The sequence below is a fragment of the Talpa occidentalis genome, unplaced genomic scaffold, assembly GCF_014898055.3.
Source record: "Talpa occidentalis isolate TD23 unplaced genomic scaffold, MPIMG_talOcc4v2.1 talOcc4.9, whole genome shotgun sequence".
In the NCBI taxonomy this organism is placed as follows: Eukaryota; Metazoa; Chordata; class Mammalia; order Eulipotyphla; family Talpidae; genus Talpa; species Talpa occidentalis.
The window spans coordinates 67,076,877-67,365,234 of record NW_023605305.1 but is presented as its reverse complement, the minus strand read 5'-3'; positions in this window follow the sequence as shown (position 1 = coordinate 67,365,234).

Genomic DNA, 288,358 nt, shown 5'->3' with positions numbered 1-288,358 from the left:
TACTGAATCAGAAAGAGGCTTTTAGAATAGGACACAGTGGTGTAGAAAGGGAACTTTGGTATTTTTGTATTAGCTAGCTATTGCTGCATAACAAATTTTGCCAAAATTTAGTGACTTAAAACAGCAGTATCTATTATCTCACAGTTCCTGTGGGTCAGTGTAACTGCTGGGTACAGTTCATCTGGGCCCTGCTCCTGGGTGCCACAGGCTGGGATCAAGTATTGGTCAGGGCTACAGTCATTTCAAAATTTCACTGGAAAAGGATGCATTTCCAGGCTCACCCATGTGGCTGTTGGCAAGATACTATTCCTTACTGGCTGTTGGTAGACCTTTCCAACAATGACAGCAACAGTTCTCAGGGCAAGCAAAAGGAAGTAAGATGGAAATCACAGTGTTTTATCATCTACATGTCAGAAAATTATACTGTTCTTGCTGTTTCTTGGAATCTTTTCTTGTTTTGCCATTTTTCTTTATATTGATTTTTAAATTTTAAATTGTGGTAAGATACAATTAAGTAGTCAAGAGTATCTTAAGACAATGGCTAAGGTAATGGTTAAAATACTCTTAACCATTTTTAAGAGCACTGTTCAGTAGGTCAAATACATTCATATTGTTGTGCAACCAATATCAAGATTGGAAAAACTAAAATTGGAAAACTAAAATTGATCTTACAACAATAACTCTTGCAAATTGAAAACTCTATACCTATTAAATATCAACTGCTTTCCTTTCTGGCTTTATGAATTTTACTACTCTAAGTACCTCTTGAAAGTGGAAACATGCAATATTTATCTTTTTGTGACTGCCTGATTTTACTTAACATAATATCCTTAAGGTTCATCAATGTCTTAGCATGTGGCAGATAGCCTTCCTTTTTAGGTGAATAATATTCCATTGTAAGTGCATAAAACATTTAATTTGTTCATCTGTTGATGGACACTTGTTTTGCTTCCACATCTTGGCTATTGTGAATAATGCTGCTATGAACAAGGAACTTCTTCTAGGTCCTGCTTTTAATTATTTTGGCCATTTACCCAGAAAGGAAATACTGATGATTAGGTGATTCTATTTTTATTATTATTTTTTTAAAAAACACCATACTACTTTCAGTAGTGGCTACACTCAATTTACAGTCCCACCAATAGTGCTCAAGTGTTCTAATTTCTGCGTATCCTTGTTTACGCTTCTTATTTTCTGTTTTTGTTTGTTTTATAGCATCCTAATGAGTATGAAGTGGTATTGCATTGTGTTTCTTTACTTGCATTTCCCTACCTAGTGATTAGTACTGCTAAGCAACTTTTCTTGTGCTTATTGGCCATTTGTATATCTTCACTGAAGAAATGTCTTTTCAAATGCTTTTCTTATGTTTTTTAATTAGGTTGTTTTTTACTTGAGTTGCAGGAGTTCTTTATGTATTGTGAATATTAACTTCTTATGCGATATATGATATGGAAATATTTTCACCCAATATGTAGGTTGTCTTTTTGCTCTTGATTGTGTCTTTTTTTAAAATTTTTAAAAAGATTTATTTATTTATACAAACACTGGGTACAGTCAGAAGTGAGGGAGGGTGAGAGAATCCACCAGAGCCAGAGCGGGGAGCAGAGCAGGTAGACGGAGTGAAGACACTGCTGAGGAGAGCAGTGGGCGAGGCAGGAGAGGTCTGTGTGCCATGTGGGCCCCTCACCTGTGGCCAGGGATTGAACTGGTGCTGCAGAGGCTGCGGGCAGCCCCACAGCCCAGCGCTCAACTGCTGCACCACTGGGGAGGCCCACTTGGTTGTGTCTTTTGATGCACAGAAGTTTTAAATTTTGATATAGTCCATCTTATCTAATTTTGCTTTTGTTACCTGTGCTTTTGCTGTCATATCCAAGAAATCACTGGCAATTATAATGTCATGTTTTCTTCTATGATTTTTATAATTTTTAGATCTTATAAATAGGTCTTTGAACTATTTTGAGTTAAGTTTTGCATATTGCAAAAGAGAAGGTCCAATTTCATTCTTTTGTACATGAATATCTAGTTTCACCAGCATCATTTAAGACTACCCTTTCTCCATTGAATGATCTTGGCATTCTTGTCAATCATTTGACCATGCCTGAGTTTGTAATTCTAGTCTATTAATGTATATATCAGTTTTATGTCAGCACATACTGTTTTGATTATCATCATTTTTTAAGACATTTTGAAATCAGGACGTATGCGCTTTCTGACTTTGTTCTGTTTCAAGATTGTTTTGGCTATTTGAGGGTCCTTAAGTTGCCATGTGAATGTTAAAATGGATTTTTCTATTTCCTTGAAAAATATCATTGGAATTTTGATAATTATTGTATTGAGTCTTTCGGTTGCATCTTAGGAATAGTAAGTCTTACAATCCATGAGCATAGGATGTCTTTCTATTTATTTGTGTCATCTTTAATACATTTCAGCAATGCTTTATAGTTTTCAGTATATAATCTTTTTACCTTTTTTGGTTAGGTTTATTCCCAATAACTTTTTCTTTCAATGATATTACAAATAGAACTGCTTTCTTAATTTCCCTTCTGGATTGTTCATTGTTGGCTTCTATAAACACAACTGATTTTTTACAGTTGATTTTATGTCCTACAAGTTTGTTGAATTCACATATTACCTTAATCATCTTTTTGTGTGGAATCTTTTGGGCTTTCTATAAACTAGATCATTCCATGTGTAAACAGAGGTTATTTTCCTTTTCTCTTTCAAATTTCTTCCTTCTCCCCACTTTCTTCTTTTTTTTTTTTTTTTTTTTTTTGGCCTGATGGCTCTGGCTATGATTTCCTGTACTATGTTGAATAGAAGCAACAAATGTTGGTATTCCTGCCTTGTTTCTGATCTTAGTGGAAAAACATGCCATCTGTTACCATTACCGAAGAGTAGTATCATGTTAACTGTAGAGTTTTCATCTATGGACTTTATTATTTTGAGGTAATTTCCTGGGATTCCTAGTTTGTTGAGTGTTTTGTTCTTCTGTTTAATTTACAAGAGTGTTGAATTTTGTTAAAGTGCTTTTTATGTGTCAATTGAAATCATGTTTCCATCATTCTGTTAATAATGAACAGGTGACTGTGCTGGGCACCCAATGCATAACTTCACAGGGATGTCTGTGAGGTTGTGCAGGACATACCTCAGGGCTAACCCCCTGAGTAGCATGGGAGCTGTAATATTTACACCAAATCCTGACCTCACTGTTGGAATGCACTCCCTGGTGCTTCTGGCTTATTCTTTTTCAGCCATGGGATGCTAAAGTGGTTGGGAGGGACGCTGGGAGCACTCACCATAAAGATCTGAAATTAGATTTACAAACTTGGGCCTGGTTTTGTCCCCCACAAGTCATGCAAGTCTCTTCAAAGGCCCCCAGTCCTTAGTGTGTCTCTCTCATAAAGCCATCTTCTGTTCTGAAAACACTAGGATTTCATTCCTCCATGACAATGTATGACTTGGGATGGAAGAGGGCATCCCATTATCTGAGCTCACTTTCTAGTTTCTATACAGACAGGCTCCTCTACATCTCTCTGTCCATGTTTCACATCAATCACCAGTGCTGAGGACCTGTGGGATCAGGTTGCTTTTTGCCATTGATCTGTGTCTGTCTAACCACAGGTATGATTCACACTTTGCCCTAATGTGGTGTTTATATCATTTGATACTTTGATTACTTTGTTCAAAGTGATCTCATTTGTTTATGAGCTTTGTTAAGTCCCTAGCCCCTTGAAATCCCTGTTCTCTTCTCCTTTGGGCTCCTCACCCTGCAGATGGGGGTGTGTCATCTGCAGCTGCAGTCCTCTGCAGGGGGGCTGAAGCAGTCTCATCAATGAGTCATTGCTTTGCAGTTCTTAATAGAACCAGAGTTTTTAAAAAAAAAAAAAAAGGAAAGGAAAGGCACTAAACAGTAACATTTGGACCCAGTTTTACTAGGAGTTACTGATTCAGATTTAGGTGTATGGAACCCCCGATTATAGCACACAGCCCTCTCCTTGCTGTTATCTTGCCCCTTCAACCTCATCTTCATCCCCACTCTTCCAGGACCTGATAACTACCTCCTAAATCTTCCATGGGGATGTGAATAAGTGCATCAGAAAAAAAAAATTTCCATAGTCACATAAATTTGAGGAATTTTGGAATCATCAGAGTAAAAAGGTATCTTTGCTGCTGGTTTCTGCAGTCTTGAATATGCTAACGTGCACTATGAGTTTTAATGAGGATAGAACCAGCAGTTTCCCAAACTAACATGAACAGAATGTTTCCTGTTAGCTGGAGAAATGCTTTGCAGAATGAAGCTTGGGAATACTTTCATGGATCATGCATTTGCCATGAAGCTAAAAAAACAAACCAACCCAAAGACTGAGACTTCAGAAGGCTTCAGAGTAGCCTGCAAAGGCTCAGTGATAAACCGGGCTACTGATACAGCTACAGTAAACCCCTGGCATCTCTTATTTATGGAATATCTGCTAAGTGCTGGGAGCTTTACCATAGAAAAATAACTTTGCCAGGAAAGGCTGATGTGAGAACACCCTCAAAGAAGAGTGTTCTTGGTAAGGCACTTAAAGAATCAGGGGAAAATGGGGAGACTCCGGAAGTATCATCATGGGGACCTGGTGGGACTCACATCCCAAACCTGCCCTCAGGACAACCTACAAAATTGGCAGGATTCAGTGAAAAGTGAAAATGCGGGAATCTCCTTCAAAAGAGATTGAGAATTTCCAGGTTTTACTAAAGCAGGGGGCCCTCCAGCACTGCATGGTTAGCACCCCATGAACACAGCCTTGCACAGCTTGTACCTGTGGCAGGAGCAGCAGCCCTGGCCCCCTACCAAACCAATCTGGGCCTGTGGTCACCTCCTCCTCCTTTCCCCTGAGGGTGCTGCTCACAGACAGGCTTTCTCCCACTCTGCCTCAGCAGGAAGCTCGTTCTGCCAGCTCTTAATGAATCAGCAGCTGATTGAGCAATGTGCCTGGAGATTACTCAGAGGCAGCTTGAAATGGTGGCTTGAGATGGGGGTTGGAATCCCAGCTGTACTTGTTGATGATGATGGGCAGCATCACCTTCCCTTCCTGTGCCTTAGAACCCTTTGGAAAAAGGTTGAAAGCAACCCTGTCATACAGGAGAAAAGATGGTGCAAGGACCCTATGAGAGTAATTACACACACAAACCCTTCCCAAACTTGCTTCACCATTGTTAATGGTGTGTGTTTCCCTTCTTCAAGACTCTAGTTTATTCTTCTCCATTACTTAGCCATTATTCAGGCAGCATTTGGAGAGTAGGAATGAACTATGCAAGAGGAAGGAGAAAGATACTCCAAGAGGAAACAACATGGGCAAGTCCTTTACCTGCAGGAGGGTCACAGTGCATGGGAAGGAAGCCCTAGGGTCCAAACCCAGGACCCAGCGGTCCCCCCGGCACCTCTCTTCCTCCTGGGTCTGGAGAGACTTGGCTGATAGAGAAGACAGAAGCTAATGGTAAACAAGGGCCATTGGGTTGTCTGTGGATTTTAATCATCCTTATATCCTTATGCACAGTAGCCCAAATAGTTGGTGCTCGGCCAGCAAGCAGCTTCAGGAGGCTCCGACCTCCCTGCACTGTCAGGCATCTCCAGCAATTAGGCTCAGCATGACAGTTGTTTCTGAAACCAGGAGCTGAATGGATGGAATTAATCTCCCTGATTTAAATCCATTAGTGCCTGTGATATACTGGTTGAGGCATTTAAGAGCCTCTTCACCTCACCCGGTCATGCCCAAAGGGTCACTGGCTGACTCATAGTTAATAGTGGGGAAGACTTTAATGGAGGGGGCGGCTTTGAAGAAGGGCAGGGTGTGTTCTGAAGCTTGAAGGTTTAATGCATTTTTAATTAAATGTGCTTTAATAGGATTCAGCACCAACTATCATGTCACTGCAGATAGATTCATTATATTTGTTCAGTTAATTATGCGTGTGTTATTACCCAAGTGTAAACTTTGATGACCTGGAAAGAAGCTTGATTTCGAGGGACACCCAAGAGCTCTGCTGGCCCTTTCGGGAGGGGATTAAGCTATTCCCCACCCTCCAGCCCCCATATTTACTCTTATGCACCCACATCCTCATGCACACATGTGGGCACACATGCCTGCACTCTGGCAGACACTCCCACATGTGTGGGTGTGTCCTCAATCTCTTCTTCTGTCTCACTCCCTTTCTCTCCTTCCCTCCCTTGTGTCTCCTCCTCCTTCCTCCTGCCAGTCCTCCCCACTTCTGCCTCCTCCTCCCTCTTTCCCTCTCTCTCCTCCTCCCCACTTTGTGTGTGTCACTCCCTACTTCCCCTCCCCCTCCTCCCTCCCTTCTGTCCCTTCCCCCCCAACCCCCCCTCCTCCGCCCTGCCTCAGAAGAAGACATAATAGGACAACACTAAAATTAGAGAAAAAGTGCTTCAGATGGGGCTCTATCCTGTTGTACTGAGTTTCTGTGCATCAGTGCTCCTCTGAGAAGCCACATGGACAGGACAGCATTGCCTCAGGCTCCCCGGTGACAGCTGCAGGGCACAGGCCCTGCACACACACTGCTAGGTGTGTTGTTTGTAACCACTCTGAGAAGGAACCCACTTAGGATTCAATTCTACCAACTCACCCTACTGACCCAGGATTAGCACGCTCATGCCCAAGCATGACCTCGGGTCCTCATTCAAAAGGAGCATTTTAACACCCTCAGCTACACCTTGTTGAGCACCTATTATGTGCCAGGCTCAGGGTTCTGGGCTTCCACATGTTTCTTATAGGTGTTTGCTCTACCCCCAACAGCCAGGTGAGCACCCACATATTATAGACAGGAAATCAAGGCTTAGATGATATATTAACTCAGTACTGTTTATTGGATCCTAATCATGTGCCAGCTGTTCTGCCCCAAGCTTTGGCGATAAAAAGGAAAATGAAATAAAATGTGAACATTGCCTCTGTGGTCCTTATCTTCTCAGAGGATGTTTTCAAAGCTCATATGGAAGTGCCCGTATTAGATGGCACTGGGCTGGGTAGTGCACAGTGTGGTGGATTGAGCACTGACTCCTCCTTTCCCCACTGTCAGCTCCAAGTTTAGGGCACAGGGGAAGTGGCTAGGGGCCTGGGGAGAAGGCTGACAACCAGAGGAGCCTTTCAAAGATGTCCAGGATAAACATCAAAGGCAGCGTTTGTCACTTTCCATGCATACTACTCTATTGGGCATCTTGCTAAAACGCGGATGTTGATTCAGTGGGGTTAGGTGTGGGAGGGCATGATAGTCAATTTTATGTGTCAGTTTGGCTGAGCCATAGTGCTCAGTTTGGTCAAACACCAGCCTGGATGTCACCATGAAGGTAATTGTTGGATGATATTAATATTGGAGTCAGCGGACTTGGAATAAAGCAGATTATCCTCCATCTTGTGGGAGGGCCTCGTCTAGTCAGTTGAGCTCCTAAAACAAAAAACCTAGATCCCGGGAGGAGGAAGAAAATTCTGACTCCAGACTGTGTTTGAAGTTGAACTGTAATATTGTCAACCAATTCATAAAAATTATCTATCTGTATATATGTATATATGAAGAATGATATACAGATAAAGAAATCTAACTTATATCTCATAAATCAAAAGATATAGGTAAATCTAGATAGAATCATAAAAGTCTATATTAATTTATATAGATATAAATCTATAGCTATCTCTATTATCTGTCTATCTATCTATCATCATCATCATCCATTATCTACTTTCCATTTCTCTGGAGAACCCTGATTAATATAGGGGGTGGCAGATTTTACACTTCCTACAACCTCCTAGGAGATGCCAAGCCTGTTTGTCTGTGAACCGGACTCTGAGTAAAGCTATAGATAAAAATGACTTCTGCAGATAGGAATTCCATCACATGACAGGCCAGGACAGATCTTAAAGTTATTCAAAAGACCTTCAGAGGCTAGGTTAAATTGGACACATTCAGTGCTCTCTCCACTGATTGACTCTGCCCGACGCTCTGAATCCAGCAGTTTGTCCAAGCTGGTGAGCAACTGGAGTCTCCAAACATGTGCTCTGCTCCTTCCCTTTTTGGGACTTTCAGTTGTATAAACACAGCTTTTCTCACACTCTTCCAAGTCAAGCAGAGGTAGCCCTCTCCATTGCCAAACAGCTGGATGGAAGTCGAAAAGAGAATTGGTGCAAGAGTTTTCCAGCAGCCCAGATGTCTGGCATCCCACAAACACCAACACAGGCCCCTGCACCCCCTGCCTTTCCCGACACCTTTTGCACACTGATGTGAGCTGAGCGGTGGTAGGGGTGCTCAACCCGAATAATGGGGCCTAATGTGCAGCCTTAGCAAACACCACAGCGGGAAACAGCTGGTTTGAAATGTACTTCTTGTCTTGTGGTAAATCGAAATGAAAAAGATAGGGACTGGTGGGGAAGTGGAAAGGAAGGACATTGTGAGCAAATTGTCTTTCTCTTCCTCTCCACACTCTGACCATCCACTGACTGCAACCATGTTCAGGGGGAGAGTGTTCCACACCTTGACCCTCATGCCCCAATGTGGGGAGGGACCTGTGATGACAAATGGGGGAGCGGGGGACCGGTTCAGCACCATCCAGTGTACATACAACAGGAGCCACGGATGTAATTATAGATTTTCTAGTACCCACACGGAGAAAGTCAAAAGAAGCAGAGCAATTACATTAATAACGTTTTATTGAGCAGAAAAGGCCCTGCCCATTATTAGTTCAGCATACCATCCATATAAATACCTATAGATAAAAAATTTTCCATATACTATTTTTTTGTGTCCCAACTCTTCCAAATATGGGCACTTGCTACACATCTGGATACAGACACGCCACACTTCAACTGCTCCTTGGCAGCATGTGTCTGGGGCTACCAATTTGGACTGTGCGGTGCTTGATCTCTAACAACCAACACCCTCAAAATGGAGCGGGACCTCAAGTTGGCATTTGCTGCCTGAGTCTTGCCTCCCCTCCCCCCAAAAATAGAAAAACAAAAAGAAGAAAAAAATGAGGAAAAAAATCTCTGGATAATTAAGAGATGCCAGACAAACCATGTCAGGTTAACACTCACAGTGAAATGAATAACAACAGCAGTTTCACTCAAGCAAGCACCAAATAAGCAAACATTCTTTAAATAAACAGAAATGGAGTATGTTGCAGGAAAAGCATTTGCTCTGTGGGTCACAGAGGAGGTTAAATAAAAATTTGTTTTAAAAAAAATCTCCCAGAGGATACCTTCTCTGTCTCCCACCTGCATTGCTGGGAGAAGGGGGCTGAGAAATTACATAAAGGGGCACCGGGCCACACCACACCTCCATCTGCCACCACCATTCCCAGTGCCAAACTCATGTGCAGATGTGCAAGGAGTGAAACTCTACTTCAGAGGGAATTCTGAAAATTTTGAAGTTTCTCGTGGGAATTTCAAGTAGATACTGCAAAATTGTGGCATGCGGATTGGAAAGGGGCTAATCCTCATTAGAATTGTCCACTCATTGAGTTGAGTGATTTCCCAATCACTTGCTCATTCATCTGTTCAGTTAGCTACACTCACTTTTTCATTCATTCATTCATTCATTCAGCTATTCACTTATTTATTTAGTTAGCTTCTTACTTGCTCATCGCATCTTCCCTTCATTCAGTTACTTATTCATTCATTCAGTTACCTTTTCATTCATTCATTCATTCATTCATGTATTCCTTCATACATTGCCTCAGCTTGTGTTCCTAAGAAGGATGTAGGGGATTTTTCAGGCAGTATCTTGCAATCAGCACCTATGAAAGATTGGCTGAAGGTGACATGGAGCTGTGATGTGGTCTCAGTGAGTCCTCAGCATTCACTGGGATCTTCTAAAGATGGGGAGTGTCTTTCAGAACATCCTGAGCTGGGTTGAGAGGACCAGGCTTTTGTACTCCCAAGCTGATCAGTTTTCAGCATGTTAGGAAGAGGTCCAACGGGTGGAGATGGGGCAAGGTATCTTCTTCTGCTAGAACTGAGGGCTGTCTCCTGGCAGCACTGCCAGTGTCTGGGGTAAGGGGTCTCTACTCTTAAGAGGATTTGAATGGCACACCCCAGCTTCCATCACCCATTTACTACTTTTAGCGTGGTCATGCGTAAGTACTCTTTTCTCTGGGCTTCCTGAATGATTCACTCCTTTAGTCATTTGTTCATTCATTCATTCTTGTTAATATATGACTTTTCTTTGCTTACAATCCCTAGTAGCTCCCAAGGGCCATTCAAACCCCTCATGACCTGGTCCCTCTGACTCTTTGCTGGGTCAGACCCTCCCTTCTACCTGGTCTCTTTCTTTCCTTTTAATATACCAAGTGCTTTCCTGATGCAGTTACCACTGTTCCTATCTTTGCCTCTGCCTCAAATTCTTGGGTATTTGATGTCCTCTCATTATTGGAATTTCAGCTCTGAACTTCCCTCTGCATAGTAACCTCTGCAATCACCTTGTCTATGCTTATTCACTCTCCATCCCTCTTCTCCTAGCTTCTTCCCTGGTTACTTTCTTTTTTTTCTTTTTTTTTTTTTTTAAGATTCATTTATTTATGCACACAAGCACTGGCATACAGGCCAGAGGTGTGGAGGGTGAGAGGATTTACCAGAGACAGAGTAGGGAGCAGAACAGGTGGATTGACTGAAATACATTGCTGAGGGGAGTAGTGGGCAGAGAGGAGAGGTCTGCTGCGCCATGTGGGTCCCCTCCCAGGGATTGAACTCATGCTGCAGTGGCTGGCAATATCTTGATAGTGCTGTCTTTAACAGCTGTGCCCCCAGGGAGGACCCACCCCCACCCCATTACTTTCTTTACACGGTCTGTCACTATCTGAAATTACCTAGCTTGGTAACTTATTTGTTTATTCTCTCTCCCTTCTGCACTGGAATATAAGCTTCATGAGTGTGGGCTCTTGCCTGAGTGCCTATTCTTCTTAGTCACTCAAATATTTCTAGCAGCAAGAAGTGAACAACTCAGCAGTTTGCTTACAGAGGAAATTAATTCCTTCATTATTCATATTGATACATTGACTCTTATTCATGCATTAGTTGCTCATTCATTTGTATATTCATTTACTGAATAAGCATTATAAATAAGTACAGATTCTATGCAAATATATAAATTTATATATTTAAATATTATATATATAATATATAAAATGCATATTGTTTATGTGTGCATGTGTGGTATGTCAACTAATGGCCCCAGAACCTGTAATGATGTCATATTATATGATAAAGGGACCCTGCTGATGTGATTAATTTAAGGATCTTGAGATGTATCACCCCAGATTACATGGGTTGTTCCAATGTAATTACAAAATTCCTTATAGTGGGAGGCAGGAGGGTCAGTGGCAAAGATGGGACAAAGAAAGTGGGGTTGGGAAGATTCAAGGCTTTAAACCACGGCATGCAGGCAGCCTCTAGACACCAGGAAAGGCAAGAGAATGGTTCTCCCCTAGAGTCTCCGGAAGGAGCTCCAACTCATTTTCTCATCTCCAGCCTGCAAGTGAGTAACTGTGCATTGTTTTAAGCTTCTGTATTTGTGCCATTTTTTTTTCTTTACAAGGACAATAACAAACTAATTCAGTGGATGAATTGAAGCTCAGAAAGAGAAACTAACTTCCCCAAGTTCATGGCTCAGTTAGGATTGACCCAAAGGTCATAATATTTGAACACATGTGGTTCTACATTGATATCCCTTCATAGAGAGCAACTGAAGTCGGGATTCTTTGCTAAGACTTATTTTCAGTGTTCAGATTTGTGTAAGCACCTTATAGCTGTCTTAATTTTTAGGAGCTTAATTCTAAGGATTGGGCAGGAACACATAAATTTCCCTTCCTTCTTCTTTCCATCCCCCCTTTTTTAAAAAATTATTTATTTATGCGTATAAGAACTGGGGTACAGGCCAGAGGTGCAGGGGGGTGAGAGGATTCACCAGAGACAGAGTGGCGAACAGAACAGGCAGACTGACGGACTGAAATACACTGCTGAGGGGAGCAGCAGGTGAGTCAGGAGAGGTCTGCTGCACCATGAGGGTTGCTCCCTGGCAGGCCAGGGATCAAACTCATGCTGCAGAGGCTGCGGACAGCTTCACAGTGCTGTGCTTAACCCCTTGCGCCACCAGGGAGGCCCTTCCAGTCCCCTTTTTGTCTTTCCTTCTTCCTTCTTTCCCTCCCTTCGTTCTCCCATTATTTTTACTGAGCAACTGCTATATGCCAGGCTCTGTCTCAGATTTCAAGAAGCCCTTAGTATGACATGGACTAGGTGTCTGTCCTTGGGGAACTCAGGTAGAAATTTTACAAACATTGTTCAAATATCTAGACTTGTGCTACAGGGGTCTGCTGGGTCACCACATGGCCCAGCAGACCCCTCCTGTCTCACCCACTGCTCCCCAGCACACCCCTCCTGTCTTACCCACTGATCCCCTCAGCAGTGTGTTTCCATAGATCTGCCTGTTCTGCTTCCCACTCATCTCTGGTGAATCCTCTCAACCCCCCGCATCTCTGGCCTGTACCCTAGTTCTTGTTTGCATAAATAAATAAATCTTTAAAAAAAATCACTCTTCTGATGAATGACTGGAAACATTACTATGTAGAGTCTTGGTTCTTTGTCAGATTATATCCATCTGTGCAGACACACACATACACACACACACAAACACACACAGAGAATATTGTAGTTAGGGGGGGAAATTACACAGAATAAGGAAGCGTGAGCATGAGACCTGAGTTCAAATTCATCTCTCTGGCCCTCAGGGTTCCTATCAGTAAAACCACAGTGGTCACAAGCTCAGAGTTGGACACTATCTTGACTGTGGATATGTTATTTGGTTTAGAATGTTGGGGAAAATTTAAATATCTTCTTATGTTAAAAAATAGAGATTTTGTCTAAAAATAGAAATCTAGGTTTCTGGATTCTCTTTAAACTCAGGATCTGTTAACCCTGGGCCTGTCTTCCTGATGGTCACACTTGTCTGACACTGAGTGGTAGCTGATCCCCTGTTGATCCAGTGTGTTCTTGCTGGGAGCCACAGTCCTTGCCATTCCCTAATGTGGTACACCCTGTTGGCTACACTGCTTTGCTGATGACTCCAACTTGCCTGCCAGACTGTCATGATGCCTACCAGCCTCATGTTAGGAACATTTTGTTTCTCAGCAGACAGACTTCAGATACAGGGTTAGCCCTGAAGGGCAAACAGAGATCTGCAGATAAAGATAAAAATGGCCATAATACTAAGGAGATTAAAAGTGGCAGGTGAGTAACACTAGAAAAATTCCACTTTCTTCTATGACTAGGGAATACATCTGGGGCAAGTTCTTCTCTTTGTTTAAGCCTCAGTTTCTCCATCTGTAATATAAGGTCCTAGAACTTGATGAACTTCAAGACTTTTCCAGTTCTTGGGTTATTTGGGTTTCTCTCTCATACACATGTGTGCGTGACAGCAGGCAGTGTGTTGTATTCTTACACGCAGATGCATTTAAACACCTTACTGTAAAATTTTTTCCATCTGCCAATTGAGAACCCTGGTATCACCGCCCATCTCCCACTCTTCTGACACTGCTCCTCCTCCAGGTCTCCCTTAAATCCAGTCATTAAGCTTCCCATGAATTGCCTGCTGGCATTGTGTAAGGGCAGTGAGAAGGATTAGTCACCTAATCTCCTCTCTTATCAGTGTTCTCTCTTTGCAGCAGACAACCTCAGACTGTTGAACAGGTCCCAAGAGTTCAACTGGAGAGGGCAAGATCCCGCCCACTGATAGCAGGACAGCAGCAACCCAAGCCTGTTCTCTTCCCTGGCTGGACTCATGTAGGAAAGGGAACTCTAAGGGAACTCTGGGAATCCTGGAAATAGTTAAAGCAAAGTCAACTTCTAATCCTGGCCCTTGCTGGGCTCTGTGAGCTAGTAGGACAAGCTCCGCCCATTAAGGGATCACTAGCCTCCTCTAAATAGTGCTTGCTCATCTCCAAATCTAAATGCTCCTGGAGTCTTCACAAACAAGGGATCTTGGCTTTATAAATACTGACCTATTTGCTTTGCAATTTTCTTCTTGGGGCATTTCGGTTTTTTTAGAGTCTTCTTTTTTTTTTTAAGAGTATTTTAGAAATGCAGACATGCCAAATCAGAGTTACAAATACCGTGACATTAAATTACATAGAACAATTCATGCTATTAGTCCAGAATCCTGCAATGTAACAAGTCATGAGATAGTTACATGACATTGTGACTAGTCATTGTGCCAATCATAAGATAATAAGTGGATTTATTAATACATTATTAAGTGTGGTCCAGCTGTGAGACACAGATTAAATTGAAAGCTGTGAAGGTGATCATGCTTTTTTTATATGTTCTGATGTGACAGATACATTTTACTATTGATTGATGAGTGTAAATTTGAGGCCCCATGTGAAGGAGCAGCCTGAGCCTAAAAGTCACGTACACCCAACCAGGATTTTACTTTCTGAACCTGGGAACTGATTTAAGGAAATTCTCTATGGAATGGCATTTGGGTGGTAATGACCTTCAGTGTGAAGTTCCTTCATTCAGAACCAGAGTCACAGTGGGTGGTGTCAGGCCAGGCCCTGTCTGCTTCTGCTGAAGTCACACTGTCCCTCTCACTTCTTTGCTAAAATCCAAGATCACCTGGGAAGGTTTATAGTAAAGTAGCTGTCAGCCATTCACATTTTAGTAGAAATTAGTATATTAGTCCTGTGCAATGTGACCATCAGTTGAGAGGTTTTTCATACATAAGTCCAGGGCACAAGCTGCTGGACTCAGGAGCCTCATTTCTTCTTTATATAAACTCTTAGCTCAGGGACCAGACCCACCACTTCACTTCTCTTTCTTCATAAGCAAAAACATACCCCTCAAAGGTTGACAATTCAATGAGCCATTCTATGCATTGGGATTACAGAGAAATAGGTCTCCACTCACACAGCTTTGGGAGGCAGAACATCAAGAAGCAACTTATTTATACCAGATGGCGACACATGGGATGGAGGTAATAAAGTCCAGTATTTGGATAGCAATTGGAGGTAGAGAAAACAATTCAATTCAGCAACAAGGAAACTTCTCTTCGAAGAAAGGAAAAAAGAAAGGCCTCCTGTACATATACACAGAATGAATGTTCTAGCAGAAGGAGCTGTCAGAACACAAACTGAGAAGGGATGAGGGTGGAATGAGAAGCTGCAGTGTGATGGCAGCACCATGATGGGGGGAGGGGGTAGAGCAGGCTGGGCTGGAGAGGGGCCCCATCTGCCTTACTAGGGAATTTTCAATATGTCTCTAAGTGACTAGGAGGCTGATGGAGTGTTTTTAATACATGTGAAAGCATTTTTAATATAGGTGAAAGTGTTTCGTAAACTTGAAAGCACAAAGGCAAAGTACTGTTATTATCATATGTGTGAATAACAACTTTCCATTGTAGTTAAAATGATTAAATTGGCAGCCTGATCCTTCAGTTCCTCTGTGAAAATTGGCAGTGCCAGGATCCCGAGGCACGAGGTGTGAAAGGCTGCAGGGCCACCTCTCCATTTACCTCTTTGGCTACAGGGCTGCTCAGAAAATGTGGGTATCCGGAGCACAGGCGGCAAGCTCCATGGGGGTACACCGCCTTTCCTGCTGCCCTTGTGTCCTCACTAGAGGGGAAGGCAGAGGTGTGCACCAGCTGGTCTCATGTCTGTCCCGGCACCACCAGCTTTAGTGAACTCCTGGCAAGGTCTTTGAGCTTCTGGGCCATCCCTCCAGTGTGGCCACTGAAGGGGAACCCAACATCTCCTTTGGGGAATTTTCACACATATTTGATCCTTCTGTGACTCTTCCCGACAAGATCCAAAGCCTCCTCCCAAAGTACTAACCCCGGGAGGCGCTTTCAATTCTCTATCTTTTTTCCTAAGGACCAGATTAGCCCCTGATCTCACCACCTCATAGTCAAGTCTCACTAGTCTAAGGATGGTGCTTGAACACATTTGTTTTTGTAGTCCATCTGGATAGGCTGGGTCAGGCCACAGCAACAAGTAACCCCAGCCCCCACTCTGCACCCCAGGGACAGAGAGCCATCAAGATGAGTCCTTGCTCCAGCTGGTGTCCTCTGCAGGTAGGCAGGGAGTTCTGCTCTGGGTGAAGGACCAGGCACCCACACTGACAGATGTGCTTTGTCTTATACTGTCTCTCAACTGGGTGCTCATGGAGCCCAAGACTGCTTTGGGGGAAGTGACATAGCCACACCTCGAGTCCATGGCATTTTCTAAGGTCTGGTGGTAGTAACGTTTCCCAAGCCCGGCTACCTGGTCTACTGAGGCACTCAGTAGATAATTTGAGATGTGTTGCAAACTGATTCAAGCCAATCTGATTGTCAATTTCTTTTGGTAACTTTTTTGGTGGGGTGGAAATCAGGGAGGTGGGAGCTATTTTTCCTCCCCATAGCTTCACTACAGGATGATAGGTTAGGGCAAAAAACAGATCTTAGGTGAAATTTTGTCTTAGACACATCATTTCTTAGAAAATGGGGGGATAATTTACCAACTAAGTGATAGTCACAGATGAGAATCAGTTCATGCAGGATATGTGAAATACTGGCTCTCTCAGAACTTTCCAAGTCTCGCTTCAAGGGAGATGTTGCATGTGCCCCTGGCTGCCTCAGCTCCAAATGCAGCTCCAGTGTGGCTGGGGGGCAGAGTCCATGCTTACAAGGTAGAGCCCTGCGCAGAGAGAGCTATGGTGACTGTACCATCTTCCCAGCCCACCATACTTCCTGAGCAACATGCATCTTGCCCAAGGAAAATAATCCCCTTCACCCCTTATTCTGAACACCAACCATCTGGTGCAGACTTAGATTAGAACATTTGAAATGTTCTAATCCAACCTGTGGAAGGTGGATTCCCAGCGAAGATCCTTTGAATATTAACAATCTTCACATGGGTGTAGATAGAATCAAATCACATGTAAATGATAAACAAACTGTAGTCTGCCACACAGTGGAATATTAATATTATCCAAAAATAAAAGAGACTGCATAGTGGGTGAGGGCAATGGCATGGCTGAATGTCAAACACATTTCTCTAGTGAAAGAAGTCAGACATAGAGAGTCTATTTATAAAGGATGTCAAGAAAAAACACAAATCTTTAGAGACAGAGAGCAAATTAGGGGATGCCTGGGGTGGGGATGAGGGATTAACAATAAACATGCATGAGGGGTATTATTAGGGTGATGAAAATATCCTAGAACTGATTTATAGTGATCTTGTCCAACTTTGCTGGAACATCATTGAATTGTATGCTTGAAGTGCATAAATTGCATGGCATGTGATATATGCCTCAGTGAAATTATTATTTTTTAAAAAGATTTATTTATTTATACAAGAACCACGGTACAGGCCAGATGTGCGGGAGAGTGAGAGGATTCACCAGAGACAGAGTGGGGAACAGAACAGGCAGACTGACTGAAATACACTGCTGAGGGGGAGCTGCGGGCGAGACAGGAGAGGTCTACTGCAGCATGTGCGTTGCTCCCTGGGAGGCCGGGAATCGAACCCGTGCTGCAGAGGCTGCAGACAGCTTCACAGCACTGCGCTCAACCGCCTGCACCACCAGGGAGACCCTCAGTGAAATCATTTTAAAAGTAAAAATAATTAATTTACCTATTTTGTCATACCATTTATAAAGTGCATTTAAAAATACATTATAGTCGATATAATGAAAAGATACAGTTTTTCTCCCTAGGGAGTTTTCAATTCTTCCATCTATTTGTGTTATCAAAAGAACAAGTTCATTCAATGTGGTACTAATGGCGGTGGGATTTGGGGGTTCTCTTGTATGGCATCCAAACAGCTAGAAAGCACAGTAATTTGTCACTGAGATTTCACACGTCACCTCCTCCTCTTTTATGCATGTACAATCTGGAAGGGGGTTTAGGAGGCAAAACTGGATTTTATGTTTCTGTTCACTTCTTCAGTCTCAGCTCCCTCAACTGTGAAACGGGGATCATCTCAATCCCTGACTGAGCACAGCCTCTGGGCTATAGTTGCTGGACACAGTTTGTTAGAACCCAGTCCCCCTATAGAAAGAAAATGCTTCTCTGTAATGTCACATCCTCAGCACATACTCTGGGCCACACCCCACCTTCTCAAACTGGAAAAGGTTGTGCTAAAATGCAGGGTCTGATTCCAGAGGGCCCAGATGATGCCAGTTCTGGGGGTCGGTCCCCACCTGCAGCTGCAAGTAGAATTCACGACATTTGTTTGGCAAAGCTTTACATTTCCCATCACCAATGACTTATCTACCACATCTGGTTGACCTTTAATTACATGGGAAGAACAGATGCCAGTGCTTGTTTGCCAACAGTTCTCCTAAGTCAGTAGCTTAGTGTTTGGGCCAATGGAAACTGAGATTTCAAAGTTTTGGGGTTGGCCATCACTATGTAAAAGAACCCTGCAGAAACTGAGGATACCCTTGGATTAGGAGACAGGAAACTTCTCTGTCACTTCTCTGTCACCATGCAGCTTCCGAGAGATCATCGCTCCTCTTTGGGCCTCAGTTTCCCCATCTGGACAAAGGGCTGGTGCAGGCAGAGCTGTGTTTCCCCTCCCCTCCTACAATCCCGTTCTGTGACTCTGTGAGCCCCAGCTTTCCTGGCCTGTTCCCCATTTCCAATTGGCCGTGGCGATTCTGTGACTCAGGAGGAAGGCCCAGCAGCCGGGAGGCGGGGAGTGGAGGGCGGGGTGCCAGGTTTTCTGCCCTGTTGCCACTGGAGCCGGGCGCCCAGCTCGGGCTATTGTACTCATGGGAGGTCTTAGCTGGTGAGGCCGCCAGCCCGACTGCTCAGGCGCCAGGCTGTTTCATTATTTCATCCAAGTTCATTATGCTGGGGAGGAGACCAGTAATAAAACATGATTACAAGTGTCTCCAATGAGCACTTAAAGACATAATTCGGGGTGTGCATTTTGCTGCATCCCTGTCTGTGGTCACAGAAGGCACGGAGATTTGCACCTCTGATATACACCAGTCTTCGCATTAATTGAAGTGAAAAAAAATGCCTGAAGAACTTGATTCAATTTGTCTCGGGTCTGAGTTGGTTGTTTTATTTGGAGGTATGATTTGCTATTTTTGAAAGCACACAGTTAATTACGTGTGTAAAAGGGCAGGTACAGGAACACGGGTGACACCAAGGGACTGAATTGCAGCCAAACATATCAGATGTCATTGACAAAGCGTTCGGGGAAAGTGAACTTTCTTTCTCTCCTTCCGCCCTCCACAGGCCCCCTCCCTGCCACCGTCTCTCTTCTTCATGAAATAGCAGCTGGTGGTGAATGCTGGAAGGTAATAGATGATACTAACAAAAAAGGATTTGTGCCCTGCCCTATGTCACCTAGAGCGATAGCCAATCAGTGCTGTCATCGAGAATAAGGCCATCGTAAGTAACATTGGGGGTTGGAGCTCTGTTGCTCAGGACGTGGGGTGGAGACTCAGAAGGCAGGATGGAGGTGGGGAGCACTCTTCTTGGGCAGAATTCTCCTCTGTTGTGGCTGTGTCATCATAAGGCCACATATCCCTCTCAGTCCCAGTACTAGCTGCTAATGCATGGCCCAGGCCTGGGATCTAAGACGTAGGTGTTAGCTGAGTCTTCACCCCTGGCTCCCAGGGTCCTGGGGGGCCAGGACCTTCTCCTCTGTGGGCCATGCTTCCCTTCCTTGTAAACTGGGAAGGAGGGAGTTGGCAGAACCACCTGTACATGCCTAATCTTAAGAATCATCAGAGAAACTTATTACAAAGAGATTTTTTACACCAAGAATGTCAGATAAGAATCTCATTGGGAGAGGTCAGGAAATCAATGCTCAACTAATCTTCCAGGTCATCCATGAGATTTTTAACTTAGCATTTTCAAGTATGGAAGACCTTCACACCTATGATAATTCACATGATATAAATGAGCAGTAATAAAGAGTTTCCATTCTCTCTGCTCCCTGACTACTTGGTTCCTGCTCCCAATCTCACCCAAATGTAATGTTTCTGTGTGTACATGCACCATGCATATGTGTGTCTCTCTGTGTTCCTCCCAGAGAAATCTATGATATTGAAATCAGTATGCATATGCATATATATCTTTTATCCGCTCCTTTTTCTTGCATAAATGATAGTATAGTGTGCAAGCTGTGTGCATTTTCTTTTTATTTTTTTCATTTCAGTACATCTTAGAGCTCTCTTTATTCCATTCATTAAGGCAGTGATAGGCTTGAGTCAGCAGGGATATACGTCTTCCCAGGCCCAAGCGCAATGACTTCATGTTGGTTACAACTGGCCATAGCACAAGTATTCCCCTCACAGACAACTGCCATATTCAGGCTTCCCTCTACCCCTGTGCCTCTTCCTCTGCCCCAGCTAGAGAACTGTTTATTTAGCTTTACCAGCACCCCACTGGATAACAGGGAGCCTCCTCTTTTTAATGGCTGCACAGTAATCTATTATGGAGATGACTATTTATTTAATCAATCCCCTGTTGATGGATACGGAAATTGTCTCTGATCTTCTGCCAGTGCAAACAATGCCGAAATAAGCGATCTTGTATGTCACTTCACATGCGCACATGAGCAAGAGACATTCCTGCAAGTGGTCTGACTGGGTCAAAAGCCTGTGCCTTTGTCGTCTTGATGGGCTTTGCCTCATTGCCTCTGAGAGCTTATAGCTGTGTGCACACCGCCCACAATCTATGAGAACAATGATTCCCCACCCCCTCAGACCATCAGCTTTTAAATATCAGGTTAATGAGATTTCCTCAGAATGAATGAGGCTGAGCATCTTTTCACATATTTAAGAGTCTTTTGTAGTTCCTTTTCTGTGACCCCATTGGTCATTTGGATCAAGAAAGCTTGGAAAGGCCAGCCTCATTTAATCTTTCTTTAAGCATGGGAATCCTAAGGCCTGGCGAGGACTACAGCGTTGATCAAGAACCCAGAATGAATATTGGCAGTGAAGGGGTTAAAATTAGGAATGTGGCCCCTTAAAATTGAATGGGAAAATTCACACTAAGAAAGTCAACATTCCAATGGACATGTAATACCAACTGTGTCAAGTTTACACAATTACAATGCACACTGGTGGCCCGTAGGCTAGACCTGACCTATGGACACTATTGTGATCTGCATAGATTTAAATATAAATTTAAAATAGTTGCCAAATTTTAAAACAAGGAGATTTGACATATGAATTCTGATTTCTGATTTCCTTTTAAGGGGAAAAGAAAGAACCAGAAACTCTAGCATATTGGACTAAATATTCCTATCAGAATGTAGCTGCCCCTCTACTGGGGTGGGAGTACAAGGGTGGTCACAGAGTTTGCCACAGTCCTCACTACACCTTAGTGTTCCTTCACGCTGTCCCCATATGGATGTCATCTGTCATTTATCATCACACTTGTGTTATCTTTTCCTTATAGTGAAGAAGGGAGAAAAATGTTCCTCTGTAAAAGAAGGTGGTGAAAGTCAGAACAAACAGACTGCATATTTGAAGACAAATCCCAAGACCATCCTTTTAAATGAAGACTATCTCTATGTCTTTAACACATAGAAATGAATAAATGAATGAATGAAACTAAGTATTTATAGAGTTTACAAGTGAAGAGTATGGGAAATAAACTGGGAATAACTCATTATCTTTCCTTATCAATATCTTCAGCCAGATCTCAGAAATATTGGTTTTGGGGTAATATTCATACCCTCAAAGCCCAGCAGGGATCTTTTTACAGAGATGTCTCTAGAATGTCTACATAAGACAGATACAGAGATGACCAGCTAATTCAAAGTGGGGAATTTTCTTTTGCTTGTTACTCAAGCACAGTAAACTTACCTAAATATCTTTTATATCAAGGATGGCTAGGGGGTGATGTTAGAGATAGGGCAGGGGATAACTTAAGCCCCCAGAAGCATGCCAGAGAGTTATTAGGTGTTTCTATCTCTGATACCTCTGAACCTATGCTGTTGGCCAAGGTCTTCAGAAGCTGTCTTGTTGACCAGTGTGAGGGCACGTGTTCCCTAGTCTGGCTGGCTTTGCTTTGAGCTCCTTGGTAACATCTGGGGCCTCATCTCAACTTATTCCCTAGGGGAGATAAGGTCTAATCTATGGGTTCAGCAACACATCCCAGGGATGTCCATGGGCATGACTATGGAAGCAAATGTGGTCCCTCCTTCTTCCCCACTCCTGTTAGGACAGTGGCTCAAGGGACTAGCTGACGATGCTACCTTCAGTTGGAGTGGGTCAAGGTGTTTGCACTCTGAAGATAAAATACTGGAGTCAAAGTAACCTGCAAGGAGCCTTCTGTGGGACTCTAAGAAGATGGTGGCAAAAGCTGCAAGCATCAGGGACCTTAGGGAAAAGTGAGTCTTCTTCCTTATGCTGGATAGACAGACACTTGTGGCCTCACAAACCCAAGACTGCTCTAGTTTCTTCACCAGTATGTTTTGCAGAAAGCCAACAGCGACAAAAACCACATTTAACTGTATGTATCAGACTCTGTGCTAAGCTTCACTTTGGTCTACTGATACAGATTTTAATTTTAGCTTGTTTTGCAGATGAGGAAACAGAGCCTCCTGGAGGTGAGGTGTTGCTCAGGCCTCACTGCAGGAACTGGGTTCCAGATCTGGAATACAACCCATCACAAGGCACATGCTCTGAATCACCTTGTTTCATGACAGAAGTAGTCACAGGTGGGCCACACGCTGAAATGTTTGCAGATATATTTGTTGGCCATTTGGTAGGGGTTATTTCCTGATATTTAAAAATCAGAAGACTTCACATGAAAATGGGAAGTTCTGGCAACACTACACCTATAACCATGAGTGGAAATGACAACCTGAGCCAAGAGAGACACTCCCATACTGTCTGGTTCTCCTCAACCCTTACTACCCCATGCTTTCTTACCCTGGTTTCCTAACTCCTTTTTCTCCTCAACACTGAGATTTCATATATACAGATAACTTCAAAGAATTGTACAGTAACACCCAAACCTAGACCCCACATTAACATTTCACTTGACTTGTTTTATCACTTTTTGAACCATTTATCCATTTTTCCAGCCATCATTGATCTATTTTCTTTTTAATACATTTCAAAGTAAGTTGCAGGTATCAGTATACTTCACCTCTAAAGATTCCCACACTTCAACATGCATGTAAGTAGCTGGAATTTCATATTTGTGTAAAATTCCTTTTCTTGAGATAAAAGTTATATATAGTGAAATGCACAAATATCATGTGTATCATTCTATAAGTGTTGACATACAGAGGCATGAACTCAAACCTCTACCAGATATAGAGCATTTGTCTCTCCAGAAAGTTCCCTTATGGCCTCTTCCAGTCAAACCCATCCCCACCTCCTGCTTCACCTCCAAATAGCTGTAGGTATTTGGGTTTGGAGATTAAGGCACACAGCAAAGAAGGGAAGCATAGAGAGAAAATAGCCCCAGGATTGAAGAGGGGCAAAGGAACTCCAAGGTTGACCTTCTTGCCTCATAAACCCCGCCTCTCCAAGCAGAGCCCACCTCTACCCTCTGTCTTCTGCTTTGCTCCCTGATACCAAGAATGCCATCACATTACCTAAGTAGCACACATTCGCACGTGTTCTCACCTCTGCCAGGGATGCCTACCCCTGGCCTCTCTTTAGTCCTTCCGAAAGTTAATTCAAATGCTCTCCTGGCATGGTAAGCAAATGCATTAACCTGGTGGGTAGATGACACATAATCATTTTATTGATTTATGAGTGATGGACTATCAGGTGAAACTGTTTTATCTCCTGGCGTTGACATCACTGCCAGCATCATAAATAAATACAATTTATTGGCAGTCAATAAATATGTGCTGGGTGGCTATCTACCTCTGATCCTTGTTAATCTAATTGGAATAGATTTATTATAGTGAACAGACTGTGAGTTTTGTAAACATATCTTTTTTTTTTATAAGAAGTAATGTCATTAAATTCTTAATTCCCAGAATCATATAAAAATGTAGAATTCAACTTGGATTGAAAAGATATAAGTCTGATTCTCCCTTGCTCTCTGGGAGGGTGGGCAAGTCACTGAACCTCTCTGAGGTCTCAGCCTCCTCATCTGCAATTTGGGGACGTCAAGGAAGCCTTGTTTGTGATGCCCAGAAAAACAGTGTAAGTGAAGGACGCAAAGCTGCTCATGTCACTTGCCCAAGGTATAATTTATCCCCAAAGGTAGATCACTCAAGGAATAGCCTTTGTCACAGCAGTGATTTCAGTACTTAGTTGCGTGAACCTTGAATTAGAGTAAGATGATGTGGATCAGAAAACTGACTAAGTCCTGGACTTAAGGGCTGTGCCTTCACCCTATGAGCTTTAATATCCTTGTTAGCAAACGAGGCATAATCATCCTTTCTTTACAGAGTTAACAAAAAATAGTATAATCTGTTTAAAGCACAGCGTGAGCTGAAAGGTATAATTACACTAGCCTTGTAACCTGCATTGTTCTGTCCTAATTCAAATCACCATTATCTGTTATCTGAATTTCAGCAACAGCGCTTTCCTGATCTTTTTCTAACTCCACTTTTGTCCCTTTCCAACATTACCTCTCCATTTCAGCTAGAAGGACCTGATCATGTCACTTTCTACTTAAAACCTTTCCAGAACTCCATGGCCTTCAGGAAAGGGTCTAACTCCATTCTGCATATCAGAAGACAGTCCCACCTGGGCCAGCCTGCCCCAACTGCCCAGCTCTTACTAAGCACCCTGTCCATACCAGCTTCCTGTTCTGGGTGGAAAGACCAGTCTGACGTAGCTTTGGATCTTGTTCACGTGCTTCCATTTGCCTTGAACACCTTCCCTCCCTCGGGAATGTGTCTTGTGATTATTGTCGCCCCCAGAATTTAGCACTGAGCTTAGGATTAAGTAACAAGCACTCAATACACATCTGTTCAGTGAATGAATCCAAGCCTAAGATGCACAAACATCAATCAACGTTTTCACTCACAACATTGCAACAGGTATACAAATTAACACATTATTTTTGGTCCCAGGAAATAAGACCTCTATATTTCATTTTATAGAAAAGTTGGAGGTCTACCACTTCCCTTGGAGTTGGTTACAAGATGATCTGATTGTTTTATAATTCTGTTGTGTTTCTGCAACCATAGGCATAAATACACCCACCATCTTTTATTTTCCCTTTGGGAGAAAAGAAGGGCTGGCTCTACCTCAGATCTAAACTATGTCTGTCCATCCAGTGCACACACGAGGAGCCAGGTAAAATTTCCAGGGGGTGAAACCCTGCCAATTGATTTAGTGGCAGAGGCTCCCAATGTCATTGCTTCTCTCCCCTACCAGGAGATGGGTGCCCTTGTAGGTTAGAATCATTCTGTCCAATTTTCTGAGACCACACTCTGGTTCAAGAGGAAGAAAGATTGTGGTATCTCTGCCAGGATGGACAGGGGATGAACAGCCGATGCTAAGTTCATTTCAACCCTGACTTTGCAAAATATCATCCATTGTGGATCTTTCATGATTCCTTTAGAGAAAGCATGTCACTCTCCATTTGAATTCCCTTCAGAGTCTGGGAGGAGTGAGGGCTACCTCTTGAGAGAGTGAATGTCCCTTAGTCCAAGGTGGATGCAACACAGGGCCAGAAGCACACCAGAGAGCCTGGATACCCGGGAGACGTGAGACCCCGCAGCTGGGGGCAGCGTGGCTGAGAGTCCAGAGGGTGTATTCACAGGAGGTGCGTGCGCAGCAGTGGCTCTGCAGGGTCCCTGAGGATTCCGGGTCCCACCTGGGGTAGAGTTGGTTGGGGGTGGGGCACTCCTGGAAGTGAGATGAGGTGCATGTGGAGGAAAGAGGACAGAGACGATCAGTTGAACTAAAACGTCTATCATAGCGTTCTCCCATGCCCAGTTTAGCAAAGTCTTGGGTGCATTTTCTTCTATTTCCCTCCGAGATTATGAACCAGAAATTCAAAGGGATGGAATCTAAACGCTTTCAATTCATTCACAGTGGGTCAGCGAAACGTGCCTGGGTGGGGAGGAGACCTCCCAGGAAGTTATGTAAGCCTCCTAGTGGAACCGGGAATCCTGGTTCCGGCCAAGCTTAACTCAATCAGATGGGGCTGCACTTTGATTCTAAAGATAGCGTAGGAATGGGGGTTGGGGGATCCCCTTCGCCACCCCAGTCATCCCTTCTGGTCTTAATTACACAAATCCCACCCTCCGGAAACAGAAATCCTAATTAACAGTAACCGAAGGAGGTCCAGGATCTATATTCCAGTGTGCCTTATCGCAGTAATTTCAGCAAAGAAGTGGGGGCAAAAAAAGATGGATCCTGGACAACTATTTGTCTAATAAGCAGGCCCCCTCCCCCCCACCCCTTTCATTTCCTGCAAAGAAAGCTCTGTTGCAGCTAATCCACATTGGCTCCACCGGGGAGCACATTATCATTTTTATCGGCCTCATAAATCGCCTTTCCAGATTACACAAAAATATACATTGCCCCACTGTAATTATTCCAGACCCCCGCCTTCTCCCTTTTCATTTTGATCCCAGGTAAACCCCGTCATTACCCGCATCAGTGTGGCTTCCCGAAACGTCAAGATGAAAACGGAGCACGGAGACTTATGCAAGACTGAGTCAGCCGAGCAATTTGAACCAATAAATATCAAAGTCGTGTCTAAGCAGAGAACAATTCATTTGATACCACATCTGTCAACAGGCCTGTGGAGGGTTTGCCTTCCTGGGGCTCCACCCTGGCGGCCCCGCTTGCTCTTCTTCCCGATGCTGTGGAGAAGCTGGACTCGGCTCCCCAAGACGATGGTGCCCCAAGCCCAGGGAGGCACCCAGCGCTGGGACAGGAGGGGGTTCAGCCTGCCCTCTACCCGCTATCACAACGGCCTGCCCCTCTGCCTCCGCTGGGCCCGCGCGCTCTGCAATTAGCAATTCCTTTTTATTGGTTGATGTGGGCCACAGGCCAAGCAGAGCCGGGATTGAATCAATATTCCTTTTATTATGTCATCGCAGGCAAATGAATTATGAAAACAAAAGCTCCATATGAAGCTGCCAATGCTAATTACCGAGTAGGATGCGGAGGCACAATAAACAAAGGGCGCTCTGTCCAGGCAGGGCCGATGGGGGCCGCTGGCTCCTGGGTCTGGGGGCAGCAAGGTCCACTTTTGCCTGTTCCCCATGCCTCTCGTGCCCTGGGCACCCTGAGGGAAGTCAGAAAGGGCCCAGCACAGTGCCTGCCAGAAATGGGCACTCTCACTTGCTCAGTTTAGAACAACTCAGTAGGATCCACTTCAAGAAGTGTTTACTGAGCAGCTACTGGGGACCAGGTCCTGTGTTTCTCACACACCGTCATAATCTCTAGTCTGGTGGTGAAGGGGATGTGACCAGAACCAGGCAGAAGGGGCTTCCCGTCTCAGCTCAGACGCCGCAGCCCCTGACGACTTGGCTGTTCTGACTCTCGGTTTCTTCATCTGTCAAAAGAAGATTAAAAAAATGCTTGTCACACATTCGGTGGCAAAGCGTGTGCCAAACGGTTGGCATGAAGCAGACACACAACAAGTGGTGCCTGCTTTTCTCTCCCTCTCCTCCTCTCCTCCTTCCTCCTCTCTTCCTCTCCCTCTATCTCCTTCTTGTACTCATTTTCATCACCATCACCAGTCAGGGAGGACCCCTGGCACCTAGAGCGGAGCTCCCTTAAACACTCTTAGCTGATTGCATGAAGAATGAACGGAGAGAGTCCAGCGAACTCAATCACCAAACACTTAAACTAAAGCAACTTCATTTTTGTCCATTTTATACGCATGTGTTTGAAAATGTCTCTCTCTCTCTCTCTCTCTCTATATATATATATATATGCATATTTGCATAGATAAAAATGAATACATGTGAATGATATATACTATGCATTACTTGCAAAAGCTAAAATTTAAAGTACATATTTTGCATGTTTAAAAAAAAAAAGAATGAATGGGAGGCGAGAAGAAAGGAAATTGACCTTGGCAACGTGGAGGTGATAAAAGACAATTCACAATGAGTTTTAAAGCCCAGAGCCACAGCCTAACAGAAGACAGATGTCAGGGTGACTAGAAAGGCACCCTGCACTGTGATGGAGATCACCCGCCTCCATGCTGGCCCTGCTTCTCTTTTCAAGGCCTTCCTTCTGTTGGAAGGCTTGACTTCTCCCTTTGTGAAAGGCGGTGCACCTCCTTGTTGGGTGGGTTAGGTGGAAGCCCAGCCTGTGTTTTCCTTACGTGCCCATGGCAAGGAGGCAGGGTAGCAGGAGAAGACTGGATAGAGCTGAGAGTAAACAGCCTCAAGCTTGTCCTATGCAGAGAATGTTGGCCTTGCTTCTTCACAATTGTTCCTTGAGGTCACTATCTGCTTTCTACATTACAGAAAGATAAATGACCAAAATCACAAGATATTTCCCTCCCTTCTGTCTTCCAGTTCCCCCTTTCTCCTCTCCCCTCCTTTTTTTATTCCTCTCCTCCCCTTCCAAGATCACAGGACACAAGCTATGCCCAGGAGGCTGAGTTCTCACTTGGCCCTGTCATTTGAGAGAAGCCCTTCTTGAGGCTTCTGCTTGCTTTCAGGGTGGCCTTACACTTATGTGCACTGCAAATCAGGTGGGAGTCTGGGGTTTGTTTCCACAGACAATATTCATTCTGTGCTCCCAGACCTCCAGGATGGGTGGAGGGGGGACACTTGACCACTTGGGGTTCACCTGTGTTCTATATCTTGACTCTCGTGTCCAGTACTGGGCTGGGCTGCTGTGAACTTTAGTAAGGATCAGTACTTACTAAATAAAGCAGAATGATTCTAAGAATCAACTTTCATGCAATGAGTAAACAGCTTCTAAGTAAGTTTCCCTTCACATGGTCACAGTCGGGGGAGGGATTATTAGCCCATTTTCAAGGAAACCTGTGATTCAGGGAGGGGATCAGAGGAGCCAAGTTGGCATAGTCAGTCAGGTATCCAACCCCACTCTGGAGTCTCTCCCACTGCTTGCATCCCCTGGAAGACAAAAGAGAGCATGCAGTCCATCTCCCAGATGACCCCCGTCATCTGCAGACTCCTCAGTCCCCTGCTTGCTTCTCAACTGAAATGGGGGAGGGAGAGATACTCATCCCCAAAGGCAGAGTAACCAGGGTCTTAATTCTCAGTTAATATGAGCAAAATGGCTTTCATTTCCATTTGCATTCTGGTACTGTGTGACTTCAGGATATCAAATGAAGGAAGTTCCTCTGAATCCAGGTTGGAATTGTTTCCACAGTAGAAGATTTATAGTGGGGGTATGATCAGACCATGAAAGAATCAGCCTTCTAAGATACACAGAGGAAAGAGAAATGGAGAAGTGACATTGCCTCTTTTCTTTCTAAAGAAAACTTCACAGCATTTATGGGACTCAGGATTGGCTTTGTGAACAAGTAACCGGCACAAAGAGCGTCCTGTGTTTAAGGTGTAAGTGCCCTGTGGCTACAATCTTGCAATCTTTAATTTCATCTTTGAGTCTCTGTTTTGTAGATGAGATCTGATGGGACAGTGAAGCCTGCGCTGGAAACGTGGAATCTCAGCTCACGCTATTTCCACCTCCTGTTGCCTCCTGAAGATGTGTTACGAGTCATCCACTTCTCTAATGACCCTGGACACACTATCACCATGTGAAAACAACTAGCACCATGCCTGAGGTCACAACAGTGAATAGTACACTCACATATATTTATTTTCAACAAGAGTTTCAGAGCCACCCAATGGGGAAAGGACAATATTGTTAACAAATGGCACTGGGAAAACTGGATATCCACATGCAAAAGAATGAGTAGGACCCTGACCTCATACCATATGTGAACTTTAATTCAAAATGGATCAAAGACCTAAACTTAAGAGCTAAAATTCTTAGAAGTAAAAACAGTGGGAAATCTTTGAACTTGGCCTTGATTTCTTGGATATGACAACAAAAGTATAGGCAAGAAAAGCTAAAACAGAAATATTAGACCACGTCAGAATAAAAACTTTTGTGCTTCAAAAGCACTGTTAGGAAAAAAAAAAGAGGTAAATCACAGAATGAGAGAAATATTTTCAGAATTTCCAAAATATCTAAGAATGCTTATAACTCAGCACCAACAAAAAACAAGCCCTCTAACTCAAGCGTGGGCAAAGGACTAGCATAGACATGTCCCTGAAGAGGATGTTCAGATGGCCAAAAAACACATGAAAAGATGCCCAACGTCACTAGTCATTAAGAAAATGCAAATCAAGACTACAATGAGATAACATTTTGTGTCCATTAAGGTGGCTTTCATTTAAAAAATATTTTAAAGAAATAAAATAACAAATGTTGGCAGGGATATAGTAATAATGGGAATCTTGTACATTGCTGGTGCAAATATAAAATAGGCAGGCCCTCAGCAAAATGGTTTGGCATTTCTCAAAAAATTAACCATCTGATCCAGCAATTCCACTCCTAAGTATGTATCCAAAAGACTTAAAAGCAAGGACTTGAATAGATAACTGTAGACCAATGTTCAGAGCAGCATTATTCACAATAGCCAAAAGGTGGAAACAACCCCATGTCCATCAAGATGTAATGGGTAAGCCAGATGTGGTGTCTACATACAATGGAATATAACTCAGCTGCAGAAGGTAGGAGATTTTGATGCGTGCTACAGCATGAATGAACTTAGCTGACTTTATGCTAATTGAAATAAGATGCAAAAGAATGACTACTACATGAGTTCACTTACATGAAGCTAGAGTAGTCAAATTTCTAGAGACAGAAATTAGAATAAGATTATCAGGTGGGGGTAGGGGGTATTTTTAATGGGTCCAGGGCATCTGTTTGGGAAGAGGAATATGTTTTGCATCTAGAGAGTGGAAAATGTTTCCCAGGACTGTGAATGTACTTGCTGCTGAGTTGTACATTTTAAATGGTTAAGATGACAGATTTTATGTGATGTATATTTTACCACAATAAAGAAATAATGGTTCCCTCAATTATCCTGGAGCTTCAGTTTTCTACCTGTAAAATGGCAGTAAGTATATGAGCCTTGATTATTGTGAGGCTCAGTGAAATGATGCAGGAGAAAGAGCCCTGAACATGTCAGTGGACATTAACAATCGAGCACTGAGGTCCTGTTTGTGCCCTTCAAGCTAAACCTGTGGCCTCAGCTTTGCCAGCAAGAGCTAGCTGTTGACTAAGAAACCTGACAGTAACAAAGCCACGTTGGTTTCCATCTTGGACTTAGCATTTCTTAGAATAGTTTTGAAGTTGTTTACCCTGGAACACTTGTCATGAGTTTTTCTTCAATCAAGAGTGAAATAAGTTTGGGAAATCATTTAAAGACTGCATTTAAAGACTGCAAGGAGTCTTGCAATGTAAGAAAAAGCACATTTCAATGCAGCTTAACCCAAGATTCTCAAAATATTCTTGAGCACGAGTCCCTTTTTCCATGTAATAGTCACAGATGACTTTTAGGAAAGTGCTCATCTAGAGGAATCTGAAGGTGAGGCGCTGAGGAGGCTTGAGGGTGAAGACATGGTCAAGCCATGGAAACAGTCTTCCGTGGGTCTGTCATTTCTCATCCTTCACCCACAGTCCTGCACTCATCTAAATTGCCCTTAAGCAATTCATATATTCTCTTGATTCACTTACCTATGCATCCAGCAAAACTGGACTATGTACGTTCCCTGTGTAGGTGCCAGGAGAGAGAGCTGGCTCCCCATAATCCAGACTAAGGGCACACAGATTAGGAGGGCCAACTCTACTCTCTGAATTCCAGAGTGAAAGGGGCTCTTTGAGAATCTGGTGCATCTGGAATTGTGGGAGCATCGAGAATCTAAGTAGTTCCCAAAGGTTCCCCTACCCTGCTACCATCTAATGAAGCAACAATTCCATGGAGAATACCTCCATATTTATTCATTTTCCCAGGGATCCAAGGAGGTGGAGACTCTAGGTGGAAGGTCTGGGTACCTAGAGCAGACACAATCACTTGGGTTTTCTCTGGATATTTCTCCTGACTTATTTTTTTCCATCTGCCTTTAGCTTAGCCAGTTATTTCAAAGACAACCAGTCACCATTACCAGATATTTTCAGAAACCAGTGGTAGCATTTGCCAGCAGCTTTCTGTGTGTGACACACATCTCTTGCTTCCCAAGCAATCAGTGGTAACAGGGACAAAATATTTTTCAAAATAACTGGTTTATTCCTTGAACTTGCCCTTTATAATGCACTTGTCACTGTTTGTAGATTTTCTGACTGTGGGCACTAGAGTTGAGGTTATTTCTCCAGTGACTGGCAAAATGGGGGAGCAGGTGGAGAGGGAGGGAATGGAGGTGGGAACAGCTTAGGCCATGATGCATCCACTATGTGCCAGGTGCTGGCATCTTGGCCACCCCTGATGGCCTTTTGCCCATTCTGAAATTCAATTTCCTCATTTAAATTGTGAGAATAGAAAGGATTACATCATGGTGTCTTGGTCTCTAACACAACATCCTATCCAACTGGAATCTGGGCACAGTTGCAAGGCTTGCCCGTGGCCATACAGTAGAGTCTGCTCTGCTCAGTGTTGTTTCCCTAACACTTGTGTTTCCAGACATCTGTTCTTCAAGTATCACCTTCCTATTTTTTACTGTATGATTATATCATTCATTAAGTTATGTCCTTAATAATTTTAAAAAATCAATTCACTACTTTTGTATAAAACTTGGTATCACTATCATAGGTGGAACGCCATGGTCATCTCATACTGACAGAAGGTAATTGTACAAATAGAATAAAACACATAAAATTGTTGTTCTAGTCTGACACTGTTGCCTGTCAGACTAGTTAAAAAGAGAGGTAGCAATTGCTAAAAGAGGATTTAAGGACAGGTTAGCAGCTCATCAAATGCCTTTTCTTTATCTGATCAGAAGGATTGGAAGAAAATTGAAAGATAACTCATTTCTCTGGGTGAGTCCATGTTCTTTTATGCCACAGTCAGGCCTCTTGACACCACAGAATCATGTCTTTTCCATTGGGTGAGCCCCTCCCTCTGTGTAAACCCAAGGCACAAAGCAGCTGACTCCAGTCCTGTATCAGTGACGTTCTCTGAACCACCTTCCAAATCAAGTCCATCAAGTCGTCCGGCACAGAGAAGACTCAGCCCAGAAAGAAAATCTCAAGACCCAAACATAAACAAAAACAAACAACAACAAATGCAATCACTCCTCATATCCCAACTTCCCTCAGTTCTGAAGGTGAAGCTGTGGAAGTCACCATCTTGTCAGAAGACAACCGAGGACCTGTGAGGCAACCTCGTGCTTCTCTGATTGTTTTTGCCTCCTTCCTTGTGAGCTTTCTGTCCTACCCAGTAATTAGTACAGACAGCCTTAGATTGGCTCTTTTGTTTTCATAATTCATTTACTTTTGATGATATCATAAAGAGTGTATAAATTTCATCCCCCTCCCCTTAACATCCTGGCTCCATGCCCACATCCACTAATACAAAGACACTAATTGCTCCTCATTCTTGTGCCAGAAGCTTTGAAAACATCTTTGGCTAATGGATGGAATTAACCTTGTTTAACATACAAATCAGCAGCCTAATTTGCCACAAGTCCCAACTCCATGACTCCATGTACCGTGGAGGGGAAAAAAATACCCACTCACCCCTGGCCAAAACAGGAAAGATGAACAGACACACACCTGACAGGTGTGCATAGCAGAAGGTGTAGCAGAATCATCTCTTTATGGTGCAGGGATCGCTGACCACTCCCCAGCTCTGGACTCTGGGGCTAGGACAGAAGGCAGATTATTCAATCATCGTTAGGGCACATTCACTTTTTTTTTTCTTTTAGCTTTTATTTTATTTATTTATTTATTTATTTGATTTTTATTTTTGTGTAGAAGAACTGGAGTGTAGGCCAGAGGTGCAGAGGGTGAGAGGATTCACCAGAGATAGAGGGGGAAACAGAACAGGCAGACTGACTGAAATACACTGCTGAGGGGAGCAGCAGGTGAGACAGGAGAGCTCTGTTGTCCCATGTGGGTAGCTCCCTGGGTAGGGATCAAATTCAGGCCACAGAGATGATAACGCTGAGTCTTAAACCCTAGGCCACCAGAGAGGCCCAAGGGGCACATTCATCTTTGATGAACTTATTGACTTGACATTTCTAACTGGAGCACATACTGTGTGCCAGGCTGGGATTTGGGTGCTATGGACACAGCAGTAACAGGGTGAACTTCCTGTTCTCATGGAGCTTACTTCCCAGGGTGGTCAGAGAGCTAACAAGCAAGCAAATATATACATCTACAAACAAGATCCCAGAGAAGAGCCAGTGTCATGTGGCAAATGTGCATGGCTGTGGAGGAAATGGAATAGGGGGTCTTGGCTAGAAGGGGTAGGAGAGAACCTTGGAACTGAGACATTTTTATGTGTGATCCCCTTTTGTGATATTGTGATTTCTGATAAGAAATACATATTTGGTCTTTGTCTTGTCTCTAGCACAAAGCTCTTGAAACTCTTGGAATTTCCTAAGTGAGGAGACCCATAAATGTGTCTCTTGTTATGTGAATGAGGTGACTTATGGATCCCACATGAGGATGGGGACTGGTTACCAGGGGGCACCCACAAGGTCATTATAGAGTTAGAGCTTTCCCCACCCAGAGGAAGGGAGATGGGCTGGAGTTTGGATCAGTTGTTGATGGCCAATCATTGGATCAATCATGCCTACAGAATGATGTTTCCATCAAACCCATGAACATGAAACATTTGGGGCCATGCCCTTTTCCTTCATCTTACCATGTGCCCATACATCATGGTCTACTCAGTTCATCCAGGTCTTATTCTGCCCACAAGCTGTTTGCTTACTTACTATTACTATTAAGGGTTCACTTAGCCTCATTTCTTCATTTCCTTTCTCAATAAAGTATTGAATGTTCTTAAGTAGTTCAGGGAACACATTTTACAGGCCTGAATGTTGATCTGGAGTTGACCATGGAAAGATCTAGAAAGAATGTTCCAGAGAAAAAAGAGAGTCCACTATCTAATTGACCTAGCCTCACTGATATGATCCACAACCTAACAAATCTTGGGCTTCTAGCAGCTCTGACCACTTAAGTGTGTGGAATGACCATTGTTAAGAACAAAATTGGGATATCAGATACATCTGGGTTAGAATCCTTTTTCTTGTGCTTACCAACTGTGTGACCTGTAACAAGTTACTTCCCTCTCTGATATACTTCCACAGCAGTAAAAGCTAAATGTTAACTATTATAATGGGATATGGGGATGGACATAAAGTGCCCCTTGCACATAGTAAGGACTCATTTATATATTTGTTAATGCAAAAGATACTTCTTTAGCACCTGTTAAATGTCAGATGTTGTTCTAAGAGCAGGGAGCTGTGCTAGAATAAGGTAGAAAACTCCAGTCATGGTCTCTGCTCTTAAGGGAGTATAAATCTCATTGGGGAGATGGATATTAAACAGGAAAATATCTAATTATAAGCTAGGATAAATACTGCCATAGGAACAGGGTCATGTGTAACCTGAACCAGTCTAGAGCACGAAGGACATTCTGAGCAAGGAGGAATAGGAAGAGTCAGAGGAGGTTAGAGAGCAGTGCTTCAGCCAGAGAGGACAGCAGGGGCAAAGGTGTTGAACAGGAGGGGCCGGGGGTGGGGGTGATTGGCACAGAGATGGCTAGCATGCTAGAGGGCATCAAGTGAGACAGATGGCAAGAGGTGAGGCTGAGAGGTGGGCCTACCTTATCCACAGCCTTGCCACCCAATCACGGGAGGCCATCTTTTGCCGTGATCACAGGGCATCACCAAGGGCTTCCAATGAGGATACGACACCACCCACACCAGCTGCTGTCTTTAAAGGTTGTGGAAAGACATGTCCCCCAGGCACTAGTAGCTTTAAAGCATGTTACACACCAGACTTGCCCAGCAGGACCAAAAGAAGAAGCTTGAGCCACATGGTTTATTGAATCCATGTGAAACATAGAGTCGGAAGCAAGGGGAAAGAGATGGCATGGTTAGCACACCTGGCATAGGTACAGTCTGTGACATTGCCCCACGTATGCAAAGAGAGCCCCCTCTGTATGGCATCCCTTCTGGCATATGCGATGAGGCCCCGCTTTGTTCTTTCGGTTCCTATCAACATCCCTGGCTGATGGACCTCAGTATGCAGGTAGCAGGCAGGCCTTTCCATTAGTTATAAGCAACTTGGGTTCATTCTCTTCCTATTTCTCTGGGGTTCCATCTACTTCCTCATTCCCCCCTGACAACCTCTGTGGCAAGGAGGTACAAGTCATTCTCATATTAGCTAACTGTCTTTGGCACCTCCATTCTGGAATATTTGGTTTTGGATCCCAGGTCAGTGTGACTTTTAGGAAGTTGCTAATTTGGATAATTCATTCTCTCTCGTGAATCAGGCACTATTCCAGGCCTAGAAGATGCAATGGTGAGGAATGTTAAGCCCTGGCCTCCCAATATTACATTCTAGAGAGTGAAGGCAGATAACAACCCAGTAAACAAGTAAATACACAGTGTGTCACATGGTGATAAGATTCAAACAAAGCAAGGGAAGGGAAATGGAGAGACCAGGCCAGGGCGGTGTTACCGCTGCAGTCAGGGAAGTCCACACTGATGAGATACTAGGTGAAGTGGGGAATTGAGGGAGGGACCCCAAGGACTATCTTGGGAAGGAGTGTTTCAGGCAGAGGTAAAAGCAAGTGCAAAGGCAGTAGGTGAGTTAGGAAAAGCATAGTGGGGGTCGAGGATCAGCAAGGGGGTCCAAGCGGCTGGAAGGAGGGGGAGGAGAGAGGCTGAGCCAAGGCCCTGCAGACAGGAAGGTCACTGCAGGGTCCCAATCTGATGGGCAATTTAGAGGGTTCCTCTGGCTGCTCTGAAGAGAATGGGTCAGAGCCCAGAGAGCAGACTGCAGAGATAACCTGGGCACAGGTGGTTTTGAGCCATTGGTGAGCTCTGCTAATATTTATCCTTCAGGGTCTTTGAAAGATTAAGGGACACATGCATGAAAGGGTGTGACCTTGGACCAGCACAAAAAATATGCTGTCCAAATCTCATCACAACAGAAATAAAGGTCAGGAGCAAATGACTCAGTAAATATGATACAGCAAATTAGAGGCAGGTCCCCTGAGTTCCCTTTAAGTAGCCTCTTCCAGGAATGAGCATCCTAGTGATCGAAGGTCAGGGAGGACTAAGGTTTTGTTTCTATTTAAAAAGGATGAAGTGAATTGAGTGTCAATGTCCTAAACTGTCATTGGTTGAGTAGGTTGGTAGGCACCCCAGCCCTGCACACACTGCCATTCAGTCCGTGGACCGGCTTGCATAGCATCCCAGGTCAGGTCCAAGGTAGAGGGAGGCCCCAAATCGGGCCAGGATGCTCCCTGTGCCCCTTCTTGTGTGAGAAAGACCCCTGCTGCCTCTCCCTTCCAGTCTGATCAATCCCCATGTTCTGCTTTAGTTACCTCTTCCTCTACATCTCGGCAGAAATAAGGGATGCACGTCAACATCATATCATTTTGGCTGTGGGTCTTATGCATGAATCAGAAGTATGTGCTATATATAGCTTGACAACACCTTCTTGTGAGGGTGACATGAAATGAAACAAGAGAGGAGAAAGCACACCATCCAGAGCATCTGGCCACTGCTTGACCCCTGGTAATTGTAGTTCACTGAAGTCTCGGATGTAATACATCTTGCCCTAGACAACTGGTGCCAGATTTTGAGAATGGCATACTACAGAATTAGAAATGGAGGTAGAAAATGGGAAGGGCAAACTATTTGGACAAATTGTTCGGGAAGTTCTAGAACAGAATTTGAAATTAGTTGACTTGCATCATGCTTTCATTTAGACCAGCCTCCACATACTGTGCAATAGTTTGAGTCTCAGCTGTCACACCCCTCTTTGCAATAACTTCTCTGGAGCTCAGGAACAGCATCCAGCGAGCTGGTAGGTGAAGCTAAGGTAGGTGAAGCCACAGCCCAAAGTAACATGGGAAACAGCACTTGTGACATTTCCTCTGAGTTCTGAGATATACTCAATTAATCACCAGTAATCTCAAGACTCACTGGCTCACTCACCTTGGCCTGATAGAGTACAGTTCCCTGATCCTGGTTACCGCTGGTCTCCTTGTGACTACAGTGAGACCAGACAGATTCTTGGCATGTTGAAGATATTCTGTGACTCTTCATTGAGAGAATGCTCTGGAAGACCTTATAGGTAAGAGAGTTTAGCCATTGGAGGCAGAGGGGAAGCTGCAACATGTACTGCTGATCACTATAAAATTTCTCAATCTAAACTTCAAGCACATCCCTCAGGACATGCACTACCCTCAGCACTGTATGTGTCATAGAGCAGGGTTTTCTCAACCGCTACAGCCAGTTAGCAAGGTCTTCTCCCTTGTTTGTTACCCTTTACTACCCACACAGCCCCTGCTCTACCCACTCCTCCTGCCTACCTCCTGCAGTTTGCAAGCAGCCAAAGGGCAGCAAAGATGTAGACAGAGGCCCTGATGTGTCTGTATAACCCACTCAGGGGCACTGGAGCTCCCTGGGAAACAGTGGCCAGCCTGCCCATCGGCAAGGAGGAAGTGTTCTTGAAAAGGAAAAGAAGCCAATGCAAATCATGAGGTCTGGGGCTGTTTGAAAGTGATTTGCAAAGCTGGCTGAGGCTGGGACTAAAGTGTGAGTGTGTGTGTGTGTGTGTGTGTGTGTGTGTGTGTGTGTGTGTGTGTAAGTCATGCCTACACAAACATGGCCACCAGCCAGAGGCCAACAGGTGTGTGTTTCCAGGTAAAAGGAGAGAGTAGGGGAATCAGTGGGTGTAATGGCTGGTTCCTACCCCAGCTCTGCTCCTTGCCAGTTGAGCGGCAACCAGGTAATCTCCCGTCTGTTGTAGATTCGGTTTCCTCATCTGTGTACTTGGGCTCAAGTCTCTACGTTGAGATAATGGAGGTGACATCTCTAATTTAGACATTGACTCCTGGGCAGCTGTCCTGAGTCTGAAGTTACAATTAACTTTACTATTTTTTAACAAAACTTTTTAACCAAAAACCCTTTTTTAAAAAATAGATTTAGATTTACAGAAAAGCTGCAAAGACAACACAGAGCATCCTCAGACATACCACACCTGTTTTTTCCTATGATTAACATCTACATTAGAATAGTAAGTTTCTCACAGTTAATAAAATAATACTGATGCATTATTACTAAGTCTAAAGTTTGTTCAGGTTTTCTTCGTTTTTGCCTAATGTCCTTTTTCTGTTCCAAGATCATATCCAGAATCCTCATGTCTTAAATTTAGTTCTCACATCTCCTTAGTCTCTGGTTGACTGTGACAGTTTCTTAGACTTTGCTTATTTATATCCATTTGATAGTTTTGAGCTGTCCTGGTCGGGTATTTTGTAGTATGCCTTCTGTGTGAATTTAGCTGGCGTTTTATTTTCATGGAAACCCTAGGGTGTGGGGCTTGGGGTAGAAGAACACAGAGGTAAAGTGCTGTCATTATCACATTTTTTCTTTTTTTTAAAGATTTATTTATTTATGCATACAAGAACTGGGATACAGGCCAGAGTTGTGGGGAGTGAGAGGATTCACCAGAGACAGAGTGGGGAACAGAACAGGCAGAAGGACTGAAACACACTGCTGAGGGGAGCAGCGGGCGAGACAGAAGAGGTCTGCTGCGCCATGTGGGTTGCTCCCTGGCTGGCCAGGGATTGAACTCGTGCTGCAGAAGCTGTAGACAGCTTCACAGGCCATGTCTCAGCCCCTTGCGCCACCAGGGAGGACTCATATCACATCATTTCCAGGGGACAGTGTATTGTCAACATAACATCCCTGTGACACTGACATTGGATACCTGACTGAGGTTGTACTTGTCAGCTTTCTTCTCTCCCTTTCTGTACTGTCCTCTTTGGAAGGATACTAATATGCGTGGATCTTACACAGGGAGTGAGGAGTAATACTCCACTACTTTAGGGGAGACTATGTAAATTACCTGAACCCTTTTGCAAGGTTTTTTTGGCTCTTCTGGTTCATTTAATCATATATTCATTAATTTGTTTTCATCAGTATTCATTCATGGATATTTATTTTGTATTTTGAATTATAAGTCAATACTACTTTATTTCGTTGCTCAAATTGTTCTAGCCCTGGCTATCAGGAACGTTTTCATTTGGCTCCTTTAACATACTATCATATTTTTAGCAATTCCTTCATTTTTGGCATTGCAACATGCTTCAGGCTCATTTTGTATACATGCTGCCACAGTCCCAGATCAGCCATTTCTTTAAGGAGTCCTCATTCCTTTTGTTGAAGGATAGTATTAGAGACCAAGATCTGGATCTTAGGTGTACTCATGGCTGACCAAGGTGTCAGGGTCTCTAGATCTTCTCAGCTGATAGTGAAAGGAAATATGTGTGAATACCAACCCATGTATGTCTACATTTTATCAACATTCACATATGTAGCTATCTATAACTTTATGCATACTAAGGTAAACATGAGTTCATATCGATGTAATTCTGATCCATTATCCCATGGATCATTCTAGGCTTTTCCCTTTGTTGATCTGTAACTTTCCGCTCCAACAGTGAGAAACTTGGCTACCACCATCTACCATGTATTTACTTAATTGTTCAATTTAAGTATCTGTATATAGGGGTTTCAGAACAGTAGCCTGTACCCCCATAGGGAATTTTACTAACTAAAGGACAGAGATTCTGAGCAGCTGCTTTTGTCTTTAGCCTTATAGATTGCACTCATTTCCACACTTCCGTAGGTCAGCACTCTTTGATGAGACTGTATAATGTAATAGAGTTAGGTTATTTTGTCACAATCAGCCATCTGTCCAAGGTCCTCCAACCTCCTACATTATTATTATTTTTAATATTCATGCATAAAGTTCACTCTTCCCATGATAATTTTCTATAGGTTTTAGCAACTGACTTGTGTGATGTATCATGTAAAACTTTTTCAGCACCTTAAAGATATTCTCTATGCTTTATCTATCCAGTCCTTCTTCAAACCCCAGAAACATTAAGAACCAATGGTATATATATTGTTTCTATAGCTGACCTTTACTAGAATGTCATATAAATGCAATTACACAGTATGTAGGCTACAGAATAATTTTTTTCCAAAAGTAATATGCATTGACGTTTCAGCGATTTTTTGTAAGACTTCAGAGCTAATTCCTTTTTATCACCAAACAGTATTCTGCTGTCTGGATGTGCCAGCTTGCTTCTCCATTCACCTGTTGTAAGCTCTCTTGCTAACTCTGATTTTAGCAATCATGAACAGAGCTGCTGTAAACATCTGTGTGCAGTTTCAATGTGAACAGTTGAACAAATACCTATAAGTGCAACTTCTGGACCTTATACTTTGCAGCTTTAACCTCTTTAACATTTACATGCATAAAACATTGCCTTCTCCCTTGTCTCATTTAATTTCATCTACATATGAGCCCTGAAAAGTGGGTGTATCACAAAGTCTTAGTTCAGGGACCAGAAACTGATGCTTATTAACTCAAACAGACAAGGAAATGCAGAGCTCTTGGGCACTCATAGCATTAAAGGCAAGAATGGAAAAGGAGGCACAGAAAATGGGTGAACCAGGGAAAATAGCGGTTGAGAAACTCCAAGGTTTTAACAGAAATAGCCTGGTGAAGATAGGGCTGTCACTGGCCACTGGATGGCGCTGATGATGCTATCAGAACTGAGTTTAACTGATTCTGCCTTTGGGTCACTTCTTTATCAGTTGAAGCCCTAAACAGGGACATCTAGTTGACCAAACCAGGCTTCTAAGAATTGGCCTCAAGAGTCTTAAAATTAAGTGCCAGGAGAGTAAATCCACACTATTCTTGGCCCTACTTGACCTCCTAGGAATTGGTGGAGCCGCAGAGTGGAAGGAGTATCTTCCATGCACGACCATGTAGGACAGTCATTCTGTCCACCTGCACATCAAGGCAATGGGTCAGCAAGTCCAGCCATTATATGCTGGGGTCCATTCCTTACAGACACTCAACCTACCCTCACTAGTCCTTGGAGGACTTAGAAATGGTATTAGGGGACTGCACTCCATGATGGATGCAGTGGGAAGCCAGGGGAGGATTTAATAATGGGGAGTCAGAACTGCAGGCTCAAACTGTGGGCAGAATACCAAGTGGGAACTTGATCTTCAGAGAAAAAGTCAAAGTCCAGGCACTATTGTTGACTCTAAAAATCTAAGTAAAAGCAGGAATCAGGGTGCCCCATTGTTTTAGGATTTCTCATAATTTGCCTTCTAGGATAGAAGAAGACCTTTCAGTGGAAGAAGCTGCTAAACTTCAAAGGTTGATGAGGACCAGGGAGTTTACTCAATGTGGCACAGTCAGATACTAATCTCTGAGACTTATGTTACCTTATTAGGAAACACTGATATTTTGCCCATGTGGTTAAGTTAAAGATTTTGAGATAGAGAGAATCTCCTAGGTTATCCAGTTGCAACAGGAAGTGATTTTCTGAGAGAGAGAGATAGAAGCAATTTGACACTCAGAGGAGGAGACAACGTAAGTGGAAGGACGGAACAGAGTTATGCTGTCACAAGCCAAGGAGTAGCAGCAATCACCAGCAGCCGGAAGTGGCAAGACACAGATTCTCCCCTGGAGTCTCTGGAGGCTCTTGATTTCAGCCCAGAGATACTGATTTCACACTTCTGGCCTCCATAACTGTGAGGGAATAATTTTCCATTATTTTAAGCTGTGAACTTTGTAGTACCATGGTACATCAGTCATGAGAAACTAACATTCTCAGGAAATTACTAGTAGGGGAGACTAAAAGTGGGTGTAAAAGAAAGATAAAGGTAGACCTAGAACTGAATGCACCTGGTAAGATTTTGGTCAATCATATCAACACAGAAATGGTGGATCTGTGCAGAGCTCAGCCCCCGCCCACACCAGGGCAGACATGATCAATGATATCAGCAGCCCTTCTCATATGTGACTCAGAATTTCAGCAAGGTCTCTCAGAAACCATCAGAACTACATGTAATCTAAACTCAATGACCATTCCTGTAGTAATACTAACCACCAATCATTGGGTACCTATCATGCCATGTGCTTCAAACCCTATTTAATTCTTCTAACAAGCCAAGGAGAGTTTTCTCTTTTACCTTGGTCTGCAGACAAGGAAATTTTGCCTCACAGAGTTGAAGTGACACTTAGAAAAGTACAGTTATGAAGTAACAGATCTGTCATTCAACACCAGGTCTCTCCAAATTAAAATCCTATTGCACTATGCCGTACAACAAGTTGCTCGGACTTTCCAAGCCTCAATTTCCCCGTCTGTAAAATGGGCTGCTGATCTCCACCAAAAAAAGCATAGGTGGGGCTTCTGTGAGTTGACTAATAAAGACAGGGAACCCAGGGACAAAGCCTGTGCTGGAACAAGTGAGCTGCCTGGCCCATTTTTTGAAGCATAACAAGGAGGAGCCCATGAGAGTTCAGCCATAGTCTGTCAGGCCTGAAGCCTGGGCCTAGCAGTTGTGGGAAAGCTCAGCTCAGCCCCTGATACTGTCTACCCTGAAGCTAAGCCTTCCTTTTCAGGAGGGTGCACACCTGGAGCGGAGAGCGGCGGGGTCACGGTGACCGAGGACAGAACACTATGTAAAGTCAACATGAGCTGTGTGTCCCTGCCAGGACAAGGAACGACAGCAATAAAGCCAGCCGTCTTTTATTTCCTTTTATTTATTTATTTTTTTCATCATTGTTCATTTTTAAACGATATTTGCTCCCTCCCTCGCCTCAGGTGTAGTCCCCATAGGTGAATTTCCTTCACCAATGCACCCGTGCACTGTCACCTCAGTATCCCCCCATCCCTCTCCCCCCTCCTCCCTTGCAGGATGTGTCTGATTTATAATTGTCTGTTTTTGTTTTGTTGTGTTTTGTATTTTTTTACACTGATGTCTTATTTGGTTCAAAATTAGATGACTGGGGCCTCTCTGGTGGCGCAAGGGGTTAAGATGCAACCTATGAAGCTGTCCATAGCCACTGTAGCATGAGTTCGATCCCCAACCAGGGAGCTACCCACATGGCACAGCAGACCTCTCCTGACTTGCACACTGTTCCCTCAGCAGTGTATTTCACAATCTGCCTGTTTTGCTCTCCACTCTGTCTCTGGTGATCCTCTCACACACACACACCACTGCACACCTCTGTACCCCAGTTCTTTTTTCTTTTAAAGATTTATTTTTTATTTATACAATAGCTGAGTTATAGGCCAGAGGTGCAGGAGGGTAAGAGGATTCACCAGAGACAGAGCGGGGAGCAGAACAGGCAGACAGACTGAAAGCACTGCTGAGGGGAGCAGCGGGCGAGACAGGAGAGGTCTGCTTCACCTGTGGGAATCTCCCTGGCCGTATGGGAATCGAACCCATGCTGCAGAGGCTGCGGACAGCTTCACAGCACTGTCCTCAACCTGCTGTGCCACCAGGGAGGCCCTGTACCCCAGTTCTTGTATGCATACATAAATAAATCTTTTTAAAAAAATAGATGACTGGATCAAGAAGATGTGGTACATATACACAATGGAATATTATTCAACTGTCCTTTATTTCAACCAGGATCTCATCAGTGATGACAAGAGGAGAATGGGCTAGAGTGAATAGCATTCTGACATGCTCTCCCTGACCCATTTGGGGGTCCCTCTCTGTCCCATTGGGGGACGCATATTGAAACAGAAAAAAGCAGGAACTTTAGCACCAGATAAACCTGGGTCTAAACCCTGCTGTTGTTCCAGATGGGCTGCTACACCTTTGAGCCTCAGTTTCATCATCTGTAAATGGGGAGAAGAAAAATGGGGGTCATCTGAGTTCGTCCAGAAGCACAGGCTCAATGTGGATCAATATGTATCAAGCCCCTTCTCTCACCTAGTCTGCCTGTGCCCTCACAGCATCCCGCCCCCATGCCCAGTCCTTAAAATTCTGTGGCCAGGCCCAACGGCAAGTCCAGTGTCCACTGGGAAGGGCAGAAACGTCCTGGATAGAGAGCTGTCCCAGGAGGACTGAAAGGAAGGGTGAAGACAGCAGAGATCCCCCAAAATTTGGGTCTCAAGAGGCTCAAACACAGCTCTGCGTGGAATGGGGGGTGGAAAGAAGTCAGGTGGGACCCTGGTGAACTGTCTTAAGGAGAGAAAATGTAAGTTGCCTCTTCTAAGGACAAAAGTGCAGCCATTAGAAAAAATCTCCTTCTATTTTTGTGTCAACAAGTAGGAACAGTGGGTTCTCAGGGTGAGAGCACCACACTCCTGCATGCGGCTCCTTTATCAAGGTTTGTCTTTCAGCAAATAATTACTCTCCCTCCAGGCACCCTCATCTGAACCTTCTAATTATACCATTGTTGGGCTTTATGTCAACTGAACAATAAATCAAATGGGGAGCAGAATGTCTGATGGAAAATGTCCTGGGAGTGAGTCGTGGGACGGACAGCCTCCCTGGGTCTCCCCTTTCCTGAGCTTCCTTCTTCCCTGTTCATTTTGTTAGCTCTGGGACTGAAGCCTGGACCTTCCATGACCCAATCCTCCTGCCTCTGAAATGTAATTTTTAGTGTTTCCCTCCAAGGGGACTTGAGGGGATTGAATGAACTGTAAGCTCACTGTAAACGTGAGCGTGAACTGGCAACTACACGGACAACAAGCCATTTCTCGTAAGGATTTTCCTTGGTGGCAAGGAACGTCCTTCTTCGCTAGATTTTTTTTACCATCAAAAGTCAAGTTTGCTATTAAAAAGGGGACATTGGTGATTTCAATAATGTTTTATTTTATTTGGTTATGGAGGGAGGAGGAGCGGGTGGTTCTGGGAGGAGAAGGCGAACCTGGGCCCTCAGGTGGAGCTCTACTTTCACTGCCTTCTCAAATATTCACTTCCGAGTCAGGGTGCAGACCTCCTAGTAGGGCAGACAGGAGCTCGCTGTTCTGTCACCGCACATCAGGCCAAGGCAGAGGCCTTGGAGGACGCGCAGAGCAGCAGGGGAAGGGGTGACCCCAGCCCAGCGTGCCTCCACATTGTGATTTCTTTGGCAACTTTTTCCTGCACCCAAGTTTACACATGGAGCTAAAATCCAGTATGGGGAGTTCATTCAGCATTTGTAGTTTTGTTTAAAAAATATGTCGAAGCTTTTTGTTGATTTTGATTTCGGGAGGGGAGGGATTGGGGTCAGAATGGGGGGGTTGCAATTGTATGGGGAATATAAAAATAAAATTGATTATTTAAAAAAAAAAAAAGAATGCTGAAAAGTAACCCTTCCTTTTACCATGCCGGTCTTTCCATGACAATGTATGTATGTAATTAAGAGAAAGTCTTCATGAGCTATCTTTGGTGTGAATCAACATATTAAACATGTATGATGTAAAAAAAATATATGTCAAAGCATTTGCTGGGTATCCTTGTCCTATGCCAGGGGGTCGGGTTGAACCAATGAGGGAGATGGAGACCTGCCTCTGTGAGCTCCCCTGATGGGGGGAAGGCAGATATGACAACTGATACTCACACTGTGCGCTGGCGAGTGCAATGTTGGGGTATTTAAAGGGTGTTTAGTAAAAGTAGTAACTAAGTGGGAAGCAGTGACTGGCACTGACTTGAGCCTGCCTCCTGTATCTTCAGAACATCTGATATGACAAAGTGATTTCTTTTTTACACTTACAGTTTATTGAACAATCATTATGGGCCAGGCACTGTGCTAATCACTTTTCTATTTGCTTATTTACTCCTTATAGAAACCCCATGGGGTAATTAAACAAATAGATATGACTCAACATCACATTGTCATTAGGGAAATGCAAATTAAAACAGCAATGAGATGATAGGACTCTTTAAGGTGACACTGTGACAATGTTTGAAAACAGCTTTGTTTAGAACTCAGTTTTCAAATTAACCATCAACTTAAAATGAATGATATAAAGGATTAAAATCCATATGGTAAAATGATTCAGACACCAAGATACCAAACTTGTATTTGGACTGCTCTAAAATGATTCAACAATTTCACTTGCATTAAGGAAAAGAACAACAATGAGATACCACTATGTACCTTAATTAAAATGTCCAGTGCCCACGACATTGGCATCAAATGCTGGATGTAGCCATTCTGAAGACAGTTTGGCATTCTCTAACAAATGCAAGCTTACTCTTACATATAATCCAGCAATTACACTCTTTGGTTCTTACCCAAACGAGTTGAAAACTTATGTCCACACAAAAAACTTATGTCCACATAATTGTTAATAACAGCTTAATTTATAATTTTCCAAACCTGGAAGCAACCAAAATGCCCTGCAATAGATGGGTAAACTGTGGGATATCCAGGCAATGGAACATCACTTGCTAATGAAAAGAAATGAGTTACCAAGTCATGAAAAGGAGGAGACTTTGTGTTTCCCCGGTGCCGCAGCGGGTTGAGTGCTGCGCTGTGAAGCTGTCTGCAGCCTCTGCAGTGTGGCTTCAATTCCCGACCTGCCAGGGAGAAACCCACATGGCATGGCAGACCTTTCCTGCCTTGCCCACTCCTCCCTTCAGCAGCGTCTTTGGTCTGTCTGCCTGTTCTGCTCCCCGCTTTCTCTGGTGAATTCTCTCACCCTCCCACGCCTCTGACCTGTACCCCAGTTCTTGTATGAATAAATAAATCTTAAAAAAAAAAGGAGGAGACTTAAATGCATATGCTTTGGTGGAAGAAGTCAGTCTTTAAAGACTAAATAAGGGACTAGGAAAATGAATAACTATAAGAAAGTGAAAATCAAAATCAACAAAAACTATGAACCAGAGACACTTTTTGGGGGTGGGGGGCGGGAGGGGAGGGATTGGGGTCAGAATGGGGGGATTGCAATTGTATGGGGAATATAAAAATAAAATTAATTAATTAAAAAAAAAAGATGTGGTACATATACACCATGGAATATTACTCAGCATTCAAAAAAGATAAACACATGCAATTTGCAGCAACATGGATGGAGCTGGAAGGGATCATGCTCAGCAAAATAAGCCAGAAAGAAAAAGAAAAATACTGGATGGTCTCACTCATAGCAGGAATCTAGAAAACTTAAATAAGGGACAAGGAAAAAGAATATAAGAAAGAAAATATCAAATCAACAAACAACTATGAACCAGAGACATTCTATGGGGGTGGGGGCAGGGAAAGGAGGGCTTGGGGTCAAAATAAGGGGGTTGTAATTGTATGGTGAATATAAAAATAAAATTTAAATAAAACAAACTAAAAAAAAAAAAGACTACAGATTGGAAGATTATGGATTTGACATTCTGGAAAAGGCAAAGCTAAAGAGGCAATACTGTAAAAAAATCAGTGGTTGCCATGGGGAAACACGCCAAAAAATAGGTGGATCACAGGGGATTTGTAGGACAGTCATCCTAGTCCTAGTCATGCAATGTCCTAGTCACTTACAATGTTTCGGTCATATAGACTATGATATTATTATGGCAGACACATTTTTGTCCAAACCTATCGAATGTCCCACATGAGGGGTGAACGCCAACGTAAACTACCGACTGTAGGTGATGATGAAGTGCTTGTGCAGGTTTCATGGATGGTTACAAACAACCCACTTTGCTGGGAGATATCACTGGTTGGGGGAACTGTGTGGAACATCTGATGTCTGTGTGGAGAGAGCATATAAGGGAACTCTCTGTGCTTTCTGCTGTTTTGCTGTGAACCTAAAATTGCTCTAAAAAAATAGTCTGTTTAAAAAATAGGAAATGAGGATATAGCAGCAGTCTGTGATCGCTGAGCCTGGCTGTAGGCTCTGGGGGAGGATGACTCAGATACGGATGACAGACTGACTCAAGTCATTTTGATCAACACTGGGGGCAGGTGATGCCTGCCTCTTCACATGGAGCAAGCGGAGCTTCCAGGACGAAAGAAGGCCCTGGCCCAGCTCTCACAGGAGCAGCCAGATCCAGCCCTCTGATTCAGGTTGATTGGCATCCAGAAGCCAAGGGGGTGATAGATGTTTCTCTGAAGTGCAGAGAGCAGGGTATATCTGTACCCTAATCTCATTTTTTGGTACCCCTGTGGTTGGTCCACCCAACCCTGCAGAATTACATTTTTCATTCTTTTGTTCAATCATTCATTCATTCATTCATTCATTCAAATGTTTATTTGTTCTCTGCTTTGGCCAACAGGTGCTTGGCTCACCTTTGCAGTGGGCCCAGTCCTGTGCACAAGTGTCTTCATATTCACTGTCGAAAGACTCAGGAACCTTGAAATACCTGTTCTACTCTCACAGCCCTAACACACAGACAGGATCAGATGTGAAGCACCCCCATTCTAAGTAGTCAGCACAGTGACCTACCCCTGGCACATGTCTTATTGGATCATTGAAAGTGTGGCAAAGTCCCCTTAATGAAATGGCATAGTGCCAAAGAATACCAGGAAATTAATAAATATATAACGTATGAAGCAGTGCCTGGCACAGTTGCAAACCAATGAACCATCAATTCTAAATGAAGCTGCAATTTTGCCCTGAAGGCCCAGTCCCAGGCTGAGCCAAGGCAAGTTCTGGGGTGGAGATAAGGGGCTGGAGGGAGAGCAGGGTGGAGGAAATTCCTCCTGTCTATCCCCCAGGAACCAGGTTTTCCTTCTGAATTTGCCAGATCAAGCCTTGGAGTCTCCCTTCATTTTGGCGGTTGACATGCAGCCAGCTGACTGGCACGGTGGCTGCAACTGTAAAATCAGTATTGTCTGCACAAACACTTGAATACAGAAACAAGGCCAAGAAAGTGAGTTTGAAACCCATATTGCGATTCAATATACCTTGGGTAGCTGCTTACAGTTACTTGGAATGTTGTCATCTCTTCCCTTTTCCATTCCATGTATCTGTGTCAATCGATCAGACTTCCTAATTTCAAACTGAATAATTCATCACATCTTAGCTGTGTGACCTGCTGAAAATTACTGAACCTCTCTGAGCCTCCATTTTCCCTTCTGTAAAATTAGAGGAGTAATGACCCTCTGAGGTCCATGGAAAGGATTAAATAACTTAATAAAGTGTTTACATTGTTATCATTGCTATTATCCCACAAGGAAAAAGATGGAATATCTACATTTTTGGTCCAAGGGCCCCAGAAGAGAAGAGAGAAGGCCAGCATTGGAGCAGTTTTGTGGGAGGATGATGTATCCCTCTGTCCCAGCTGTATATATAAGTTCACTGGATGTGTAGCAGGTAGAATTCACCGGGATTGGTGGTACCAGGACTTAGCTAATGAGTTTCAGAAGGAGGGACCACAGTGGTTCATTTCCCTTTCCCCCCAGTTTTAGAGGGGTTGCTGGGAGAATAGATGACCAACTGATTCTTGATATAAAATGGAGTTCACTTCCCCTCTCCTGTGATTTGGTCCATGTCTGTTCCATCTTTACATCTCTGCAGTGCTCTGCACTCAGTAGGAGGCCAATACAAACACATGGTTGTCAAATGAATGAACGAATGAGTGTTGTTCCTCTTCTGTGTGATGGATGCCATTGTCACCCAGGTGTAAGAACCTCAGTTAATAGTACATTGCTGTTTGCACAAGAGCAAATCATTTGTGTTGCTAATTTAACTCATGTACAAGCACATTCTTCCTATACTCTAGTGGTGTCCTGTTGGGTGACAGAAAGAAGGAGGAGATAGTTGAGACATTGGACACCTTTGAACCCACATTCTGGCTCTCCCCTTCACAGGAGTCTTAATTTTGAGGTGACTTGGTTGCCTTGCATGCAAATGAAGGACAATAGATATTTCGAAAGATCTAGCCCAGGATTAAATAAGACCTTGCTCTTAATAACAGAAAAAGGCATTTTTACTTGCCAAGTGAATTTACTCAGAGGCCTTGATTCCCTGGCCCTGTGCTGGTACTGAGATCCAGAGATGCCCAAGCTCAGGCCACTGTCCAGAAGCTCACTGTCGAGAGTGAGAGTGACAGGTGTGCAAAGAGGAATTCACACAGCAGCCCAGGTGAAAGGCTACTTGTCTTCAATTCTATGACCCTTGATTGTAAGAATTGCTATTGAATTAATAGACCCGCTTGGTGGAAAATACAGTTGGTCTTTGAAGAGCGTGGGTTTATGCTGTGGGGTCCTCTCTATGCAGGGAGACCCCACAGGCAGTAATGAACAGAAGACAACGGAATGGAGACAGATGAGGAAGCGGACGCAGGAGAAGCAGAAACAGAAAACTGGTGTTAGATGAGCTGGCAGAAGGTCCTGGTGACTCTGTTGTGGAATCTGTTATCACAGGGACAAGTCTAGAGACTGAGACGTGGGACGAGAAATGGAAAAGCAGAACAGACAGAAACGATGACATTTCCGTAAAGTGATGACACAGAGGGTGCCTCCTTCCTCCTCCCCCCTCACCCCTCTCTTTCTCCCTCCCCTTCTTCCTCTCTCCCTCCCCTGCCCCCCTTCTCCCATCTCCTTTCTCCCTCCCCATCTTCCTCCTCCTCATCCTGCTCAAGTGAAGACCCCCAGGCTGGAAACTCACCCGGTGGCACAACAGATTGAGCACAGTGCAGTGAAGCTGTCCGCAGTCTTTGAAGTGCAGGTTCGATTCCCTGCCAGCCAGGAAGCTACCCACTTGGCGCAGCAGACCTCTCCGGTCTTGCCCACTCCTCCCCTCAGCAGTGTACTTCTGTCAATCCACCTGCTCTGCTCCCCACTCTGTCTCTGGTGACTCCTCTCACCCTCTGCATCTCTGGCCTCCGCCCCAGTTCTTGTATAAATAAATAAATCTTAAAAAAAAGACCCCCAGGCTGAAGACATTTATGATGATTTGCTTCCACTAAATGAAGAGAAAATATAAAATATGGGTTCATCCACTGCTTATTTTACTTTAAGATTTCAGGTCCACAGGAGACTATTAGTAGTTAAGTTTTTTTTTTTTTTCACAGATTTATTTTTCTTTTTATTTGTACAATAGCTGGGGTACAGGCCAGAGGTGCGGGAGGGTGAGAGGATTCACCAAAGACAGAGCGGGGAACAGAACAGGCAGACAGACCAAAAGCACTGCTGAGGGGAGCAGTAGGCAAGACAGAAGAGGTCTGCCGCGCAATGAGGGCATCTCCCTGGCCGGTCGGGAATCGAACCCGTGCTGCAGAGGCTGTGGATGGCTTCACAGCACTGTACTCAACGCGCTGTGCCACCAGGGAGGCCCTTAGTAGTTAACTTTAGAGGGAATCAAAAGTTATACAAGGATTTTTAACTTCCAGGGCAGCCTTAACCCCTGCATTGTCCAAGGGTCAGCTGTATATGACTATATCACAGGTGCATATTCTGATTTCAAAGAGGACCGACTAAGGTTCTCGGCACAGAAAAAAATATAATGCATATTAACAGTAGACACACACAGGGCTGAGGAGAGAGAAAATGCTAGGTACTTTGAAATTGGGGTGCAGAGAGGAGGGTGTCTGCCCCAGACCTTGCTGGGTGGCTTAGAAATTACCCATTGAGAAGGGGTAGTGGCAGCACAGGGGCCAGGCTAAACCCAGGCATGGAGTGAGAACTGGCCAGAAATTCAGGAAGAGCAGAGAGAGTGGGTCTTGGCAGAAGATGTTAGGTGCCTGTGATCACACAAGTGCCAGATCCACTGCAAAGAGTCCAAAATGCCTGGGTTCAAGACCTAGTTCTGCTTCTCAGTGGCAAAGCCGGACTAGCCAATGCCCGTCTTTGAGCTTCTGTCTTCCTGTGCAGACTAGGAGTTCTTGCTACTGGTCGAGGTAGGGATCACACAAGACAAAAATGTGTAACAGTGTCCAGGATGGGGTCTGCCACACAGGAGGTGGGAATTTTGTGTTAAATCCCTTTTCCCATATTTGCCTACATGTCCCTTCACCCCCAAAGCTGTGTGAAAAGCAAAAGCCCAGAGCAGAAGCTGGGGTCGGAAGAGGTGAAGGTAACCACCTCAGCAGGAAGCAGGTTGAAACATTTTATAAATTCTGCATCTTCTGAGGCTCTGGAAGGAGGGTCACACATGAGTAAGGAGTGACGTGGGCTCATCCTCCATGGGGTGTGGCCTTCAAGGCCACTCCCCAGCATGAGGACACAGGGTTGTCCCCAATCCACAGAATACAGGAATTCCCCTTGACATCAACACTTCCATGTCCCCTGTATCTCACACTCTTCAGACCCCCACTGTTCCCCCCTCCCCCATGCCCTCCCTCTGGGTACCAGGCGTCTTCCCACCCCACCTGGCCTTGCCAGAACCATCAGATATCGTGGTGAAGTGAACCAGGCAGGCTGCCAGCTGGGCAGAGCTTACACAATCCATGGCGCCTACTTCAAGTGTCTGACAGGCTCGCCACTTCGTCAGGACCTGGGGGCAGAGAGTAATTATCACTCCCTCTTTCTTCTCCTTTTTTTTTTTTTTTTTTTGTCTTGTAAAGATACAGTATGAAGTATAAATTGGTATTTTCCTCTGAGTCCCCTCCTCCTCATCTCTTAAAGAGGCAGATGAATCAGAAGATTTAGCACCCTACAACCACAGTGGGTTCCTGACTATGAGAGAAGGGTCCACGGTGGAGCGGGGGCAAAATGGTGGTCTCTGAATGAGTTCTGGAAGGTATTAATCAGAGGCAATAAAAGAGTCTAAACAGCAATATATCTGCCCAGATGAAAGGCTGAGACTGTTTCTAGAGCACCTTTTTTCCACTCCTGCATTGGCCTGACAGAGAACAGGGTACTATTGCCCTTCCAGAACTTTCAGAGCTGTAACTTCTGAGGATACAGTTTCCTGAGTTTTACAAACATGATGAGTGCAAAGGGGGCAAGCGAAGAGGGAGAGTCAACTTGAAGATTATGAATGGGATGATCTGAGAGGGTGGAAAGAACTATTCACCATTCATAATTTAGAAGGTCAGAACATACTTCCTACTGACCATTTTTTAAGTTCTTTTTATGTGGTGATATGTCCGAGGGAAAGCAATGTGATAACATGACGCTTTTCTCCCAAAGATGCCTCACTGTCATTGACTTATTATGAAACTGGAACACATTTGAGAATGAAAGAAGATAATATTATTAATTATGTTAGAACAATAGGTGTAAATCTGGTCGGGCCAGGTCAACAGGGACCAAAGTGTACCTTCCTTAACCAATATCTTCACAAGCCAGAGTCAGAAAGATGTTCTTGGTTTTTTGAGCAGTAACTCAAAGAGATGGTGCAGGGTGTACGGTCTTGGCAGCCAGCAGTGATAACTGACTGTTCTAAGGATGTTTTGCCCCAAATTCAAAGTCAAGGGAGGAATTTTAGTGCTTAGGAAAAAGCTCCATTTAGCTCAATAGCTCCTTATATTAAAAAAAAAAATGACTGCTTCAGCAAGAAAATATAAATTTACTCAATAGTGTTTTGTTGATCATGCTTCTTGGAATAGAGATTGGGACAGAAAGGTATATAAGGCAGAGGGGTGAGAAAATAGACAGTAATAATGCCATGAATTGTGCATAGTTGCAGAGGGTATGCATGGCAATGCAGGGAACAGAGGGGCACATCTATTCTGCCTGATATGACTGAGGGCTTCCTGGAGGAGGCAATATTAGGGCTGAGTTTTGAGGTAAAGTTTAGGCATTCAGGATGCAGAAAAATGATATAAGTCTTCCTGGGCAGAGTAAGTAGTAAGAACAAAAGCACCAAGGTGCCTGGGAAGCAGCAGGGCACTGAGAGAGGACCTGTAATCACCAGCAGAAGGTCTCCTGTTTGGGGGATTGAACCATGACACAAACCAATGAAAGCTTAGCATGGGGCCTCCCCTGTGGCTCAGTGGTTGAGCGCTGAGTTGCGAAGCTGCCCGCGGCCTCTGCGGCGCAGGTTCAATCCCTGGTTGCTCCCCGGCCACCAGAGGAGGGTCCCACATGGCGCGCAGACCTCTCCTGCCACCCACTGCTCCCCTCAGCAGTGTACTTCGGTCCTTCTGCCTGCTCTGCTCCCCGTTCTGGCTCTGGTGAATTCTCTCACCCTCCCGCGCTTCTGACTGTACCCAGTGCTTGTATAAATAAATAAATCTTTAAAAAAAAAAAAGAAAGCTTAGCATGTGTCTGAAGGGTTAAGAATACTAAGCAAGCATACTCACCCCATGGAATATTATACAACCATAAAGAAAAACAAAATCTTGCCATTTACAGCAAAATGGAAGGAGTTCAAGGAAATCATATGCAGTAAAATAAATCAGAAAGACAAGGACAAAGACCAGACATTTACATAGCAGACAATTTGACAAAACAAAATACTTATTAAAACTAGCAGACACCATTAGGTGAAGGGAGGCTTCTAAACATAAGTGTTGGAGGAGAAAGGGTCAAAGGGGTATAAGGGATCGTGGTAGGAAAAAAGTTATTATTCAAACTAATAGACTAATGAATGAAATAGTTCCATACGACATATACAAAATGTGAACATATTTTATCAGAAATATAAAGTGGAAAAAGTTAAGTAAAATAGTTACTTTTCAATATATATTTCTGAAAAAAAAGTTTTCTAAGATATTTGAAGTTTCCTAATAACATTTAAAGGCACAGTATAAATTCTAATTAATGACACGCTCCCAAATAGAAAGCATGTTTGAAACAGATTAAAATATCATTAATCGGGGCCTCCCTAGTGGCACAGGGATTAAGACACAAACTATGAAGCTATCCACAGCCACTGCAGCATGAGCTCCATCCCTGGCCAGGGAGCTACCCACATGGTGCGGCAGACCTCTCCTGACTTCCCTACTGCTCCCCTCAACAGTGTATTTCAGTCTATCCACCTGTTCTGTTCCCCACTCTGTCTCTGGTGAATCTTCTCGCCCCCCTCACCTCCGGCCTGTACCCCAGCTCTTGTATGTATAAATTAATCTTAAAAATATATGATTAATTTTAAGTTTATATAACTTTTTAGAATTGTGGTAATGGACATAGCTTAACATTACCATGTAAACCATTTTTAAGTGTAGCAGTCGGGGTTTTAAACACACTTATATCTTGTGCAGTATCCCCAACACCCATCCCCATAACTTTTCCTCTTGCAAAAGTGAAACTCCACCCATTAAACAACAACATGTCATTCCTCCCTCTTCCTGCTTTCTATCTTTGAATTTCATGACCCCAGGAAATTTGTGTCAGTGGATGGTGAGTCTTTGCTTTTTTTTTTTTTTTTGTGGCTGGTCTGTTTCACTCAGCATAATGTCAAGGTTCATCACATTAGAGCAGAGGTCAGAATTTCCTTCCTTAAAAAGCAGAGTTTTCAAACATTTAAAACATTTTCACATTTAAACTGTTTTAAAAAGGTTTCCATGTCCATGTAGCTGCTGAAGAATCAGCAGATGTTTCATGCACATCACATCTGGACCTACAGATGTGCAAATTAGAGTGTAAAATCTAATTTGCTAAAGTCAATTCAGGAACTCACCTAGCACCCTGAATTGGAATGTGAAGAGAGGTCATAAAATGCAAAACTTGGCATTTTCCTTAAACCATCCATTCAGAGTATCTGAGAAGAAAGTTTGATCCTGTCTTTTCTTTTCCCCAACCCTGCTCCCCTCATGGCTCACAAGGACACTGCTCTGCGAAACCCAGTAACTCCTGTCTGCTTCTGAACTGAACAACACACAGCTCTCCCAGCATTTCAATGTGCCCACCTTTTGTTTCAGTGACAGAAGGCCAAAGATGTAGAAAAGCATTACCTAGGGGGCCTGAACAGTCTTAGTAATGACCTGCTGTTTCAAGGGTGTGGATTGTGCTATACTCACAGTCCTTGGGCCTGAGGCACCTTGTGATTTTTGTTAATGTAGGGTTCCTTTTTTTCCTGAATTGAAACATTTTGTATTTATTTATTGCCCCCTGCACCATTCTTTATATCCCCTTTCCCTTCCCTCACCCCCCTTTTAACTTCTGTGCCCTTAACATGTTTATTGATGCCCACTGTTTTTTTTTTTTTTTTAAGATTTATTTATTTATACAAGCACTGGGTACAGTCAGAAGCGCAGGAGGGTGAGAGAATTCACCAGAGCCAGAGGGGAGAGCAGAGCAGGCAGACTGACGAGGTACACTGCCGGGGGGAGCAGCGGGCGGCATGTGGAACCCTCGCCGGTGGCCGGGAATAAAACCGGTGCTGCAGAGGCTGCGGGCAGCTTCGCAACCCAGTGCTCAACCGCTGCGCCACTGGGGAGGCCCTGATGCCCACTGGTTTTTTAAAGTGACTCACCTTATCAAATTGCCTGCTATGTGAATGTCTGGTGTTTGTTTTTTATCATTCTGAATTACTTTGCTACACATAATTTTCTCAAACTCATTTCAACAAAATGGAGAGAGTTTCTCCCTTTCTTACAACTACATACTACTCCAGGATGTGAATATGCCAATCTTCTTGATCCAATCATCCATCAACATGAGTCCCAGGACAAGTTAGGGTTAATTAGGCAGCTTCAGGGGCAGTACAGACAGGGCCTTTGGGAAAGTTAAGGAGGCTTCTGAGATAAGGATAGTGAAGTCTAAGAGGTGCTAACCACACATACTCCAAAGATGAGGTCAGAAATCCAGGAGGGCTAATGGGCGCAGTAAATTTTAGGCTAAACTTTAAGGCTAATGGGGACAGTAAATTTTAAGAGATCTTGGACAGGGGAGGTAAAAGGAGAAACTCCAAGATAAGAGCTGGGAAAATGGGCACATCTGCCTGAACTGAAGTATGGCCACTAGGAGAAAGAGCCAATCACAAAGTGGGATGATGACATTTTAGAATAGAGAAAAAAGGTTTAAATATTCCCTAGATGCAGGCACATTCGTCGTCTTTTGCCCCTCCTTGTCCTTGCTGCCTTGGAGTCTTTGTTTTTTTCTTTTTCCTCTAAATAAACTACTTTCTTGAATAAAGTTTGCTTCTCTCTGCTTACTTATCTTAAAAAGTCTGTGAATTCCTTTGCACAGCTTCACGGGACAAGAACCTGTGGTGGCTCAAGGCTAAATGAACAGGGCACACCGGCGGCTTCAAATAGATGTCTAGGCTGTCTCCATGCCCTGGCAGCTGTAAATAGTGCTGCTGTGAACATTGTGGAACATGCGGGGTTTTGTGTTTCATAGTCTTTGGAGAGATGCCCAAGAATGGGCTTGCCAGTCATATGGTATTTCCATTTTTAGTTTTTCAGATAAATCCAGTTTGCTTTCCATAATGGTTGGACCAGTTCACATTCCCACCTAGAGTGCAACTGGGCTCCCCTTTCTCTGCATCTTCTCCAGCACTTGTTGGAGATCTTTTTACTCTATGTCGTTGTCACAGGTGTACGATAATATCTCATTGTGGGGTTTTAACCTGTATATCTCTAACTGGAAGTGATGATGAATTTTTTTATACATATCCTGGTCTTTTGGATATCCTCTTTGTTGAATTATCTGTTCATATCTCCTGCCCATTTGTTAATTGGGTTTTTTAATTGTTGAATTGTATGGGTTTTAAAAAATATATCTTGGATATTAATCCCTTATATAATTATATATTATGTAAATACTTTCTCCCATTCAACAGGGTTACTTTTTTTTGAAGATTTGTTTATTTATGCATACGAGAACTGGGATATAGGCCAGAGATATGGGGGGGGGTGAGAGGATTCACCAGAGACAGAGTGGGGAACAGAACAGACAGACTGACTGAAATACACTGCTGAGGGGAGCAGCAGGTGAGACAGGAGAGGTCTGCTGCACCAGTCAGCCCTACAGAGCCTGAGATTTTGCAAAAGAAATATGTAGGGGACATTTCGTGTGTCTGGCTCTGACAGGATCTGGAATTAGAACAACAAATAAAGATAATGCAATATTGGACTTCATTGAGCATAAGGCTACTTCCCACCTCCCCTATGAGAGGTCTTTGTTTTTGTTTTGTTTTGTTTTTTAAGATTTATTTATTTATTTACACAAGTACTGGGTACAGTCAGAAGCACAGGAGGATGAGAGAATTCACCAGAGCCAGAGCTGGGAGCAGAACAGGCAGACGGACCAAAGAACACTGCTGAGGGGAGCAGCGGGCGCAGCAGGAGAGGTCTGAGCACCATGTAGGACCCTAGCCGAGGGTTGGGGATCGAACCGGTGCTGCAGAGGCTGGGGGCAGCTTCGCAACCCAGTGCTCAACCGCCACCAGGTTGAGGCCCTATGAGGCCCTATGAGAGGTCTTTGTAAGGACTCTAGAATAGACTTTGGCTATGCTGGTGGATCCCTGGCAGGGGATCAAACTCATGCTGCAGTGGCTGAGGACGGCTTCATAGGTTGCATTTTAACCCCTTGCGCCACCAGGGAGGCCCCCGCAACAGGGTGACTTTTTAACTGTCTTATATTTTTTTTTGCTTTTTTGCCTTGAAGTAATCCCAACAGTTTATATTCAGTTTTGCTCCCTAGACTTGATTCCCTTTGGGGTCAAGACACAAAGACATTTTTATTGTTGATGTCATGGAATATATTGCCAATATTTTCTTCTATCTAAAGCTTTATATCTAAATTTCTAATCCCTTTGGAGTTTACTTCTGTATCTGGGGTTAATGTAGTTTCTGACTGTTAGGGGGAAAGGATGTCCTAAAGCTAATTCCATACAGGCTTTGTGGACTCCACCCCCACCCCAGACCAAAGCCATCAGGACATTGGGAAAGACAAATCCCATCACCACCAAAGGGAAGGTGGCAGGGACCTGAGGGTGGAGTTAAGCAGCCAGGTTTGGTATAAAACCAGACAGGTGGGCTTTTGGGGAGGGGGGTGTCCCCTTTTTGGCTCCCCGCCAGCTCACAGCGCTCAGCCAGCTCTGAGAGTGCCTTTGGGTTTCCAGGTTGGCGGATAGGGTAGGACGCATTAAAGACTTTATTTCCCTATGTTCTCCCTGAGTTGTACATTTCCTCATTTCCCTTTCCCTTGTAAATAAACCTTTTATTAACCTTTTGTGTGTGCCTGTAGTGGAGTATTAATAAGTCCCTTTTAAGTGTGCGGGTGACGACCCACAGCCAGGCAACCTCTTTTATATCGGGGCTGCTCTGTAACATGATGAATTTTGATTTGTAGCATCCTCGGAATCACAGAAGCACACCCTTGCCTGGGTCTGACAGCAGTGCTGACCAGAAGATCCAGGAGTTGACTTGGGGGGACCCGTGGGTAATCCTCTGCTTATCTCCACCAGCAAAGCCACTGAAGAAGACCTAATAAAAATGATGGATTCACTTGAAGAGGCAACTGTGGGGCAAGTCCCCTGGCATTCCTGGTAGCAGAACACTGAGTCTCATCCACAGACCACATGGGGATAATGAAATGCTTCTGGGGACAGACAGTCAAAATGTCAGCCAGGACCCCTGCTTCATGAAAACCAGGTAAATTTTTTTTACTCCCTCCTTCTGTTATAAGACAGGGAGAGGGGCAGCCCAAACCCCGCAAACCTGCCTATTCTAAATGGGTTCTGCCATCCACCGCATCAACACAAAACATATGAGACTTTTTTTTTTTAAAGATTTAGTTATTTATATTTTATTTATTTATTTATTTATACATGCACTGGGTACAGTCAGAAGCGCAGGAGGGTGAGAGAATTCACCAGAGCCAGAGCGGGGAGCAGAGCAGGCAGAAGGACCAAAGTACACTGCTGAGGGGAGCAGCGGGCGGCAGGAGAGGTCTGCGCGCCATGCGGGACCCTCCTCCGGTGGCCGGGGAGCAGCCGGGGATCGAACCAGCGCTGCAGAGGCTGCGGGCAGCTTCGCAACCCAGCGCTCAACCGCTGCGCCACCAGGGAGGCCCACATATGAGACTTTAATGGGAAGGAACTTTAATACAATTAGGAAACAATACAGGAAAGGCAAAGAGTCTAGTTTCTAAATCAAGAACCCAAAGTTACCCGTCCCCTCATGGGTAAAACTCCATCCAAATGGGATTGGCCCAGAACAAGGCCCCAAAGCCTGCCACAAGTCTAAAGCATCTTCCAGTGGGGACCCACAGAAAAGGGCCAGAAACAACCAGACAATCCCGGAAGGAAAAGAGCAAAATCAACATCAGGATAAAAGCTGCCATGGTCACCTCCCCACGGGTCTCACCCACATCTGTGTCACCCAGTCCACGACCAAAAGGCAAGCGCAGTTTCTTCACGTGTCTCTAGGCTCCATCCTGCTTCCTTCCTCAGTCTATTCTGCAGCTTTTCCTCTTCCTGCTCAGCTCCACCCTCCCTTGGGTGGGGCAGGAAACCTCCCCCTTTCCTGGGGACCACCCTGTTGCACTTCTAGGGCCTGTTGAAGTTCAAAGCTCAGGGTTTGCATTCTCATCTCCTCCTTAGCCCTCTAGGCACTCATTTCCTTGTGTCTTACCTCTGTGGGTGCTGTCTCTATTCTGGACTGACCCTTCCAAGTCAAAACTTTTGAGTTCCTAAAAAAGCAAAACCAAAAACCTCAAAATGAATAAAAACTCTGAGCAGGAAAGGTGCAATGGTAAACTCTATGACAGATTTTGTTTGTGGGGCAGGTAAAGAATGCTTCATATCAGACTTGCCAACAGCTTCAGATGTAGCAGTAGAATCCTTTTCTCTTGAAATGTCCTGGGGCCACATTACCCTTGGGATGACTCATCACCTCAATGAATCTGAATTTTCTCAAAATTGATGGTCTGAACTATCCCACTATATTTTTCTTCTCTCTTACTCGACCCAGCTTTTTCAAGCAACAAATACTTTGTCTTACATAGAACAATATCCTTCCCTTCTTAACACACACACACACACACACACACACACACACACTCACACACCCCCTCTGGATCTTTGAGAAGGCTAATCTTTTGTCTTTCAATATCCCAACTTCTCCCCAGAAACAGTGACAGGGCTACTTCTTCCAAGCAAAGGCAATTCCATCCCTTGAAAGAATTCTGATATCATTGTGAGGACTATAACTTTTTGTATTTTCGATCTCTTCACAGAAAAATGCATGGAGATTTTCCATTGTCTGCACATGCATACTAGAGAAGACTACACGTAGGTAGAGCTGGCTGTGAAGTAAAAGTCTGCTCACAGTTTTTCTCTGGCTGGAAGAGGACAGACCTGCATAAGCATAATAGCAACTTTTTGGAGATGCCGCAGCTCTTCTGAAGAATATAAGTTCCAAATTTAGAAAAACAAGCAAAGATTGAAAATAAAATTCTTTGTTTTTGTCCTTTGTTTAGGGTTGCCTGAGAATTGGAAATGAACATCACAAGAGAATACAAATAACAAATTACTCTGAACCTGTCCTCGGGGGATGCTTTACCTCAATGGGTGGGACCAGGTGTTAATTTGCTGACAGGCAAAGCTGGAAGGTGCTGAGGCTTTATCTAGTCTAATGACTGATTGTCAAGCTTACTTGGCAGAGGAAATTTTTTCAAAATGCTCCTTCAGATGCCTGATATATTATGCAGATAAAAATAGAAATTCTGTAGTTGAAACAAGAGTTAGGAACCTGAGCTCAAATGTTCTCATAAGGCCATAGGACCCCATATTCAGCCCTTATCTCCTTCCCCCTCCCACTGCAAGGACCCCCAAGTCAGCTCTGCAGAGCCTGAGCTTTTGCAAAAGAAATATGCAGAGGACATTTCGTGTGTCTGGCTCTGACAGGATCTGGAATTAGAACAACAAATAAAGACAATGCAACTTGGACTTCACTGAGCATAAGGCTAATTCCCACGTGCCCTATGAGAGGTCTTTGTAAGGACTCTAGAATAGACTTAGGGTATGCTGGTGAAACCCTGAAAGATCCAGGGGTGATTTTGTTTGTCTTGTGAAAAAAAGACATAGGACTCTTAGTGACAGCCATCTCCTGAGCATGACTATACCATTCCCCGGGTGGGTCTCACCATGGGCAGATAGGAGTAGCTTGCAGTGACTTAAGTATCACACCCTGTCACTTAAGCAAAGGCAAAGGAGGCCAAGAAGAAACAACTCTCTTTTTCCATTCATGTGCTTATTCATGCAATTACTCAATTTCAATATTTCCTGAGTTCCCATGTGGTCCTCTGGGCCAGAGGCTCTGTCTAGTGGAGATGGGAGAGTAAAATGATTGCAAGGCAGCATTATGAGTGCTTTGCTAGAGAGACACACACAGTGAGGATGGTTTAGAGACAGAAGCAGATGAGGCAATGGGATGCCAATGAAGAGAGTACCTGAGTTCAGGTAAGGAGCTGTCATGAGCTTCTGTCACCCATCTGATTCCTCCCAGGGTTAAGGGGGTCTGCCCCAACCCTTCGTCCTCTGTGGCTTCTAAAGCGGCTCTAGTTTCATGCATTATATCTTCTTCATTAGGAAAACACTTGAGATCAATTACCTGGCAATGTCTTATTTGTTAGCCATCTGCCCCAGGGCTGGCCCTTGGAGGGCCACTTGGGTCTGAGTCTACTGACCCTGCACTGGACAGGAGGAGTTGAGGGGAAGGAATGTGTGTAATCATTAATGGAGTGTAAAGGCAAGAACTTGATTTGTGTCTAAGAAGTGGGGCAATTATGCACATGGGCATAGAGGCAGACAAACCAATTTCTGTGTCTCTTGTCAGCTGAGTTATCCCAGGCAAACTTCTTCTGCTGAGTCTCAGATTTTCATCCCTTCCAACCCCTTGCAATTATGACAGAAAAATCAACTTTCCCCAAATATTATTAATCAATAGGTTTGTTTACCTGCTGGTAATAAACCACCAGAGGGATTACCCTGAGTTCTGTCTAGCCCATAGGAAGAGAGTGGTGATTTCATGACCAGGGAGACATATGGTTTCCTTTGGGATACGTGCTGGCCCTTTCATCCATACCTTTAAAGACCCTGAGGGAGGTGGGGAAGCCTCAGAATAGGTAAAGGGAAAGCCAACTCTCATTTTATAGAGGAGACAAGAACAGCTAAGCCAACACTAGGATATAACCCTCCTAAACCCAGTGTGGTGGTTTCATATTGCACGACAATTCAGTATTTTTCTTTCCTCCCCTCTCCAATCTGTGTGCTAGAAACACAAGTTTCCTAATTGGGAGAACAGTTGAAAAGAACCAGAATCTACTGGCTTGAAAATTGGATGCTACCTTTTAATGTTGCCCAATCAGTAAAAGTTTGAATTTCTCCAGCTCTGAACTTTGCACCAAACAATTTCATGAAAATGGGAAGGCTGGTGGTGGATGGCACAGCATCTGTAGACAGCACCCGAAACAATGCTAGACGTCAGGGGTGGCCTCAAGAGCTGCATCTGTGCACCAGGCTTCTCTCTTCAGGGAGAGACCACCTGGTGAAGGCTTCCGCTACAACTCCTGCTCCACACCTGTCGGTCCCTGCCCCATGCCTGACCAATCAGGATTGCTTCTGGGAGATTGTGAATGATTGTCAAGGAGAAGAGGGAAGTGTGACTTCTATAAAATGTGACTCTGAAGCTGGAGGAAAGTCTAAGGTCACACTTGTTTGAGAAAGTCAGTCTACAGTGAGAAATAATGCCATCTACCTACAGAGAGAAAGTTCCAGAGGTATTAGGGCCTCTGGCTTTATTTTACTTTTTTCAGAAGATGAAAAAAAAAGATTGTACAACCTCCTCCTTTATCAATATCCTCCCCACCCCCGCTCCAGAGTGGGACATTTGTTACAATGGATGAATCTTCATTGACACATCATTATCTCTCAAACTCCACCCTTTACATCAGAGGTCACTCTTGGTGTACATTCTATGGGTTTGGACAAATGTATAAATGACCTGTATCCATCATTAGAGTATCCAACAGAGTATCTTCACTTCACGAAATTTCTTCTGTGCTGTGATTATTCATTTCTCCCCCACATCTAACCCCTGGCAGCCGCTGACCTTTTTACTATCTCCGGTTTTACTTTGTCCACAATGACATATAGCTGGAATGATACAGTATGCAACCTCTTCAGATTGGCTCTTTCAGTTGAAATTATGCATTTAAGTTTCCTCCATGTCTTTTCATGCCTTAATAACTCATTTCATTTTAATGCTGAATAATATTCCATTGCTTGGATTGCCACAGTTTATTTATCAATTCACTTACTGAAGGGCATCTTAGTTGCTTCCAAGTTATGGTAATTATGAACAAAGCCACAATAAACATCCATGTACAGATTTTTGTGTGGTGATAAGCTTTCAACTCATTTGAGTAAATACCAGGGACTGCAATGGCTGGGTCATATGGATAGAATATGTTTTATTTTTAATGAGAAACTGCCAAACTGTCTTCCAAAGTAACTGTACCATTGTGCATATTGTCCAGCAATTAATGAGAATGTCTTTTGCTCTACGTATTTACCAGCATTTGGTGCTGCCATGGATTCGAGCCATTCTAATAAGTATGTGCTGGCATCTCACCATTATTTTTTTTTAATTTTATTTTTATATTCCCCATACAATTGCAACCCCCTTATTTTGACCCCAATCCCTCCATCCCCACCTCATAGTGTGTCTCTGGTTCATAGTTGTTTGTTGATTTTGATTTTTTCTTTCTTATAGTTATTCTTTTTCCTGGTCCCTTATTTAGGTTTTCTAGATTCCTGCTATGAGTGAGACCATCCGGTATTTTTCTTTTTCTTTCTGGCTTATTTCGCTGAGCATGACACCTTCCAGCTCCATCCATGTTGCTGCAAATTGCATGCGTTTATCTTTTTTGATTGCTGAGTAATATTCCATTGTGTATATGTACCACATCTTCTTGATCCATCATCTATTTTTGGGCATTTAGGTTATTTCCAAAGCTTAGCTATTGTAAATAGTGCTGTGTCCGGAGCCGCATGGCGCATGCGCAGTGTTGCGCATGCGCGCAAGTTAGGTTTCGGTTTCGTTTTAGCCTTCGGAGAAACCATTGCGCGTCCAAAAGAGCACGTGGGACAGAGAGGTACGAGAGAGGAGCGAGGGAACCACGGGAGAGACGGCAGGGAGAGAGACTGCATGGAGGATAGGGAGAGAGACTGCGTAGAGGATGAGGCGAGGAGACCTCGAGAGGGAGACTGTGGAAAGGATACTGTGTAGAGACTTTGAGAGAGGACACTGAGAAACGTACTGAGAGAGGAGCATAGAGAAAGCCAGGGAAGGTAGTAGGACAGGGAAAGGAAAAAACATGTAAAAGTAGGAAAAGGAAAAAGGAAAAATAAAGAAGCAAATGCTAGCGTCAATTTGTCAAGCCCCTCATTTCAATCCTCAGCCCTTCTCTTTTCGTGCCTCCGAATCCCGCGGGTCCAGACAGGTGGCGCCCAACGTGGGGCATGAAAAAGAACGAAGGAACCGCTGAAGGACCAGCTGTGGTGAGCCGGCAAGTAAAGTAAAGTAAGGTAAGGTAGCTGGGAGCATGGGCAATTCAATGTCCAAGGGGCAGTTAGTTATTTCCCTGGAAGCTCTCCTAAAAGAGTTTGGGGTTCCTCTCAGTAGAAAAATTCTTAAAGGATTTGTAGAGACCCTTAGTATTACTAGTAAATGGTTTCTGAAGCAGGATCAGGTCGATGTAATTGGAATAAGGTGAAAGGAGATATTGCCTTGCATCAGCAATTATATGGCCTTGAGTCTCTTCCTGGCACTACTTTGACGGTCTGGAGAGTGCTGGGAGATGCTCTTAATGCCGGTGGCACTGCTGCCACTCAGCCACTGAGGCCGTCAGGACAGCGAGACAAACGGAGGAAGAAGATAGAAGTTCCATTAAGAGTTCTACATCAGTAAGTCCCCCTTCCTCTACTCAAAAAATAACAACAGCCCCTTCTCCAGATGATTCTACTGATGAGTCGGGAGGAGACGAGGAACAGGATGAGAAAGGCCTCAGTTGTTATAAGCCAAGGAAGCGTAAAAGGAGATGGAAAACACCTGGGGAGCCACCTCCTGCGCCACCTCTGAGAACACTCCCCCGGGGACCGTTTGACTACAGCTCTCTTTACCCTTAATTTTTTGACCCTAGATACTCAGGGGCGGTCAGTTGCTGATCGGCACTGGTCGCCAGACCCTCGGCAGGTCACGATGCTGCAAGCGAGATGGAAGGACCCAGTTAATAATGAGTGACAACCACCCGCGCCAGTGTTAATACAGCTGCCAGGCAGCATTTGTCTTTTCCCACAGGATGCAGAAGCACCCCGATGGGTTCCTGCTCGATTGGTTCGGTTTGTCAATATACCTGACCCTGCTAACATTGATGACACAAGCGTCCCAGATGTTAGTACGATGGGCGATTGTGCATCAGCTGTCGTTTTTGCTCCTCATTGATCATCATGAGTCCACTTTTCCGCAAGTATTTGCCACTAATCTTACTATTGGTCTGGCTTCCAAGCCATTGGATAGTGCCCCGTTGGGCCAGGGTGAGGTGAAATTAGTTAATGGCATTTATTCTGTAAACATTAGTTCTACCATTGAATAATTTGTTAGTATTCAGAATAATAGATTATAGAGTTTGTCTGCTGCTGTCTGTCTGTCCCCTCCTTTCTTTTTTGTCCTCCCTAATAATGCAGGAGATGCCACTGGGTTGAGCTGTTCAGCGGAGACTTGCCCCCTCTCTGCCTCCTGGGCCCGGAGTGCGGAGAGAGCGATGATCGTTGTCTACCTTCTATTTTAGTCATGCCCGTGGATGTTTCTGCACACCTTTCCCCTGTTCTACCTAGGAGGAGACGTGATTTTAGCATCACTGCAGCTATTGTTGCTGTTTCAATAGCAGAGGCCGCGGCTGCGGCTGCTGCCGCCGTTGCTGTCACTTAAGCTGCTGTAAATACGGACACTATGGACAATTTAGCTGCCGGTGTTGCTTCTGCATTGTCAACACAGTAATATATGAATGGACATTTGCAGAATGGACTTTTTATGCTTAGTCAGCAGTTAGCTCATGTAAGAAGAGATAGACACACTTTTGTTAACCACTCACATGCATTGTAACTTTTTGTACAGTTTTATTTGTGTAATTCCTGTTATGGTGAAACATATGTTTATGGAAGAAAATAGGTTAAATAGTGTAATCAGAGGACCTTAGAACCACCAGCTCCTGAACCTGACCTCTCAATTGGCGAGAGAGCTCATAACTGTTAACAACACTCGGGTTACCCTGTTTCGAGTAAGGGTCTCATTGCCTGGTTTAGAGGACTCCTCCCAGAGTTGCTGTTTGTGCATTCGGCATATGGTTTCTCCGGCGGCTACGGAAGCGAAACAAAAAAAGGCTAATGTGGTCAGGCAAGTACTTGGCGCCATGGTACTTGACCAGGACTCCCCAGTGGCATCCGGATGGGTCAACTTAGCCCTAGAGAACCTGTGAGCCAAAGACGGGTAAGAGCGTAGCCCGTCCAGACCAACCTAAGACAGCAGTCCAGACCAAGTGCGCCGGATTAGCAAAGACGGGTAAGGCTGGTTACGGGATATGCCAACCTAAGACAGGCCAGGTATCTCATTTAAAAGAAAAAAGGGGGAGATGTCCGGAGCCGCATGGAGCATGCACCGTGTTGCGCATGCGTGCAAGTTAGGTTTCGGTTTCGTTTTAGCCTTCGGAGAAACCACTGCGTTTTCCGGAAAATCACGTGGGACAGAGAGGTACGAGAGAGGAGCGAGGGGGGATAAGAAGGAAACCACGGGAGAGACGGCAGGGAGAGAGACTGCGTGGAGGAGAAGGAGAGAGACTGCGTAGAGGATGAGGCGAGGAGACCTCGAGAGGGAGACTGTGGAAAGGATACTGTGTAGAGACTTTGAGAGAGGACACTGAGAAACGTACTGAGAGAGGAGCATAGAGAAGGCCAGGGAAGGTAGTAGGACAGGGAAAGGAAAAAACATGCAAAAGTAGGAAAAGGAAAAAGGAAAAATAAAGAAGCAAACGCTAGCGTCAATTTGTCAAGCCCTTCATTTCAATCCTCAGCCCTTCTCTTTCCGTGCCTCCGAATCCCGCGGGTCGGGACAGTGCTGCTATAAACACAGGGGTGCAGGTGCTCTTTGGAATTAATGTTTCTGTGTCCTTTGGGTAAATACCTAGGAGTGAAATTGCTGGATCATATGGAAGCTCTATTTTTAGTAGGTTGAGGGAATCTCCACACAGCTCTCCATAGTGGCTGGACCAGTTTGCACTCCCACCAGCAGCACAGGAGAGTTCCTTTTTCTCCACAACCTCACCAACATTCGTTGTTGCTAGTTTTTTTAATACGTGCTATTCTCACTGGTGTGAGATGGTATCTCATTGTAGTTTTGATTTGCATTTCCCTGATTACAAGTGATGCTGAACATTTTTTTCATATGCCTGTTGGCCATTTGCATTTCCTCTTTGGAGAGGTTTCTTTTTAGCTCTTCTGCCCATTTTTTGACTGGATTATTTTCTTTATTTTTGTTGAGTCTCATCAGCTCTTTGTAGATATTTGTGATCAGTCCTTTATCATTAGTGTTGTGTGCAAAAATGTTCTCCCAGTCGGTGGGGTTTCTCTTTGTTTTGGTTATTGGCTCTTTTGCTGTGCAGAAGCTCTTAATTTGATGTAGTCCCAGCTGTTCATCTTTGCCTTCACTATCAATGCTTTGGGTGATGTGTCTGTAAAGATGTCTTTGAGGTGCATGTCATGTAGTGTTTTGCCTATATTTCCTTCTATGTATTTTATGGTTTCAGGTCTTATGTCTAGTTCTTTAATCCATTTTGAGTTGATTTTTGTGTATGGTGTGAGGTAGTGGTCAAGCTTCATTCTTTTGCATGTAGCGACCCAGTTTTCCCAGCGCCATTTATTGAACAAACTTTCTTTGCTCCAGTGCATATTCTTTGCTCCTTTTTCAAAGATTAGTTGACCATAAATCTGTGGGTTTATTGCTGGGTTTTCTACTCAGTTCCATTGGTCCATGTGCCTGTTCAGGTTCCAATACCATGCAGTTTTGATTATTATGGCTTTGTAATATAGTTTGAAATCTGGGAGAGTGATGCCTCCATTCCTTTTTTTTTTTTTTTTTTCAGGAGGGTTTTGGCTACTCGGGGGTTTTCATGCCTCCATATGAATTTCATCAATATTTTTTCTATTTCTTTGAAGAATGACATAGAAAACAAAAAAAAAATCAAATACCTGGGAATAAACCTAACAAAAGAAGTAAAGGACCCACACAAAGAAAACTATAAAACACTGTTAAAAGAAATAGAAGTAGACACAAAGAAATGGAAAGACATCCCCTGCTCATGGATCAGAAGAATTAACATTATCAAAATGGCCATCCTACCAAAAGCAATTTACAGATTCAATGCTATTCTCACCTTTATTTTTATTTACATTTTCTTAAATTGGCATATGATGGGGAGCATATTTTCATATGCTTATCTGCCACCTGTTTATCTTTTGTGCTGAGGTGACTGTGAAGGTCCTTGAACTTTTCTTTAATTGGACTAGTTGTTTTCTTATTGTTGAGTTTTAAGGGCTTTTTTGTATATTTTGGAATCAGCCCTTTATCATATATTCCTTTTGCAAATATTCCTCCCCATCTGTGGCTTATCTTCTTATTCTCATGCCTTGTATTTTACAGAGCAAAAATTTTTCATTTTAAAGAAGTTCAGTTTATTAATTTCTTTCATAAATCATGCCTTTGGTGTTGTATCTAAAAAGTTATTGCCACATTCAAGGTCATCTAGGTTTTTCTCTTATGTTATCTTCTAGGAGTTTTGTAGTTTTGCATTTAAGTCTGTGACTGATTTTGAATAAATTTTTTGTGAAAGGTATAAAGCCTGTGTTTATTTATTTATTTATTTATTTTGCATGTAGATATCCATTTGTTCCAGCTTCATTTGTTGAAAAAAGTTTCTTTGCTCCATCAATTGCTTTCAGTCCTTTGTCAAAGATCAGTTTACTATATTTATATGGCTATAATTCTAGGCTTTCTACTCTATTTCATTGATTTATTTGTTCTTTCACCAACAAGACATTGTCTTGATTACAGTAGTTTTTTTAGTAAGTCTTGAAGTCAAAAAATGTCAGACTCCCAAAAAGTATTCCAACTTACATCTTTTCCTTCATTTTATGTTGGCCATTCTGGGTCTTTTGTGAATATAAACTTTATAATCGGTTTGTTGATATCAACAAGAAAATAAGTGGAATTTTGTTTGGAATTGCATTGATTTTAGAGATCAAGTTGGGAAGTACTGACTTCTTGAGAATACTGAATCTTTCTGATTCCATGGAATATTTCTTCATTTATTTGCCTCTTCTTTGACTTCATTTAGCAGGCTTTGTAGTTCTCTTCATATACATTTTTATACATATTTTGTTAGATTTAAGCCTAAGTATTTCATTTAGGGAGTGCAAATATAAATGTTAATGTCAAATTCCACTTGACACCCTACAATATTGTTACAATCACTTACTAGGTTCAGGGTTTTTGTTTTGTTTTGTTTTGTTTTGTTTTTGGTCAATTCTTTCAGATTTCTATATAGAAGATCAAGTCACCTACAAACAAAACAGTTTCCTTTCTTCCCAACCTGTATACCTATCATTTCCTTTTCTTTTCTTATTGCATTAGCCAGAACTCATAATACAATAATAAAAAGTAATGGTAAGAGGGACCATCCTTGTTTTTTCCTGATCTTAATGAAAAGCATCTAATTTTTTACCATTATGTGAAGGTTTTATTATTGTAAGGTTTTATTAGATATTCTTAACAAGTTGAGGGTGTTCCCCTCTATTCCTAGTTTATTTAATCTTGTTTTTCCTGAGGCTCACTTGTATACCTAATCTTCACTTCCAGGGACCTTCCAGTAAATCTCAGCCAAACCTAGGCTAGTTTATTTTGTGAGTCTGTGCTTGATATCCTGATTGCTACATGTTCCAGTAAATGTCAATACTACCTCTTTCTCCTTTCAACTTCTTGTCTTGAGCACCTCGTATGCACCAGGGATAGCACTGGGCATGTTCTTGTTTGGAATTTCCTATTAGCAATAGTTCTGCAAGGTTGGAGTTAATCATTTGTCATTTACAGGGCAGAAACAGAGCTTCCAAGTGGTTATGTACTTCTTACTCACTCTGTTAGTTTCCTGTGGCTGTTATAACAAATTGCCACAAGTTGGTTACTGTAAAACAACAGAATTTTTCTCTCATAGTTCTGGAGAAAAGAAGTCTGAGATCAATATGTCTGTGGAGTCATGCACTCTTCAGAGTCTTAGGGGAAATTCTATTCCTCACCTCTTTCAGCTTCTGATGGTTGCCCAGATTCTTTGACTCCAGGTCATCACATTCCATACTCTGCCTCTGTGATCACCCTGCCTTTTCCTCTTCTGTCTATGTCAAATTTCCCTCTGCCTCTATAATGACACTCATCATTGGTTTTAGGGTTTATCTGTGATGACCTCCTCACCCAATATTTAACTTAATTACACTTTCAAACACCATTTTTCCAAATAAAGTCACATTCACAGATTTCAGGTTAAAAATGTAGACACATCTTTTTTGGGGGGAAGAGGAGTGGGTGTCTACCATTCAACCCACTCTGCTCACATTTCTAGGAGTTGGTAGAACGGGCTGTGGAATTGCATGACCAAGATCTTTTCCTACTAATTACCACAGATTACAATAGGAAGAAGGACTGATAGTCACAGAATTAAGACCCTGATTTATAATGTCTTCTCCTTTAGTTTACAGTTGGTGAAACTGAGGCCCAGACATAGCAAGTGATTTGCACTAAATCTCATAGCTCATTCTTTGCCAGAGTCATCTACCATCTCATGCCATCTGAAATGAATCAACATAACTTCCAGAAGTTCCTGAACTCTCTTTCTTCAAGGGAGTGACCTGGAGTTGGCATATTAGCTCATTCTAGAGGCTCCCGGGATCTTGTCATTATTATTTATTTTTGGTGGGAGGAGAAGAGTCCCTTTGCGGAGAAATGTAGTGGTCCACATTGTGAAGCAGTTAACTCTGTGCTTGATGGATTGCCAACTACACTTTATTAAAGGTCATTACAATTTCCAGCATTTGTCAGACGAAAAATATCTTCTAACAAATACCAGCTTGTTAGAGACTGGCTGTTGGGAGCATAAGTTGATCTTGTTTTGCTCCTACCTCGTCAACTCCAACTCTAGCACCCAATCAAACTTTGACACTCAAAACCCCGTACAACTTTCCTAATAGATTCAAAACAGGTGGGGAAAGCATGGTCCACTGCAGTAGCACCCAGAGAACATGAAATATATCAAAACCACTCCCTCAGTGCAGACTTGCTTCCCCACTTAGAAAACTGGACAAGAAGCAGAGCTAAATGAACCATCTCTTTTTGTGCAAGCCATTACCAGCTAAATGATTTTTTTTCTAATCCAGAGCAGCTTGTGTCGAGCTCATATAATAATGAAAAGCAGTCTGGCTGAAGTGTTGGTGGTTTATACAGGGCCTGGTGTAGAAATCTTGATCAAAGCCTCTTGGCATCTGAAGTCATCAGTAATTCGACAGTCTATTTGGGTGAAAAAGCTCCTTTCTGGCTGGCCCACTTCAGGCCCACCCCAGAGAGGTGCACAACTGAAACAAACAAGGTCACTATCTAATCAAGACACCTTTTCTTAAGGTCTGATATGACATGTGAGTCAGCAGCGGCAGCCGGTGAACGGATTGGGTTTCACTGGGGGAGCTTTTGTGTACATTACATATGCTATTTCATGTATATCATTTGTTCTGACCAGGCTGGTGCATCCTGAGGCATGAACAGTGTTCTTAGATCAGGATGAAATTGCAAACTGATTCTCACAAGAAGCCACTGCCCATCTAAGAGGAAAGGGGGGCTTATGCTTTGGGAGGATGTGATGCTTAGGGTTACTCTGGCTAATTCTGATTTCATTAAAGTCCTGATATGCACTTGTGTCAGGCCTAGGCTTGTTCCTTAGACCACAGAGATGAATACTCACCACCCCTTCCCTTTAAGAATTCACAATCTAGGGTCTCTCCGGTGGCGCAGCGGTTGAGCGCTGGGTTGCGAAGCTGCCCACAGCCTCTGCAGGGCTGGTTCAATCCCTGGCTGCTTGGTGAAGGTCCCACATGGCACGCAGACCTTTCCTGCCGCCCGCTGCTCCCCTCAGCAGTGTACTTCATCAGTCTGCCTGCTGTGCTCTCCCCTCTGGCTCTAGTGAATTCTATCACCCTCCCACACTTCTGATTGTACCCAGTGCTTGTATAAATAAATAAAGAAATCTTAAAAAAAAAAAATTCACAATCTATTTGAAAAGACAGAACATTAGGGCAATGATAATACATTACAGTAAGTACTACAAGAGGGAAGATCTAGAGCTGTGAGGACCTTGATTTGCTGTTGGGAAGATAGAGAACAGTGCTCAGAGAATTGCCAGGATCCAAGCAGCAACAGCTAGGAGGAAGATAGAGAAACTGAGGCACATAATTTTCCCAACAACTTTCCCCAAAGTGGCTTTTTTATAATTTGTAAAGGTGATATTTATTAACACAATTATTATTAGAATTGTGATGAAAATATAACAGCAGAAGCAGTGATTTGTATATCAATGGTCAGAGCATGATATGCACAGAAAAGGTGGTAAAAGAAGGGCATAACACTTATTTTACACTAATTATAGCCCCCTTCAGTCCCATCTACCTCCACAATTGTGCTTTTTGATTTCAGAATCTGGTTTTGCCTTTGTTTCCCAAATAAGGAGGTCAGTAGGTGAAGTAGAGTGAAGACAGGGGAAAAAGGAGGACAGGATAGATTAGGCTGAGTGAGTAGTGTGTGCAAAGGCACTGGAGAGGGAAAGCTACTGCAGACATGAAAAATCCTTAGCATGTTGCTTTGACTGGAAAAAAGGTATTGTTTAAGGGAATCCTGGTAGAAAATGTTTGAAAGAGATATTGGGGCCCAATCTCTTTAGAAGTTCTTTAGAATCAAGCCAAAGAATTTGGGTCAGATGTTTTTTAGTAATAAACGGGGACATATGGTTTCTGAGCAGAGTGTTGTGTGTTACGGTGATAGTTTGTGAACCTGACAATGAATTCAACATTGGTAGTTTCTGAGAGGCACATACATAACAACCTAGAGAATGAAGCAAATTCACGTTATCTACGTTATCTACTAGCAGTTGATTCTATATCTACAAGTCACTTTCTCATCCTGAACTTTAGTTTCCAGATCTTTAAAAGAATGATCTCTACCTCTTAGAGTCATTGCAGGAAATAAAAGGCATAATTGGGGCCTCCCAGGTGGTGTAAGGAGTTAAGCACAGCACTATGAAGCAATCCGCAGCCTCTGCAGCATGAATTTCATCCCTGGCCAGCCAGGGAGCTACCCACATGGCTCAGCAGACCTCTCCTATCTCTCCCGCTGCTCCCCTCAGCAGTGTATTTCTGTTCCCCACTCTGTCTCTGGTGAATCCCCTCACACCTCAAAACTCTGGCCTATACCCCTGCTCTTGTATGCATAAATAAATAGTTTTTCTTAAAAAAAAAAAAAAGAGGCATAACTATGTAAAACACCTGAGAATGCCTGACAAATTAGATTCTGGGAAAATGGAGCTTCTACAAGAGATAAAATTGGTCACTTTTAATTTTTTTTCTTTAAGATTTATTTATTTATTTACACAAGCACTGGGTACAGTCAGAAGCGCGGGAGGGTGAGAGAATTCACCAGAGCCAGAGTGGGGAGCAGAACAGGCAGAAGGACCGAAGTACACTGCTGAGGGGAGCAGCGGGAGGCAGGAGAGGTCTGTGTGCTGTGTGGGACTCTCGCCCAGCAGCTGGGGATCGAACCGGCGCTGCAGAAGCTGCGGGCAGCTTCGCAGCCCAGCGCTAAACCACTGCGCCACCAGGGTAGGCCCAAAATTGAGCACTTTTAATAGGTCTAAGAGTTTTTTTTCCACATAGAAGAAATTTCATCTTATATCATGTTTTATATAAAATTTTAGATAGCTTTTCCCCCTCCAAATTTAAGGATTTTGGTGAAATGAGAGGAAATACTGTGTAAAATGGAAGAATTTTGGAGAAGGGGGTGGAAAAATTAGGCCCTTTTTTACCCAGAGTAAAAGTACCAGTTTGACACTTTGATTTAAGCTTATAGTACTTACCTTCTATGCAGTCTTTCATTCTGCCTCTCTAAAATATACCCTGCTATGAATCTAAATAAAATTCTAGTTAGTGAAACACAGTAGACCCAATGAGCTGACAAACAAAAGCTAGAAAACATCATCTTTTTAAGGGCAAACTCCAATGGGAATCATTGGAAAAACCTTTCCTGTAACATTAAAGTCTATTGCTTTTTAGAGGTCAAACTCTATTTATTGTTCATTGCACAAGACAGGAATCAGCTCCTGAGACAGGAAAAAAAAGGTCCAGTTGTTGACAGTGCCTGTTTAACTTTGTAGATGTTAATGACAATGTTATTGTTCATGGGGACCCCATGAACACCTGAGGACTGGTTACAGTCAATTAAATCTGAAGCATTTATTGCAGACCGCCTTTGTCCTAGGCACCATGCTGGGGAGATGGAGATGAAGGTTCCAAAATTTAGTAATTTTATCTTTACCTTAAGATTTTTATAACTCAATGAAGTTAACAGTGGATATATAAATATAAAGAAGTAATTATAATGCAAAACAGAAAGCAAAAAAAAAGTTGAAATTCTACAAATGTTAGCTTATTTTTGTTCACTATGTTTGTTTGATATGTGCAAGTATAATTTCCAAACCCAAATCAGGACACATACATGATATTCATTCTCACTTTGTTTGGGCAGTTTGTATCAGAAACTATTGTTGAATGTCTAAGTGTCCATCTAAGCTATAGCTTACATTGATGGGCACAGATGAACAAACTATTTTAAGTAGAGGCATCCCATAGATTTATTATAAATAAAATGGAGCTGTGTGAGGCAAACGTAGAACAGTTTATGCAGCAAAATTTTTCTTTTAGAGAACACTGCATTCATTGGAATCAAATGCCTCTCTATATTATTTAGGGTGGAAAGGGAGACTTTAAGGAATTATTCAAGTAACAGATTTGAAGGTCTTGGGGGAACCAACAGAGGAGGGAGAGGAGACAATAAATTGTGTACTGTGCATGATCTAAGGCAGAGAAAAAGACCCTTCCCCTCTCCACGGAGAGCAGAATTTTGAAGAAGCTAGACCCTGGAATTGTGGCATGACTAACAGCTGTGGGAGTGAACATGATTCCTTCTCAAAATCCCCCAGAAATTTCTTCAGGGTTGGAAGAAATGGTTGATGTGCACTTAACTCTGGGCACATCTTGTTGTGTATGGAAACCGGCCAAGATGTACCCAGAGCTAAGTGGAAAGAGATGTAGCCTGGGAAGTTCAAAAAGTTCAGGAAGCCACGATGATGGCTATTTGATCCAATGGATCTCAAGATGTGAAGTGAGAGTGGCAGCCATCTGAGCTATGGGTGTAAACATGTAGGATGTGATCATTAGACAAAGGGAGAGACAAAGTGCAATGGAGAAATGGAATTCCCTCTCCAATAGGTAAAACAAGCATGAATTATATAAATCCACCCTCTAGAATGCATTCAACTCACCAATTCCACAGAACATGAGTCTTCCTGGACACGTTTGCGTTTGAGTGTCCCATGAGCTAATTTCTTATTAAAGTTCATGAATTAAAAAAAAATATATTCACGTAGCATTGGTTAATTACATTTAGGCTTCAAGTGTATAGCATTAAAAGTCCACATCATGACTTTTTTTTTTTAAAGATTTATTTATTTACTTATACAAGCACTGGGTACAGTCAGAAGCGTGGGAGGGTGAGAGAATTCACCAGAGCCAGAGCAGGGAACAGAACAGGCAGAATGACGAAATACACTGCTGAGGGGAGCAGCAGGAGCAGCAGGAGAGGTCTGTCACGCCTTGTGGGACCCTTGCCGGCGGCTGGGGATCTAACCAGCGCTGCAAAGGCTGCGGGCAGCTTCGCAGCCCAGCACTCAATGCTGCACCACCAGGAAGGAGGCCCCACATCATGACTTTTTAAAGCATGCATTCTTTTAAATGTAATCATGCTCAGACTTATAAGTTATTTTAAGGAAATAACTAAAAATGCTCAAAAATTCAGCCATATGGCTGTTCTTCTTCACACTGTTTTTAAAAGAAAATATCAGAAACAATCTAAGTGACCAATAATGGGAGAATGGCTAAATCAATTATGACTCATGCATAAAAAGAACTATTGTTCATAATGTAGGACTGTATTTATTGACATGGGAAAATGCCCACTATATAATATTACAGCTAAAATAATCATCCCCAAATCTTCAAGTTTGTTGCACTTGTCAAAAAAAAAAAATGTAGTGTATATATATTATCCCACACGAGCAAGCTGAGAAGGGTATATATTATAAATCAACCTTGATCACGTCAGGCTGGTGGGATTAGTGGGTTTTGATTTTGTTCTTCATTATTTCATACATCATCAATGTATATCTATAATCACATGAATTCATAAAGACATTTCCACTCAGGACCAAAAATTAAAATAAAAACTGATGTATTCTTGTAATATTATTTCTGTTAGCTACTTAAAGGCATGTATGCATATGCATGGAATATGTCTGGGATAAATCTCACTCCGAGTTAAAGGTTATTACCTCTGAGTGGGTGGGATTATGGAAGGTTTATGGTTTATTATTTTGGCTTAACTCTGTTTTGAAAACATTCTACAATGGCAAGATGTTGCTTATAGAATAAGGAACAAATCTGACAGTGAGAAGTTATTTCTCTATAGTTCTCATGTGGATGGGACTTCTCTATGATACTCAGAAGCAGAGAGAGACAATATTGAAAAGCTACCTCATCCAGAATCAACCTTGAAAAGGGGAGGTGAAGAAAATGAGTATTTTGAGGCCCGGGGCCTGGCTTTGTAGCCTCACTTTCCTGCTTTCTAGTTCTATGTCTTAGGTCAGATCACTTAAACTATCCCTGCCTCAGTTTTATCATCTATAAAATGGGCATGATCTTAGTTCCCACCTCAGTACTCTGAGCAGCTCCAGGAAGATTAAACCAGCTCTGATCTGTATTCTTTCACTTCATGGAAGAGTCCATGAGAAGTCAGAGTGGTTAAGCCACTTGCCCAAGGTCACACAAGGACACATACAGAGCTGGGATTCCAAACAACTCCAAGCTGAGTACCCCCAAACTTCCTTAGATAAGGAAGAGTCCACCAGTCATTCATCACCATATTTTTATTATGACGCTAGATCCACTGAGGCAAGAAGAAAATAATGGGACAACCACTTTCCCATGTAACACACAGTACATGTTTTGTCGCCATTTTCAGGCTCCTCCAGCCCCTGTGCCTTCACTTTCTCTGTGTGTGTATGTCTGTTGAGGAGGCTAGATAAGGTCATAAATTGGTGTGAATTTGACTACAAAAAATGGGGAGGGTGGGAGGAAGAGTAAAGGAAAAAGATCGTAAGATTCTATTTGGGAGAAAGGTATGTTGTGAAGTTTCTGGAAGGGAGCAAAGCCTACAGTGAGAAATAGTACAATTTACAGCTGAGTGAGGAGCCCATCACACTCAGCCAACAGAAAATGCTGAGGGAGAGCAAGAACATCTAGAGCCATGTTTGCAAGGCCCCTTTCTATCCAACCCACCCTGGACACTCACTCAGCCCTGCAGTTGCATGTCCTTGGGGAGGAGGGACAGAGGAGGAGCTTGAGGACAGAGGATGAGTTTTATTTTCACTCTAATTTTCTTGATCGAATACTAGAAATAAATGAAAATCAGCTCAAGGGGACCAGAAACAGTAAATGAACTTGAACTCACACAGTACTAGTGTAGGTGTTCATACCTTGGCCCCCAGGTCATATTATTCTACTTTAGAGGGTGAAAATCCCCATGAGAAGTGGAAGGAGGGGGCCTCCCCGGTGGCGCAGCAGGTTGAGCACAGCGCTGTGAACTGTCCACAGCCTCTGCGGCGCCTGTTCGACTTGATCCCCAGCCGCGAGGGAGCAACCCACATGGTGCAGCGGACCTCTCCTGCCTCAGCAGTGTATTTCAGTCATTCTGCCTGTTCTGCTCCCCGCTCTGCCTCTGGCGGATTCTCTCACCTTCCCGCGCCCCTGGCCTGTACCCTAGTGCTTGTATAAATAAATAATTCTTTAAAAGAAAAGAAGAAGTGGAAGGAGATACTTGATGCTCATGGTGCTGGGAGTGCACAGGGAGTAGGATGGGATAGGAAGAACACAGCCCCCTAGACACAAACAGAACAAGGCTGGTTGCAAACCTCAACTCCAACTCCCCACCCTGGCTCTTTGCCGATGCTGGTGAGGAACTTGGAGCCTGGAGTGAAACCAGCGGTGGAATGCTCGCTCCACCACTTGGCAGCTAAGATCTGTCTAAGCATCAGTCTTCATGTGGAAAATGATGGTGGTGATAATAGCACCAACTTTGCCCAGTGGCAGCAAAGCGAGGATAGATTAGTGCAGGCAAAACTACCTTCCAGTCCTAGACACTCAAAAATAGCCATGGTTAGCTCCATTTGATTCCCATTTTTGCATTTATTTTCTTTGTCTCTGAAATGGTGTTCACAGTGCCTGCCCCTCGGAGCTGCCGTAAGGCTTCCACGAAACAATAACCCTGTAAACATGACATTTCTCTTCTGTCAACTGGGCTTATCTTAGAAACCTCTCATTACTGGGATGATAACCATGTGAAAGTCCCGGGCACATAGTAGGTATTTAATTTAAAAAGCCACAGCTACAGCATAGTAGGTATTTAATTTAAAGAGCTATAGCCAACTGTATATGTCAGGCAGGGTAGTTCACCAGGCTCTGAATTGCTTCCATAAGCTGGCAAACTGCTTGTTGTATGCAGAGCACACAAGTAAATGTCTGTTTCCCCAGCAGCACATTTATCCAGAGAATCACCTGGAATCTCCTCCGTGGACCTTGGTTTGTGTCCATAGAGGCTAGACTCCCATCTACTAGGCAGAAATAGCGATCCCAGGAGCAAGTCCTGGGCAGCAATACATCATCATGCACACCCCAGAACTGATAGCAGCTTAGTGGACAGAGGGGACACCTCCAGGGGTGATTCATCTTTCCAGGGGACTCAAGGTACTGACACCTTGTACCCTCCAGAACTGCAAACTGCATCGCAGTGGGCAGATGTATGCAGGCCTAAAGTCCCCTTCCATAACATATCTCAGCTCTACCTAGGGGCCGCCTGACCTCTGCACCAGGGACATGGGGATGGGCTGGGGAGAGCAGGAACTTCTGCTCCAGGTAGCTCAGCATAAAAAGCACTCACTGATCGCCTGTTATTCCTAGGCATTGAAAGGACCCTAGGAATAATAAAAACAATGGTGATGAACTAATTTTTACTCTTTGCCAGGCTCTGCTCTTAGCACTTTACGTACTAGGCTCTTTAATCGCCGCAATCATCCTAAATGATGGTACCGGCTGACTGCGTTTTCTTTTAAATATGGGGAAACAAGCCCAGGCAGACCTCCCCTGGAGCTGAGGGACTGACCTCCATGATCAGGTGAAGTTTCTGAAGCTGACAGTCAAGGCCCTGCCTCCTCTTCCAACCTCATTTGTATTTCCATGGATGCTGTGTCCACAGAACAGTGGGTGCTCACCACAAACCCCTGAGTGGCTCTGTCCCACTCTGCCTTGGAGCATTAGCGCTGGCTCTGTAACTTTCCCCAGGCTGTCGCACCTTCCCCTGAGTTCCAACTTGCATGTGAGGGCGCCTCCTAGAGGCCAGATGCCCCATCCACAAACCAATCTGTGATTTAAGTATGATCCAACCCACTTTCTGAAAGAGGGAACTGAGGCATAGAATGAGGAAGCAACTAGTAATAAGATTCCAGAGCCAGGAAGAGGCCAACCAGGGATTTGAATCCACAGAAGTTGGACTTCGGAGTCCAGTGTCTTCTCTACATCAAGGTGATTCTCCAGGGCTCAGGAATCACCTTTGCTGAGAAGCCCTCCTTGACCTTTTATGTTGGATTAGGCACAGGAATTTGCTGGAGCCTGCCCTTACTGGCCTGCGAGAGGCAATTATTAAATTGTCGGGAATTTTGCAAGCCGGTTGTTAAACACAGCAATTATTAAAGATTAAATTATAAACACTTATAATTAAGTAAATTATATTAAAAACAAAGGTCATAAATACTCAAAACTCATCACTTCCTAATTATTTTATTACATTTTGCTATTATCTATGCTCTTAAGATTATTTACGTCCATTGCATCTGCATGGTGGAAATTCTAGACATAATAGTGTGCTACTTCATTCACATTCCTCAGCCGTGCTCCATGGGCAGCTTTGAAGTCGGCCATGGTGGAATACTTATACCATGGACATCAGCAAGTGCACCAATCAGGGCTTAGTTTATTGCCACGTCGGTTGTCTAGGTGTAAGGAAGTGATGGAGAAAATATTACTAACGTAGCTAAGATTTTCAAGTATGATGCCTGCAGAGATAACACTGAAGTACATATTATTCTAAGATTTGAAAACCATTACCTACATTGGGAAAGTCATGGCTCACATCTTTGATAAATAGTCCTTGTTTTACTTTCATCTAAGCTGTTAATGTCAATGAAAAAAATGCATTTGTCTCTGTATAGTAGCGCAACACTAAGGACTCTGAAACGATCCATCTCTGTTTAGCATTTCTAGACTTCTCTTAAAAGTGGGCTTGTCTTATACTTTTTTTATTTGTAGCCTCAATTCTTGGTACAGGCACTCCATGCTTTTTGGATAAATAAATGTATGCAGGCACTCCATAATTGCTGAATAAATGCATGCATGCAGGCCTTACTGCACTAATAAAGAATTAACCCTAATCCCCAGCTAATCCTCTTCAGGAAATACTTTCTAAGATACTCATTTGTGCAGATTTTATTCTTTTATTTATCACATATTGCTGAGTAGGTACTGTGCCCCCATTGTGTTCATCCTAACTCTCATGGTTGGGGCACACCATTGAACACAGAATGGGAAAGATTTCCAGACTGAAGGGCCTTTTCTATCTCATTACTTAAAGAAAAGCAAAAGCATCAACTCCACCATCTTCCATAAGGAACTCCGATGAGCCTTAGGAAAATCTGATCCCTGCTCAGTAATCTGATCCCTGTCATGCTCGGGCTGAAGAACTCCAGGTCACCGAGAATTGGAACCGGGTTTTGATTCCCCATGAATGTCTTTGAATGTTGTCATCCCCCAGGACAAGAGTGAGCAATTTCCCTGTGAATGAAGAGCTAGTCTTTGGTGTCTAAACCATCACTGTGTACCTGGGAATGTCGGCTTATGACTGCTGAGGCAGAAAGAAGAAAGAATGGCTCCGAGTAATTTACAAGGCCAGGTTTAGTGGGTCAGGAGGTGCCAGCAATGGACCTTTTGACAGAGGCTGGCAGTAACTCCCACTTCTCTCTGCCTCTTTCCCGTTTCATGAGGCTCAAACTTCAAGAGCATCTTAGCAGATCAACAGCATAACATATATTCCATTATAGTATTAAAAAAAGATAGGTGGTCTTAAACTTACTAAGCAAATAATTAGTCACCAAATGAATAAGGGAAAAGAACAGCCATGAGCACGCAGGTTCACCTGTCGAAGATAATTGTGTTTATATTTGGGGGGTGGACACTTCCCCATCTCCAAGCAGTCACGATATTGGCTGCAGCAGCCTGGAGACCTCCCCCAATAGATGTCTCTTTTCCTGAAAAAGCAGAGTTGAGGAGGGGGAAAATCAGTTGCTGCAACTTAAAAGCCAGCGCAAAAGGAGGCATTAGAAAAGACTTTCTTGTGGTTCGCAGCCCTGATTACCACAATTAAAGTCCAAGGTGTGGTGCTATTTGCTCAGCATGCTCTGACACATGAAAGAAAATGATTCAGGCAAGGAAAATAATTACACATTAATTTGTGTTTGGCAACTGTGTTTTATTCCTTTGGCCCACAAAGCGAAGATAAAAGGTGATATTGTTGAAAGTGTTTTATCTACCTTCAATGGGGTTGCCATGGGCTGCCTTTGGAGACAGGCCTCTTTGGCATTGTGGAGCTGCCTTTTGTGCTTCATTGCCATGGTCAGTTAGGAGGAGCAAAGGAAAGGTACGTTATTCACTGTTTACTGCCCTGGTCCCTTTGTCTGTGAGTTTCCCATGGGTCTGGTCCACTGCAAGGAACAGTGAACCTCTACTGGGGGGATGCGCTCATCCCCAGCCTAGGGGCACTCATCCCTTATCACGACGGTACATTTAGTCCTGGAATAAGAGGCATACCAGCAAGAACCACATCCCCAACCACCTCTGGACACAGGTAGTGGAAGGGAAGAGGAGGAGGTGTGTGCCCACGAGCAAAGTTGCACAGACAGGCTAGTGAGCCAGGAAGAAAGAAAAGCTACTTCTGAGCAAATTTTGCAGACCTTTAAAAGAAAAGTAAGGTCATCTGGATTTACAAAAATGAAATCTCTCTGCTTTTGCATGTTAAATTAAAAATGAATTAACTAAAAACAAATTAAAAATAAATTATTTAATTAATTACTGATGGCCAGTTTGAGCCTCTGAAACAGCATGGAGTGTTAACATGATGTGAGGAAGATCTAGGTTCTGAGCTCAGTTCCATCTCCTGCCAGCTGGGTGATTCTGGACAAGTTATTTAATCTCTCTAAGCCTTGATTTCCTGTTTGTAAAATGGAGACAATAACAATTATACCTCCCTCAGAGTTATTGTGGGGATTAAATGAGATAATGCAAGAGGCAAGTTCTTTGCCCAATCCCTGGCAAACAGTGAGCACTGAAGAAATGTCAGCGATTATAACTATTATAATTGAATCCCTTGCATGAAGTATCACGGGAGGATAAAAAAATATCATTGCCCCCAGCTTTCTGTCTAGTAGGCTCTCTTGGATAGTAGCCGCTCCACAGATAATTAGATAATAGCTGAATGAATGAATGAATGAATGATCCCAGCATGGAGCTGGAATGAGCAAATAAACTCCAGCTTTTCTCTCTGGTGGTGTTCCCTAGATGTGTTTGTGCCAATTGCTTAGCTTCCTTGGACTTCAACGTCTTCATCTGTAAAATGAAAAGGATGCCCCTTTTGCGTTAGCACATAGGAATGCATTCCTACTTGCAGGTATCATTTTTCAAGAACTCTTAGCAAAAGATAGGGCTGGTTAGTGGGGGCCTTCACCCCTTGGCTGCTGGCACTGTTCATAATTGAAGGAAGACTGGCCCTTCCTTGTCTTCCCCACATCCACTGTCTACTTATTTTCTCCTTCCCCCACCCCCATTTTGCTCTGGGAGGCAGGACTTGGTCAGAAGGAAGCGTAGCTGGAGTTGGAGGGAGAGAGGTTAGGGGGGAGGTGGTTACTCTCCATTCCCCTGCCTCACTCTCTGGGCACAGGCCCCTCTCTTCATAACTCTCTTGTTTTAGGTTCTAGAAAGAGCTGCCTGGCTTCATTCCTGGGTCTAGGGGTAATAGGTGCCCCAGCTACTGCACCTCACCTTGCGCACACCTTTAGTTTCCACTGACCCTCAGAGACTCAGGTGAACATGGCCACTGTTTCCTGTGGGGACCCAGATAGATAAAACAGGACACACATTTCACCAGCCACTGTGTGACAAATTTACTCTCTAGGGAAGGTTTCCAAGTGCCTGATGAGAGAACACCACCTTGGGGGTCAGACAGACTGGAGTTCAAACTCTTGAGCCACTGACAGTCTCAGGAACTTGGGCAAGTCTGAACTCTGAACTCACTTCCTGGTCTGTGGACTAAGACCTGCGTGATGTCTTCCAGGAGGCTGCGGGGCTGCGTCGGGCCATCTGTGCTACTCGGTGTGGTTCTCCTCTTCCTCCCTTCACCTCTTCTTCTTTCTTCTTTCAGCTCCTCCTCTTGTCCTTCTTTGAGTCAATATATATGTAATTTGTTTTTATCTTTTTATTTTTGGTAGACTGTGTCTAATAAAAATCGCTCCTACTGGTGGGGTGCCCAGTGGCTCACACACGTTCTTTCTAACCTCGCAACAATCACTGGTGGTTATGTGGGAGGATATTACAGCACCAAATCAGGGTGTAAGGCAAACATTGAATAGAAGCAAAATTATTCTTGAAATTTTTTTTAAATTCACCCATAAATTTTGACATAAATATGCTCTGCACCTGATGGGCAGGATAAGTGTATATACATATACATATATTAATGTATATACTTGTATGTATTACATATACACATATGTAATGTATATAATGATGTACAGTATATAAAGGACTATATATGCAAAATTTTATTTCAATTAAAGAGGGAGGCAGACAACATATGTAGCTGACATTGTAGAAATCAAAGGCATCTGAGGTACAGCCACACTGATTTTACAGATGAAGCTATCGAAGCACAGACAGGTCAAGCAATTTGTCTAAATTTGCACAGCTAATAAATAACAGAGGGAAGATTCACATCCAGGTCTTCCTGAGTCCAAAATCCTGATTTTCCCCTTATGACATAATGTGTGCATTTCTGTGAGTTGAAATAAACAATGACAGAAACCCAAAACTAGTAACACGAACATGACTTTCAGAATTGTCATAAAGGAAATAACTTCAAATACTAGACTTGCTGATTTTTCACTCTGGGTTGCCCTGTCTCTTGCCAGCCTGTAAGACCAGAGCCTCTGGGTGGGGAGCCCTGGGAAGGACCCTGGGCCTGGCCCAAGGGTGTGGGGCACCCACTCCTCCCTATTGGCCTGGGGAGGCAACACAGGATGGAGACTCCATTGCTTGGCAAGCAAAGTGGTGATTTTTTTTTTGTTGGCCACTGATGAATGGTGATAATTGTTGGGAGATTAAATTTGAGATTCTCAGATGAAAGATACTACCCAAGTGCCAGACAGAGGAGAGAGAGAGAGAGAGAGAGAGAGAGAGAGAGAGAGAGAGGAGGGAGGGAGGGAGGGAGGGAGGAAGGAAGCAGCAGAGCCAGGGCCAGCCAGCCTTTCTCCCCTGGCTCCAGCGCTGACTCAGTTTCTGACCTTGGGCAAGTCATTTAACTTCTTTATGTCGATTTTCCTCATCTGTAAAATCAGCCTAATGATGGCTTCTCTTTCAAACCACTTTGATTCTCAGATGAAAGCGTCCATAAAAGTGCACAGGATTGCTATTAATTGGGCCATTATTATTTTTATTATTAAATAGATTAAGTCCACTAAACTTTAACTATGTTTTGACTTCCACCTGACGGGCAGGATGAGCAGTTAACTATCAGATGACAGGGCTCTCTGAAGTTGCCCTTCCAGGGAGGCGAGCAGACCAGGCGGCGCTTCCTTCTGCAAGGCCAATGTGGTCGCCCAGGCATGCGCAGTCGGTGCCACTTCTGCTTCCACCTGTAGGCGGAAAGGTAGCCAACCTGCTCTAGGCGATACTCGAAGAAATTAGAAAGGACTAGAGCCCGAGGTGCCTGGGTCCTTGGCCTCCGCTGTGATTTTATGGGCAAACTGTGGAGATTCTTTGCACATTAGCTTGTACAGTTGGGTCAACTGTACAACATCATCCCACTCACCCAAGGCTCCGTGGATCCTGGCAGCAAGGCGCAGGCGCCAGTCCTATTACCCGGTCAAGAGCGCCCAACCTCCCGTCACTAAAACATTGGCGTGCTGCCCTGAGTCAAGAAACCCGTCAGCCTTGTTTTCATACCCTTTTTCTACCCCCTACCAATGCTGTTGGGAGACACAGATGATAATGTCTGCATTACAAACTGGTCAGAATCAAATAATTTGGATAAATCCTTCACAGATACCTGGTACAAATTGCCTGTTCAATCAAATGGGAGCGGTGTTATCAGAGTAAGCGCTGGTGAATAACAAACAAAATGAACTTTCCTCCAAATATTCTAGGCAATATGTGTTTCTGTATTGATGAGGCATGTGTGTCATAAAGATAGAAGAGCATCTCTCCCTTCCTTTTTACACAGTGATACAAGCAACATACGCCCAGTGAGAAAATAGCAACAAACACACAGGTGAAGCCTAATTCACCCATAGTCCTACCTCCCAGGGTGCCTACAGGAAGGTTTCCAGGGCTCTGAGTGTCTCCCACTTTCTGACACTTTGTCCCACACAACTCTAGGTAACTAACATGGCAGATCTTAATTTCAAAAAGGGAACTGGTAGTGGCAAAGAAGGTAGGCTCCAAAGGAGGAGATTTGAGTTCAAAACTCTGAACACAAATTTGTCTGTGTTATGTTTTCCTTGACACCAAACATTCTCGTTCAGGCTATAACAGCATTTGACTATGTCAGGGTTTCCAGACTGAATATGGACATATTTAAATTTTCTAATCACTACATATTAATTAGATAGACATCAATAAGAAACAGTTACATCCAGCAGATCAGAGCCATGAGAGAAAAATATGCACTAAAATACATTCATCTAAATTAAAACGTCAGTTGATTTAAAGCAAACTGAGTAAATAGCAGTGCAGATGGCATTCAGATGTGTCCAGCCATCGCAGAGGCCAACATGGAAGCCCGAACTGTGAAATGTTCATCAAACGATGATGTTCTTGGGAACTGGTGGAATGGGTCATCGGGACTCCCACAAGCCTGTGCATCCAGGTCCAATAACACTCAGGACACAATTTCAAGTTTTTCATTGAATGGTCCATGGGACGCAACAGTTTCTCTCCCCAATGGTCCCTGGAACTCAGCAGTTTCTCTTCACACCATCACCTAAAACTGCATTTGCACCACATAGTGACAAATCCGTGCTGGAGACAAGAATGAATGAACATGATCCAAGAAGACTTTTCTAACTTTCAGACCCTGCAAGCACTTATTGAACACCTCTGTATGGCAGGTAACTCATTGAGAATTTGCTCACTACCGCTTTTAATCCCTGTGAAATTTGTCCCCGGTGGAGCCTGTAGCTAGTCATTTGGCTATTAGGGCCCATTTTAGCTTCCAAAAAATGGAGATAATGAAATCTGCCTTGGGCACCTCATTGGATTAGCATTAGGGGTCAAAGAGCTTGTGTACGTGTGAAAGATTATGTGTAAGATTATGTCTTGGAAAACATAACGTCCTGCCCACAGAGGAGGAAAGAAAAAGAACACCAGAAAACCTCTTTCTTGTTCCTTCTCTTTAACAAAATTCACTCTGTGCCACTAGATTATGGGTAAGAGCCTAAAACATCACTTAAGTTGTCAGAGGTCCATTTCTTTATGTGCAAACTCCAATTTGTCAGATCTCTCATATATAATCACTGGCTCCTTGTACAACCAGTCAGTAGGTGGACAAGTCCAAAGTCTGAGGGTCTGATAATCCTGAGTTTTAGTTCCACCTGTGGACTTAGGTATAGGATGTCCCTGGGCAAGTGTTTGACCTCTCTAAGCCTCGCCTTGCTCAATTATAAATTGGGGGATAATGGGCATTGTCCCGTGGTCTGTTGGCAAGATGCAATGCGTGTGTAAAGCGATGGGCATAGTACATGGCCCTTGTGTGTGATAAATATGTGTAGTCATTATCATCATCTACTCTACAAGGTGTGCTGATTATTATTTCCTTTTAAGAGCGGAAGCCATGGAGGCTCAAAGAGCACCCATTTGTTTAAGTTAAGGCTGTACAACTGGAAAGCAGCAGGGCAGAGATCTGAACCCACTTTTCACTCAGGCCCTGAATGTTTGCAGTGTGCCAGATGCTACCTGGTAGGATGGAGGCGAAAGAGAGAGGAGGGGCAGACATGGGGAGGGAGAAAGAGGCTTTTGATTCAGCTCACGTATAATTCATCTCTTTCTTTCATAGGATGCTTTCTGATTTCAATAGCCTTTTCATTCATTATCTCATAAAATGTGGCTGATGTGGTCACAGCCAAGCCTGGATTATACCCGAGGCTCCTATCTCTAGAGTTTCAGTTCTACCTAAAACGTACTTCAGTTTCATAATTTACTAACTGAAAATTGAGATGCATCATTTATGCCTTGCCTGACAGCAGAGAGGGCAATTAGACTGTCCCAGAAAACTTGTTTTATTTGATTTCTGCACAGAAATACTTCATCTGCTTACAGATCATCCTCCCCCTCCACGCCCCCAGAGTCCTAAGCTGACTGTCTGTGCTGGTTTGTGATCCCCACTGTCTTCAAGGGTGGCAGCCACCACTGGTGCCCAGGTCACCTGCTTTTGGGTACAGCGGAGAGCTGGACTGGCGCAGAGCAGCAGCGAGGCCCACGTGTGAGGCGCTGTGTGCACGGGCTGGGAAAATAGGCCTGTGCCTCCATGTGGACCGGTGTGGGTCCCTCATCAGGACTCATCAGCTGCTCTTGACCACTAAACTTTTGTGAATTGGAGTTTCTTGATCAGGAAAATCATCTTTATCTTCAAGGGTTTCAGTGAAGATGAGTGAGATAATCCATGTAAACCATTTAGCTCACTTAGTTAATACTAAGGGCCCAATAAGTAGCAACAGTGATCATTTGAGATTCCTCTCAAGTTGGGAGGTCAGACTCGTTGACACCCAGCCTGAACTCAGTCAAGTCAAGCCCATGGTGTTAACAGGGCACTTGGAATTTCCTAACAGGTACCTGAGGCCCTGAAGAAGTGATCCCCACAAATGGGCTTCTACAGAGATTCCTGTAGGAATTTTCCTAGCAATTGGTACCGCCTTTTCTTCTTGCAAGGTACGTAATTTTTTCTTTCAATTTTTGAGGTTGTAGGACATCAGAAGACATCTGAAAATTGACAGTTACCTTTGGCATACAGTAGTGAATCTTTTCCTTTCCTCCAGAAAAGCCGTTGAACTACTAGCAGCAGCTGGGAATGAACAAAAACATGCACCTCTGTCTGCCCTGAATCTCTTGGAGGTTGTAGCAGGCACACAAAACCCTGGGGTGCTCTGGGGTGGAAGGAACCCAGAGGAAGGAGCTTTGGGGAATGAGCTGGTGCCTCAGCGCCCTCTGGTGTCCAGGTGGCCTTGCCAGGACATGAAAGGAATTTTCATAAAGGTTGTAAAAAGCATTCAAGAGCATCTGCCCAACTTTTCTTTGTCCCAAAAGAAGGAAGCTGCAGAGATTGTGTGTGTGTGTGTGTGTGTGTGTGTGTGTGTGTGTGTGTTTGGGGAGAGGGGCTTTTGACTGCCTGTTGTAAGTCAGTGTGTGGAGAGGGGTGCTGGAGAAGGTTAGATCAATCTTCCACCACAACCCAATGGTGAATCCTAACCTGATAGGGTTAGAAAGGGATTTTCGGAAAGGGTTTCTTTTAGCTCTTTCTTTGCTAAAGTCACACCTGGATGTGCCTTCCAGAAAAGCCTGAGCTCTAGGGTCTCTGTTCTGCCCTGTATATTCCAGGGCAGGGAGAAAAGAGATGATGAGTCTAGACAAAACAAGAGGAGTAGTGATGCTGGGGTACGTTTCCAGGATTCTGGGAACCGCCCATGCTATTCCCTGCACTCTGACTTCTTGGTATCCAGGTTTACCCTGCACCAGATTGGGTGGTTTCAACTGTTTGGCTCTACAGCTGACCCAGTCCTGCAGTTCTGATTTACTCCAAAGGCTACAGCCAACCATCCAGTCCCCAACATGGATTGGACTCCCACTCCTGAATTTGTCAATCAGCTCTCATAATAGATCACTGGAAGGAAGTGGCATTGCCTGACCAGCCAGCCCAATCTAAGATAGGTTCCAGGGGTCAAAGGAAAGTGGAAAGGATCCTCCAGCCTCAGCCACCTTCACGCTCACATTGTGCCCAAGCAAATCTTGTCATTAAGATTGCAGACTGTTGACACATGAATATTTCATTGTGTACTATGATAACTTACTTGCTCCCTCTTTGGGTACACTGCACAAAAAGACCTCCCCACCGAACCTGAACAGCATATCTAGAATATTATTCTTGTTTTAAGGCAGTAATTCTCAAACTATAGTCTTCTAACAGCTGGGAGGTTTCGAGAACTTTCTAGAAATGGAAATACTCTATCAAGAACTCTGGAGATAGAGTCCAGCAATCTGTCTTTAATCAAGTCTTCCAGTGAGGCTGATGCATTCTGTGGTCCAAGTACTAGTATTTTGGGGGAAAATAGAGAGTAGAGCCATTATGAGCCATGTACCTTGCTTGACACCTTTTTGTGTGTATTTATACATCTAATCAGTTTGGGTGGTGGGTTTAGAATGATGGTAAACATGGAAATGGAAGATTTATAAACAGTGTTTAAGTATTCTTGGATAAAAAGTTACCATTTTGTATGAAATGAGTTCCCAGAACTTGTGATACCTAAAATATTTAAGAGAAAATACATGTTGGGCCTCGCCTGGTGGCGCAGCGGTTGAGCACTGGGCTGAGAAGCTGCCCGCAGCCTCTGCAGTGCCGGTTCAATCCCTGGCTGCCAGCGAGGGTCCCACATGGCGCGCAGACCTCTCCTGCCACCTGCTGCTCCCCTCAGCAGTGTATTTCTTCGTCAGTCTGCCTGTTCTGTTCCCCGCTCTGGCTCTGGTGAATTCTCTCACCCTCCCGTGCTTCTGACTGTACCCAGTGCTTGTATAAATAAATAAATAAATCTTTTTTTTAAAAAAAGAAAAAATACATGTTATCAAGTAAAATATTAAGGAGGAACTTGGTGTTGGCGCCATTTTGAATTCTATAAACTTGCTTCTATCCATCTGTGGACCATAAAAATGGAATCATACCTGTTTGAGAAATACTATTCTGAGTTTTTCCCACCAGTTTTCTTTTCCCACCAGGTTTTCTGTCTTTGGAGGATTGCTTTTGTATAATTTCTACACAATGGGAAGTGAGAGAATATCGGCTATCATACCACTAGAAGACCCCAGTGCTGTAAATGCCAATGGCTCCTCTCTGCTTGGAGGAAAATGAGGGCCATATGCCTTAGTCTGGCCTTCAAGGGCTGCAAATTTGGATCATTACCCAAACTGCCCGGGCCTGATTCCTATATTCTCCCTCAGAGTTTTCTCCCCTTGCCGGTTTCTCCATTTAAGTCCCCAAATGCTCTGCCTGTGTTTCATGCCCTTTCTCCACTCTCCTCAATTCAGGTTTCCCTCCCCAATCTGGCGAGCACCTTCAAATCCACTAAGGTCCAGCTCAGAAGTAATTCCTCAATGAGATCTCTGTCCTCTCCCGGCAGTGTTAGCTCCCTCTTCCTGGTTCAAGGCACTGAACTCTCATGGACTGACATGTAAGTATCACGTGGCATATATTTATGCTATCCTTGTCTCTCCCACAAGATATTCTTCTTTAATGTTTGGGGGCATATGTGATTCAATATCAGTGCTAGGCACATAATGAATGCTTAATAAAAGCTTTAGAAATTAATGAATGAGCCAAAAGTAAAGAAATGACTTAGAAAATGTTTTATGGCAAAATTTGCTAACAGGGTGTAGGGTAAAGAAAATGTCAGGCTTTTCTGCCCTCCCGCCATCAGGATAGATGATGGATCCTTGCAGTCCTGAATGCATGCCTGATGGCGGGCACCTGGAGTAGGGTGTGGGCATAGGTAGTTGGGATTCACCTGGGCTAAGACTGTGCTTTTAAGGGCAGCATCACAGGGATGCCAGCAGAAGCCGAAGAGAAGCAGAGAAAGAAGCTGAAAGAGAAGCCAAGAGAGAAACAAAGAAGCAGAAGCAGAGAGAACGCCAGAGAGCCCAGGTAGAGTGAGGATTTGCTGGGGGCTGGGAGGACTGCCAGCCTCCTGGCCCCCCAGCATCCCTGCCTCCTGTGTACCAGGTAAATCCCAATAAAAGACCTGCAAAAAACCACTGAGGACTCTGACTCCTCCTTTACCCGGTCTGCATGGGATCAGAAAACCTGCCCTGTGTCCTGTCTTTACACAGGGCAAGCTATCTGCCATTTCCACCCACCCTAAGTTAGCTGTGCACTGGAAGTTCCAGTTCAGGGGGTGGTCAGGGGTTCCAAAGTGTGTTCACATCACCACTACCAAACTGATGCAACTTGTAAAGAGGGGATTACCCTATTTCCTCACTTTGAGAACCACTGAGTTATGGGAGATATGGATGGGATGCCACTGGTTTATGAATGGTATGAGGGTAGAAAGAAGGTCACTGTTTTCAAGTATTTCTTTCCATGAAGAAGACCCAAAAAAGTAAAGGAATATTATACACCTAATATTCAAAAACTTACTCATGACAGGTCCTGAGCCCAGCTGCTACATTTCTCTTGCTAATTCTCTTGGCCCCTTTTCTTCACTTGACAGCACCATCATTGAAGAGTATGTACTCCAAGAAAATTAGCCAAAATGTGGACACATGAACCCACTGTAAATACCACTCTTTAGAGTTGTATCTCTTTGGACTTTGGTGAATTTGCTTTTTGATTTCTTTTTAAGGCAAGATGCATAATTTCTCATCTTAGTTTTCATCCTGCTTACATGAGTGGTTGATGACATACCCAGAAGATTGGCTTAATTTAAGAAACTGGTTGGCATCTCTAGTTAGGGTCGCCATAAAATGAAAGGTTTATCGGTTTGTATCTGTAAAACAGAAGCCTTAATTAGGCTGGAAAAGCTCAAGTTCTGGTTCCTGCTGACATTTTCCAAGACTAACTGAAAATCCAGAGAGGATTCACATATAGTTTGGGTCAGTGAAGCATGAAAAGGTATCCTTTATTACACTGACTTTGTGCCAAGAACTTTCAAAAAGTTATTTTATTTCATCTCTATAGTAATACTGGGGATAGATAATTTTAATCCTCACTTTCTAACACAGAGACTGAAGCTCTGAGAGGTTAAGTAACTTCCCTAAGGTCACACAGCTACTCAATTGCAAACGTGGATTTTTATTTGGAGCTATTTGATTCCAAAGCCATGTTTCTTAATCAGTAGGAAATCAACCAGCTGCAACTTGTAGTAAGTGAAGTCACAGCACTATTTAAAGGCACAACCAGGCCCCAGCTCCAGCCAATCATTGCCATCCAATTCTTCCATAGAAACTGGAAAGCCTGGTTTTTATAGGAAGATAATAAAAAGCTGGTAATTAATTCAAAACAATGTAAAATTTCCTGTAAGCATCTATCACCTGTCTGGTCTGTAGGCCCCCTGTGGGGTCAGCTGAGGTCTCTGTTGTGCTATTTCTCAGTGCAGCCTCTCTCCACCAAGTCCTGCTTCCTAACTTCCCTGACACTGTCAAATTTGAAAGTGTTGCCTAATAAACTTCTACATTGAACCTGTTTCTCTGGGCCTTAACCTGCTATACAAAAGGAAGATGAAAAATCTGAATATTTGAACATTTTACCCTGAAGATACTAAAATAACTAAAGATCTAAATTATTGTGTTAGACTGAATTTGCTAGCCAGAAGTCATCAAAAAAAAATCATATACTCCACTAATGTTCGTTGCAGCATTATTTACAATAGCTAGTATTTGGAAGCAGCCTAATTGGCCATTGATAGAGGATGGATTAATTGCATGGACTAGTATATTTATACAATGGAATACTATTCAGCTATTAGGGGAGATGAATTGTTACCATTTACAGCAAAATGAAAGGAGCTTGAAGGAATTTTATGTAGCAAAGAAGTCAGAAAGAAAAAGACAAAAATTGGATGATTTCACATATGTAAATAAAATAAGAGGTCAAAGCACATGAACTGACAAAGCAAAATAATCTTAAGCTAGCAGGTACTGATAACCTAAGTGCAGTTTCTGTGACTAAGAGGAGACCGGGAGAGATGGTCAAGGGGTGGTGATGATGCAAAAGAGAGAAAATAGGCAGGACATAGAAATATAATATATTTTTTAAAAAAGGTGATAAAGGGGAGGCAAATTTAAAGTGAGAAGTACTTTTAATGAGAGCAACAGCAGCAACAAAAAGAATTTACTGGATGAACCGAAGCTTACTGCTCACTCCCTCTTCTGGTCCCCATTGATAGTCAGCAAAACTGAGTGGACAGTGAAGCCACACATAGTGCATGTGAGTTAGCAATTCTACTCTCTCTGCTTTTACAATAGTCTCAACCTAAAATGACTGCCAGTAGTGCTGTGCTGGTAGAGATTTGACAATTGGCCATCAGGAGGGGCCAAGAAAACCCCGATTATAGTGTTGCCAATTCTGTCATGTAAATATCCCCTCCCACCATGGGTGATTTTAAGGTGCCTGTGTGAGGTCACTGAATGTAGCTGGGAAGAGCTGCACTGTCAGCTCTCTTGAGTGGGAGAAGGCAGCTCTAGCGCTCCACGGGCTGTGAATTTCTCACCGGTCAGCTGACCTTCAGCATTTGGTTGTGTTATTGGAGTCTATTCAACAGGCATTCATTGAGCACCTGCTGTATTCGAGATGGTGAGCTTGTGCTTGGATACATGCGAGCAGAGAAGTTTCGCAGAGATTCTAACATGGAGAATGTTAGACAAGACTATCAACTTTATCTCCCTTTCTCCTGGGACATACATTCCTAAGACAGTAACATCAATGGTTCCTGGTCCTCAGTCCACTCCTCCATCATCTTCACTCATGATAACCCAATCTGGGGGTTGTAAACACAAATGGCCATGGGACACAGATCAAACACTTGCATCTCTGTGTGATGCTATCGCCCTCCAGAACAGTTGGCTATTGCTTCTGGAAGGTAGTCAGAGTAGGGTAAATCATTCTTTTTATTTGGGGATTGAGATATTGTGAGACTGGGTTTCACACTTTCTAAGAAAGTCCTGAGTATTTACCAAGCCCTTTTTTAATGGGTCCTAAATTTTATTTTTGCTTCTTTGTTTATGCATACAAGAACTGGGGTATAGGTCAGAGGTGTGGGCAGTGGAGGGATTCACCAGAGACAGAGTGGGGAACAGAACAGGCAGATTAACTGAAATACACTGCTGAGGGGAGCAGCGGGCGAGACAGGAGAGGTCTGCTGTGCCATGTGGGTCACCAACTTGGCCAGGGATCAAACTCCTGCTGCAGAGGCTGCAGATAGCTTCACAGTGCTGTGCACCCTTGCACCACCAGGGTGGCCCTGAATTCCAGTTTTTAAATCTCTCTGTGTCAGTGGACCTCTTAGAAGCGTTACTCCTTCCCCCCTTGCAGGGAAGGGCACAACCTTTGACTCCTAACATCCTGGCTGCCTTGTCAGCCCTGAACACTCTCTTTGGGTTCTCCAGCTGCAAGACTCCTGAAAGCTCTACTTAGCCTCTCTTTCTCCTCATTACTGCTGTCAATATGGCTTCTCAGCCTCCCAGGCTGCACAGTATAGGAGCTAGCAAATGACCTGGGCATGCCGGCTTCACCCTGAATAATTTTCCTTCAATCTGAGCTCATACCCCTCAAGTCCTGGCATCCTTAGTTGCTTTTCTATGTCATCCAACAGATATTTTTAAATTCCAGCTTTTCTAGTCATTCTTATTGGGAGGGTTGTTCTGAGACAAGCTAGTCCATTATAGTTAGAAGCAGAAGATGTAACCTCTGATTTTTAAGTGTTGGCAACAGATCTAATTTTTAAAATACATCGTGTGATCCAACTTGTAAGAGCCAAGAATAACATATCTTTAGGCCAGTTTGGGCCCATAAGCTGCCAATTTGTGACCTCTGGTGTAGTGGAATGCAAAGGATTGAGAACTATGCCATAAGAGGAAGGCTCGACTCTGACTTGGGTGTGGACATTAAACAGTTCAGCGAAACAAAGTGTACTAGACAAACTTTGCTCAGCTACCAGAATACCAACATCTGACTCCACCTTTTCCTTTTCTTCCCCCAATCGGTTTCCTATTTATGGCATTCCAAAAGGGAAATGGTATTGTGTGAGGTCTGTGGAAAAAGCACAGGACCTGGAGTCAGATGGACCTGGGTTTGAATCTTGCCTCCATCACTTATTTGCTATGTGACCTTGCCTAAGTCTTCACCTGCATTAAGTCTCAGTTTCTTTGAATGTTATTAATATTCCCCTCATAGGATCCAGATTGTGGAGATTAAATGGGATGAGTAGGCAAATGTATTGGGTTCATGGTAGATATTTAATACTTATCATTTTAAAACCAGATCCTACTTCCCATGGACTCTCCTCTCTTTGGCCTCTCTTTCTCTACCCCTGTTCAGACCTGCAGAGCCTTTGATCTCTTGTCTTTTCAACCCTGGGCCTTTGGTCTTTCCACAAAGAGACAGCGACTGCTCTTGTCTACTCTTGCACTTATTCATGGTAAGATATCCACAGAGGAATCAACAGGCTCCCTCCCAGGGGCCAGCAGTGCCCCATCACTCCACCCTGGGCTGGTGAGATTTATTTCTGGGAAGACTAGGGCTTGGGGACAGGGGAGGATAAATAATTAATTTCCCATAAAACTTCAAAAAAAAAGGAAGAATAGAAAACAATTAAAGTCATCTCTTGTCATTTTAGATTCATCTATTTTCCAACTTTGGAGTAGAGAACATACTGGATGTCACAGAAGTGTGAGAAATTATTGGGTAGCAGGGTGGTTCCAATGACACAGTGCTAGCCATATACTGCCTTTCTGCTTCTCTTGTAGTTTTCTTAAACAAATAAAACCATGACGTAGGTAACTCAGTGTCAAGGAGTGCAATCTCCCCATTTCTTCTGGGGCACAGCAGTTTCTGAATGCAAAGACTGCAAAATATTTTAGAAACCCCTACAATCAGATGTACTGTTGACTGATTTTGGAAAAGACCCTGAAAGTGAATATTCCACATGTCCCATGACTAGGAAGAGCTTTAGGAGCCAGCAGAATAGACAGGCCCTTAAGAAAAAATAGTGAGTGCAGGATAGAGGAAGAGCACATTTAAGATCACCATGTGAGTTAACTCATGGGCTTTGGGCAGTCTCTGAGATCTCCATTTAATGCATGTAGCTGCAATCCAAAGTTCTAGATTTTGATTCCAAATGGTGCTTAAAAACAGGAACAGCAGGGGGAAAACAACAGATTCTTTTGAAAACATCTGTTATTTTTTATTCACTCTGGAGAAGAGACTGCTAATTTGGTAGAAGGTAATGCTACTCTTTGTCAGGCACTGTGGAAAAACTCATTGAATACTTCCCCAAGTCCCAGGAGGTCAGCGTCACTTATCTCACCTGGTGGCAGTGATGGTGGAATTCAAACCCAATTCTTTACTTTTTTTTGTTCCTATTCCAATCCCTGCCCATCTGGAAGAAAACACTCCTTCAAAAAGGCACTCTGGGCCTGTGTGTCTAGATCCAAAAGCTCACACGTAGCTGTGTGTGCAAATTCTCTTTGAGCTTTCATCGGGGAGAATTATATAATAATATCATATGATTTTGCAAGAAGTTCACCAGGGCTGTTTCAGAGGCTGTCAGCCAAGACGCTGTTCAGACAGGGAGGCGTCAGAGCTGCCACTACAAAGTGGATGTTAATTACCTAAAACAATGTGTGTAATAGGCAGGGAAAAAAACAGGACCTGCTCTCGCAGCCCCAACCACTCATCTATTACAGCGCCAACTGCACAGTTATTTAGCCCGGAGGAGTCGTAATTAGCCAGTTTGCAAATTAATAAGACCTTAGGAAAAAAAAAAAAAAAAGAAAAAGGCTACAAGGGGAAAAGAATGGTGGGAAACTTTATATCTCTGATTCTCGAGGAATATATTTAGCCTGCAATTATCTCAGTGAGTGTCCAAAATTCACTTAATATATGCTGTGTACATTTTGCCCCATGGGAGTGGTTGGGCATAGCCCAGCCCCTGTCACAGGAGACTGTAAGCTTCTGAACCCAACTGTTTGCCTGGTCTGAGTTTGCAAATGCCAATAACCAGGCTTCACTACACCAGAGAAATGAAAACATACCCAGGTGAACCAAATGCTCTATCCTGCTGCTTCTCAAAAAGACAGGGACAGGCATGACTCAGTCCTGGTAACAATGGATAATGCCAAGCCTAGGACACTGTAATTAGCTCTTTAATCCTATTGGCCTTTAATAACAAAATGGACATAATGAATAGGTAGTCGGTTTAGTTTGGTGGCAGATGCTTTCTCTCCCCATAATGAAAAACTTTTTTCTTCTTCTTTTTCTTCTTTCTCTTTTTCCTGTTGGCAAAAGATGTTTTAAGATGAAAGAAGATTCCGCTAGCTATAGGACTTGTGTTGGAGCATGCTTAACCAATTAATGGAGTCACTCCAAATCCTCTTCCACATACTTATGGGCTTCCACATACAGGGCACAGCTATGAAACTATGACTATTATTAATACTAAGTAAATTGCAATGACCATGAATTCAGCATTCCCTATGTTTTAGCCACACAAGTCATCTTAATCTCCATATCAACTTTGCAAAGGGATATTTTCAGTTCCACATTACAGATAAGGAATTTTCTGCTTCAATGGGCTTCAAAGTTTGCTTAGGATCACAAGTAAGACAGGAGTTATCTCTAAGTGACCTGTCCCCAAAGTCCTTTGCCTCATGCTCCCTGAACATAAACCTCTCTTGTGACGATTAAGTTTAAGTCTATCCAAGTGTCAAGGGGTCACTATCAAATTCTCTGAGTTTATTTTGCTGTAATCAGTTTACCCAGTGAGGGTCAGTTTTGTAGACTTCAGCCTAGAGAGTGAAGTGTTAGCTGCCCTACCTACAAAGTCTCTATTTTTTCCAAATATGACCCCTAGGTATTGGCTGACTCCTGACCATCTACTAATAAAATTTCATTAATTTAGTTTACAACTTTGAACTTGGGTAAAATGAAAATTCCAGTGAAGGAACCAAATATAGTAAGTGAGTCACTTGTAACTCACCCCAACACTGACTCCAAAGCCAATAAAGATGGGTGGGATGGGGCAAAGCGGGCCTTGAGAATGAGGCACCAGTCAGTGAAGAAAAGGGACTGTCAACAGGAGAGTAAGGGATGCTTCAGAGTAACACTGGCTACCGGATCATTTTCCATAGGGTCAGCCTAGCACAGCAAGGGAGGACACCAAGTCAAATGTGAGCAAGTTGGACTGGATAGAGGTGGAGAGAGAGCTGTTGGTTATGCTCATTTGTAAGCTTCATGAGGGCATGTCTCTGTCTGGTTTGCTCAATATGCTAACTTCAGCATCTAAAACAGTGCCGGCTACATGAGAGGCTCAAAGATATGCATCCAATGAATGGATATGTGAGTGAATGAGAAATGTTCTTTTCTCCTGGCTCATTGACATCACACTGTTGAGTGAAGAGTATGCCCTGAATGGTCTCCATCCACTGATGTTTTATGGACTCCACAACCACCTCCATGCGAAATAGATCCCAGGTGCCAAGGATTACAATTCCCATGCCGTGGATCTGCCATGACACTTGACTTCCTGAAGGGGCCTGGGAACTAAGGATAGAGTTAAGCAGCCATACCTGGTATAAAACCAAACACATGCAGGCTTGGAGGGGTCTGGTTTTGCCTGCCTTCAGTGTGCCCCTGGGTCCCAGGTCAATCAGTGCTACTGGTAGGACACATTGAGCAATCATTCTCTTTCCCTCCCTCCCTCCCTCCCTCTGCTTCTCTCTCTCTCTCTCTCTCTCTCTCTCTCTCTCTCTCTCTCTCTCTCTCTGTGTGTGTGTGTGTGTGTATGTCTGTGTGTGTCTCTCTCTGTCTCTCTCTGTCTCTCTCTCTCCTCCCCCTTACCCGCTGCTCCCCTCAGCAGTATATTTCCGTCAGCCTGCCTGTTCTGTTCCCCACTCTGTCTCTGGAGAATCCTCTAACCCTCCATTATAAATAAAACTTTTATTAACTGTTCTATGTGTGCCTGCCCTTGGTTCTTGTTCTGAGTTTTTTTAAGCATGTGGGTGAGGACTCACACGCAGGCCATCCCATTTTCCTTTGGGGGTACCCTATAACAATGTCACTCTATGAAAAACAGCAAGTGTCTCTGTCAGATTGAAGTGCCTCATGCCTTTATTGGCTTCAAGCAAATGCAATCAGCATTCCAACAACACAGCATATGTCCAGAACCAAAACAACAGAAAATTATAACAACAGAGATTGGAGATGCACATGTAAGACACAGTTTTGCCTGAATTCAAGGCTAACAACCCCCTCATAACTGCTGGAGAACTCCCCATCTGTTCCTCCAGAAGGGGAAACAACATCACCTCCCTAGAGACGTGCAAGGAATGTTGGGTCCTGTAATTTGCTGATGTGAGCTCTTTTTTCTAGTGTCCTGATGTTATTTAAATAGGGTTCTAAATATTTATGCTCACTCAGCTTACATCTTTGTCAGTGTTACATATTTCTATCAGGAATGGCTTTCCCACTTTTTACCCATGAAATTTTTTCTAAAGATTTATTTATTTATGCATACAGAAACTAGGGTATAGGCCAGATGTGCAGGAGGGTGAGAGGATTCACCAGGGACAGAGCGGGAACAGAACAGGCAGACTGAGTGAAGTACACTGCTGAGGGGAGCAGCGGGCAAGACAGGAGAGGTCTGCCACACCATGTGGGTATCTCGCTGGCCGGCCGAGATCATACCCACGCTGCAAAGGCTGCGAACAGCTTCACAGCACTGCGCACAACTGCTTGTGCCACCAGGGGAGGCCCCCCTATAAAATTTTTTATTCAGCCTTCAAACTCATTGCAAACTCACTCCACAGCCTGCAAATAACCCGTAGGTAAAGTAATTTCTCCTTCTCTATGTTCTTAACAGTACTTTGCTTGCCCATCCCTCTTCCATGGACAAACTGTTGTTGTTTGTTTGTTTTTTTAAAGATTTATTTATTTATTTATCTATCTATCTATCTATTTATTTATTTATTTATACAAGCACTGGGTACAGTCAGAAGCGCGGGAGGGTGAGAGAATTCACCAGAGCCAGAGCAGGGAACAGAACAGGCAGACTGACGAAGAAATACACTGCTAAGTGGAGCAGCGGGCACGGCAGGAGAGGTCTGTCATGCCATGTGGGACCCTTGCTGGTGGCTGGGGATCTAACCAGCGCTGCAAAGGTTGCGGGCAGCTTCGCAACCCAGTGCTCAACCGCTGCGCCACCAGGGGAGGCCCACTGTTTGTTTTTTTTTTTTTAATAGTTTTTAGTAAACCTCTTTTTATTATTATTCCTTTGGACATTTACTGCTCTCAAAGGATTACTTAGCTCAAGTTAATGGAAAGATACCAAAGCTAATACTTACAAATTAGACTAAAGTCTTCTCAAGTAAAGTGCTATTAATTGATTAAATAAAGTCATCTTACCTAGAATATTATTAGCTGTGAGTCACAATGACTTTGTCCCCAAACTATCTTAAACAATGAAGATAGAAATGAATAATAATGAATTATCATTCTTTAAAAATGGAACTCCTGCTGGACAGAGCACAGGCTGTGAGGCTGGTTGATTCAATGGCTTAATGATGTCATCAGGTCCCAAGGTTCTTTCTGTTTCTCTGTTCTGCCATCCGTGTTGAATCTACCCTCAGATTAACAGATACAGCCATTCTGAGTCTCAAATCCAAGGTGATGTCATTCGTAGGAAGACAAAAGACTTCTTCCTTTCATGACTTTCTCTTAGGAATAAAGAACTTTTTCCAGAAATGCCTTCTCTGAGTTGCCCCCATATATCTGGATATGAGCTGGGTTGTAGGGATCTTTCCTTATTCAATTTTCTGGTAAGGGAAGTGGAATCATCCTGGGAATTATCATCTCCATCCCAAATGAAAAGGGAGGAATCAGTTCTCCTTGACTGGAATGCCACATAGGGCCCCATGAATGCTGGGGTGCAGCTAGGCTTCTAGGAAGACAGGAGGGGAGTCAGGATGCTGGGTTGACAAGCTTACACGGGCAAGACATTTAGAACACCAGGCACAGGGAAGGAAATCAAGGAATAATTTCAAGAGTCCATAAAATTTTAGAACTTGATGTAGACAAAACCCTGCTGTAGAAATTGGAGGCATTTTGTCTGTGTTCAGGCAATGCCAGAGTGATGCTTGTTAAAACTATGGGCTCTCACATAACCCCATTGAGCTGACTGACTGGTGAGGTAGTTACCAATGATTCAGTAACTTGACAAGGTCATAAGACTTGTACTTTCTTAGAGTCAGTCCAGAGGCAATGACACAGTGTTGGGCCTGTCAGGTGAAGAGACAGAGGCCCAAAGAGATCAAATTCAATCAGTGCCCAAGGTCTTCTGAGGTATAGTGCATCTACTCTCAGCATTGCATTCTCTTTAGCCTTTTATTGGGGGAAGAGTCTATTTGTTTTTAAATAATAATCGTAGGCTTACTTATACTATTCTTTTTATAATTACTGTGGGATGAAAAATATATAATAACAACTGACATCAAAATTTCTCTTGAGAAAAAAATACATTTAATTGCAAGCAGAAGACAATACACACACATGCACAAATCCTGGCTTCTTTTCCTTAGGTCTAAGGATTTGGTAGTGATAGGGTGGAGGGACTGGGGAGGAGAGAGTCAGAAATGGGGGCACATTTTTAAGAACAGGGATGTAGAGTACCCCTTTTTAAGACATGTTGGTGCTTAGACAACATCACTATTCCTGATCTGCAAAACCTTCATTGAAATCTTCTACACACACAGAATAACTTCTCATAATACAAAAGTGGATGAATTTTAAGACCTGGGGCAAAGGGTTTCAGAACAGGAGTAGCAGCAAAGGCATGTGCCATTTTGGCTACATTTTAGCTACAAACTGATCTGCGGTGTTGACTGTGGTCCTTAATTCATTATGTCTTTAGGTCTTTAACTGGAGACGATCAAAGGAGCATCCTCTTTCCCTGAGGAAGAAGCTGCTCCTGAAACATCCTGAAGGATCAGAAAGGGGTGGTGACATGAAACCATGGCTCAAAAAGAGAAGTGGTTGAAATATTCTTCACTGAATAAGCAGAGAAGTTTAAGGGGAAACAAGGACAGGAGACCACACATTTGCCTCTCACCTTTATCCTCTCAGTATTTTGAGAATACAAACAAAATCAGAACATTTGACCATAGAAAGATGAGAAATATGTGTATGCTAATTATAATTTTTTTTAAGGATCCAAGAAGTTGGGGACATATTTGTAATATATATGACAGGTGGGATCTCCCTGGTGGTGCAAGGGGTTAAGCACAGCACTATGAAGCTATCCGCAGCCTCTGCAGCACGAGTTTGACCTCCATCCAGGGAGGTGAACCACATGGTGCAGCAGACCTCTTCTGTCTTGCCTGCTGCTCTCTCAGCAGTGTATTTCAGGTAATCTGCCTTTTCTGTTCCCCACTCTGTCTCTGGTGAATCCTCTCACCCCCTGCATCTCTGTCCTGCCCCAGCTCTTGTGTGCATAAATAAGTACATAAATCTTTAAACATATATGACAGCAAGTAAATATATTTAACATGCTCTTTTAGGGCCTCCCTGGTGGCGTAGTGGTTGAGCGCTGGGTTGGGAAGCTGCCTGCAGCCTCTGCAGCGCTGATTCAATCCCCAGCCGCCAGGTGAGGGTCCCACATGGTGTGCAGACCTCTCCTGCCGCCCGTTGCTCCCCTCAGCAGTGTACTTCGGTCCTTCTGCCTGCTCTGCTCCCCGCTCTGGTGAATTCTCTCACCCTCCCGCACTTCTGACTGTACACAGTGCTTGTATAAATAAAATAAACAAATCTTTAAAAAAATTAAAAAAAAAAAGAAATGCTCTTTTAGATAATTGAGAAAGCAAGCAGCCCAACAAAGACACTGGCAAAGAAATGAGTAGGGATTTGCCGGCAAAGATAGATTTAGATGTCGTCATGATAGTCTTCAAACAGACTCAAAATACATGAAGTAAAAAAGTTAGAAAAGCAAAAAGAAATAAAGAGAAACACAGAAAAGAGGAGGCTATTAGCTAACTTTCTTCTTTTTGAGAGTCAAGTAAGTAGCAAAAAGGAAATGGATAAAATAACCATTTAGCTCAATTTAATGCATATGTATTAAACTCAGTACCTGTGAACAAAGACTATGCATCCTTCCCATATTTCCTTGGGTGCTTTCAGAAAATAACTACTCTCAAAACCTAAATAAGGGACCAGGAAAAAGAATAACTATAAGAAAGAAAAAATCAAAATCAACAAACAACTATGAACCAGAGACACACTATGGGGGGCGGGGGGGGGGCGGGGAAAGGAGGGACTGGTGTCAAAATAAGGGAGGTGCAATTGTATAGGGAATAAAAAAAAAAAGTTTAGGAAAAAAAAAAAGAAAATGACTACTCTCTAAACCAGAAAATAAAATCTCAAAAAAGCCTTTTCAAAAATTAGAAAAAATTCTAGTACTATCCTTTGACTACAATAAAAGAAATGTGAAATAAAATAATAATCCTGAAATAATAATTGGAAAAAATTTATAGGAATTTAAAACATTACTCTAGACAACTCTTGGAAAAAAAGAGAAAATTAAAAGTATAGTTATGGGCCATTAGACAATAACAATGAAAACATATCAAATGTAGTCAAGCCAAACTCAGAAAAGACATAGGCTTGAATTCTTGAATGGATGAAAATAAATGAGCAGAACGTCCTATTAAAAAAGAGAGAGACAGAGAAAGAAAAGCTTAAAAAGCAAATAACAAAGTAAGTCTTTAAAAAGAGGCTGTTGCTAAGAATACAAATATAAATTAATCATCTAGATACAAAAGAAACAAATGCCCAGTGGAATCGATAAATCTGAGAATGGGGTTATTTGAAAGATTAAGTAGAGAGACAAGGTTTTGGGAGATCTAATTAATGTACATTTAATAGAATTAAAATAGTTTATTAACTATATGGTAATAAATAATCAGATCAGTAGAATGTAATAGAAGACCCAGAGCAGAAGTTAGTATAATAAAAATTAAGGATAAAAAAATGCAGCTCGCATCTTAAATAACCAAGGAAATAAAAGATATTGAAAAATAGACAAACCATACATTAAAAAACCCCATTATTTCCCTACCTCACAACATACAATAAATAAATTCCAAAATAGATTATAGTTCTAAATACAAAACTAGTCATAATCTGGAAGGATCTATGAGCAAATAACCCATTCTCTTCAGTTGAGAAGAGACCACAAAACAAAATTAAGGGAAAAACATAATGGATTTAACGAGAGATTTAACTATAGTCGATTGATTTTTCAATACATTTTCAAGAATGTCTCCAATGTCCAAGTGCTGTTTAGTAGTACTTGGGGAGCAGCAGTGAATAAAAGCAACAAAGACTGTCACCCTAAAAGGGGGATACAGATAATAAACAATAAATTAATGAATATATAAATGCTACAGTTTGTTAAATGCCAGACTGCATGGTTTGTAGAAGGTGATGAGACAGATGTGCATAGAACACTGGAAAGGGGTTGGAGATGCAGAGGGTGGGGTATAATTGTAAATGACCTGGTCTGAGTAGGTTTCACTAAGAAGGCAACAGGAGCGACAACGCTGAAAGAGGTAAGAGGTGCATGCAGTCACGTGGTTATTCCCAAGAAGAATATTCTGGGCAGAAGGAGGAACCTGTGAAAAGTCCCTAAGGTAGGAATGTGCCTGGACCATTCAAGGACTAACAAATGGGACCTCATGCTGGAGATGAGCAGTTAAGGACAGAGCATTGGGAGATAAGGCCAGAGAGGTGACCAGGGCAAGAGAGGTTATCACCAGGTCATTGGCTATACCCCAAGAGAGATTGGAGCCGTTGGTGTAGGCTGAGTAGAAGAAGTTGAGGATCACTTTGGTTGGACTGGATCACTTTGCTGCTATGTTGAGATGTGATTGTACTAGGTCAAGAGCAGAGGCAGGGAGACCAGTGAGAAAGAAGGCAGACCAAGCAAGCCATGATGGCAGCTTATATCAGGTGGGGCCTGTGGATGTGGTCGAAGTCTCGTACAGCGGGAAGGCAGGGCCCACACCTGCCGGTTGGGACAGGAGTGAGTGCAATGAAGCCACAGCAAAGACACCTTCAAGGTGTTTGCCTGAGTTATTGGAGCCCCTGGGAAAAATGGGCAAGTCTGTGAGTCAAGCAGTGTTGTGGGGAGATCAGGGACTTTGGCAATTAGAAAGCCAGGCCAAGTCCCAGATTTACCTCTTACCGTGTGACCTTTGCTACATTTCTAGATCTCTCTCATACTTGGAATGGATAATGATACTTTCCACCTCCCAGGTAGGTGCTCATGTAATTTTCCATCTAAATTGGGATATCTTTGAGAGTGAAAGGGGGCCCAGTTAATATTGCTACCGGACAGGTGTAAACAGGGACTGTCCCAGGCCAGGGGGACGCAGGATGTACACTGACTGTTCTCTCCAGCCTGCTGCATGCTAGAAAGGGGCTGAGGAGCTGAGCATGGTGCAGGGGCTCTGTCGGAGTGGTTTTCTTCTCATGCTTCTCTGTTGGCAGCACTTTGGGTTGCATGGTTCTAGAGCAGTGGTTCTCAATCTTAGCTGCCCACTGGAACCCAAGGACTTTCCAAAACACAAATGCTACTATTTACAGTAATAAAGCTGTTGGAACAACTAAATGCCCAATGACCAATGAGTAGATAAGGAACATGTGGTCTATATATACATAGAATACTACTTAGCAATAAAAAAAACGAAATCTTGTCATTTTTAGCCACAAGGATGGGGTTGGGGGGGATTATGCTAAGTGGAATTAGTGAGGCTAAAGACAATTAAATGATGATTTCACTCATATGTGGAATATAAATAAACCAAACAAAGGAACAGACAATAGTAAACCAGAACAAATCCTTGGAATCTGACTACAGAACTGAAGTTAGCAGAGTGGGAGGGAGGGATGAGGGATGGGGGAAGGGAGGAAAAGGCCCAATAAACTCTGGTGGAGGATTATTGGTACTTTGGTGAGGGGTGTAGTGTGGGAACATGTGTTTGAAGAGATGTGAACATATACTCCTAAAACACAGATAGTGTTATAAACCAATGTTACCTCAAATAAAAAATAAAAGAAAGCACAGATGCTGATGTAATCAGTCTGGGTGCAGTGTGGGCATCAGGATTTCTCAAATGTGCTGGGTGATTGCAGCGAGCAGTCAAGCAGGAATCTCGATCAAGTGCAAGTGATTCAATTTACCAGGTTATTGATTTTTAAATGTCGAGTTCATTGGCATTACATACACCCACATGTATTCACATGCAACTATCACCACTGCCCACCTTCCCCAAGTGAGACTCTGCTCCCATTAAATAATTTACCCTTCTCCCCAATCTTCAACCCTGGCAACCACCACTCTACTTTCTGTCTCTATGAATTTGAGATGAATAAAATCATCCAGTCTTTGTCCTTTGCTTCTGACTTATTTCACATACTATAGTGTCTTCAGGGTTTATCTATGGAAAGTCACAAAATGAGGCTCCTGTTGGGAGCTCACATTTAGAGGATACTGACAAAGTCATTACAGGACACATGTCAGAATTTTTTTTTTTTTCCTTTTTACAACAGAATATTCCACTGTAGGTATTTGGCACATTTTGTGTATCCATTCATCTGTCAGTGCACACTTGGGTTACTTACCCCTTTAGGAGAGTGTGCTGTTATGAACACAGATGTACAACTATCTCTTTGAGTCTGTTTTCAATCCTTTGGATATTTACCTAGAAGTGGAATTACTTTTCAATCACCATCACTCCCACCGCTGAATAGTTTTTTTTAACTTGAGTCATTTACTCCTAACTTGAATCGCCCCAGTTCTACATAAAGACAGTGCTGAAGAGAATGTGCATGAGAGAAATAATATTTAAATGAGTAAAAATATTTAGGAGAGTAAAAATCAGTCACAGAGCTTCAGAGTCCCCGAGCACGGCATGCCCTGTGCCTGCCGTGAATGCTTTTGCTGATATAGAACACATGGGTCATTGCCAAACAGCTCGGGCTCATTTCAGACTGATTCTGACATGAGATGATGGTTTCCTGTCTGAGTTCAGGATTGGTATGTTTCCAAGTCATTATTTCCCTAGAGCCTGGCCCTCCCACTGCTGGAGGTTAGGACAGGACAGGGAGGAAGTGGCTTTGCCTTCTTTGTGGCACAAGCAATAAAGTGGACTTTTGCAGGGGCCTTCCAGGACCCTCTATCTCTGACAATTCTTGGATCTCCAGACCCAGGAAGTCCTTTCTCCTGCATTTTTTAAGAGTTTTTTTTTTTTTTCCCTCAGAGGCTGAGACACTGGAATTGACACACATTACATTCTGTATTTCAACACTGCTCTTGGCTCCCAAGAGGGATATAATTCCCTGGCCACAGAAATTGAGTTTATGACTCCACTAGGCAATGATGATCATTAAATATGGTAAAATTAGTCAATCCTGACAACGCAAGCCACAATTCAACTGATTTCAAACTTTCTCTGACAGAATTGGTCATCCTTGAAATGCAAGAGGAGAGAGCTCGTCAGGAAGTGAAACAGACCCAGGGGACAGCTGCTTGGAATGGAATCCCTCTAAAATCATTTTCAGGGACTCTTGCCATGTATCTTGTAAACCAGCCATCATGTTCTTAGGTTTTTTCCTTACTCAACATTCTGTTAAAACATTTAAACAATATTAAACAACATTCTGATATGCATATATATAAAAACAACATTCTGATATATATATATATCACACATTGATATGTATGCAGAGTGTGAGTGTGCATCACTATAAATCAATATCTATATAAACTATATAAAGTTCACCACTCAAAATCCAATTCTATGCTTCACCATTAGATTGACCTTTTTACCTTATTGACTCACCCCTCTTCTTCCTTCCCTCTTCCCTTCTGGTAACTGTTAATTTGATCTTATAACCTGAAAGTTATTTTTGTTTTATTTAGCTCCTCCATTTGTCTGATCTCTTTATATTCCACATATTAGTGAAATCATATGGTGTTCATCTCTTTCCATCTGGCTTATTTCATTAAGCACAATACCCTCTAGGTCCATCCATGTTGATGCAAATAGCAGGATTACACCTTTTTCTTACAGCCGGGTAATATTCTACTCTTTATGTACTTTATCCATCCGTTGATCAATGGGCCCTTAGATTGCTTCATTTCTTGGCGATCGTGAACAGTGCTGCAATACACACGGGGTGCACATATCTCTTTGAATGAGTGTTTCTGTATTTTTCAGGTAAATAACCAGAAGTAGGATGACTGGATATGAAATGTCTATTTATATATATTTTTTAATATTTTATTTCATATAATTCTTACATCATTTTTCATTTTTGCACAATGTATACATTTTCCTTTTGGTTATATTCCCTACACAATTGCATCTCCCCTTATTTTGACCCTAATCCTTCCTCTTCCCCCACCCCATAGTGTGTCTCTGGTTTATAGTTGCTTGTTGATTTTGATTTTAACTTTGTATTAATTAGTCTTTTTCCTGGTCCCTTATTTAAGTTTTCTAAATTCCTGCCATGAGTGAGACCATCAAGTATTTTTCTTTTTCTTTCTGACTTATTTCGCTGAGCATGATCCCTTCCAGCTCCATCCATGTTGCTGCAAACTGCATGTGTTTATCTTTTTAAATTGCTGAGTAATATTCCATTGTGTATATGTACCACATCTTCTTGATCCAGTCATCTATTTTTGGGCATTTGGGTTGTTTCCAAAGCTTAGCTATTGTAAATAGTGCTTTTATAAACATAGGGGTGCAGGTGCTCTTTGGAATTAATGTTTGTGTCCTTTGGGTAAATACCTAGGAGTGGAATTGCTGAATCATATGGAAGCTCTATGTTTAGTAGGTCAAGAAATCTCCACACAGCTCTCCATAGTGATTGGACCAGTTTGCACTCCCACCAGCAGTGCAGGAGAGTTCCTTTTTCTCCACAACCTCGCCAACATTTGTTGTTGCCAGTATTTGTAATAGGTGCCATTCTCGCTGGTATAAGATGGTATCTCATTATAGTTTTGATCTGCATTTTCTTGATTACAAGTGATATTGAACATTTTTTCGTATGCCTGTTGGCCATTTGCATTTCCTCTTTGGAGAAGTTTCTTTTTAGCTCTTCTGCCCATTTTTTGACTGGATTATTTTCTTTGTTTTTGTTGAGTCTCATCAGCTCTTTGTAGATTTTTGTGATCAGTCCTTTATCATTAGTGTTGTGTGCAAAAATGTTCTCCCAGTCGATGGTGTTTCTCTTTGTTTTGGTTATTGGCTCTTTTGCTGTGCAGAAGCTCTTTCATTTGATGTAGTCTCAGCTGTTTATCTTTGCCTTCACTATCACTGCTTTGGGTGATGTGTCTGTAAAGATGTCTTTGAGGTACATGTCATGTAGTGTTTCGCCTATATTTCCTTCTATATATTTTATGGTTTCAGGTCTTATGTCTAGTTCTTTAATCCATTTTGAGTTGGTTTTTGTGCATGGTGTGAGGTAGTGGTCAAGCTTCATTCTTTTGCATGTAGCAACCCTGTTTTCCCAGCACCATTTATTGAACAAACTTTCTTTGCTCCAGTGTCTATTCTTTGCTCCTTTGTCAAATATTAGTTGACCATAAATCTGTGGGTTTATTTCAGCATTTTCTATTTGGTTCCATTGGTCAGTATGTCTGTTCTTGTTCCAATACCATGCAGTTTTGATGATTATGGCTTTGTAGTGTAGTCTGAAGTCTGGGAGTGTGATGACTCCATTCTCTTCTTTTTATTTTCAGGAGAGCTTTGGCTATTTGGGGTTTTTTGTGATTCCATATGAATTTCATCAATAATTGTTCTATTTCTTTGAAGAATGTCATTGAAATTTTTATTGGAATAGCATTGAATCTGTAAATTTCTTTTGGTGGGATGGCCATTTTGATAATGTTAATTCTTCCAATCCATGAGCAGGGCATGTCTTTCCGTTTCCTTGTGTCTTCTTCTATTTCTTTTAACAATGTTTTATAGTTTTCTTTGAATAGGTCCTTTACCTCTTTTGTTAGGTTTATTACCAAGTTTTTGATGTTTTTGTTTCAATAATAAAAGGGATTTTTTTTTATTTCTTCTTCAGATGTACTGTTTGTGTATAGGAAGGCTACTGTTTTTGCATGTTGATTTTGTATCCTGCCACTATTCTAAACTGATTGATTAGTTTAATAAGTTTTTCTGTGGAGTTTTTGGGGTTCTCTATGTATATTATCATATCATCTGCGAATAGTGATAGTTTAACTTTTTCCTTCCCTATTTGGATTCCTTGTATGTCTTTCTCTTGTCTTATTGCTCTGGCTAGGACTTCCAGTATTATACTGAAAAGCAGTGGTGAGAGTGAACATCCTTGTCTTGTTCCAGATCTTAATGGAAATGCTTTCAGCTTTTCACCATTGAGAATGATACTGGCTGTGGGCTTATCATATATGGCCTTTATGATGTTGAGGTATGTTCCTTGTATCCCGAGAATTTCAAGGGCCTTTATCATAAATGGGTGTTGTACTTTGTTGAAAGCTTTCTCAGCATCTGTTGATATTATCATATGGTTTTTATATTTCTTCTTGTTGATGTGTTGGATAACATTGATTGATTGTTGCATGTTGAACCATCCTTGTGTCCTTGGAATAAATCCTACTTGTTTGTGGTGAATTATCTTAAGGATACATTGTTGGATTCTGATAGCTAAAATTGTATTGAGGATTTTTGCATCCATGTTCATTAGAGAAATTGGCCTATAGTTTTCTTTTTTTGTGTTGTCCTTGTTCAGTTTTGGTAGTAGTGTAATGTTGGCTTCATAGAACGTGTTTGGTATTATCCCTTCCTTCTCAGTTTTTTGAAAGAGTTTGTGAAGGATAGGCACTAATTCATTTCTGAATGTTTGGTAGAATTCATTTATAAATCCATCAGGTCCTGGGCTTTTGTTTTTGGGGAGGTTTTTGATTACCATTTCAATTTTGCTGCTTATAATTGGTCTGTTTAGGTGATCTAGTTCTTCTTTATCTAGCTTTGGGTGATTGTAGAGTTGTCGGAATTTGTCCATCTCTTCTAGATTGTTGAACTTGTTTGCATACAACTGTTCATAGTAGTTTCTGAATATTCTTTTGATTTCTGCTGTGTCTGTTGTGATTTCTCCTCTTTCATTTGTGATCCTATTTATTTTTACTTTCTCCCATTTTTCCTTTGTGAGCCTAGCTAGGGATTTGTCTATTTTATTTATTTTTTCGAAGAACCAGCTTTTGGTTTCATTGATCTTTAGTACTGATTTTTTTAGTTTCGATTTCATTTATTTCTGCTTTGATTTTAATTATTTCTTTTCTTCTGCTGGTTTTGGGGTTTGGCATCTCCATACTCTTTTCATAATGACTGCATCAATATTCATTCTCACCAACAGTGAACAAGGGTTCCTTTCTCTCCATATCTTCTCTGACACTTGTTTCTTGTATTTTGAATAAAACCCATTCCCACAGGAATGAGATGATATCTCATTGTGGTTTTGATATGCAATTTTGTAATAATAAGAGATGATGGACATCTTTTCACATGCCTGTTGGCCACCTATATGTCTTCTTTAGAGAAATGCCTTTTTAATTTTTTTTTATTTTTTTATGTGAAGTTCTCTTCCCATTTTTTAATTGATTTTTTGAAGTACCATGTTTTTCCAACAATTCCAAAGGTTTATGACATTATATAAGTTTCAGATGTTCATTGTTGATAACAACATATGTAAATACAACATTGATTTTGCTGCTAAAACTTCAAATGGATCCTTTGCCATACTTCAGGAAAACAGAGCAATGGAGTATCTTTTGTTTCTTATAAGGATAGTTTCCTGAGCACTGAGACAAGCTCTGTCTTGGGAGACAGGGAAGGTCTTATGTTCAAAGCCATGGGCTGGGCTGGCAAGCCTTGAGTCGGTAGCAGACGCCTCCTTCTGGAAGCCTTGGTGCAGATAACAATAGGATAGGGTAAGATCCAATGCAATGGTGGCTGCAATGGTCTTTACAAATGGCCAAACATAAACAGCAAGCCTCACAATAGCCTATGAAGTCAGGGGAACCACACCCCTTAACAGAGGAGTAAATGGGAACTCAAGGAAGTAAAGGAAGTTGCTGTATTAGTGTCGTAGTGCTGCTATAACAAATATCATACTCAGTGGCATACATGTATTCTTTGTGGTTCCAGAGATCAGAAGTCTGAAAAGGATTTCAATTGGGCCAAAATCAAGGTACAACCAAGGCCAGTGGCACCTCCCGAGGCTCTAGAAGAGAAATCATGACTTTGTCCTTTAAGATTTTGGAAGTGGCCCTCAGTCCACTGTTTCTATCCTCAACATGTCTTTTCTACCACTGCTTCCATAGGCACATCATCTTTTTCTGGAGTCTTATCACTCCCTGCCTCCCTCTGGTAAGAAACACTTGTAGCTACATTTTTGGCTTACCCTGATAATCCAGGATCATCTACCACCCCAATATCCTAAATTTAACATCTGCCATTGGCCATTGTTTTATCAGGTTTCTGATCTTTAGCATGCTGTCTTCTAAGAACCAGGAGGGTTTCACTTACAACTCAAGGCAAATACATATAACCACAATTTGAATTTACTACAGCAAATAGGTGGAACCATAACAAACCTCTTGGCAAAGTTCAGGAGACTGGAAATACAGAGTGTATAGAACACAGTCCAGAGAGTTCTAAGAACCATCAATCTGCAGGGAGGAGGGGGTACCACTTCTCAGGAAAAGAGTCCCCAGCTGCTCTTGCCAAACTCTGGAGATGGCTTCAGAACCTGGGCACGGAGTCCATAAGCATCTCAAGTTACCACAACCTTGTTACCTATATTTACGCCACTACACACAGGCATCTTATCAGGATGACTTACTAATTTTGATTTAGGCAGGACCACTCCACACGGCCAGGCTTTTTTTTTTTTTTTTTTTAATAGAGGCATGTTTTTATTTATTTATTTATTTGTTTTGTTTATACATGCACTGGGTACAGTCAGAAGCTTGGGAGGGTGAGAGAATTTACCAGAGCCAGAGCGGGGAGCAGAGCAGGCAGACTGACAAAATACACTGCTGAGGGGAGCAGTGGGCGGCAGGAGAGGTCTGCGCGCCATGTGGGACCCTCCTCCGGTGGCCGGGGAGCAGCCGGGGATCGAACCGGCGCTGCAGAGGCTGCAGGCGGCTTTGCAACCCAGCGCTCAACCACTGGGCCACCAGGGAGGCCCTCTCTTACATTTTTTAATTACATAAGAATGAAAACATTTCTCTTTTAAAATGAAAAAAAAAATCCAGATAAAGCTAATACTTCTTTTTACAGCTCTTCTCCCAATACAACCGGGATTCCTTCTCTTCTCCAGAGATGTATTTGCTTCCCTGGCTTGCAGCTTGCCCTCTAGTAGCTCTCCCATTCCTTTGCACACTCAGGTCTCTACCACGATGAACTTGTGGCATTTTTATGTGTCTGTATTGTACCCTGCTATTCTGTTCTTTCTACAATTTGTTTTTCTATTTAATAATTTGTTTTTCTATCAAACAGAACATCTTGGGCATTTTTTCCTATATGTTTCTATGTATCTGACTATCACTCATCCTTTTAAATAGCTGTGTAGTACTCCATCTTATAGTTATACCATTGCTTGTACACAATGCTTTCTGATACAACAAATTTGCTCTTCAAATAAGACCTAGGATTTCCCCAACACATTAGGTTTTCTCACAAGATTTTTTTTAAGTCAATGTAGAAAAACGTCCTCCTGACCAGACTTAGATATCCATTATAATCTCTCACTTGGTCACCTGGTAAACTTCAGAAGGTGTCTCCTTGCCTACTATTGAATTTCCCAGTAGGTAAAGTTCTAAGAAGATTGGTCTGGAGACACTTGGTGGGTGGAAATGAATGTTTGGGATGCTTGTTTCAATAAATCATCAAAACCCTCTTGTCCTCAAATTGTGTCTTTAGCGAGCATGTGATGGGAGCTAGGAGACTGGGGTTCTGCATTCCTCCTCACTTAGGGCTGCCAGTTATCTTGTATATAGAGAACATATTCTCTGATTAATGGTTTTGTCCTGTAATGACTTTGTCAGGACCTAAGTGTGAGCTCACAACAAGAACCTCATATTGTGCTTTCCCATGTCCATGCTATGTCCTATTTAGTGCCCATTCCAGTCATTTTTCTTTTTTTATAATTATCATATTTTTTAATTTACTATTTCTTTTTAGTTTTGCATAGAAGAACTGGGGTATAGGCTAGAGATTTTGGGGGTGAGAGGATTCACCAGAGACAGAGTGGGGAGCAGAACAGGTGGACTGACTGAAATACAGTGCTGCTGAGGGGAGCAGTGGGCAAGTCAGGAGAGGTCTGCTATGCCATGTGGGTTAGCTCCCTGGCCGGGGATCAAACTCAGGCAGTCGTGTTGATAATACTAAGACTTAACCAGTAGGCCACCAGGGAAGACCCAGTCATTTTTTTCTAATTCATCAAAGACTTAGCAGTGTTTTTATGTCAAGAACTATGACAGTACCATCTCTACCCTGTGTCTGTAATGCCCTGCGATATACAGAACATTCCTGGGCCCAAACACAGGCACTTGCCTAGCCGTCTTCCCAAATGCTCCACTGCCCCCTTTCTTCCTTGCCTGGTAAACTTCTATTCCTTCCACAAGATTCAGTTCATATCTCTCTTCATCTCTCCTTCACACATTTACGGGGAAAATCCAGTTACTCAGACTGTAGAGGAAACCACATCCAGTCTTTGTCTCCCCTGTTCCTCAGCAGCCATGTGGCTCAGACTACCTCTTGACTGTGAACAGGGAGCACACGCACAGTAAGTCTATAGGTTTTGGAAACTAAGAATCCAACAATAAAGAGATCTAAGGAAACAAACCTGATTCTTGATCATAGTCTTGATCATAGACTACACAGCTGATAGAAGAAAGAGTTAAATTTCTACCTCTTATTTCAAGACACAAAAACATCAATCAACAACTAATAGATACCACAAACACTTTTTAATGTTAAACAATACTTTGAATTCATTCACTTTCCAATCCCCTTATTCCAGTTCAGGGTCACTGGGATGGGGGAGGAGGGGTGGAGTCTGCCCTAACAGCTCAGGGTACCAGGTGGGACCCAACCCTGGATAACCCAACCCTCCTATCACAGGGCAGTTGGCATGCACACCCACACTCACTCTGGCCAGCACAATTAAGACACACCAGTGAACCTCATGTGCTCATCTTTAGGATGTGGGGAGAAACCCATGTACCCAGAGAAAACCCATGGAGACATGGGGAGAAAGTGCAGGCTCCACACAGACAGTGGCCCTGCTGAGTATTGACTTTTTTTCCTCGTCAAAGTTACAACAAAACCATATTATTTGAGGACCTGTGTACATTTCTCAGAGGCAGGTACAAATGTGCAATGAGAAAATGTGGGGACAGATTAGGAGTCCCTTGACGCAGAGGAAGTGCTTGATCAGTGGCAGCTATTGCAAATATGGAAAAGGACATTCTTTGTTATTCAAGGGCCACACATTGGACCCAATGTGGCAGCTGGACAGGTTTTGTTGGACTCACAGTGTTTATTTTTTGGAATTTTTTTTAAATCTTTAATTTTTTTAAAGATTTATTTATGCATACAAGAGCTGGGGTACAGGCCAGAGGTGCAGGAGGTGAGAGGATTCACCAGCTACAGAGTGGGGAGCAGAACAGGCAGATCGACTGAAATACCCTGCTGAGGGGAGCAGCTGGCAAGACAGGAGAGGTCTGCTGCGCCATGTGGCTTAGCTCCCTGGCCAGGGATTGAACTCGTGCTTCAGTGACTGCAATAGCTTCATAGTGCTGAGACTTAAGCCTCTGTGCCACCAGGGAGGCCCCCATGACACTGATTCTTAAGAACACATAACTGGAGGTTATGCCAAGATTATGCCATTCTTCAGTGTTACCTTCAGTCCATGTCACTCAACCCAACTTGGTCTGCCAGGCTGTCAGTTACATCAGCTATAGCTCTTTTTTTTTTTTAAATATTCTATTTTATATAATTCTTACACCATTTTTCATCTTTGCACAATGTATGCATTTTCATTATGGCTATATTCCCCATACCATTGCAACCCGCCCCTTTTTTTGACTCTAGTCCTTCCTCTCCCTGCCCCTCCCTCACTCCCCCCAACCCCGCCCCGTAGTGTGTCTCTGGTTTATAGTTGCCTGTTGATTTTGATTTTTATTTTGTATTAATTAGTCTTTTTCCTGGTCCCTTATTTAGGTTTTCTAGATTCCTGCTATGAGTGAGACCATCCGGTATTTTTCTTTTTCTTTCTGACTTATTTCGCTGAGCATGATCCCTTCTAGCTCCATCCATGTTGCTGCAAACTGCATGTGTTTCTTTTTTGATTGTTGAGTAACATTCCATTGAGTATATGTACCACATCTTCTTGATCCAGTCTTCTATTTTTGGGCATTTGGGTTGTCTCCATAGCTAGCTATTGCAAATAGTGAGCTATAACTCTTGATCTAAATATTCAATGCCTTTCTAACTAGTGTGATTATTACTGATGGCAATAATAGTCAGTATAGTTGAGTTAGAAAAGTCTTGGGAAATCCAGGGGTGCACGTCTTGTCACTGTTTTTTTTTCTTAGAAAAGTAAATGATACCCATCAAACTGGCATACATTAAAAGTCCTGATAAAAACTGATGTTGGTATGAAGTAATAAAATTTATTTCAAAAAAAAATTTACATGTCCTTACCAGACTGTGGGTGGCAATGGTCTTATTAGCAAAAGATACAAATGCTATGATGCCATCAATATAAAGTTTAAAAATATGCAAAATTCAAGGCAGTGTAGTTCTAAGGATTGAGTGCTCTAGGTTAAGCTTCCTGGGAATGGCAGGAAGAGAGCAAGGCCATCTCTGAGAAAGATGGGAATCAATCTGCAAGGAGCACAGAGGGAGAATGATGATATTCATAGTTCATTTCTCCAAAAGAACATCTGAAGCAAATAAAGCAAAACAGTGGGCTTGACTGGGCTGGCAGTAGCTGAAATGTACTTGTCATAGCATCCCCTACACTATGTCCACTTGAATACCTTCAAAATAAAATAAAAAGACACAAAATCATCAGTATTCTGCATCAGACAATGGATATATAATATACATTACATACTATATGATGTATACATGTGTATATAATGATGTATATATAACATACACTTATAATATATATATATTTGTGTGTATTGATACATATCATGACATTTTATAATATAATGTAGGATATTATGTGTGATAATGTGCCTCACATAATAGATGACATATATGTACATATATATGTGCATAATATAAATACATAAATATATATTGATGTATATATACATCACTAATAAATATTGATGTATATACATCATTGATATACGTAAGTACATAACAGACAAGGACATAGGTTTTGAGGCTTTCAGTAAGTTGCCAAGTTCAAGAGTATTGATAGTTGGTCTCCAGGCCTAGCCTAATTCTGAAGTGCATATTCTTTTCACTCTATCCACAATCTCTAAAGATGAACTGTTTTCTTGAGCCTGCCTCTATGGTTAAATCCTCTCTTATCCCTTCTTTATATTCCCCCTCCATATCTCCCTTCCTACCTGTACCAGGTCCTGACTCTCTCAATATCCCTTCCTTTGCCTGGCATGGTGGTGAACGCTCAGCCTCTGAGCTATCAATGCCTCTGGTTTAAGAGTTCAAGGTTTGAACTCGCTGGGTTGTTTGCAGCCCCCTGTGGCTGGACTGTTGGGGTTCCCCATCCCATTGGCATTGATCACTTGGAGGTGCTAGCTGAAATCCCCTTGGTACTGGTAAGGTCATTGACCCTGTTCATCACTGATGACTGATTCTCCCTTTTTTCCTTAGAACACTCTTGGGAACTGGGCAACAGAATCTTTTGTTTTCATCCAGGATTCCTACTGCAGTCCTGGTTGAGACCACATCCTCTCTCACTGGGCTAATATCAGTCTTGTCTCTGGTCTTATTGTCCCCAGTCTTCAAGGGTCATGGCTGTCTCTTGTGCCATTTCAAGGCTTATGGTCACGCTTAGCAGAAAGGACCTGGCAAAAATAGCTCCACACTCTCTTGGTTGGACCGAAAGTTAAAGGAAATTGAAAAACTTATTTGTGGGAAGCTTGTCGGGAGAAAGAAGGAATTTTATCCACAAAGTGAAACTGGGATGGTGTGGAGTGAAAGTGGCTTCTTTCCTGGCAGCTATGTATGTCCCAAGCCCAGCTCCCCCAACGCTTAGTGGAACTTGGTCTTCTAATCACTTTTTGGAGGTAGCCTGTCAAGCCTTTTTTTGTTTATTGGGTTGACTTGGGTGTCTGTCATTTACAACAAACTAAAGAGCTTTGGAGGGTTGATAAAAAAGAAGTTGCCTACTGACCCAAAGACTCAGCTCTGCCAGCACTGTTTTTCTCTTCTAATGTCAACCCCCTTCTGTTCTCTGCCCAAGACAAGGGTAGATGTGGAGAAGGAGACTTTAGTGGTGCTGAGGGCAGGGTCTGAATTATCAGGAGAGACAAGGGGCTTTTTTTTTTAATTGTATTTTTTTTTAAGTGAGGTGATGTTGGCCTACAACTCTGTGCATGATTTAAGGATATAAGTTCACACCTCTTCAGTGTGAGCTACCCCTTCACACCCACCACCAAAGCACCCATAATCCTCTACCACAATCCATTGGGACTCCCTCCCAACCTCTTGTCCTCACCCCTGACCCTTCCCTTCGGTAGCCTCACTTCTACAGTCAGGTTTCTAAAGTTTACACTGGTTTAGTTTCATCTGTTTTGTTTTGTTTCTGTATTTTCCACACAAAGTGAAATCATCCCATATTTATCTTTCCCCCTCTGACTTATTCACTTAGCGTAATCCCCTGCAGTCCCATCCATGTTGTCCCAAATGGCAAGATTTCACTGTGTTTTTTTTTTTCTTTTTCTTTTTCTATAGCTGAATAGTATTCCATTGTGCATAGAGACCACATTTTCTTTATCCACTCACCTGTCCTTGGGCACATACAACTCAACAAACAAGAAAAACAAAAAAACTCAATCAGGGACTTTCTTAAAGGGCAGTAGGAATTACATCTGAGGAGGGGGAGACCAGACTGGGAGAGCCACCTGGGTCCGGTCTATTGAGTACATTGGGACTGCACAGTGGACGGGGTTAAGAAATAAAGATCCAAAATAGGTCAATGGGTCACCCCAAACTGGAATTGCAAAGAATCTCAAATTTCCTTGGAAAAATGTCTGTCCAGGTTACTGCTTCAGGTTTGTTTATTGACAAATTCATAATGTCCTCCTTGCCCCAATCCACAGCTTTTATTTCTATGATGCCTCATTGAATGCACCTTAAGAATTGTAAAGTATCTTTAACTTTGATCCCAGGGCTATTGGATTTCCCTTGACTGCAAAGCCAATATCAATGACTCTGCCAGGGAAAAACCATGCCTGAGAAAATATCCCCAGATCAGCTGAGTCCTTACAAACAGACTTGCTTGTCGATGAGGTGAAAAACCATTTGGAATCGGAGCCTTCCAGGCTGCTCTTGACAACTGAACTTTAAGTTTAAGCTTTAAAAAACCAAAGGGAAAAGGGGGAAAAAAAACAGATGTCTTTCTCAAAAAAAAAAAAAAAAAAAAAAAGAAAGGAAAAGAAAGAAAAGAGAAACACTCTAACCTCAACTTTATTTGCATTTTATACATTTTATATATTTCATTTTATAAAAACAGTCAAGCCCCAACCGCAAGATTTCACAGATAAGAGGGAAAAAGCGGGCCATGCTTAATTCAATATTGTAGAGAAATGCTCCTATGGGCAGTCAGGCAGCAGCATCACAGCCAGACAAGACTGCTGACGACTCTGAAAAATGTGACCGTGATTCACACTGGGACACCACATCTCATAACGCACCGTGTGTGCGAGAGGCTGTAATTACAAAATGTTTGCATTAAGCAATGTGGGTGCCGAAATACAGATGTTCCTGGTTGACACTAATTGGAGCTGACATGGCTTTGGCCTGCTTTATAACAGTTGCCAGCACAGGGACTCACTCTGCCTGGTTCTCTGAAGGCCTCTGTTTCATATCGCCTTTACTGGGGGGCCTGGGGGTTGGGGAAAGTCTGTACACAACACTGGGCGCCATCTGTCCCAGGGCTTGGTGAAAAATGCCTTTCAGTCTTTTTGGAGGCATACCCTTCTAGGCACTGGCCAGCTCTTTCTCTTTTTATTTCAAAGGACAGGCTCATCCCTGGTATCCCCTCTTCCTCCCAAAGAAGACTAAGTGAAGGTGTCATTTGTTTTTGTGCTACTTCTTAATATGTCCAAGATGTTCTGTCTCCTGAAAAACGACAAAGGAAGTCTTTGGCCAAAGTGCTGGCCTTCTCTCCCCACAGGCCTCCCTTCTACTACACATACCTGGAGTCCTCGAATGCAAAAGGCCAACACTCTAGAGGCATAACCAGCTGACACACACTTATTGCACACCTATTGAGTGTAAACTTTGTGGAGAATGGAAACAAAGATACTCACGTGCATGCAAATTTTCTGGGGCTTAGTTCTAAAAGATTGTTTCCTGTTACATAGAAAAAAGGGACAGGGGATTTATTAAAGGCCTCATTTGCCACTGGCTATGTTCAGAGAGTTTTCTAGAGATTGAGGTAATGAGGGCAAGGGTTAAAAGTGTGGACTCTGGAATGACACTGCCTGAGATCACCCAGCCTACCTGCTGGGACAAGTACCTGGTCAATATAACTCTCAGTTTCTTCAGCTGTGAAAGGGATTCTATACATAACTTACCAGGACATGAACAAGGTTGCATATAAAACCTTCAGTGCAGTGTTTGCCATACAGAAAACTAGCTATCATCACAATAAAGCTATCATCAATTTTAAAGCTTTATTACCAAAAATTATGAAATTGCCTTAGAAGTGTGGATCTACCTGTCTGTATGTAAACATGTGTCTGCTTCTCCATCTAACTATCTATCTATCTATCTATCTATCTATCTATCTATCTATCTATCTATCTATCTATCTATCTTGTCATCCATCCATCCTTCTATTCTAGTCTATCATTTATAGCTAGCTCTATCGTCTGTTTCTATTATCTATTTATGTATCATCTATAATCTGTCTGTCTACATATCCACAAATTGTTGAGCCACAAGGAAAGATTTGGCTATTCTGTTATAATTATAAATCATTACCAACTTATTTAAAATTAATGGACCATTAGATTAAAATGAGATCCTATTCAACGTAACATAAAGACACATTTTTGTAATGGAAATGGACCAAGACTTTAATGGCATAAAAGAGATATAGAAAATTTCCAGTGAAAGCACTCATCACAAGAACAAGGCTACAAGTAAAGACATGGTCCAATCTACCTGGACTTGATTTTTTTCAAAACCAGCCATCTATCCATTCCTGCATTCCTGTCTTCTTTACAAATTTGCCCTTTGAATCTTCTTTTCCGTTTTTATCTATTGTTGTGTAAAAAATCAGAGCAACCTTAGTGACATATGACCCAACAGTCATTTATTTTATTCACAATATGCAATTTGGGCAGGGCTCAGTAGACTCAATTCTTTTCTGCTCTTCGTGGTATCAGCTGGGGTGTCTTAGAGACGGGGATAAGTGGAGAGTTGGGATCATGGAAACTCACTCACTTCCTTTCCAATGGTTGGCATCAATGTAGCTTCCAAACTTTCTCACATGATGGTGACCAAGTTCCAAGAGCAAGCATCACAAGAGAACAAGGCAGAAGTGCATCACATTTTTATACCTAGCTTTGAAAGCCACACAATGTCATGTCCACCATCTCCCATTGGTTGAGACAATCACAAAGTCCTAAATAGGTTCGAGGGGAGGGAGAATGGACCCCACCACCCAATGATAGGAGTGACAATGACACATTGGAAGAAGAGCCTGTGGGATGGGTTCTTTTGAAAATAAAGTTTGTTACTCTTTCTCATTTTGGAAGAATTTGTTTTTAAAAAAATATAATCCCAAAGCTTTACACTTTTAGCTGCATATGTTTCGAGGGGATTCTTGTTTATTTTCTTTTCAATAAGCATATATTAGATATCCTTGCCCTCAAGGGGCTCACAGTCTAGAGGGAGAAGCTTCTGTCATCTATTTACACTTTGTAAATTTGCTACACTGTGTAGCAAGTGCTTTCTTAGGGACATTGGAGTCAACCCCAAGCCTAGCTGGGGAAGGTCTCTGGGCAGAGGAGTCACAGAGCTGAGCATTCAAGTATCAGGACAGAAGTGCTGTGATGGTTTATTTTATGTATCAACTTTGCAAGACCACTGTAATGTTCTTTGGTCAAATGCCAGTATAGATGATGCTGTGAAGATATTTTTTAGATAAGGTCAACATTTAAATTATTTGACTTTGAGTAAAACATTGCAATTTTATCTTACTATCTCCTTACCACAAAGAACTCTGAACCTCTCATTCCAGAGAAACCAGCAAATGGCCCAGGGTCATACCCAAGATATAGCAAAGTCAATATTCTCAATCAGGTCTGTTTGATGTCAAAGCCAATGTTATTAACACCACAAAACCATTGGATTCTCAACTCCATCTCCCATGCTTTCTGAAGCATAATAAAGTGACACAGCAAGATCATCCACATGAAGATAGCAGGGCTTTTATCAGCCAGGTTCTTGCACAACTTCTCTGCATGGAGCAAATCACCCTCCTATCCCTGACAGTTGATGAGATTATATAGGAGTGAGAAATAAATCTCTTCTGTGTTACAACACTGTGAGTGGAGACTCATCTTTGAAGCTGCTAGCACTTTAGTTAATACTCTAGATAGTTGTGATACAGTTAGGAAAGTGTTGTAATGTAGGTATATGTGAGGTTTTGTAAGCTATGGAGGAGTGGAATTGCCTGCTTTTGAGATCAAAAGCTTTTGACAATTTTCCATCAATTTGGAGGGGTTGCTGGGTGCTATTGGAGGGGGTGAATCAGAGAAGACTCCCCAAATATAAGATGATGCTTGAAATGTGCCTTGAAGAGAAAATGGGATTGTGAGTGAGGAAAGGGCATTATAAGCAGAACAGCCTGTGCAGAGAATTTGGGTCTGAAAGTGCATTGGTGTGCAGGCAATGGCAGATTTTCTTGCAGGACTGGAGTTAGATGAGTCTAGGCGAGAAAGGTGGGAGAAAAGTTTAGGAAAAAAGGTTGATACTATGTGATATAGAGTCATGAATGGCATGGCAAGACCTACCTGAAGATAACAAGAAGGCAGCCAAAAGTTAAAATAACAAATAACAGAGATTGGCTCTGTCTCTGCAAAAATAGCTCTAGTATCAAAGAAGCCTGGACTCGAGTAGGAAGAAACCAGAGACCAAGAACTCAAGCCACTGAGAAATCGAATTCTCTCCACGCAGCATTTTCCTTTTCATGTTTTCATGTCTACAAGACAGAAAATGATTTTGTGATTCAATTAAGGAGGGGTGAGAAAGGTCAATTCAATATTTTAAAACAACAACAAAAAATCATTGGGCGTGAAGTTTGCAAGAAGTTTTGATTTGTGGTTGGTTAAACTTAACCCCTCCCCCGCCCCGAGTCAGTATTTTGTTGACTCTTTGGCAAAGCAGGATTTCATAATTTTCAGAAAAAATAGACTTCCCAACTTTTACATGAAATTGGAGGATTTGTTGGACATCAAATAGCTCTTGCTAACTTGAATCTTCATGCCTTTAGTAAAGGTATCAAAAACATTTATGAAATTTCCTTTTAAGGAGACATCAACCTATTTAAAAGGATGGGAAAAGTAGATTGGCAAATGTGTTAAGGTACTTGGTGGACTCAAATTATTTGAGGGGGAAAATAGGTATTTTTGAAAAGGTTGTAGTGAAAGCAAAACATAAAAAAAATCACTTAATTCCTGATCCAAATGCTAAGAAATTCAACGCCGAGACCACCACTTCTCCTTGAATTTCTGCATCATTTAAATCCCAAAGGGAAATCTAATGATTTTGTCCAGTGAAGTGTATTTTCTCACCTGCTCTCCACATGGTGAAGATTTGCAGATAAGTCCCTTTTTTAACAATCTGTGAGGTAAGTAGTCTCTGAGATGGTCTCCCATGGTCCTGATACCTACACACTGTTGCCCCTCCCTTTCCCCATTGCCCCAGAGTTAGTCTGTATAACCAATAGCAGGTGGCAGAGGTGGGGCCACTTCATTGCAGAGACAAGGTCGCAAAAGACTTTGGCTTCCATCTGGAGGACTGACTCTCTCTCTTCTCACACACACACGTGTAGGTATATATAATATATTGAATGTATACAGCATGCCTTGAATATATACTAAATATACTGCATTAATATACATTAACATGTAATATATACTATAATACATATTAAATCATGGTGGCATGAGGATCATTTCCTATTTCTGCTTACCTTGCAGGAAAAGGAGGGTGGGCCGGCAATAATAGGACAAAAATACCCTTACCCATTTCAAACAAGGAAAAAAGTGCCACCAATTTTTCATAAATTGACAAGTTGTTGTATTTCAGAGTACAGGCCTAGAAGAATGTTTGCTATCCCCAAGGTAAAGTCTCATTGCCTGGACCAAAAGCAGTCATGGAAGATGGAACCAAGAGGCCTGACTCTTGGTGAGATGGACAGCATTCAGAAGCAAGGGTGATCAGTCTGTTGTAGCTCTGGATCTCAAATCAAGCTACACTGTGATTTAGCAGAAACTGTCCAATCAGACTCCACCAACTTGCATTTTTTTGTATTTGTTCTTCAACCCCATAAATACTGCTCAAAGTCCCACCCTCAGGGGCACTGATTTGAGAGCTGAGCCTCCAGTCTCACATTCAACTAGTGCTTTTCTCTAAATACGGTGGCATGACTTTCTGGCTTCTGTGCCGTTGGGTAGTGGGACTACTTTTGGCAACCTATGTGCTTTTGGCTTTGAATTTTATCACATGTGACTAGAACAGTATTTCTATAATACTGATTCTTTAGAATTTGTTGAGGCTTCCTTTGGAAACCCAAATATCTGGTAAATGTTTGCAAATATTTCTTGTAACTATGAAATATATACCTATTCTGTTTGTTGGATGCAAGTTTCCATATATATATATGTTCATTAGATCAAACGTTTATACCCATGTTGTCAAATCTTCCACAAGGTTCTTAATTTTTTTCTTCTATGATCTTTCCATTTATGAGTGGTATATTAAAATCTCCATGATGATTATGAATTTGTCAATTTTTTTTTTAAAGATTTAGTTATTTATACAAGCACTGGGTACACTCAGAAGCGCGGGAGGGTGAGAGAATTCACCAGAGCCAGAGCGGGGAACAGAACAGGCAGGCTGATGAAATACACTGCTGAGGGGAGCAGCGGGTGAGGCAGGAGATGTCTGCTGCGCCATGTGGGACCCTCGCCATTGGCCAGGGATTGAACTGGCGCTGCAGAAGCTGCGGGCAGCTTCGCAGCCCAGCGCTAACCGCTGCGCCACCAGGGGAGGCCCTGAATTTGTCAATTTTTAATTAAACTTCTAAAGTTTTTTTCTGATTGAGCAATTACATATTCATTTTTTAAAATTTGATGGTGTGCAAAATCATTACTGAATATGAATCATTAAATGTTATATTAAATGGAAATCTAGACAAGCTTGATATTTATTAAATTATGGGAGAAAAATTCAATCTTAAAATCTGGGCTGAGTACAGGTCATTTCAATTCCCTAAATCCACTTAATCATTAAGATCATTTTTTCCACCCATTTCTCACTCCCACTATACACTCATGGAAGTAATTGTTAAATTGACTTGAGGTGAATAATCATTAATATTTGGAGCAGTGACCTGGAGACCTAGAGAGATAATAAATCATCTTTATACAATGTATAACTGTATATGTATAATGTAAATGTACAATGACGTATAAGTCATTATCAATGGTAATTTTGACACTAATCTAGACAAAAATTCAATTCCCCAACATTCAGGTTACCAGTGACTATATCATACAATGAAGAACAGGTATGTTTAATGAAAATAGCGCCAGGTCCTACAAAGTGGTTACTTACTTTTAGCAAAATTTTACACAGAAAATTTTAGTGTAATAATGAAAAGGTTTGGCAGTCATTTAATGCTTATATAAGTAAAATCTGACTCCAGATTGTTAATATGGTGGTAATTTGGTAATTATTACTGCTACTTTTGTAACCAGGAATAATGAGGATTGATGTTTAGGGTTTCATTTTCATGACTTCTTTACCATCAAAATTCTTTTTTATTTCAATGTGAGTCAATCTCCTGTCCTTTCTGTCTCTAGCCTACAATATAAGCTCCATGAGGTGGGAGTTGGTCTTTGTTTTCTAGAGCTGTGTGTGTTTACAGATGCTGAACATGTGTCTGTTCAAGATATGAATGATGGTGATTTATAATAATGTACAAATGAAACTTAAATAATGTTATAATGCAATGTTCCTTCAATAAAAATAACACAAAGTGGGGCCTCCTTGATGGCGCTATCAAGGGGTTAAAGACACAGCGCTATCAAGCTATCGGCAGCCACTGCAGCACAAGTTTGATCCATGGCCAGGGATCTAACCCACATGGCACAACATGTCTTGCCCGCTGCTCCCCTCAGCAGCGTATTTCCATTGATCTGCCTGTTCTGCCTCCCTCTCTATGTGGTGAATCCTCTCACCTCCTGCACCTCTGGCCTACACCCCGGTTCTTGTATGCATAAATCAATCAATCTAAAAAATAACACAAAGTAAAAATAAAAGTGAATGAAAACTAAGAACAACAAAAAAAGATTTAAAGGAAGATTAAACATATCTTACCTACACCACTTGTGCCAAGTTTTAAAGACTGTATCCAGGGCTGGTGTTTTGACAACTCTCAGTAAAGGATGAGTACCCAACCTCCACTTCCCAAAGTCACAGTGTCGTCTCAACTCACATGAGACTCAGCTCCTGGGCTGGCCAGGCAAGGACAAGAGAAAACAGAAAAGTTTGTTTCAAGTAAAGAAAGTGAAGCTCTAATTATCATGAAATAAGTCACCAAACAGAGAATGAATGGTGATTATCCCTAAATGAGAGGTCTCCTCTCCAGGCCTCTAATTTGTGGGACCCATAACATAATCTGGTTTCTTCAGGTCCTTGAAAAGAAGCTTTGTTCACCTGGGTGACATAACCCTCAGGGAAGGGTGCAGAGGAATGAGCTAAACCATTACGAATCAAAGAACCAAAGCAGAAGAGAAAACTGGACAACCTGTGGAATTAACCAGAGGCGTCACCTCCCTGCAGCATTAGAGGCTGAGAGCCTGTCTGGGACCTCCTCTTGCCTGGAGCCCAGCAGGTGGCTGCCTCAGTCAGCTAGCGCATCTACCATGAGCCCGGTCTGGAGAATGGTGTGGCAAACACCTGGTGTAGCTCACTGTGTGGCAAAACCTGGGAAAATTAACACAAAGACTGATTTCAGAAATCATTCCATGTCTTGATGGGGTTCTTTGGTTTTAGTTGTTAGGTTGTATGAGTTCCTTATCTGTTTTGGACACTCATGGTGTCAATGACAATGTGGTATATATAGCTGTTGAACTATAATGCTATACATGTGAAGGCTACATCGTGTGTTGAACCAATGTTGCTTCACTATTTTTTTCTAACAAAAACCTTTTCAACTAAGAAGCATTTCTTGAACACATAATTATGAGGGGCATGAATTCTAGATTTAAACAGAAGAAACCACCTCTTAGCATGCTTCTGCTGACCTTTGACCTTGAAAAACTATTCACCATTCACTGCTCTGTGCCTCAGCTTCCTCAGCTTTAAAAGTGAGAGAACAACAGAACCAATCTCATGGTGGTATGAGGATTTGAGAGTTGGTACTTGTAAGTCCCTTACCACAGTGCCTGGCACAGAGTTGTAAATGGCTGAATTATCTAGTCAATTATCTGTCTAGTCATCAGTTCAGAGATTCCCTGACACTTCAAGGGGGCCCTATGAAAGGGAATTAAAGGAAAAGGGGCTCCTGTTCCTCCTGCAGAATTTTCATGGAAGCCTTTGATACATTCAAGGAAGAGTTTCTGGGCACCCATTACGGAAGACCAAGTAATATCCACTGTAGAGTTCAGCCCAAGGATGAAGAACAAAGACTGAAGACAGGTAAATATGGGTTGTAACCCCAGTGCTGCTTTTACCACTGTGGTGCCAAGATCCTGTGCCTCTTTGAGTCTCAATGCTCTCTTCTGCAGAATGATTTGTATCTCGGTTTGGCAAGAATTGAACAAGCTTATGGTTGCAAAATGCCCATCATCTTCTCTGAATAGGTGGCCAGTTAATGTGGGTTTCTTACCCTCAGATATACATCTCTATAAACCTAAATCCAAATTGAGATTTTTTTTAACAAGAAATAGGAGCATACAGGCTTCCCAGTCAATAAGAAGATACTATTTTACTTATTTGAATCCCAGGGGTGTAGTAATATTTGCCTAGTAGTTGGCCCTCACTCTGACAGTGGCCTGTCCATTGCCCTCCCTGGGTTCAGTTTCCTATCTTGTGGCAAGTTGGTGATCTCTATCAGGATTCTTCAATTCTGAGTGATTTGACTGCTTTGTGGGTGGGTGAGGGCACATAACTATGTGTGTCTATTACAAAATTCCATACCGGAGTCCTCTCTCCTAGCTCTGAACTACAAAACAGAGAGCAATTCATGTTCTCCTGAAACTCAGATCTTCATGCTGATAAGGAGATTCTAAATGGAGCCTTCTAGACCCAAATTCTTTAGGGAGCGCTCTAGGGAATGGATGTGACAAACCTGAGCATGTGAGGATCTGTTAGAATTTTGCAAAATGCAAATCAGAACATCAGCAGCTAAGCTCCTAAATCAAGTTACAACAGACTCGACACTCCCTTCCCAGCTCTCACCTCCCCAGCTCCCTAGCTCCCACAGTGACAAGGTAATCCTATGGCAATTGCCACCAGACTGATTGGAAAAATTAACAACAGGCAGCCATTCCCAAAGACCATCCCAGATGGTGACCACTGTTCTCTCCTATTCTTAGTGCTATTCAGTGCTGTGCACCCCAAAAGCCAATAGAGCCTGTTCCCTGCGACTCCAAGTCCTCCGTGAAGGTCAACCTTCATGCAGACTGCCACTGGCCCCAGGGATCCACGGAGCGCCTGTTGAGTATTTGGCACTCTGAGCATTGGTGATATGAAAAGAAGGGAAGATAGCCTGAGGCCTGAGATCCTAGAAAGTAGTGGAAATAAATGAGAAACAAATAAACAAATAAATAAATGTAGAAGATAAATATGAGTTCCATCTTGGCTCCTATTTTAACTCAGGCTCTTAACTGAGAGTGACTTCAGGAATAGACATTGTATTTCTTGCAGTTCTAGAGAATCTAAGATCAAGGGACCAGCCAGTTTGGCCAGTTTGGCGGGGTGGACTCTTCCCGGTTGGCATACAGATGTCTTCTTGTTGTGCCCTCCCTTGGCAAAGAGCAAGAACAAGGTCTTTGGTCTCTCCTTACAAGGGCACTAATCCTATCAAAGAGGACCCCACTTCCATGACCTAATCTCTTCCCAAAGATGCCACTTCAGTGTGAGAATTCAGGGGGTGGGGAGGCGAGAGAGACACACTTCAGTTCAAAGCAGCTCCTAATGTTTCCCTTCACACTTTCTCTCCTCTTTCAACCTAATCTCCTTATGGGGCCAAAACAGGCTTCTACACACATTCCCCAGTTTAAAACTGTCCAACTGTCCTACTGCCTTTTGGATAAGTGCAAATTCCTTAAACTGGCCCATGAGGTTTTGCAGGATCTGTCCCATCCCTACCACCACCCTGACTGTTACCACGGTTCTCACTGAAAAGTCCCCACTCACACGGGTGACATGATTGTAAAGCAGGATCAAACCAAGCTGAAGATTGTGCAGTCTTGGCACTAAGAGGTCAAGGACATGTTTTCTGTAATTGGTTGGACCTGCAGCAGGGGGCAGAGGGGGGAATAGTACTGGTGCCTATTGGATTACTCTGCCACATCATTTCCCACATTTAATTTTTTTGTTTCTTATCATAGCAAAATTTACCATTCTAACCATTTTTATGTGTTGAGTCACATTAAGTATATTCTTAGTGTTGGCAACTATCACCACTACCTTTTTCACAAGCTCAAACAGAAAATCTGTTCCCATTAAAAATCAATTCTCCATGACCCTTGCCCCAGCTTCTGGTAACCACCATTGTACTATTCCTGCAAATTTCACTAGTCTTAAGTGCCTCATATAACTAGGATCTTCCTTTGTTTCTGGTTTATTTCATAAATCCTTAAGGTTCATGTATGATATAGCATGTGACAGCTATCCTTTTTAAAAGCTGTATATTATTCCATCGTGTGTATATGTCACAGTTTACATATTTATTCATCTACCAATGGACCCTTGGTTTGCTTCCACTTTTGACCATTGTGAACAATGCTGCTATGAACATGGGTGTGCAAATACCTGTTTAAGAATGTGCATTCAGTCCTTTTGGATATATCCCCAAATGTGGACTTGCCAGATCATGTCACAAGCCTTTAATTTTCTGAGGCAACACCCTACCACATTCTATAGGAGCTACGCCATTTTATATTTTCACCAGCAATGTACAAGAGTTCCAATTTCTTTACAAACTCAACAACATTTGTTATTTTCCATTTTTTCTTAATTATAGACATTTGAATGGTGCTTCCCAAATTTTAAAGCATCATTTTAAAGCAGAGCTTGGGGGATATCACTGGACATATCACTTTGGCAGTCCTCAAAGCCACTTTTTGCACTCACCTAGCAAGTACTCTTTTAGTACTTTCAATGCACAGGCAGAGTTGACGTTGTGCAAATGGAGCACTGAACAAAGCAAATTCCCCTCACTGGGGGCTGACATTCTAATTGGGAGAAAGATAGCACACAAATCTAAACAAATAATAATAATATTTCGCATTCATTGTTCTTCAAAGAATGCCAAAAAGCGAGGACAGAGCAATCCAGAGTGGCAGTGTAGACAAAGGGACAGGATCCCAGATTTATTTTTCAGGAAAGCCAGTCTCTGTAACTCTACTTGAGAATGAAGGAAACTGAATGCCCAGAAATTTGTATGACTTGGCAAGTTGGGGCAGCTACAGGGGGAATTCAGCAGCACATGCGCCTTCAAGACAACACAAGAAGAGGCACATTTATGATTCGTGTGATACACATACTTATCTGCATGTGTATGATTCTTCAATAACAAGCTTAAAAAATTGCCGTGTGCTCAACTTCAGAATTTGTCATCTAGGAGAGCTGAAGAAGTAAGAGCTGGGGTCATGAGACATAAAGACTCAAATCAAAACAGTTTGGAGACCACAGGCTGACTCAGTGGCCAGCTCCTGGATGGGAATCCCTGACTGGGGAGGCAATGAGCTTAGCTACTCCATTCAATTAACCTCTGGGCTGGGGCCAACATTCAGATCCTCACTATTTCATTCTTCTGCATAGCTGCTGAGTCCAGCAAAGGGGGTCTTTCTCACCAGCCACTCAGGAGGCTACAAGCAGTGTTGGGGTTTGCCCCTCCACACAATCCCACTCCTACCAGGCATGTCTGCCCCCTACACTGTGCCAACCCAGGGGAGATGCAGGTTCCTGGAGAAATGAATCATAATAAGCATTGCAAGGTTACCAATGAGGTCAAGGCAGTCACTCAGTAATTGCAATAAAGTTTGGAATCTGAAATAAAGTCTTCCTCATGGTCAGGAAATCAAACAGCCGCCCACAAAAGTGTGTGCAGACACACTCTTTGGGAGACCCCAGCCTGTGCAGGCGATGACCAAAGGATTGCTTCTTTAAAGAGCACTTGTAGCTGCTGGAAATGATTTGCCAGCAGATCCCCAAGGTCATGACAGGCTGAAAGGCTAACACAGAGACAAAGGCCAGCTTCCAGATAAGGTCTCCTAGTTGGAGTTGGCCCAGGGGTGGGGACAAAATATTTATGAGGGCTTCCTCATTGTAGAGCCAAACAGAATGTCATACTTAATACTTGTTCATTCATTCACTCATTCCTTCATTTGCTCTGACTTAGCAATACCAAGCTATGTGCCAGACCTGGAATATAGTTTTCAGAAGACTCTGTCCCCATCCTCAAGGGCCCATACTTGGAGATGAGGAGACCAAGCTGTTTAGAGACCCCCAATAACAGTGGGATAATTGTCACATGGAGGGGAGCCTTTGGGACTGGGGACACTAAGAGGGGACTTGGGGGTACAAGGGAGGTGTCCCCGCACAAGTGAGGTCTGGGGTAAGTTTGGAGGGAATTTGTTATAAAGAGATGTTGATGTGAGATCTTGTCACTTTTGGTGGGGAGGGTGAAGGAGACATGGAGAATACAACAGGACCTGGAATGAGGAAAGCTGTGACAAGTTGAAAGTGGAACAGGAAAGCATTATAAGTAACGGCTTTGGAGGGAGAGGGGGCTGGGCAGAGGTCATGCCTGGCCTGGCAGAGCTTGGGGGATATCACTGGACATCAGTCGGGACTTGCTCTTCTAGTAGAGGATGCGTGGATGGACTGGAGGAACCATGAATGCCCGGCACAGAACACGCCAGCCTCGGGAGGGACTGTCTCTGCAGGAACAGCAAGGCCCCGACAAGGTAAAGCATCACAGAACACTCAAAACACAAACACACCAGCCTCCGGGAATGGCAGAATGGTGTGTGGGAAGGGTGATGGGGGTGATCACCCATCTCTCCAGGGTCCATTAGGGGATCAGAGGCCAGGTTGCCAAAGGAGAGGAGTTAGCAGGGGTGGGAGCTGCCCCAGAAGGGGGAGTGCAGAGTTCAAGAAGCCACATTCAAGTGGTGCCAGGGCCCTAGCCTGGAAAAAGAAAACAAAAACAAACAAACAAACAAAAGAAGTAACAGTTTTGTGTTTGGAGAGCTTTGTGTTTTACGATGATTGGTAAGAAGTGTGGTTGGAGGGGACAAGACTGGAGTCAGGAAGATCGGTGAGGAAGCTGGTCCAGGAGGAGGACAGGGCTGGAACAGAGGGGATCAGAGATGGAGGAAAGAGATGACGGAGTCAAAGACCTGTAATCAACATTTCTTGATAATTAATGAAAGACATCCAGGATGCCAGGCAAGTTGGCAGTGCCACCATAGGAGCCAGGAGGAGGAATGGGTTTGGAGAAGGTCGAGGATGAAGCTGGGTGGGGACAGCGAGATGACAGATGAGGTTCCACTGCAACATCAGGATGCTATCACGTGTTATGGAACTGGTGTTTGGCAGCCTGGGATACTACAGGACACTGGCACCTGCGTGGACCCAGCCTGCATGCTCAAGATGGCCAAGTCATTATTGCATTGCAATACATGAGAACTTTCAAAACCAAGTACCTTTAGTGTCTTATCCTCTCCTGTGATCTGGAACATGTTTTCACATCTAAGGAGAAACAGGACTATCGTGGGATAAGCCTCCTGTTCTTATCTTCAGCACAGAGCAGGTAAGGTGACTTTTCATTGTCTGTTTACATGTCTGGTTCCTCTGCTTTACTCTGTGCCAGACAAGAAGTGTGTCTGGGTTGCTGTTGAACCTGAGCACATGACAGTACTTGTACATGTTAGGTGTGCCATAAATACCTGCTAAATGAGCAAATAGATGAGACTGTGCTGTCCAGAAGAAAGGTCCATGAATATGGAGGTTACTCAGGAGTGTGTCCTGGGGACAGTTATAAATACAGGGGCTGTTGGCATATAGTAGTCAGCACCCATTAAGTTTGTGTTAAATCAAATCTGCTTGGGAATCTTCCTGCAAACTTCTGGCTGTGGTGGTGTCGGCCTTTCTGCATTTCCCCTTGCCCCCCATACCAGGCCATGTTTCCCCTTGAGTTGGGCCGCATTGGCCATGACCTAAAGGCAAAATCTGGCCTGAATATCCTTGGGACAAAAGTTGAGTTTTTATAGTCTTTTGTTTCTCTCCAAAAAGGCAAAGTGGGGAAAAGAACATAGATTTTGGAGGTGGGGTGGGCATTTTGGGGCTGAAAGCTAGCTCTCCCCACACCAGTTATGATTTTGAACAAGTTTATTCACTCGAATCTTTGGGTGTTCTCCTTATAGGATGGGGGTATGAACAGTCACCTGAGGGTTCAGTAGCCAAGCCATGCAGGGGCTGGAGTAGATGGTCTCGCTTTGAATCTTAGAAGACAGAGTCGTCAGGCAAGGTGCCACTTGATCTGTGCTGGTTTCCTCAGTGGGAACAGGAAGAGCACTGGCCTCACAGCCTAGTATGGGTTTTAGATGAGTTGGTGCCAAGCTCCAAGTCAGCATGGCTACATGTCAGCTGGTATCACCACCTACTAGAATTATATAGGCAAATCCCATAGTCCTTAGTGGCTGATAAATGATAGATTTCCCCCCTTGTCATTAATATTATTTTAAATGTATTTTTTAATTAAATTAATTAATTAATTAATTAATTTATTTATTTATTTATACAAGCACTGGGTACAGTCAGAAGTGCGGGAGGGTGAGAGAATTCACCAGAGCCACAGTGGGGAACAGAACAGAAAGACTGACGAAATACACTGCTGAGGGGAGCAGCGGGCACAGCAAGAGAGGTCTGTGCGCCATGTGGGACCCTCGCCGGCGGCCGGGGATCAAACTGGAGCTGCAGAGGCTGCAGGTAGCTTCACAACCCAGCGCTCAACCTCTGTGCCACCAGGGGAGGACCCCTTGTTATTAATATTGAATGGTCTTATCCAATGCACTGCCCACTTCCTGTCCACCAAGCATACCTAATCACACAAGAATTTATCAGAGCATGCCAAGACTGGAAAATTTAGAAGCAGTAACACTGTGGAATGTGGAAGTTTGCTTGGAACTTTGGAATAGGAAGTAAACTGAAGAGGGAGGAAGCTGAGTTCAAAACCCAGTTCCACAAAATCCTACTTCCAACAAGCTTATCTTCTCATTCATGGAGTTTGGCCTCCTGCACCTCAGTTTCCTCATCTGTTAAATGGGGAGAATAAATCTTATCTCATGTGATGGTTGTGAAGGTCATGAACTAATGGGATGGTACAGATCCAGTTCTCTGGAAACAAAGAGACAGAAGAAGAGTCTTTGGGAGCAAGACATTTATTGAAGATCAACACCTATGAAAGGAGGTGGGAGCAGCAAGGCAGGCCCAGTGAGAAGACACGCTGTGGTTCAGATCTGACAGCAACTTGGTCCATACAGCGAGGGACTTGGAATGAGGATGGACACCTGAGTATCCTGAGTTGGGCCACCTCTGGGTCTTCACACCCTGTCTTGCTCAGTTGCTATTTGTCAGCCGGTGGAAGTGTGCAACCTGGGGTGGCAGGCCCTCTGCAACTGAGGCAGAGTTTGAAGGAGCTGAACAGGAGACAGTGCCTGTCCTCATCTACCTCCAAGGGAAGCTCTGGGCACAGGACAAATATCAATTGAAGTCAAGGAATATTAATCTTCATTGAATGTATTTTAGAGATCCTAGCAACTTCTGTCACCTGGCACTTGCCCTGAATGCCTTTTAGAGCCAAATGAACTATTAAAGCTGTGTCTTTGTTCCTAGCAGAAGGTCTATTAATGATCTTCACTCCCATACCCAAGCACTGCTGCTCCCCCTTGAAGATGTGCTTCTGCCAGCTGGCTAAGGTGGCGGGAGGCCATGGTCTACCCCCGCCCAGTCCCACTGTGTTCTGTTGTTTTTGGTGGGCAAAGACCTCATGGTAACAACCTGGAAAAAAGCAGGGCAGAGGGCATGTAGAGTATTCCCTCCCCCTCATCTATGCCACCACCACCACTACACACCCACTACACTGCAAATCCACCAACATGTAACCCCAAATGAACTCATGCCCCCAAGTCAAAAAAGCACACCAGCCTCAACTCACACCGCAAGTACACCCACCCAACATATAATCCCCCAAAGAGCCCTGTTTGGGGTTCATCAAAAATACCAACATTTTATTTTTTCAAACAGTTTGGGTTTGAGAAAACCCCAAGCAAATTTTGCCAAACCGTTCATATTTTTTGGTTCATGCATAATTTAAGGAAAATTCAACCCACGTGTTGCTGATTTGTTCACCATTAGGCCCTCCAAGCAGGGCTGTTCAAGAAGCACTTTCTATCTCCAGCAACTGGCCCGATGGAGATGCTCTCAGGACAACATGAAGAGGAGAAGTTTGATTTTGGAGGGGATGGTAGGGTTGCGAATCATCCTTTTAGAAAAGCATATGCATGCAAAACTATGAATCTGCTTCCCAAAGGTTTACAGGCTTTCCTGAGGCCAGGTGCAGATCCCAAGCCCCAGAAGCCTGAGTTTGGAAAACAACACCTGTCTTAGAAAATTAAGAGGAAATGATAGAAAAATCCAGGTTTGAATCTTCAGCCCACTGCTGACTAGACATGGTACCCAGTCATCAAACACTGATCCAACCCCCTGCTTCTCCAAGATCTCTAGAATTTCCCCAGTTCTAAACTATAGCTACTGATTCCCTGAGCAGTGTGAGGACTGAAGGTAAAGGTACTGCATGGCTGCAATGTAGCGTATTCAGCCGGAGTCGGGGGTGGGTGGGTGTGGGGGACTTCCAACTCACATTCCAACTCATAGCACTTTTCAATCCCAGGGACATCACCCAGCCGCCTGCATTGGCTCTAAGCCTCTTCCATATGCCTGGCTCATACTTGCAGAAGTCCATTACCTCAGTCACTCCTGAAAACATCTGCTTTATCTATATTTTGAAAATAATATAATATGTGCATCTTAAGGGTGTAAACCAATACATCTAAACCATATGCAATATTGTAAACTAACGTTACCACACACACAAAAAAAAAAATTAAAGAGGGCCTCCCTGGTTGTGCAGGGGTTAAAGTCTCAGCTCTATCAAGCAATCACCAGCTGCTGCAGCATGAGTTGAGTCCCCGGCAAGGGAGCTGACCCACATGACTCAGAAGACCTCTCCTGTCTCGCCTGCTGCTTCCCTCAGCAGTGTACTTCAGTAGACCCACCTATTCTGCTCCTCACTCTCTCTGGTGAATCCTCTTACCACCTCCCCTACACCTCTGGCCTATACCCCAGTTCTTGTATGCATAAATAAATAAAAATAAATCTTGAAAAAACTGAAGATTAAAAGATGTAATTTTATTTTCTTATTATAAAATTAACATCACATCTGTTCATTTTAATTTTTCTTCCAACGTATTATTACTATTATTTATTCAGAAAACTTCAGGTAACTGTAGGGTCCTGACCAGAAAGGTAGAAAACCTTGTTCTAGAGAAAGTTGGGTTGAGATGCTACTTTGTTTCTCATGTGCAGCTGCTACTCAGATCAAGAAATAGAGCATCACCAGCTTCCCACCACCCTTGTCCTCATCCCCCATTTGTCACACCTACAGCCAACAGGCGCTCTCTGTCTTCCATCCCTGTCTGTCAGAATGTCCTCGCTTTGGAACTTTATATAAATGGAGTCACACTGCAGGCACTCAGTTATGTCCGGTTTCTTCTACTCCACACTGTGAAACTTAGAAGCTGCGAGTTCACCATGTGGCCTGTGTGACTCATTCATTCTCACAGCCATGCAGCGTCACACAGTCTGAATACACAGTTTCCCCAGCACCGTCCATACCCTTGATTTTTCTCCCTCCCACCTCCAGATTAACCTCAGAAGCCTCACTTTGTTTATTTCTATCTTCTACATCTTATAAATTTCCTGCTTTTTCAAATCATCTGCGATGTAAACAGCCAATACTTCTCTTTACCACAATAAAAAAAAAAAATGAGAAATGGCCTCCTTGGGGGTGCAGGGGTCAAAGTCTTTGTCCTTCTGACTTGCTGAACTGCACATAATTCCCTCGAGCTCCTTCCATTTTGCTATAAATAGTGATATTTCACCTTTCTTTTTGGCTGAATAGTATTCCAACACCTATTATTTAAAAAAATTACAAAATGCAAAACTTACCCAAATGGAATGAAAATCTTCCACCATTCTGCCACTTAAACTCTCAAAATTTTGATTTATAATCAGTGACATAAATGACATAAATATTTATATTTTATATATTATATTTATATATAACCAGTGACATAAATGACATATATATTTATTGATATATTGATATATTTTATATTTATATATAATCAGTGACATAAATGAAAAATATATTTATATTTTTGTACATATTATATATATTTATATTTGTATATAATCAGTAACATCAATGACATGTCTTCCTAATTTCCACATCAGATTCCGTGTACAGTGAGATGACATATACTCTGCCTTTGGCTCCCATCTGCAGGTCTCCTGGGTAATTTCAGGGAGCTCTGGGGCAGGATGGAGAGGTCTCATGTGAGCTCATGATTGCTCCCTGGTGTTCTACTATTCTGAGCCCACCAGGTTGTGTCGTATAAGGAAACCTCTCCATGGAAGTGTTCACCTTGATCACTGTTCTGTGTCCTGATTCCCCTGAAGGACCCAAAGCAATCCTGAGCTCCCAGGACCTTCACTCAACCTGACCTAGACTCCTGTGCATAGAAGTCTGTGATACTGTGATTTATAATAAAAAATGGTGATTTCTAAGGGGAAATGCATGTTTGGTCTTGCACCATGTTTGGTCATGGAACTTCCTATGGAGTATGAAATTCCTTCCTCAGAATTTGCTATGTGACTAGAGTTGGACAGGTGGGTGGAGTGACAGGTGGCTGTCATCCTGCTCAGGAGGTGACATTAGGAAAGTACCTATGTAAGGGGGAGCTGGCTGCCAAGAGAGCCAAGCACATGATTACAGAATTGGAACCTTCAGAGAGACACAGCCTGACCTGTGGAGATGGTCAGTGATTTAATCAGTCATGTTTATGTAAGAAAGCCTCAGCAAGACCCAAAGGGATGGGATATGGAGAGCTTCCGGGTTGGTGAACTAGTGGCAGTTTGGGGAAAGAGGTGCGCCTGGAGAAGACATGGAACCCATAACTTGCCCCATGTATTTCTTGCATCTGGCTTTCCTGAGTGATATCCTTTTATAATAAACTTGAAATCAAATAGGGAAACATTTATTCGAGTTCAGTGAGCCACTCTAACAAATTAGTTGACCCCAAGTGAGGGCACACCTCTAGTCTACTGTACAGGTCTTGATCTGAACTTGTGCTCGTCCTCTGGATTTGGTGGGGGAGAGGGGTAGTCTTGGTGGACTTAGTCCTTAATGATCTATCTTTGGGAAGAGAGTTTAAATCTAACAAAGCTGCTGGTGAAGCCATAGCTATTGGCCAAGAGAATACACTTTGAGAACCACTGGACTAGAGCAAGAATGTTTTTAGTAAAAACAACTCTTGGTACATAGATCTAAGGTGGGAATGGGCTCAGTGAGTGAAGAGAATGGATGGGAGGTGAGTGGGGCAGAAACATGATGAGAAGGAGGAAGGGTCAAGGTTGAGAAGTTGGCAGAGGATGAGCAAAAAGGTCACAGGAGCCCAGGGTAAGAGAATGGGGTTTGGGTTTTGTTCTGAGTGCAATGAGAAATCTTTGGGAGACTTCCACAGTGAGTGCTATGATCTATAATGGGGATAACCATAACACCCATTTCATAGGGTTGTTGTATTAAAAGTGTTGGTACATGTCCCTTACTTAGATTTTCTAAATTCCTGTTGTGAGTGAGAACACCCGGTATTTTTCTTTTTCTTTCTGGCTTATTTTGCTTGACCCCTTCCAGCTCCATCCAAGTTGCTGCAAATTGCATGATTTTATCTTTTTTGGTTGCTAAGTAATATTCCATTGTGTATCTGTACCACATCTTCTTGATCCAGTCATCTATATAAGGGACAGGAAAAAGACTAATTATAATAAAGTAAAAATCAAAATCAACAAGCAACTATAAACCAGAGACACACTACAGCAGCGGGGGGCGGGAAGGGGATGAGAGGAGAGGAGGGATTAGGGTCAAAATAAGTGGGGTGGGAATTGTATGAGGAATATAACCAAGATGAAAATGCATATATTGTGCAAAAATGAAAAATGATGTAAAAATTCATAAAATTAAATTTAAAAAGTGTTGATATATGTAAAGTATTTGCAACAGTGTCTATTATATAAAGAGTAGGTAGGAAAAACCAGATATCACCATCACACCATTATCACCACCATCACTATCACCATCATCTACATCACCATCATCATCACCGTCACTCATCTCCATCATTATTATCCTCATTATCTTCACCATCATCATCATCACCATCATCTCCATCACTCCATTATCATTGTATCACCACCATCACCACTACCACCATCTGATGCATGATTTGTGAGGGATTCTTTGGCCACTGAGTGGAGAGTGGATAAAGGGCCAGGGCAGAATCAGGAAGACCAGTCAGAACTATTCTAATTTTTCAGTGACATATACTAGTGGCTAGTTAGAGGAAGGTAGTAGTAGAGAGAAAACTGGATAAATTCAGGATATCTTTTTGGAGGCAGAGTTCACTGGCCTTGCTGGAAGAATTATATATCTTGGATGGGGGCAGCTAAGGGAAATCAGAGAGCTAAGGGTGATCCCTTCAAGCTTAGGAATGTGGCAGGCTCATCAACAAATTGCAGAACCAAAAAATTTAATGTAGGCAATTGAGACTTCAGGCTCAGACCTCCATTCCCTCCGCTTCTCTCCCTGTAATCTGTCTACTTCTGCCCCTGGCTCCATTCTCTGAATAATGGTTTCTACCTAAGAAAATCGCACCCAAAGTCTCCAGTCTGGGGATGAGGAAGATGAGGCCCAGCCCTCACTTCTCAAACTAGCTCACCACCCCTCCTGGGCCACCTACCACTGCTCAAGGTGTACATATAAACACATACTCTTGTTCCTCTCCTGGCTTCAGACAGCACAGAAATTGGCCAAGCCCCTGGGACAGTGAGCAGGAGACTGGTTTATTAGGCCCACACCAGTTTCCCTGAGGGGTGCATAGAATGATGGGTACCCTTCCTCTTGTGGGGCCCATTGGCAGCCTGTATAAAAACACAGAGAACATTTCAGGGGTCCTCTTTGCTCTTCCCAGCAATGCCACAAAGGGCTGCCTTATACCAGTTTTCTTGAATACAGGGCTGGTGTTTCTCCAGGGCTGGTGGTTGGTATGGGAGTCACCAGACTGCAGGACGTGCCCATTTTTTCATCTACCTCTGAATGTCTTTCCACAATCCCTGACCATTGTCACTTTAACAACAACCTAGACTCCAACAAGAGGAATTCTGGGAGGTGACTACCCAAGCCTCTGTCTCTCCTACATTGGGTGAATTCTCTCTCATCCCCTTGATGGGATGTCGGGTAATGCCCTGGGGAGAGAATGACTTTGTAATCCCAGAGACCTGAGATTATTCCCAATCTCTCCTCCTGCTTCTGTGATTCTAGACTGATCCTTAAGAGTTTGGTTTTCTCACTAGTAAAATGGAGATGGTAATCACTAGCTCTTGATCCAGAGAAGGCCTGGAACAAGGTTATGTAGCGGAATCATCAACAAGGTCATCCACAGAAGAGACATTAGATTCTTCCAACAAGCTCTTACTGAGGGGGTCCCAGTGCCAGCCCCAGAGCCAGGCATTGGAAAGCAGCACTGGCTGGGATACCCCAGGCCCTGCTGTTGTGATCCTTATACTTTTATCAGTTAACTTTTCTTTCCTGCTAAAACTCATTTTAGCCTCATTTGTGATGGGTTTTCACACCACCCTTCCTCTTCCCACCTTGTACTTCTGATTCATGCATGTGTGACTTCAAATGAACTCTGAAGAATCTCTATAGAGAATATGCAGTTGCCACTGAAAAACAAGATTTTCTACATTTATTATTTCCTAATTCATGCATTTATTTTTGCTCTCATGATGACAAGCCTAAAAATAATCTTACTAATGTGCCCGATTTCTTTACAATCCATCAGGAACTCTCTTTGGGGTGTCACTATTGCAATCTATCAGTTGACTGTTATAAGAATGGCTTACATTTATGGATGCCTTTCTGTGATTCTCTATTTTACAGACAAGAATACTGAAACCCTAAGAGGTTATATGAATGATCTTGGGTCAAAAGAATTTAAACCCTAGCTGGCTGCTGTAAGGAAAGTTCCTCTTAACCATTATCATCTGTAGCCCTCTCTATGAAAGTAACTCTTACTTCGTTTTATTCTATTTTCTAACAGCTATCTTGATAAATAATTGACATGCCATAAAATTGAACCATTTAAATTGTAGTCTGCAGTTCAATGGTCTTGAGCTGAGCCTTCATCACCACATTCAACTTGCATTGTTATTTAGCCCCACAAAATAAATTCTATACTTCATATCCACCCACAATCCCCAATCTCTTCAACAGCACTCTGCCCCTAATAATCACTAATATATTTTCTGTCTCCATAATTTTTCTTCTTTCATAATTTCATATAAATGGATTCAAACAACACATGACCCTTTACTGACTAATTCACATAGCATCACGTTTTCTTTCTTTTTTTTTTTTTTAAGATTTATTTATTTATTTACACAAGCACTGGGTACAGTCAGAAGTGCGGGAGGGTGAGAGAATTCACCAGAGCCAGAGTGGGGAGTAGAACAGGCAGACAGATGAAGGGCACTGCTGAGGGGAGCAGAAGGCGCGACAGGATTGGTCTGCGCGCCATGTGGGACCCTCAATGGCGGCCGGGAATTGAACCAGCACTACAGAGGCTGCGGGCAGGTTTGCAGCCAAGCACTCAACTGCTGCACCACCGGAGAGGCCCAGCATCACGTTTTCAAGGTGCATTCATGTTGTAGCATGCAACAGTTCTTTCCTTTTCATGGTTGCATAATATTTCTATGTAGACCACATTTTGTTTAACCATTTGCCTGCTGATGGACACTTTGGCTGTTTTCACTTGGGGCTCTTAAGAATCATGCTGCTAGGAACATTCGTAGACAAGTTTTTGCGTGAACATATGTCTTCATTTCTCTTGAAAGTGTCATCCGGAATAGGTCTTGAGTATATTCAGTCGTATGGTATCTATATGTTATATAAAGAAAACAGTCCTTGTGCCAGGCCTGGGACAGAGTTGAAAGAAATTCATGTTGATAAAAAGAACAGAGGATATAAGAGCAGCCTGACCAAAATGGGAAGACCAGAAAAGACTACTTTTGGCCAGACAGCAGGTTTCATATAGAAGAGAAAGCCTGGTAGAATGTATATGGGCAAGAAAGCTAGAGAGATGGGAGATGATTTTATTGTGGAAGCCTTGAATGCCAGGTTTAATCTACAATGTCAGACCCCAAATAAATTTGCTCAATTTTGGAACCAGAAGTTCATTTGTTTCTATGAAATGAATGAAGAGGGTGGGCATCAAGATGCTTTCTCTACTCCATCCATCACCAGCATGTTTTTAGACACTCACATATCTTTAGAATATCAAGGTCCCCTGTAGATCAAAGAGCTCTGGATTTGCAGGCAAATGACTGCACCCAGATATGACAACCTGGCTGTGACCTTGCACAGGTCACTTTATTTCTCTGGATTTCAATTTCTTTACTGCTGTGTTAATTAGTATGTTTTGGCTCTTAACTGGCAATTAAAATGAAGTTATATTGGAAAGTTGACAGGGTCAATAGACTCTAGGGGCAGCTATATAACAGACATGGAATATGGAAGGGATTGAGGGCTCTTGGTTCCAGAGACTGGAAAGCAGATCCTCAAGTGAGGTCTCATAACCGAAGTACCTCTCCAGGAAGCTGCTCTGCTGGGAGAATAGACCCACTCTGTATAAGGCCTTTCATTGCTGTGTCTGAGATTCCACTTCCAGGCAGGGAGGGTCTGTGAGACTGACTTGGGAGTTGGCCTTGCCCCTCAGACAGGATGGATTAGGAACCCCAAGTAGTTCCATTAGACTAAATCTAATAAGAAAGAGGTAATTCCTCAATAGGAGACCAAAGTGAAGAGAAAATGGACTCCAGTATTACAGAAAACACTGGGGACCCATTGCATCTCTGATAGTGGAGGGAACATGGGATCCTCAACTTAAAGGCTTTTTCACACCTAGACATTTGTGATTCTGTAATTCCAGGGGAAAACATATCTCTTACCTAAAATATGTCAACATTGGAATGGATAACCTCTAACTTTGTAGACCTTGTTGAAGTCCATGATTGAAAGTGATGTGTACCATAGTTTTATTTATCTAGTCCAAGGCCTTTTGAGCCTCTGAGAGGTATCAACTCTGTGCTAGGTATTGCTGTACATACATGTTTTCTCACTGAAACTCCCAAATTCTAAATGAATGTTCACAACAGGACTTATACCTCTTTTACCTATAAGGAATCTGAGGCTCAAAACATGAAGAAACTTGCCGAAGGTCACAGAATGAGTAGGTGCTGGAAACTCTCAGTCTCCCAGCCAGGACTTAGGTTGAAGTGACAAGTGCTCAATGGCTCCCTATGGGGCCAGAACTCCTTTACTGGTCCACACGATCCTGTTTGACCTGGTGTGTGCCCTGTCTTGCACTATAAGAGCTTTTCCTCTTTTCCCTCAAACTACATTAGCCTTCCACGAGTCTACTAGACTGTTCTGCTGTTTCCCACTACAGAGCATTCGCTTACCTTATCATTCTGCAGAGAACATGGTTCATTAGCTCTTGAGATGGTCTCCTCCAAGATCCTTCTAATCTCAGCCATATTTCTTCCTTCCCCAGACCTCCTCTCCCCACAAGCTGGTCTTTATAGTGTATTATTCTGTTTTCCCACTAATCTATAAGCTCCAGGAGGGCAGATGCCATGCTGAGTTTACTCACAAGCACGTCTCCAGCACCCACGAAGTGCTCAGAACATAACAAGCACTCAAGAAACATGATGGAAAGTATAGACAATGCTACTATGTGTGATACATAGTCAACATTGCAAAGCTAACTGAGCTCTCCAGAGAAGGGGAGGGTAACAAAAAGAAATTCTCTACCAAACCTCAACATTCAGCCTCAATACTCAGCCCAAACCACGTTGGGATTGTGTGGGTAGGGTGAGCAAAGCATTGTTTTTCCCTTAAAATTTGGCTGAAATTTGTCTGAATTTTTGTTCCAAGAGAGTGAAGTTGTCATACTGGCCGACATTCTTGACAGAGTTAATTAAAAATCAGGCACATGATGGCTATTAATTCCCTTTGTTCTGCTCTCTGTTCCTCTCCCCAGCCCCATAAACATTTTCAAAATCTATAAACTGTTAATGAAGAACAAATAAAGTGAATAACTGCATATCTCAGCCTCCCTGCCCTGGACCGAGGTCCTGCTCACTAATCATTTGCAGACTGCTGAGGAGCTGGTGTCCCAGGAATAGTCATCCAACCAGAGGAGGCATTTTAGTCAGAGACAGTCTTTGATCATCCAATGTTGGTGACACCATTTGGGGAATACTCTAGTCTTCTTTTGCATCTGTAGATATCTATACATTTGCTCCTGGAATTTGATTAAAGCAATGAGCTGAAAACAAGCCAGTTACTATTTGTATACCCAGTGTATTTGATTTGCCAAAACTGCCTCTGTATGTCACCCTATATTTCATAATTTCATAAAAGGATGAACAATCCTGTCAGAGTATTCTTTAAATAAATTAAACGTCCATGACATCAGGATATACCCTCAGATGAGACCCATAAGGTATTATACAGACACAAGTTTGTTGAAACAAACTACTTCAAAGAGAACCATCCATTTCCTTATAAATCTGAAACCCTATTGAATGTGTCCTTTATAGTCTGTTGCTTCTTTCTTGGATCTGAGCCATCTTGGTAGACAATTGAGTCTGTTTGGACTAATTCCCTAAAGGTCAGCTATTTCTTAATTGCAATTACTAAGTGCTTAAAAAACAAATGTTCTGGGGGAAATACTCAACAAAATCTATTTGCTTTGGTCAAATCTGAACAGACTGTTAACACTGGGCAGAGATGCCAACACCAGTGGCCAGATATTTGTAGAAATCAGCACATGTCTCTGTATAAACATGGGGCTGTTGCAATTACACGCAGGATCCACTAGCATTTTTTTCCCTTCAATTGCAATATAACCACTGCTGATCCTTTCTTTTTATAAAGGCTTTTCATTGACCTCATCTCAAGAAGGAAACTCTGAGGTAGACCTTTTGAAATGTTTGCTTTCCACTCACACATTTAGCAGATGAGAAAACAGGGGTCTTAAGAAGTCAAGTGAGGTGATCGAAGCCACGTAGATAAAAAGTTGATGGTCAAGATTATACCCTAATTCCTGATAAAACTTGACCTGTCTTTGAGACATCATTTCTCCTTTTTTAAAAAAAATATGTATTTATTCATGTATACAAGAACTGGGATTCAGGTCAGATGCGCGGGAGTATGAGAGGATTCATCAGAGACAGAGCGGGGAACAGAACAGGCAGACTGACTGAAATACACTGCTAAGGGGAGCAGCAGGTGAGACAGGAGAGGTCTGCTTGGCCATGTAGGAATCTCCCTGGCCAGCCAGGATCCAACCACGCTGCAGAGGCTGTGGACAGCTTCACAGCACTGCACTTAACCGCCTGCACCACCAGGGGAGCCCCCATTTCTCCTTTTGAGGCAGTTTCCTCATCAGTCTTCTGTGTGAGGATGCAATGGATATCCTTCCAGAATAGGCACTCAAACATATATTAATTACATGCTGGGATGAAGCTTGGGGAGAGGAGCCATTGGTCACTGGCAGCACAGCTCACTACCCATCAAGTATTGTGGCAGATATTTTCAGCGGGTCTCCTTCTCCATAATCACAAAACCTGGATTTATTGAAAGCTTACAGTGTGCCACATCATATTTGAGGCATTAAACAATCTTACCCACCAAGGTCTGTGACCTCCTTTTTTCTTGGTGCCCACAGCTGCACCCCTTTTTTGAAACTTTTCTGGTCAGCTATGGTGGTTGGACCCATCTTTCCACATCTGGCATGTCTTCCCATGATCTTTGCTCTTTTTCTCCACCTGCCAGCTCAACAGAGAGAAATCTTAGGTGTCTGCCAAGATGGGTGCGCTGGATTCCTGAAAGATACTGTGGAGATGGGAGGAGAGTCATTGCGATCAAGGCTTGAATGCTGATGGCACTAAAACAGAGTTGTCAGTGGGTGACTTACCAGTATTGACTTATCCCTCCTTGCAAGCTTTTTAATCCTTACTTTGCACATGAGGAAGACAAGATGACCCACCAGGTTCTCACAGCTGGGGCAGAGCAGGCTTGGCCCCAGACTCTCTGGACTCTCTGCTGCTCTTTGCAGCACTCTGGAGATTTTTGCAATCAGGATTACAGGCACTTTATTTCTGTTGGAGGATCCACCTCTCTCCTGCCTCCCTCACTCCTTCTTCCTTATTGATTTCACTTCACGTTTACTAAATATCTCCTCTGTGCTAGGAATTGGACCATGTGATAATCGAAGGTTTTTATGACAAATCAGACATGCTCACTGCCTTGTACTACTCACTGCCTCATGGGGAAAGAGACAGAAACATGGGTAATTACCATGTCTGGTGAAGAGTGCTCTGGTGGGATGAGCAAAAGGTGCCCTGGGGGGACACAGATAAGGGACAAAGTGACTCATGTCTGGTTGGGCCCGTAACTGAGGTTGTAGGTCAGGGGAAAGAGTGATGTTTTAACTGTATCTGGAGGGAAAGAAGGTGACAAGCCAAGAATGGGGAAGACGATTTCAGGTAAAGGGTACAGATCCAATGACATTCTTATAGACTCTCAGGTGAGGGGTGGAGGAGGGGAGGTGGGGAGGGCAAGGAGGACCGAGCAGGGGAAGGAGGTGGAGGGAGAAAGGCTTGGTTGGGTATGTTAAGGAGCTTTGACTTAATCCTGGAAGAAAAGGGTGATGGGGTCTGGTGAATATTTTAGAGAGATTGATCCAAGAGTGGCTCAGCTTATACAGGGCTACACTGACCTGAGCTGGGTCAGGAAACAGATGCTGATGCAGAGCCTGCATTGTCTCCAAGATCCCAACTTCCCTGTCATCTGACCAAGGCAGCTGGGCTCCTTTCCATTCTGTTATCATGAATCAGGGCACCAAGCAGTTTGTCTCCTCTCTTCAAGAGCCTTCTAAAAACAGACAGAGGGGATGTAACAACTTTAGAGGGCAACATCCCCATCCAGCTTCAGACAGCCTCTCCCAGGCAGCTCATGTCTCTTGCCAGCATGGAGCCAGGAAACTGGCAATGTTTAAGTAACTGCTATCAGGAAACACTTGAAAACAAAAAAGGCTTCTCCAAGAACAGGGATCTGTCTCTAACATCTCAGAGCCCAATCCTTGGGATCTGAGTCACCTAGGTAGCTCTTACTACAATTCAGAAGCTGAAGGTCAAGGTCAAGTGTTTGAGAATTGACTTTTAAGACTTCTCAGAATGATTAGGTTATGTGAATGAGACATGTGACATATGAAGACTGTTAGGGGTGCCACCCAAGGCCAGTACTAGAGGAGTCTGGTGGCTTCCAGGAGCATTATCCCCTGATCAACTCAGAAATGACCCGTTTTCCATAACCCATTTTTATATCCCATGAATATCAGATCTGGAGGTGAATCCATGATGCCCAGGGTTTGTCCATCCTGGAAATATCTGGGGAAATCCATCCTGTTAAGTTATTCTGCCTGAAATTGCTGTGATTTCTGTCCTATGTGGTAGGATCTGCCTGGGTGCCCTTGACTAGTTTTGGATTAATGTATATTGAATAGAGGGGGAAAGCAAGGGCCCTGGAGTCGGGCCCCCAGAGTTACCTCCCAGCTCAAACTCTTAGTGTCTAATCATACTGTGAAATCAGGCCAGTTACCTCATCTTCCTGAACCTCTCCTTCCTGTGTGACAGGGAGAAAAGAAATTGTCTCATTGTCCTGTCATTATGAGAATGAAGTGAGATATTGTCTAGGAAATTACCTGACTGAATACCTGCTACTTAAATGTTAGTTTCTTTTTCTTGTTTCTGAAATGCAAGGGCATTTTATAGGCCTTGTATTTAATTATGACTCCATTTCTCTTTAAAATCATAGCACTTACTGTACCATATTCAGAACACATTCTTACTCCACATGAGTCTTATGCCCACCTACTTACAATGCTGTCAGGTAGGCAGGGCAAGATGTGGTCATTATTTTATGAACCAAGGGACTAAGTCTTTTATGGGGCTCTTAATCTTCCTAAGTCAATGGCTTGGGCCAGGTTTGCTGTTACAGTTGTTGATTTCGTTCTGCTTTTTATTTATGGTAGAACCACAGTTCTGCCACAGCAGAGCTATGTGTCCGAGAACATTCCCTCCTGAACCAGTGCTGGGTGTTGGCTATTGAGTTAATATATATCATCATGTGGCCCTTTTATCTGGAACATCTGTGCAAATTGTCCACAACTCCAGGACACCAGAGATTTGTCATTGCTTCCTTCACCATCTTGGGCTCAGTGAATTCTCCTGTGTGTGTCTGGAGGAAGAGTCATCCCATCCCCACAGACAGGAAACAAAACCAATGTGACCCACGGCCAGGAACAAGATTATGCTTATCCTAGAATTTCAAGCAGAAATCAACATAGCCCATGGGTAAAGTCACTCTTTTTTTTTTTTAAAGAGGCATGTATTATTTATTTATTTATTTGTTTGTTTGTTTTTTTGTTTATACATGCACTGGGTACAGTCAGAAGCGCAGGAGGGTGAGAGAGTTCACCAGAGCCAGAGCGGGGAGCAGAGCAGGCAGAAGGACCGAAGTACACTGCTGAGGGGAGCAGCGGGCGGAAGGAGAGGTCTGCGTGCCATGTGGGACCCTCCTCCGGTGGCCGGGGAGCAGCTAGGGATCGAATGGGCGCCGCAGAGGCAGCGGGCAGCTTTGCAACCCAGCACTCAACCACTGCGCCACCGGGGAGGCCCTAAAGTCACTCTTAAAGGGTATGAAACAGTTGATTTCCATGGCTGACTTTAGAGGGCACAATGTGAAACAGAATGAGAGAAGATGCCTGAAGACAAGGAATTAAGCACTTCTCAAAAGAATGACAGTACTGACTTCTTCTTGGTCTATACAAATTATTTGGTGGTTAGCAAAACTTTTTCTTCCTACTTAAGATTTGCATCTCTACTTTCTTTGAGGATTCCGTTGTTTGATCCTGGAACCTGTTTATATAGGTGGGGGTTGTGTTTGTATGTGTATATACACACATGCACTTTTAAGGCAACGGTTACCCTATCAACAATTGGATAAATAGAAAGGTGGCCTTGCAATCGATGGGGAGGAAGGCCACCAGGACTCTGAGTGATGACCTCTGAACCAACTTAACTTCCTCTGAAACCCTACTTGCACTTCTCCATGCAGAGGAAAGATTTTCCTTAAGAGACAATACCCAGGAGTAACAACAGAGGACCTGCAGTAAAGTGAGAAATGTCCCACTGATGATTTGGGGGAGCACATGGATGGCATATGGGAGAGCAAGTAGAAAAATTATATTTCCCAAGATAAACCAGGGCAGTGATTTTCAAACCCTACAATAAAGCTGATAGGGCTAAGACAATAGTATTGCTCTCCACCAGATTTCAATTTGAAAATAATGACAAAAAAGAAAACCAGAAAACACTAGAATGTATTAAATGAAACAAGGGTGACTTTGGTGCTTGTAACTTTCATTTGATGACAGCTGTATTTTGAAATCCCATAATTAAATGAAGCTAACCATAGGAAGGGGGTAAGGTAGACACATTAATGATATAAAGGCAATGAGTCCAATACTTTATTTTGGAGAGTTATTGGCTATTTAAGCATTTGGCATGCTTTTTCTTTGATTTAGCAATTGAGAGCCTACATATTCTGGAGCCCGTGTTGGGCTCTGGGGCCACCAAGTTAAATATAATGCAGTTCATGACCTAGAGGAATCACTGCTTGCCAAGATCTCGAAACAAATGCAGCAGGGACAACAATTATTCTATGAATATTCATGATTTCCCACCTCCTCCCCTGGCCGTTTTGGGAAAGATCTTTTTTTATTGAATCAACATCCAGAGATTGGCTAATAGAGAGTGTAGAGAAAATAAAACAAGCCAGGAACACTAAGCTCGTCTATACCCTAGAGAGCTGAGAGCAGGATGGGGAGCAGACCTACTTGTTGCAAAACTCCAGAGAGCACCATTCACAGGGAGTTCTATGAACAGAGCATTCCTGGAAGCCAGGAGAGTGGGATTGGTGCCCTTGATGAGTGCAACTAAGTGGCCTCAATGAGGAGGCAACAATATACATGAAAGCTAGAGGACACAGGTGGCTTCAGGGAGTTAGAATTTTAGGAAGAGCAAATGGTTGAATAAGTTTAGGGAGCAGCCATTGCCAGAGAAGGATATTGAGAGAACCTGCCACTGGGAGAGAATTTTTAAGGTATATACTATTTATTAAGAATCCATGTTCCTCTTTGCCATTTGCCTGGGGTAGCTCAACAAAGACTCTAAAGGCTTTTCGTTCTTGGTGGATTGCAAGATTGTGTTTTGTGGGACTCCAGCCTGTGCTGAGAGTGGACCACTATATTCCCTGAGATTTACTTGAGTTGTATAAGCCATTGCAATAGTGTTTAAGAACATAGTTGGAAAATCAATTATTTATTCCACCTGATTGGAAGGCCTGGGTGGGTTAGAGAAAGCAAAAGCTCTGAGCTGGGCCTTTAAAAAATGAGACTTTAACCTGGTTGTACAGATGTTAAGATAATATGCATCCTCAACTTATGAAATAGAAATTGATTATAGCACAGATCATCACTGCTGATGGACTGACGCATATTCTGGAAACTGTATCAAGACTGCATCAACTGTTGGCTCATCTCACCTGGCGCCGAAGCACTGCCTCTCTAGAACACTATTCCATGGAGGCAGCTTCATGCCCCATTTGATAAATGTGTTGTCAATAGTTCAAGCCAACTGAAATAATAATGGGAGAAACTTCTGCTTCTGCCAAGAACTGAGAACTGGAATGACTCTGGGGAGTGTTTCCTGAAGCCAAAGGCAGGTTTCCTATAATTAGAAGCAATTTGCTAGAAAGTTTACCAGGCTCTTCCAAAGCATACAATATGGCAGATTGTTAAAGTTTTCTTTATTTTTCCTTTCCTTTTCATGACACATTGCAGATGGAGAGTATGGAATATTCCCTTTCCCTGGACTGAGGCTGTTATTCTAGAGGAATGTGTCTTTGCGGAGTCAGTGAAGCGAGAAGAAGAAAACCAACTTTTTGTATCATTAGGGGAAACAGGAGCAAGTTCAGAATCATTTTCTAAACATTTTGAAGCTCAAGGACTTTCCAAGTGTCTCCATCAAGAGATCTCAGCTTTAGCCAAGCATGGTCTAGCTAGTGAAATACACACCAAGACAGAACTCATTGAATTTCCACTCTAGTCTGTAAGAAAATCGGAAATTCACACTGCATTTCCATAAAGAGATATTGCTATTTCAGCATTCTGGAAATCATCGGCAAGGGTCAGGGATGGGTAGGTTAATAGCTATTGAGCACCTGGTATTTTCCCAGCTCTTGCCAACCACCTTGTCTTTCCATGCAGATCCCCAACCACTGTTCCCACTCCTCAGCCCAACTGTAATAGGTAGCATCATGATTCTCACTCTATAGACAAAACCGAAAAGCAGCAGGATTAAAAAGTTTTTCCAGGATCAGAGACAAAGTTGGGACTCAATCCAAGTCCCTTTAATTCAGAGACTGGTGCTCTTCCTGCTGTGCCCATCTGCCCTGCTGTCAGAGTCAGCCTTAAACTGATGGAAGACGGCTCTCAATGCCAAGACTGACTAGGGCAGAGTCACAGATCCTCTCAACTTATGGTTTCTAAGAGAGACAGTAGGAACAGGCTCCCACCTCCTCTCTGGTCCAGGAGCTATAGCTCTGCAACCTTTGGAAGACCCACCTTCTTGATCTTCAGGCTGCTTAAGCTACTCTAGGACTGTATTTAAAGCCAAGCTACTCTAGGATTACTCTAGGACTGTATTTAAAGCCAAGCAGCCCTGGAGGGGCCCCTGACTCAGGACGCCACTGTTCTCAGCCTTGCTTTCTAACTTCAGACATGATGTGCTCCAGAAAATCAAGAAGATAGCTTTTTCAATATTGCTCTCTCATCAAAGTAGTAGCAAGAGAAGGGAGGTCTCTTGAATGTCTATGTAGAGTCTGTTTCAAATGAGAGGTAACTTAGATCACCAGAAACCATGGGTACAAAGGAAAAATCATTAATTAACTAATTAGCTCTTTCATCAACATCCCCATCCATTTCATTACCCATTCTTCCATTACCCATTCATTTATCTCGACATCCAGCCATCCAGCCATCCAAACAGTGCCCTATCTGAGACAGAACACGCAAAAATTGAGGCAACATCCCCAAATGAAAATAGATTGCATTAGCATGACAGATAGTAGGATCTTTATTTTCACATTTTTATTACTTTTTAATGATTTTAACAAATCTGGCTGAAACCCTAAGGAAAAGTTAAGAAAAAAAAAAAAAAGAACATGGGCACAAGCAGCCAGAAATACAAATACTGTGTGAGCTCACATGTGGAATCTAAAGAAGTTGAACACATGGAAGTAGAGGGAAGCATGGTGGTTGCTGGGGGCTGGTGGGGTGGGGACATGGGGGTTATGGGTGGGGTGTCGGTCAAAGGGTACAAACTTTCAATTATAAGATGAATAAGTTTTCAGGATCTGAAGAGCTGCATGGTGACTATAGCTGATAATAATGTATTGGTATACTTGAAATTTGCTAAGAGTAGATCTTAAATGTTCCTACCACACACACACAAATGGTAACTGTGAGCAGTAATAGAAATGTTAATTAGCTGGATTAAGGGTATAATTTTACAATGGATGCATATGTCAATGCACCACATGTACCCCTTAAATATACATAATTAGTATTTGTCAATTAGACCACAATAAAGCTGACAAAAGCGGAAAAAGCATGGGTTTTGGCATAGAGAGCTCTATCTACAAATGTTCCTTTTACCTGCTGGATGGAACTTGAGCATCTTTTTTCACAGATTTCTTGGTCTATCCAATAAAGGACACAATATTTTTAAATTGTCTTGAGACAAATGTTTAATCCAAGCCAGAAAGTGCTTAGCCAGTGCTGCTGGAGGAGGATTTACAATGCATTTGGTGAATGGATACAGGAGAGTTCTGTGGACTGGTTTATGGGGTCTCTGTTACCCTGAATGATGAATCCCAATAGATCCTATAACCAAATACCATCTTTAAATTTTTGTGATTAAATAACAAGTGGATTAGCCGTCAGAGGGTGGCTTTTAGAGTGTTAAGGGGAAAGAGGGAGGTTGTGTGCCCTCTTTATCAAGTGGGCACATTTTCAGCCTGATTGGCCTTTGTAACTGGAAGTTCATTCGACTCAAGCAAGAGGTTAAGTGCTGCTGGAGCCCTGGCTGAACACTTTGTCCTGGGAATGGAAAAATTAATAGGCTGTGCCTTACTGCCAGAGGCTTAATCTGCCCATAAGTTCTCTTTAGTGGGCCGGAGAAGGGTCTCTCTAGATGCCCATAGAGGGATGCCTATCCCAAAGTCATGCTGAGCTTGTGGACCAGGAAGAGTAGGTCTTAAAAGCTTGAAAGTTTGTGGTAGATTCTGTACTAGGAGAAGACAAAGGGCAGGAGAGGGTAGTGATGGAGATATCACACAGGCATCCAAGCCCTCAGTTGTACAGCTGGTTGACTGGTTGGACACACAGACAGATGGACAGATGGATGATAAATGGATGAATGGATGGTAGAAGACACCACTTTTGAATCTGCCCATCTATGTATATAGCACAGGTCCATGGAGAATATCAGCAGATGGAAACTCCAGGTCAGATTCAGCAGCACCCCCAGGGAACAAGCCCCCCCCCCCATTCATCAAGATCCCATGAGTCAACCCTTCCGTTGAACAGCCAGGAGCCCAAAGCTTCTGCAATCCTGGAGTATGTGTGTGTGTGTGTGTGTGTGTGTGTGTGTGTGTGTGTGGTTTGGGTGGATGAGGTGGCGTCAGGGGGAGGGAAGCTCCTCGGAAAGCGTGAACATGGCACACATGCACCTGCAGCTGTGTCCCTGTCATGGCAAGAAACTGAACCATTTGAAATGTCCCCAAATAGGATGAGAGCTAATCCTTTATATTCCAGTCCTCTTATGGAATGCCATATGGTTGTTAAAATGAGTGTGGGCCACCCGCATCTTCTAAGAATGAAATTTGTCCCAGACATATTCATAAAGAAGCCATACTACATAACAAGAGTGTGAGAAATGAGAAATAATACACACACTGTACATATTTTGATGCAAAAATTACAATGCACACCCAATATTATGCTTTGCATATGTTCATACATGAATATAAATGTGTAGAAAACAAACCTCTAACCATATAACAGACACTGTTTACAAGGATGCCTGGGGTGGGGGGGTTGGGAGAAGGAAGAGAGAAGCCATATATTTACATGTTTATATATATTTTTAAATAGTTTTATTGAGATACAATTTACATACCATAACATTTTCCTCGTTAAAACATATTTTTGCTGTTTTTAGTGAATTTACAGAGTTGTACAAGCATTGTTGCAATCTGATTTTAGAACATTTTTATGGCCCCAGTCAGCTATCTCATATCCCCCATTAGCAGCCCTCCCACAACCTTCCCCGTGCCCCAATCCCAGGGCATCCCCAATTTACTTTCTGTTTTCATCAGTTTTTCTTCTCTCAGCATTTCATATAAATATACTGAGTGCGAGTTTTTGCCTCTTTATCATTATGAATTCTTATATAATTAAATAAACAAATACAGTATGTTAAGAATAACAAGAGCAATAACATGGGCACAGATGTTTCTGGGGACACTGGAATAGGACAGAGTAGCAAGGCCTGTCCTGGCCTCCAGGGCGGGAGCTCAGGCACTGGGCATACTTGGCATAAGCCCTTTGAACCCTGCACACGCCATGTGCTGTCACTGGCATGGGGGGTGCCACGGGACTGGGAGGCAGAGACAGGAGGGAGCCCCCACAGCCAAATTAAAGGCCTCCAGTGGCAGCCACTCCAGAAGCTGGAGAGGCATGGCCCAGATTTTCCCTTGAGACTTCAGGGGGAGCCACCTTCCAGGCCTTGGTCTTGAACTTCCAGCTTCCAAAACAGCAATGGAGTACATTTCTATTATGTAGTCACCTGGTTTGTGGTACTTTATCATAAGAACGCCAGGAAATGAATAGTCATTGCCCCTATTTCATAGGAAAGTGAGGCAAGATCAGATGATGTGTTGAGGAGCTGATGAGTCCAAACCAGAAGTGGTCTGGGGGACCCAAGAGGTTCTTTCCAATTTCCCCCACAAAAGGTACAGCCATTGCCATTTCTCATCATGCTCCCTCAGATGGGCCTGGAGTCCACTTTACTCACCTCCAACAGCATGTTTGAGGAGAGCGATTAAGGGGAATAAGCCTAGAGAAATAAATAATACAAGCCAGAGTTTGCCTCCTTCCATCTGGTTCTTAGCAACATTTAACTAAGACGTAATTTTGACTCCCTCATCTCCCAGGCAACCATTCCTGAGGGTCAGGACCACCAAATCCTGAGAGAGGATGTAAAATTATTTTCCTTTGCTGACTCTTGTGTGTGTGTGTACTTGTGTGTGCTTGTGTACATGTGCTTGTGTGTATATGTGAGTATGCTTGTGTGAGTGTGTGTTTGGCACGGGGAGGATGGGGGTGAGGGTATGAAAACAGACATCCTTCTGCTGTGCTCTTCCCACCTCAATGGATGGGCTCCCCACTTCTAAAGTCCAGGTCAAGAATCCAAGGCAGGGCCTCCCCGGTGGCGCAGCGGTTGAGCGCTGGGTTGCGAAGCTGCCCGCGGCCTCTGCGGCGCCGGTTCGATCCCCAGCTGCTCCCCGGCCACAGGAGGAGGGTCCCACATGGCGTGCAGACCTCTCCTGCCGCCCGCTGCTCCCCTCAGCAGTGTACTTCGGTCCTTCTGCCTGCTCTGCTCCCCGCTCTGGCTCTGGTGAATTCTCTCACCCTCCCGCGCTTCTGACTGTACGCAGTGCATGTATAAACAAAACAAACAAACAAATAAATAAACATGCCTCTAAAAAAAAAAAAAAAAGAATCCAAGGCAAACATTCCAGGTATGCCCTTTTTCCTGCACCCAGAATGGATCCGATCAATATGCAGGTATGCCCCAGGAACGACCAGAAGCAGGTGACTCTTAGCAACAAAGTGTCTGACCCAAGTCCTTCAGCTTTTTCTTAGACTCCTCTTGGGTTAAATACTGATTTTATTATTTTGGAAATGGAGGCTCAGAGAAAGGAAGCGACTTGCCCAACCACACACAGCTAATCAGAGACAGAAGCAGGCATGGAGCTGGGCAGTGAGACTCTAAATTTAAGCTATGGGACTTTCTCCTACAATTTGGAATCAGACAATTCACATCCTCTGCAGATAACAAGGCCTCAGGCTTTGGCTGTAAGATGAGATTATACTATCTCTACAATTATGGGGCAGAGCGGTAAGGTGGGGGGGGGGGTGTTGCGGGGGCGGGGGGGCACTGGTCCAATGCTTCCCCTGTGAGCCTGGTATTTTGGAACATTACCGCCCCTCTTCTGGAAAGTCACTCTTTGTCCTTGCTTGTCGCCAAAATTGGGTCCAGTGGGTGGGGTCCAATTCTCATCTTTCTCAAATCCTGACTGGTCAACACAGATTAGGTCTCAGGACAGCCTGAGGGGGTTGGGGTGGGGGGTGGGATGATGTCAAATGGCCTTGGGGTTTGATTCCAGGGAATAGGGGCTTGGTAAGGGGCCCGGTCTCAAATGAGGGTCTTGTTGATTTCAGATGGGTTATTTCACCTCTCTGAGCCTCAATTCCTCAACAGTAAAATGGGCCCATTATTCTTCCTTCGTAGAGTCATTTGGAGGACTGAATTATATCTGATATGTGAGAAGCTCCTGACAAAGCAAACACCCAGTAATTCTTCCTTTTTCTTTCCCCTTCTTTCTTCTGTCCTTTCTTCCTCCCTTTCTGAACTTCAGCTTCCTCACCTATAAAAGAGAATGAATCATAAGGTCCATCATAAATGAAGGATGAAAGCTTTATATAAACTCTAAGGCACTGGACACATCAATCAGACCTGAATTGAAAGAAAACATCTGGCAGCACAGAAATCATTTGATTTTCCTGCCAGCGAGGACTGGGTCCTTCCCCCACCTACCCTGCCTCAGAAAAGTCAGAGGCCAAGGGATATAATGCTTTTTTGGCAAGAAAAGAGCAAAACCCTGCAGAATGAAGAAAAATTCTAGCACACCTTTCCATATTATTATATCAAGTGAGAAATGGTTTCAGCTGAAGCTGTCTGAATAAATTACTGGTGGTCAGAGCATGTGGAAATTGAGTCGTGAATGCATTTCTATAATGCATTTATATGTCAAACTTAGCTCCTGCTCTGTATATATTTGTGGCTTTTAGACATTAGATATTTTACCAGATTCTCTTTCCCTCAGGAGGCAGTCATGTAGGTTAGGAAGAGGTCCCAGACAAATCTCCATGTGAGATGTAAATTCTTACCTCCTCTAAAATATTTTTGTAAGAAAAAAAAATTCTTTGCTTTGAGGTATACAACTGGGGACATAATTCTTGAATTTAAGAAGGGAAATATTTGAACACATCCTCAGGAGGTTCTTCTCTCTCTTCTCTCTACTTGGTAAACTCCTACACATACATCAAAGATTGAGTCTAAATTGCTCTACTCTGTGACCCCTCCCTAACCTGTTGCTTATGCTAGCGAACTCATCCTTGGAATTGGCCACCTTGGTAGACTCCTCTGTCACAACACATGACAACTGTCTATTTCCTTGCCTGACTTCCTGTAAGTTGCAGCCTCCTTATGCAAAAACCACTTCCAATCCATGTTGATGCCATGGAACCAACACAGGGCCTGCGACGGAGCAAGTGCTCAGTGATTTCACGTGTGATATCCCTGCATTCATGGTAATAGAGAGACAAACTCAAGTTTATAGAGAAACATAGGAGGCTATTCTGTAGGAGAGTAGATAGGGCATGGAGTGGCTTGCTGCTTTTCCTAAATAGCCACCAGCAACAAGTTTCACTGGACAAACAATATTAAGAAATAGCCATTACATGCCATGAATGTAGATTTTATTAGCTATGAAGTCTGCAAGAAAGGAAAAAGCACGAACAGTCCAGGCTCATCTTGAAAATCCCTTATCTGTCCATAAATACTAACCAAAAATGACTTTGTGTGTCCAGCCTCAGAATGATTTTCTCAATCCATCTGCTATTGTGTTGGTGGCCCCCAATTTTCCTTGAAGATTTCCGTTTGAACAAGCAGAAATCCCTCCCTCCTAAAAAGGCTAGTTTTCAGAAACTTGGATTCCACTTGATTGTGGTGACTGAGCAAACCTTGAAAATATCCCCATGCTCTTCCTGTCAGTTTTGGGTACACATGTCAACCATGTCAGTGGGGGGCCTCCTCAGCTAGGGAAAGAGGCAAGAAGAAAGAGTTCTGTGACATCACACCTCTCTCTCCCTCCTCTCTCTCTCTCTCTCTCTCTCTCTCTCTCTCTCTCTCTTTTTCCCTCACTGGTCTATCTGTTCATCTTTCATATCAAAGTGCTTTCCAACACTACAATTCATTGAAAGACTCACGTGCCTCTTGACAGGTAGCTGTATCTACACTGCACACTACCATTTCAACTGACAGGAACTTCTCACACAGGAGTTTAAGAAAAAGAGGAGAATTCTTTGTCTCATTTCATCAAACTTTAAAAAAGGCAAAAGTGGAATGAACCTTGGGGATGCTGGGTATCCTTCCCTCGAACCCCTTCTCCTTTTCTCTTTTCCCACCCCAGCCCCAGAAGGAGGCTTCCTCAATAGTGCTGTCAGTCATAGGTTCACATTTTTCAGCTTGATGACAGAAACAATAAGAAAACTCTTTTTTGTGGTTCCAAAAAAAAAAAAGTCCCAGGGAAGGAGCTGGAATGCTTCCACTTGGGAGACACTCCTGCTTCTTTGGGAAGAAGGTGAGTGATTGGGCCCTGAAAAGACATTAGCCATGGCCATTTTGGATGAGGAGATTTAGGTAGGCTCCTGGATTCCATACTTCAGAAAATCCACATGTGACTACGATGCTCACTCACATGGAAGATCAGTGATCTGTGGGCATTAATATGTTACACGGAATTATCGTCACGTTGCTTCCCACAGCAGCTGCACAAGTGAACATTCCTCAAAAGAATAAGAACGGAAATTCCATATGATCCAGTTATTTCACTTCTGGGTAATTTTGCAAAGAACAAGGGAACACGAATTTGAGAAGATATACATGCCCTATGTCCAGTGAAACATTGTTCATAATAGCCAATATTTGGTAACAGCCTAAGTGTCCACTGATGAATGAATAAATGAAGGAATACTATGTAGCTATGCACACAGGAAATCCAACCATTTGTGACAGGGATGGAGCTATGTTAAGTGAAATAAGCCAAATTATTTCAAAAGACAAACACTGCAGGAGTTCATTCATATATGAAAGTAAAAACAAAACAAAAAAACAGCAAAACAAAAACTCCTCTGCCTGAGAACAAAATAGTGATTACCAGAGAAGACAATTGGGAGTGTATAAATGGAGAAAAATTCTGTGGGAGACACTCCTGCTTCTGTGGAAAGAAGAAATTGTCCTAGGAATTGAAATCTAACCAACCCACACATCTTTACGGAGACGCTGAAAGGGATGGAGCGAGGGGGCCCCCGAATGCCTCCTGGTGGTGGATGGAAAGTAGACTTTTGGTAGTGATCATAATGTAGTACGTGCAGATCATAATGTAGTATATGCAGATTTAAAGGGTCCTCACCTAAAATATTGTAGATAATAATAGTATAGATCTCAAAGGTACTCTGAAACTTGAAGGAGAAATTATATGAGGATATGTGTATAGTATTCGCCTCAAGACTTGTTTCATGGTAAGTAAATAGAGCACAAAAATGTGGAATATATACAAAACGAAATACTAACTTATAAAAAATGAAATCATGTCATTTGCAACAATGTGGGTAGTTCTGGAGAGGGTTATGCTAAGTGAAATAAGCAGAAGGTAAAAGACAAATAGAGAACAGTTTCACCTGTATATGGAATATACAGAAATAAAATGAAGGAACAGACAAAACTAAACCAAAACAAATCCTAGAGATCTGACTTATGGCAGAATTGAGGTTACCAGAGGAGGATAGTGGAGGGTGGGGAGTAAAGGGGTACAAGGGGGCCCAATGGACTGTGGTGGAGGATATTGGGTATGTTGGTGGTGGGTGCGGTATGGTAACATACACCTGCAGAGATGTGAACCTATACCTGTAAATCATATACTGTGTTGGAAACCACCATTACCTTAATAAAAAAAAAATACTATTTTTTTAAAAAGATCTGGTCCATGGTAAATATATATTATATACCATTATGTAATAATTTCTTTGCAAAGTACTTAGTGCAGTCTTTGGCACTTAGTGGGTTTTCATTACAGTGAAGACTGGTCCATACTAGGAATTGTCCTAGGAATTGAAATCTAACCAACCCACACATCTTTCCGGAGATGCTGAAAGGGATGGAGCAAGGGGGCCCCCAAATGCCTCCTGGTGGGGGTTGTGTGTCAGTCAGGGAGGTTGTCTCCATTCAATCCAAGTCAGCTTTCTTAGGCAGACTCCCAGAGTCTAATGAATGGAAAGCTGACATGCCAAGGAGTTCATTCTGGAAGAGAATTAAAGCCCATTTGAAAAAATTACTTCAATCGTCTCACCCATTCCACATGGAGTGGGGTCCTGGCAGATGGCCGGAAATTACTGAACAGTGGAGACGAAGGCACAGTCTTCCTTTCCTCGGGGTGTTTGGGAACCAGAAAGAATGTTCACATGGCTCATACCAATAGGCAGCTGAGTTATGCTAATGAGCAGTCAGGAAGGGACTGAAGCCTACAGAGGAGAAGGGAAAATCAAATGTCCCAAGCAGGGCCTGGAAGACCCAAGTGCAAAGCACTATGGCCCCTAAAGTCAACTTCATTGAGGGGAAAGCAGTGATATTTTTCAAGAGCCTTCTCTTTGCCAGGTTTCTGATTATTGTGGTCTCTCGAAACCTTGAAATTTTAAGATGAGCAGCCCAAGGTTAAGGTCAGTTTCCAGCTGGGATCTGCTGGAACCAAGGCCTGGACTGGCTCATGGCAAACCCTTGGAGGAGGGGGGCTAACATTGGCAGGAAGCTTATTGTGGAATCATTCAGATGTGGGTGCTGCCCTTACATACCCCATCTGTGAAGTGGGCACAACGATGCCCATTTCAAAGGATACTTACCAGGGTTCTACTACAACAAGGACTGAGAAAATATTGTGAAAACTAAATTCCCTGTTCATACGTGCAAAGAATATTTTATTCTGAGTGCTCAGGGTGGGGTGGGGGGAACTCAGAAACCAAAAGGGAGGGTGGAGAATCACCCTTACAAGTGTCCAGGGTGCAGCAGGTCCTTAGCAGTTACCCACAGAGGGCTTAGTGAAGGCTAGGCCTAAGGGATATAAAAGGAATGCAGGACAAGGAGCTGCTTCTTTTTTCCCCTCAAATTTTATGGCTTTGCCAATCGTTTGCATACCTATGATTTGGGGTGTGACTATCATATAACTGTGATTTTGGGATCTGTCACACCTCCACAAGCACACCTGCTTCACTCACCTTCCACCAAAGTTCTGGGGCCAGAGTCTTATCCTCTCCCTTCCCTCCCCTCACCCTTTTGATTACTAGTAGATGTTTCACAGCATCTCAGATTTGTTTGAAGACAAGGGGCTTTTGAGCCTTCAATGTGAGCCTTTCAAAGCCGTGGTCGGCAGCGCCAGGTTCTTGCAGTAGTGTGGCGATGCCTTCAAGTGTAAATGACCATGAGAATGAAAAATCGAGCTAAAGTTTCCAACCAAGACCGCAGAGCCATGGTGTGGAGGTGACTGATGAGGCTGAGACATCACACGGGTAGTTTCTGTTTTATATTGATTTCCTCTCTTAAATCCCACTGACTGAGAACCCGAGCAGGTTCTTCAGTCCTTCTGTTTGGGGGATTTCATGCTCATATCTATGTGCTTTTATCTTGTTTGTAAAACTGAGTATATGGGGAGGATGTATGTATTTTTGATTGAAAACCTTTTTTTCTTATGTATGTAATCAGATCAAGAGGAAGCCCCAAAGCTTCCAGGGTCCTAGAGCAGAACTGGACAACCTCGCACTGACAACCTCTGTGAGGGGCTCCAGGAAAAGGGGTGCAGTGTGCTGGGAGGCCTGTGGAATATGGGGACCAGCTTAGAAACAATCACCAACTGTAGGCCAGAGGTGAGAGAGTTTAATCTTCTTCGGGAAATCCTCAGGGTGTAAAAAAGTCAGGCCCGATATTATAAAAATCCTGCTGAGAGGTTTAAATGGGAGCGGACACATTGGGAGCATTTTCGAACTCTCATTTTCTCATTATAAAACTGACCGAAGTGTAAGAAACACCCAGTGCACATTTAATATCTCTGATATGTAGACGCCTTTTAGCCTCCCGAGAAGGACAGGTATTCATTTTCATAAATTACTTTTTAACTATTTTTTTTTTTCCAAGGAGGGGGGTGGTGAAAGAAAACAGAGACAAAACAGATGCCTTTAGTCCTTTGATCAGCCTGGCTGCAGACAAGCAGGCTGCCCGCTAGCACCTCCTTAACTACAGCTTGCCAGGAAGAAAATGAGTGGTTTTAACTCCGCAATTACTGTGCCTGCTGAAGGCTTGTCATCGCAGCCAGAGGGACCTGATCCCAACCAGCTCGGCCGCCCCCAGAATTACAACCAGCGGGGCAGAAAGTTAAATACCCCCTGTGGCCGGCGGCTTCCACAGGCCCAGGAGCTCTGGGCCCAGTCGCCAGGCTCTGCCCGCGTCCTCCCACCCCCTTCGCTATAAATATAGAAAACTAAGACCATACATGCTGGCTGGGCCAGGCCAGACATAAGAGAAAGGCGCAGGAGACAGCGGCCTTATCTCCCGCCCAGGAGTCGGGGAATGTGGCAGGAAGGGAGGGGTGGATGGAAGAGGCAGAAGGTCAACTTTCTGGAACATTCTGAGCAGAATGGGGGTTGCCAATGCCAGATGAGAGCCCCTTTCTCAATCACCTGAGAACATACAGGTATCAATTACCTGTTGACATTTCTCAAAATGGGAAGGAGATGGAAGATTGACTAAGGGCCCTAGCTGCAGGTTCTGCCCTGAACGGTTCATGTGAGACATCCCATTATATCTGGCCAGTCTCTACACCCTCCCATGGCTGGGCCCTGTGCCAGGCGCATTAGAACTCTGAAAAACGTGTTGCTTAGATAAATGACAGATGGTCAAATTTTTTAGAAGAGAAAATTGAAATTCCCAGAAATTCAGTGACTTTGCCCAAGGTGACCAGGTGGGGTTTCAGAGGCAGCACTGGGGTCCAGATGGGCCTGCCCTTAAATCCATCTTCCCTGAAGTGTGTGTGATCTCTCCCAGCAAGGGTGGTGCCCTTCCCCACCATGGTGTACAGGTCCAGACACCACACAGGGGTGGAGGGTGAGTCCCTCAAAATTTAAGGGTCATCCGAAAAGCCCTCAGTAATAAGATTAATCACATTTTAACTCAACATTTTCCAATGGCAAAGTTAATGCAAATCACATTTAAAATAATAATGATAATAAAAAAAAAAAACAAACCAGGATCCATTTTACTGATGTCTCTCTGCCACAGGCACCAATTTGACTTGACACAGTGCTGCTGACTTTAAATTGCTGTGTGACCTTGGGCATCTATTACCCCTTTCTGGGCCCCAGTTTCTCAGTCTGCCAAAGGGAGCAGGCGGGAGGCTTCTGGGTGCACTTCCAACTCTGACATGGTGGGTAGGGATTTAAGGCTCACCCGGCTCCTGCTGGCTTTACTGTGCCCTCAGGGCCCTGCAGAAGGTGGAGGGTCCTAGAGATGTGAAGTTGGGGGAGATGCCTGGAAGGGCACTCACTTCCAGACTGTACTCACCCTCCTGTCCTTCTACAGCACCTGGATTATGTTTCACAAGTGGCTCCCAAAGATGTGCAGGGAGGCACTGGGAACTGGGGCTCATGGTGACATGACAGGGGTACAGTTTTGCCTTCACAGGTCTGGGACAGCTGAAAGGAGGCTTCTGCCAGCTTCTCAAGGAGGCAGCAGCAACAAGAGCCCATCACGAAGTCACCAAGGGGCCCAGCCTCTCCTTCTGGGATGCCAACTTCTGGGGTCACTGCAATTCATTCATGTGGCTTTTTCATTTGTTTTTCCTCCTCATCTGCAGAAACTCTCTTATTTTAAGAACAATGAGAAGGACAACTGGGGAGGCATTGTCATTATTTGCTTAAATTCTTCTGACATTTGCTCATTGTCTTGTAATTCTGTCTTCTCCCACAGATGATTACAGCAGAAAAGATCCAGCCATTCAATAGCTCATTCATTCATTTAAATTCATTTAAATTATAAGGGCACTCTTGGCATAATGTTCCATGCTGGGAACCATTCCCTCACCAATCCATTGACCCAACCACCCAGATACATACACACACATAACAAGCACCGCACCGGGTGTGAGGCTGAATTCTGGATTTAGACTGTGGAGCAGGACAGTTACATCACAAGTCTTGCAGAGATGATGATGACTCCATAGGGAAAACCGGCACCAAGCAAACCCTAAATAAATAAACGGTAGTTACTACCACAGGTTAATGTATTGTGTCAACTTGACCTGGCCACAGAGGGGGAGCCCAGTATATGGCTAAGTGCTATTTCTAGGTGTGTCCATAGGGGTGTTTCTGGATAAGATTAGCATTTGAATCAGTAGACTGAGTAAAGCAGATTGCGTTTTCCAGTGTAGGTGGGCCTCATCCAATCAACTGAAGGCCTAAATAAAACAAAAAGACAGAGGAAGGGCAAATATCTTCTTTTTGCCTGTTTGAGCTGCAACCTTGATCTTCTGCCTCACACTGGGACGTACATCATCAGTGCTCCTGGTTCTCAGGTATCCAGATTCATACTAGAACTTAGCCCGTCTGCTCCCCTGCTCGGGCCCCTGGGCTTGAACTGGAGCAGCACCACTAGCTCTTCTGGGTCTTCAGCTTAAAAAATGACAGATCATGGGACTTCTCAGCCTCCATAATAATGTGTCAGTTCCTTACAATAAATTCCTTTATATCTATATATGAATTTTGTGTGTGTGTGTGTGTGTGTGCATGCGTGCACGTGAGAGAGAGAGAGATCTCTTTTTTTTTAGTTCTGTTCTTTTGGGGAACCCTGTGAAAACCACCCCTGAGAAGAGTCAGGAAGAAAATACATTTAATGAGCTCAAATGCCTGGAGGATCCAACCCAGATCCTGAAGGTTTCTCCCAGGAAGTGCTAATAAGCTGGGATGTTAGAGGCAGATGACAGTTAACTAGGGGAGGAAACAACATATGGCACAAAGAACAGCATGGGCAAAGGTCCTGGGGTAAGGAAATGGGTGACTGAGGAATTGGAACAAAACTCATGTGGCTAGAGCAGAGTCATGAACATGATGTGGAAGGAGGTTGGAGAAGTACAGGAAGAACCTCATAAGTCATGTTGAGCAGCTGGGAGTTGGGTCTTAACGTCACTATCCTGGTTGCACCAGTTGCTACTGTTACTATGGTTACCACAATTTTTCTGATGAAGAAATAAAGGCTCAGAGAGATTCATTCATTCATCTTACAAACATCCTTGGGTATCTACATATCCCAGGCACTGTGCTGTGGTGGGAGACAGCTGTGAACAGGAGAGACGGCGCATAGCTAAAGAGCTTTCATGCCTATAATTGGCTGAGCCAAGATGTAGACTTGGTCTGCCTGCCAGAAAGGCTCCGCTTCTCTCCCCATACTGAGAAGACATACACAGAATCATTTTCCTCAAATGCTCAGAGTCTGGTGGTGGTATGTGTAGGGTAAAACCAGATGCCTTGTCTCTATGGCTTATTCAGTGGGTCCAGACCCAGCACCCTGTCTCCCTTAGAAATCACAGCAGCACCCCATATCCCCAGGAGAAGGCTTATCGCAGGAGCCAGTTTGCCATACAGACAAGAAAGTGGCAGAGGAAATTTCCTTAGACCTATAGCTAATGGGAGAGCATATAGAATCCTGACATGGAACTTCCATTTCCATTAAAAATGGCAACAAATTCTTTCCTCCCCTTTCTTCAAGAGGTGGAGGTTAGATTCCTTGTTCCTCACTCTCGGTTGTCCTTGTGATTCACATTGACTGGTCAATATGGCAGGAGTGACAGAAGTCACATCCTCCTCCAAGCTCTGGGAAGGGAGCACTTTGCAAGGGAAGACTCTCTGGCTAGTTGCCCAGGGGTGGGAGAGCATGTGGAATAAGGGGATAGATGGAGAACCTTAGGGTTTTAATGCAGTCCCAGCAGCAACCTAAGACAAGGCCAACATAGGAACTCCCATTGAACCCACAGACTCATGAGAAATGATGATCAGTATTAAGCCTCTATGACTGGGGTGGTTTCTCATCTATCAAGAGATAAGAGAAACATCTCTGGATGCATCTGCATCATGAAGAATGATTATGGAGAAGAGACTAGCGTTTTCACTTGACATTCATTTCCCTTTCTTCTCCTCAGCAAACCCCAGATTTTCCCACAGTTCCCTAGAGAATTGTCCATCCTCTATGGCTAGGTGCTATGAATGTGGCCAATTTCTTCCAATTCCAGGATTGGGCATATAGCCCAAGACTGCTCAGTCAGAGCCCATCTTCCCCTAGGCTACAGTGATTGGTTCTGATATGGGCATGTGACCCAATTACAATTACTCCTGGGACATAGCTCATATGATCAAGAGAAGCAGGTAAGCTATTTCTGGATGGATTTGAACCCTGAGGAGGTAAGTGTGAAGCAGTTGCTGTTTATCTTATCATCATGTGGGAAATGGAGCCAATACAAGGAAAGCAGAGGCAGGAGATTGAGAAATATTGTGGAGATGTCATCTGGACACATAGATAAAGCTATGCCTGAAGCCATCCTGATTCTGAACTTTTGGGTTGTGTGAGCCCACAAGTCTGTCCCTTTGCTGATCATGAAAATGAGCCCCTCAGACCCATGCAGTAGGCGTGTAGCTGACTGATAAGCTCCTCTGATTCCTCCACCACATTTGTTCCCTGGCCATGCTTCCCTCCCCACCCGCGGAGGGAAGCCAATGATGAAGAATCTGGGGCCATGTACCAGTTGTGTGGGTCCCTTCTATCTAGTGACTTTAGCTTTAAGACTCCCCATTGACATGACCAACACTTTGTTAGAAATTGCATTAAATAATCTGAGACTCTTTCCCAAATGCCCCCTCACCCTGCTCCTTCCTCTTGAGCCTTCTCAGATGGATCCACCAGTAAGTCTTTGTATGTCTGACCCCATCTTGGCATTGCCCCCTTGGAGAACTGAACTGACTCCCTACCCCCTTTTATTACTTTAATGCACTAATTTGACTTGGGTTTCTGTGGCTTTCATTCAAACAATTTCTGACACAGTAGCAGAGGCTACTGGAGGGTTTTAAGTGAAGGCTGTGACCAGACCCTCATGTGCATTGTGAGACTGGAGGAAGAACAGTCAGGAGAAACAAAATAGTCCAGACATGACATGTGAGTAGGCCAGGCAGTGGAAGGGTGGATGGAAGAGAGGGAATGAACTTAAAATTCTTTTTCAAGGAAGACTTAACAGGATTTGATGACTAGTTAGAGGAAAAAGAATGAGGAGAGTAGACAGGGAAAAGCAGAAAGAGCCCCCCACCCACAAACTCAGTTCATTGTAATAATAACGATGCTACTTTATCAAACATTTCCCTGTGTGCTTTATCTTACTTAATATCACAACGGACCTAAAGGTAGTTGACACTACTATCCCATTTTGAAAGTGAGAAAACTGAAGCTTAGTGAAGTTCTAAAAAGCATGCCCAACATCTGACAGCAAATGGTGTTGCTGGGATTTGAATCCAGGTTCCCCTGACTTTAAAAAGCAGTCTGCCTGGCTTCCACCCTATGCTCCATCTCTGTTTCTCCCTGAGCTGTCCCCTGTCAGGTCACCCTCAGAGTTCTCTCTCTGAATGGACAGAAGGACAACCCAGATTTCCTCTCCACCTTCCATCTTCTCTGTTCTTTTGTCTCTGTCACTGTCTTCACTCTTTCCATATTGGGCCATTGCTGGGAAGCAGAGAGAAATAAAAAAAAAAAATAAAAAAAAAAAAAACATTTGCCAAAATGCTACCTCCCTCACTATGCTTTTGCATCATGCACACTATTTTGGAACAAGAATCAGACACATTTATCAGTGAACGCCAATGCATCTGCCACAGTGCTGCCACTTCCCCCATGTCCACCAGGTCTCAGCCTGGCATTGCCTGGTAGAGGCACCTGACCTTTATAAATGAGCCAATAGGACGTTTTACTGCAATCTTGGAATGAACAGGGGTGGCAGAAAAAGCCACCCCCTCTGCCTTTCGGCAGCAAGGTAATTAAACAGCTCCTCCCAGACCTCTGGCAAACCCTTACGCTCCATTCTAGCTACCTGCTCCATCTTCCCCAGGGAGACCCCTGCTTGGTCATGTTCTATCACTTTCCTCCTTGTCTCCCCATCTGCCACCAACAAACATGCACCAGCACAGCTTGCAAACACCTTCTACAGGACTCTCTAAGCTCTCTTAGGGTTAGATACACAAAGGACCTCACAATGAAATGGGGAAGTGAAAGCCAGAGACAAACGAACAAATTATCATGGTCAGCAATGATAAAAAAGAGATGGAGCAAAATGGTTTCATGGAGAACTGATGAAAGCCAGATGCGTGGGGGAGATTCCTGGCCCACTGTGTTCGCGTTCTAGGGAACTGGCAGCTGTGTTGAAACCGCGTGCACCAGATGCACGGAGATGATGTTTCTGGAATGCCTGTTGATTCTAATCATTGTGTTGTGAATTGCTTTAACAAAGAGTGAGTACGCATTGTACATCAGCATCACCAAAATAATCATGAAGGCATTATGCGTATCATGTAGGCATTATGGGTTTATTTTGCATGAATGAAGAAAGGAAGGCAACAGGAAGGAAGGAAAAGAAAAAGCAAAGAAGGATGGAAGGAGGAAGAAAGGAGAGAAAGAAAAGATAAATGAATCCCACAGTGTCTCTCTAAAAAGCCCATGACCCGGGAGCAGGTGTCTTTCTCCACTGTGTAGGTGGGGAAGCGGCACCCAGGGAGGTGAGACCACCTCCTTTGTCAAGTTTTCTTACTTAATATCACAGCTTGCCTAGCAGTAGTTAGCATTATTAACTAATTATGGTAGTTAACATTATTAACTAATTATTCGTTCACAATTGCGCAATTTCAGATCTACCCCAGCACTCCCCCATGCAGGGCAAAGACAGTCACCCAAACAGTGAGATGCTATAGTCTCTAAAAACCTGGCCAGAAAAGCTCTGAACTTCACATGTTTGAATTTACTTCTGAAAGGAAAACATGCCAACTCACTATTACAGTCCTTTAAAGTGGATGCACAGATTTTTCCAGGCCTGATCATGGCCTCCTCTTGCCCACAGTGATCAAAGTTTAGCCATTGAGTCTCTTCTCTATAGACCTGCACCTCGAGTCCATGTCAGAGGCCCTGGATGTTTCCACAAGAGCTCATGCGTGCTCTTGTATTCTGCTCCACTACTTCTCAAGGCCCACTGTCAGGAAGTCATTTCATGGCCTAGTCCCACCTTGGTTCTGAGGGTGCACTGGTCTGATTCAGGGACCCCCGTGAGAAGAACCCACAGCACCATCACCAGTCCCCTCAGTGCAAAGGCTCAGGCAGGGGATTCCTGAGCTGAGCTTATAGGACAATATTCAAGACAGACCTAGGGCCCTTGCCCATTACCTTCCCCAGACTCTGGGTGCAAAATCACTTCCTCATTCTCCTTCAGTCCCAAACAACCAAAAATCTCCCTAAGTTGACAACTGTTGGGTGGGGTGGGGTCTGCCCAGGCTTTTCTCAAACAGGTCCAGGCTTGTCCGAATTCCAGAGTGGGCTTAGGTAGAATCCTCCCCCTCCAGTTCAGTTTAGGAAACAACTTCCTCTTTACTCTCTCAAATGAGCTCCGGAACAATCCTATGAAGTTGGCAGGAAGCACAGTTCTTTCTCTTTTAGTAATGAGGAGCTCACAAGAGCACATGAATTCAGGAGCGCTGTGGGAGGTGAGGACGGGACCCCAGTTTTCAGAAAGCATGGTTCCCACTGCTACTCTGCAGCCCTCCCTTCCAGCCCCTTCTGTAGGCTGGTGGTATGGAAAGTAATAAGCAGGGACCCTATTGAAACCAGGCAGGGAGGCGCGAAGTTGCCACGCATGCGCAATCAGCAGGCCACAGGACCCAGCACGTCCTATGTCCTGGACAGGAAGTGAAGAGAGTGATGGGGTTTCCCCCACCCCAAGAGCTAGGGAAGGAAGAAGGGGGTGCCTCTTGGCCTAGTAACATCTTCCCTTAAAAGATATACAAGGCGGTGCTACCTCCTGTTCCGGGGTGTGCACTGATGTCTCATCATAAGAGGGCACTTCCCAAGTTGCCCTTTTGTTGTTCTGACTAAACCCATTTTAACCCATTTTGTTGGTGAAATGGTTGACTGCTCTGTGGTTGAGGTCATCAGTGGCACCGACAAAAGGCAGGACTCAGGAATCTTGTGCCCCAACCCTGGCTAAGGAGCAAGTGTCATGACTTTCTCAGCCCCATCTCTTCCTCTGTAAAATGAGCCTAGAAATCCCCCATCCCACACCACTGCTTAGTTCTGTTGTGAGGAGGCCGTGGAACAATGCCCACCGAGAACCATGCCCAGCCCTGGGCACAGAGAAACTGCCCACTGGCACCAGGTGTCCACACAGCTGGGCTAGAGACAACAACATCCCAACCAAAACTTAAGACTTTGAAGCACTGTCATCCTTCATTTGAGGAAGTGAAGGCTCCATCACTCTACCTTGACACTTGCTTAAAGTGGTGTAAAAATATACCCTATTCCACAGGGTAGTAAGGACTACACATATGTGATGATGTAGTAAGGACTACACATATGTGATGATGGCTTTGGAAATCTGACGGGATAACCAATTGCTACAGTCATCAACAGCCTAGACACTTCCTTGCATGGACTCCTAATGGGGGTCTCCTGAGTGTGAGAAGGGCCCTCAGGAGGGGCAAGCATCTTTGCAACCCAGCTCCTCCAGGATTCAGGTGACACAGATGAGAAAACTGAGGCTTAGCGGGGTGACACCCGACTTGCATGAGATGGGAGAAATAGGGACTCAAACTCTGGCTGGCCCATGCCATGAGGTCCTGGAGGAAGGAATTAACATGCTCTTTGACAGCAAATAAACAGAGCTGGCTCCAAACATTCTGCAGGGGACTTTAACTAGAAACCAAGGCACGTGTTGGTAGGAGGTGGGGGGAAAAAAAAAAAAAAGATGTCTTTATTAGTAAAAGCCCCAAATGGGAAGCCAGGAGGAGGCTCCTGGGATGGGGCTGTGCTGGTCAGGAGGATATGATAAGTCTGCAGCATCACAGGCAGAGTTATAACCTGGGATCCAGAGGCGCTCCATTCCTCCCTCCTGTGTGTTTAGGCAGAGAAACCTAATCCCGGGTGTTTCACTCATGTGGCTATTCTGGCAGGCTGCCTCTTTATCAGACAATGGCGCTCTCTGGTGGCAGCATACAGAGATGTGACTAGGAGGAGAGTTGGCACAGGCTGTAATGCCTGCTGTTTAGTGCTAACAATAGGAACAATAACAATAATGAGGGTGAGAATACAAATAGTAACACCACATAATGACATCAGGAGGAGGAGCAAGAAGAGAGGCTTTTATGGAGCACTTAGAGCCAGGCACCAAGCTAAATAAACACTTTACAGATGGGATCTCATTGTGTCTTAAATAGGATTTTTTTCTCAATTTGTGACAGGAGCAAGTGAGTTAGAGAGAGATTAACGAATTTACCCAGGTAAAGCTAGAGCTTGGCATAAATTCATATGCCTGCCACTGCCTTGCACTCTCCAACTTGGGAAGAGACAGATGGTTCACTTCATTCATATGCCCAATTAGACTCCATTATGCAGGTGACTGGCTTACTGGGTGAATTCAGCCCAGCTTTGCGATGGGTCAGAAAAGCAAGATTGCCAGATTTAGTTAATAAACCAACAAGATGCCCAGTTAAAACTGAATTTTAGGAAAATAACATTTTAGCATAAGTAGATCCCAAATATTGCGGGGAAAAGTGGGTGAGTATCTAGTATTTTCAGCCTCAGCAGTGGCAGGTGGTCTCTGCCCTCAAAGAAAAGCAGTTGTTGGTCAAAAGCAAAATCAAACACATCCCGTTTTCTCCCCTCCAGGCATTGCCCTAAGGGTGTTGTATAGTTCATGAATGTACTCCTCACAAGATAGCCTCTTATCCCATTTTACAGATGAGGAAACTGAGGTCCAGAGAAGTTTAGCACCCTGGACAAATGGCAGGATAGGAAGTAGCAGAACCAGCATTTGGACCTGAAGCCAGAACCAACGTCTAGGAGCCTGACTTCTGAGCGCTTCTGCCCTCTAGAGGTGACCATCGGGACTGCCCCAGGCCTAGGTGCTGCCAGAAGCCAGGCATAGTCCTTAGCTCAGTATCTGAAGACAAAGGGACTGTGACATAGTAGCAACGTGGGAGTTTTGTGGTTGTTGTGCCCTGCACCACTTCCTTTCCCTCCCCCTTCTCCCATCTGTATACATGTTAATATCATTGTTTCCCTGTGCAAACACCCACGCAGGATGGGGCAGGGGGTGGGCTGGAGTAGTGGAATGATTTCTTGCCTTGTGATCTGGACCTTGTCCCTAAGTGGTTAGTTCTCATCCCTGTTTCTGGAACATAAGTTACTGATGAGACAATGCAACAGCAGAAGATCTCCTGAAAAATACCAAATGGCATTATATTAATAGTTTCTTAGACTTTTGGTGTCTCGTTCCTGAAAATGACTGTTTTTATTATTTTATTTGCTGTCCATTAGAATTTTTAAGGTATCCTTTCTATCTTTATTATATATGGGTGTTAAATCGATCCATATTACTGGATTTGAAATTAAAAGTTATCATCAATTCATAAAAATTCCTATTTTAACTCATTTTTAAATTTAATTTAATATTGTTTTTTTTTATTTTACAAAATTGTCTTTTAAAACAAAAAATAAATTAGTGGAAGTGTGTCATCATTTTTTCACAAACCTCTAAGTCCAGATTAACAGAAGACAGCTGGATTCTTATATCTGCTTCTGCAGATCTCAATATCTATTGAGATATATTGGTAGAAATATATTAAAAAATCTAGTCTCACATAAATATGTAGTCAGAGAAAGGAGGGGTATTTTAAAAGCCTTTTCCAGATAATTGCAGATATTTTTCTTTGATGTTATACCCCAAGTTGACAAATAGTACTTACTCAAAGGATAGCTTCAATTCGTACATTGACACATTTTCTGCTGTATTACATTAAAATCCATTGTTCTTCCTTGGTTGTCTCTTCACCCATGCATGCTTTTGTAACCGTATATCCTGGTCATTTGGAAGACACTGGCTCATGGAATCATTCAGATCTACTAAATCTGGGCACAATTTGACTTCAAAATATCAGAAATCACATTCACTGAAAAACCACATCACAGCAGAAGAGTTTAATTATTGGAAAACTGTCAAGCTCATGGTGGCAGATATAGATTTCTCCAAATTCTAATTTTCACATGTGAGATCACATTTCATCATCAGTAACAAGTGCTGTCATTATTTTCCCTTGAAGTGGAAAGTTCACTCCATTGACTTCCCAGAAAATGTCTACCCAGTACTTGAGTCAGAATCGTTTGTCAGTTGTGCTTTCGAGTGAAATGGCTGCCAAGGAAGAGAGGGCTAATTTAGCTCAAAAAATTGCATTTACCTCAAGACTGCTCTCATACTGGAGTGTGCAATGAAAGGGCTTGATGCACACTTGCCATTTCATCACGCTGAATACCAGAAAGTTGTGGAGTTAGTCACACAACTCCATCAAGGACACTCTTAAGTGAAATCCCCCACAAGTGTGCAGTGGGAAAGACTGCAAGTGTAGCAACAATAGTTTGGGCCACTCCCTTTGAGTCCTGCTGAAGTTCCAGCCAGTTCTGCCCTTTATCACCCTTGAAACAAATGTCAATACAGTGAAACAGATGAATAATATCTTAATCTTATCATGCAAAGAATTCTAAATTTACAGTCTCCCTGAAAGGAAACTGGGTTGCCCCAGGGTCTGTAGATCACACTCCCAATACTGTTGTATTGCACTAATAAAAAGTGGAGACAATGAAGAAAGGGGATGAAACTATTATTTTCCTTCTGCCTGTATGGCAGCTGCTTCTGAGCAACCCTAGGGTCTCTGGAACCTGGTTGGCAAACCACCTAAAGAAAGGCAAGAATAAGGCTTTGGAATACTTATAGATGGCTTTAAATTTTAGTCCTGTCATGCATGCGCTGGGTAAACGTCCAGAGGTCAACCTCTATGGACCTTCATTACTCAGCTGTTGAATAGGTGGTAAAAATTGCTACTCCCTAGATTCAGCATGAAGATAAAGAGGGAAGGTAAGCAGACTGTTGCTGCTTATTAACAAAGAGTCTTCATTCTCCAGCCTCACTATGGTAGATTGAATTATGAGTGCCTCTTCGCTCCAGAGGTCAAGCATCATGGTTTGCCTAGAACTAGGTGTATTCCCAAGAGTTGGAAACCCCAGCTTTAAAACCAGTAAAATCCAGGGCAAATGAGGTGAATATTCACTCTAGCTTCATTTTCCCTGGTCCATGCAACTCTACAGTTTTTGTCCACGTACAGTGAGTGGACTTATTCTCCCCTGATTCTGTCTGCCCTTGGCCCTACAGCTTATGTGGGCTCAGGGGATGTCAGTAGATGTGATAAAAGCCGAGACTTGTTAAAATGTTGATGATGTTTCATTGTCCCACAGCTCCTGGGTGCTCCATTCTGTTTATTTCCCCTTTTTCCTTTTACTGTCTCAGTGTAAATAATTTCTATTGATACATCTTCAAGTTCACTTACTCTTGACTCAGTTGTATCCAGTTTGCATTTCTATTTATTCTTTTCCATGACTTCCATCTCTCTGCTGTTCTAGCCTTTTGTCCCCAAACTTGGGACAGATTATTACAAAAGATGTATTCAGAGTTATGCCGTGTTGAGATTTTTCATGTAAAAAAAAAAAAAAAAACAACTGAAATGTAGTGCTTCTGATACCTTTCTTTTAACCATATGTCCAAATGGTCGGGTATCAGTTCCTAAATGAACTGATGAAAAATTGAATATTCGGGGAATTATCCAAGTGATCCTGAAACTTTTATTCTGAGTGACTGGCTAGGTGATTAGTCCCATGAACAAAATAGCTATGGCTACTCCATGCCAGGCCATGGGCCAGGACCCTGGGTCACAGTGAGGGTTTGGCATGGTGTTGCTGCACAGATAGACTCTATAACACAGAGAGAGAAAGAGGTCTCTGGTAATAAGAGTACAGAGAAGGGTGCTGTTTATTGAGTCTTTTTTTTTGTCCATTTATGAGCTTATGCTTAACCACAAAATAATACTTTTTAACAATACCATTACTGTGATTTAACTATATCACTGTCATAACTGTTAATTTATTTTTTTAAATTTTTAAAAATGATTTATTTATTTATACAAGAATTGGGGTACAGGTCAGAGGTGCAGGAGGGTGAGAGAATTCACCAGAGGGTGAGAGAAGTCACCAGAGAGTGGGGAGCAGAACCGGCAGGTGGATGGAGGACACTGCTGAAGGGAGTAGCGGGCAAGGCAAGAGAGGTCTGCCACGCCATGTGGGTGTCTCCCTGGCTGACTGGGAAATGAACCCATACTGCAGAGTCTGAGGACAGCTTCACAGCGCAGTGCTCAACCAGCTGTGCCACCAGGGAGGCCCTGTTAATTTATTTTTAACGAGAGAAACACATTGATTTTTTTCCCTTACTCTTCTCATGTTATTATCAGTAATTATAATTTCTTTCTGAATAATTTCAGAATGTTTAGGAATGTATATTGAGTCTTAAAGCATGATTAGGAGTTCTCGGGAGGGAAAAGGGAACAAGAAAGAAACAAACACAAGGGCCTATGAAAGGACAGGGACGTGGCTGGAAAAGAAAGCAGGAGGCAGGCAGGGGCCAAGGCAGGTTTTTAGCAGGGCAGTAGCAAAAGGGACTTGCATGCTGGGGATACCCCTCTAGGGGACAGAGTCCAGATTTGAAGTCTGGCTTCACTACTCATAAATGTGACTTGCTTTGTTCTCTGCCTAATTTTCTTTATCTGTAAAATGGAATAATAATATTATATTCAAAGAGTTCTTGTGAAATCAAATGCATTAACATTATAAACACTTTGTGTGGAGCCTGGCATTTGGCTGGTGCTCTAAAAGTGTTAGCTATTACAGTTACAAACACTCCACCCCTGAGGACAATGTGAGGATGTGGAGAAACCAGAGGAGGAAAGAAACCAGTGGGGAAGACTAATGCAATAGATGTTCAGGCAGGACATGTGTGGATTGCTCAGCAGTGGTTTGCAGAAGAGCAGGAGGAAGGAAGGATGAGGAAGGAGGCTGGACAAGAGATGGCAAGTGGTGAGGTGCTGGGATGAAGGAAAGGGCGGGAGAGAATTCAGGTGAGACACTGTGGCCAGAACTCCTTAGAGATGTGCTACGCACGTCCTACTGTGTCGGGGGACACACGGCACCTGGGAGTCCCTGGCTTTGGTCCAGTGGATGAAGGTAGTGCCGACCTGATTGTGCCATCAGGTATAAATAACCATGGTTATTGCTCCCAGGAGTGTTTTGGGAGACCATGATGACCATTGCCAAGAGAGGGGGTATATCTGTGAAACGTTGATTTTCCAACTCTGCCATCCTTCCTGAGTTTATGAGCTTTGATTCTCCTCAAAAGATGAATAAGCCTTCCTCAAACATCTGCTGATCCTGACATGTGGTCTGACTTCAGACAGATTTTTGCAATAGAAAGGAAATGTCCTTAAATCTGAGAAATCTGCTTTCTTCAAGGCTGTGGTCTCTCCTGACATGTGCAGGGCCTTGACTGACCTTAGTTCCACACACTGAAGTGGCAGGTATTGGGGGAAAAAAAAAACTGTCTGAATGTTTTGGGGAGGCTGAATCTGCACCAAGTGAATAAAAAAAAAACAAGAGTACATGACTGAGCAAATGAATGAATGGGCAGAAAGAAGAAGAACATAAAAGAACAACAGTCAGATTGGTGAGACCCCCAAGTCCTCCCTGGTCTCTCTGGGCAGGCAAGAAGCCCCATGTGATGACAGGGAAGTCACCGCAGGGAAGGTGGCCAACAAAGACAGCAGCCTGAGAGAGCCGTGATGTCACCTGCCCTGTGGGTCAGGGACCACACACCAGAGGGACTTCAGGTAAGAACTGTGACCATGAAGCCTACAGTGGACTCTGATTATCCACCTGGACCAGCTTGGTACTGACTCAGCTTCCAAAGGCCAATGTGTGGCCAGCCAGTAGGAGCCAGCAATGCCAAAGCTCCAGTCCCTCCCGTCTGGCCACAGCCCCAAAAGCACGGCATCCTCCCTTCCGCTGCAGAGAACTTGGAATATGCCCACGGAGTCTTTGCTGTACCAAGATGTCAAGCTTCAGAAGCTCAGAGAAGAGTATCAAGGAATGATTTAATGAAAGGGGATGAAGGAAAAGGAACTTCATCAGGTTCCTATGATACGTGAAGACAAGTCAGAGACTTAGGGAGGTGGGGTCAACCACCTCCGCCTGAGGCAGCAGTTAGGACTTGAGCCTACTCTGTGACAACCTTCCTGCAGGCCCCTGGTGGCTCTGCCTCCTGCAACACACCCTGTTGGGTCTGGGGGGCGGGTGGAAGCAGCATGTGCTTCAGAAGCCCTGGCTACCCCCCTCACCACTTGGCCCAGATGAAACCCAACTAAACGTTCTTTTACTGACTCAACCTAGGATTTGAGAAAGAACAGTCTCCCAGCTCCATCCATGTTGCTGTGAATGGTATGAGTTTATCTTTTTTGATTGCTGGATAGTATTCCATTGTGTATATGTACCATATTTTCTTGATCCAGTCATCTGTTTTGGGGCATTTAGGTTGTTTCCATACCTTAGCTAAGTGATACAATAAACATAGGGGTGCATTCCTAGGAGTGGAATTACTGGATCATATGGTAGATCCATTTGTAATAATTTGATGAACAGCAATGTAAAAAATTTAAAAAATTAATAAAAGGGGGGAAAAGGACAGCCTTCCTATGCTCTACAGGAAAGGTATGGATGGAATCAATAGCTCTTCTCTGCACTCATGCCGGCCATTGAGATGGAAAATGGGGGCGGGGAAGAAAATGAAAGACACACGATAACAAATTGTGCTAACAGAATTAACACAAAAGATATAGCACTTAGGAGAATAAAGCTACAAAGTCTCCTTGAAGGCATCCAAAAGACATAGAAAGAACTTTTTTTAAGTTTCTGAATAGGAAGATGAAATGCCATAAATATGTTCATTCTCAACATCTCATCCGATTTCACTGAGGATCTCAATTATTTCTTTGAAAAGGATAAAGTTCTTGTAGATGTACAAACATCAAAAGAATGCAAAATATTCTTGGGGAGAAAAAAACATGTGAACTTATGTAAAGTTCACTTCGCAAAGCCACAAGCATCACAACAGAAACCAACCAACCGCAACAAGAACAGACAGCAAAGGTGAGCAGGACGATGGAAGGGACAGAGACAGGGCAGAGCATTCGCAAACAAACAGCCACATTTACACAGAAGTTGAACCATTAAAATGGTGGCATTTCATTAAACCACCAGGGGCTGAAAAGGGCAGGGGGGCAGGCTGTAATTCCAGGAGCCCCCACTCAGAGACCCGCTTCCTCCAGGCACTAGAAAACTCACAGACACGGATTAATTTTATAGCACACAGAAGATATTTTGCTCAAATTATCCTGGAGTCTTTGCCTCCTTCCCCACCGTCATCCTTTCTAGAGGATTCTGTGTTTTGTGCAGCCTGAACCAATGCATTTGGGGCCATGCCTCATCTTCGCCACTGGAGGGCAGTGTTGCCACAGTGACGGTGCCTGCACAGCCTGGAGGAGCCGCAGTGGAGCCTCTGCATTGAGCCACAGCAATGGCCCCTCAGTCACTGTCCCAAGGCGACATGAGTGGCAGGCAAGCAGGGACTTGAATCGTGTTCTAGTGGACTCCACAAGGCTCTCCTTCCTCACTTTGCACAGCACGGGCAACACAGAAAGGGGGTCTGGAACCTGTTCTGGTGTCTGAGCCCTACACCAGGGCCACTTACCCCCAGACCTGCCTGCACCTGGCTGGGGTTACCTGAGGCACCACAGTTTCTTTTCTGGGCCCTGATTTCTTCCTAGTAAGATAAGGCTTGCTGCCACAGGGCAACTGCCAAATTCAGTGGCAACTTTGATATTTGAAAACAGAGCCACCCACTCTTCACTTTTTCAGGCCCAAAGTTCTTTGATGGATTGTAACTGCAAGCTTTGGGATGATCAAGAGTAAAGAATTTGTGCATGTCCTCAAGGAGAGAAGAGTCAGCTTTTAGGGAAATTTGGGTAGGGAGGGGAAACCTGCGTGTTTGAGTATTGACGAATCCTTTGATTCTGAATCAACCTCTTAGAGTTTGGGCTCCAAATGCATGTAAGGTCACAACTTTGCATTTGGTATGACCTTGTGCTCCAAATGTATGCAAGGTCCTCCTAGAGTTTCATGAACCCCCAGATTTGCCATAATGGGCTCCTGCCGATGAGGCCTCTAGTTCTCCCTGATGATCATCAGCATGGCCACTAGGCAGGCCTGGTGTTTATGGGGTGGATGAAGCAACTTTCCAATACCCTGTCCTTCTGTCTGACCTGCACACACTTGTGAGAGGCTTTGGGTCTTCATTCCCAGGGCCCATCTCTCCATGTCACTGAGCAACAGACCTGGGAGTCTCTCAAGCCTGGGAGCTATCCTGCTCCTGGTCTGGAAGCAGTGAGTCCATAGGGAAGGGAGGTACGGAGGGCAGAAGAGGGTGAGTGAGAGAGTGAGTGAGTGAGTGAATGAGTGAAAAGCTTCCCTTGGCTCCCGCTATATGCCCTAAAGGGTTGGTTCAGAATCAAAGGATTTGTCAATACTCAAACATACTGGTTTCTCTTCCTTATCAAAATTTCTCCAAAAACTGATTCTTCTCTCCTTTAGGACATGCACAGAGTCTACAGTTAGAATCCATCAAAGCACTCTGGACCTGGAAGAGCCGGGCTGACCACACATCACTGACACCCTGCGGCAGTTCCGTCTTTTCCCTCCAAGGACAGCCTGTCCAGAGAAAATGAAAGACTCTGCAGGGACAGTCCTGGGTTCAAACTTCAGATCATCTTGCACTGAGCTGTGTGACCCCAGCATCCCCATGCACCTGTGTGAGCCTCAGTCTCCCCCTTTTTTGAATGGACACAGCCCCACCATGCAAGAAAGGGGCAACGTAATGGTCACCGGGTGCAGCCCTTTGGAGGACAACCTGCATGTGGGGGTGTGCACAGGGCACCCAGGGCAGGGGAACACTTGGCAAATACCTGTTCCCTTTCCCCACTGTGGGCCCAGGCTTGGTGCTCTGCCCTTCCCTCCCTCCCTGGAGCAATGGAGGCAGACGGTGAAACAACTTGACCAAGGCTGTGGAGACACTTGGCAAAGCTGGAACTGGGCCCATTTTAACTGCCCGATTCCGGTCCAGGGCTGTCACTCACTAGAAATGGTTTTCGTGGGCAGCATTGAGGGTGATGGTGAAGAAAGGGGCTGGCACCCAAGTGGGCCTTGAAATCACCGTAGGCAGGGCAGGCACGAAGACTGGCATTTGTGAGGACCTGCTGTGTGCCAGGTCCTATGACACATACTCTTCAGATTAATCCTCCCCAGCTCTGGAGCAAGCGCCGCTATCTCCATTACACAGAAGGGGACACAGAGACTCAAAAGAGGGGCAGTCACTCGCCCAAAGCCACAAATACAGACAGCAGAGCTTGGACTCCAACTCGGGTCTGTCCAAATTCCAGCCGTCCCCATTGTGCCGGGGGCAGGTCGGAGTCCCCGTAAGGTTGCCCTCCGCAGACAAGCCCACTGGGACTGTGACCCCCACCCCCCAAGCAGGGAGCCAGATTGGCAGAGAGGATGTGTGAGCTAGGGGATGGCAGCACCGACACCCTAGCTGGGATGGGCTGAGTCCCTGGTCAGGATGCCGACACAGGGCACGGCACTGAGACAAGAGAAGACAGAAGTCCAACTTTCCATGGGGCATCTCCTGGCTCACTTACATCTGCAGGTGCTTTTGGTCCTCAAGCCGGCAACTATGGTCTAGTCATCACATCCCATCAACACCAGTGAGAGACAGCCAGAGGCCATGTAGACAACACCGGCCCACCTCCTTCCCTCCCTGCCTGTCTCCCTTCCTCTTATTAACTGAATTGTACATCCCCAAAATGCAGGTGTTGAAGTGCTAACCCCCAGGACTTCAGAATCTGAGCATACTTGGAAATAGGGTCTTTAAAGAGGAAACTAAGTTTAAACAGGGCAATGAAGGTGGCCCTCGTCCATAAGGCCGCACGCTTACGAGAAGAGATGAGTGCGCGGACACACAGCGGCAGTCCATGGAAGGCCGGGAAGACGGCTGTCTGCAAGCCAAGGAGCGAGGCCTCAGAAGAAGCCAACTTGCCAACACCTTGATCTTGGACTTCCAGCCCCCAGGGCTGCGTGCGTGTGAATGCATTTGAGCTGGTGACGGCAGCCTGAGCAAGCTCGCGCGCCTCGCTCTCCCTTCCTTCCGCCTGTATTGGATGGAACAGAAAATAATCAAATTAAAGAAAGGAACAATGGTCGAAACGGGGTGAATCAGCAGATCCGTCTCCAGAAATGACACAAAGGGTGGGATCCACGCCCGCACACTTCCGCCGTCAAGACTGAGTCTTCGAGTTTCCGATCCCTCCCAGGGAGGAGGCGGGAATTTGCGTGGGAACAATGTTTGGCGGGTTAGCATGATTCCCGGAGGGCACCTCCAGCAGTGAGAGGCCAACTCTAAACTGATGCTCCAAGAGGAGGGAGAAGATGTGATGGAGGCGGAATGAAAGACCGAGTGGAGGGGAGAGAAGGACAGGGGCACCCTCTTCCAGGCTGAGATTCCCCTGCCTGCTGCCCAAGCCCAAATCCCCCCTAAAACACCATGCTCACCAAATGGTGTGTATGAGTAAATTTCTTAATGGAATTTGCAAAATCTCTGTAACCAGGGTTAGGATGAGACAAACCCCCGTTAGCTGATGCAGAAGCTGGGGTGAGAGAGGCGGGTGAGGTGTGACCAGCAGCCAGAAAGCCTCAGCAGTATCCCTGCTGCTTGTGCAGAGGCACAGACAATCCGCCTTGCACCCCAGGAATCCAGTGTGCTCCTTGTCCCCATTTTACACAGCGGGAACTGAGGCTTGCTGGCCAAGGTCTTACAGGCAGCAAGAGGCAGCACGGGGATTCGAACCTCCACCCCCTTGCTTCCAAGGCACACACAAGCTCCTGCATGGCGGCAGGCTGCGTTCAGGTCTTGAGCAACCTTGGGGGGAGCTGCAACAGGAAAACAAAGGAGCCTCGGTTTGCTGACTGCTCACCACCAGGGGGCAGCAAGCGCTTACAGATGCCTCCTGACTGCTTTGTTGGGGTGCGGCCCTTTCTTGCACCCCTTTAACCCCTGCGCCGCCTCTCCCTGCTCCCCGCGGGTGGAACCCCGGGAGCCCGCGCCACCAACGCTGCCCTGCACCCCGCACAGATCCTGCCTGCAGCCTGGGCGGCTCTCTCCCCACATCACCTGCCCTCCCTCCTCTGCCTGGTGAATTGAATTTCTTCGCATCTTTCAGTGCCGGGCACAAAGATCTTTTCAGATTTCGCCTTTCATGGAGACTTCCTTCATCTTCTGCACACACACTGATGCTCCGCAGCCCCCACTCCGCAAAGAAGGCACGTTCGTGTGCAGTGCTGTGCAGATGTGCAGTCCAGCTGCCCAGCCCATGCAGAGGGAGCCCAGAAGCCCGTCCTGCCTAGACATCAGGAGGCTGCTGGGCCTCCAGAGCTGGAAACTGGGTCTGTATCTGTTCCCCCCTACCCCAGCCCCTGCTGACCACACAGGACCACAGGATGAGGTGACCATTTCCTAGGTCAGGGACCCCATCTGAGCTACCCTGCGCCATTTGGCTCAGTTCTGTGCCAGCTGGTCAATCCTGGGTGTGTTCCTGGGGTACTCTAGTGCCTAGCATCCCTCCCCACCACCCAGCTCCCACTGTATCCCCCATCAATCATGCCTGCCCTCCAGCTGGTCTTCCTTCTCATCTCGGGGTGCCTGCTCCAGGAGACCTAAACAGACTCAAGGTCAACTCTACACCCCCGTGACTTGGTAATTAACAAGGCTGGCATCTCGGCCCAGACAGGCTGTCTACAACAGCTGCTTCCCCCAGCCCACCCCTACTGAGCCGTCCCCCCAACATACACACAGAAATATGTCCCCAGTTCACACTGCATTGAACATTTACCCTCTGCAAGAAAACTCCTTTGTATGCATTTCCTTATTTTACCCTCAAACAGCCTAGCAGAGTGAAAACTGCTTCACCCATTGCATAGGCGAGGTAACTGAGGCAGGGAGCAGGGGAGGAACCTGTACCAGCTCCAAGCCCTGCCTCCACCTGGGAGTCCTTGAAGAGTAGGGCCCTCCTCCTGGAATGCCACCTCCTTCCTCCTGCCAAGGCCCTCTTAAGTATTCTCCTGACCTCTCTTCCAACTCCTCATCCTATATATATCTTCAGAGGACCCCACACAAGTGTAATGCAGACTTTCTCATGAAATGTACTGTCTGTGTCTGTTTGTCAGCTCTGAGCTCTGTTGGAGCTGTTCCCACCACACGGGCTCCCTCATCCCCCACTTAGCTTTGCCTGCTGCACACTAGGGGTTCCAGCAACTGTGTGATGAATGACTGAAAATTCAAAACCATCTTAGGAGTGTGTGACACTACCCCTGGAACCCTGGCCACTCCCTCCCCCTTACAAATTAGAAGCATTTCTGATATAAATAAAGCAAGAAATGTATCAAAGTGCATTCAGTTAAGGAGTTTAAACATGAAATTACATGTAGGTATATCACCAGTACATCACATGTTTTAATGACCAAAATAGAAAGGGTAAATGGATGGAAATAGCCCACTTAGTAAAACACCTCGCAGCGTGCAAACCATGTGAAGGGGAGGATGATGCCAGAGGGGCTTTGGAGTGCTCCTGTGTCTGGTTCCTCATGCACGGTGGGTGAGCCAAGAGCACAGCCAGCGTTTGGCAGGCTGAACAGAGACCAGGCAGAGTCTGTGATGTCCAGACCCCAGGCAGGCTGCCCTGGTCACCCATACCCTCCTGCTAAGGCAGTCACAAAAATAACACTAGTTGCAGGCAAACAAAGCAAATAGTACCTTGCCAGCTGCCTGGAGGAGGGGGTTGTGGGTTTGCTATGGACTTGGGCCGCTGCTGGAATGGTTGCCCTGATGATGGGTTTGGAGCTCTTAGTGGGCTATCCTATCAGAGTTAGCCTGGGTTACCCCTCTTGTTCAATGTGTCCCTGCTTATGACAAGGGAGAAGAAGGGGTCAGTATAGAGAGGAGGAGCAGTTGGCCTGTGAGTTGAACTCACAGAGGTGGTGGCCCAGGGAAGATTCCCACCAGTCCCTCCTGCCAGGACTACATCTGTGGCAGGACAGCACAGGGCAAGGCAGGGCACCCTGCGTTGAGCCAAATCCTGGCAGGCGTTTGTCTTAAGCCCCAGTCATTGTGGTGAATTATTCCTCTAGCATCAAGGAAACCATCTGGGATGGAAATTTCACTGGTCCCCCATTTACAAAGCTTCCCAGCAAGAGCCAACTAGAAGCAGAGCTGGAGGATGCTTACAAGGCCCCACAGCAGCCCTTACTCCCTCTGTACACATTTGTCAGCCTTCAGCAGGTGCCAGATGCCAGGCTCAGATTTACATCAGCCTGCTCAGGGGGATGGAAAGTGCTAGGTTCAAACTTCAGGGCATCCTCTTCTAAGCTGTGCGATGTTGGAGAAACCACTTGACCACTCTGGGCACTTTTCCTCTTTTGTAAAATGGTGTCAACCATTCACAGGGCTTAGTGTCAGGTTGCTAAGAAGATGTATATGAGATACAAATGCATCTGAGACAATCAGGGAAACAGGGGTACTGGGCTCCTGACCCTAATCCACTGTTCCCTCTAGATCAGAAGGGTGGAAGGGTCGTGAACTTGGATTTGATCCTGGGAGTCATGGCGGGGTTTGGAGGGAAGAGTTCAGCTTTGCATCTCCGGAAAGGTCTGAGAAGTTTGTGGGATGGGCGGGAGCGGGGTGGATAGGAAACTGGTACCTGGCATGGACCCCCCAGGATGAGCAATGAGGCTGGTGAAAATGTGAATATAGGGCCCAGCCAAGTACCCAAGAGTCACCCTGTTTCGATTTATGTTCCCATTAGGGTACCACATTTGCACCCCACTACTGAAAACCCAAATCTACCTTCTCCCTGCAATTTCAGTTCCTCTTCACTCAGTTTTTATCCAAATCTTTGTTTCTGCCCCTTTCTGCCTATTCCCAGTCAACATTTTCCTTTAAAGGGGGCTCCCTGGTGCTCCCCCGCTGCTCTTTCCAGCTCACCTGGACCAGGCCCCACCTGAAGCCTGGATAGCTGTACCAAAGCTGCTGACATTGTCATCCCGGGAATGAATGGATAGGGTGTTTCATATGGATAAAGGGACCTTTTTTCCTTTTGGGATTAAGTCAAAGATCTTGCTGCCAGCTTTGAAAATAGAGAAAGAACCCAGGAGCCAAGGATGGCAGGCAGCCTCTAGAAGCTGGAAGAGAGAAGGATTTTCTCTGCTGTGGTCTGAATATGTCCCCCTCCCAAATTCATATGTTGAAATCCTAATCCCACTGTGATGGGGTCTTTGGGAGGTGAATAGGGTATTCTACCCTTCAGAGGTGGGATTAGTACTCTTATAAAAGACACCCCAAGGACCTCCTTGCACCCCCTTCCACCATGTCAAGACCCAAGGAGACTTTTATTCTGACACCCTGAAGAGGGCCCTCCCACCCAACCAGGTTAGCATCCTGATCTCAGACTTCCAGTTCCTGTAACCATGAGCAATAAACACATGTGTGTCGTTTATAAGCCAGCCATGCCATGGGATTTTGTTATAGCAGCCCAATCAGGCAAAGGCACTCTCCCGGCGCCTCACAAAATAACAATGCCCTGATGAGAACTTGATTTTAACCAGTGAAACCCATTTTGTATGCCTGACCCCTGGATCTATAAGGGAATAAAAATGTGTTCTTAAGGAGGTAAATTCCCCAGTAAGTTGTTATAGCAACAACAGGAGACTAATGCACACTTTTTTCATTGGGCCTCTGTTTTCTCACTGAGAATATGAACACAAGGAATCTTCATGCACAGATTCCAGTGAGTGAACAGGTCTTCCCTGCATTGGAGGTCTGGGCTCTCCCTGTCCACTGTGGGAGACATCCAGAACTCAGACGCCTGCTCTGTGCAGTTATAGAAGTGAGTGAGGTGGGTGGTGAGAGGGGCAATAGGGGTTATTGGGGTCTGTGGAAAATCATAGAACAGAGGGGCCTCCCCTGGTGGCGCAGTGGTTGAGCGCTGGGCTGCGAGGCCGCCCCCAGCCTCTGCAGTGCCGGTTTGGTCCCCAGCCGCTGGGGACCACATGGTGCAACAGACCTCTCCTGCTGCTCCCGCTCTTCCCCTCAGCAGTGTATTTCATCAGTCTGCCTGTTCTGTTCCCCGCTCTGGCTCTGGTGAATTCTTTCACCCTCCCGCGTGCTTCTGACTGTGCCCAGTGCTTGTATAAATAAATAAATCTTTAAAAAAAAAAAAAAGAAAGAAAATCATAGAGCGGAGGTCTTGATTCTAGAGGCAGAGCCACCCATGTGGCCAGTGGGCCCAGGGCTGTCAGATCCTCCAACTCTGCTCAGAGAAATTAAGAAGATAGATTCTCATATGAAATCTCTATCTGTACATGTTGCCAACCAATTAGAAAAGAATTAATTAACAAATGAGCCAAACCAAACATGCCCAGCCTCTGGGCTGCAGCATGGCTGCCCCTAGCTTGTTCATGCAAACGCTGGGCTTTGGCATCTGCTAGATTTGGGCTGGAATCCTGGCTTTGCCACAGCTACTCACCCAGGCAACTTGACTGATCTTTCTGAGCCTCAGTTTCCTCATCTGTCAGTAAAAGGGTCCACCTCTCTGGGTTGGGGTAGAAATAGGTTATGAAGAGGGTACAAGAGCTGGGCAGGGCAAAGAATAAGCTAGTGATTCAATGTTCAGTGTTGCTTTTCTTGCTATTATTTTACTGTGTGACTGGGAATTCAGCTTTCCACCCCTCTGTCCCTGTGCTGGTCCTTCCTGTGGGAAGGGCCTCAGAGTCAACCAGTGATAACAATGAGAGACCAGCTCCAGAGAAAAGAGCTGTGCAGCCTGCTATCTCCATCTTCATATCTCAGAGTGTGTGCCTGGTGCACGAACCCCACACAGAAGGTACGACAGAGAGCAAGACCAAATTCATTGCTACTCTGAATCCTAGTAGCTGCCTTATTTTGTGAGGGTCTCATCCTGCCCCTTTATAAGGCAGCATTTGCAAACCTCCTGAGAACAAATGCCCACACACCAGACCAAGCTGCAGCTTGCAGCAGCACACCCCCACTCTCTGCTTCGTAAAGAAATTTAGTGGACTCAGCATTCCCTGACCTTGAGTTCCTCACTACAGCCAATATCTTTGATGATCATTTGCATAATGCTTTTCTTTAAATTGACTCAGTTTTTAGACTTAGCAAAATCTAGCTTCATCTTAGCAACATTATATGTAAAACAATGGATTTGATGAGCTCTTTTTTTTTTTTTTCTCCTATATATTAAGAAAAATAGTGTCTGGGCCTCCCCTGGTGGCTCAGCGGTTGAGCCCTGGGCTGCGAGGCTGCCCGCAGCCTCTGCAGCGCTGGTTTGTTCCCCGGCCGCCGGCGAGGGTCCCACAAAAAAAAAAAAAAAGAAAAGAAAGAAAAATAGTGTCTGACTTAAAATGCTAAGAGACATTGGTGCTAGGATGGCAAATCATCCTTTCTGCTCTGAAGACGGTGGGGTACCCTGTCGCACCTAGGTTGAGCTAAAAGACTGTGTGCTGTGTCTTTGCTGGTTCTCCCATGGAGGTTTAGCTCAGCTTTGGCTCGCGAGGGACTCAGAGCTTGGGGAGAGAATGAGTGCAGAGAGGAGTCAGGAGAAACTGAAAATGCTCCTACAGGCCCCTTGTCGGATCTTGATTTTATTTTTATTTATGCATACAAGAGCTGGAGTGTAGGCCAGAGGTGTGGGAGATGTGGTGAGAGGATTCACCAGAGACAGAGTGGGGAGCAGAACAGGTGGATCTACTGAAACACACCGCTGAGGGGAGCAGCAGGCAAGACAGGAGAGGTCTGCTGTGCCATGTGGGTCAGCTCTCTGGCTGGGATTGAACTCATGTCACAGTGGCTGGTGACAGCCTGATAGCACTGAGACTTTAACCCCTGTGCCACTAGGGAGGCCCAGTTCTTGATTTTTTTTTAAATGGATGGTACCATGCATCTGGTAATTCATCCATGCCGTCTGCTAGCTAATGGCTCCCAGTTCTTCTGTTGGAATTAAATGTATGAAAAAAGCAGTGTCTCCTACAGCTCCCTGTTGTCTGTCAGACCAAGTTCAGACTCTAGGCATGGCCTTCAAGGCTCTTCATGGTCCTCACTGCCCAGCAGTGTCCCTTCTGGCCATGCCCCTCCTTGCTCTTTGTATCCAGCATGATCTAGTTAGTCTTCCGTGATGTTCCAGGCTATTCTCATGCTGGGAGAAACCCTTTTGCCTTCACTTCCTGAGCAGACATCTATTCATTCTTCAAAACACTATCAGATCACTTCCTCAATGGAGATTTCCCTGGCAGCAGCCAGAAGCCAGGAGAGAAGCCTGAACCTCCAGAAGGAACCAACTCTGCCTGCACTTTAATTTTGAATACCCAGAACTCCGATCTTTGTGAAACTAAATCTCTGTTGTTTCAAGTTTCTCCTCTGACTGTGGAAATTGTCAGGCAATCTTAGGAGACTAAGACAGCATGCTCTTCTTTCTGGTCACCTGCCTGTGAGGAAGGCACCAGCATCCTCCAGATTATATCAGAGCAGGGAGCCACAGAATGATCTGGATCCTGTAGCTTACCCTAAGTTACAGGTTCCCCTGGATTCTGACCCCAGCATGCAGGGACTTGGGGCATAGAGGGGAGGGAAACTGAGGGCCAGACTGGGGAGCGGGTGAGGCAGGACACTGTCACCAAAGGGCATGATTTGTAGCATTCACACTGATAATTAAAAGCACCATGGAGTCACCTGGGAAATGCTTACATGTGACATGGAAGGAAGAAACACACACAGTGTGAAAGCAAAAGAAATTCTTCATCGACACCTGAGCTGTGCAAACACAGAGCTGGTCTCAAAGGCATAACCTTGTGCCCTTAGGGCGCTAGATCTGGGGGAGATTTTTTTCTCTCTGTTATCCACAATTTCCCTGATGGAATGTCACTTTTGTGTGTGTAATAAGGAAAACACAAGGAGAGACCACTCCTCCCTGCTGCTATAAGCCACAAAACCCCCACAACTATGAGAACCAAAGTCTGGCACGCAGCTCCTTCCACTGGCACTGTGGATCCTGCTTCCAAAATCCCATTTCCCTCCTGCGTCCACACTGCAGGAGCTGCAGGCCTGCTGTTTATTTCTAGCAGACATAGCAGAACAGAGAGGGCCCCTGGGACTGACTTGTCAGGAAAAAGACAAAAGAAGAGTCTCCATCGCCAGTGCTGAGGTCAGAGTCTCCTGCCAGTGCCCACGGCCCCTTTTAGGAAGGGGTGGGGAGGGAGAGTTGTCGCAGGTGGGGAGGGTAAGGGAGGGTAAAAGCAGCAGTGTGGCCTCAGGTTCCACTGTAGAGGCTCTGCATTTGTACAGCTGGGTTTTTCCAGAGCATCTGCCGCTTTATTAGATACTCCTTGGACTTGCCAGGCAAACTCATGGCATGGCAAGGTGTGGGAGCATGTGGCAGAGGTAGAGCCATCCCATGGAGTGGTGGGCACCTAGACCTTGTGGTAGCAGAGGCCCAGGGCAAGGACTGGGGGTTCTTTAAGACCTCCCGGATCCCTTTCAGAAATTATGAGGAGACATTTATTTCTCCACTCCGTCTTCAGTTCGATAGACAATTGACCCCTGAACAACCCAGGAGATGGGGGCACTGATACCCTCCGAGGCAAAAGTCCAAGTGTAACTCTTGACTCTTCCAAGACTTAACTACAGTCACCCCTTGGTATTCTTGGGCAATTGGTTTCAGAAATCCTCCACACACTCCTTTGGGTGCCAAAATCCATCCAGATGCTCAAGTCTTTTATAGGTGGTTCTTGGTATCATGAATCCAACCAATCATGGATGCCAGCGGAACCCCATCCACTAAGCAATTCACGTATGGGTGGATCCTCACAGATTAATCTTGTGTTGGTTAAGAGTTCACTGGATCGACAACGCTTCATGGCACTCCCACTGTGCTCCCACACAGCACTAGGCTCGTGATCAATGGTGGGCAAGACCCGTGAGACCCCTGTGCTTGGGGGGACAGCTGTGGCCACTATCTCAGGAGCGAGATCTAATTACGAGAATTAGGAGATAGGCACCTCTGGATCCCTGTCAGGGCGGCTTCTCCAGAAAGAGGAGTTCTCAGTGGAAGTTGAGTGATGAGAAAGAATGGGGGTAAGAGAGAAGGTCTTGCAGCAGGAGCCCCAGGACAGAGAAGGCAGCACACACAGAGGCCTGGGGTGGGCCTCACTCAGTCAGGGAAAATAAACCCAGTGTTGCTGGAGCAGTGAAAATGATAACATTGGGAGGTGGAGCTCAGGGAAAAAGGGTGAGGAGGAGGAACCAAGCCATGCAGAGTCTAGGAAGATGAGCCATTGTTTTGGTCTTTGGCCTCAAACAAAGAAACACTGAAGAAGCTTCAGCAGCTGATTGACATGATGATCAGGTTCTGACCAGCAGGGGATGGGCCATCCAGGCAGGAATCCCTGAAATCCACATGGCTGGGAACAAGATGTTGCCTGACTCCAAGTCAGTTTTCTCTTTTGTAAAGTGGGAATCAACAGGAACACTCACTGGACCATGGCCCTTTAAATGGGCATCTGATAAATGCCACATGGATATCATCTTCCTCATTATGAATGAGGAAACTGAGGCACAGAGAGGTGAAGTGACTTACTTGGAAACACACAGCTGGGCCATGGCACAGGTTGGCTTGACTCCTGAGTAGTCTGTCGCTGTCCAAAATTCCATCCTACATGGCCCTGAGATGTGGCTAGGTGCAGGGAAGATACTGAAAGTGAGCAGAGTGGGGTGCCAAATCAGGCCTCTTTATACTGCTTCCTTCTCCTTTGGATTAGCTTTGTCAGACAGATACGCAGAGGAAAAGACTAGAAGAACCTGTGTGAGAGTGTGTGTGTGTGTGTTGGGGGGCGTATATGTGTGTGTTGTTATTTTTGGCAGCCACAGAACTTAATTAAGAATTGAGTTCACAGTTTTCCCACTGAGAATTAGCCAAGGGGTGCAGGATGAAGAAGGGGAATCGAAGTGGAGCAGACTGCAGACAGTGACACCAGAATAATGAAAAAGAGCCTTAGAGCCGCACAGAGGGCCAGGGAGGGGTGCAGATGCGGATGCTATTCTGGGCCCTCGTCACGCATCACAAACCCTGGGCGCTAATATTCTGCCTTCACAGGCAGAATTCTTCTTTGGCCTGAGCTGGAAATGAATCTGGGAGGCCATTGCCCTGGGTGATAGCAGAGACTGTCATTGCACTGGGGGTGTTTGGGGGGAACTGTTCCCAAAAGAGCCCTGGAACTGTCCCCCAAACTGCCCCACCCCTGGAAGTTCTACTTCTCTCCACCTTCTCCCCTGTCCAAACCTTTCCCTGTGACCTCCTGAGTTGTGCAAATCTTCTCCTCTCCTTTAGGGTTTCAGAAAATATCCTGCCACATCCATCTGGGAACTATGCCCTCCATCCAAGTTCAAGACAGCTTTTGTTTGACTTGCACTCTATTTTTTAGAAATGTGAACTGATATTCTGAAAACACAAAATTTTGAGCAGAGAGCACAGCCCACAGTCCCTGAGCTAAGAGCTGAGGTGAGAAAAGGCCAAGTCAGTGATGCTATTGGATGGGGATAAGCCCATCTCAGGGGATCAACAGGGTGGTGGCAGTGAATAGAGTGTTCCGGGCCTCTGAGGTTAAGGCAGCCAGGTGAAAGAAGGCAGCACCTGGCAGAGGAAGAGCTGCTCCTGAGGGAGAAACCCGTGAGTGATCTGCCTCCAACATGGACTTTGCCATGAGGGCCCGGGACCCCAAGGTGGAGTGTTAATAAAGATGTTGCTATTATTGAAGAGTAGCTCTTGCAACTGTTACCCTGAACAAGAATGGAGACTTGATTTATGTCCCCTGTCTTAGAGGCCTCTCTGGAGGCCCCATGCCTCTCCTGCTTCTCCCTGCTGGGTAATAGAGACAGGCCTAAGCCATCTAAGTCCCCAGCTGCCATCTGAAGGAACTAACAGGATGCCCCACCCATTTACTCAGCAGCTCCCCTGGAGGTAAAGGAAGGAGAGGAAAAGTGAGTGGATAGTTTGTACTTGACACGGTGACTTTGCATATTTTGGTTGTGACAGGTGGTTCAAGGTGACTTTTTCTGCAAGTATGGGTTCACATGCTGTGCTTTCCCTGGGGGTTCACATGCTGGGGCGCTCCCACTGTAATGCCTCTAATGGTGATGCCTGTCACTGGAATGACCACTCTCAGGCTCCGGTTTCATTGCCGCCCCTCTAGTTAATGCTAGCTGGGAGGAGCTCTTCCCAGCAGAACATAAGACCTCTCCCAGATGGACTTCTCTGCTGCTGGGATCACATCTGGTCCAAGAAGGCTCACATGTGTCCCTTGGCCTGCCTAAGAGTGAGTCCTCATAGTGTCATTACCATTATTGGCCTCATCACAATCACCATCAGTATCAGCATCATCACCATCACCATCACAATCATCCTCCTCCTCGTCATCACCACCATCACCATCACATCATCACCATCATCCTTCTATACTCAGCATCATTATCATCAACACTGGTCTAAACCAAGACTTGGCAAATGTTGTCTTAAAGGATGCAGTTGTAAATATCTTTGTTTTGATGGGCCATAGGGTGTCTGTCACAATGACTCGACTCTGTGAAACCCTGCTTTGTAGATGCAGACAATACATAATGAATGACTTGATCATGCCTTAATAAAATTTTATTTACACAAATAAAAAGGCTTTAGTTTGCTGTCTCTCAATGTAAACTCACTTTAGAAATAATATTTTCCCTACTGTATGAGGATCCAACAGCCAAGTGTCTCCCACCGCAGGACATGATCCACCTTGCTATAGTGCCTCAGCCCATCGACATGCTCATACCTTCACAAAAGGAGAGAGATGAATAATGATTTCTCATGTACCTGTCACCTAGCTTCAATAGTTCTAGCCCTTATGACATTCCCAAGACCATCTTAAGAGAAAAAATTGAGTGGCAGAGGTAGGGGCTAAGAGGCAGCCAAGTAGGATGTAAGATGAAATAGAAAAAAAGTATTTCCAAGAAACACTTTCTCTTTGCTGGAGAAGCTTGTAACTGTCTCTTTAAGTCATTTCAGAGGCTCTGGAAGTTTGAGGTCAGAGATCTCCTGGATCTTCAAACCTCCAGGCAGAGAAATTTTCTGACACAGCTGCCCTGGCCTCATCTGACTTCCTAGAATAGCTGAGCAGAGCTGCCAGAATAAGTCTTCTTTGTAAGTTAAGTGATTCCAATGATTCTTGCCAATAGCCTCATCTCAAGGCCATGGAAGATCTAGGGGCAACTGGGAGCTTGAATACCAGACCCTGGTCAGCAAGTGCATGGCCTCTTGAGCCCCTACCTGCATCTGTACAATGGGAAGATAATATCTGTTCTCCAAGGGTGGCCACAAGAGTTAGATGAAACAATGTCATGTTTTCTTAAATATCTGCACTTAGTGGTGTATGAAGATAAGGCTGCTATTTTCCCCCCTCCTTGCATTTGGCTGTGTGTGGTTGCAACTTGCTTTTTCACCCTTTGCCAACATTTCAGGCAGATGATAGATACTTCTAAGTTCCCCTTCCTCAGATCCAACTCAACTTGTTTTCTATCTATTTCTTGCCATCGTGACGTCACTAAGTACCTTCATTTACTGATTCAACAAATGCATACTGGCATCTGTTCCATGTGATGTGGCACAGAAATGAAGTAAGTAGGTTCTCTGCCATTTTGGAGATTGGGGTCCAGGAGGGTACTTACACAAGGTCAACTGACCATAGCCCTCATGTAGACAAGTTCAAATTGCCCTTGAAGGATGACTGAGAAGTGCAAAATCGACATCCAAAAACCATTTCAAGCCTAATCCTTGCCTCTTGGACTGCAGAAATAGAAGACAGAAAGGAAAGGAGAGGAGAACTCTCAGCCATCAACTTAAAGAATGCATGGACAAACATTTGCCCATGTGAGAAATGTTCCAGAGCCTTCCACACAGAAACCATCGAAGCCCCATCATTGTTGACCCAAAATGATCAAAAGATAGTGGGAGACAAGAGCAGCCAGTGAACAGAGACATTTGTCCTCTTCCTATTCTTCCTTGACCCTAGAAGAGGGGACAGACAGGAATCAACTCTGAGAAATGGCAACAGGTTAACAAAACAGATGATCCAATGATAAATGGGTAGCAGATCTGAACAGACAAATCACCAAAGAGATATCCAGAAAGTCAATCAACACATGGAAAACTGTTCATTGTTGCTTCTAATAAGAGCTGCAGGTAAAAACCACAGTGGGATATCACCTCACACCTGTGGGAATGACACATATTAGAAAGAACCCCAATAATAAGGGCTGGAGAAGATGCAGAGAAAGAGGAAACCTATTAAACTAACAGTAGAAATATAAACTGATACAATTTTCGGAAACTGATCTGAACTTACCTTAAGAAACTGAAAACAGAAATGACCCAGCAATCCCACTCATAAACATCATGAAACTATCAACTGAATGAAACATCCACAGCATGAAACTATCAACTGAAAAAATGACATACTCCACATTGTTTATTGCAGCACTATTTACAAAAGCTATGGCATGGAAGCAACCTAAATACACAGCGATAGAAGACTGATTCAGGAAGATGTAGTATATTCATACTGTGGAATACTATTCAGCCATAAGGAAAGATGAAATGTTGCCATTTACAGCAAAATGGAAGGAGTTGAGAGAATTATGTGTAGTAAAGCAAGTCAGAATGATCAAGATGACATTGGACATTTATATAACAGGCAATTTAACAAAATAAAATTAAAAATTGTGGTTACTAATAAAAGAAATGAGGTTTCTGAGGTTAAGAGGAAGGTGGGAGGGAGAAAGTGTCGAGGGGATACAAGGGATGGAAAAAATAATATCCTACCTCCTTTACTTATGTGCATGTTCAAAAATGTCTGTAATTAAAAGTTCAGCAATAAAAGAGAGGCTAAGAGCTACATCTAAGGCTAAAGATAGAGATGTGTCCCCAATATCTTTCTCCCATGATTCTCAGCAGTCTCTGAGTCTCAGAAAATTAAGGAGTAGAGGATGAAGAAATGCTCTTCTTCCCCATTTTTGTTGTCTCTACAGTGATTTTTCTGCTCCTAAATTTCCTCCTCACCCTATGAATTTAGTTGCAGTCCAAATCCAGCCCTAGTTGAATTGCTCTAAAGTGGTGCCAGAGAAGAACAACACAACCCACATAGAAACAAACCTCCCATTCTCACAGTTGCCATAGTAATAAAGGAAAGGTGACTAACACAAAGCTTTGTCTGGCTCTTGGTAAATGGGACCCAGCCTGCATGCCTGGGAGATGCCCTGTGCCCAGTCCTCAGGAGCTTTATTCAGATGGACGCTTCCAAGAACACTGGCTCCTCTGGGTTCCCAGGAATGCTGTAGATGAGCTCATAGACCAATCATGCTCACAAGGTATCCATGAGATCATTTTTAAGCCTAATAATTTTCCCTGGGGAGCCACCCATTCCTCCCTGGGCTGTTTGTTTCCAGATGGGTGCATGCCCAGAGCTAGCCAGTTAAGTTTTATTCTGGAATCTTGCTGGAACTATTGGTAAATAGCAGTGATAGAAAGTAAGTGTGGGATGGCTTGGGGGTACCCTATTGAGATAGTATCCCTAAAAAACAGGAAACAGAGAGAGGAAACAAACTAGGAAGATGGAGAGGGATAGAGGGAGAGGGGAAAGAAACCAGAGACCCCATAATGCCATTTGAACATGAGATCTATGTATTTCTGACCAGATTTCAACCCTAGATGTGGTCACATGAGCCTACCAACTTCATTTTCCTTACGTCTGTGGAGATTGGGTGTATGTCCTTTACAAAGAAGAGATCTCTTATGGATTGAATTGTGTCCCTCCAGAAGATGAATTGATAGTCCAACCACCAGAACCACAGAATGTGACCCTGTTTGAAAACAGAGTCATTGTAGTTGTCAGTAGTAAAAATTAAGTCATATGGGGGTAGGGTGGGCCCCTAATATGATTTTCACCCTTATAAGATCATGCGAAGACATGGTAGAAAGCCATGGGATGATGGAAAGAGAAACTAAATTGGCGCGGGCACATGTGTAAGGCAAGGCACACCAAAGACTACCAACCACACCCCAAAGCAAGAAGAGGCAAGGAAGGATTCCACCCAGAGCCTCAGAGGGATCAGGCCCCATCAACCCGTTGATTTCAGACTTTTGACCTCCAGAACTAGGAAAGAATGAATTTATTTTTTTTAAGTGTCCCTGTTTGTGGGTACTCTGTTAAGATGGCACTCTTGGGAAACTAATCCAACACCTGGACCAGAATCTGAAAGGTGATTCCTCTCTGTCTCACTCCAGCTGTGTGACCCTGAGCAGATTTCCTAACCTTTGTCACCTTGTCCTTAAAGTGAGCAATATGTTGCTTCCACAGTGCTGTGGGAATTGACTCCAGAAAAGCTTTGAGATGCCCCATACCAATACCTATTACTCAGTCACCCATGGCAGAAAGAAAATGGAAGCTAGTATGTGTTAAAGGGTCTCAGTTATAAAAATGAAAACTCATTCCTCATTTCCCCTTCTTTTCAAATATTATTGTATATTTACATTTCTGTAGATTCTTTTTTTTTTTTTTTTTTTTTTACTTCATTATGGTTTCAGAGGGTCTCTTTGTTGGGACATTTATATCACATCTTTCTTTCATCTTCCAATGAACATAGCTCCTTCTGTTCCTCTCAACTCAGTCTTTTTCAGGTGATGGTCAGCTGAAAAATAACAAACACTGTCAGACTGAAAGATTTCAGGAGGGGAATTCCGTCCCCAGTTGGAGTCTTTATTTATCTGGGCAAGTCACTTATCAGAGGCAAGAGAAGGAGAATGGTGGCACAACTTTTGACCTTTTCTCTATTTGTTTCCCTAATCTGCACAACCTCACTGTTCTTAGTGGACCAAGGCGGGGCACATTCAGATGACTGAATCTCATTGTTCTGTGTCTTAGGGGCCACCCTGGAGGAGCTGTTCTTCAGGACTTGGTGGGATGTATATATAGCCAACAATCATTGTTTCATGGGAGGATCAAAGGGAGGAGGGAAGGAAGAATTTGGTGCAAATAAAACTGCTAGAGTTTGCTTTTTAAAAATATGGTGGTTCTACAGGTATTAAGCCCTAAGCAAAATTCCTAGGGACTAGTCACATTCCCCTAATATGGGTCATTTTTAAAAAAAAATTTGTTACACCGTGTCAAACTTTTCTGCCCTTGCCATCGTCTCCCAAAAATCCCAATACTTAATTTTTTTCTTTAAAGATTTATTTATTTATGCATACAACAGTTGGGGTACAGGCCAGAGATGCAGGGGGTGAGAGGATTCATCAGAGACAGAGTGGGGAACAGAACAGGCAGACTGACTGAAACACACTGCTGAGGGGAGCAGCGGGCAAGGCAGGAGAGGTCTGCTGTGCCATGTGGGTTTGCTCTCTGGCAGGCCAGCGATCGAACTTGTGCTGGAGAGGCTGCGGATCACTTCATAGTGCGGTGCTTAACCCCTTGCGCCACCAGGGAGGCCTCAGTCCCAATACTTCATAATGCGGATAGCCCATGTGTAAATGATGACAGTCATGATCATTTTATTTATTTATTTTAAATATCATGGATACAGATATACTTTCTCTTTTTCCCTCTACTCTACTTTAAATTAGGCGCTAAGTTCTAAAATCTAGTCTGCCTGAAGGGGTAGAGCAACATTGGACAGCATTTCATTTTTGCACGTTTTATATTTCACCTGTTATTTTTATTTTGGTGTCATTACTCTTCTCAAAGAGCTAAGCAGCCTCAAATCTATAAATCAGACTGTCATGAACCACCACCTCATGGCATTGAGAAGCTAGACTTTCGTACGCTCTCTCAGGCTTGGGGGATTCTCTCTCCATGGCTCTCTCCCTAAGGTCTACAAGAAGCTGAACCTAAAACACACACAACTCAACTCAACTCAACTGAAACAACACACAGTCTCAGTACTAGCGTGTAGAGAAAGCCCACTTAAGCAAACCAGGTTGAGGATCCCTCTGCAGGAAGAGCTCGGAGATATTTCAGATTCGGTTCCAGATGACTGGAAGTAAGTGTCACAATAAAACTGTTCAGATGAATTTTTTGGTTCCCAGTACATTTAAAAGTTACGTTTGCACTACACTGTAGTCTATTAAGTATGCACGTTGTCATAAAACAACATACAGACCTTAATCAAATGTGACATAGAGACACCAAATGAGCACATGATATTGGAAAAATGGCGCCCAGAGACTTGCTCGGCACGGAGTTACCACAAATCTTCAATTTGTAAAAGAAAAGCAGTACCTGTGAAGTATCAAGACAAAGTGCCATCAAATAAGGTGTGCCTGTAGTTCTCAGTTTGCCCAATCTCTCAGCCAGTGTTCTCGTCTATCTTTATTTAGGATCATAACAAATTTCTCTGCTTTCTTCACTTATAGCAATTAAGAGAAGCCCTTTTGTTACTTAAATATGCTGGTGAAGAGGAAGGGCTTCAATCTCCACACCAAGTTGCTCAGTCAAGTGTAATCAGATGCTTTTTAAAAAGAAATATCAGTGAACGAATATCTAATTTTTTATATTGCATTATTTATATTACATTTTTCTTTGCATTAAGTATGTTCTTGTATTAGGTTGCTAAGGTGGCTGTAACAAAATACCAAGTGGTTTAAACAACAAAAATTCATGGTCTCACTGTTCTAGAATCTAGAAGTCCAAGATGAAGATGTTGGCAGATGCTTTCTCAGAACTGTGAAGGAAAGATCTGCTTCAGGCTTCTCCTTGACTGATAGATAGTCATCTTCATATTCATTTGGTGTTCTCTCTGTATGCATGTCTGTTTACAAATTATCCTTTTTTCTTTTTTCTAAGTAGCCAGTTTTATTAGATTAAGTCTTATCTTAATAATCTTACTTTAGTTTGATTACCCCTACAAAGACCCTATCTTCAAACAGATTGCAACCTCAAAGTACTGGAGATTAGGATACCAACATAGAATTTGGGGCAATTGTTCCATTTTCCAGTTCAAGAAATTTTGCATATGAAATTCCCCAAGTTGAAAATACACGCACACGTCTGTGATGGTCTTGATATAAGCAATGCTTTCATTCTGCAGTGGAACGCCTCTTGGGCGATGATGGGAGTTGTGTACCCCCGAGAGCAGGTGTATACCGTGGTCTGTGAAGCCCTTTCCTATATGAGACACTGCCTTTGAATATAGATGCTTTGCCAGAGCTTATTTGGAAAGCCAGAAGGTCAAATTTTGCTTTTGAGTTATTATTGTTGCACAAATAATTAAAATCTGGCTTGTCAATGTTTAAGTAATTAACACCTTTGGTGATTCTCTCCAAAGGGATACCAGGTTGACTGACTATGATGGACTTTTAATTAACTCTATTGCTGGCAACACAGGATTCCCCCATTAGTTGGGCTTCTAGAGAGGTGTTCCATTATGTTGCTAAATACGCTGTCACCTTGCTGAACTGGGGCGGATCCACACTCTTGCCCTGTCATGTAGAGAATGGAAATGACTCCAGATGGCTGGAGGAGTGACTGAGTGTCAGTGGACTCAGTGTGTACCGGAGACACACTGAGGCTGAAGAGTGTGCTTGCACGTTTAGCACACAAGAGTGTGCTTGTCCTTGTCACCCTTCTAAGCTGGTGTCATTTCCTGGGTGGAAGTTATGCGGGGACTCCAGAGTTCATATTTGTTTTATGGGGTAAAGAATAGACCTAGTTATGATAGCAAGAAGTGATATGTTATTAGCTTCCTTTAACAGAAAGAACGCCTCAGTCTGGGAGAAGTGAAGAGACTTGTCCAAGCAAGTCTTTAAGCAACTTTAAGCAAGACTTTAAGCAACTGAACCAGAACTAAAGCATTGATTTAATGCTGCTTAGTTATTTTGAACATGTAATATAGGTTCAGCCCTGTAGCCACCACCTGCTCCATTCACCTTGGGTTTTCTTTTTTGAGAACCACCATTCCTTTATGCTTAGGTCATTTGGCTCCAGCGAGGCTCACCTGGCCAATCCACTGCAAAGTCGGTGTGGGGACACAGGATACCAGGCTGGCCAGTTGATTATAATCATTGACTCAGGTTTGGGCATGTAAGTCAATCCAGACCAATGAAATCTGACCAATGAAATCTGATTAGGAAGAGCCTGCTTGAAAATGAAAGGATCCCGAAAGAAAAGAATCATGGCTAATGTCAGTTACCCCTAGATTTTCCAGTTAAATAAGTCAATACATTTTCTTTTTTAGTTTAAGTTTGTTTGAATTGAGCTTTTGATATTTGTGCTCCAAAGAGTCGAGATTAATCCAAATCCTTATAGGTTTAAGTGCCCAAAACATGTGATTGGATGAAAGGGCACATCTGATGCACAGGGAAAACCAGGAGCTCAAGTGGGTGTTGGAACGTGGAATCTTGTGGTTGGAGAATACTAGAAGGACTGGGCTTCTTGGTGAGTTGGGGCCCACTAGACCCCAGCCTCACTTTACCTGGGGTGTCTGATTTCATGAGCGGGGTTAAGAAGAGATTGTGACTCCGCGAGTTACATTCGGCAGGTCTAGATCACTTCCTCCCAACATCAGGATGTCTTTCCCTCCCAAAATTCCAGCAGGCCTTCAACCAATAAGTTTTAGAATTCCTGAGATATCATTTAAGTTCCAGGAGTCAGAACTGGAACTTAAATAACAATATTTATTGATATTGTTAATATTTCTAGTTGCAGTTCTAATTTTTTTTATTTAGTTATGAGGTAAAGAAATACCTTAAATGTTTTTCATATATGATCACTTTTAAAATTTACTTTTGTATTTCTTTTGGTATTTAATAAGAGTAGTATCTCCTCTTTCTGTAATTACCTTTATATTAGTAGCTTTACATAACATGTTTTTTTTTTTTCTTTTTTAGATCATGTCCATGGACCCCCTACTTTGAGCAATACTATTTAGATTAAAGACTTGACCCTGCCCTCTCTCAACCACCCATTTTCATTCTACAGTGTTATCTTTCTTCCATTCTTAAGTGGATTTAAACTATTTAACCTCTGTTTAGTTTGTCAGCTCCAAGTGATATTCTTTGATTCTCACCTTTTACCTTTACGCATGTTATGAACACATAGCATCCTGCCCCTTACCACCCCCTTTTCCCATGTTAAAAGTTCATTTTTTTTTCTATTTTGTCAGAGTATTTAACATGCACGGGCAATTTCCCCCTTTTATTCCATTTTACTTTTTTTCATCTTAGTTGAAATAAATTCAAGGTTTCCTAGCAGTTGTTTGCCAAAGTTGGTTGGATAAACTTTGATATCTTTTAGATTTCCTAGAAAGAGCTTAAAGATGCAATTGTCCTTGAGTACTCGTGTATTTGGAATTAATTTCTTCAGCCTTGATACTTGAAGGATAGCTTGGTGATATTCCAAATTCTTTTTTTTTTTAATTTTTTTTAAAGATTTATTTTATTTATTTATAAAAACGCTGTGTACAGTCAGAAGAAGCGTGGGAGGGTGAGAGAATTCACCAGAGCAGGGAACAAAACAGGCAGATTGATGAAATACACTGCTGAGGGGAGCAGCGGGCTCGGCAGGAGAGGTCTGCGCGCCATATGGGACCCTCGCCAGGGTCGAGGGTCCGGGGATCGAACCGGCGCTGCAGAGGCTGTGGGCAGCTTTGCAGCCCAGCGCTCAACCACTGTGCCACCAGGGGAGGCCCTGATATTCAAAATTCTTGACCGTAGTTTTCTCTCCTCACATATCTTGTTGCTCTTCTGCTTTCTTGTGTTTAGGCTGCTTTTGAGAAAGCTAATAACAATCTAATTTTTTACCTTAGGAAGAGACTTTTGATGGGGTTTGTTTTGTTTTTGTCTGAAGGTCCGGAGAATATTCCTTCTTTATATTTAAAGTCTAATAATTTTTATCAGGATATGTTTTAGATGCAGTGTCTCTTGAATTTTTTCCAAATGCAAGATCCTTTTAATATGGGTCCAATTAATATGGGTCTTTCATTTCAGTAAAATTTTCTCAATTAAAGTTTAAAGTTGTATTTTATTAATATTAATATGTTTTGGGCCTCCCCGGTGGCGCAGCGGTTGAGCGCTGGGTTGCGAAGCTGCCCGCACGCAGCCTCTGCAGCGCCGGTTCGATCCCCGGCTGCTCCCCGGCCACCGGAGGAGGGTCCCGCATGGCGCGCAGACCTCTCCTGCCGCCCGCTGCTCCCCTCAGCGGTGTGCTTCGGTCCTTCTGCCTGCTCTGCTCCCCGCTTTGGCTCTGGTGGATTCTCTCACCCTCCCGCGCTTCTGACTGTACCCAGTGCTTGTATAAATAAATAAATAAATCTTAAAAAAATATATTAATATGTTTTATCTTCTCCTAGAACCCCAACTCTATACCTGTTGAATCTTCTTTGTAGGTCTTCTATATTTGTAACTTCCTGTCTGATCTTTTTACTTATATTTGTGTTAGTTCTTAGCTTTGTCATTTCTATTATCTTTGAGAATTTTGAGTCATGTTTTTTGTTCCTACTATAACATGAAATTTAGTCTTTATTTCTGGAGTGAATTTGTCTCTCTCTTTCATTTGTTTTTAAGTTTGTCAGTTACCTTTTTGTATCTTTCTATAAATTTTTGCATTTTTGTTCTACACATAGTTTTATAGATATCTACAAATGTTTATATATATATTGATTAGTTTCAATTTAGATCAGAGTGTTATGCTTCAGTTGTCCTATGCTTTTTAATGAGATTTTTTTAAATGTTTCTTTGCCTGTGGAAAAAAAATCTTGTTCTCATCTTCCATCATTTTGTATATAAAATCTTCAAAATTGTCTTTCTTTTTTCACAGTTAAATGTGTTGGATTTTACTGAACCAGTTGATAACAGTGATTGGTTCTTAATGGCAAAGGGTAGAAAAAGAGGAGGTTGGTGGCTTTTTTATTTTCTCATTTCAAAGATTTCCATTACTGTCCCTGCAGTGAAAGGAAGCTTTTTGAATACATGGCATCCTCTGTGTTAAGATCTAGCTTCTTCTGACCCTTTTATTCTCTTGTACAGAAGTAAAGTGACCAACCTCCCAGTTGGTCTGGGAAAGAAGGGATTTCCAAGATGTATGACTTTCAAAATGAAAGCTGAGAAAAGTCTAGTCAAATTGGGATGCATTGTTCTCCTGGGAGTCCAAAGGGAGTTGTAAGAACCTTCACAGGCTTCCTTCCCTTGCCGGTTCTGGTAGCCAGGGACTCCACCATCTTCCAAAGTGCTCTCCTCTCTCTTCCTCCGATCCAGTGCGTTCCCACAACTGTCTCTCCAGTCCTATTTCCTTCTAAGTCCCTTCTTTTTGCTTCCCCATCACATTTCCCACTGCAGGAGGGTCTCTCTCTGCTGAGTGAGCCTTGCCAGTGTTTTCTGGAGTCTGTTACTGTTAGCCCCTTCCTCGTACCCTCTTCTTCCACGCAGTTCTGTGGTGCTCCCTGCAGAGGTCTGCATTCAGCTCCAGTGTCCATCAACTCCAGTATATTTCTTGACTCAGGATAAGTTGGAGATTTCAGTATTCTCTTCCTCCTGGTTAAGATAAAGTAATAGCTGGAGACTGAGGGTGCTGAGGTGTTTTCTTTTCCATTTTGTCTGTGGATTTCTAGATATGGAAGATTAACATCTAGGGCAGTCATCATTATCCCCCAGAAAAGCAGATGTCCAGAAAGCTGGAAAGTTTGCTCAATTCAATCTCCTGATGAGCCATTTCTGTCACACCATTGCTGTCGAGCTTTGAAGAACCCAAACACCCTCCCCCACCAGTCCATCCAGCAATTAATTTTGAGTGGGCAGACTTAGGAAGAACCGTTGACCAGGCACCTTGTCATTTCCAGAAATTGTGTTAACTACATTCATGCCTCCATGCCTTTGCTTATGCTATTACTTCTGCCTCAAATACCCTTTGCCTACTTCTCCATCTGGAAAAATTCTATGCATCTTTCAAATGCAGCTCAAATGTCAGACTTCTTTATGAAGATTTTCCACCTCCTTTCCCCCCATCACCACCAACTTACTAATGCATCTCTCCTTCTGCCGTGTTACATCATCACTTGGCTGAAATCCCGAGGCACAGTGCTTATTTCACTGGACCTAACATCCGGTCTCTCTTTATTAAGACCCTGAGGTCTGCAAGGTCAGAGAATGTGCCTGATTAGTCTCGGTGTCCAAATCACTCAGCATAGTGTTTAGCATAGTGTAGTAGCTCTCAAACCCTTATTGAATGAATGAGTAAATAAGTAAAATAGCTTATGCCACACTTGCCTCTAAGACAGCTCCATGGTATTTGCACAAAGCACTCCTCACCATTCACAAAGGCACAGCTGACATTGCAGACTCGGCCTCCAGTTAGGAAGCACTGGGCTCTTTTATTCTGCTTTACTTTTTTTTTCAAAGAAAACAATATGATGCTTCCCTAGCGCTCCCCAAAGCACACCAATCAGCATACTAATCACCTAGAAGTGTCATCTGAATCTGCCAATTTCATAAATTTGCATATTTTCCAATCAGCTCCTCCTCCCACCCTCCCTTTCATTAGCTATTCTTGGAAGAGCTAAACTTCCTCCATATTGCTCAAACTGACTTGATTTTTATTTCGCTTTGTAAAGACAGATTTGTGAGATGATGAATTAGTCATTGCCAATTTCATGCGTTTACGCTCTGTGCGTTTACACCTTATATTTATTCAGCCCCATTCTCCCCTTCTGGCTCCAGATGGTGTGGCAATACAGCCTCGGGTGTGGAGGGGAGAGAACTCATTCCATCTTTCTCCCTCCCTCCTCCCATTTCGGCTTCAGCTCCACCTTGCTGGGTTTGAATGGCGCATCCCCCTCTGGCAAACAGGGCTCCTTCTGCAGATTTCACAGCCACTTAGGAAGCAGAAAAAGTGAGGGAGATGATGGCAACTGTCAGATACAGACTCTTTTCATCCCAGCCATTGTCCCCCAGATAAAGCTACAGGGGGACAATATTCTGATATGTTTGCAGACATGGTTTTGTTTTAAAGGCTGACATAGGCAGTAGACCACAAGTGTCTCAAGAGAGGGTAGACACAATGGACTGTGGAACAAAAGAGTCAAATCCTTAGATTTTTAAAACGTGAAAGTCTTGGTGACAGATGAAAAAGATTTGGAAGGACACGTTATCAGGTCACACCGGCAATTCCTTCCTTCCTTCCTTCCTTCCTTCCTTCCTTCCTTCCTTCCTTCCTTCCTTCCTCTCCCTCTCTCCTACTTTCTTCTTCTCCTTTCTTTCCTTTTTTTTTTAGATTTATTCATTTATACATACAAGAACTGGGGTACAGGCCAGAGGTGTGGGGGGTAAAAGGATTCACCAGAGACAGATTGGGGAATGGAACAGGCAGATCTACTGAAATACACTGCTGAGGGGAGCAGCGGGCAAGTCAGGAGAGGTCTGCAGCACCATGTGGGTAGCTCCCTGGCAGGGGATCGACCTCATGCTGCAGTGGCTGCAGTGAGCCTTCATAGGTTGCATCTTAACCCCTTGCATCACCAGGGAGGCCCTTCTTTCTTTTTTATTACATTTCTTTAGTTTTTTTAAGATTTATTTATGTATACAAGCATGGAGTTACAGGCCAGAGGTGTGGGAGGGTGAGAGAATTCACTAGAGACAGAGCAGGGAGCAGAGCAGACAGATGGACCAAAGACACTGCTGAAGGGAGCAGCAGGCGAGACAGGAGAGGTCTGCTGCGCTATGTGGGGATCTCCTTGAGCTGCATTTGAAAGCTGGCGCTGCAGAAGCTGCAGACGGTGTCACAGCACTGCACTCAACCTTCTGCACCACTGGGGAGACCCTCCATTTCTTTATTTAGGTAACATTGGTTTACAACACTGTACATGACAGAGGTATAGATTCACACCTCTTCAGGTGTGTTACTACACCACACCCACCACCAAGGGTCCCACAGTCTTTCACACTAGTCCACTGGGCCCCTCACCCTTTGCTCCCCACCCAATACCCTCTTCCTCTGGAAAACTCAATTCTGCTGTCAGATTCTAGGGTTTGTTTGGTTTAGTTTCGTAAACAGCACTTTTTGTCTCCTTAGGAATCCTGAAATGGAAGTCTAGCTAAATATGGGAATTAAGGGCTGAGGAGAGGGGAGGAGGAGGGTCAGAGACGTGGAAGGAAATAAACAGAGATCAGCAGTCTTGGGGGCATAAACAGGTTACAGAAGCCTGGGTCAACTAAAACAGAGCAGTTTGGCTGTAAAGATGGCCTACAGGTGGCCTGAAGACCCAGCACACTCTATTTGCAAACCCCTATACTATGTTGCCCCTTTTGGAAGGATAGACAACAATGGAATGTTTACCCAGACACACCCCACAAAAGATATCCTTGAAGATAAAGATTTTATTCTTGCGTCTCTCACACACAGGCTGCATCTGACCACAGTGCTAACGATCCTCTAAATGTAGAGAATGCATTCCTCTACCTCTTAACATTCCTGAGGATGTTAGATTACCAGATACTCATTTTGAAAACAAACTTTGTTATAGAATAATTAACGTGATCACCCAATTTATGCAACCCACATTTTATATTCACAGTGGTATATAAACTGTAACCCCACCTCAGGAAGACCAACACTGCTGGAACCCTCTCTCTGGCTCTGCACCCTGGGCTAGTTCTCATCTTTGACTCTCAAAGTAAGGCTCATTTATGAACCTTCTCATCACAGAGGTGATTATCATTTCAGACAATAGAGATGAAGATTTTGGTGGTCATTGAAAAGGCTCCCTATTTCTGTCAATCCCCCAAAGAGGGACCCCCATGGGGAGGGAGGGGAGAGATCAGTGCACAGGGCATGGGAATCTGGGCTAGATTGGATATGCTTTCCAGATGAGGTCCAGGAAGGTGGCAAGTTTTCCTATTCCCATAAGAAAGGGCAGGAAGAACTAATGGGGTGGGAGAGAATGAGGAGTTAGCAAGAGCTGAGACTACCACTTACGTGAACAGAGGAAGATAATCAAGAATGATGTGGAGCAGTGAACCCTCAGACCACCCCGGCGTGGACACTGGGCAGCTCAGGGACAGATAACCCTCTCACCACCGTGCCATAGCCCTACATAAGCCTCCAAGACTCGAACACAGTTGGAAAACAATGATGCCTCGAGTTTGTTGAAGAGACCCTGAATTGACTGAGATTATCTAGAATGAGCTAAGGTAATTTTTAATAATAAACTGGGGAGTGCAACGTTAGTTTTAGAGCAAATAGAAAAGAATATGGCCTGCACATCTGTTTGGCCTGGGGTTTATAAATACTATATCCTTATTGAGCAGAAACAAATGAGTGGACTTCAAAATTTTTATGACTCCTAGGCTCCTAGAAGGAAATGTGGAGATGATTCAGGGCAACCACACATTTCATAGACCTGGACATTTTATGGACTGGCCCAGAGCCTTTAAAAAGGAAGCTACATCTCCTTGGTCTCCAAGTTTTCCAACACCTCTAAATGTGATTGATCACACTAGAAAAGATAATCATATTTCTAAAACATTTTATAGGGACACTTTTATTTTTATTTTTTTTAAGATTTATTTATTTATTTATACAAGCACTGGGTACAGTCAGAAGTGTGGGAAGGTGAGAGAATTCACCAGAGCCAGAAGGGAGAAGAGAGCAGGCAGACTGACGAGGTACACTGCTGAGGGGAGCAGCGGGTGGCAGGTGAGGTCTGCGCGCCATGTGGGACCCTCGCCCGTTGGCCAGAAATCGAACTGGAACTGCGGGCAGCCTCGCAACCCAGCGCTCAACTGCTGCGCCACCAGGGAGGCCCTAGGGACACTTTTAAATGTCTGCTGTGGTTGTGGTAGTATGGTTTAAGTGTGTGTGTGTGTGTGAGAGAGAGACAGAGACAGAGACAGAGACAGAGAGACAGAGAGACAGAGAGTTCATGCAGAAAAGGAAAGACTGAAATGACAAAAGTGTTTTCTGGAGCCAGAAAGTCTTAAACTTGTTTAAATGGTGAGCACGTGAAGGTCATGGGTTCTTTACATGTGAGGAAGGCAAAAATAGACCAGGAATATGATCAGTAATTTGGTGTCACTTGTAAAGCTTAGATATAGTTCATTTGTAGGCTATGAAATATAATGACTTCTAAAAGGGATGGTCAAATTAAGCCCAGTCGGATTTTCCAAAGTTTTCTCATTAATTTTGATTTGTTCTGTTTGCATTCCATATACCACTTGTGCGCACTGTCTGGAAAAGCTGGCACAAAGGGTAAGAATAAAAGTTGAAGAAGATGTCAGCGATCATATTCACTTGTTCAACAAAACAAGGGAGGGATATGGGAGGGAAAATGAGATTATTTGATTTAATTTGCTAAGTGCCCATTGAACGCAAATCTAAACCTTGAACTTCAGTTGGCATGGGGCAATCAATATGACCAAGTATGGTCTCTATCCCGAGGAGCCACATGCCGTGGTGGCAACAAGGAGGTATAGAGCTCTACCACCTTACGTCGCACATGGTCTGGCCTATCAGGGAGCTCTGTGATCGCAAATGACATTAGAGAAAGAGAAAGAACATAATTTGTGGGCAATGAGGTCACAGTGAATCATCGTGGAACATCATTTGAGGACTGTGGCACCAACAGCCAATAACACGGAGGGAATATTTCCACCCTGTGCCTATATGCACAGCATCCTGGGCCATGGCTGCTCCTCCAAGGTCTAGATGCAGTGTGACCACTCCAGCTTGTTCAGGTCTCCACTCTAAGCTGGAGGAGAGAAGACATTGTTAGGAAGCAAACACCCCTGAAGAGTTTTATAAAAGCAAGAAGTGATAGGGGATATTAGTGCTCTACACCCTAATACATGTTTTTATCATTTTATCTCTATTTGCTCAATCAGGAAATAGAGGTGGAGCTCCATCTAGAGCTGGGCACTGTGAGTCTCTGCAGGCACATGGGGGACAGGGCCTTGGTTGTCCTTGACCACATGAGCAGACCATCCCCATGCCCTCTATGGGTTGGCCCCCAATGCAATTTCCTCAGGGCTTCCTCCTTGGACCTGAAGTGGTCTTTGAAGGCAACAAACTCCCAGATGCTTAATAGTAACCTTCAGTTTCCTGAGAAACTCAAGACCAGGGCAGAGACCACTGACCAAGATCATTTATTTACTCACAGATAAGTCGCTGCCTCAAAGCACTCACAGTCTAGTAGAGGGAAGAAGAACTACAGAGCAACACTGATAACACAGAGCTACTTCCTGTAGTAGAAAGTTGCACTAGTTTTGTCTGGTGGAAAATAGAAACATTTCTTAAAGGCATTGAGGCCTAAGCTCAGTTCTGAAGAATGACTACTAAGAGTTGGCCAAGCAAAGGAAATAAGTAGAAAGGGTATTTTTAGCAAAAGGAGTAGCATTTGCAAAGGCTCTGCGTCTTGAGACAACAAGGTGCTCTAAGCTGGCAAGGAGTGCTCAGGGAAGCTGAGGTGTCCCACGATGCTCTCCCACTGGCAAAGTAAGGACTGGCTGGGATGGCTCTTCAAAGATACCTTCAGAACCAATAAGAATCATCTGCATCTGAAACCTGGGTTTAAATTCAGCAAAATACCCGAATGTTCACTCAGCATGCCTTCTGAGCCTGGTCCTAGTGACACACGGGTATGTCGAAGGCACGGATGTGGTGCTGTGACCGGGCCTGCAGTGTGGACTGCAGGGCAAGACTGGCATTTTTCTCACCGCCACTTAAGCAGAGCAAACCATTAGAAAAATGTGGCTGCTTTTACCCATCTGCACCAACAGTTGCCACCTGTGGGCTGCCCCTCCTCGGACACCAGCCAGGCTGAATGGGCAAATCGGGAGGGATCACATAGGGTGGGTGGGAGGACACAAGAAGAGAATATAAGGCCACAGCATGGGGAGGAGATGTGGGAGAACTCACCAGCAACTCTTCCGGGGGAACTTCAGGGCTCCCTCCAGGCACTGACAGAGACAAGACCAGAGACAAGTATAGCCACTGGTTGCTGCAAAACTCCTTGGCTTCTCTCTACAGAGGTCAGCTACTAAGGCTTCTTCTTTCTTCTTTCAGAAGTCAGGTACAGTGTGACAAATCTGGGAGTCTGGGGGACCCCAACCTGGCTCCTGGGCTGCCTTATACTCTCGTCTCAGGCAGCCGCCCTGCTTGGTCCCTCCTGATTGGCCCATTCAGGCAGGCTGGTGCCCAAGGGAGGGGCTGCCCCCAGGTGGGCAACTGTTCTGGTGGTCAGGAGCATGCCAGCATGCTCCCAGGGACACATTTGAGGGACAGTCATGGAGTATGTTTGCAAGGCAAGACTCTGCTCCTAAGTGAGCATCACTCTTGCTATTTATTTTGTAATAGTGAACAAGCATGATTGATTCTATGACAATAGCAGGAGAAGCAGGATCCAGGGGAAACAAAGGTATTCATCTCATGGGGAACAGAACTTCAAAGGGATCAAAGGGTAATCAATGTTATGGGGAACAGAAAGGACATGTCAGCCACGTGTACAGGGAGAACTTCCCGTGCAGGTGCATGGTATAATTTTTGAGCGACATTAGGAGCCTCTCGGACCCTGACCACACAATCAGTCAATGGTTACCTAGACATCCCTGGCCACCTGTGATGTGGGCCATTGTCTCAAGGTAGTCATGTGGGAGTGTCTTATCCAAATCTTTTACATAGGTGCATAGAGAGGCCATGCGCACACAGGTGCAGAGGACCTAGGTGTATAAAAGGGCACAAATTTTAAGCAGCAGTGAGAAAAATGCCAGTCTTGTCCTGCAGTCCACACTGCAGACCCTGGTTACAATTCCAGCCCTTAGGTTGCCCCCCACCTTGGTCAAGGGGAAGCGAAGAAATAAATAAACAGGTCAGGGAAAGGTGGAGCATAAATTGCAGGGCCAGAAGAAGCAGTCGGGACAAGTGTTCTAAAGAACAAGAGTTGCCCCAGGAGCAGGAATGACCCATACCCATAATAACCATATTTTATTTGGAATATTATGTTTTCACAGTTCAAAAACATAATTGCCAATATTTTAAAAAGTGAGCTGTCAAAGAAAAATGCAGATATCAGATCTCCCTTGAAAAATCACAATGTTCTCAATAGAGTGGCCATATCCCAACATGCTCTGAATACTGACCCCTCAGGCTCTCATTCAAATGTCACAACCTACAGTGACAGCCCCACAAGAATTTGCATGTTGCCACCTATGGAGGAGACAGAGACAGCTTCATTGTGGAGCAACGAGGAAGCCATGGAGATCCCACAACCAGGCAACCACTGCAAAGTCCATACAGCAGCAGCAGACTCACAATTCATTTTGCAGCAGGAGGAGCACAGCAAGTGAGTTCCTTTCTACTAGAGTGCACTGTGGCTCTTTCCTTTGTCCCATCCATCCAGACACCTGTTTTGCTCCATATTCTCCTGCTAACCAGTGGTTCTGGAGAGCAGCTCAGCAATTATGACTTCAACAGCCTATTGGGCACTCTTATCCCTCCCTGTCCCTACTCGCTCCTTCTGGGATTACCTACCAAGCACTTCCAACATTTCTGTAAACTCCACTGTTGGCCAGTGCAGAGATCCCCTGTCATTGGTGGAGAGCAGAATGGTTTTAGATGGTACATGGATGAACATTTTCAGGTTTGAAGTTATTTTAACATGTCATGGGCTGAACTGGGCCCACACCTCCCAAATGTTGAAGCCCTGATCTCCATATCAATGTGGAAACTGGCCTTCACAGAGGGAGTTGAGATTATATGAAGTTGTAGGAGTGGAGCCCTAATCCAATGGGACTGGCTTCCTTATAAGAAGAAAAGGAAATATTCTACATGTACAGAAGGGGCTACAATGAGAAGTGGCTGTGTGCAAGCCAGGGAAAGATGCCCCACCAGAAAGCCACCCTACAGGTATCTTGATCTGGCCTTCCAGCCTCCAGAAATGTGGGAAAATAAATTTCTGGTGTTTTTTTTTTAGAAGTGGGGTACAGGCCAGAGTCATGGTGGGTGAGAAAATTCACCAGAGAGAGTGGGGAGCAGAACAGGCAGATGTACTGAAATATACTGCTAAGGGGGGCAGCGGGAGAGACAGGAGAGGTCTGCTGCACCATGTGGGTTGCTCCTGGCTGGCCGGAGATTAAACTCATGTTGCAAAGGCCATGGACATCTTCACAGCACTGTGCTCAACCCCCTGCACCACCAGGGAGGCCCAATTTCTGGTGGTTTAAGTCCCACCTCAATCCCATCTGTGGTATTTTATTATGGTAGCCCTACAACATGTACCAGGAAAAAATAGATACTTGGCACATCAAAATGCAGTCTCACAGATTATGTTGCTGAGGGTGAGACTTACATTTTTTGAGTTAAAGAAAAAAAAAAACAATAGGACTTAAGATACATGAAATGGCAAAAATTTATAAAGGTGTTATCAAACTAATTGAAGATTAGGTGATACTAGTTGAGTGGAAAGATGGTTTTGGAATAAGGCAGCTCCAAGTTTGACTTTTAGCTTTGTCCTTTCTTATCTGGTGAGTCTGGGAAAATCAGCCTCTCTCAAGTCAATCACCACTGGTCAAAAACAGGCAATAGAGCTTTGTATTTTAGTGTGTTTTTTTTTATAGTGATACTTCTATTTTTTATTTTTTTATTTATACAAGCACTGGGTACAGTCAGAAGCGCAGGAGGGTGAGAGAATTTACCAGAGCCAGAGCAAGGAGCAGAGCAGGCAGGACCAAAGCACACTGCTGAGGGGAGCAGTGGGAGGCAGGAGAGATCTGCGTGCCATGTGGGACCCTCCTCCCATGGCCAGGGAGTAGCCGGGAATCGAACCGGCGCTGCAGAGGCTGCGGGCAGCTTCACAACCCAGTGCCACCAGGAAGGCCCTATATTTTAGTTTTCTTTTAACATGTCTGCTACACTTCATTTCATGGACTGTGAGGTCCTCAAGGACTATAATCTGGTCTGTGTCATGTCCATGTTGTAGGGTCCCAGGACCTGCCAGGATGACAAGTATAAAAGAAGGATGTGAGCTCTGTCACTTACCAGCTGCAAGCCCTTTGGCAAAACATCCAATCTCACTGAAACTCAGATTTCTCATCTCTGAAATGGAATTGATAATAACATCTACCTTTGGGACCTGTTTTGAGAAGTAAATGAAGCAATTCCTGTAAAGTACTTAGCACAGTGCTAAAAGCTAAATGAGTGTTTATCATTATTATTAGTTCTGAGTAAGTGCTAGTTGAACAAAAGAGTGAATGAATATATAGTCAAATGGATGAATGATTATTCAAACAGTTAGTGAATGAGTAGATGAGTTTATGGATGGGTGGATGGACGGCTGGATGGATGGATGGATTTTTCAATCAATGAGTATATGTAATATTTATAATAAAATGAGTTGATGGATAGTGGATAGACAGATGGATAGATGCATGAATTTTTCAATCAATGAGTATGTGTAAGTATAAGCAAACGGGCTGGTTGATAGATGAGTAGGTAGATGGATGAGCAAATAGATGGCTAAATTTTTAAATGAAGAGCTTTACATAGGATGAGGTGGGTAGGTAGATAGATGGGTGGACTGTGGCTGATGCATTTGAACCATTTGCTTCTTTGCAAAGCTGAGGACTCCAGCCTCCCAGGTAAGGGAAGGACATTAAGGACAGGCAGTGAAAGTTACCTTGGGAATGAGACCCTTAGGTGACAATTTGGTGCCATTTGGGGACTGTTCTTTCTTTTATTTTGTTGAAGATTTATTTATTTATGTATACAAGAACTGGGGTACAGGCCAGAGATGCATGGGAGGAGACATGAGAGGATTCACCAGAGACAGAGTGGGGACCAGAACAGGCAGATCTACTGAAATCCACTGCTGAGGGAAGCAGTGGGCCAGACAGAAGAGGTCTGCTGTGCCGTGTGAGTCAGCTCCCTGGCCAGGGATCAAACTCATGCTGTAGTGGCTGCAGATAGCTTCATAGTGCTGAGACTTAACCCCTTGTGACACCAGGGAGGTCCCGTACTTCCTTTTGTTTTTTTTTAAAGATTTATTTACTTATTTATACAAGCGCTGGGTAAGTCAGAAGTGCAGGAGGGTGAGAGAATTCACCAGAGCCAGAACAGGGAACAGAACAGGCAGACTGATGAAATACACTGCTGAGGGGAGCAGTGGGCGTGGCAGGAGGTCTGCGCACCATGTGGGACCCTCACCAGGGGCTGGGGATCGAACTGGTGCTACAGAGGCTGCAGGCAGCTTCGCAGCCCAGCTCTCAACTCAACCTCAACTGCTGCACCACCAGGGGAGGCCCAATGTACTTTCTTTTAAATGGAAAGCCTGATATTGGTTCATTGGCAGTCTTCTTAAAGATACAGAAGTAAGAGACTTGCTTTGTGGCAGGAGGTGTGGCATATTCAGTGATCCTAACCAGTTCAGTGCATTGGCCTCTCATCTTATAAGCAAAACCTGAGCAGCAGTCAGACCTTCCCCAGGTACAGCACTATGCAGCCAGGCCCTAGTACTCTATCATACCTTTTTAATTACCAAGTGCCACCCTGGAGATAATGAGCCTTTCTGTGTAGTCTGGGCAAATTTTGAGTCAGGCTGACAAACTGCCAGGAAAGCATTTGCCACAGGAATGTCATCAGAAGTTCTAGTTTCCTTTAAATGATTCAGGATTGTCTCCATGTCTCCAAAAGGACCAGTTCTTGTATGATTAGATGTTTGTGGCTTCATCCAAAAAATGAGATGGGGTGTAAGTGCATAGAAAAGAGCCAGGCTGCAGATCAACTCTTTTTTTTTTTTTTTTACAGAGGCATGTTTTATTTATTTATTTTATTTGTTTGTTTGTTTTGTTTATACATGCACTGGGTACAGTCAGAAGCGCGGGAGGGTGAGAGAATTCACCAGAGCCAGAGCGGGGAGCAGAGCAGGCAGAAGGACCGAAGTACACTGCTGAGGGGAACAGTGGGCGGCAGGAGAGGTCTGCGCGCCATGTGGGATCCTCCTCCAGTGGCCGGGGAGCAGCCGGGGATCAAACAGGCGCCGCAGAGGCTGCGGGCAGCTTCGCAACCCAGCGCTCAACCGCTGCGCCACCGGGGAGGCCCCTGCAGATCAACTCTTAACAGTCCATAGAGTTAAAAAAAAAAAATGTTGATTATATACACCTGTTCTTTTCTTTTTCTTTTTCCTCCCCACTCCCAATTTTGGTGATTTTCCATAAACACCACTCAAGAAAGGAAGGATGACTGCACTGCAGAATTCATTTCTATCCATATCCACACAGAAGAGGCTCTGGGACTTTCTTTGGCAACTCCCATTTCTCAATCCTCTCCATTTTCCCCTCTATGTCAGAGATTAAAGTACATGCTACCCAGGGAGTGGGCTTGCAGGCAGGCAGATCACGCATCCAATTCTTAGGGCTTTGGGCTGGCGATCTTACCCTGCTGAAGCTGTGTCCTTGTCAATAAAATTTGACTAATACAACATTTCTCATAAATATGTTTTAAGAACAAAGCAGGCACTTCTCCAAAGAAATACAGATGGTCAACAGGCACATGAATAAATGTTCATAATTGCTTATCATCAGGAAAGTGCAAATCAAAACCACAATGAGATACCAATGAGACACCAACTCACAACACTGAGAATGGCCCATATCAAAAAGACCAGAAACAACAAGTGCTGGTGAGGATGTGGAGAAAAATGAACCCTTTTACACTTCTGATAGAAAAGCAGTGTGGGGTTTTCTTATGAAAAGAAGCCCTTAAAAAGCAGTGTGGGGTTTTCTTATGAAAAGAAGCCCTTAAAAAGCAGTGTGGGGTTTTCTCAAAAGACTGAAAATGGTCTGTCATATGACCTAGAAATTCCGCTCCTAAATGTCTACCCCCAAAATACAAAAACATTAATTCAAAAGTAAACCCTGCCCCCTTGTGTCCATAGTATTTCTGTTTACAATAGCCAACATTTAGAAACAACCTAAATGCCCTCAAAACAGATGAATGAATCAAGAAGATGTGTATATATACATAATGGAATACTACTCAGTCATCAAAACAGATAAGTTCATGTCATTTGCAGTAGCATGAATGGAGTTGGAAAGGATAATGCTAAGTGAAATAGTTAGAAGGAGAAAGATAAACACCTGGTAGTGCCGCTAATATGTGGAATACAGAGAAACCAACTAAGAAGCAGAAAAAGACAAACTTAAAAATTGACCCTTGAAAGCTGACTACAGAACTGAACTGTGAGGGTAGATGAAAAGAAAGAACAAAAAGGGAAAGAAGCACAATGGACTAAGGTGGCCCATCCAACTATGGCCACCATAGACTATGGATGATTTGGTGAAGAGGACCCTATAGTGGCAATACCTGATGGGGAGGATCGTGATGTTACCACAATTAAAAGAATAAACTGGAAAAAAATGAAATTACATATACTTTGCTTGCCCCTCACTGATCATACTGAAAACTTACAAAAATGTTTAACTGCACAATGCTTTCATCCAGTATATATTTTATTTTATTTTATTTTTTTAAAGATTTATTTATTTATTTATACAAGCACTGGGTACAGTCAGAAGCGTGGGAGGGTGAGAGAATTCACCAGAGCTAGAGAGGGGAACAGAACAGGCAGACTGATGAAATACACTGCTGGGGGTAGCAGCGGGCTGCAGGAGAGGTCTGCGCGCCATGTGGGACCCTCGCCAGCAGTCAGGGATCGAACAGGCGCTGCAGAGGCCACGGGCAGCTTTTCAACCCAGCTCTCAACTGCTGCACCATCGGGGAGGCCCCCAGTATATATTTTAAATAGTAAAGAATTATGTAGGCACAGGAGATATCAATGGTGGGAAAAACAGACAAAGAATTTACTATCTACCGTTACGATAATAGAGGTTTGCTGCTGAAACACTAGATATAACTGTCACTGTGATACTACAGATTCTTATGTAGAGTGATGGGTCAGGAGGATGAAGTATGATGTAAATCTATCTCCCTAAGACCCAGCATCATTGCTGGCTGCATTCTCTCATTCTATCCTTTCAACTATAGACACCAAATCCTAATTTTCCCAGCTTTTCTTGGTACAGGCTGCAGGTGATCGATCTCTGGCCAATGAGATGTAAGCATTAACCTGCTGGTTAGTTTCAGGGAAAGCTGTCATTTCCCGCATAGTAGGGATAAACACAATGGGGATGATGCCTTTCCCCTCTCTTCCTTCTTTGAATCCGATGTGGTACCAGGACAAGTGACTACTATGTTACTATGAAGCAGAGTCAACAAGCCAAGAGGAAAATGGACAAATTTGGTCTTTCGGGTTTTCTCGAAGCCACTGCCCACCTTCTAGCTTCTGGTGTGAGAAAATATCAATCCTATGTGTGCTTCCACTCAGCTAGGAAGGTCACTTTCTTCTCATGGCTAAACTCATCCATGCACTAAGGAAGCTTTTAAGACATGGTAGGACAATATCAGCTGAGATTTGGCAATAAAAACAGCCTCTGGCCAGATAGAAGCCACACACAGCAGAACTGAGCAGTTGGTTCCAGGCTTAGGCCCACGTTTCTATACCCTGTGAATGTGCCCTCATTCCACACTGGGCTCCTTCATGCTTACAGTTTAAAACTATCTGGGACCTTTATTTGATTACTGATAAGTCAGGATCCTCACAGACTACAGACAGCCAATTCAAAGTGTTGATTGGGTATCTACAGAGCAGCTATTTACAGAGGTGTGGGCAGAGTGAATGGAATCCACAGGGGCTGATACCACTTCTCTGAACTGCACCCTCCTAGGCCTCAGGGGCAAGGGAAGGGAACCGTGGAAGTAGAATCTAGAGACAACAGTTGTTGCAATGAGGGGCCATCTGACAGAAGCAGCAAAAGCAGTGAAACAGCAGTGAGGCAGGAAGCAAGTACAGCAGGAGGAAGGTGGGTGCCCACCCTCTCTCTCCTCTGCCAGAGCCTCCTGTGGGCTGACCTTCCAATATATCAAAGGACCAGGGAACCAGATAATGATGTGGGCTCAGAGCAGGCAAACAGAGCATCTGGGAGCAGGCAAACAGAGCATCTCAGAGCAGCAAACAGAGAAGGATGAGTGTGATGGCCTTTGATATTTTCATCTCACTGAGCCTCCCAGTCACGCAACACTAAGGATACTTCTCCTGCCAACAATACAAATACAGTAATTAGCACTTCTTATATGCCAGGCTAAAAACCTGTGTGTGACATTTCTCATCTCCAGAGTCCCACCACTGTTAGTGTTGCTATTTTATATGTAGGCGGTACTGACCATCAAGTCTTCCTGGTCCTTCGCGACCATCTCTGTACAGTGGTTTCCCCAAGAAATGCATGCCAAGATGGGGGGGGGTGACTTGAGGTGTTCCCTTGCCAACAGAGGGCCAACAGAGGGACCAATGCATTGCAATTACCATCTACACAGATAGACCATCCACAGTGACGCATACACCTTAGGCTAGAAAAATACTTCTACCACTACTAATTTAGTCTCACTAAGTACCTGAATTTCACCATATCATTGACATTTTGGCCCATGTTAATAACAGTTCAATGTACATCCACCCTGTCTCAACTCTGAATCCTGGAATACTCCCAGAGGCAGTCAAACTCAGGGCGACAACTTCCATATGCCTTTGAGGGGTTTCTAGATGAGGGGTTTCTTCATTCATTCATTCATTCACTTACCTACTTATTTAAACTAACAAGAATACCACCTCCTTTTACCTGAATTTAAAGAGCTATTTTCTGGTCTTTAAATAACCTGTGTGCACTAATTAGTGGCTCATAAAGAAAATGAAATAGTGGGAAATTAGGCAGAATGAATTATTCATGACTGTGTTTTCTGCCATTACCTTCCAAAGGCATTTCCATTTGAGGGAAAAAAAATAAACTTAATAATGAGAGAGTGAACCCCCCCCCAACCTCTTTTCCCCTCCATATGATCCCATTTACTACAGTGGTTGAACTGTGCAATGGCAGGCAAGCAAAATAATGATTATGATAATTACAGCCATCATCATAGCCAGGGGGCTTGGGTTTGGTTTTGTTGCTGTTTTTAAGAGGGGGAAGTTGCTATACCTCTCCCAACCTTTCGTTCTCTATTTATTGGAAAATTGCTGATTGTGAGTCCTACTGTGTAGCAACTCCTGATTCTTTTGTTAAGACTTCATCCAGGTAACATCACCTGTTTGTACCACTTCTGCCTCCAGGTCACCTCTCTCAGTTGCGTTGGGAGCTGCTGGTGGCTCTTATCAATAGCCTTGTGTCCCAAAATCTGGTGCAGAGAAAGGTTTGGGGAGGGGCTATCAGGGAGCTGAGGGTGAAAACACCATCCAGCCTGCCCCAGTCTGGCTTCATTAACTTTCTGAGGACTTTTGTGCTTCCTCTGAAAAATTTCGCAGAACAAGGGAAGGTACTGAGTGGCTGGCAACAGAACTTGTTCTATTTAGAATTCCACCTAAATGAACATCATGAACTGGTTTCTGACTCAAATCTTAATCTCTTGGGGTTCTGGTTTTGTAAAGATGGCCCTGGGGTCAATTAGCACTAAGCAGCTACCAATATTCATTCAATCATTCATTCGTTCATTCAACCAACATACTTTATTAAGTACCTTCTCTGTACCTGGTACTAGCCTGTTGATTCAGTGGAGAACGAGACAGACCAGCTTTCCCCCTTGGAGGAATTACAGATGAGGAACTTGAGGCACAGAGGGGTTATGTCACTTATCCACATCACAGAGTGGCCATTTGAATTCCACCTGCCCTCATCCAAATGCTCAGCTGGTTGGTGCATGGTGTTCAAACTAAGAGCTATTCTCAGCTTGCTGCCTGTGGGGAACACAGACAGTAAGCAGAAAATCAGTAGACTTTAAAATAAAATCTGGGGTGGTGATAAGTACTCCAGAGAAGATTAAGGTGGGTAAGAGGCAGAAGAATGATAGGTGGGTACCGTTTCTGATGCCAGCCAGGAGCAGCTCAGTTTTCAACATCCTGCAAGAGGCCCTCTGGGCACCTCGTTCTGCTATACCCTAGGCACAGCCAGTGAATAGCAGGCCATTGAGAGGTGGGAGCCAGAACCCAAGAGGTGCTAGGAACATGCCCCCGAGCCAAGGGCTCAGGCAGAACGCAGGGACACTTCAGCACTGTTGGAATGAAACACTTGTCTCCCACTTTCTGGGGATCCAGGACATCTTTTTTCATGCATTACCTTCCCAAACCCAAATTTGCCTGGTACACCAAGTTCTTATTTCTAGGTTTTTTTCTTTCATTTGCAAATCTTTCCAGAAATGGAAGCTTTATGGTTCTAGAAGTAATAGTTCTCAGCAGGGTTAATTCTGTCCCCAGGGATGTGAGGCAATGTCTGGAAACATCTTTGGTTGTCACAACTGGAGAGGGGTGAGCTACTGGAAGCTAGTGGGTGGAAGCCAGGGCTGCTGCTACTACTCTGCAATGCACAAGGTAACCCCCCACAACTAAGACTTATCTAATCTGCTAAGTCAAAAAATGTTGAAAGCAGTGGCTGAAAATCCCTGCTCTAGAATCACTTCAGATCGTGAATCAGGACATCAAAAAGGCATAAAATTTGGGTGGAGAAGCAAACTGAGAATAGCTCTTAGTTTGTACACCGTGCACTTGGGTGAGCATTTGGGTGAGGGCAGGTGGAATTCAAATGGCCACTCTGTGATGTGGGCAAGTGACATAACCCCTCTATGCCTCAAGTTCCTCATCTATAAAATAGGATGAATAATGCCCACCCTACAGCTACTTTTGGTGAAGTTTTCTAGAACAAATTATAGATCAATCCTTCGATAAGTAAAAGATGGATTTTTTCAATTTTTTATTGTGGCAAAAAATAGACAAAATTCACCCGCTTGACACATTCCAAATGCACAACACCTGTTGTCAACACTCGATCCCAGAATCCACCACCATCCGCTGCCTGCCACTGAACAGCTTACTTCCCTCTCCACCCAGTCCCTGGCAACCTCCCTTCTGTGTTCTGTCTCTTCTAGTTTGATCATTTTAGATCCCACATGTAAGTGGGGTCATACACTATTTGTCTGACTTATTTCAGTTAGCATACTATCCTCAGGATTCATCTATGTTATCACATGTAATGGATTTTATTCTTTATTAATACTAACTAGTATTTCATTGCACAGATAGATGACATTTTCTGTTCCTCTCTGACTCAGGCATGGTAAGGGGCGCTGTGGATGCAAAGATGAGCTACGCATTGCACCTGTAGGTAAAAGGCTTTCAATGTTTGCAAATAGCATGGCTATGGAACAGGGGGTTCACTCAGAAAAAGAACCTACTGTGTGGCACAAGCTTTTAATATGTCTGTTCATTGACTATCATGATGCACTCTAAAATGGGGATTCTCTCCCATGAGTTGATGAGCAAACTCAGCTCACAGAGACTGGAAACTCGTCTAAAGTCAAACAGCCAGGAGAGCAGAATTGAGCTTGACCAGGTCTGTCTGATTCCAAAGTCAATACCTTCTCCCCACCCCTCCCATAGAAAGGAACAGCCCTAGAGAAGAATACTTCATGAGTACATTCAGTAAGAAAAAATTATATCTTTACAAATCTCAGATAAGGTTAACCAACAACATAAAATCCCCACAAATTAATCTCTCCCATCTCTAGAGAACCGAGTAACTCTTTCTCCCTGGTCTTTATTTAGAATGCGATTGAATCACTGTAGATATCTGCCTCGAATTTTCTAAAATCAGTACTTGCGATTCTCCCACTGAATTCTGGAGGGAATGTATTTGAGAAATCAGAGCTGCTAAGTTAAACAAAAATAAATATGTGTCCGTTTTATTGCACCATTAATATGCTGTTGCTGGAGGTCTTTCTGCAGTTGTCTTCAAATGACTCTGCCTGCAGGTCTAGGAGTCCTGCAGGGAACAGAAACCTTGGAGAAAGCTGTACTCAGAAATGACCTCAGGACAGTTTATTCAGCCTCCTGCCCCACAGCAAGAAGCGCTACTCCTAGTGGAGAGTCCTTAAGGCTCTGCTTAAATAATTATAGGGACTCACAAAGTTTGGAGCATCCAGTTCCACACTGAATGTTTTTAATTTTATTTAAATATATTTTACATCATTGTTCATTTTTCATCCTTTTTTTTTTTTTTTTTTTACAGTGTTTGCTTTCTTTTCCCGGGTGTAGTCCCCACAGAATTTCCACCACCAATTCACCTGTGCACCATCACCATAGTCCTTCTGAAAAGACAGGAGCCTGCAGGAGGAAGGTGGAAAGAAAGGGCAGAGGATTTACCCTGGAACACCTGCAGACAGTGTCCCACTGAGGATATAGCCTACAGGGGTATCTCAACAGGTATTAGGGGTTCATGCTGGGCTCCCAATTCATTTTTAAATTCTGAAGAGAAACAATTTCCAAGTATAATCAGATGGGCTATTTTGTGGGAATTCTCTGCCTGTCCCTCCAAGCACTGGAAAAAAAACTGGTAGTCAAGCCAGCATGGGCCCTGAGAGGCTTTAGAGGCAGTTTTAAACAGGGCCATTGAATGTGTGGAGCGACCCTAACAGATGAAAACATCAGCTCCATTCTCCTTCAAAGCATTCTGAATTAAGCTTTAATTCACTCTCAGCATTGTCAACAATGAATAGAGACACCCGCATAACAGCTGGAGTGTGGCAAGCCCTGGATTGGGTTTGGGAAGAAGCACACTGTTCCAGGGCTGGGCCTGTGATAGTGCAGAGGCAGTGAGGAGCCTGGGAAGAGATGTTTCAATAATCGGAGCACCAGGGGAGAAGCTGGTGCTTGTCAAAGACACTTCCACAAGAAAGATGATGGACTCCCTTTATGAGAGAGAGAATCCCAGCTCAGAGCACAACAAGGAAGTGAACTGCTAAGGGCCACAGCAAGATCAGAACCATAGATCTGTTCGTAGTGTGCTAAGGACTGTGGCAATATGCATACATCTGTAGTTTCTCCTCATTATATTAGTTTCAGGTGTACAACATAGCTATTCAATATCTGTGCACACGGCAAAACAGTCACCATCATAAGCCTTATCAATATCTGTCACATATCTGTCACTATACATAGGTATATTTTTTTCCTTGTGATAAGAGCTTTTAAGATGTACTCTCCCCGCAACTTTCAAATATCCAAACACTATTGCTAACTGCAGTCAGAAGGCTGTGCATGGCAGTCCTGGGATTTATCTATCTTAGAACTGCAAATGTGTACATTTTGACCAATGTTACCCATTTCACCCACTTCTCACACCCTGCCACTGGCAACCACCTATCTTTTTCTCTGTACAAATTTCTTTTGTTGTTTTTCTTTTTTTCTTTTTAGATTCCAGATACAGAAGTCATGTAGTATTTGTCTTTCTCTATCTGGCTTACTTCATTTAGCATAGTGCACACAAGGTCCATCATATTGTCACAAACGGCAAGATTTTGTTCTTTTATGTGACTGAATAGTATTCCTGTGTGGGTACGTTTGTGTATTTATGTATATGTAATATGTGTGTATGTATATTACACGTATGTATATATATATAGTGTGTGTAGTGTGTGTGTGTGTATATATATATATATATATATATATATAGTATTTTTGTTATCCATCCACCCATTGATGGATACTTAGATTGTTTCCAAATCTTGACTATTATAAATAAGGCTGCAATGAATGTGAGGATGCTCCTATCTTTCTGAGTTCATGTTTTTGTTTTCTTCAGATAAATACCAAGTAGTAGTTCTAGTTTTAATTTTTGAGGACTGTCCACACCATTTTCCATAGTGTTTGCACTAATTTTATTCCCATCAGCAGTACATTAGATTTCCATTGTCTCCATATCCTTGTCAACACTTATTTCTTTTCTTTTTGATAGGGGCATTCCCACAGGTGTGAGGTGCTATCTCATGGCAGTTTTGATAGGCATTTCCCTAATGATTAATGATATTGAGCTATTGAGCATCTTGCCAATGGGCCTGTTGGTCAACTCTAAGTCTTCTTGGAAAAATGTCTATTCAGATCCATTTTTATTAAGTTTTTACATATTGGTTTATAACATTCTTTAAGTTTCAAGGGTACCACATATTATTATGATATGAATATGATCTATAATATATGATCTATGTTATATCACTACCAAAAGTCTAGTTTCTATCCATCAGCATATCTTCAAATTCCTTTTCTTGCTTTACTCAGCACCATCCCTACTCCCTTTCTCTATGGTCACCTCCAATCTGTTCTCTATATGTAAGAATTTATTTTTGTCTTGTTTTGTTTGATTCTTCACTTTGAATCTTTAATCTCCATATATGAGTAAAATCATAAGGTAGCTGACTTTCTCTGTCTGATTTATTTCACTCTGCATAATCCTGTCAAGTTCATTTATGTTGTCAGAGTTCCAAGATTTCACAGCTAAGTAGTATTCCATTGTGTATATTTACCCCATCTTCACATTCATCTGTCAATGGGAACCTAAGGTGCTTCCATATCTTGCCTATTGTTAATAATATTGCAATAAATATAGGGGTGCATATGTATTCTCGAATTAGTGCTTTTGTATTCTTCAGATAAATACCCACAGGTGAGGTAGCTGCGTCACATGGTAATTCTTTCCTTAGTTTTTTGAGGAACCTCCATACTATTTTCCATAGTTACTGAACCAATAACAGTCCCATCAACAGCTACAAGTTGCCTGTTCCCATTTGTATATCTTCCTTAGTAAAATGTTTATTTAACTCTTCTGTTGACTCATGTAAGTTTTTTATATATCTTGGATATTAACCTCTTTTTAGATGTGTGATTTCCCATATTGTTTGACATATGCATATTTTCTAATTTATTTTCAAAACAAACTTGTGAGACAGAATAATGATGAGGAAATAGACTGGGAGAGATGAGATGCCATGTTACAGGTAAAGACACTGAGACTTAGAAAGTAATCAACTTGAAGAAATAGAGTAGCAGTTAAGAGCTTGGGCTTGGGAGTGAGACATCAGGATCAGACGGTGTTCTCTGGCTCAAACATAATAAACAAACAAAAAAAATGCTATTCAGGGTTTTTTTATATGCTTTCCAAATTTTATATTTCTTATTCAAATCACTCTAAAGTTAACCCTTTTAGCTTATTACTAATCAAATTACTAAGCAAGCAAGAAGAAAGCTTTCATAAATAACTTTGCTGGAAGAAGATGCAATTTTATTTCCATTTACATAGTGATGATGTTTGTATAACAAGTGTATTTCTGTCTAGACATGAAAGAGAGAGAAATGGAAAGAGGGGGGAATCTAGTAGATTTCTTGGGACATAAAGTTAAGAAATAATCAATTGTATTGAACCAGAATCAAGATAGTTGACTGGTATATCAGAAGGCTCAATGGAGAGGAAAAGATGGAAAGTTACTACATATGGTGCTGTCAATACTCTTCATTAGTCTTGAAAATTATTAGCTATATCATACATTTATATTATTCATGTTACAGGATAGATATATTCATTTTAAAGATAAATAAAAAACACCCATGACCCCACTTCTGCGTTGAAACAAAAGGAATATTACTAGTACTTTAGAGACCAGTTTGCACCTGCCCAATCAAATCTTCACCTTCCTAAATGCCCCCAAACTACCCAAGTGCTGAGTTTTGTGTTAATCATCCATTTCCATATCTTCATTAGTTATTCATTTGATCTACAATTTGGTTTTGAGGTAGCTGTGGCTCATTTTCACTGGTATATAGTATTTCACTTCTTTTTCTGTTTTTATGTTAATGGATGTGTGAGTGGTTTGCATTAACTTGCTATTCTGAACAATGGGACAATGTGCATTTATTACAGGGTCATAAAGAAATAGAATTTCTGGCTCATGAAGTGTGTCCATATTAAGGTTTATAAGATAATGTTAAAAAATGAAGTTTTTTTTTTATTGCTCACAATAGCCAAACTAAAGGTCTGTCAACTGACAAATGGATAAAGAAGATATGTGTGTGTGTGTGTACCATATAGACAATGGAATCTTATTCCACTATGAGAAAGAAGGGAATTTTGTCATTAGCAACAGCATGGATAGATTTTGAAGGCATTGTAGTAAGTTAAATAAACCAGAGAGAGAAAGAGAAAAACTGCACTGTAACACTTCACTGGCATGCAAAGGAAATCATCCTGTAACCCTATAGGATCTTCAAGTTTGGCAAATAATCAAACAAGCTTAAGACAGATTGATAAGATAAATAAAAACAAAAGAGGTTTAGTAATAATATGCACATTTCCTTTATACATGGGAGAAACCCAGTAAGACTGAGTAACTTACCGAGACCTGACTTCAGACACCATCTTAAATAACTTCAGCTGAGACATAGGCCATGGTGGGGGGAGGAAGTCAGTTCTGGGAGATTGCTAGGCAAGGCACAGTCAATAAAGGTATGACTGCAATGCAGATTTAAGTTAAACCTTCTCCAGTGAAAAAGTTAAGGAGAATAGGTCTTCCTTCTACAGTGAGGGAGATGCCCTTTTGGATATATATTTTGCCAAAAAAGATATATTTTGGGGTGACAGATTTTTGCTCCTCACAATCTTATGTGTGAAATCTAAATAAAAATCACACTCATAGAAACAGAGAATAGAAAAGTGGCTGTAGGGGTTTGGGGGTGGGAGAAATAGGGAAAGGTTGGTAACAGAGGAAAAGAAATCCCAAAGTATTCTTACTAATTTATACCAAACTTACTAGGAGTATAAGTTTGTCCATTGTACATGCTCTCCAATATTTAATAATAGCCTATTTTTTAAATTTTTGCAAATGTGTGGTTATTAAATGGTAGTTCATTCTGGTTTTATTTGTATGTCCTTGAGTACTTACAAGCTTGGTCATATTTTCATAGGCTTGTTCATTTGAATTTTCTCATTTTCTTGTCTCTTATTGTAAACTTTGCTTATATATGTAGGTCATGATGATGTTTTCTTATTGATGTCCATGAGTTCTTTATATATTCTGCATTTTAAATCATTCTAGGATACAAATAAACTTTCCCAGGCCTCCCTGATAGCCTAGGGGCTAAGTTTCAGTGTTGTCACCTCTATAGCCTGAGTTCAATCAGGGAGCTAATCCATATGGTGCAGCAGATCTCTCCTGTCTTGCCTGCTGCTCCCCTTAGCAGTGTATTTCAGTAAATCCACCTGTTCTGTTCCCCACTCTGTCTCTGGTGAATCCTCTTATCCGCTCCCCAAACCTCTGACCTACACCCCAGTTCTTCTACACAAAATAAATAAAAATAAAAACAAACTTCCCTTCTGTGATTTTTCTCCATTCATTATGGCATATTAATTTAATAAAGTTACATTTATAGAAAAATTCTTTATGACTTGTGTTGTTATGTTTAAGAATGATTTCGCAACCTTAACTTCCTAAATTAATTCTACAAGCTTTAAATTTTTCCCTTCACATTAATATTATTAATTCATCGCAAATTGATTTTTATGGGAAGAATTTAATCCAATTTGATTTTCCCATATAGATGACAAATTGTCCTGACACTAACTTTGAATTATGCTACAATACCATTTCTGTCATATGTCAAGTAGTAACATATGTGTAGGACACCACTGGGTGTCCATATTCCTCTTATCCACTAGTTTATCTGTTCTTTTGTAAAATCAAACTGTCTAGCTCCATCCATGTTGCTGTGAATGGCATGAGTTCATCTTTTTTGATTGCTGAATAATATTCCATTGTGTATATATACCACACCTTCTTGATCCAGTCATCTATTTTTGGGCATTTGGGTTGTTTCCAGGTTTTACCTATTGTAAATAGTGCTGCAATAAACACAGGGGTACAGGTGCTCTTTTCAATTACTGTTTTTCTGTCCTTTGGGTAGATCCCTAGTAGTGGAATTGCCGGATCATATGGTAGCTCCATTTTTAGTAGACCGAGGAACTTCCAGACAGCTTTCCATAGTGGTTGGACCAGTTTGCACTCCCACCAGCAATGTAGGAAAATTCCTTTTTCACCGTATCCTCTCCAACGTTTGTTGTTGCTTGTTTTTTTGATTTGTGCCATTCTTAATGGTGTAAGGTGGTATCTCATTGTGGTTTTGATTTGTATTTCCCTGATTATAAGGGATGTTGAACATTTTGTTCATACGCCTGTTGGCCATTTGCATTTCCTCTTTGGAGAAATGTCTTTCGAGTTCTTCTGCCCATTTCTTGATTGGATTGTTTATTTTGTTTTTGTTGAGCCGTGTGAGTTCTTTGTATATCTTTGTGATCAGTCCCTTATAATGCTCAGTGAAATAAGCCAGAAGGAAAAAGAAAAATATCGGATGGTTTCACTTATAACAGGAATATAGGGGAACCAAATAAGACATCAGTGTTAAAAAAAATAATAACAGTACAAAACACTACAAAGCAAAAACAGATAATTATAAACCAGAGACATACTGCAGGGGAGGAGGTGGGAGAGGAATCAGAGGGAGGGAGGGAGGAGCACAGGGGACTGTGGTGATGGTGCATGGGTGCCTTGGGGAAGGAAATTCCAAGGGGACTCAATCTGAGGTGTGGGGGAAAGCAAATATTGTCTAAAAAAATTAAAAATGATAAATGTTAAAATAAAAAAATTAAAATATTGCAAAAAAAATTGAATAAAATAAAACAGTCTCTCTATCTGCTGGGGTAAATCTCCCCATTTTGTTATTCTTCAGAAATTACTTACCCTGGGCTTCCCCAGTGGCACAGCAGGTTGAGTGCAGTGCTGTGAAACTGTCTGCAGCCTCTGCAGTGCAGGTTCAACTCCCGGCCAGCCAGGAAGGTCCCCATATGGTGCAGCAGACCTCTCCTGTCTCGCCCACTGCTCCCTTCAGCAGTGTTTTGGTCTGTCTGCCTGTTCTGCTCCCCGCTCTGTCTCTGGTGAATCCTCTTACCCTCCCGCACCTCTGGCCTGTACCCAATTCTTATATAAATAAATAAATCTTTAAAAAAAGAAATTACTTACACTTAGCCCTTTGCTTTATCATTTCAGAATCACTTTGCTCACATTCATCAAAAATTATGTCAGAATTTTGATATGTAAGATACCAAATCAAGAGATAAATTTGGGGAAAATTGATATCTATCATATTGATATTCCCTATCCATAAACATAGTATGCCTTTCTACTTATATGTGTCTTTAAGTAGCATGTTCAGTAAAGTAAAATTGTCTATTTTTTCTATTAAGATCTAGCCTGCATTTTTATAAATTTCATAATTTTGTACTTTTAAATTCAAAATTTCTAATAGTTGTTTGTGTGTAAAAGCAATTGATTCTATATTTTGGTTGTATATTCAACAATTTTGCTAACCATTTTCATCCATAGTTGTACATATGTTCTTCTGAGTTTTCTAAGTAGACATATATATCATCTATGAATAATTACAGTTTCTTCTTTTCTATTCCTCACAATTTACATTTATTTTCCTTGCCTTCTGTATTGGCAAAGATTTCCATCATAAGACTCAGCACTAGGGGAGGGAGAGGGCTACTTGTTTTATTTCAGCTAGAAAAGGAATGCTTTAAACATTTCACCTTTGACAAGACATTTTCAGTAGATTTTATTGCTATTTTGTTATTTTTTTGTTTTATATAAACTTTATTGAGCAAAAGAAGTTATCTTTTACTTCTGTAAAAGTCTTGTTTTGTTTTGGTTTTTAATCATGAGGATGGTGAAGTTTCATCAAATTCCTCTCTGATAATAGATGGTTAGGTGATATTTTCCTCCTTTTACCTGTTAAACTATTAATATATATGAACAGATTTTCCACTCAAAATCAATCTTGCTTTCTTGAAACAAAGCCAACCTAATTATGATATGCTATTTTTTAATACATTGTTGGGTTCATTTTTCTAATATTTGGTTTAGGAATTTTTTGGTTATATTCTTGAATAAGATTGGTATATATTTTGATTTTTAATATTCTCCTTATCTGGTTTATAGATTCAGTTTGTAAGAACATCAGAAAATGAGTTGGGACTGTTTCATCTTTTCTCTGAATTTGTGTGAAGTTTCAAATGATGTGTTCTATTAAGAGAAAAACTTAATTTTTACCATCAGCTCCCATAATAGTTGGTGAAAAATTTGGTTTTTCTATGTTTCTTGAGTCAGTTTTAATAATTTATGTTTCCAAGTGTTTGTTCATTATGACTGATTTGAAATTTGTTAAGATAAAATTATTCACAGTGCCCTTTATTGTTTCATTTTTTAAATGCCTGAATAATTTGAACTTATGTCTATATTCCTATTTTGAAACTTTTCAAAAATTGAATCTTCTGTCTTATTTGATATTTGTCAAAATTGTTAGAAGTGTGGTTTTTTTTCAGAGTTTTCAAAAGATCAACTGTGGGTTTATTATAACTGCTTTATCTTTTTCTTCTGTTTTATTTTTGCTTTAATTTTTATGTGTACTAATTGATTTGGCTTTATTGCTTGTGCTTTTTCTAGTTGTTTAAGTTGGATGCTTAGCTCATTTTTTCACATCTCATTTTTCTTCTTTTCTAATAAGGCTGTAAAATTCCTTCTAAAAGCAACTTAACTGCATCCCACATTTTTAATAGCATCTTTATTATCACTCAGCTCTAAGTATTTTAAAAATGTTCTTTATGAATTTATATTTAAGTCATGAATTACTCTGAAGTTTGTTTTTAAATTCTAAATGTTCATGGATTTTATTCTGTATGTCAGGGAGATCAAATTTTGTTATATAAATGTTCACTTCCTGTTGCTATACCTATGCCTGATATCATAAATTGCCCTCAGCATCCTCCCCCCTAAGCCCAGGAGCCATCCCCACACAGCACTCCAGGCAACCACTGCCAATGAACTAGAGATGAAATATAAAAGATGGAAATTATTGAATGATCCTACCATAAACTGGGAAGACATTCCAGTCTGTGTATAGGAGCTGCCAGGCTGGTATTTGTGCTTAAGGAAAATTTTTCTGATCTAGACATAATAAAAAATACCAACTCTCCCCACCCCTAGAACATTTCATTTTCATTCACAAGGGAACAGCTGCATCAATTTAACTCAAAAGGCATCTACTGAGCATTTACTTAAAACGAATCCAATTGCCCTCAGACCCCTGGACTAAACCACAAACTGTCATAATTCAAATACCTAACTTTTCTTTTTAAGGTTTGTGTTCACAAAGTCCTGCCCTACCATGACCCTTGAAGCAAATTTCTGGGGACTAAGTGGGGGAAGAACCTGTTCTGCACTGGGCATGGCATCACAGGGAACAGCCAGATGTGCCTTCCAGGGATTTTGGTGCAATAAGATCATACAAACTGAGTTATGTGCCAGGATACACAAAGTACCTTCTGACATCAACTCAATTCCAAGCTGTTGCAAAACTAGAACTACTTGGAAAAATATCTCCATATGTGGACCAGTTTTGTAACTACCCAGTAAATTCTAGACCAGCCCAAATTCCTTTGTTTTTAGTCCATTTCTTAGCCAATAAAATTTAACACCTTTGTTCTCAATCTCACTCCCCAAAAGCAATATAAACTCCTTCCCCTCTCTTGACACAGAGGCAGATTTGAGTTTTAGCTCCTGCCTCCAGTCAGTCTGCTGACCAGATAAATTCATTCTTTCTCCTCTTGAAATGTTGGTGTCATGATTTTGGCCCTCCTGCACAGTGGGCAGCAGGCCCTTTGGATCAGTATCATGGTTATATATCAGACAGTGGACTGTTAATAATGAATAAGACTATTGCCACCCTCAAGGAGTTTATAGTCAGCCTATAATATAAAATCATTTCCTCAAAAAGCCTGGAGAGGGACATTCCTTGGGCTTGGCACTGCTTCACACATCAATCTCATTTCCCAGCAACTCTGGGAGCAGGCTGGTTTTATCTCTACTTCACAGATAATGAAAACAAGACTTAGAGAAATGAAGTAGCTTGCCCAAGGTTGCCCAGCCAGTATTAGAGCTGAAATCCAAAGCCATCTCAGTGTGTCAGCACTGTGCCTTGCTGCCTCTTGGAAAAGATTACAAGACTTTATTTATGTTTTTCTCTCTCATTTTGTGCACATGCTCAGCAATTGGAGAGTGGGATCAGAATTGATGGATATACAGTCAATTCGTTTTTTGACTACTATGAAAAGTATATCCAATCTTCAAACTGCTCTAAATTACATAATGGTTACTTGCTTTGGGGGACTGTTGTCTGTTTTCCTTATCTCTTCAGGGTGCTTTGACCAACCAAGCAGAATGCTTATCTTGTAACTCTAAGGCTTTGAAAAAATGTATTCTGTTGTGCTGAGTGTCCATCCATGGGGGTCTGTGTGACAACACTGTAAACAGGTTTGCCTGACCTTATTTCTCTCTGATCCATATTTCCCAAGGCAAAGAAGCAGCCAGAAGTTGGGTCTGTACAATGGGTCAGACAGTTAGAGTCTTACCTGTGTCCACAAGCATGAGTCCCTTCACAGTTCACACGATTCAGACCCCAGCTATGTGATGAGCATATACCTGATCTAAACCTATTATCCCATTTCATCTTTAACTATTAAAACATAGGTTATTATCCCATTTTTACCAAAAAGGATAGGAGACTTGGGGAATATACATGGTTTACCAAGGTTTACAGCCATTTACTGGCTGAACTGAGATTTAAACCTTGTCCAATTCTGTATTTTTTTTTTAAAGTAAAGACATGTTCACAGAGCATGTGCTATTCTGCAGGTTTAGGGGAATGCTACCCAGTAGGTGTAGCCTCATACACTGATAGGTTTGGCCTAGATGAGAAAAAACAGGCTATCTGATCACTGCAATAACTGTTACAGACACAGCTCCGTGAAAGTGGAAGGAACACTGAACAGGTGCCATTTCTTCCTGGCCCCACTTACCTGCAGGCACCTTGGATTACAAGCCCCAGTATGTCATGAACCAGACTTCCTGAATGGGGACAGCCAGGAAGGAGCGAGACAAACATATAAAAGGAAATAGGGCAAAGAAGGAGACATGGAGGAGACACGTGGAGGAGAGACATGTAAACACTTGGCAGAGACACAAGGAAAGTCTTTGCCTGGTCCTTGGCAGAGACAATGGCAGCTATTATCTTGACTTCATGTTGGATTATGTGATACATTTTGAGTTTTGAGTCTGTCCTTAAGCTCCAGCTCTCTGGGACCTGTTTGATCCCTTACTCATGGTTCCCCTGCCAGAAGGTATCTTAGACTTAAAATAAGATTTTGGGTCTCAATGGCCCTCCTTTGTGTTGACCCTATTTGGTTGGGCATTTGCCCTTGAAGGGGTGGGTAATTTGGTGGGTTTTATTGGGGAATAATGATTTAGAATATTCTCTTTCTTTCTCACTATGTGTGTGTGTGTATACATACATACATACTAATTCTACTAAAAATCTTTCTTACTAAGAGTCTGCTTTATTGCCTTTGTGCACATTAATGGCAGACTCCCTTGGAAAGCATGCACCTCTTAAGAGCTGGTGACCCTTGGTCACGTCCTAATGTTAATATGATGAGTCCTCAGTCTTGCTAGTTATTGTGTGATCCTCAGATTAGTAGCTTCCACTATACCTGAGTTCACTAGAAAAGCAAAATCTTGGGCCCCAACCCATACCACTGCATCTTCCACTGCTCCCCTCAGCAGTGCTTTCAGTCCATCTGCCTATTCTGTTCCCCACTCTGTCTCTGGTGAATCCTCTCACCCTCCCACACCTCTGGCCTGTACCACAGTTACTGTATAAATAAAAAATAAATCTTAAAAAAAAGAACTCTAGGTGATTTGTATGTACACTCAATAAATTAATTTTTCCATTTATAATAGGCTCTTTCTTTGTATATAGACGCAGCCTGGAGGTCTAGGTATGGTATTTACACACCCATCTCTACATGACCTGTCCTCGAAATTGTCAGTCTGTCCCTTGGGAACAAGATGACAATTCAAAAAGAAGGTACTTCTTCATGGGGTTCTGATGAGATGTTGGGGGTTCAGCAGAAGAGTCCTTGGGTTACCTCTGAGAAAAGTTTCGGCAGAGTTTCCTTTTCAGTGGAACATAGCTAGTTTACTAAGGTTTACATAGACTCAAACAAGCAAAAGCTGCATTTTAAAAGGACATGTTATTAGGAAAAGGAGAAAGGAAAAAAGAGGCACATGCAGAGACACAGGTTGATGAGGGCTACTGCTACAGCTGCTTGCTACTGCTTTTGAAAGGAAAATTTGTGTTAAAAGAGACACCTGTACAGACACAGGCAGACAGTCTTGAGACAAGAACTGCACTTTTTCCAGGATGGGAATTGTTTTGTATATGTCCTTTTGGGAGGAGCAGTTCATTCCTCTGTGAAATTTTTAATCTATTATTAAATTAATCATTTCTAGAGTGTGATTAGGTTAATCTGTAAGGACTAGTGATTCTCTGTAGTGGCCCTCAATCTCCATATTCCCACCTCTGGTCGACACTTACAGATATTTTCTGTAGCAGTTCTTTGTAATGATGGACAATTCCCATGTCCCCATCTCTGGGCCATGCTTAAGAATTTTTCATTTCCATAGCTGGTTTAATGATGCTCTTAATCATTTCTATCCCTTCCTCTAAGTTCTGATCTTGTGAAGCCTCCATCCCAAATTTTCTACTCCAAGCCTCCATTACTTCAGAGTCCCTGGTCATGGTGGAGGCTTAGAGAATTTGGGATGGAGGCTTCACAAGACCAGACTTAGAGGAAGGGGTAGAAATGATTAAGATCGTCATTAAACCAGCTATGGAAATGAAAAATCCTTAGGCACTTACCAGAGGTGCGGGATATGGAAATTGGCAGTCATTAAAAACTACTGCTATAAAAAATCCTTATGTGAATCCTCCATGGTGGTGCAGCGGTTTGAAGCTGATCGCAACCTCTGCAGTGTGGGTTCGATCCCCGGCCAGGGAGATACCCACGTGGCACGGCAGACCTCTCCTCTCTCGCCCGCTTTCCCCTCGGCAGTACTTTTGTTCATCTGCCTGTTCTGCTCCCCCTCTATCTCTGGTGAATCCTCTCGCCCTCCCCTACCTCTGGCCTGTACTCCAGTTCTTGTATGCATAAATAAATACATCTTTAAAAAAAATCCTTATGTGCAGACCTAGCTGGGGATATGGAGATCAAGGTTGATTACAAAGAATCACTGGTCCTTACAGATTAACTCAATCAGCCCCTAGATTAACAACAGATAAAAGTTCTACAATGGAATGAGCCCCTCCCCCAAAAAGGAACACTATCTAAGAACAACTCCTGCTCTGGAAAACTGCAGTTCTTGTTCCAAGGCTGCCTGCCTGTGTCCATGCAGGCATCTCTTTCAACAAACCTGGCCCTTTCAAATGCAGCTCTCTGCCCACCTGTGTCTATTCAGGCATTTTCTTCTCCCTAATAAACCTGCACTTTTGAATGTAACCTTCACCTTACTGCATCTATACAAAAGTCTTTGTCTCCTTGATAAGCTCCCCATATGCCACTGAAAGAGGAACTCTGTTGAAACTTTTCTCATAGGTCACCAAAGGAACCCGCTCACTAACCCCAAAATCAACCTCATAAATTAGACCCATGCTTTCATTTTTCCTCTCCCTCCTTCCCTTTGTATCCACTGATTTGTTGTTTGGTTCATAGGCATATCTGCCTCTACTCCCTCCCTTCAATCTGACACAGGGCTACGAGGGGCACTAAAACTGGGCAAGGACACTACTGCAAATACTTTACAGGACACCATCTGAGTTCTTCACCCGCACACACTTTTGCAAGACTACTCAGGTTCAGAGAACAAAAATAATGGTATTTATTTAACAAACCAGGGAAAACAAAGAGTTACTGGGTCTAAAAATGGCCATTTACACATCTGAAGCAGTGTTCAGTGTTTTAAAGTCCTAAACGCAGATGCTCCCAAGATGGATTCTTCCCACCACTGAGGATCTGGAGCACATGGCCACCATACTGTAGGCCAGAATCCAGCTCACAATGACACAACAGGAGATGTTCACTGGAGCTGCGGAGATGCCCCAGCACAGCACCAGAGAAGCGACACTCAAAACAGCAGCTGCAGCAGCCAAACAACCTGACAAACAACGCACACTAATGCTGCTCAGCAAGGCACCCAGCTCCAGGTCTTGCCTGCCAGGCTGTAACAACAGCAAAACTGGGAACAGTTTCAGGGGCTCGGCTACTTGAAAAGCCTCTGAACTTTTCCTTTCTGATGTTGGCTGCTGGAAGCCTAGCCACATCCTTCAGAGACCCGGAACAGCTTCTGGAAGATCAGCGTGGTGGCGGCAGAAATCGCTGACCTGGAATCACTGAAGATCTGAAAACCTGAAATCCTGAGAGCTGAATCCTAAACACTGAATCCTGGGGGCTGCTTGGGCAATCCCTTATATTTCTTATCAGAGACTCCACCCCCACTGATACTTTGCATTTTCCCTGGGACTTCCATTCTCGCCAGCACCCCCCTCCAGGAGGCGCCACTTACAATAACTGGCTTCAGCCCCCTGTAAATTAACACGCCTGACCCAGTGATAACGATGCCTGCTTTAAGATTCCCCATTGCTTCTACAGTAGTCTCCACTTCCTTAGCTTGACACTCAGTATCATTCAAGGTGCTAAAAAACAAACTTAGCAAATTTAGAAATCTAGTTGTCTTTATTAAGGATTTGTGGATCAGGAAAATCCTATCTAGCGAGTTAGCTAGGGTGTGCACAAAATGCAGGGGTTTTATGGTCAGAAAGAGGGTGGTACAGTTTTTTTCATGTTGCCTTATTGTTTGACAGCACTGTATGTGCTGTCAGAGCTGTAAGATTACAGTTCTTCAGATATGTCACGGCCACTCTCACCACTACCAAAAGAAAAGATGATTTCAGGTAAAGCCACCTTCTCAGGGAAAAACAGGGGGGTCTTGTCATGCAGATGACCTCACTAGTGCTGATCAGGAAACTAAGATTGATTGGCTTAATATTGCCCCTTTGGGAGAGGTTGAAACTGTGCTTAGATATTAAGTCTTGGGGGCACTTGGCATAAATGACTCCATTTGGGTTCTGTTTTTTCTATTTTTAAAAAATGGCCTGGTACCATTTCCTTTTTCAAACTCATTTGCCCCCCATTTCCCACTGTTGGGGAGGAAACTAATTTTCCTCTATCTTTGGTCAATAGGCTGGAAAATAATTAAACTGACACAAGAGAAATTAGTAAGAGAAAAAGACAAAATTTAATTAGGTGCACACAGAGACCCATGCAAAGAATAATGGAACCTATCATCTGTTCATTCCGGGGAGGTTTCATGTCACTAGAAAGGGGACAATAAATTTAAGAAAAATGGAAAAGACTTTGCAATTTTTTTATTAAAAAAGTTATTTTTGATGGCTTCATCTACATATGCCTCAGGAGAAAGAACTTACATGCCCTAGTCCAGGGTGTTAAAACAGTCTCTCAGCTCCCAGACCACCTGAGAGAAGACTTATTTTTCTTTTTAGGGAGATGGATAACTAGACAAAGCATTGTTCTTGAACCTTCTATCTCTTAATGTCTTTCACTTCACAATAACCGGCATGCCACTTAGGCACAGCATGGGGCAGCTTTCCTTGGCCCCTTCACCAACTCATATGGGGCACTGTGTCACCCTGGTTACACACAGATCCCAGAGTCCTTCACTCTCTTTACAGCAGTAGGGTAAATGTGTTAAATCAGGCTTTTTCCACCCTCCCTCCACTGGCCTCTATGACCATCACCTATGGTCTTGCACGCCTCCCATGATTGACACCTGGGCCCAGGGAGCATGGAGGTGTGCACATGTAGATGCACACACCTGGACCTAGAAGGGAAGGCATAAAAGGGTGGTGTCACTCTGCGGGGGCAGAGGGCTCAAGTTGCTGTCTCCCGGATTTCCCTTATTCAATATTAAAGACCTGTAAAAATGATACTGAGGGCTTCAAAATTCTTTTAGGCTGCAAGAACTGACAGTAAACCTACCCGACCTGGGAGGTTGCACAACAACAGCATAATGACGTTGCCGCATCATGTCTTCCTGGTCTGGATTATGCTTTTGCACCTGTGTTGTCTTTCTAACTGTAGGGTAAGGAAAAATGTCAGGTTTTTCTGCCTTCCCACCATCAGGATAGGTAGACAGATCTTTTCGGTCCTGAATGCATGCCTGATGGCGGGCACCTGGAATAGGGTGTGGGCATAGGTAGATGGGATTCACCTGGGCTGAGACTGGGCTTTTAAGGGCGGCGTCATGGGGACTCCAGTAGAAGCCAAAAGAGAAGCCGAGAGAAGCAGCAGAAGCAGAGAGAGAAGCAGAAAGCCGGAGAGCCTGTTGGGGGAAAGGATGTTCTGAGCTAATCCCATACAGGCTTTGTGGACCCCACTCCCACTCCAGACCAAAGTCATCAAGACATTGGGAAAGACAAATCCCGTCACCACAAAAGGGAAGGTGGCTGGGACCTGAGGGTGGAGTTAAGCAGCCAGGTTGGGTATAAAAACCAAACACGTGGGCCTTGGGGTGGCTCGCTCTGTCGCTCGCCTCCTGGCTTCACGGCTCCTGGCTTGCAGCCAGCTCTCAGAGTGCCATTTGGGATTCCTGATCGGCGGATCGGGTAGGAGTCATTTAAAACTTTGTCTCCCACTTTTCTCCCTGAGCTGTACCTTTTCTCACTTCCTCTTCCCTTGTAAATAAACCTTTTATTAACCTTTTGCATGTGCCTGCAGTAGAGTATTGATAAGTCCTTTTAAGCGCGCGGGTAAGGACCCACAGTCAGGCACCCCATTTTGCCCTATAACAGTTTGGTGCCCTGCGTGGTTTCCAAGTTACACCCGTGGTTGACCAGCCCAAAGTAACATTCCTTGCGTTGGTCACCATAAGCGCATGCAGGGTAAAGAAAATATCAGGGGCCTCCCCGGTGGTGCAGCTGTTGAGCACTGGGTTGCGAAGCTGCCTGCAGCCTCTGCAGCGTCGGTTCGATCCCCGCTGCTCCCCGGCCACCAGAGGAGGGTCCCACATGGCGCGCAGACCTCTCCTGCCGCCCGCTGCTCCCCTCAGCAGTGTACCTCGGTCCTTCTGCCTGCTCTGCTCTCCGCTCTGGCTCTGGTGAATTCTCTCACCCTCCCGTGTTTCTGACTGTACCCAGTGCTTGTATAAACTTAAATAAATAAATAAAACAAATGTTTAAAAAAAAAAAAAAAAGAAAATATCAGGCTTTTCTGCCCTTCCGCCATCAGGATAGATGATGGATCCTTGTCCTGAATGCATGCCTGATGGCGGGCACCTGGAGTAGGGTGTGGGCATAGGTAGATGGGATTCAGCTGAGCTAAGAGTGTGCTTTTTAAGGGCGGCGTCACGGGGACGCCAGCAGCAGCAGCAGAAGCCCAAGCAGAAGCCAAGAAGCAGAAGCCAAGAAGCAGCAGAACGAATGCCAGAGAGTCCAGATAGAGTGAAGACTTGCTGGGGTCTGGGAGGCTGGCAGGCCTCCCAGCCAGCCTCCCAGCCCCCCAGCCAGCACCCCTGCCTGCCATATGCCTGGTGAACCCCAAAAAAGACCTGCAAAAAAGCCACCGAGGACTCTGATTCCTCCGTTACCCGGTCTGTATGGGATCAGGAAATCTGCACTGTGTCCTGTCCTGCCCTTACAGCGCACTAGTTCTGCAGGACTTGCAGTGTAATATTTGTCTCAAGTCCTGAAAAGTCTGTTTTTTTTTTTTTTTCCCCATGCATACAGCTCTTGTGGGTGCGTTTTTGACTTAAATATGGCCTCAACCATGAGCTTATACAGTTTCATCCCTAGCTTGTGTTCTTTCAGTTTCCTTCTGGCCTTGAATGTAAGCAGCCTTCTTCCATTAAATATCACGGCCAGTTTCATTAATGTAAATAATTTGATGAAGCCTGGTGTGTGGCATGTGATTTTACTATGGTATATATACATGGGTGGTTTACAAGCCATCCCTTTACAGGGTGTTACCCATGCTTCTGGGTGTTTTTTTGGTAATATGTGTAAGCACCATTTGCTACATTCTTGTTTCTGTGAGAGGTAGATGTTCTACTTCACATACTGAGAATGTGCAACAACACATTCAGGCTCTTAGCCATGCAACAACAAATTCAGGCTTTTAAAGTGGCCATACAACAACAAAATCAGACCTTTGATTTAACTATTAAGTGTATGAGGGATGAGAACCGTAACATCTTTGAGTCAGTTTATAAAAGCATACAAGATCAAGCTTTTAAAAGTATGCAGGACCGGATGGAGGTCGCCCTCCATAAATTGGATATGGCAGAGGCTCAGCTCATGGCACAGAGAAGAGATAAACCATCTCCTTCCCATGAGGACTGCAGGAGGGCGGAGTTAGAAGAGGAGGAGTATCATTTGCTAAATACCTTAAACACATCGTGACAAAGGCCTTCTCCACTTGTAGAGGCCCCTCCCACACAGAATTCTGAGGCTTCACAGCCTCCATTGCCCTCCGGGGAGGAAACTACAATGGTGTCTCCTCCCCACACTAGAAGCAGCACCCATTTTGGCAGGAAGGATCACCCTGAGGCAGGACAGTTTCCATTTCGCCAGATGCCAATGGGTGGCTTGAATTAACATGGATGACCTGCTGGGTACTTTTGGTCGCACCATCCTTTCAGTACTACAGACCTCCTAAATTGGAGGAGCTCTGTTCCCTCGGACCGGCAGGTTCCTAAAAGGATGGCAAACTTGTTTGCCTCTATCTTCATCTCCCACCGCCCTAACTGGGCAGATATACAGTCCATGATGCATACTTTATTAACTCTGGATGAGCAGAGAATGGTATTCAGAAAAGCCAGGGAGGAGGCTGACCTTCTCCACCAATAGGATAGGCAGTCCCCAGAGCCAGAGGTTGTTGTCCCAGAGAAAGATCCTGGATGGGACCCTAACAATGGAGGAAAGGCGATGTTGGATCTGTACAAAAAATGTTTATTGGTAGGACTGCAGCAGGGAATCCCCAAACAAAAAAGTTTCACAAAATATTGCTACTCGAACAAGGAGCTAATGAGGATCCATCAGAGTTCCTTGAAAGGATTATTCAAATGTACACTAACCACATGGATATAAACTCAGATGCCCCAGAAAATGCTCGTCCGATCACTATGGCTTTCATTACCCATAGTGCCCCAGACATAAAGAAAAAGTTAGCTAAGATGGACAGCGTCACAGAGATGAGTCCGTCCCAGGTAGTGGACTTGGCATTTAGAGTTTATAATAATAGAGAGGACAGGAGACAGAAACCTGCGACTGTTTTCTTACAAAGAGAACACAGAACAGGGTTTCAGGGAAACAGTAATGGACAGAGACGTGAACCCCTAGGAAGAAATCAGTGTGCTTTCTGTAGGGAAGAGGGACATTGGAAGCACAGTTGTCCCAGATTACAGGAAAGCAGCAGACGCAGTAATTACAGAAGGCAGGATAGAAGACTGAGAACACCACGATATGATTCACTCAGGGGTTACAGGAGGGAATATAGAAGGAGCACACAGAACCAGGAACCAAGGAGAGAGGAAAGAAGACAAATGTTAGCACAGAGTAGAGGCTCAGATGATGATAGGAAATACAGACAGAGAAGGAATCAAGAGCCCAGCACAGAGGAAAGGAGACAAATGACAGCACAAGGTAGAGCCTCAGGTAAAGATAGGAGGGAATATAGACAGAGTAGAAGGAATCTACAGCCAAGTGCAGAGGAAAGGAGACAAATGATAGTTCATGGAGAAAGTTAAGATGCAGAATAGGGGTGCCCGGGGGCTCCACTAGATCTAGAGAAGCCCATTAGAATAACCCCCTCAGAGCCCCAGGTAACACTCACTGTGGGGGATCGTCTCATTGATTTCTTGGTGGACACTGGAGCGACATACTCAGTTTTGAATTCAAAATTAACTGAAATGAGCAAAGAGACTATAGCAGTCACTGGGATTATGGGAAGGCCACAACAGAAAGCCTTCTTACAACCTTTGGAGTGCCAGCTGGGCACCACACAGCTCCAGCATAGCTTCCTATACATGGAAGAGTGTCCAATCCCTCTACTTGGTCATGACCTTTTAAGTAAGCTCAATGCATGAATTATATTCTCACCAAAACATCAGAGGCTTCACCTACAAGTGCCTCCAGAGCATGCTCTGCAGTTCCAGATGTTACTTACTCAAGATGTTCCACCGAAAGGTGAAATTTTACCTCCAGAAATTGTTGAAAGAGTAAGTAAATGGGTATGGGCTGATGGAACCCCAGGACGCGCGAAAAATGCAGAGCCTGTAAAGATAGAAGTGATAGAGGGGAGCAGAACCCTGAGGAGGAAGCAATACCCCTTAAAGGAGGAGGGGAATTGAGCCAGTATTGAAAAGTTTCCTTCAATCTGGACTCATTTGGCCCTGCCGCTCACCGTACAACACTCCAATTCTGCCAGTGAAGAAACCCCATACAGGCGAGTACCGTTTTTGTCCAAGATTTAAGGGCCATTAATGACATTGTTTGGGATTTACATCCCACCGTGCCTAATCCCTACACCTTATTAACTGCCATACCTGGTGACTTCGGGTGGTTTTCAGTATTAGACCTTAAGGTTGCCTTTTTCTGTATCCCAATAGATGTCCAGGATCAACTGCTTTTTGCTTTCGAGTGGCAAGACCCTAAGTCCAAGAGCACCCTCCAGTATTGCTGGACTGTGCTTCCACAGGGGTTTAAGAACTCCCCAACTATTTTGGGGGAAATACTGGCCAGGGATCTCAGGAAGGTTCAATTAAACCAGGGCATCTAGGGCATCCCCGGTGGCACAGCGGTTGAGCGCTGGGTTACGAAGCTGCCCACAGCCTCTGCAGCGCCGGTTCGATCCCCGGCCTCCGGGTGAGGGTCCCACATGGTGCGCAGACCTCTCCTGCTGCCTGCTGCTCCCCTCAGCAGTGTATTTCATCAGTCTCCCTGCTCTGCTCTCCTCTCTGGCTCTGGTAAATTCTCTCACCCTCCCGCGCTTCTAACTGTATCCAGTGCTTGTATAAATAAATAAATAAATAAATAAATAAATAAATAAATAAATAAATAAATAAATAAATAGAGAATTTTTGAAATAAATAAATAAATAAACCAGGGCGTCTTGTTGCAATACGTAGATGATTTATTGATTGCAAGTCCCGACTACAAATCTTGTCTGGAAAATACCATAGTGGTACTGACCCACGTGGCAGAATGTGGCTATAAGGTGTCACCTCAAAAGGCACAGATCTGTAAACAAACGGTGACGTATTTGGGGTTTGAAATTAAGAAAGGCAGACGGAGCTTGATGACGGAAAGGAAACAAGTAATTTCAGCCCTTAAAGTCCCCAGCAACCGGCGACAGTTGCGCGGATTTTTTGGGTATGGCTGGGTTTTGCAGGATTTGGATTCCTAAGTTTGGATTAATAGCAAAACCCTTATATGATGCTCTCAAAGGCCTGGACTCTGACCCTTTGTCTTGGACCCCAGAATGTCAAAAGGCCTTTGATGAAATAAAAGTAAAGATCTCAGCACTAGCATTAGGGCTTCCAGATCTTAGGAAGCCATTCAAACTTTATATACATGAGAGACAGGGGGTTGGCCTAGGAGTGCTAACCCAATTGTTGGGGCCAGAAATGCAGCCCGTTGCATATCTGTCCAAACAATTGGACCACACCACTAAGGGATGGCCTCCATGTTTGCGTGCTGCGGCTGCCACTTGTGACCTCCTACATGAGACGGAGAAGTTTACATTGGGTCAGCCCATCACTGTGTGTGTGCCACATCAGGTCTTGACATTGCTGGAGCAGAAGGGTGGACTTTGGTTGACCGCTGGGCAAATGGGAAAATATCAAGCAGCTCTGTTGGACAATCCTAATGTGAAGCTGCAGGTTTCTAATTCCCTGAATCCCGCCACACTGCTCCCAAGCAATGCAGATGGACCTGAGGATGACACTTTAATCCACAACTGTTTAGAAACCATAGACACAGTGTATGCCAGCCGACCAGATCTGACTGACCAGCCTCTGCCAGATCCAGAGTGGGAGCTATTTACAGATGGCAGCAGCTTCATGGACCAAGGCCGTCAATGTGCGGGATACGCAGTGGTGACGCTCCAGAACACCGTGGAGGCCAAGGCTCTTCCGGCAGGTACATCAACGCAAAAAGCCGAATTAATAGCCCTGACCCGTGCATTGGAACTCTCGAAAGGTAAAAGAGTCAATATATTTACTGACTCCAAGTACTCTTTTATGATTCTCCACATGCATGGGGCCATTTGGAAGGAGTGGGGACTCCTTACCGCCAGTAACAAGGACGTCAAACACCCATTAGAAATCCTGGCCCTGTTAAAGGCAGTAGCTTTACCATCAGCTGTTGCCGTGATGCATTGTCCTGGCCACCAAAAGGGTGGGTCTGACATGGCAAAGGGCAACAGAGCAGCTGATCGGGTGGCTAAGGCCACTGTCCGTTCTGCCCTCCAGGGTGCACTCATCCCTCTTGTGGACCTGACTCAGTATGCTCCTGAATACACCGAGCAGGATGAGGAGAGAGCTCGTGCATGGGGATTTACTGAGTTTGACCCCAGCTCCACTTGGAGAGTAAACTCCCAAGGGATGATACTCCTCCCGGAGGCCCTGGTATATCTGGTGCTAAAACATCTTCATGAAGGATCTCACTATGGGAGAGATGCCTTATTAGAAACAGTGCGCCCATATTTGAAGGGCCCGTATTTACACAAAATAGCACAACGGATCACCCGAGGTTGTGAATTATGTGCCAGGAATAACCCCAAGACTGACTCCCACCCTAAAGCCATTGGGGTTCAATATCAGGGCAAGTGTCCTTTTGAGGATTGGCAGGTGGACTTTACACAAATGCCTAGAACAACAGGCAATTTCAAATACCTCTTGGTTTTTGTGGACACGTTCTCGGGATGGGTGGAAGCATTTCCCACAAAGATGGAAAAAGCTTCCGAGGTTGCAAAACAGCTACTGAAAAAGATAATCCCTCGCTTTGGGTTGCCGGACTCTATCCAGAGTGATAATGGGCCGGCATTTGTCTCTGACGTCGCTCATGCAGTAAGCAGTGCATTACAGATCAACTGGAAATTGCATGCTGCATGGAACTGCAGCCTTCTGGGCAAACAGAAAAGATGAACCATACCTTGAAGAAAACCTTGGCAAAACTGTGCCAAGGCAGGTACTATCCCTTGCCCTCCTCCACATAAGAGTGGCACCTGGAAGTGGGCTACAATTAAGCCCCTTTGAGATTGTGTTTGGAAGACCTTTCCAGGCCTCAGTTCTGAAAGCCAGTCCGGAAATAGCACAAGATTGCCGGATCACACAATATGTGAAACACATCCAGGAGGTTTTGGCAGCAATTCATAACTTTGCAACCTCGAGGATCTCTATGCCTCCGGATCAACCATTGCATCCCTTCAGACCTGGAGATCAGGTCTTACTGAAGACCTGGCAGAGTGGGGATGCTCAAAGCCAGCTGTCAGAAAAATGGACTGGTCCCTATGATGTCTTGTTGAGCACACATACTTCTCTGAAACTTGCAGGCATAAAACCCTGGGTACATCATTCCAGACTTAAGAAAGCCCCAGGAGGAAGTGACCCAGAGACGAAGTCCCATTGGTCTTGTGAACCCATTGAGGAGTTGAGATATTTAAGAAACAGACAAAAACTTGAATATTACTGACTTCTTTTCCAGTTATTGTTGCAGGATAACCAAGGACTCACATTTTCTGAAGAAACCCTGAGAAAACTAATATGCTCTAACCAATCTTCTTCCTTTCAAAGTTTAGGAGATGTGAAATAACATCTAGGATCACGCGTATGCTGCCAGTATTTTTTTTTTTTTTTACACAGAAAGGCGTTCAATCTTGATTTTGGTATTTCCTTTTAACTTTCTGTTTTTAACTTTGAGATTTTTTTTTCTTTTCTCTGCTTGTTTTTGTTACTTTGGCCTGTGAGTGAAACTGCAGTTGTATGAGATATCCCACGCATGATAAATAGTAACTAAAGAGCTCTTTGTGTCTATATGTTGTATGTCTGTATGTCCTTTCCTTGTGTCCTTGTCTTGACCTCCAGTGGTTGACAAATTGGTACACATGGTGCCCATAGACATTGAAAAAAAAAAAAAGAGTCTCCAGTTATGAGGAAACACAAAGGTTATGGTTTCATTGTCAAAATTGTACTACTGAACTAAGCCGGTGCCTTCATAGAGATTGAACATTGTTTCTCTTATTTTTCTGATATTTATGGCAAAGATTCCCAGAAATCTCAATTCAAGTACAAATTTGGTAGCCTGTCATTTGGCTGATGCACGGAAATTTTGTGGAACCTCAGTAGAGCTCCTGAGACACTCCACAAAGTTTCTCCCTTTCCTCCTGGGAAAGGCATTAGATGAATTTGTTCTATTTGGCTTACCTAGTAGAGTAAAACTAGAAGGGAAGCATTGTCACTTGGGAAAATGGGTAACACCTTGACCTGATATGAATGTAAATTGTCAATGGTGACTGTCGCCTTGTAATATTGTATACTTCAATTGTTTAATATCTACAGGAATTTTTTCTGGAAATATAGGGAGAAAAGGTCTCAACAGATTCCTATTGATGGAATTGTTGAGAGTAAAACTTTCCTACTAAGGTCTGAATAGACCTGGAAATACACCTGATATTTACTAAGTTTTCTTTGACATAATACTGGTAATTTTTTGCATTTTGTTCTGAATCCACAAAGGTTTCTTGTTTTGGTGACCAGTATCTGCAGCAAGGTTGCAATTTTTTTTTTCCAGCAAAGCTAACTTGTGTTTGCATTTTCTCTCCCCTTGATACCAACACAGCATAAAAATAGTGGTAGTAGTCTTTTACTACTTATCTCAGAGTCTGTTTTTGCATAACTTCCATAGGGATTTTGTTTGCTTAAACTGAAAAAAATTGGACATAAGTTTCGTTGTGTGGCTTTGTGTGGAGTTCTTCCAGAAAGTTGAAACAGAGCTGAACCAAGAAGAGGAGAACCTGATTGTTTTGTTCGTAGGGTTCCAGAGACCTCCAAAGAAGGTGAGGAAGATTGCCTCCATTGGCAGGACTGGACAGCCCAGCCAACGAAAAGTCCCTGGTACCCTCAAGAAGAGGAAAGCCCAGATGGAGTCTGATGAGACCAACTTGTTCCTGAAGCCTACATGGACCGGATGTCAACAGTTTGCTCTGAATCCTATATGGAGTATTCCAACAAAGCCAGCAAAAATTGCTGCTTAGTTATTCTGCCCTGTGATTTTATGCAAAAATAGGCAATATGGTTTAAAAGTACCTTTAGTTTGCAAACTTTTGCTATGCTGTTCAAAAATTTGGGATCAAGGTTGAGGGAATTTGTTTTTACATAAGGTGAACCATTTTAAGATTTTTTTTTTCCTGTGATTTTGACATATTTGTTGTCTTGTTCTGGCTAATGCCTCCAGATGTTTTCTTTCAGCTTGGACTGATGAACTGTTTTTCCAGGAAGGGAGGACTTTTGCTTTCCACAATGGACAATACCTGGAGGGACTGGTTTTCTTTCACACTGGAACCCTGGAAAATTTTCATCTGAGACTATATCCCAGCATCCATATATTTGATCTTCATCACCATGGAAATGGTGGCAAAAAGTGAAAGGGGGGAATTGCTAGGGGGAAAGGATGTTCTAAGCTAATCCCATAAGGCTTTGTGGACCCCACCCCCATTCCAGACCAAAGTCATCAGGACATTGGGAAAGACAAATCCCGTCACCACCAAAGGGAAGGTGGCTGGGACCTGAGGGTAGAGTTAAGCAGCCAGGTTGGGTATAAAAACCAAACACGTGGGCCTTGGGGTGGCTCGCTCTGTCGCTCGCCTCCTGGCTTCATGGCTCCTGGCTTGAGGCCAGCTCTCAGAGTGCCATTTGGGATTCCTGATCGGCGGATCGGGTAGGAGTCATTTAAAACTTTGTCTCCCACTTTTCTCCCTGAGCTGTACATTTCCTCATTTCCCCTTCCCTTATAAATAAACCTTTTATTAACCTTTCGCGTGTGCCTGCAGTAGAGTATTGATAAGTCCTTCTAAGCGTGTGGGTGAGGACCCACAGTCAGGCACCCAGTTTTGTATCGGGGCTGCCTTATAACAAGCCCAGATAAAGTGAAGACTTTCTGGGGGCTGGGAGGCCTACCAGCCTCCCGGCCCCCAGCACCCCTGCCTGCTGTGCTCTGGGTAAACCCCAATAAAACCCTGCAAAAGCCACTGAGTGCTCCAGGACTCCTCCTTTACCTAGTCTGCTGGATCAGAAAATCTGCACTGTGGTCCTTCCTGACCCTACACTGACCCAGCATGAATTCTGAAAAGCCTTCCTCATCTTCCCAGAAGGGTCAGCTGGTCCCACCCTATTATCCCACATGCCAGAAAAGTATGTTAAAAATAGAGAAGGCAGTACCAAAATGGAAGTACTCATGCTGGGCCTCTCCCCATACTTAGAAACTGATCTCACTGCAGTTTCAATTTCACCCAACAGTGTAATCCTAAACCAATCAATCTAGAGTTTCCTAATCAGAATCAGTGAACTCATTTGCATGAGAAGCCCCCGACCCTGCCTCCCCTCAGGGAATATGGTTTTACCTGAAATATTCTTTTCTTTAGTTAATGACCTTGCTCTACCCTCTTTTGGCCTATAAATACCCCCCATTGTGTCTGTAAGCCCTGCAGCACCTAGAAAGGACACTACCCAATGCATGGATCATTTAATCAATTAGATCTCTAAATTTATGAATCCTGTTGTAGGGTAAGGTAAAAGGTATCAGGCTTTTCTGCCCTCCCGCCTTTAGGATAGATGACAGAACCCTGTGGTCCCAAATGCATGCCTGATGGTGGGCACCTGGAGTAAGGCGTGGGCATATGTAGATAGGATTCATCTGGGCTCATACTGTGCTTATAAGGGAGGCGTCATGAGGACACCAGCAGAACGAATGGAAGAGCAGAGAAACAAAGAATCGCGAAAGGAGCAGAGAACAAGGCCACGAGAAAACGCCGGAGGGCCCAGACAGAGCGTAAACTTGCTGGGGGCTGGGAGGCCTGCCAGCCTCCCGGCCCCCCAGCACCCCTGCCTGCCTTGTACCTGGTTGTAGGGTAAAGAAAATGTCAGGCTTTTCTGCCCTCCCGCCATCAGGATAGATGATGGATCCTTGTGGTCCTGAATGCATGCCTGATGGCGGGCACCTGGAATAGGGTGTGGGCATAGTTAGATGGGATTCACCTGGGCTAAGACTGCTTTTAAAGGCGGCGTCACGGGGATGCCAGCAGAAGCTGAGAAAGAAGCAGGAGAAGCCAAAGAGAAGCCAAGAGAAGCAAAGAAGCAGAAGCAGAGAACGCCAGAGAGCCCAGGGAGAGTGCGGATTTGCTGGGGGCTGGGAGGACTGCCAACCTCCCGGACCCCCAGCACCCCTGCCTGCTGTGTACCTGGTGTGGGTAAAGAAAATATCAGGCTTTTTTCTGCCCTTCCGCATCAGGATAGATGATGGATCCTTGTCCTGAATGCATGCCTGATGGTGGCACCTGGAATAGGGTGTGGGCATAGGTAGATGGGATTCAGCTGAGCTAAGACTGTGCTTTTAAGGGCGGCGTCACGGGGGACGCCAGCAGCACCACACAGCAGTGCAGCAGCCGCCGCAGCCCGAAGCCGAAGCCGGAGAAAAAAAGCAGCAGAACGAACGCTAGAGAGCCCAGATAGATGAAGACTTGCTGGGGCTGGGAGGCCTGCCAGCCTCCCAGTCCCCCAGCCAGCACCCCTGCCTGCCATATGCCTGGTGAACCCAAATAAAAGACCTGCAAAACCTGAGGACTCTGACTTCCTTTACCCGGTCTGCATGGGATCAGAAAACCTGCACCTGTATCCAGTCCTGCCTTACAATTGGCGTAAGTCGGCAAGATCCATGCAGATGGGTATTGGAGCCCTCCAAAGGCCTGGAGGGACTAAGGAGTAAAAGACTGCCTGTGACGACGCTGGAGGCGCCATGGCGGTACAGAGATGGATACGTCCACGAGCTCAGGATGAGACCTGGCGTGAAGGAGACGCCCGAAAGGACCAGCCAACGACACCGGAAAGGACCAGCCAACGACACCGGATAGGACCAGCCAACGACACCGAAAGGGACCAGCCAATGACCCTGAGGCAGCAGGCCATTGCTGACGCAGGGAGAGGCAATGGATTGAACTGATGAACTGATGATTTTGGACTGACAATCCGCCAGAAGGCAGGACCTTAGCAGGTTATCTTTATTTTTTGAGAATCTGGGGTGGCCAGTGGGCTAGATGGCCAAAAGCAGCCTGTGTTGCCCAGTGCCAGGTGGAGGAGAAAAAGCCAACTAAGGTGGCAAAAGCTGGTACTGATGCTAAGTTGAGAAGCCCTAAAGCGGCTGTTAAGCAGCCTGGGTATGCTGAAGCCCTGTGAGTCTCGTAAAATCACCTATGGGTGATGCCCTGCTCATTCTTGAGTGAGGGAGGAGCTGAGGAGCCCGTCCTTGGGGGCGGGTGGGGAATGTGGCTTGGGGTGGAGCCCAAGCCAAATGCAAAGTTTGGATCCCCAACCATGTGCTTGTGCAGTGGTTGGCTTGAGAGCAGGGGTCTGCGAGTCGCATGGGTGCCTGAAGGCGAGTGTTGGAGCGACTGCAGACAGAAACCCTGAGGGTTGGCGATTACCCCAACAGAATAAAATTGCAATCCAGAGCTAGTGCATCTGGGGGTGATGCTGTGTGTGCCTTGTAGCCGAGTACAGCCAGAGAAGGCCAGGAGCCTGAGGCTCCTGGTTGTGTTATAGCAATGCCGTGTGTGATTTCCCTCCCTCGTATGAGCAGTGCCTTCGGCAGCAGATTGGTGGCTCATCTGCTGGTACCAATATTGTCTTTTGCACTTGTTGGTGCCCTGCCTGGACTTATTTGTGTTCTGATGTATTTTGTTATGTTGTATTTTGTTATTTGATGTATTTGCTTTTGTGGGCCATGGCTGCATTGTTTGTTTGCTTAGAAATGTGTATATATGTATAGACTGTATGGAGAAAACCCTGAGGGGTGGACTGTAGGGTAAAGAAAATATCAGGCTTTTCTGCCCTTCCCGCCATCAGGATAGATGATGGATCCTTGTCCTGAATGCATGCCTGATGGTGGGCACCTGGAATAGGGTGTGGGCATAGGTAGATGGGATTCAGCTGAGCTAAGACTGTGCTTTTAAGGGCGGCGTCACGGGGACGCCAGCAGCACCAGCACCAGCAGCAGCAGCAGCCGCCGCAGCCGAAGCCGAAGCCGAGAAGCAGCAGAACGAACGCTAGAGAGCCCAGATAGAGTGAGGACTTGCTGGGGGCTGGGAGGCCTGCCAGCCTCCAGCCCCCAGCCAGCACCCTGCCTGCATATGCCTGGTGAACCCCAATAAAAAACCTGCAAAACTACTGAGGACTCTGACTCCTCCTTTACCCATCTGCATGGATCAGAAAACCTGCATTGTGTCCGGTCCTGCCCTTACACCCTGGTAATCCAATAAAGCCTGCAAAAACCACTGAGGACAAAAACCACTGATTCCTCCTTTACCCAGGATCCTAGAAAACCTGCCCCATGTCCAGTCCTGCCTCTACACTGGTGAATTTCAATAAAAGCCTGTAAAAGCCACCGAGGGCTAGGACTCTCTCTCCTCCTTTACCTGGTCTGCTGGGATTATAGAAAACCTGCCCTGTGTCCAATCCTGCCCCTACACCCGTTTTCTGACAAGTGGTTCTCAAACCTTTGTAAACTTCAAACTGTCCAGAGGCTTGTTATAAAAGAAATTTCAGGTCCAAAATGGACTCACTCATGCCAAGCCCCACCAAGATTTGTACCTAAATTAAGTAAAGGTTCAGCCTTTTCTAAAAGTGGAGTTTTAAAGCAACAAGTCTGGAATTTCTAGGTTAGCATTAGTGAGGTCATCTGCATTTAACACCTTGCCTCTATCTTCCCCCAAGGAAAGGTGACTTTTCCTGAAATAATCTGTCTTTTCTTTTACTAAGAACCTTGTCCCCCCCTGACTATAAAAACCTTCTATTTTTTCCAACTCTTCAGAGCATCCTTTTACTTAGGGATGCTCCCTGATTCATAAATCTTTGAATAAAGCTAATTAGATCTTTAAATTTACTTGATTGCATTTTGTTTTTTAAAACTCAACTCATGCTGCCAGTTTGGGGTCCTCCCTTGGAAAACCACTGTAACAGAGGAATGGCAATTACATCAAGTCACCAAGAGCAATTTTCCCAATCTGCCTCTAGCCAGGACGCAAGTTCCCATGGAGACACAGCTGGACCCATCTCTCACAGATGTGGCCTTTCAGTGTCTGAATGCAAGAACCTACCCATAGGGTACAGAGAGCTTTAAAATAGTCCTGGCTGGAATCTTGTCTTTCCACTTACATATAAAATTATAAAATTTAAAATTTAAGTATGTATTCATTGAAGAAGAAAATGGGGTTATTGTGAGGCTTAAAAAAGAAGAGGCATGGAGCCCTAGTGCAGAACACGTGATCAATCCATGTAGATGAAGGGAAGGAAGGAAGAATGGGAGAAAGGAGGAAAGGAAGGAAGAAAAAACAAAAGTCAGCAAATATTTTGGCATCCTGAGCTCAGTGTGCAGGAAGCATTTTGTGGGGGCATTCGGTCTCGAGCAAAGCCCAAGTGGAATTTTCCAAGCTGAGCCCAGAGCAGCTGTGTGATTTGGAAATGTTCAAGCACTCTAAGCTTATAGTCTCAGGGGCTGCTGGGAGAGTTTTCCATTCTGTTGAATAACTCAGGAACTATTCAGATATTCCTGGCATTTGAAATATTTGGCTGGAGAGCACCTTCTGGGGGCATCAGCAATCCCAGGTGCAATTTGGGTTTCAGGAATGGATGAAGCTAGTCACTGCTGAAGGCAGCAGTCAGTTATTCAAGGACACTGGAGTCTCTGGCAGAAGCCTGGTGACTCTGGGTGACACCGAGCACGGGCTTGCAGCACTTAGGAACCCAGCCAGGGAGAAGTAATGAGCTGAGCAGGGAGAAAGTCCTCGCCTCTGTGGTAGACTGTTGTAGGGTAAATGGAAGTGATCAGGTTTTTTCTGCCCTCCCTCCTTTAGCATGCAGGATTGACACCTGTGGCCTTACACGCGTGCCTGATGGTGGCACCTGGAGCATGGTGTGGGCGTGCCTGAGTGGGCTCCTCTGAGCCAGAGACTGAGCATATAAGGGTGGCAGCAGAGAATCAGGAAGCAAAGTGCACTAGACACTAGGAGGGAACGCCCAGAAAGAAAGATTTGTGGGAGGCCAGCCTCCCAGCCCATACCCCCTGTAGGATAAGGAAAAATGTCAGGCTTTTCTGCCCTCCCACCATCAGGATAGATGATGGATCCTTGCGGTCCTGAATGCATGCCTGATGGTGGGCACCTGGAATAGGGTGTGGGCATAGGTAGATGGGATTCACCTGGGCTAAGACTGTGCTTTTTAAGGGCAGCATCACGGGGATGCCAGTAGAAGCTGAAAGAGAAGCCGAGAAAGAAGTAGCAGAAGCCAAGAGAGAAGCAGAGAACGCCGGAGAGCCCAGATAGAGTGAAGGCTTGCTGGGGGCTGGGAGGCCTGCCAGCTTCCCGGCCCCCCAGCACCCCTGCCCGCCATATACCTGGTGAACCCCAATAAAAGACCTGCAAAAAAGCACTGAGGACTCTGACTCCTCCTTTACCCAGTCTGCTGGATCAGAAAACCTGCTCAGTGGTCATTCCTGCCCCTACACCCCCACCCCCTGCATCTGGTTGCCTCACAACAAATGGTGTAGAAAGAGCATCAAATACCTGAAAAAGCTACTGAGGGCTCCAGGACCCCTCTTTACCCGTCTGCCCGGATCATAGAGAACTTGTTCCGTGCCATGCTGGCACTACAGCTCTACAAACATGAGTTGTCCTGGCCATTATATTCTACCCTTGCCCATGGAGGGTTTTGCTAATCTATCCCTGTACTCTTCCCTGCCCAACTCAGACTGACTCAAAAATCTTCTCAGTAGACCCTACCAGTAGCCACTACCAATGAATCCAAGTCAGTACCCTGTAAAATCATAAAGCTGTAAAGCCTGGGATGGGCGTTCTGTTGGATAGCATCATTCAGTACAACCCTTTGGGGCAACAGAAATGTCCTGTGAAGTACCCTGTCTCATGCAGTAGCCTCTCTGCACACATGGCAGCTGGGCCTTTGACATGTAGCAAGTGTGCCTGAGGAACTGAATGGTTTCATGTCACTTTAATTGATTAAATTAAATTAACTTTGGGGGACACATAGGTATCAGCATTTTTTTCAGTGGAAAAAAAAAAACTATCCTTACTGATATAACCTGGCACCTTTGTGGTTTTTCTCTTTCTTGACCCACTATGAGATGTTGCCATTTAAATCTCCCATGACTCTCCAGGTCTTAGCCTGGCTATTTGCATACAAATTAAGATAAAATGAAAGCACTCTCCAGTGTTCACTGCCTTCTTGTGGCTGTTTCTCTGCTAGAGTTTTGTTTATTTTTCCTTCCTAAATTTATTGGTTCCTGTCTAGAGATTATATAACCTCGCTGGAATGACCAGACATGTTAAGATACATTATTGTGGGCTTCCCTGGTGGAGCAGGCATTGAGCGCAGTGCTCTGAAGCTGTCTGCAGTCTCTGCAGTGCGGGTTCAATCCCTGCCAGGCTCTGAGCAACCCACATGGCGAGCAGACCTCTCCTATCTCTCCTGCTGCTCCTCTCAGCAGTGTATTTAGTCAGTCTGCCTGTTTTGTTCCCGCTGTCTCTGGTGAATCCTCTTACCCTCCCGCGCATCTGGCCTGTACCCCAGTTCTTGTATAAATAAATAAATCTTTTTTAAAAAAAATACATTATTGTATATATGGGCCTCTGTGCCCACCTAGCTAAAGTATATCTTTTCTCTTGCTAATCTCTTTGTGTAGACTTAGTTATTCTCCAGCTATAAGGGCCTAGAAAGGTAGAGGAAGATTAGCTGGGAAATAATCAAACAAGCATCAGACAGATTCATAAAAGAAAAATCTAAAATAAGGGTCTCCCTAGTGGCACAAGGGGTTAAGTCTCAGCCTTATGAAGCTATCAGTAACTACTGCAGTTCGAGTTTCATCCCCAGCTAGGGAGGTGGACCACATGGTGCAGCAGACCTCTCCCATCTCACCTGCTGCTCCCCTCAGCAGCGTATTTCAGTCAATCTGCCTGTTCTGCTCCCCACTCTATCTCTGGTGAATCCTCTCACCCTGCCCCCCCCCAACTCTGGCGTATTACCCCATCTCTTGTATGCATAAATAAATAAAATAAATCTTCAAAAAAAAAGAAAAAGTAAAAATAGTTTAATAATAATATGAATGTCTCCTGTATACCTGGGACCCAACAAAAATGAGTAACTGACCATATAGCTTCAGACATCATCTTAAAAATCTTAGGGTAAGGGACACTGAAGGGAGAAAGGGGAAGCCCTGTCAGGGAGTTTACCAAGGAAGTTACAGTAAACAAAGGTATGCAGATTTAAGTTCAGCCTTCTCCATGGAAATGAGATGAGGAGATTAGGTCTTCTCAGCAGGGAGGGAATTGACTTTATAGAGGGAAGTTTACATTTAAACATCTTTTTCAAAAAAACCTCTACCCAGCCTTCAAAGTCCTCTTTGTTGTAGGGCAGGGAGAGGTGCACCCCAGATCCCCCCAAAACCTGCCTGCTCTAAATGGGTTCTGCCATCCGCCGCATCAACACAAAAACATATGAGACTTTAATGGGAAGGAACTTTAATAAAATTTGGAAACAATACAGGAAAGGTAAAGAATCTAATTTCTAAATCAAGCACTCAAAGTTACCCATCCCCTCTTTCGTAAAACTCCATCCAAATGGGATTGGCCCAGAGCAAGGCCCCAAAGCCTGCCACAAGTCTTAAGCATCTTCCAGTGGGGACCCACAGAAAAGGGTCAGAAACAACCAGACAAGCCCAGAAGGAAAAGAGCAAAATCACCATCAAGATAAAAGCTGCCATTGTCACCTCCCCATGGGTCTCACCCACATCTATGTCACCCAATCCACAACCAAAAGACAAGCGCAGTTTCTTCACGAGTCTCTTGGCTCCATGTGCCTCCTCCAGGTCTCCTTCTGGCTCCATCCTGCTTCCTCCTCAATCTCCTCTGCAGCTTCTTCTCTTCCTGCTCAGCTCCGCCCTCCCTTGGGTGGGGCAGGGAACCTGGAACCTCCCCCTTTCCTGGGGACCACCCTGTTACAATCCCCCCTTTTAATTTTTATTCCACCATATCTATGGTGGCACAGATTTGGCGCCCAACGTGGGGCAGGAAACCTGGAACCTCCCCCTTTCTTGGGGACCACCCTGTTACACTCTCATGAAATCAACCTTCTGCCAAAAAGATGATTTTGGGGTAGCAATTTTTGTTCTCCTACATTTCTGAGAGCTCCTGACCAGGATCTATAAGCCCTGCTCACACACACAGGCACAGCAGCACACAAGGACACCTTAGGAAAGGACTCCCCAAGGGCTGCCTACCTACCCTGCACCCATTTGTGCTAACAGTCCGAAAGAGGCTTTCTTGGGGAAACCATCATACCCCCACCAAGAATTTAGGAACTCTCTCCCATGGGACAGAGGAGAAAACTGAGGTTCAATGAAATAAAGTAACTTACTTGGGCTGTGATGGAGGTGGGATCAGAGCCAAGTTTGACTCCCACATCCACACTTTTTCTATTTTTCCTCATGGTCCTTTGGAATGCTGGTGGGGGGGGAAATATTTGGATGGGATTACCTGAGGCATCCACTACCAAGGCTGTTCACCCACAACTCATTAAACTGCTGAATGCACATAGCCTATCTGTTCTAAACTCACAGTCATTTTTTATAATAACCTGCAAGTTCAAATTTTGAAGCTCAGGGTTTGGGAGGTTTTTTAAAAAAGTGGTTTGAAAGATAATAGTCTTGTAACATATACCAAGACGGAGAGGATGCTATTGCATTGCTATACACAGAAGTATGTTTGTAACTTCTTGGATAATTAGTAATAATAGTAAATAGGAATAATGATAATTAGTTTTCTATTGCTACTGTAAAAAATTATCACAACTTAGTGACTTAAAACAAGCAGCTATTCTCTCAAAGTTCTGGAAAGCAGTTTTAAAATCAAGGTGTTGGCAAAACTGCATTATGGAGGCCCTGGAGGGAAAATCCATTTCCTTACCGTCTCCAGCTTCTGGAAGCTGCCAACATTTCTTGGCTCATGGTCTTGTTACAGGACAGGGAGAAGGCCACCCCAGAATCTCCAAACCTGCCCACTCTAAATAAGCTCTGCCATCCGCCGCATTTAGACAAAATATACTCTGGTGTGTATGACCTTCAATGGAGAGGAACTTTAATACAGTTAGTGTGCAATACAGAAAAGGGGAAAATAAGATTTCCAAATCTAGCACCTGATGTTACTTATTCCCTTTGGGAAATGCTCAGTCAAACAGGGTTGGCCCAAAGCAGGACCACTGAGGCCCAAAAGCCCACAAGTCTAAAGCACCTCCTGTGGGGACCCAAAGAAAAGGGACAGAAATGGGCAGACAAGTATGGGAGGAAAAGAGCAAAATCAAAATCAAGATAAAACTTGCCATCATTAACCTCCCCATGGGTCTCTCACCCACATCTGTTTCACCCAGTCCAGGACCAAGAAAAAAGCTCAGCTTCTTCACATGTGTCTCTGCTCCACATGACTCCTCCAGGTCTCCTCCTGGCTCTCCAATCTTCTTCCTTCCTTCTCCAGCCTCCTCTCCAGTGTTTTCTCTTTTCCGGGAGCACTCTATTACAATCTCAACCTCCACATTTCTTTCTCTCTTTAATGTCATGGTCGTATCACTTTACCAGTCCTGACAAGGCCCCTTATCATTACAGTTAGAGGCACCCACATAATCCAGGGCAATCTCCCCATTTTAGGACTCTTAATGAAATCGTATTTACAAAGTCCCTTTTGCCATGTAGAGTAACATATCCATAGATTCCAGGGAGTAGGATATGGACAGCTATTCAGTCTAACACAAAAAGTAATAACAAATAATACATCCCCTAATCAAGCACTCCCATTGCCTGAGAACATGGAACTGGGATTATTTTTCATCCATCAGCAATCGTACAAAGTCAGCATTAGAGAAGAGAAACTTCCATTGTCACACGTTTAGTCATTTATACCACTGGGATTTAAGCCTTGGCACCTCTTTCCAAGTTCACATGATATTTTCCTTTACCAGTTTATCATGATGGGGAACGTCCTAAGGGCCAAGCATTAGGCTGGTGCCCACATTTCCTCACTTGTGTTATTTGCTCTCTTCACCCTGACGTAAGGACAAGAGTACTTCTATCCCGAGTTTCAGATGAAAGCTCATATACACAAAGAGGAGGTGATTGACAAAGATTAGAGAACTCATATGGGACAGAACACGATGACTCTCAAACCCCCGTTTTTCCTCACAGCTAATGTGGCCCCAAGGCCAAGGAAAATGGCCTGTCGGGGTCACCACCACCTTCATCTCAGCCAGTCTTCAGGTGCCAAAGCGGAGGGTCTCTCTGTGGCTCGCCACCATCATGCAGTTATCAGCTGGAAAGGCTTTATATTCTACTTGCTAAATTGGATTTCTTTCAGAAAAGACTAGGGCGGCAGATAAAAGTAGATTTTATAGCCATCCAATCAGAGGAAGTTGAATTTCATTTGAGCAGGAGAGAGTGGATGTCTTTCAGCTTTCTCTTTTAAAACCTGGGGGAAGCACTTAGATGTTGAGGCCAATTCATCAGGCTTTAGGAGGCTTTTTTATTAGTCACTTACAGAAAACATTTTCCCCTTTACAGATGGTTTACCTATTGCAACAAAATTCTCCATCTAGGCTCAATGCCAGCTTGAGACTTAGAAAGCGAGTGGGGAGATAAATGGCAGCATTTCATTCCAGGTCAGGAATGAGAATATTCACTAGGGTAAGTCAAAGAGAAAAGAGGAGATTTTCCAACAAATGGTGCTGGAAAAATTGGACATCCAGATGCAAAAAGTGAACATCAACACTCAGCTAGCACCACACACAAGCATTAGCTCAAAATTGATCACAGATTTAAAGGTAGAAATTAAAATTATAACACATCTAGAACAAAACTAGTAGAAATTTCTGTGACCTTGGTTTAGGCAAAGATTTTTATGGATTGGATATGAAAAGCAAAAACCATAAAAGAAAAAAATAACTGATAAGAGAGACTTTATTAAAACTACCCGCTTTTGCTCTTGTGAAAACAGAATCAAGAAAATGAAAGTACAAGCCACAGGCTGGAAGAAAGTATTTGTGAAACACATATCTGACAAAGAACTTGTGCCGAACATATAAGGAATTCTCACAACTCAATAACTGGAAAATAAATACCATTCAAATGGACAAATGATTTGAACAGTTATTCAGAGCAAAGATACACATACCAAGTAAGTCATTACTCATTAAGTAAATGTAAATTAAAATCACAGTGAGATACCTCTAGACAGCTATTAGAATGCCAAAGCAAGCAAGCAAACAAACAAACACTACCCACCGATATTGCTACAGTCTGAAAGGATATGTTCCCCCAAATTCCATATATTGAAATCCTAAACCCCAGAGGTGATGGTATTATAAGAAGGGCCTTTGGCAGATGCTTCATGAATGGGATTAACGCTTTTATATGGAGAGACCCCTTCCACCAAGGAGGACACAATCAGAGTGAAAGAACAAGCCAGGTATATCACTATTTAGGAGGGTGGGGGCAGAATGCAGAAGAATCACAGGGATATACAGGGTGACATAGGGCTACTTGCTAAGACATGGTCACCACCTCAATTCCAAAAGGAGGAAGGAAAAATGCACCTTTAACCCAGAAGCCAGAATTCTGCAGAGAGGCTGCCTGGAGAGGTGAAGCCTCCTGGAACCACAGAGGCGACACCACGAATGGAGGGGCATGAGCCAGAGGGCTCTTCACTCCCTTCAAAGGTGGGAAGGGCCCCCCATCACCCAGTCCCAGCTGGAAGCCAGAAGACAGGACTACAAAACTCACAGGTGGGCAGTTGGGGCACTAGGGGCAGAGATGCCCCCCCTAGTCCTGATTCAGGCCTGATCTGATATTGATTGCACCACCGGCTGGGACACCTGTGTAGAAAATGTGTGTTATGAGCACATGCAAAACCATAGCTGATTAAAAAAAAAAAAAAAAGCTTCAATGTACAAGCTGTAAGAAAGTATTTGTGAAATACAGAGCCAAGAAAGGAGATCCAGAAAACAGCCTTCACCAGGGCCCTGCTGGCAACCTGATCTCAGATGTCCAGCCTCCAGACCTGGAGAAAGAAACCTCTGCAGTGCTCTGTTGCAGTTGTCAGAAGAGACACAGACAAGTACCAAGTAAGGACATAGAAGCACCAGGAACTCTCACCCATCCTTGCAGGAATGCAAAATGGTACAAGCAGTCATCTTGGAAGAATAGTATGGATATTTTTGTTGCTGTTATTTGAAGTAACATGGCATTAAAACATTACTTAAGTTTCAATGTGCATCATTAAAAATCAACATGTGGCTACACTAAAGGTAATTTTTTTTAAATATAGTTACATGCCACGCTATGACCCAGCAAGCCTGCTCTAGATACAGGAGCAAAAGAAAGAAAATGTGTGTCCACATAAGACCTGTATGCAAATGTTCACAACGCCATTATCACAATTGTCAAAAAGTAGAAACCACCCAAACATTTTCCAATGGATGAACACATTCTGCATCAATGTAATGGGGTTCTATTAAGCTGGAAAAAGAAATCAGCTACCAATAGCGGCCAGAAAATGGATGATTCTCAAAAGACATAATATTAATTGAAAGAAGTCAGACACAAAAGTATGATTTTATTTACATGACAATCTGCAGGAAAAAACTAGAGGACAGAAATCAGTTGAGTGAGCTGGGGGTGAGAGTGGGGCAGAGGAGGGGAAGCTTTCTGGGAAGTGAGGTATGCTTTATCTGCTCTGTGGTGTTGGTTACATAACTCTAAACTTTTATCAAATTGTACTGAATTGCACACCTAACAAGGACATACTTGCTCTTTGTGAATTATGTCTCAATAAACTTTGAACAAAAAAGAGTGAAATAATAGATTCTTACTTTCTCCCCAAATAATAATAATAAAAGTGATAATGGAGATAAAAAATAACATCAGCACAATTATTCCAATTGCAGAAATTTATATTGCAGCCTATGCATTTAATATCAAGCATAATTCTGTATCCTCCAGGGCACAAAGCTTGTGAAATTGGATAATCTTTTCCCTATCTTCTGTTTCTATCACAAAAAAAACCTTTCATTTTCCAAAACATCCTTTTTTTCTGGAGAAAAGATAATATTGTATTTCTTTATACCCTGTTTCAATCCACAAAGGAATAGAGGCAGTTTACAAGAACACTTTCAATAAAGACTATAAATAAAAAAAAAAAAAATCAGGACTAAGAAACTATATATCACCCAAGAATAAGCAGAAAAATGGGATGTAGTTGTGCAGATTATGAGCTTCCATACATTACACATTTAACTATGAGTGTCTTGATGACAAAAGGAGACAGTATGAGATGGAAAAAATTAATTAGTTGAATAATTAGTTCAGTTCGTCAGCTTCTGCTGGGCCCAAGTGTAGTTTCCACAACCACTGAAACAGCATTGCCCATACCCTGTGGCCACTTTCTTCTATTTTCTGCTAAGTTACCGTCCCTTGGAATAGATAAAATTGGTGGTCTATCCAACATTTCTCCTTTCTCTCTTTTTTCAACTAAGACCATATTTTCCCTAGGAGATCCTCCCTGCTTAAAGCTTTGGGCTTTGAGGAGGCTATCTCTACCCTGAAAGCTGCAGAGATTGGGCTCTGATGAATCTAGGATATCCCAGCAGGACATTAGCCACACCGGTGCACAGGTTGTCATGGGCCAGCGTGAGTATCCTAAGTATCAAAAGTATCTGAAGTCCATAATTTCCTGTTCAAGAACTTGATATATTTTAAGTCAAACTTATGTTTCCTTCCAGCTCAGAAAAGGAGAAAGTATTAATATTATAAATAGGAGCTTATGTTAGATATTGGCTCTAGGCCTATTTTTAGGCAAAGAGTTGGAGAAAATTGAATTCACCAAAACTCCTCTTAGAAAGTGATTGTTATTTTAGTGGGGATAATAGTTTGGGTGTTTGAAGTTACAATAGAGAATGTGACACATTTGAGAAGTACAGAAGAGAGGACATTATGTGCTGCTTGGGAGTGTGTGAGCTGGTGGAATTCAAGGGAAAGAGAGACAGAAGAGCCAGGAGATGGCAGAAAGGCAGGGACCTTGTGGTGTCACACCTTTGTAAACACTGTCATCTCCCCACATCCCTCCCTCTGCCCCAGTACAGCTTACAAGAGTCATAAAATGCTGGTAAAAGTGAGCCACTTACAGAAACCAGTGACATAGATGACATTAATCTCTAAGGAGCTGTAAGGGGAAATAATAATAATGCATAAGTTAGAAATGTTTGAAGTCAAAAAGAACCAAAACAAGTAATTTCCCGTGAATTTTCCCCAAATCAAGAAGAAATTTCGTTCCCCCTAGAATTTAATATTGGTGCCTGAGCAACAGGGAGCTCCAGGCTATATCTGAGTTACATGACTAATTATGTTACCATTCCTAATGCTGTTTCTATTCCACAAATTACACTGAGCTACTTGGTCTGATCTGCCCCCAAATTTGGACCTCCCCAATGCATCAATGATCTTTGTTTTGAGCACTCTCACATAGCTTAGTCTGCCTTACTCTGCAGCCAGTGCAAACCATGCCCAGCAGCCCTTTCTGAACTACAATACTCACATCCTCCCAACAGAACTTAGCTCTTCACTGGGTGCTTTCTTTTAAGCACCCATGGCATTGTGGGTTTGACTATAGCCTTTCCTTCAGGAAATGCCTTTCTAGCAGAATTTCCCAGCATGGATATTCAGAACTTCCATTTGCATAAGTAAGCAGTCATTTGTACAGAAGAAATGAGCAGCTACATATGTGCAGATAGGTCCTAATAGGTACCGTATGCTTCAATTACCCACTTCCCAGCCCCTGCACTGATTGGTTATTAATGCAGCAGATGGAGCGGTTTAGCACCAGCAAACTCCCCCAAATGCCACCTTTCCCCTCCTCTTCCCGGACCCACAAGTTTCTCCTGGCATCCTTCACTTCTTTGTCACTGCAAATGAATGACACTAGGCAATATCCAACACTCGTCCTTAGTTCTGCTGACAGCGAAATTGCATTTCCTTAAAGAGACTGCCACTTGGGAAACCCAACAGGTCTTCATTGTCAAGGAGACTCTCACTGAGAGAAGCTGGGCCTCTAGATTGCTTCCTCTGTAAAAGTTGGCTTGTTTGGAGTTCTGTCAGCTGGAAGGCTCTGAAGGGTTTGAAATTCAGGGAGAATTAAGGTTTGCTAAGATGACCCAGGGTTCTGCTGGGGTCCTGAGTTTCCTATGCACCATCACAGGCCCAATCTGTCCCCACATTTGGACCTGGTAATGGCTTTCTGCCATCAGAACCTCAGGACCTGGAGACCTTCAGAGATGCATGCAGAGAGGAAGTTGTACAGTCTAACAGGCTTTAAGCTGATTTTCTTAGAACTCAGAGGTCCGCAGTGTTACCCCTAGTTGGGACAGTCTGAGTGGCAGGAGTCTCAGCCTTCACTACTCGACTTTAACCAGCACTTTTCCACTTCCACCTGGCAGACATTCTTATTTTGAGAGCTTATCATATGAATAAAAGATTCCACAGCCAGAGTAAATTGAAAAAAACAAACAGGTTATTGGTTTCTGGCCTGACCCTTCAAAATCTTTTAAGTTCTTGAAGGGATGGGGTAGGGGAGGTGATGGAACAAAAGCTATTTTTTAATATTTCTCCAAGTTTAATAGTTTCTCCTTTAACTGAATGCTCCCTGAAATGTCAGGTAGTGATCTCATCCACCCCCCAGTTTCATCTACCACCTTCTCAGCGGTGACTCACAGGCTCGTGTCTCCAGCACAGACCCCCTTCACTGGAATCAAGATCTGAACTGACATTTATCTGAACCACATCTTCTCTTGCCACTCTCAAGGCATCCAAAACTCAGCATGTCTAAACTCTGAGGGTATCACCTGTCATCTGCTGCCTCTAGAAATTAATGCCTTTTCTGGCATACCCATCTCAGCACAAGGCAATTTCCTCTACTGAGCTACATAAAACACAACCTTAGAAATCCCCCTTGACAATGCTCTCTCCCATTCCCTGTGTCTCTACACCACCGCCAGGTCTCACTGATTCTCCCTCCATATTTTTATGACCCATTGACCCTCTCCATCTGCTCTGATCTCACTTAACTCCAGAAACAACTTGAAAAGCCAACTGTCAACAACTTGAAAAGCCAACTGTGGTCTTACCTGGTCACTGCTTCCATTCTGTCTTGGCAACTCCAAAATCCTCCCAACCGTGCAACTAAAATAAGCATGACAAGATGTGTCTGACCTAGTCACTCCTCATTTTAAATCAAGTCATTGTTTTATGATAAAGAGCACAACCCTCGACATGATCCAAGGCCATTCAGGGCCTGTCCAGTCTCATCGGTTACCACATGGCCCCTTGTGCCTTGTGTTCCAGCCACTATGACTTTTTCTTTGTATGCATCTGAGTCCCTTCTATAACAGGACCTTTGCTGGTCCATGTTCAAAATGCTTTTCTTTCTTTTCTTTGTCCAGTTAACTTCTACTCAGCCTTCAGAGCCCAGCTCGAGTTCTGCTACCTCTGGCACACTTTCTCAGGTGTTGGTATTCTAGTCCCTCTTGATGCCTGTGGCCCTCCCCCATAGCACTTGCAGAAACTTGATTTGTGGGTTATCAAACTCGGCTCTAGGTGGTAAAGTCCATGAGAGTAGGGAAAACATCTTATTGTGTTCATCCCTGTATCCTCAATATCCAACACATTGCCAGTACATAGTAGGACCACAAAAATATCTGTGAGAAAGGAAGAAGAGAGGAAGACTTTTGCTGTGGTATAGGAATAGCATTTGTTTTCTGTGATGTCACATTGATCTCCTCATACTAGTGAGAAGATAAGATCCAAAGATCACGTAGGCTTAAAAGAGAATGAATGAGTTAATGGTCACTCCTAGTAAGTGGTTTTCTTTTGCAGGCAGATTCTTTTGAAATAATTGTGAAAAAAATACAAACAATCCTTGATGAAGAGTTCAAAAACTCTTGTATCACCTAAAACCTCTTCTCCATGGTGACTGAACATCAATTGCTTGTTCAGACTTGTGCATGCATTATCTCATGTGATCCCCTGAGCAACCTAAGTAGCAGGTATATATCCATTTATTTTCAATAAATAAGGAATCTGAGTCTCAGAGAAGTTAATGGACTTGCCTAAAGTTACACCACTAGAAGGTGCCAAAGCCAGGAATCAAACTATGGCCAAGAAGGCAAGCTCTTCCAATAGTTCATACTAAGAGTTTACCCACCATCCTACAGTGGAAACTGAAGTGCACAGAGTTTCTTGCCCAGGATCATGTAACTTGTAAATGACAGGAGGACAGGATAGACCCCCAATGTCTAGAACTCTCTGTGTTTTCAGAATCATACATCTATTACAATATTCAAAACTTTGCCCTTGCTTATCAATTGAAACAAATCTCTTTCTCTCTCTCTGCCTCCCTCCAGATTGGGTAGCCTGCAAATCTATGGATCTGTTACTATGTAGTGGGGGACCTGTAGAGGTTTATGGCCAGCGTGTAACCCCCATTGTCAGGATGAATAAAACCAAAAATAGAGCTGACTGCAACTAAGTTAGGAGCTCTTTTGCAGGCCAAATCAACATTCACGGCCTTAGTAATTTAAATAGCCCCTTGAAAATATAAAATAAAATAAATAGCTCCATGAAAGGAAATGTAATAGAAGCTTTTTCTCCATGTGAAAAAAAAATAAAAGAATATGGATGGAGTTTTCTGACTGGAAATATAAAAAAAAACAAAAAATAATTGCTATTATTCTGTTAAGTTGTTTAAAGATAATTAGAGTTTGAGTGTGATAGTAACTTTTCCACACCTTATCTTCCTGGTAAATCTCTAGATTACACAACCTTGCATATGCCAGTGGCTTTCAGTTACATCCATCCAATCAACCACTTGTCAACAGAAAATACCTGCTCTGGGCTGAGCAATGTTTTTCCCCTGACTTCCTCCAACCAGAGAGTGAGGAAGTGACACGGCCTCATTCTGGCCTCATCAGGCTACACACCAAGCCATCCCTGTGCTGATGGAACAAAGCTGCCCTGGCCTGTGAAACAGAGCTCTGAAGTGATCACCTTCCACCCCCACCTCCAACTCACTCTTCCCATAGGGCATTACCATCCAGAATGATTAGATTTGGTTTGGACATGAGTAAAATCACAAGAAACTCTAGACATACTGTATTTCAGCTGATGAGGGGAAGTTCCTCCTTGTTTATTGGTGAGGAAGGAAGGGATAATTGGATGATAACATTTTGTAACTCCAAATGAAATAATAAATATCTGCACTAATGATAAAACTTATAACAGGGGGGCCACCAAGGCAGCAAATTTCTATTGATGAGGCATATAAGCCAACTGCCAACTTACAGGAAACACAGAGGACAAAGAACTTATTAAATGCTACCACGAGAATGCAATTAGCAAAGTTCCGACTGTGGGAAACCGAGCGAAGGAATGACTAAGTTCCTTCAATTACAACAAATTGCAAGGTGATGGAGAAAGAATTTGTAGACTATAAACAAAAAACTCTTAGGACACCCATTAACTGATCAGAGTGGATTTCACTTGGATCCCAGTTCAAACAAATAAACTTAAAAAAATGAATAAGTCATTTGGGAAGTATAAACACTAGCTAGATGTTTAACAACATTAAGAAATTATTATTGATTGTTTTGGGTTGCACTGATCCTACTGTGATTTTATTTTCAAAGGAGAGTTTTTCTGATAAAAACAGAGAATGGGGGTTACCAGACTTTGGAGGGGCGGAGAAATGGGGAGATTCTGGTCAAAAGGTACAAAGCTTCAGTTATATGATGAATGACTTCTGGGTATCTATTGTACCACAAGATGACTATTAATAATACTGTATTGTACACTTGAACGTTGCTAGGAGGGTAGATCTTAAATTAAATTCCTCACACACACACACACACACAAATGATAAATATGGAAAGGTGGTAGATGTGCTAATTAACTGGAGTGTGGTGATCATTTCACAATACATGAAACATTGTCAAACATCAAAAACATCCAGTTGGATACCTTAAATTAATTAAATACAGGCTTAATGTCAATGATATATTAAGAGCGTGTTAAAATGTTTTTAGAGATATGCACTCAACCATGTGCAGATGAAAGAAGAAATCACCTGGGGTACAAATGGAAGTGGGTCCACATGACAAAAAGTTATTTACAGTTGATAACTGTTGACGCTAGTGATGGAGAGATCACAGTTGGTGTACTATTCATTCTACTAATGTGTATAATTAAAATATACCATAATGTTTGAAAGCTTTGAAAAATAATGTTTAACACAAGATTCGTGTGTGAGTACCTTTTCATTGCCTACTGTATCTCTGCATTGTTCTAGGTGCTTGAAGTACATTAGGAACAAAACAGACAAACACAAATGGAGATGGATGAAGTGACAAAACCAGGTCACATTGCCCCAGAACTGAAAGCACAAGGTAGACAGGAACCAGGTTGCTGTGGAGGTGGTTAAACTCTTGGATGTGAAGAAGCAGCTAACGGGAAATCCCCAAAACCCCTACATGAAAGAATAAAGAGTGAAAGTGAGAAGCTGGCTCATAGCAAGTCACTGTAATGGATATGAATGGTAATAAAGGCATGTGCAATCTCTATATTTAAAAAAAAAAAAATTCCTGCCTTTATGGAGGTTGGTGCTCACATTCAGTTTGCAGAGAGACAAATCCTGGATTAATAAATAAATAAATAAATAAATAAATAAATAAATAAATAAATAAATAAACAAATAAACAAACAAATAAATAAATAACACAATGTGAAAAGTGCTATAGGAAAAACTGGGAACAGTCTAAGATTGGGAGATGGGGAGAGAAGGGATTGCAATTTGAAACAGGGCTGTAGCTACCTTTATGGAAAGACTTAATGGAGATGAGAGGGTTCACCACCCTCTAGGGAGAAGGGTGTTCCTGGGAAAGGTAACAGCCAATGCAAAGGCCATGAGGCAGGAGTATACCCTGGGGAGTTTGAGAAACAGTAAGTTCAGTGTGGCTGGAACAGTAAGTTTGAAGAACTGTGATGCAGAAGATGGAGCAGAGAGGTAAAGGGAGTGGGAGAAGGTCATCTAAGACCCTTCCGAAGTTACTTAGGACTTTGGCTCTCACCTTGAGCAGTAGAGGGAGCCATGCAGAGGTATGAGCAGAGGAGGGACATAATTGGGTTATCCTGGAAAAGAATCAATTTGCTCTCATGAAAATGGGCTGTAGGGCTCAGTGCCAGTAGCTGGAAGTGTTCTTAGGAGACGCCTAAACACAAAGAGAGATGGTAGCTTGGACCAGGGAGATGGCAGAGGAGCTGGTCTACAAGCGCCAGGATTCTGAATATATTTTGAAAGTAGATTCACCACGATAGCATGTGTCACCAAGAGTCACCAAGACAGTGAAAGTGTGGAATTAAGGAAGACTCCAAGATTATAGAATTGTGCCATTTCAATTAAGAGGGTTGATAAGGAACTTGCATTTCTCTTGCATGTACAGCAAGTCCGCCCGGTACTAGAGTAGTGTGCCTTGGACCTAGACTGTTTCCAGTTTTCTTCGCTATCATTCCCTGAAAATAGCGCTCATTGGCATGGCTCAACAAGATGGAGTCTCAGGCCTCCCTGGTGGTGCGAGGTGTTAAGCACCACACTATGAAGCAATCCACAGCCTCTGCAGCACTAGTTCGCTCCCCGGCCGGCCAGGGATCCCAGGCCAGCAACCCACATGGCACAGCAGACCTCTCCTGCCTTGCCCGCTGCTCTCCTCGGTAGTGTATTTCAGTCAGTCTGCCTGTTCTGTTCCCCACTCTGTCTCTGGTGAACCCTCTCTCCCCCCACCCCCCCAACCCCACATAATCTCTGGCCTGTATCACAGCTCTTGTATGCATAAATAAATAAATCTTAAAAAAAAAATAACCACCAAGATGGAGCTTCACATTCCAAACAGCATGGGACAGAAGTAGGGGAAGGGGGAGCAAATGGATCTGCTATATTCTAAGGACATTTTTCTGAATTAATGCTACATCCCATTGTCAGAGCTTAGCCACACTTCATGACTACCTCTGGGAAGCCAACAAAGATAGCCTCTATTCCAGATACACAACAAAAAAAAATGGCTTTATTACTAAGGAAAGAGGAGGGAATAATTATTAGAGTAAATCACATGTCATCTCTGCCATACTATCCATTCAGTTGCCAAAGTGGAACTGCAGTCTTTTTCAGCTGCTCACTTTCAAGGAGTGTCAATTTTACCTCCTCAGTAGCATAGTATCCTTTTTATAAGCCTGGACATTGAGGTTAAACAAACTTGAATTTAAACTCCTACTCTGTCTTTTCATAGTCACGTGACTTTACACATCCACTCTGATCCTTGCACAAACCAGGCATAGAATGTCCCGTATCCTCATTCTTCATATAGCACACTCCCAGTCACCCCACAATACCCAGTCCACATGGCCTGACTTTAGGGATGCCTTTTTTAACTTTGTCTTAGTGCTATGCATTCACCTTCTTTCATGACCTCTTCTTCCCAAGTGCTGATGTCTAATCCGTTTCTATATACCCAGCCTACACTCAACATTCAGAAAATATTTCTTGAATGTCAATTCTTTCCAAATATTTAAATGTTTGTGCACAGTAAGAATTAAATACATTGTAGCTGTTACTATCATTGTAGTTGCTATTATTATTACCATTATTTTTTGCCATGTATATACAATGTATGGGGTTGCCTGGCTCTTAATCTACATGTTTGTAAAGCAAATCAACTGAGTGAAAAATCACCAAAGAGAACCCAAACAGAAATAGGTCTCTGGAAATTTGCCAAAATAATAAACGGTATTTTTATGGGGAGCTGACCATCCTGTCACAGCTAATGCACCTTCGTTTTCTCAGTGTGTGGAGCTGCAAGCATAATCCAAGCACATTTAATAAAACTTCTGTCTTCTTTCCAAAGCCTTAAATCAAAGAGAAATTTGCTTGCAGCATCAACTCTGTGTCTTAAAAAAGCAGTGCATTAGCATTAACAAAGGGATTAATTAGACTTTCTTGGAACCTGTTCAAACAAAGGATTGCAAAGTTCTCTAGGAAGGTCAAGCTTCTTTCTGTTCTGCAACAGTTCAATGGTTATCACCCCTGTGCAGGTCCTCTGCCATACAGGGGGGCTGAAGGACTTGATGAAATTTCAGATCACCAGCTCCCAGGAGAGGGCTCTCTGCATGGTTGGGCTTTCGGACAAAGGTCCTGCCTTCTAGGGCTAGGTGCTAACAGAAAGATCAGTGGTTTTGATGTCCAATATAAGCTCTGTGTTCCCCTCTCTGGGCTTCACAGTCCTTCTCTGCAAAATGGGAGTGTTAACCTCTACAGAAGAGCAAACTTGCCACAAAGGTTTGTGAAAGGTTGACATTTGTGAAGCCATGTTTACAATGGAGTTGGAGAGCAACTGCAGAGAAACTGCACCACCTGTCTTGGTTGACTTGGACTGGACAATTTTGGACTGGGTCAAAAGCAATGGTTTTAAGACATCAACAAGCAAATAATTGGTTGAGAATCATCAATTCTCTATAATCATCATTATAGACTTTTACCCAGAGAATAGAATCAGTCAGTTTCCTTTCATCCTTTCTAAAGAATAAGTTGTCAATTGTGTATATCCAAGAATAATTTGAATTTGCTAATGATGGAGGACAAGAATACAATAACTGGAAAGGAGGCCTCACAAGACCAAAACCTGACTCACACAAGGAGGTGGGGGTCGAGGGGAATAACAAGACCATTAACCCAGCTGTAGAGGTCGTGACCCTCAGGCACCAGTGCCTTATCACAAGGCATGCGACCCAAGCAGGATCAGACTGCTACAGGGAGTGGAGCACAGGCCTGAGGTTAAAGATATGGAGATTGGGCCCACCCTGGAATCTCTGGTCCCTTTCTAGTTTTGCCAGTTACCCAACATCAGCAATAAGCAGGCCACTCCATGGAGGAGTGACCCTTCCCAAACAGAAGGGGACTATATCAGTGCGATCTCTGCACAGGCTCAGGGCAGCAATCCTACTGCCCACCTGTGACTATGCCAGTGCTTCTTTTCACCAACTCTCTCCTCTCCAGGGCAGCAGCCGCCTCCCTGCTCGTGACCTGCACCAGGCTGGGACTTCTCTTTACTGACCTCCCTCAGCGGAGGCTGCTCTCCTCAAGGCTGCCCGCCTGCAGCCATGTAGGCCTCTCTTAGCAAACCTGCCCCTTTCCCTTTCCCTAATAAACCTATTCTTTAAATATAACTAACATCTCTCTCTCATGGAGAAACTCGCCGGGGAAACTCGCCGTATACCACTGAAATGGGAGCTCTGGTGAAACCTTTCCCAGAGTGAACCCAAGGACCCAGCACTCTACAGAACTCCATCACTAACACTAATCATCTCCTTTCCCTCGTTTCCTCACAAAAACTGATTTTGTTTCTCCTTGAGACACATTCTAGGTTTTCTGCCTGAATTTGAATTGCAATTCTTTGATCCCAAATAAATGTGCTAAGTCTTTTTAATTGCCTCCTGATTTTTCAGGTTGATAGGTTAAAAGAAGTAATGTGATTTCCCCCAACTTCAGTCATTAGTACATAACTCTCCTAACTTCACCAAAGTGATGTGCCTCTTTTGCTACTACTTAAAATTGTCTTTCAATCCATATATTTTCAGAAAAAAAGGGCTATATTCTTTTTTAAGGAAAATCAAGATCAATGGAGTACTACTCAGACATCAAAAAGATAACCTCATGCCATTTGTGCAACAGGGATGGCGCTGAAAGGGATTCCGTTAAGTGAAATAAGCCAGAAGGAGAAAGATAAGTACCAGATGGTATTACTTTTATGTGGAATATAGAGAAAACAAACAAAAGGTCAAAGATAAACTTTAAAATCAACCCTTGAGAGCCGACCATAGATCCGAGGCATCTAAGGGGAGGGGAAGAGAGAGAAGGGGAGAACTGAGAGGAAAGAGAGACAGACTACAGTGGGGGAAAACTCCAGTGACCACACCAGAGGGGAGAAATTTTATACTATCAAAATATTAACAAGGATGTGAAACAATGGAACTTCATTAAAATAAATAGATGATGGTGATTGATAGGTAGAAAAAAAAAAACAAAATTTTTAAATACAAAACTAAAAACTATTAAAATACAAATATATTTTTAAACTTGTGAATCACCCCAAATTACCCATTGACCAGCAAGAAATCACGTGAAGCAAGCTTTGGGTAAGACTGTTGTAGAAGGAACCGCATCCGGACACAGATGACTGGGTCTTTTTATAGCTCCCTTCTCAGCCTGCTTCCTCCCGCCCAGGCCCATCCTTGGGCCAGAGTGGTCTCCTCGCCATCTTTAAAGTTCTGCACTGCCTAGTGAACTGATGTTTATGTTGTCAGGACATGGGAGAACATCCACCCACCCCTCTGGGGTAGACAAGCAGACAAATAACATCAGACAGATTGGTAGGAGAAAAGACCAAATTTAATTACATACATGTGGTGGATTTACATTACTAAAAGTTCAAAGTAAATTGGACACACTGGAGTTTTATATCCTGAGTTAAGGAATGAGGGGACAATGAGGGGATGAATTAAAATGGCAAATCCTTGCCTCTAGATGCTTGTCTGCCTTAAGATACATTTCTTTGATAAAAAGTCGTTTCTGGAGATGTCCCTAAATCTAGATCATCTGCATTTTTTTAAAGATGTATTTATTTATATGTATCTAAGAACTGGGGTACAGGCCAAGGGATCCAGGGGAGAGGGGTGAGAGGATTCACCAGAGACAGAGTGGGGAATAGAACAGGCAGATTGAGTGAAATACACTGCTGAGGGGAGCAGCGGGCGAGACAGGAGAGGTCTGCCAAGCCATGTGGGTTAGCTCCCTGGCCGGGGATTGATCTCGTGCTACAGTGACTGCTGATAGCTTCATTGTGCTGAGACTTAACTTCTTGTGCCACCAGGGAGGCCCTCATCTGCATTTTTAAAGGTTATGGTAACAGTTTCTCCAGAGGGCCATATGATCTCAAATGCCCTTAGCACCACATACCAAGGTGACATATATTAGAAAAAGGCCGTCTGGACATTTTGAGGGATACCAATCTTACACTGTGCACTGAAAGGGATGAAATGGAGGGAGACACTCCCCTGATGCCTGGCTCCCAAATGCATTATGGGATGCGAGGACTCACCCCACAGCTGTGGTTCAGACTTGTGCAGCCCTGTCCCATGACTCAGGGGTTCTGGAGGAAGCCACACTGGGCTGTTTTTCCCAGAGTTATTCCAAATAGACCACAGTAATTTTTCCTTAGGAAGTCCTACAGTCACAATTTGCTTAATAACACTTTGGTCAGCAATGAACTGGGCATGTGATGGTGGTTCCAGTAGTGGACCACAGCCTAGGCACATCTATTTATGTAATTACACTCTGTGACGTTCATGCCATGATGAAATCACCTAACCAAGCACTTCTTGGAATGTATTCCTGCAGTTTATCCACACACACCTGTATTTAGCCTACTGGAACACTATTTTGGTTTTGAACCCATGTGTTGAAGAGGAGAATATGCCACTTCAAATATGTCACTTTGAATATTGATTATTTTTAATTAAAGATAGTTGAGAAACAGCTGGTATAAGACGGATACTCTGACTCACCTTTGTCTCTCTGAATGCAGGAGATAAATCTCACAGGTGAGAGATACTTTCCTTGCACCAGAAGGATAGAAGCATTCTTTTTTTTTTTTTTTAAGATTTATTTATTAATGCATACAAGAACTGGGGTACAGACCAGAGGTGCAGGAGGTGAGAACATTCACCAGAGACAGAGTGGGGAACAGAACAGGCAGATCTACTGAAATACACTGCTGAGAGGAGCAGCAGGTGAGACAGGAGAGGTCTGCTGTGCCATGTGGGAAGCTCCCTGGCAGGGGATCAAACTTATGCTGCAGTGGCCATAGATAGCTTCATAGTGTGACAATTAACCCCTTGCACCACCAGGGAGGCCCTACAAGCATTCTTCAAACCAGAGACAGGTAATTGAGGACGAGAAGCCTGTATAAACAAGCCTTGTTATTTCTTCGCCAATTTATTACCCCAAGTCCATATTCCAATATTTCTTGTCAATTCTTTACAAATGTATAATTTTTTCACGTGAAAGATACAACTTTCTAATTTGGGTCACTTCTTCAAGTTTGATGTTTTTATAGGGTTCTCATATATACAAATTTTTTTAATTATTTTTATTTCCTTACATAGTTATTCATTTTTGTACAATATTTGATTTTTCCTCTCAGATGTAGTCTGCATAAATCTCCCACTACCACATCACCTATGAACAGTCATAATTGTCCCTTGTGCACTTCCCTCCTCTGTTTTGACCCTTCTCCTTCCCCTGCTGTATGGCTCAAATCTATAGTGTGCCTGCAAGCTTTATCTTTTTTTTCTCTTGACCTTTTGTTCTTTTTTCCTATATTCCTCCAATAAGTGAAACCATCAATATTTTTCTTTTTCTTTCTGACATTTCACTGAACATAATCCCTCCCAGCTCCATCCATGTTACTGTGAATGGCATGAATTTATCTTTTTCGATTACTGAGTAGTATTCCATTGTGTATACATACCACATCTTCTTAATCCAGTTATCTGTTTGGAGGCATTTAGGTTGTTTCCATAGCTTAGCTATTGTGAATAGTGCTGCAATAAACATAGGAGTGCAAGTTTCCTTTGAAATTAATGTTTTTGTGTCCTTTGGGTAGATTCCTAAGAGTGGAATTGCTGGATCATCATACATACAAAATTAAATTTGGTTTTCTCCCATTAATATATATTATGTCAATTTAATTATTATATCATCCAAAGAACCTGTCAGGGAAGAAGGGAAAATTTTTTCACCTTCCAATAATAACATCAGCTAGGGATATTTTGGATACAAGTATAGAAAAATCTCTTCTGAATGCACTTAATAATAGAGATTATAATAGAAATTTAATTCACATAACTAAATTGTCCAAAGGCTTCAGGCATGGCTTGATCCAGGGCTAAAACCATGTGACTAGAATAGGCTGCTATTTCCAATTATTAGCACTGAGTTTTTTTTCAGTGTAGCTTCCTTCTCTGAAGGCTATCACCCTGTTGTCATAAATGACAACCAATCTTAATTCCCAGGGCTCAGGTGTCTAGGTTCAAAGCCAACAGAAATATTCAAGTCTCCTTAAATCAGTATTCTCAGCAAATCCTTCAATCAATTTGGATCGGAAATTTTGGGGCACACATACATGTACAACCATTCACATCACTAGGGGATATGGGGATTTGATTACTCAGTACTGGGTCAGTCTACTCCTCCAGAATCAGATGGGTTGAGTAGAAGCAAGAATTGGCTCTATGCCTGGTGGCGCAAGGGGTTAAATGTCAGCACTATGAAGCAATCCGCTGCCCCTGCAGCAGCAGTTCGATCCCCGGCCAGGGAGGTGACCCACAGGGCACAGCAGACCTCTCCTGACTCTCCCGCTGCTCCCCTCAGCAGTATATTTCAGTCAGTCTGCCTAATCTGCTCCCTGCTCTGTCTCTGGGGAATCCTCTCACCTCCTTCCCCGCACTTCTGGCCTGTACCCCAGGTCTTGTATGCAGAAATAAATAAATCTTTAAAAAAAAAAAAAAAAGAATTGGCCCTATAGAAAGAAATTGGGGAGTGGTTATGTTACAGCAATTTCCCAGAGAAATCAGGTGACACTCAGAGAGGTTCAAAGTTTTATTTGTCACACTAGCGGGCTCAGTGGGATAGCTCCCCAAACAGTCTGAGCCCAAAATTGCAGGAATGGCAAGGTTTTATACAGTTTGTATGTGGAAGCTTATTACCCCAAACATCATAGACTTTCTTTACTGTTTGAGAAGGGGGTCAAGGAAGCCATAGCTACTACTGTGATCAAGCAGCACACTGCAGGAACTTTCCATTCCAGCAATAGCAGAATCCAAGCAGCAGACTCCAAACAGCAGACTTAGCAACTTTCTGCTTCAGGTACACAAAGAATGAATTGATTTTTGGGGTAGAAACCTTGTATTTGGTTATTTCATAGGCTAATGTTCGACAACTTGTAACAAAAAAAGCAAAATAAAAAGCTTTAAAAAGATAGAAGTATGAATCTCTCACACTTAATGGAGGTGAGTACTGCAAATTGTGTGTGATGTCATTCAGAACTTGCATGTAACTTCCATCCTCAAAATTACATACTAGTGTTTGACAGATGCTGTAGGTATAACCTATTGTCCCAAGTTAACATTTAGAGGAATCAGATATGTGGGGTGGGGGGCGGGAACCTGGGGGGAGTTTCTGGGGCCCCCCTCAGTCAAATTAACAGCCATTCACAGCTCATGATCCTACCTAGTTTTAAGGTATGGAAGGAAGCAAAAATGTCACCTTCTCTTCAGGCATAGGAAAATCAGGATTTAGTTGCTTGTTGCAATCTTTTAAAATGTGTTGCTTCTGCCTCAAACTTAGTCTCAGACACATTTCAATATGATTTCATTTGCCTTTTCATTGAAAGCAATAGCCATGACCTGCCTGCCCTTCATCTTACTTAATACCTACAGTGCCTGGGGGCAGGGAAGTAGGCATCACTGCTCTCATAGATGAAAAAATCAGTTTCAAAGACCTAAAGTAACTTCTGCATTACATTGAGGGTGAGTACAAGATTTGGGCTTCAAACTTAATTTTCCTCATTCTGCTAGCTCTATTTTGCCATCACTAGTGAGGAGAGGCATGAACTAAAACTGCCTGCCCTTAGCACCAACTTTGATTGGGGGATACTTAAATGTCATTTGAAGACAACCTGAGAGGTGCAGGTTTGGTATGGAGGAAGAAGAGTAAGTAGTAGTGGCGGTTATTTGAGTATGAATGAATACACACATTAAAAGATTCTTGAAGCAATTAATTCTTAAATCAGATATTGTTTCTGAGAATGAATACCCTTGTTGGGCCCCAGATCAGGCTGCCCCAAAGTGAATAAAATATGCCCTGAACCTCCCTTTCTCCTAAAAGCAGGAATTTTCTCTGATTCTCTATTTTAATTCTTCCTGAAAGCAGGAAATAAAGCTCTATGTGAAAGACACCCTCCCCAGAGATGGAGAGACACCCTTATCAGAGACAGGGAGGGGAAGTTGTATAAAAAACCTCTGCTGAGCTTACTACATAAGTTTTCAAACCAAACCTTCTAGAATTTCTTTGTCCTATCTGTTCTTTACATATTTATTTCCACTATGTCTAAAAGCTATATAAACTGGGCCTCCCTGGTGGTGCAAGGGGTTAAGATGCAACCTATGAAGCTGCCACAACCACTGCAGCATGAGTTTAGTTCCTGGCCAGCCAGGGAGCTACCCACATGGCGCAGCAGACCTCTCCTTGCTTGCCCACGCTCCCTGCTCCCCTCAGCAGTGTATTGCAATCAATCTGCCTGTTCTGTTCCCCACTCTGTCTCTGGTGAATCCTCTCACTGCCCCCCCACACACCCCTTTGACTTGTACCCCAGCTCTTGCATGCATAAATAAATAAATCTTAAACAAAAATAAAATGTATATAAGCTGCTTGTTTTAGTCATTCCGTGGGCTCCATAACTTGTAGATGTCCATGGACTGTCTCCCCAACTCAGCTCCATCCCTCCCCGGGTGGGGCAGGGAACATGGAACCTCCCATTTTTATGGAGATCACACTGTTACACTATGAACATCCATGGGGCAGTCAGGTCCCACACAGCTTACATGCCCAGTGCCTGGTGGCCCCTGCTTTCAACAGATTTCAATGTTGATATGACTTTTATTTTTTTTAAGATTTTTTTAGGTATGCATACAAGAGCTAGAGCACAGGCCAGAAATGCAGGGGGTGAGAGGATCCACCAGAGACAGAGCGGGGAGCAGAACAGGCAGACTGACTGAAATACACTGCTGAAGGGAGCAGCGGACAAGACAGGAGGTCTGCTGAGCCATGTGGGTTGCTCCCTGGCCGGCCAGGGATCGAACGCCTGCTGCAGAGGCCGAGGATTGCTTCATTGTGCGGTGCTTAACCCCTTGCACCACCAGGGAGGCTCTGATATGACTTTTAAAGCCTGGTTGTGTGTATTTTTCCAGATCAGCAAATAGCAGAGTCAGTGTGGAGCCATACATAATCTATCCTTTGAAGAATATTTCATCAGAACCTATACCTGCACATTTTCATAGAAGATAACCTGCCTTTTGTCCTTTGCACCCACCCCACCTTGCCAGTGGGATGAAGTTCTGTGTTTGAGAACTAGATCTTTAAATTTAACAGCTCTCCTTCACCTAATCCCACCCAACTCTTCTCTGTAGCAAAACCCAGCTAACAGCCCACTCCAGTTCCAGAACTTTCTCCAGGTTATGCCATCTTTGACCTCGAATCTTCTTTCCTCCAGTTTCTGCCCTGTGGTGCCACTGCCTGGTGCCTAGCCCAAGGGCTGCTCTGTGCTGGGGGACACCATGTCCACCCCCATGTCCTGCTTTCCTGGAGCAGGGGAAGGTAAGAAACCAACTTCTTTTGTGGGATTTTATCTGGCTGATGGAGGAGGGAGGCCTGCCTACAAGTGTGATGTGGTAAAACCAACAAGACCACCATGCTTTTCAAGTGGCTTCTGGTTTCCAAATTTCACAGGGCAAAAACCCAGAACTAAAAACTGTTTTATTGGGGCCTCCCCGGTGGCGCAGCGGTTGAGTGCTGGGTTGCGAAGCTGCCCGCAGCCTCTGCAGTGCTGGTTCGATTGCCGGCTGCTCCCCGGCCACTGGAGGAGGGTCCCACATGGCGCGCAGACCTCTCCTGACGCCTGCTGCTCCCCTCAGCAGTGTACTTCGTCAGTCTGCCTGCTCTGCTCCCCGCTCTGGCTCTGGTGGATTCTCTCACCCTTCCACGCTTCTGACTGTACCCAGTGCTAGTATAAATAAATAAAATAAATAAATCTTAAAAAAAAAAGAATTTATTTTTTAAAAATTTAAAAAAATACTGTTTTATTTAGGAAAATTCTTTTGGGAACCTCTGAGGGTTAATCCAAATGAAACCCAAGGTTTAATCTGAAATCAAAAAGGGAGCTACATTTCTCTGCATGAAAGGGGCTCGAATGAGGGGCTCTCCAGGGAGGAGGGGCCTGAGGGTTAAAGGTCACAACCACATGGGAACCACTGGGTGTGGCCCCAGGGTAGAAATTCTCAATGAGGGTGCAGAAGGAAGGCTTTAGAGCAGAGACTGGATGATGTTATTTCCTGCTTGGAGTTAGAGTTCTAAGGCTTTCTTTTGTGACAGCTCCTTCAGCCCACACCTTCAACACAAATCTGTTACATACCATAGGAGGTACTGAGATGGCTGGGGGGCAGAAGGAAGGGGCACTGAAGCTAATGGGGGTCACTGATTCTTCTGGAAGCAGGGATGACAGAAAGGACTTTTGGAGGATGTGAGAAGGCCCCTCGGAAATTCTCAAGATGTATTCCTGTGTGTAACGGGAGCTCTAGTCAATGTATTAGCCATTGAACATGGCCCCGGAAGACTGGACCAGCTGGGTCCTTCGTTCTTAGTCAGACCTGGGGTAGGGGAGCCACCTTCAACCCTGCCTCCCAGAATCCTCAGCATCCAGGGCTCCCAGGTAACAAATAAGCTGCCCAGCATGTGAGGTCTAAGCTGGCTGCTATCTTATGAAAGTTTTGCTTCCTGCAGGACATGGAAAGAATTAGAAACTTCTATAGGGGCAAATCCAGGGGCTTTTTCCTATTTTTGTCTCTGGTGCTGCCAGGTCCTATCAGTGATGAACACAACACAATTGAGCTATTCAGCTCAACCTAAGGAGGAGGAAGGGAATCCCTCTTGATGCGATGTGGGATCAGGCACAGGCAGTCACAGCAGCTGTCTGCCTGCTAGAAGAGGGGCTTCAGGTCCAGGTCTGGGTTCACCCTCCCTCCTCTAACCTGGCAGCTTGGCAGTCTTCCTGGAAGAGGAGGACACGTCCTAGCCCCACAGGAGGAGATGCAGGCACACTAGTGGGGTTTTTGCAATAGGCAGGGTTTCAGTCAGTGAGACATGAAGCCGTAAGCCCTGAGGAGGGGAGCTGCAGAGTTGGGGATGGTGTCAGAGCCCAGGCAGCTGACCCTGCTTCAAGACAGATCCTGGCATCAGAAATACAGTGTCATTAGCAAACCAGGCAACCTCGACATGGTTGGGGAAGGTGGCAGAGGTTTCAAAGATTCCCAGAGCAAAGAATGCCACTCTCAGCTCAGTCCTGGGCTCCAGCTGAATAGCCAGACTCAAAAGCTGATGAGCAGTGAGGCTCAGTTCTGGGAGGCAGTGTCACACCTGTCATATTGGAGGCAGGGATACCGTAGAGGGTCTGCAACTGGGAACAGAGCAGATGAATCCCTGTCTGAACCACTGTTCCTGGCTCTTGCTTTTCCCACCAGGAGACATTAGCCCTCCCCATCCACGAGACTCTAGCCAGAGCAATAAGCGTGAACTTGGAAATTGGTCTGAACCAATTCCTTGACTCTGCCCTGCCCCCACCAGCTGTGCGACCCTAAGCAACTACCTCCCCTTTCTGGGTTTCCCTCTGCTCATCTAAAAATGAAGGAGATGCTGCCTAAAAAAAGCATGAAAATGACATGAAATGCTCTTCCAGGAGCACATGTGGCCTCCCTGTCATTCTGAACTTATCTAGTCCTGCCAGCTACACATACCCTAACAAATCATGTGATATTTCTGTTATTCCCAAGAGCTGGGTTAGCTCAGGAGTAATTTTGTCCTCTGCCCTCTGACCTGTCCTTGAAATCAGCGTCTGGGGAAAAGAGCTGGGTATCTCCTGACAAACCAAGACTGGGCTCTGGGCCAAATGAAAGAAGTTCGGAACCCTATTAATCTCTACAGCTCAGCTTGGGAAGGATGTGGACATCCAGGAGGTGGGAGCTGAGGTAGGTGGATCTAAGGCAGATGTTTTCTACAGAGCAGAGCAGGTAAGAGGATGATGATGGCAGAGTCTGGATAACCTGGTTTAACTCTGTCCCTGATTAACTGTGTGAGCCTCCCCCAAGTGGGTAGACTTGTGATGGCGATGCAAGCCTGCAATGAATTCTGGGCTCTGACATGGTGACTGGCAGCCGGAAAGCTCCAAGAGTGCAGCAATTTCTTCTACCAGAAGGGCTCTCTTAACAGGGATAGAAAACCCACCCCAAACTGACTTAACAACAAATAAATAAAATGGGGGGCTTGGGAGGAATTTATTAACCTTATAGTTAAAAAGTCTGGGATTAACAGTTGCAGGTGCTACTTGTTCCAGGGGCTTGTTACCCACAGGTATGCTATTTCGGTCCTTCTATTGACTCTATACCGCCAGTCTCTGGGAAGCAAAAAAGTCTATAGCAGCGCTTGTGTTCCCTCATAGCCTCCCATTTCAAAGTCCAGTAGGGAGGGTGTAATGTGGTAGAGTAAGGAAAAAATGTCAGGCTTTTCTGCCCTCCCGCCATCAGGATAGATGATGGATCCTTGCTGTCCTGAATGCATGCCTGATGGCGGGCACCTGGAGTAGGGTGTGGGCAGATGTAGATGGGATTCACCTGGGCTAAGACTGGGCTTTTAAGGGCAGCTCACGGGGATGCCAGCAGAAGCCGAGAGAGAAGCAAAGAAGGCTGGAGAGCCCAGATAGAATGAAGACTTGCTGGGGGCCGGGAGGCCTGTCAGCCTGTCAGCCTCCTGGCCCCCAACACCCTTGCCTGCTGTGTACCCGGTGAACCCCAATAAAAGCCTGCAAAAAGCCACTGAGGGCTCTGACTCCTCCTTTACCCGGTCTGCTGGATCATAGAAAACCTGCACCGTGTCCATTCCTGACTACAAATGTCCTACCTGAGTATAGGAACATCCCCTGGGTTTGCTTTGACTTAATCAGCCTCTGATTATCTATCCTGAAACAGATTCTTGGCCTGAGGCTCCTGCTCAATCTTTGAACCAAGCATTTTGGGGGAGGGGATGTGGGGGAGAATGTCCTGACTGACCCAGGTAAGTCCCACCTCTGAGATTGGAGGACAGGCTCCAGCAAACTCTAGAGGGGCAGGGCAGGTCCCCAAATTAGAATCAGGAACTGTTACTGAATGGTTACATGCTGCAGTGGCTGGTGCAGCAGACCTCTCCTGTCTCACCTGCTGCTCCCCTCAGCAATGTATTTCAGAGGATCCACCTGTTCCTCTCCCCACTCTGTCTCTGGTGAATCCTCTCACCACCCCACACCTCTGTCCTACACCCCAGTTTTTCTATGCAAAAATAAAAATAAATCTTAAAATGTAGGGTACATGACTTTTGAATGGGTATATAATGACCTGTCATTGCACAATTAGAGGCAATTATCTATATTGCCTCCTGGAGTCAGATGCCTGCGTGACCCTGATGTCCAAGATCTCTTTGTCCCTCTAGAGAGGTGACCTCCCTCTGGGGGACACAGGTTTGTATTCTTGTACCTCAGTCCCCTGCTAGTCTACGCCCCCAATTATAAGCTAGGCATCACACCCCATCACACTGTGGAACTGCACCTAATAGAATAGGAGGAAATCTTTTGCATTCATCATGGAAATGGCCCCAGTCTTGGGAAAGCCCAAACTGAGTTTTCCTTTGTAACCACAGAAATCCAATTATCTTCTCTCCAGAAAGTGTGCATGTGGAGACCACTTCTCTAATTAATTGGTTCTATTGCCTGTGCTATGCCTTTCAGGGGGTCTGAGATGAGAGTTCTGTCTGGGAGGCTGATTGGGGACACGGGGCCCAGACTGCCCAAGGACTTCCATTAACTGAGCTCATTAAAACAGCCGTCCCAGGTCAGTTTTGCTGGAAACATTCTCTGCTCCTTGCTCTAAAGCCTGTGTGGTCAGCACTCTGGAGGGAGGGGCCCTGTCTTGCACATTTCCCTAACTTAATCCTAAAACCTAAAAAAAAAAAGTCTCCCCTCTGGAATTCACAGGCTGGTTCTAAAGGTCAAGTTGCTGGCTTCTTGGAATCACTTGGCTCATTTGTCCCTTATGCTCCAGCAAGTCTGTCACTCCTGCCCATTCCCTTACCCCAACTGAGATCCTATAAGGAACATGGAGTAACTTGGACTCTTTTTTTTTTGTTGTTGCTTCCTTTCACCAGCCTCTACGGCCGGCACCTGCAGCTTTGTTTTCCTCCCAGGTTTCATTACCCACACGTGATAATGTGTTATTGCAAAAAGTGCTTAGCACGAGCTTGGGAATGTGCACCTGTGATTATGGACCCCAGGCAGAGAAGGGGGTGATGCCGGAAATCACAGGGCCTGGGAGGCTCAGCTGCTGCCTGCCTGCCTCCCTGCCTTCTGGTCTGCCCATGTATCGAGTCTCCTGCTTCAGCATTAAAGCATGGCAGAT